The sequence below is a fragment of the Anopheles moucheti genome, chromosome 3 (assembly GCF_943734755.1).
Source record: "Anopheles moucheti chromosome 3, idAnoMoucSN_F20_07, whole genome shotgun sequence".
NCBI classification, from domain to species: Eukaryota; Metazoa; Arthropoda; class Insecta; order Diptera; family Culicidae; genus Anopheles; species Anopheles moucheti.
In genome coordinates this window covers 30451891-30672512 of record NC_069141.1, presented here as the reverse complement: position 1 = coordinate 30672512, position 220622 = coordinate 30451891, and the positions used below count along the sequence as shown (strand labels likewise).

The 220622-nt window shown below is 44.2% G+C and overlaps 7 protein-coding genes and 2 non-coding genes across 11 annotated transcripts; 5 read left to right on the top strand and 4 right to left on the bottom strand.

The window, feature by feature from the left end:
* Positions 1–821: 821 nt before the first annotated feature.
* LOC128304531 (uncharacterized) lies at positions 822–13540 on the top strand. The gene is made up of 7 exons (XM_053041725.1): positions 822–984; positions 8268–8390; positions 8464–8685; positions 8757–9245; positions 9318–12164; positions 12236–12373; positions 12450–13540. Exons 1-7 carry the CDS (start codon positions 822–824, stop codon positions 13538–13540), a joined length of 5073 nt encoding a protein of 1690 aa, XP_052897685.1.
* A 601-nt stretch (positions 13541–14141) lies between these two features.
* LOC128303413 (rhomboid-related protein 2) lies at positions 14142–20960 on the bottom strand. Its single transcript, XM_053040354.1, has 5 exons — positions 20131–20960; positions 15238–15309; positions 15092–15163; positions 14615–14791; positions 14142–14556 (listed from the first exon to the last, which is right to left on the bottom strand). Exons 1-5 carry the CDS (start codon positions 20665–20667, stop codon positions 14233–14235), a joined length of 1182 nt encoding a protein of 393 aa, XP_052896314.1. The 5' UTR covers positions 20668–20960; the 3' UTR covers positions 14142–14232.
* Positions 20961–35407: 14447 nt separating this feature from the next.
* Positions 35408–177789, top strand: LOC128306017 (probable G-protein coupled receptor Mth-like 1). Of its 2 annotated transcripts, none has more exons than XM_053043688.1 (7): positions 35408–36954; positions 37989–38205; positions 98433–98511; positions 148811–148992; positions 170072–170210; positions 174598–174769; positions 175989–177789. In XM_053043688.1, the coding sequence occupies exons 1-7, from the start codon at positions 36130–36132 to the stop codon at positions 176178–176180; spliced, it is 1806 nt and encodes a 601-aa protein (XP_052899648.1). In that variant the 5' UTR covers positions 35408–36129; the 3' UTR covers positions 176181–177789. The 2 variants fall into 2 exon arrangements, with proteins under 2 accessions (XP_052899648.1, XP_052899647.1); XM_053043687.1 differs by having other exon boundaries at positions 174568–174769.
* Trnag-gcc (transfer RNA glycine (anticodon GCC)) lies at positions 108519–108589 on the bottom strand. The gene has a single exon. It is a non-coding gene; the product is annotated as a tRNA-Gly (tRNA).
* On the top strand, positions 112440–112513 carry Trnat-agu (transfer RNA threonine (anticodon AGU)). The gene has a single exon. It is a non-coding gene; the product is annotated as a tRNA-Thr (tRNA).
* A 10669-nt stretch (positions 177790–188458) lies between the features above and the next one.
* Positions 188459–206006, top strand: LOC128305938 (guanine nucleotide-binding protein subunit alpha homolog). The gene is made up of 6 exons (XM_053043580.1): positions 188459–188912; positions 195342–195480; positions 195554–195762; positions 202480–202611; positions 202685–202824; positions 202899–206006. The coding sequence occupies exons 1-6, from the start codon at positions 188727–188729 to the stop codon at positions 203254–203256; spliced, it is 1164 nt and encodes a 387-aa protein (XP_052899540.1). The 5' UTR covers positions 188459–188726; the 3' UTR covers positions 203257–206006.
* Positions 206007–208421: 2415 nt separating this feature from the next.
* Positions 208422–209096, bottom strand: LOC128304397 (methyltransferase N6AMT1). The gene is made up of 2 exons (XM_053041583.1): positions 208999–209096; positions 208422–208907 (listed from the first exon to the last, which is right to left on the bottom strand). The coding sequence occupies exons 1-2, from the start codon at positions 209048–209050 to the stop codon at positions 208624–208626; spliced, it is 336 nt and encodes a 111-aa protein (XP_052897543.1). The 5' UTR covers positions 209051–209096; the 3' UTR covers positions 208422–208623.
* Positions 209097–209675: 579 nt separating this feature from the next.
* LOC128305474 (cyclin-dependent kinase 1) lies at positions 209676–211241 on the top strand. 2 transcript variants are annotated; one of them, XM_053042944.1, is made up of 3 exons: positions 209676–209963; positions 210033–210758; positions 210944–211241. In XM_053042944.1, exons 1-3 carry the CDS (start codon positions 209815–209817, stop codon positions 211017–211019), a joined length of 951 nt encoding a protein of 316 aa, XP_052898904.1. In that variant the 5' UTR covers positions 209676–209814; the 3' UTR covers positions 211020–211241. The 2 variants fall into 2 exon arrangements, with proteins under 2 accessions (XP_052898904.1, XP_052898905.1); XM_053042945.1 differs by having other exon boundaries at positions 210033–211241.
* Positions 211242–211378: 137 nt separating this feature from the next.
* LOC128305473 (stress-activated protein kinase JNK-like) lies at positions 211379–215581 on the bottom strand. The gene is made up of 4 exons (XM_053042942.1): positions 215429–215581; positions 212628–212789; positions 212414–212543; positions 211379–212350 (listed from the first exon to the last, which is right to left on the bottom strand). Exons 2-4 carry the CDS (start codon positions 212786–212788, stop codon positions 211478–211480), a joined length of 1164 nt encoding a protein of 387 aa, XP_052898902.1. The 5' UTR covers position 212789; positions 215429–215581; the 3' UTR covers positions 211379–211477.
* Positions 215582–220622: the final 5041 nt, after the last annotated feature.

The following is a 220622-nucleotide window of genomic DNA, read 5'->3' as shown; positions in this document are numbered from 1 at the left end:
CCGTTTTGGTTTCTCTTTCTGTCTCTTTCGTTCGTCTCGCAGCCTGCTTGGAGCATGGCACTTTTCCCCATCACTGGAGAAAATCAGTTTTCTTCTCACCGATCGTGTGCGGCTCGCGATCATTCGTCGCTCAACCAGCGAGCCGACCGGACCGGGTGGATCAGCTACTGCGTAACTTGTCGTGCATCAAGTGTTTTGCTGTGTTCTGTGTCACACACATTTCGGTGTACGATCGTCACCGTCATAAAGCTCAGAGAATAGATGTTTGGTTTTGCTATGTTAGAGGAAAATATTCGCAAAGATTTTAGTGCGTGAATACGGTTTTGTTATTACCATTCGTTATTCGTTACTGTATGTGCACACAATTAAAAGATCAAAATGATTGATGATGATGAAGTTCGCTATCGACCGTTCGGTAATTTGCTTTTGCCAGTTCGGAGCTTCCCCGGTCGTGATTGAGCGTGCTCGACGCAACGGCAGCGTGTGAAGAGATTTAATAAAAGGGTGCGTCTTTTGTGCGTTTTCCCGAAGGAAATATTGCTACAACACACACGAAAAAAAACAGCTTCCGCGCAGCACGGCCAACGGAAAGCTTAACAAAGTTTGCAACAAATGTGCTGTGCTGATTGAATCCTGCGTTCGTTGGTACATTGATGTTAACCTGTTTTAGTTTTGTTTGGTGTGTGCGTTAACTGAAACGGGTCAGTTGTGTGTTGCAAAAAGGGAAGCGAAGAAAACAGTGCTACAGGGAGGGGCCGGTGAGTGTGTGGTGCGTGTGGTACAGCAGAGCATTCCCAAACGAGTTCTAAAAAGTGATCATCATGGGCCACCAAAATATCAAAAGCGACCGTGGAGCGGTTGGCACTCGCAAAGGTTCGTCGCCGATAAGCCGTCCAGCTCTTGCCGTGTTCGGCGGCACGGTGGTGATGCTGCTCGTTGCGGTGCAATTCCCGTTCGCCGATGGATATCGTATGCAGCGAACCCGTAAGTGCTTGGACGCTTTTATTTGAAACATTTAATGGCTAGGGGGGGGAAAAAATTATGGATTTTTGGTCGTATGTTCTTTTGCCGTTCGGAGACGTTGTCTTTGGGCGTTTGGTAATGTAGGTGTGGCGAAAAAGTGAAGATAAGAACGCGATAAGAACATTTAATGGAAGAAATTGAAAATAAAACTGAGGCTCAGTTTTAATGAAGGCTTTTAATTACGTGAGAAGTGTTTTCTGCGAAAGGTTTGTTTTATTACAAACGCTGGTAAGCGTTCCTACAAATGGCCAGGTTGTTCAGGGTATATTAAAAGGTTATAGAGTTTTAACTGTATTTATTATTACAGTTTTTTCACGATTGAGTGCATGAGAACATTGCGATTTTAATTGAAATTTTAATGAAAGGTTGTTGAATTTTTTTGATTAAAATAGTTCCTTAAGGAATTAAATATTATTTTACTGTTTGTTAGAATATTTTACTTGTAAAAAATGATCAGATGTTTATCAAATTTATCTCAGTAAAATTTTAACTGAAAAAAAAACTTATTTATATTTCCATGATGACGGCTTTCGCTGTATTATCAACTGAAAAAAAAATACTACAATAAGTCTTCTTGTAACAATAACAAAAGACTATATAATTTAGATCCGGATCATTATTTTGTCCAAACGCTCCTGTTTGTTGTGTTTTTGAGTAGAAGATTTTACCTCGTGCCGATGAACACTCTCAGCAAAACAAGCTTTAGCATAATACAATGCTTCCTTCCGGTTGCCTTCTAGGGCACGATTGTTTGTACTCTGTTCTGTTCTCTTAAGCAAACCTTGGTCATATTCCCGAACGCGATCTGAAGATACAGCACAAACAAAAGCTTCTCTCTCCCGCGTAGCTTCATTATACTTGCAAATTTACTAAAGCTGACATGCATTTTGGGCACTTTTAAAATATGTTCTTTTTGTGTCATGTTATTGTGCCACTTGCCGATTTTTTTTTTGTTTTAGGGGTGCAGGAAATGGGGCTCGTTTTTTTTTTGTTTGTTATAACTTAGATCAACAAGAGGCGGATTGTAGCCGCGAATAAAATATGATGAAAAATAGTTCTTGGAGCTTCCTGGAGCGTGTCTATCTTGAGATGAGAGTTGTGTGGCCAGGGGTTCGTTTACCCCGTTTTTCCCGTTTCCCGCGATTCACACCGTGGGTGGATAATTAGAAAGAATGGGAGGCCGATGTACACAATTAGTAGCATTTTCGGGGATGTTCTACTTGCTGGAGCTACCGAAAGCGGTTTTTATTTTACATTTTGCTCGGCCCCGTGACTGGCTTGTCTGATTTGAAGCATCTTTTGACAGCAGCTGTTATGCGTTTATTTGTGAGCTATTATTTTTCATTTTGGTTCTGGGGAAGACTTCCTTCAGTAAAGCCGCTTAAATGCTGCTCCACTTCTACTGGGCGCGATCCTACATGAAAAGGGGGAAACACTAATCGCCAATCAGCCACCGACAGGAAACACTTCCAAAGTGTTGTTCAGTTTCACTTTTCCATCCGTTTGAGAAAAAAAACCCCCGACAATGATTATTGCTATTATCTATTCGCGTGTGTGAGCGCGATGTGAAGAGCAGGGCAATACGAAAACACCCGCTGATATTTTCGGTCCGCAAAACCGAACTATCAACTTTTGTGGCTGATATCGCACTTGAATGCACACAGTAATGAGATGTGAGAGGGTCCCGTTCTGTCAGTTATCGCAACGTGAGCTCCGCAAAAAAAATCGTTCACTACACCGATGCGGGTTGGAAAAGATGATAATTGAATAACTCCAAGTTCCAGCAGCAGGTTGGATGTTGTTGCTTCTGAGCAGGGATAGGAAAGTATGGAGATAATTCGAGAGTTTAAAAATTTAATTACTATTCAGTTTACTCTAATTAGAGTCAATGTTATGTATCGCCCATGTTTTGTCCTATAAGCAAATAGGGGGAACGTTGCTTATCCCTGTAGGAGCCATAGGCTTATGAGAGCTCTATGTGGTCTAGCGTGTTAATTAGCCTTGGCTTAATATGATGATGTGTAGCTACAGCCTATCCAGTGGGATATTGAATAGGCTTAGCAGTTTCGAGATCGTTGAGAGTAATCTTAATCTTACTCAACGAACTGTGTTACACCACCGGCGAAGAAGCTAACATCAGGTTTTTTTTATTTTATTAATGATATTTTACAACATTTCACATCCACCAGCCACACGAGACTCGGTCGGTGTTACCGTTAGAACTGTGTTAACAAGCCTTAAAGCCATCGCCGAAGGAAATGTACACATTATAAGCCGGTCAAACAGGAACACGACACACCATGTGTCCGGCTCCACACGAAAAGCACTTTCACGCTTCCCGTTGTGTGGGGAAATTTCCACGAGGAAAAATTCGGACCAGCAGCTTTTTTTTTATTTCAGTTGCAAGGTTTGCAAAAAACAAAATCCAGAGGAAAACATTCGCATTTCCCAAACAAAAACTAGATTAAACGATCTAGGTAATCGTGCGAGGCTCGTGCAAAGTAAGTAGGAAAGCGAAAAAAAAGCGGGAAAAACCTTGACCATCGGACACAAAACACATATTCAGTTCAGTTCACCACCTGCTGGTTGAAAGAGTCCTCATTTTGTAGCCCCATCTGCTCGCGGGGAGGATCATTGCTAAGGGTATGCGCGCGATCGATGTACGGCAGACGATAGAGGGAAAACGTGTACAAATTAATTGAATACAAAACTACCCAACCCTAGGCCGATCCTCGGTTCCGAATTGATCGTAGCACCGTAGCGTTAGGGAGCGCCGGGGGTTCGTCGCCACCGTACTCACCATGCACTCACTTCCACTTGCACTTTGTATGCCAAAGTGTGCAGTGAGTGGGAGCTGGGACTTGAAGTTCGGGATTGCAGGCGGAGTGTGTGCAGCGACTTCTCGAACTGGGTCAGCCACCCTGAGCTTGCGGGGGCTTGCTTTCGTTGCGTTCTATTCCGGAACGATCGGAATGTTGGCCTCGTAATGGGTACTTCTTCAGTTCGACGCGTAATCATGGAGCGGCCTTCGCTAACTAGGAAACCACCCATACGATGGAGCTGTGCAGAGAGCAAAAGTTATTCCTTCTTGGTTAGTCGAAACAGAGCTGCTGCTGTAGTGGCAATCGTTAATTAAATCTTTCTCGCCTTAAATGCCGTGCCTTGCAATGCGTTGTATGTTGGTTGTTGGTAGTCGATTTATCACGACAAAAAAGTGCATGTGGAAAGGTGTTTATCTTCTTTTTTTCTGAAGTGGACATGACCCAAATGGGAAGATGTATTATCTACATTATGCAAAAGGTTCTTCTCACTGCTAAATGCCACCCCTCTCACTCTGTCACTCCGGATGACAGAAAGGCTGAAGCCGCGAAAACGAAGAACTTCAACGATCGATCAAGCGACGAACGCTTGGTTTGTTTGATTGTTTGTTTGTTTATGGCGCTTGTCTCTTGCGCCTCCTCGGTGTTCTTCACGTCATTATGTAAGTCATCTTGGTACGTACGGTACGGATACGGTAAGATACACATTTCCATTGTGTGCCTGCTTTGTAGTGTTATGAAAATGATCACACATGATGACATGATTCTTCGTGCAACCTGCATAATTTCTATGCAACTGTTTGTTTTGCTTACCCTCCTTATTTCACTTATCCACTTTGTTGCAAAACCGTCAACGCCAGCGTGTGTTCTATTCGTGATCGAAGTAAAAAGGAAAACAGTATGTGACCTGCATTTTCCTGAATGAACGTACAGGGCAGGCAGCTAAATACTAGCGCAAGGTGTGTGTGTGTAGGGCACGCCGAAGGAAAAGTGGTCCACCGTCCGCGTGATGGCGCGTACGGAGCGAATGCAAATTAGTTCTCGCAAGGTGTATATGCTCGCTTGCCTCGTTTTGCTTCGTTTCGTTTCGAACCATGCGCTCCATAATTTCGTTTCGGACCAACATTAGAAGGAACGACGGAAAGGGAGGGTATCGGATAATGGGTATCGTTGGTGAAAACCACTGGCTTCCCGTCCGGGAACGATGACGGGTCCCGGGGTGTGAGTGTGAAATTATCGTGTGCTAAATATTATGATCGCGCACGTTCCCAGTCCACCCGCAGGGGAACGGCTAAACCCGGCGACGATCATCACCATCATGTATCGCCGTGTGGTGATGATAGTGGTTTTGGAATTTTCACTTACAAACTCCACCCCATTTTCAAGGTGCGTGCCTGGTCGGTGGTGACAACCACGAACGCGCCCATCAGGGACAGTTGGGACAGTCGGGAATGCGCAGGCGTACGGATGGGCCATCTTGCCCAATGGGGGAAACAGGTTCGGTTTTGGGATCACACACGCGGTGGAATTCCGTTGAGTCAAATTTCCCTCTCGGCTTGTTTAGTGATGCAGTTACAATTCCTCTTCCCTAGCACAAGGGTGCTCAATGGGTGCCTTTAAATGGATAGCCCTTTTGGGAGATCATAAATCCAAACCCTCCCGGATGCTGGACACGATCGCGAGTGAACCTCCCTGTGGTCCACATCGTGGTCGTAAGCAATCGCCCCGGCCAAATGGGGGGCATGGAAAATGGTCACGATGTTTTGATCGAATGTATGTGGATGAGGCTTTTTAATGGGATTATGCTTGCGAATTGGTTTTCGGAATGGGATGTTTTCCTTCTTCTCCTTCAGAGATCATAAAGAACCGCTCGGGGTGGAAAATTTGAGGTCAGTTTTGTTTGCTGCAATATTGGACGCTGTAAAACGATTAGATGTAATGAAATATTTATAAGCGTTCTCTCATCAAAACGGCTACAGCTTTTATGATTCAAACATGTGGTGAATTAAATTCGATTCTATTAATATTTATAGCCAAATAGGCTGGTAGGCTTTGAGCTGACGGTACCACTATAACACGGACCTCATAATGGTTCTATTTGACAGCCCACGTCAGGGGAAGATTACGTTCACCTGAACCATCTCATTTGACTTTAATCAAACAAAGTAATTCAGATAAATGAGCGTTAAATGGGAACAGGCATCAAAACCTCCTTTAAGACCATTAAATGAGGTCTCCGGGAATAAAAAAGACTGGAACTTTCGCCTTCCCTAAAAGCATCAATTATTCAGTTTGACAGCCCCTTGGTGTCGTGCCTATAATGTGGTCCGAAACCGCAAAACGTTCGTCTAATGTCCATCAAAAGTACTCCACCGCCTGTTTTGTCTCCCGTCTCCTCTATTGTATTGCTCTTTTAGTGGAGAATGTCGTACCTCCCTTAAAAGTTTGGTGGAACCTATTTAGCAGTACCGTCTTCTAGGTGGCAAGAATTGATTTACCGTGCTCTAGTGCCACCCCGATCAAGCCATTTCGAGAGCGAATTTGTTAGGGGCTGAAAAAAGTGAAGTAGGAGAAACCGATCAAGCCCTCACCTCCATCAGCCAGGTGGAATTGGAATGCCGAAGGTAGGCGTCAAGAATGGATCGGGGCGAGCAAAAACAAACAACACTTGTGGCGCAGGCAGAAAGTGAAGCGCAGAAGGAGAAACCGATTTCGAGTGATGGGGCACGTTTGAAGAGGGCCAAAGAATATGGGCACGTATGGGGCCAAGCATGCCCGGCCAGTATCTCCGCTCAATTTGTTTCAGCCGGTCCGCCGGATGGGGTTTCGCACAAATCTAGGACACCGCGATGAGTGGGCCGAATTAGTCACGGTGGCTTTCGGACCGAACAAGGGGTAGAATGGGGTGCATATAAATGCCTCCTGTGGTCCTCCGTCGGATCAGGGTTGTCAGTGTCGAGCGGTAAATATGGGTTACGTCCAATGTTCCCGGGAGGAAAATGCAAGAAAGCAAAAAACACCACAAAAAACACACCCCACATCTGTTTGCTAATCATTTCTGCTGCGATCCAACACTGCCCAATTAGACAGGTTGCACTACCAATGCCTGAGAACTTTACGAAAACCCCTGCACACACACACACGCGGCCAGTTCGATGAACCCCGGAACGCTGGCATGTTGCGTGTGACGTAAAACCGCGCTGAACTTCAGCGCTTTAAGGCCTTGATCATGGGCTACTTTCGCGCATCGGTGTACGAGATTTGACCCTCATTGGCGCAAAACCGGCTTCGAGGCGGGTCAATGTTTTGTTGTGCGATCGGTGCGCGATTCGTTTCGGGTTCGTTTCCCGGCGGAGATTTCAATTCCGCCGTGTATTGTTGTAGATTTTATCGATTCTTTTGCATTTTGGAAAGCGGTTTGTGCGCAAACGGTTTGATTATTTCTGTGCGGCACGTTTTCACTACGAAAAAACAACCAAATTTGTCGATAAAGCAAGCAAGAAAGAGTGTAAGAGGAAGAGGGGAAAAAAAATCGATCGATAAACGAAAATTTTCAATCATTAGCGGAAGATCAACTTCACGATCGTTTCTAACGATTTCGTTTTTCTTTGCCTTCCCCGGCAGCTTGTAGCTCATTATGCAGCATTCGGGAAGCTGTATTAAACCCAACATGGGTCAGCATGAGCTTAGTAATCAGTGTGTTATATTCGTGTTTTTATGTTTTTTTTTTCAAAAACATGCATCGGAATGTACGCCAATAGAATGAGAAATTTTTCGCTGAAATGTGTCCGCTGATATAATGGCGAAAATATGTATACGATCGGTACGAGGTGGCGCAAAATGTGTCACCATCATAATGATGACGATGGTGATCTCAACGGGTTTTGTGACGGTACGACGCATTTCATTAACGAAATGTCTGGTTTTTGTGCCTTTCTTGTCACATTTGGGTTTTTTTTCTGTGCCATGCTTTTTTTTGTGCTACTCCTTTTTAATCCTCCATTCTTCTAGGGTGTCAATAACCGGACGTCGGTGTAGATCTAGCGGTTTTTTATTTGCTTTATCTAAGCTTAGCGTTTGATCAGAACGTATTTTTTTTCTCTGCTGAGCGTGTGTAATACGATATATTTATGATGCTGTCGGTGTCACTTAATGATGCGCGAAAGTGGCAAACGAAGGTGGAACCACAATCGTTAACGGGGCTTTCGTTAATGATGCTGATGCTATACAGTGCCATAGTTTTTGGACTGATTTGTTAGATAAAACGTGGTGGCAAAAACATGCACATATTGAGCGTTTATTGTACGTGCATAAATCATTCGCAAATGAAGTGTTTTCCCATTGATGAACAGATAATGTGTGGGCAATAAATAATGCAAATCAATGCAACGAATCTGATTTTAATCCGCGTTGTTTCTTCCCCAGAATCCAGTTGTTACTACAATGGTACCCACTTTATGGAGGGTTCAATCGTACCGACGAAGGAACCGTGCTTGATGTGCAAATGTACGGAGAAGACGCTTATATGCGCGCTGAAAGTGTGTCCAGGTGCGTATTGCATACCCGCTAGGCGCAAACTCGTTGTTCACCGTACCGCTCGTTCTTCGTTATTTCTTCACAGAGCAACCGATTCCACCGCCGCGTGGGTGCATTCTGGTGCACAAAGCCGGATCTTGTTGTCCGTATCTGCAGTGTTCCAAGCTGAACTTGGCGGTGAAAAACAATGGCGATCGAAAGAAGCTACACTTTTTGGATTACTACGAGAAGGCAGCTCAGGAGCGGTTGGAAAAGCCCAACTCGTATCTGAGACGTTCGGATGACGATGAGGTGGAAGATAATGGAGGTTAGTATATCATTCTTGAGACATTTTATTCTTCGGCTTCTAACTTTTTCTTCGATTCTCCTTTTCCACAGCGTGTATCATTAATGGAACGGTATACAAATCGGGTTCGGCCATGGTTAGTTCAACACTTTGCTCATACTGCTACTGCATCAATGGACGGCAGAAGTGTGTAAAGCCCAAATGTGCCCTAGCAAATCAAAAATGTGCCCCAGTGTTTGTGGATTCGGCATGCTGTCCCATACGGTACGATTGTAGTGGAAAAACGCCTATCAAAACCAGTGGCACGGAGCTGTCCACCGAGTCGGCAAACCATGTCCGTCGGATCAATAACAAACACTATCAACGCATGACGGAACGAAGAGGTTACCGTAGCAACGGATGTACCGCCGGAGGCCATACGTACCCGGACGGTGAGAAGATGAAGTCGGAAGATCCGTGTGAAGTGTGCTACTGCATAAGAGGACAACGAAAATGTACTCCGAAGAAGTGTGCACCGGCCATCAAGGGCTGTACGCCACGAGTACCGCGTGGGGAGTGTTGTGCGGTGCGATACGATTGTAGTAAGTGCTTTAAGTGGTTGCGTTGCAAAGGTTTGGATATACAATTTAACGTGTTTTTTTTTGCTTTCACAGAACATGGCGAACAGAAACCTTTCGGACGTAAAATGGAAGACGAGGAAGAATCGTTTGACTTTTTCTCAATCCTCTTCGGGCCCGATCCCGACGCACCGAAGGAGGAAGCGAAGAATGCTACAAAAACTATTGAAGTGCCCGTCACTGAAGCTACCCCCGTGAGCACAACATCGGAGAAAAGTTTTCTAGACCTGTTGCGTGCTGGGCTTGACTTTATCGATGATGCTGGAGAGGATGAGCTGCTACTGAGCACCACTTCAGCATCGGAAGGAAGCACGTTTGGTTCCACGGAGGTACCGCCCGAGCTGCAAACCGTAAAGGTTGAGATCATTCAGGAACCGCAAGCGATATACATTGAAAAGCCCGACTTTAATTTCCCCGTAAGAAAGATTCCACCCGTTCCGATAATGTTTAAACCGTTGCCGAAGATGCCGACACTGTTGATGAATGAACCGAGCTTCCAGAACTTGGAGTCTGATTCGTTGCTGAAGGAAAACCCTACAGAAGTATCGAATTCGCTTTCGGAAACTACCTTGAAGAATGTGCTCACTACGGATATTGTGGAGGATAAAACGGAAGCAGTAGAAAATATTGCCACAACGACTGCTACCGAGAGAACTACCCTTCCGTCGATCAAAGTGAAGCAGACATCGACTACAACAAAGATTCCTCCTATTGTGAAATCAGCTCAAAGAGTTACAGAAACTGTTCCGACTAGACATGCAAGTACAACATCCGCTACTACTACTACTACTACTACTACTACTACTACATCGACGGAAGCTCCAACTACTACTGCGACTTCTACCACTACGTCGACTGCATCTCCAACTACTACTACCACTACTACAACCGAGATTCCAACTACTACTACCACTACTACAACCGAGATTCCAACTACTACTACCACTACAACACCTTCTACTACCTCAACTCCTCGTACTACTACCACCAAGCAAACAACCACAGTAGCTCCTACGACAACCGCTCCAGCTACTACTTTCCCAAGTACTGCAGCACCAATAAAGGTAGAATCTTTGTTAGCTAATGGTACCGATTTATTGGCACCTACAAAAGCTCCATTGAAGAAAGAAGCATTACCCACATCGACAAGCACCTCCCTTAAGACTGATTCTACCAAGACAACAGGAACAATTCCATCCACTTCTGGTTCCACATCACCTACGCTAACGAAGACATCTACGGAAGCCATCAAACCCATAACAACACCACTGCCAGCAACAACGAAAAAGTTGGTAGTGTCTGAGAAATTAGTACGAACAACACCGCAACCGGTCGTCAGTTCCACGCCAATCGATGTCGTTATTAAAATCGATCAATTGGTCGACAAACAAACGGTCGAAACCATTCTAAACTCGCTGAATGCTAAAATAGAGAAAGTCACTAAGGTGACGGCTACAGAACCCTTAACCACAACAACCATTGCAACGAAGCGCCCCAATAATAAATTTGTTGGCTTCCAACCGGAAAAGATACCATCGACAATTCTCTCCAAGATGACCACAACAACGACGGAATCGACGGATTCTACTGCTTTGCTGAATGACCTAACTACGTCCGTGGCAACTGAGAGTGAAGTGACTTCAACGGTTGGGCCAGATGTGACGACCATGATGAAGGAAACATCTGATCGTTTAACGGAAGAAATATGCTCAAGTACGCTGGGGATAAGCGATAGTGAGGAGTCGACAGTGATGACGTCAACTGTTCCTTCCGAAACCTCAACGATGCAGGATGAAACTTCTGCTGAAACGTCCACGGAAGTGACAGATACAACTGTGAATTCTTACACCGACACTACTCACGAGGAACTACGTACGGAAGCATTCAGTGTGGAGAATAACGATACAGTCACCACCACTGAAACGATCACGTCGATCTCACCGACAAAATTAACGCCCACTGTAGCACTCACTCGTCCACCGCCGAACCCGTTGAAGGAGAACAATCTTCTGTCCGTGCTATTGAGCGGGCTGTCCAACATCTTCGACGCAACGAAGAATGATTCCGGCAAACAGGGACAGAAAAACCGCACGGAATATCGCCCGGCCACACCGAAACCGATTCCGATCAGTGGCTTCCACAAGGTAAGCAACATTCCTTCGATTTTGGAATCGGATATCGGGTTGGACTACGACGAACCGACACTGCCGCCGAGTTTACCGAACCTGAAGATCATTCCGTTCCTGCCGGCGGATGCGGTGAAGAAGAACGAACCGCCAAAGCCGGCCAGTATCGTACCACCGACGTACACGTACTTCAAGAACCATCCGAATAACTATCCGATAGTGAACGATCCGTACGAGACACCGACAGGGTACGGCATGAGCAACGAGCACGAAATTCTTCATCCGGGTTTGACGTACAAGGCACCCGGAAAACCAATGGCGGAGTACGAGTATTCGTACGATCCTGCGATCAACTATCCTGCGCTGACGGAGAGCTACGATGTGGATGCGAAGAATGGGTACTACAACACGAAGGTTATACGCGATAAGTACGATACGGTCGATGAAATGGACTACGATTACGACACGGACACAATACACAAGTACTCAGAGCATCCGCAAAAGCAAGACTTGTTCAAGAACGAGCTGAAGAAGTTCATTCCCACGAAGTATGAGGTACCGCAGGAAGGAACCTATGTGCCGGTGTACGATAAGTATGGTGTGGGATATCCGGAGAAAAATGTCTACTACACGAACCACAAGGAGCTGGCCTACGGAGGGGCAAAGCTGGACAAGATACAGCCCAGCACCGATAATCCACTGTTCCGGATTGAAGGCACAGACATGAGTGGATTCTCACCGCCAACGAAAACGGAAGGTATGTTTCAAGAAGCGAGGGCTCTTCTCTGGTAAATGATTCCTATTTAACGCTTGCTGTTGATATTTTAGGTGGTTTTGTACCAAAGGAACCGATAAAGGATGAGTTTTACTATGAAAGTTACGCTACTACACCGTCCCCGATAGAGCTGACGGACGATCATCATGCGAAGTTACCATACAACGCCACACCAACCAGTTCCTATGGAGGTAAGATCGGATCTCCTGAACATGTAGACTCTTAGTTTCTTATATTAATTCTCTATCAACCATTAATTCTTTCCAGTAACACCATCTAATCCGTTCATTGATGTGATCCGAACGGAACCGGCACCTCCGTTAATGTCCCTGATCGAGGACAAGGAGAAGCTACTTTCGACACTGCAATCGAAGAATACCTCGCTGGAGGATCTACTAGGCGATCCGAGCGAAGGAGGCGATGATTTCGAGAAGCAAATCATATCGATAACGACCGATTCGAACTACCTACCCTCAGTGTCCGAGGAACACGTACCAACGCAGCGCACAACCTCATCGAAGCCCAACTTTACCGGGTTCGAGTTAAATTTCCCCGTGTCGGTGCACCATCCCGAAGAACCCGTATCGGAGGCAACAAAACCAGCTGGTACTACCGGTACCGACCGTGAACCTGAAGCGAGCGGAATGTTTAGTCTGGAGAACATGTTGAACTACTTGCTGCGCGAGGAGGATCCCATCAATGAGAATAAATTGAGGAATAGCACGGGTAGTGGCACTGCCGGATCACATGGCGATGGAATTCCGCCGTTCAAGACACTCCCTTCCCGACTGACGGCGGTTTACGATCCGACGGTCGGTTTGGAGGCTTCCCTCGGTGATGTGAAACCACCGTCGGACGAAGAACTTCACGATGGCACGGTAACGCTGAAGGTGGAGAGTGCCAAAAACGATACTAAAACGCTCTACCGGCCATCACTGCTCGATCTGCCGTTCCTGAATCCGGGCTTCCACACCAAACCGATCAACCAGCCCGAATCCGACACGGAGTCACAAAATGAGCTCGATCGGTACGGGTATGGTGGTAGTCCCGAGCATCGCGCTGACCAGTACCAGGTAATTGCCGAAGGTACGCCCGGTGTCAGCGCGGAAACGTACGTGGTCAATCCGGTGGATATTAACAAGCTGAAGCAACATCACTCCGAAGGGACGGCGGAGATTACCATGAAGTCGAAGGTGAAGGATACGGTGGGCATCCTGAAGCTGGCCGGATGCAACATTTACGGGCGCATGTACCGTGTGGGAAGGATCATATCGGAGCTATCGGGGCCATGTCTGGAGTGTAAATGTACCGAAGTTGGTGTGCACTGTACGCCGTTGGATTGCCGAAGGCGACGGTAAGCCGGTTATTATGTGACCCGAACTAGGATTAGACAAGTGTGTGCACGGGTGTTCATAAGTACGGCTAATGTAAGTGTATAGGAGCGTGAGCGTGAGTGTGTGTGAGTGCTTGTGTGTCCATGGTATGAATGGAAGACCGAATGAACGAGAGTTACTGTGATTTTCGTGATATTAATCTATAGTTTTAAGTCAGATCGACTGATACGGTTGAACGGGTGTCTTCGAATCGTAGACACAAACCATATCACGCAGGGTAAGACACAATCGAGCAAACGACGAACAACTTCAGGTTTAGGTGAGCTTGTAATCCATTTCCTTTGCAAACTAGAGTCCTTCTCGAATGCGATACCGAGGGTATATGAAGCCGCGCAAGGCTTACGTTTAGGTTGGTTAGTAAATTGCCGGAAGTGTTATTCGATTTGAGTCGCGACCGTGCGATATGACTTGGATATCTCTTCCGGCTGGTTTAAGGAGGTTTAAGGTGTATCACTAAGTGGTCTGCATACTGTCGTAACTCTAAGCACTCCGTTCGGATGTAAATCGAATAAACGAAACACACAGCTAGCGTCGTATATAAATATGTCATAAAAACGTGTTTTGGTCTTACGCAAACTTACGGTACTGTACAAACTTTGAATAGATCGTTTGGGCGTTTAGAAACTTAACTTACATTGACTACCGACACACTATGGCTAGAGGATCTGAATCACATGGCTTCGGTCGAGGTTGTAGAGCACGGTACAGCCAATCCACGCCAGCAGTAGTACCGCCGCTAGGTACCGTAGCGTCCGAAACACCACAATGACTTTGGACGTGTCGGGCTCTACCTTGGACCGGTAGACGACGAAACCTATCAGGAGCCCACAAACAGCACCACTGATGTGGGCTGCCACACCGATTCTTGGCTGATGGTTTCCTTTGGTAAGGCAGTGACGGATGGAGTACATGACATCGCTAATGCACAGCATCAGCACGGCAATAAGTCGATAGTAACGATACGATAACGTGCGAAAGTTCTGCGGGAAGTAATATGGTTTAAAATAATGCCATTCTACAGGAAGGAATGCAACTTACCATGATGATATGTGGTATGTGGCTCATGAGCAAGCAATATACACCGGCGGAGGCGCCTACCATTAGGGTAGGCTCAAAGACGGAAGCACCTAAAGCACCGGCCAGCGTACCGATAAAGTATACAAACAGCACCTTACCATGACCCTGTTCCGTTTCCAGTGGAAATGCTACAAGAATCTGTAGAAACAAAATCGGTTAGATGTTCGTTTGAATGACATCGAGCACTGCAGTTTGCATACATTTAGGCTTTTAGTTTTGAAAACTTAAATGCTGGTTACAATTTCTCAAACATACTGTTTCAAGGCACATATTTCCCTTCTCAATCGGGTATATAATTTAAAACAATAGTTTTACTTTAATTTAATATTCTTGTAACGCCTGAGATAATGGAACTATGCATTAGCTGATATTTCTTGCGTATTCATTCTATTAAATATTAAAGAATAACATGTTTCACAGAACCCTATCCATACTAACCTGTATGATGATATTCAGCACAAGATGAACAGTTCCCATGTGTAGAAAAGTGTACGTTACAAAGCGCCAAATCTGTGAAGGGAATGTTTAAATATTTCATCATGAATCGACATCGAGATGGTGGGAAGGTACAGAAAAACGCTTACCTCATACTGTTTCACGGGTGAGAAGATGAGTTTCTGGTTGATGGCATCGTTATCATAAGTAAAAATGGCGATCTGGGGGAGAAAATCAAGAAAAAGATTCTGTTATGATGATTTTCAGTACATAACTCTAGCAGCAATGTTGGAAGGTGGCGATGTCAAGATATGTTGTGGAAAACATTGTACGATTTTCAGGTGTTTGCAATGGAAATCAGAGATGGAATCCACTCATGATTTTCCAAACAAAACCATTTAAGAGATTCTGTTCCTATCTGGCGTTCGGTATAGATTTACATTCAGCTCGCGTAAAACAACCCGGCCTGTCCGCAATGTGCCAACGCAGATCAATGACCAAAAGCCGTTAATTTCATCGACGCGATGTGGTATAAAAATATGAGCAGAATTAACACCGACGTCCGTATGGCCGTGGTGGAAGCCGGGTTGCGAGCACATAAATCTTGAAGATGTTTCAAAGGACTCAGCCAATCTTACCCACCCGCCAATCGCGCCGAATTGGGATCGTGAAGTTGGTGTAGTTTGATTTACGTTTACGAGCACCAGCACGTCCGCATGCTCGTAAAGGAAAGGGAATCGTGAAAAAGGCACCACACACACGCACCCGAAACCACGCGGTTTCGTATTAAATTTCTAGTGTAATCACCATACGCATCCACCGTGACGGATTGACGAAGAAGCCGGAAGGGCCATTTGTTAGAATCGTTATTTTTCCTCGCACTATTTTCCCATACACATGCAGCATGGCAGGAATAGGTGGATATGAGTGAATGGTGCGTCGAAGCTCAGTGATTAAGCATAACTTTCGTTCCAATGGGGTTTGGTTTCTTCGTTGGTTCCGCCTGTAAATTGAGACATTTTTCGCGGATTGACCCGGGCTATTCCGGGTGAGCAAGGGGACACTTCGCGTGGGTAACTACTGCTGGACAGTTTATACTAATTATGTGTCGAATAACTCCAATACCGTTTGACTTGGGGGTAGTGTCCATTGGGTGCAGTCACGGCCTACAGGACGGTAACCTAAATCAGTTCCAAAGAGATTGAGTACGGTAGGGCAATGGAATTCGAAAGAACTAGAGCCACTGGTCCCCTGCAGCACCTTGTGTGCGTGGCCGGTGCATTGCTATTTAGAAACATATAGAAATCAGAGCAAAGCGCAATGATGGCGCAGTTTGGTGGCTTTCCTTGTTTTGTTTGTGCTGAAGCCATACACACCCATCCATCGCACCGTCAGGGTTACGCGTTGGAAGAACAAAGAGACATTAGCTGTTCTACTGACACAATACTGTTCACGGTGTCCCCAGCGTAACTTGGCCGGCCACAGAGTCCAAAATCCTCTTTTATAATCTCTAAGCGATTTGATGCGATTGGCACAGGTTTTGTGAAGTCACGGTACACTTTGCAAACCATTTAGACGGTGGAGCGTCACTATTTGACCGTTTGCTCCGTGCGTCCCCATTGTAAGTTGTCACCGGCCGAATCAATCCGTGGTCGACGCGTGCAACGTGCTACCGTCGACAATCGATAGAGTTGTTCCCGATTTGCTACACCCGTGACCCAGTGGCAGTGGCAGTTACGAGGCGTTGGGTAAATATTGGATTTTCGCTTGCCGTTTCGTTACACCGGTTGCTGCCGGTGCGCCTTTGTTTACATTCCGCTGCAACGTGTGTAACCGTGGACAGAACTTAAGGGTGGGGATCGATAGGGCAAGGGGATTGCAACTGCACAGACTGCACCCGGGGCAGAGTAACTACCAAACCTTGCGGACGGTATGAAATGGTACGTTTGTTCACAGCTGGTAGTTCGGAATTTGCTTCTCCTTCGCTACCAGCGTTCCAATCGAACAGATTGAACGTCTATTTTTGCGCCTTTTAGCAAGTTAGTTACGAGGCTGTTCCCTTACAAGGGATGCTAGTGCTAGTGCCCGGCAAGGGACACTGCACGTGACAATCTCGCGGACATCATGCCATCAATCAAGTGCGGTTGCTAGGAGACTCTCCACCGGCAAACCCCCTTGCCATGCTTTGACCAAAAAGGGAACCAAATACCTGCAGAAGGATGACATAAGGGGAGGTTGAGGAGAATGGAGCAGTGGAGCCGATCGATCGCTCAATGCGGAGATTATGCTGCAAATGGATGCAAAGGCCTTAAGTCTGCATTTTATTGCAATTTTATTCAATCATTGTCTTTGCCAGCATCACCGGTACGTAATTATGTTTGTTGGGGTGACAGCGAGGTCGATTTCTGTGTCAGGGGTTGGCAATTTTTCTCATTGGTTTTTTTTGTACGCTTTGAGGTTATGGGAGCTTTAGTTTAGATCTTTTGTTTCCGACCTTTAGAAAGTATTGTATCTGTTCCAGCGAAAGACTGTACAAAAAATGACAAAATGACAAAAATGACAAGAAATGAATTATTATGTGATAAATATTTATAAATTATATAAATTATATTAAACAAGTGAATTAAGAACATTTAAAACGACTTCTTATAAATTCATTTATAAACAAGTGAAAAGTTACGTTATGCATATGTCCTTCTAATAAAATTACGAATACTAGCGGTTTACGTAAGAAAACGCCTAGAGGTATGCAATTCGCATAATAAAACTTTCCAATGCATATCTTATCAGGGATATCGTATGATTTTTTAAAATTTATTTCATTTATTAATTTTCACCTAAACGTCTAAAACAAATACCACGAACGGTAGCAGTTTGAATTTTTGATTCATGCAATGGATAAAAAAATAAATAAATTGCGGACCCCTGCTTATGCCGATAACGCATATTGAAGGGAAATCGACATTGATGAGGTTAGGGCCGAGTCAAGATGCGAAGCGCACGTGCAAGGGGATGTGTTCATGCCTTCAACAAACTGCTTGAAGTGTTTGATTCGGGAAGGGGACATTGTACATTACAGCTGTAGTCTGTAGATGATAGCAGGGGGGAGACGAATTGATTGAAGCCTTCCTATGAAAAGAAGCATTAAGAAAAGATGTTATCCGTAAGATGTGCTGCCCCCGTAAGATGACGGACGCTTTTTTTACGTTGAGCTACTGTTGTAAAGATGGAGTTTATTTTTCCACCAGATAGTCCTCTCGGTAACATACCAAAATATTTACTTTATCATGTTTGCGAAATAATACGCAAACGAAACACCCGGGACAAATATTTACAAAGCACTTTTTTGTGTATCGTTTGTTCGGATATGCACCATGTGCGATTAGAATGGTTAGAATTCCCAGCTAATCTTAGGCCACAGTTTCTGATGAGTAACAGAGATCCGATTTATAATAAAAATCACCTCCCAACAAAGGTGATTGTTCCCTTGGCTTCGACCAAGGGTGACGTGCGCCAGTGCAATCCATTCTGCTTGACTAAACACAATGCGCACAGTGCATCCAGCCCGAGAGGTGGCGTAACAAATTAAATAAATTAATGGCACTGCTTTGAATGGTGCTGGGTGCCGCTGGGAACGTAAATCTCAGCGTTAATGATTCAAGGGAACGCTGCACACTCCGCACACGGATAACACTGATCTGGCAGCCGCAAGGGCAAGGTCCAATGGTATCGTTCGATTTGGATTATGTCACAGAATCAAGTTCGGTAAATGGTAAGAAAATAGTAACTAATTGAGGCTTAGTTGGTGTGTAACGACACCCAAGCAGGGTGTATGGATTTCTGTTTGTGGAGCGGCTCAGGTTCCATCGATGTGTTGATGATTCTTGTCCAAAACAAAGGCCATAATCAGTTCCCTAACACTATAATGACTCATTTTTCTTGGCTTGTTAGCGGATCCTACACAATTTATCAGCCATTCTTCCGCTCGGTGCCTGTGAGTCTAGGCTTAGCAGAAGGGTTCCTGCCGAAAACACGTAAACAGCATCCCAGTACTGCGTCAATGCCACACCCTGACTGCCTTTCCCCCGGTTGCAATGAAATTTTCACATCGATTTTTTCTCCACTGCTCACAGCAATCCGGTGCTCTTTTTCCTTCTTTAACCGAACCAAATGAAGCGCGGAATGCGTGTCCTTCTCTCGGGACACGTTTCCTGGTTTTTGTAGGTTATTGTTCTTTTTCCTTCCCACTGGCAGTCTTCTTATTCCCGGGAAGTGTTGTTTCATACGCAACACAGTCCCGGCTCTGAGAAAGTGAAACCATTTGACCGGCACAGTCAGCGACAAGTGGTACGGTACGAGTCCACTGAACCATGTGAAGAAAAAATTCAGGATCGAATGAAGAAGCTCAGCTTAAGGAAAATCGATAGAGCTATGGAGGGCGATTGTTTGCCAGTACATATGTGCGAAATGTGATAAGAATGGACCGGACAGTGTGTTCCATTCAGTTGGCGTTGTCTGTTTGTGTGTTTGGTGGGCAAGACAAATGCAGGTTGATTGATTGGGCTTATACGAAAGTTTGTTCGGAAGTACGAAAGCCAACAAGCAAGGGTTGGACTGATGGATTTCGGTTAAAAAGAAATCCATCCTGGCTACAGTCTTGTTAATAGGAATGAAAACCTTGCTAATGGGACTGAAAAAAGGGCTTTATCTAGAATACGAATTTAAATTGCATACTTTTAGGCGTTTTATCAAGTAAATGCGAAATGTATGCAATTCGCATAACAAGCTTTCCGTGTTTCTCACTCGGTAGCTTATCAACGTTTTTTTTAAATCGATTTGAAATCTTTATCTTGAAGTTGAGGCAACACAACTTGTGATTCATGCCCATCTTCATCGCCGTAACCTTCCGCTTCGCGGAATGGGCTGGCTCCCGCTAATAAACCAATTTAACACTCAAGGAGAAACCTCACAGCCCCAATTAGCCTCAGGGCGCAATAACACGTCTGTCAAAAAATTGATTCCAAATCAAAGCCTAAACTCACCTGCAGGGCACTGACAATCAGCAGACTCCACGGCACGGTCCAAGGACAGCACTGACACAACTGGATCAGCTTGGCGGTCCTGCTTTGCGGCTGTTTCCGCCTCCGTCGGTTCACCTTTTGCAGCTTATCGACTAGTTTGGCATCGCTGTGAGAATCCTCGTTACTGGTACGGCTATCGGCGCTCGTTCCCGTTCCGGTGGAACCGACCGAACCCGACGGTGTCAGCTCACCGGTACTGCCGTCACACTGTCGTTTTCCGCCGTTTCCCCGTTCCAGATCGATGGCGAAAATGCGCGGTTTTTTCTTTTCGCGAGCCCCACGCGTCCCCGTGCACAACTGTTCGCACTCCAGGCTGGACGTTTCGCTCCCGTCCGAACTGCTGCCGGTGGTAAGGAATGGTTCCCGTTCCGATTCCGGCTGCCGGTGCCTGTCACTTTCGATCCAGGCCCGCTGACACGTTTCGGCAATGGCGTTGGTTGTGGTTTTCCCCCGATGAACTGGAACAACCTTCGCGGGAGGTTTGCGTGAGTCGGTCATGATTTTGTTTTGTTCTGAGTTTTCTTTGGATCTGGAGACGGATGTCTACTTATTGCTTTTCTCCGTCACATTGGCACTGGTTTTCCTTCAGCAAAAGGCTTTGTTTGTAGTAGTACACTTGGACAGTTTATGGCAACATCGCAGTCGTCTAGCAGCAGGTCTGATAGCCTACTTTGTTCGCAACAGTTGGGACAGGTGATTATCCCCAATCGATAAGGTCTTAGCAGCGCTAAATATCGTTGAGCTGATAAAAATGTATGGAGCCCACGTTTTTGTTAATAGAAAAATTAAATCCTGTATCATAATCTTTTAACCAGTTGTTTGAATCCTTTGGAATAAATGCGGCGTTTTATGCTAAGCTCTATCATGGATTATACATGCCTCCTTTCCAAAGATAACTTACTATCTAGAAAGGAAGACTGCTCAGTTCCGGTGAAGATTTCAGGGTATGTTCGAGGGCGTACAGTAACCCCTTTTATGACTTCTACGAATGTGCGACAGAAGTCGAGTCACGACTGGTTGACTGGGTGGTCAACAGATGGGTCAGCTCGTCCGGGACAAATCGCATGCTTTATTGCCTATAGATTCCAATCCACGAGATAACCTCTTGTAACATGTCGGAGTTTGGCGAGGAAGACATCAGAAGGCGCTTTGTCGTGTTGCCGATCATTCCGTTCCAGCCGCATGACATTGGCGGCACACGTTTGTTTGAGTTTTTTTTGCTATGCTTTTCACGTTGCCAGTCCTGAAAATTGATAAGAAAGTACAATAAAAAAGGTTGTGATTTGGACGTACTTTAGCTCAGCTGATACTTATTATTTATGTACGTGGCGAACTTGACAAGGGGAGTGTGATTTTTTTTTCTACACGAGCGTTCAACAAAAATCTCTGTCCGTTAAGGAACATTCCCGAAATAATCTCTTTTCCAGTCTCCTAATTTATCTGGCGTAAAATAATTAATTAATACCATCCCCTTGGGAGGTTTTTTTTGGTGTCTTTAAAACATACACCGCCTAATGTTTATACAAGCTGCACTAATGACACAAACCAGTTCCCAGCGTTCCCGGTGTTTGCTGACATCCCTGGGTTCCCTTCCCAACGATTGCGTTTGGGTTGCTGCTTTCAATTATAATAACATTCTCACCGTACGCACGCATGCACGCACTGGAATATTGGGATCACCTCGGTTTGAGCAGATAATCAATTACGGTCAACTGCTTCGTGTCGATCGAGTCGTAACAGATGTGTCGCAAGCGGTGGCAGAAAAGGGGCGGAAAATGACTTAAATTGAATGTTTACCGACACCTTTTGGGATGCGACTAATGGGTCTTCAGGAATGGCCGGTTTTGTCATCAGTTCCAAACTTTAAAATGGAGCAAAGCCGAAGACTTCACATCTTCGACATCTGATCGCGTGAGCCAGAGATCCGGTGCATTCTCACCCATGTCGTCGATCACGATCGCTTCCATTCTAGTGCCCAGTTCTTACCAAGTGGATGGGGGGGATTATTTATAGAACTTTCATTAGTCTGTGCTTAAGCGCGACAGACATTTCTGAGTCTTTGGAGGGCCATTAAACGGAACGGCTCTTGTTGGAGTGCCGTCGCTACCTACAGTGACGTTTCGACCGATCGTCATCATGCGCCGGGGCCACTGAGTCGATTGACAGATGATCTACATTTCTGCGGTTTTCGTGTGGTATATCTTTGAGAAGCGAGAAGAAAAAAAAAGCAAAACAAACCGCCCGGAATATTTCATAATGCAGGCAGCAAACTAACAAACTGTCGCCATAGTTTGTTGCGGTTATGCCAGCACCAAATGGAGGTCGCAAACGCACCTGTCTATTGGGATGAATTTATTTTCAATCTTCGTACGATCTCGTCTCCCACCGGGGATGATGTAAAGACGGCGGTGCGGCAGAAACCTTACAGCTCACTTATGGCGTGTCGCAAATGATGAGAGAGAGAGAAAAAAGTAAAAGATTTGTTTAAGGACATTTCGTGCCTTGGGCACCAAAATTTGTCAATCGCAGGGCCAAAGTATTTTGTTTTCGTCCAAACCACAAATGAACCGCACCAATTGCCTTCGGTTTGGGGAGGAACCGCACGAACATGCAATTGGTTTGAGGGCAAATGGCTCTAAAACGGACGCTATTTCTGCAAAGCTGACCATTAACTTAACTTTGTAGCCAACAAGTTGACAAATGCCGCGTCGCTTTTTGGACGCGGGAAATAATTGTTGCACGGTGATATTTTAAAACCGGGGGCTTGTAACAACGCTTCCATGTGTCGAACGGTGTGACGGATCGTGGTAATTGTTAACATTCGGACATCGTAATTTGCCATTGAGAAGACAATCGGTTGTGTGTTGCAAGGTTGCAAGGGAAGCGTTGCGTGCGAGGCGCGTGTCAATCGATTTAGTTCGAAATCCGTTGCCGGTGGTGCACGCAAAAATCTCTTCAATGTCATTAAAAGCTGCCACGGGTGGGGTCCCATTCTGTGAATGGAAGTTTGCCAAATTTGCACTGGTCTGCAGATTGTGTTTCGAAGCGAAAACAAATAGCATAGGGCTATCAAGATAATGGTCGATGATGGACGCTCCAGGAGATAATCTCGGGACAAAGTCTTTGTGCAGGTCGTCAGCGTCATCATTATCGGGCTAATTTCGACGAGGTGAAATAACGACGCTTGCAAACACTTGCTGAACACCGACACAAGCTGTTGATTGTAATCATTCGTTCCGTAAGAAGTGGAAAACATTCGATTTCACTTGCGGTTTCTGCTTTGTTTGTTTACCAAAACCGTAGTCCAATAAAACGGCAAAGGTATCGTATCAGTAACCCAAACAATTGATGATTCCCGATGTGAAGTAGATTTGAACAAACTCGATAGTGATCGATGAGGAAGATTCGCGTATCGGGACTGTTCTATTTTGGGTTCATTTCGCTAGTGTTGGAAGATATCGGTGGAAATATCCTATCGAAATGTTTGGTATGATTTATTAGCGATTTGAAGCAGCACTTGAAGCGGTACACTGTTTCACTGGCGTAGCAAGAAAATATCTTGTGCAAAAGATGCTTGGAATTGTTTAAAATACAATTTAGGAAAGGACAAGTTTCAGTTTCGCACAACTCACTGAACAGCAGATCACGCTCCATCTCACCTAGGATTCAATGTGATGCATTTCCAATCGATATGGGAACGGTTGCGTTGTATCGATCTACGGCAATGTACGTTTCACCCCACTCTCAACATCGCACACGCAAAAAAAACTCACAACGGGGCAAACCCACTGGCACATTAAACGAAACAAAACACAGCAACAAAAAATCACTTCCACTTGAAATCACCTTTTTGGTGTGTAAATTTTTTCGCAGCTTAGCTTTCGCGCCGTTTTTCACTATCGCACCGAACGCAGAATGCGTCACTAGGGGGAATCGAACGACGGTTACAGCACTAAACACGGGCACTGCATGCACGCGGTCCACGATTCGGGGTGTCCGCGAGCAACAAACATTTTTCCAAGCGGTGCTCTCTAATGCGCTACTGATAATCGCTCGTCCATGCTAGAACAGCGACCGGAATAGACTGACGGTCATGCCGACGCGGTAAACTAGCAGCGGGTCGATGCGATGTAGACTAAGAGTTCGCACCCGTCGCCACCAGTCGCGTGGAGCGATACGCAGCGCCCTCACGCTGTTTCCGGCAAATCAGTGCTCGATCGTATTGATCAAATCGCAGGGGTTTTCGTTTGTGCTTGCTTACAGACTTATGCTGTTCATTATAGGAGTACAGTTTTTTTTTATATATTTTAATTATATTTTAATACTGTTCTACGAAATGTAATTAAATCGAAGATGGTTTAAATATGAGTTTTAGATTTAAGTGTACTTAGATCCTTTCCAGTTTGGTCCAGATGAGATACCACTCACGACCTTCAAAGATCGTCTACACATCTTTCTCCACTAATTTTAATTGCCACAATAAATCATCACCCTGGACTCGTTACTTAAAAGATTTGAAGGTTTTATCATATAGCTTAAAGAAAGCCATAATATTTTTTTACCATTAAAATATTATTCAGTATCAAAGTTCGTAACATTAAACACTAGAAACTGCGGTTAAAAATCACCTTATGCGAAATATCTTTGTAAACGACCCGCAAGTTAATGTGTGAGCGGCCCCCACGATACGGTAGTTTCAACCAATGCGGTCCGCGGACTGAAAGTTTGGAGACCCCTGCTCTAAATCATCGTTTATGTGTCGTATCAAGGTATCGAATACTTATTTTCACGTTAAGAAGCACATTTGAAATTGATATTCATATGTGTATTTCAGGAGATACAATAAAATGTTATGATGACTAATTTTAATGATAATGAAATCTAACGTATTTTTTTTTAAATTTGCAGTTTAGAAATTTAATTTTGCATTCAAAATTCCGAATCCTGGTAATCCGAAAACCGCGTAACTCGGGTATCGCCTATATAGTACTAAAAAACTGTAACCATTTACCTTCAAAAAAATAAATAATTTCGTTCTTTACGTGACTGATTCATACCATTCACACCGACACGTCGAAAACCCCTGCAAAAGTGAATGTGTGACGCATGCGATCAGTGATGCACCGAATCAGGTTTTTTTTTACTTTTTAAGAAAAAATGCTGAGAGACGTGACAATTAAACCAGGTAAATTTTAAGAGGAAGGCTGAGTTCATCCAGAATATTCAGAATTGAATGAACAATCGTTGCTAATATGTACATGATTAGATTGGAAATCCCACATATTATTGCACAATTCTGCAACCTTCGTTTCGGGCATGAACCGTCGTTTTAAAGCTCGATCTGCAGTAGTTTAGCAGTAGCATGTTCTTCAAGGAAAAATTCTTGACATTTTCAAATTTATTCCTACCCGGGTTGTTTTTAGTTTATAATGTTAAACAATGTTGTTTCATTTTTTTCTATTAATTTTAAATTCTTTTAAAGCAGTATTTTTGTTTGTTTTCTGCAGATGATTCCCCGAAGAATTGCTTTGACAGCTGTTCGGGATCATACAAAATTAAATGGTACGCACCACACGCCATAACAAAACATTTGTCACACTGTGTAACTGCCGCCGCATGGTCACAAATATGGCAAAACCTTTCGACGGTTGATGAAGCCGGTTTTCCCACGAGCGTGTTCAGCCCGCGGTTTCCGCGTACGCAGCGCAATGGGTGGATGCATTTTTAGAAGAAGCGTTTGCCGGTGTGCCGTTTGGTACCGGTTCCCGATTCTAACATCCCGCACGCACCACAACGAAAAACGGTTCTTTCCTTTGGGTTAAAAATATATTCGTTCGAATTCTTCGGACGATGACACGCCTGCAGCAGGGCGTAATTAACGTCGGATCGTGGGGTTTCTTTGCATGCCAAAACCCTTTCCTGTGGGTAACACCGTTTTCGGCGCAGCAAGCTGACCGAAGTTGGCAATTGCACCGTCATTTAGCGTAGAACCGGGAGTGTCCGCAAGGGAGGCGATTTCCCGTACCGTTTGGTGACACTTGTTTCGGCTCTGGGGTTGTGCTGAAACTTGCCCCGGGGGGTCCAAGAATGGCTAGAATCGGACGAGCCGGAAATGTGACGTGGGCGATCATCGTGGGAGATTACGAGAGTGTGTTGACTTAACGGGGCGCTGGATAGCATCGCTACGGATGGGCAGTGGCGTTTTGCATTCCGACATTGTGAAAGTGTTGAAAGAGTGGTTCTCTATCAAGTGCAGCTGCCTAGGTCGTTAGGCAAGTTTAGGTGCTAGTTAAGTTTCCGTTGGAAGTCTTTTTAGGGAGGAGTCTTTGTTGGAGGAATGCAGTCTTTTGCGTAATAGAAGCTTGCAGAGATATTGTTTATCGCGGGGATGAGTACTCTGCGCTCAAATTCCACTCTGAATCATCGAGTTGAATTCCCCAACACAATGGATTGTACAGAACACAATCTTTTAATCGTTCTAACAGCTCCAACGAGCTCCAGTTGGATCAAATTCCAACATCTTCCACAGTGTCGTATAAATTTCCACTACGATCAATGTCAATGACAGTGCGGGATTAGGCAAATCTCCGCCCGAAATAAGGCGAACGAGCTGCTACTAATTTATCGCTTTTCTGTTTCCGATCCTCCTCTACTACACGTATCTGCAGGAAGTTAATAAAACAGTAAGCTGATTCCGTTCGTAGATCCCCTTTTTTGGAAGTGTGGTGGCCAGCGTTAGACGCTACGATGTTTATATTTGGCAGTTTTTTCGGTAATTAATTGCACACCACCATCAGGCGGACAGAGGAGGGGCCTCGGGCTAAGCGCCAACACGCTTGACTCAGCTGGTGATGACATGTGGAGCTAATGCTGCTTGATAGTCACCGTACGTAACCCTTCGACAACCGATTAAGTATTCCATTCGAAACGTACCGCGTCTGCCGCCGATTATATGTGTGTCTGTTTGATCGTTTCGCAGGTGATCGTTACGTTCTCCCAAGATGGAACGAAAACCAGCCAGAGGAGTAGCAAGCACGTTCCCTTGCGATTGCTTTAGGCGCCGCTAAACTCCACAACTCCGAGAGTGTTAAGCGGATATTCAGGCGTTTAGTATCCCGGTCAAAACGGAAGTGCATGGGTCGTCAATTTCGTGAATTTATTGTTGTTATCGGTTTGCTTAACAATCGTTTGGAATGTGTGTGCTTGGATGTACTGACATTGTCTCACCGATCAGTCGGATCGAATGCCATCCGATGGCACAGCGTGTAATTAACGATTCGTGACACGATTTCCACCCCGTAGTCTGTGCATATTGTAGAGGGGGTTTATTTTTGCGTCTCTCAAGCGGCACCATAATGCGTCATCTGCATGATGCGTGATCAACCAGTTAATGGTTGCATTGTACATCAGCTATACTTTGTCATTTTTGAGACTGTTTAATGGCTTCCTAGCTCCATTGTGCTAGAACACTTCAATCGAGCGTGCCGTGCGGGATACTCCGTATCCCCTGGGATCGTTTAGGATATTGTTGTTATTCTTCGTTGGAAGCACCACTGTAAAGTAAACCTCACCAGGAGGAAGCTCAACCTAAACATCATAACTAAATCAATAAAATATTATGATCTCTTCATTCGTTGCGGGAGCGGTTTTTTCGTGTGCCCTTCCGCCTAAATGAATTGGTGTGATGCACACACAGTGGGTAAAATGGGACAAAATAAATGGTCGTTGGTTTCATAAATCTTCACACAACGTGCACGTGACTTGTGGGAGCCGGGAGTTGTCAACTCCGATGGCTTGAAGCACGGTTAGTTTGCGACTTGGTGTGGTCACCCGGTTCGGTGTCTTGTTCGGGCCGGGATTTGGGATTATGGGAGGATTGGTTTCTTTTCTTTCTCGCATGGAAGATGAGTGGCACGTGCCGCGACATTATGACGACACTGTGGTTGAACCGTGGCGACTGTGGGTCTCGCACGGTACGGTGCATTTTCTGCTTGTAGAGATGAAAGCGAAAATATGTTCCTGCTGCCTAATGTGCCTGTAAGCTTTTGTTGCATTCTTGCATGTAGGTTTCTAAGAAAACTGTTCTGTCTCTCGATGATTGATGGATTGTTAGTGGTAATCTGCATTGCAACATGTCAACCTGGCTTTACTTATGACAATAAATCAAGTGGACATGTTGTTTAGTATAGTTCTAGGTGAATCGCTCAAAATTGAATCCAAACTTAAAGTTGTGCTCATTTTTTGGAAGAACATTTAAACCAGCAGAACGTCTTGAAGCCTGTCAAGTTGAGTACATTTTCATGCCTCCAAGTATTTATGAAGGGAGATTCTTGGTGAATTCCCGACTCAAACTCAAACGCACCGGAATAAATGTTGGACGTGGGAGTACCAAACACAAACAAACATGCCCAGAAAAACCCCTCAGACAATAAAGAAGATCTCGATTGAACACACTCCCGGAATGATATTCCCACAACAGCAACAACACCAAAAACAAGCAAAACCTCATCATAACAAGCACACCGGGCGATTGGTTTAATTTTAGAACACTTGTTTGGCTATTACGAAGAAAAAAAACTTTCCCTTTCGCTGCGCAAGAAACGGAAGCAAAATACTGCTTTCCGCATTCTTCCGCGATGATGAACGGAACGGAACGGCTTGTTTACAGAGTGAATGCTTACCGAGGGAGTTGCCTTCATTCACCTGTTTGGATGCACGGCTTGACTTATTAATTTCATTTATTTATTGAAGACTCTGGCGGTATCTAATCTCACTGAGCACTAAACCACTAAATTCTTGCACATTTCCATCTTTGCAGCAAACTTGGCACCGTCACTGATAACGCGAGCTGCCCGGAAAGACGGGTGAACCGAAACTGGCAGCACGAGAGAACGAGGACGACGATGTGATGCTGCTGCCCGTGTTGCCTACCATTCAGGCGCGCGCGTACTCCCTAGCTCGAGCTATGAATGAAAACGTACGCATTGCATGTTCGGTTGCGTAGTTACCATGGTAACGTGTGCCGGTGAGCACGATGTGAGATGTGAAGGCAAGTGAGTAGCAGCAGCATCCCAGTGGATGCGAGCATGGCGAGGAGCGTTTTTTAAAGCACGGTCCGACATTTCGCACGGTGTGCATTCCCCTTGGTTGACGTACGGTTCCAAGGGACGATTGTTCGCTCGCCCTCTCCGATGATGCTTTGATGTGTAGAATTATTTTATTACCATTCTGCACCCAGCTGCTGTGACACCGCGCCAGATTCCAGGACCTGCCGTCGACTGCACCCTCCCGAATGTTGCGTTGCTTATCGTGTGTCCCGGTGTGTCAATTTGGTGTGGCGGCTGCGTAAACGAGAATCGGGTTGGACGTTTTTAAGGGGAGCTGTGTGTAGCACCACGATAAGGACGATGGGCCGTGAGATGGGCCGGGGTTTGCAAACAATGGTGCAACAACAAAATCTGACGTTCGACCCAGCACTTTTAGGGGCAGAGGTTAGGTTGTTGCACTCGTGACGAACAAATGAGCCGCAAGCAATGCACCTTCCGACGGTGCAGATCTCCCGCGTGCGGGATGGATTTTGTGCGCTGCGATACACGGTACGGGACAGTTCCGGCCGTCAATTGAATGTGTAATTGAGTTACCTCTCAGGAACGTAAATTTCATCTACCGTTGGCGTGATTGTGCGCCAACTCCTAAGTGGATTTTTTCTTTCCAATAAAAAAAACAGGGGGAGAGAAAATTTGAATCGATACTTCAGCGTGTTGATTGCGTGGCTTTAGCATGGTGCAACATATTGTGCATCGTTAAAGCACTACCGTCTGAGTGGGTTGCGAGTACCTTTTCCCTTTCATTTGTCACCGGTGTAAGCGTTTGCCTCTGGGAGAATTCACGACCGAATATGAATTATTTGTCCTGGGAAACGACAATCGACTCGCGCAGGAAAGTCCCGAGATGTGTGCAGCGGGAAAACGGACCGATAAACACGTTTGTTCTGTTTACCGTGTGCTCGTAAACATAGGAAAAAGGGGGAAATAACTACGTGAAGAAAGTTCTTTTTGGGACGACCCGGGTTGCACAACCGATTTGTAATTAACTTTATAGCGATAATGTAAACCGTTCCGGCGTCAGCTTGCGTTAATGAGTATGCGTACGAATGAGTGGTACGATGGAGGAAGATATTGACGAAACAGGACATTGTGGGCGAAGGTATGGTGAGCTTTACAGCTAGATAGGTAAAGTAATATAAACAATTTACGATCAGCAGCGTTTGTGAAAAGCCGCATTAAAGTGGCCTTTGTGATGAAGTGTGAAACAAGAGAGAGGAATATCACAATATTTCATGATTCCTTAACTCGTTAGTGTCAAAATATTATAAACAATAAATGAATAACTTATGTAAAAACTTTTAAACATAATTTAGGTTTTTAATCACTAATATTAACACTTAATTAACTGAGTCGTTAAGTTTGTAAAGAGTAAAGAGTATTATGCCTTAAACATCTTTACGGTCTCCGATCATGATTTTGGTACACTGCACTACATGGGAACAATAAATTTACAAGTTCTGCATATTATTTTTCAAAATAATTTAGGTTATTAATCACTAATATTAACACTTAATTATCTGAGTCGTTAAGTTTGTAAAGAGTTGAATGACTTAAACATCTTTACGGTCTGCGATTATGATTTTGGTACACTGCACTACACGGGAACAATAATAACGCCTTGTGTAACGTTATGCGTTATCGCTCGATTTTACGCAATTGTATAGAACATCACCAATCTAGCATAAAAGTACTTGCATGGAAGTTTCAGAGGAAAACATGGCAGGGGGGCAACACAGGGTGGTTTGAGGCGATAAACGGTGAGTATAACGGCGTGTGTGTAATACCATTTAAACGTACGATTGGATAATTTAGGATATTTGGGATAATGAAATTGAGGATTAAGGAAGTGCATGAATGCATCTGACAGTAAAATAGAAAGAACTTTATCTGGTGTTTGCGCTCATTTTTTGCCTTATTTTTGAGCTAATTGAACAAATGGTCATTCCTAAAACATTTGCAATTTATACGTGACATTCATATGAATTTATTTCAAAATCAGGAATCTTGAGGAACATGTTTTAAATTCAAAATAACGAACTACCACACAAAGTTCCCGCGGTTCGCTTTACTCTCCGAGAGTGGAAACCGGTTGCACGCACACTCCGAAAGAAACGCTGTAAACAAACCGTCTCTGACACTTGCCGGCAAAGCAGCCCAGTGAAATGCAGGGATGGAAATACAATCTCAGAGAGAGCGACTCAGTTTATGTGTTTGGCTCTTGTGAAACGCAGTGAAACTGGTAGATGTGGGGTAGAAATTGCTCCCTCGGTTAATGCACGCACACAACCATCGCCGCGACTTTTGCCGGCAAGTGTCAAAAACGGTTTGTTTACCACAGCGCTGTAGCAGTGTGCGTGTACAAACGGGCCGCTGTGTGTCGAGCTAGCACGAGCAGGCTTTACGGATCGCTGTGCGTTAGCTTCAGCTTCAGTCGCTTTCTTATTTTTCTGGCGTTCGCACATGGTACGCGGGAGCCGCCGTTCGAATTTATTTCCATTCTGGACGCAACGACGGGATTTCGCGCGCGCGTGTACCGTGAAAAGCAGTTGCGTGTGAAAGATTGCTGCAGTTTCTGGCAGGCACTGCGTGAAGAGAAAAAAAAAACAGGGAGAAAACTGTGAAGTGCCTAAGTGCGTTCCAGTGCAGTTGTTTTGTGGGGTGCAGCATTGTGCAAGGTGAAATAGGTGCTAGGATCGGCAAACACCGTACAGCAGGAAGCTGTCGAAAGGTGCGTGCGTGAGTGTTTGTTGTTTTCTTTCCGCTTTCCCGGCACTTTTGTTTTGCAGCAATTTGGCAAAAAACGGTGCTGTCACACTTTCGCTGGCAATGGAGCAAACGAGCGTAAAACAATTTTAAATGTGAATAATAAAAGTGATACGACGCACGGTGACACATTGCGTGATTGCGAGATGGATCTTAACCGGGCGTTTGCGTTTTCTCTTGACCGGTGGCAAGATCCGACATCAGGTCATTGTCGTTCTGTTGTTTGCTGCAAACAGAAGATCTAGTTCGATCGGTACCGCTATTGAATACGCAATTGGGAAAGTGTTGTATTGTGAGTGAAAGAGATGTCTCCGGCACACCTGTAGCGGTCGAATGCGTCCGAAAGGCGGCGAGAAGGAGACGGCGCGTAGCATCTAAATAATTCTTCGAAGCGAAAGATCAGTTGGAACGGATCAGTTCTGTTTATTCGCTCGAAAGGGAATGGGCCAGCCCTGGGAAAGGTATTTCTTCATTACCACGCTCCCCGACTCTCGTTGCATACACCCCATCAACTGGCAGGGTTGGTTTTTGTTTTTACTCTTTTATGTGCGTCTCGTCCGTCGTTCCTTGCTTGTGAGCCGATTGTTCTGAGACGCATGTTAATCTCCGCATCCTATGCTCGCCCGTCCGCAGCCCTTCTGTTCCTACCATCTGTAGTGTTTTCTGTGGGCAGAATGCGAGTTGCAGACCCAGAACGGGTTGAAAATAGCGTTGAAGATGAAGAAATCTAGTAATCGAGGCGCGTGTAAAAGATCACATTACTCACCAGGCAAAGCGGGATCGGATCGGATCGAACCTCTTTCCATCAAGAATGTAGCGCACGGGTACAGGTGTGTGCGTGATGGGGTTAAGAACAATGTAAGGGCCAAAGAGCGATCAAGCAGAAGGATGATATTACACAATTTTGTGGTGAATAATTAGATTCTATTTCGTTCCACTTCATAAGAACACTCTCTTCTATGATGAAGATGATGATGATGGGTAAATTAGTCATCAAGAATAGGAACAAACCACGCACGCACACACACACACACATCAGCACGATCATAATGATCGTTGCCGTGCAATTACACAATCAAAAGAAAACAAGCGATCAGAAGATGGATGCGTTCTATTTGTGCGCGTGAATGGCCGTTCTTCTTCGGCGGACGCTAGAAGCGAGATAAGAGCCAGATTCGCTGTCCGATAGACAGGTTTAACCTCACACGCATTTTGCGCACACATGTGTGAGAGTGCGTGTTTTGTGTGAAGTTTATTAGTAACGCACCCGCGTGACAGTTTGCATTAGTAATTAGTGTGTTGGTGGCGCACCAGTAGACATGTGGCGGGGTGTGTGAAACAAAACGTAAACGATGACGGTGTGCAGTTCCCACACGGCACGCGGGCACTGTGTTGTTTGCTTCCCCAAGCACGATTGAACCTGTTTCGATCGACGCGACTACGGCTTTTGTAAAGGTTGTATCGGTTCTTATCAAAAAAACCGGTTTTAACCCCAGTCGAGAGTGAACCCGGGTGGCTTGGCGGTTTTTGTACGGTGGAACTACGGTGAAACGATCCGATTTAATGATCGCTAACGATCGCTCATCCTTTTGCTCCTCCGTGCATGGTGTGATTGCGTCGCCATGATCGGCTTTTCCGTTCTGATGATGAGATTCTTCCACATGATCTCTCGCTCCGACTCTTTGGGTAGTTAATGTTCCTTTCCCTTATCTCCCTGATGCCGGCCGGTCATCCTTCGAAAGATTCGGAAGACCCTGCCGCGCGTGTACCGGGATGGGATATCGACGAAAATTGGTTTCTTACGTTTATTGCCTCCTAATGGACGAGGCATGTTGGGAAAGATCATAATTACATGCCACGGCTTGGAGACGTTTTGTACTTTCCCGGCGCGCACATCGGTGTTGGTGATGGTTGGTCTGTCATTATGAGTATTTATTCTTTAGCGGGCAGTTCGTTCTGATCGGTCAACCTTTTGGTCAGTGTTTGTCAAAGCTTAATGTACGTTAAACACTGTGATTTTTTTGTGGTCGAATCTGCATTCGTTTTAAGTTGGGTGATAAAGTAAACATGCTTATCATGGATTGGGGAAGTAAAATTATGCTCGCATGATAAACTCCATTTTGCGTACTTCAATTTATGCAAGCATTGTTTGAACTCTGAGGTAATTTGTTTGCAAGATCTATACTTATGGGGAATTGGTTATTATTGCTGTGTGAACAATAATTGAAGCTTTTAAGCTAATCAAATCTGACCTGGCTACTTGTTTGAAGTACACAATTTTGGTTAAGAATGATATTTGGTGTGGGAACAAGCAATTCATTGTGTTTTTTCAGTAGGTTTTCGTGGCGAACGATTTCGAAATAGTTGACCGACATCGTCCGGGAGTTAACGATCGTTCATAAAACAGTTTTAAACTATTTGCGCAAATTGGATTCCACTGGAAGCTCGATATTTAGGTACCTAAGGATACCTAAAGGCATTATGGCTCTAATCGGGAATATTGTTCAAAAAGAATCCCTCGGTTTATTTGCTGGGAGACTGGACTAGAATTGGATAATAAAACCTCAGAACTCCAGACCACATACATCTGCTGTGACTCGTTGTGAAAAATTAGCCCTGACCTTGCACTTAGCTATTATTATACCTTTTTCTCATGCCAAAATTGTTCAAATCTTCTAGTGTTTTATAGAAAAAATGAATAAAAAATAAATAAATGTCCAAAACTCTTCGAGAGTGGTGTTACAAAGTTACCTGCAAAATGGCAACAAATTACTCAACAAAATGGTGCATATTTGACCAGAATCGGACGTGTTAAATAACGACATAAACTTTCATGTTTCTCTGCGTTGAAAGATGCTTAATGCCCTGTTTACGTTTGCGCTTTTCAGTAATCTTCCAAATCAATACTTAACCGGCTAGGCACACATAATGCACGCGTTTACTTAAACCACATTTATGGTGCATTTATGCCGTTGCATATCATGCAGTTCGTGCACCATCTTGTGTTGTGTGCTAATTACAAAGAGATGCACACAAAACGGATGCCATCACACAGCACCAACGGGTCCGGGCCGGGAAGAAATGATGCGGCCTGCTGTCGCTGAACACTCGTACGTGCACTCGAACCATTGCCGGCCATTCGGTTCGGATCGCAAAATCGCGTCGTCCCACACAGAGGCGGGAGTCGTGCATGGAGGGGTCCACTGCAACGCGAACGCGTGCTAAATACGTGCGTTGTGGTTTGAATTTGTGACACATCACCGCATGGTCCGGTCCGAACACTCTTTTAGAAGCCAAGAAAGCGTGCCAATTGTTGCATTAGACAAACTTTTCATAGCTCTTCTCTTTCTTTTCTTTTTCAGGGGAATTCCTTTTGAGCAACCGCCATACGCAGTGGCATCGTTTGGTTAGTTTTCCTGGTGCCTAAGTACATCGCCTACATATTTGCCAGACGCAAAACGCGCCTTACTGTATGACTCACACCCACTGGGTGGTGTGGGGGGAATGTCGCGAATTCTCAACCTGGGAAAACCGAGCGAAAAGTGTAGCATAAGAGGAATTTAGTAGCGAGTCGACAGACGAGTAAGTCGATCACGCACACACAACGCGCGGCGCAAAAAATCCCAAGAGAGAAAACATCATCATCGGTGCATAGAAGTGCCTGAAGGAAATCGTCCGGCACCTGAAGACGAGACGAGCTGTGTGTGGCTTATGATGCTGATCTGCTATAGCGTGTCATGTTCGTGTGCGTTAGTGTTGCTGTGATACCCGTCCGGTTTTTTTCCCCTTCGATCTGTGTCACGTGAGTAGAATGTGAAGTGAAAAGCCTCGCAGTCAGTGTGTGCGCTCAGAAAAAAAGGAAATCTTGCAAAAAAAGAGATAACAAGAAAAGCGAAGATCACCAACTCCCTGCTTCGAAGGGGTGGTAGGAGAGAGTGCAGTGTTGGTTTTTGTGATATTGTGTGATTCTTTGCGTAGAAGTGTGGCAGGAAGAGAAAAGTCGCGAAACGTAAGCGAAAGAAGTGAAGTGCGCTGAAACTGGGCCCCGTTGGCTCCCTTGGTGGAGAAGAAAAACAAGCATTGACCAAAAATGTGCAGCCTACTTTCGTTGGTGTTGTTCGGGTTGGTCCTGCTGGCTGTACCCGGACTTGCCGGCACACGGCCACAGGAGGTCCGTATCAACAAATGTTGCCGGTTGGGCGAGTTTTACAACGTGACCGAGCGGCAGTGTGTGGCGGGCGGTATCGCCAAATGGGTACCGCGCATCTTCCTACCGGCGAAGGGTCAGCTGTACAAGGACCTCGGATCGGCACCTCCGTTCATGAAGTTTACGGAGCAACAGCAACCGGAAACCTGTCCCCGGCCGACCGTGTACGAAGTCGATTTGGTTACGCTGATGGGCAATGGATCGCTGTTTCTGAACCAGAAGCATGTGCTGGTCCCCGTGCCGGACTACTGCATCGATGAGAAGGTCGCGCTGGTATGTCCGGAACGGCCGACGGATTTGTTCGGAGCGGGAACTGATGGCGGCAAAGGTGGTCAGATGGATTCCCTACAGGCGCCGGAAAAGACGAGCGTTGTACTGAGATGCTGTGGTTCAAACTTCGCCTACGATAGCGGTAACCGAACGTGCTCCAAACTACCCCGGGGTCACGAGCTGTTTGACTCTCGGATCGTAAACTCACCGTACGTGGAGCTGAGCTACGGTTTTCCGGCCTGCAAGAAGCATGCGATTGCTGGGGCGTTTGAAGAATCGCGACTCCAGGAACAAACCGGCTCGGTAACGACCGATTCTGGGAAGATTTTCGCTTCCGGAGAGTTCTGTCTCGAGCATGTCCGGGAGGACGATCGTACGGTGTACGTGTTTACCTGTTCCGAGCACTTCCAGCCGGCCTCGGTACCCATCGCTAACCAGGTAAGAGGAAGCCAACCAACCGAATCAAAGTCACTCAGCTGTAAGCGATAACATTACATTCGGAGCAAATCAATTCCTATTTCTAACACCCTCCCCACATATTTAAGTTACACGAAGGGGATGGTGTCAAATTTTCCACATCATCACCATCGCCCTTGGGCGAAACGTCACCCTTAAGTTCATTTGTCGTTGCCCCTGTTTTGTCCATAAATCGTCATCTCCGATCAAAGCCTCAACGCTTATCAAACTGGCATCGAGTAGCCTTTAGATACCATCTCGCCCGAGGAATGATTTCCCTGCAGTATCAAATCGGTAGCATAAACCATGGCAGCAGGAGGCCATGAGTAGGCAATTGTTGCTGAAACTCCACTCCACTGCTGATGACGATGATGATGGTGATGATTTTAATAACATTCGCAATATTGTTTTGGAGTTTTTATTTCCCTCCGGTCCTCGGCGGGGAAATATCTGTGATGAGAATGCAATAAAAGGGCGGATTCGATGGTTGGGACGAACTTTGTTCGGCAACGAGTAGTTGCAGTGCAAACAAGAGTTGTGAAAAGTAAATGAAACTTTTTGAGGGATGAAATTAGTTTCACTGCGGTTTACGAACCATTGAATATTCAGAGTTTGTTTCATTTGCGCTTTTTTCTGAACCAAAATTATTTTTATTTACGCTTACCGAAGTGAATGGTCGATGAGGAAATACTCAATTTAATATTTTTAGTCAATATTATATTCTAGTTGTACATTTTAATCCATTAAAAATACTGTCAAACTGGATGTTACGCACAGCTGACCCAGAGCGCCCTTTAAGTCGGGACATCAAAAATTTAATCCGTAACGAATAACCTCTATGACATCCGTAGTCCGTATCGTTTTAAACGGCTTAAACCATTTAATCACAATCAGCGTACCCATAATCGTTAAGAACCCACTAAAAAGCAACTACACTTTTCAGCACACAGCACAGCAAGCCATGATTGAAATCGTTAATGCAACGCCTGCCTTCTTCCTTGTTTTCCATCTCACAGGACGGCCGTCTGGTGCTGTACTCTGCCGGTCTGCTCATCTCGACCATCTTTCTGGCTGCCACGCTGGCCACCGGTCTGCTGGTACCGTCGCAACATCACGTGCTTCATTGGCGCTGCCAAACGCACTACGTTGCCTGTCTGCTGGTGGGCGATCTGCTGCTTGCCATCACTCAACTATCCGGCAACTCCATCACCGGTCCGGCCTGCACGATAATAGGTAAGTGGAGGAAAAGCAGCGCGGGCAAAGGGTCAAAATTATGCAATTATGCAAGAGATAGGCTCGACTACCCGCTGGTCCGTCGTCATCGTCGCCAGCAGTGAAGGCGTGTGTGCAATTGTCCTAAGAATGGTAACGATTGTTTTACTATCACCGCTCCAAGACCGCTCCAGGATGGGCGAGATATGCAAGGAGCACCCATTTATGAGGAGAAGGTTATCTATAATTAAGATCTTATTATGTGTTTTTCGCATGCTTGGCAATGTTTATTGGAGCTTAGAGCGAAACGTTTCCGTATTTGCCCAGAAACCGGGCAAGTGACGGGGGTTTTTTTTTCGGTGCGATACGTCCACAATCCAACCGCACAACCAACCAGCTGTGCTCCGGCAAGTGTTGATAATTTATGATTTAAAGAAGCGCTCAAAGTGTGTGCACTCTTATCAACGGTTTTATGGGAGGACAACGAACGACAACGACGGGATGATGATCATGGCGATGATTATGCGAATAGCCGTGTCCCAAGTACGCTGTTGTACCCGGTGTGTCGTTATCAGGAATGCGTTTCGAATAAATTTTGCCCAACAAAACGAGTCGCGAATACGACGCCCCCCCTGTTCCTGTTCCTCCAATTTCGTGTTCTAAAACTCGTACGATTTGGCGGGGCGTTTTTTTCTTTTTTGTTAATGCGGTGTTAGACTAATAAATGTTTCCATGTGCACCACTACGGGGGGGTTTGAAAAATCCACCACCACCGCGGTCAGGCTGTGCGGGATGCTGGTACGATTGTAAAATAGTACAATTTATGCCATAACGTTGCCATTCGGTTCGTTCGTATCGTGGAGCGTACTTTTCGAATGGTCAAATATTTAGCATGATTCCAGCAGCCCGCTTTCCCACCTCCCATCAGCGGCGAGAGAACCCGGTTCATAAATTATAGATCTCTGCTGATAGGATTATGCCGTAAGGAGTCTCAGCCTCGTTCGTGGTTCCTTTCCCGAAACGTACGTAACGTGCCCGGTTTTTGGCGAGATATTCGGGGGAAATTTCTTCACCGGCTCGTCTTCCGACAATTTCCCGAGGCATCTCCAACTCGCTAGGAGCGCTGGAATTCGGATGGATTTATGGTACGCTTGGCTTCGGCCCGGTGTCCGTTGGGTTTTGGGTGAGATTTGCAACCGTAAGCGGACCGAAAACGAGCGACCATTAGAGTGCGCCCCCCCCGGAATGTTCAAGCACGTGGACGTGCTAAAATCAAGCAAAGAGCAATGCATGTAACGTTGGGGCCGAATAGTGAATGTTTGACATTTATTGTATTGTTGCTCTGATTCACTAGTGCCCGTGAATGCTACTGCTGCAACAAACTCCACACCTTGAGAATATTAACTGCATTTTGGTTTTTGGATGAGTTTGCAGTTGAAATATTTATATTATCTTGTACAAACTTCTGCCTCCCATGCCTAGTCGTCTTGGATTGGCTTACTGCCTTCGATGCAGATCCGAAATCGATCCGATGTTTGTATTTCATTTGAATGACAAAGTAGCGCTCATCCATCCGTCTGATTCGTTCCGATTTATCCATCCGTTTCACTCAACCGGAGAAGATTTATGGAACATTTTATTAGACACTGCAGTAAGTTAACTAGTGTCGTCGTCATGCACGTCTAGCACCAGTAAGTTGCCTGCATGAATTGAATAGGAAGGAAAACATCATCCCCTCACACGGTTGAGTCGAAGTTAGTCAAAGTAAAGTTTGCAAATTCAAGGATTTTAGGGGAAACTCTCTCGTTCTCTTTCCCCATTCCTACCGATTTTGTCCCTTTTCTGGTCGGTTCCTTACTGCTATTAAATGTTGCTGCTAGCTTGATTGTACACCCTCTACCGGCCAGACTTACCCAGGGCTAGGATGGCAAGGATACGGATCACCTTCTCTTTCCGAGTGTCGTCTACCGGGGATGCCTTTTTCGTTGCAGTTCGAATTTCAATTTACAGCTCCTGTTGAAGGATGTGGTGCAGGGAACAGTTCTCATGTTTGGGCTGGCGCATCGAGTTCCGGCGAGCCGTCCGTTCGTACTGATGTAATCTAAATCACTGCAATCATTTTACCGGATCATCTTCTCGGTGCCGTTGGTTGGTCCGCCGAGTTTGGGGAGGCAACGATCAGAGCAATGTCAGAAACATTGGTCGAGTTTTCCACTTTCCCGATTTAGTATGAGCTGGGCTTTCGCTTGGGGTCGGAAACGAATGACAAAAATGGGTAAATTTTCCTGAAGGTTTGGTGGAAGGTTGGCATGTTGGTCGGTTGGACTTTGGGCTACAAATACACTTGGAATGGTCGGTTTACTCACAACGATGGAGACGGTATAGGATGAAGCAGAATAACATTTAAACTGATAGATAGGGCTAGAATCATAAATTGAAATCTAAAATTTATGCCTCGTTTCTGCTTCGGATTTGTGTAGTAGAAACGGTTTACAGCGGCGAGTAGATTAAAGGACGGAAATTACTAGTGGAAATTGGGGCCTGCTTGAATGTTGTTGGTGACAACTGTCGGTGTAAGCTTTGCATTTGATTATTAGCGTGGATAAATGCAAAGTGTTTAGAGGATTTATATTACATTACTTGGAACGCTTTCGTCATCATTTTTATATGGAAATGCTAGTGTGCTGTTAATTTTCCATATCCTAATCCAGAAGGGTGCAGATTGGTCCGGTGGTGACACCTCCAGCAGCAAAATCCGTTTGGCAATAAAATTAATCTGCCACATTTGCGCTCGAAAAATTGACCATCGGGAAATTTTTGTGCACGAACATCTCATCCCCTGTGTTTGTTCTCGTGTTTAGGGAGAGTGTTTAAATGCGTAAATGAAATTAATTTAGGAGGATGTCCACCGATTAGCTCAGGGGAGCTATGGGAAGGCATTTAAGGTTAAATTCATGGGGTGTGTTAGGGCGGACATTCCTATCAAGTGGTGTTTAGAGGAACTCGTTACTGAAAGCTAATGAAAATGACTATTATTCTTAAGGGAATTAAACCATTTTTGGAATTAGTTCGATTATATTAATTAAATATGCGATTAAAATATTTTAAGTAATGTATTTGATGTTTCTCGATGAAGTTAATTTATAGAATTTGTTGAGTACCTAAAGCTTGTACATAAATATTGAAGCTTCGGTAGTATATCACGAATTCCAAAGGTGCTTCATTTATATCCTTGGAAAAGTAACTTGTAATCAAATTAGAAATATGGATGGTACAACCAACACTCGATCAATATTTATCTTGACGATGTTCGTCCACCTAATCAACACCATCTTTCTAGGGGCGTGCTAAAAGTTGTTGTTACGCTGGAGGGCCACTGCCGGCGGCGGTATTGATATATTTTATTAGAACGCACTCTAACCCACTCGCCGGTTTTTCGACCGTTTCCAAGTACAATATTATGCCGCAGAGTCCAAACCCCGAGACCAGGCGACTTGTCGATACTTCCGAATTGCCGAAAGGTGCCTTTTAGAACGACTCTCTTCCCTAGCGATTTAGCACCTCCGTGCAACCATTAAAAGCACGTGTCATCACCGGAAATCAAGGAGCCACAGTATAGAAGCAAGGTCTGCGGGGGAATGAGTGCCGACACAAGCTTTTGTTGTTTGCGAAATTGCTTGTTTGCTTTACTATCGACGTACGGAATGTGGAGGCATAATACAGAGGGCGTAATAATACTCTCCTCCTCCGCTTGGGTTTGGATGAAGAAGGAACTTCCTTCCGCCTTCCGTCAAAAGGGCAGCCAGTCCTTAAGTCACCCCGAAGCCCAACCGAAGGCAGACGGCCGTCTTCATATTCCGGATGTGAAGGGTAGCCGCAACCGTTGGTCACTGATAACAATAAACCACCGAGACCGTGCGAAGGGCGAGTAATAATAGTAGCAATCAAACTTCGGTATAATTACCGAAAGTTGTCGTATCCAGTGTACCGGGTATCCCATCCGTACCTTCCGGGTTCGCAGCCGGGTTGATGCCGGTGGGTATTGTGCAGAGATAAGCGAGGAATTATTGGCGGTACTCTCGATGTCGCCGGGCGCCAAGATGCCGACGGACTTATGTGTGTACGCGCCTTGCCTTTTCCGTTTGCCGGTTGCGGTTTTCCACTCTCCACATCGCTCCGTTGGCGCAAGACGAAGCAACGGACAGTGGCAAAAGCCGCAAACCACATTCTGCGGTAAAATCTGGCAATGATGGACGACAATGAGATGTGTCCTTCGGATCTCCACCCGCTCCCGGACGATGCAGTTGTTGGATGGTGCGGGTGCAGCTATTTGTTTGCTGCTGGCAGGTTCAGGTTGCAGCAGTTCTGTCGTATTAGAATGAACCAATAGGAAGACTAATCGCTTACGCTCTCGCCAGTCTTGGACCGGGGGTGTTTTGAGGGTGGACATAAATAACGTATTATTATCGATAGTGAGTGCCACGTTTCGCAAAACGGATGTCCGTGAAAATCGGGCCTGTTCCAACAGGAGCATCGAAATCGCAGGCAAAAAAACCAACGATAAATAAATTGATTTCAGGCGAGTTGTTTTTTTCGTATCCCATTTTTTCTCCACTGCGTACGCTTCCCTTTTTTTCGGTTTTACACTCTCGAGTGCACTCTGCGTCCCCGGTTTGGGATACGGAAGCTACCGGCTTTTCCATTAAAAGGGGAGCCTATTTTTTGCCTTTCGAACTCACTCCCACAGGAGGAAAGGAGTGACCACATTGACTGTAGGATTCGAGAGGATGCATTAGGTCTAGTGAAGCGCAAAAGAAATGAACGTCCGGAAAAATGGACGCACCATGGACGTCTGCTGGTAGGATGGTACATTGTGGTTTTGTGCGCTGTGATGGACACTCTAGATGGATTAACGGAATCGGATAGGCAGTAGCGTAGCGAAGGAAAAAAAGGTAAACCATTCTGTTTCTGACGGCTGAAGGATGGTAAAATCGAAAATTTGGCCACTACCGAAGGGATGGGAGGAAATTGAAAATTGCTCGCTGGCCACCCATTCGGGGGGAGTGGGGTTGTTTTAATGGAAATACTACCAGTGGCATCCCCGCTTCGCTACGGTGTGGTACGGTGTGGGGGGAAAAGGTTTTTCCATACACTACTAAACGGGGGAAGCCCTTTATTCCTTAAGATTACCGAGACCGATGAAGTAACGGATGGTTAACATTGATGGAATCCCGGTTTCCCAAATATTCTCCTAGTGTTCCTACAAGCGGAAAAAGGAAACAAAATCGCAAAAGAGCATAGCAAACAATAATAGGAAAATGCAAATATGTTTCACTGTGTTGCTTGTGGTGGTGTGCAGCGTGGACGAAAGTGGAAAAGAAATGGGGAACCACACAAAAACACCCTCGGGGTTAAAAGGTAGCTTGGTTTGATGTTGTTTGGTATGAGAAGTTTATATGTGAAAAATATTCATAGGAAGTGATTTTCCTTTTGATATTCATAATCTGTTGCTTTTCTTTTTTTGATCTCCTCCCATACGGCCTGTCAAATGCAGGGTTTGTAATTTTTTTTTGAGCGGGAACAATTTCTAAAACAAATCTGTCAGAAAAGATTGTTTACTTGCCAGATTTTTGTAATTGAGAAATGGATGTGGTTTACCACCCTGATGGGAGTCAATCTGCTGTCTTTTTTCTTCTTGAATTTGGGATAGCAATTCTTCACCACATATGAAAAATTAGATTTTTATTCATAAAAAATCACGAAATGTAGTCAAATTTTATTTAAAAAAAATTAGTCGACCGACTCTTAATTAAGTTCGCTGCTTGTTTTTTTTTTGGTTTTTAAATCCCGTAATGAATCGTGCATTCTCATGGGACGCTCATCATAACGAAATGAAAAGTCACCTTCCCGTCATTAAACATTACCTTACACTCCCCTAGTAACGTCACTGTTAACCTTTCTGCGATTATGTGGCGCACGGTTGTATCATTAAATGGAAGTTTTCGTTGCATTACAACCATCTGGGTGTTGAGTACTGCCTTTTTGAGGCTAGCTGTTTGTTGGCAACACAGTACCAAAAGGTGACGGGAGACCGCGAGACCGGGAGCTTCTGTCATAATGCTACACTGTGCTTTTATTTCGTAAGGGAATACTCAGCTCTTTATTAGAATCCCTCGACGAATAGTCATTTATCAAACGTCTAGAACGAATTGTGTTGTATTCTTTAGCTGACGGTGGGTGAATACACTTCCCTGTAGTACGCTGCTGGAATGCAACGCACCAGGGATTGCAATTTAAATTTAAAATTAAACGCAAATCTGCCGGAACTGCGACGCTGCATCCGAGCTGACGAGGTTTGTGGTCGAAATCGAATCGGTGCAAAGGAAACCATTTCCCTTCGTGAAAAATGTTGCTTAGATGATTCTTCACTGATTTCACCGTTACGGTTCGGTTGTCTTGCTCATGCCGAAGGGTGACCGAAAGCGGTGATCGAAGGGATTTAGTTTAATTTTACGCTTTGCCACTGGCTAAAGGGGAATGTCACGGGGCGCTTATTCTGATTCCGTACTGTGTAAAAATAATTTGTGCAATCGTTGCGGAATAATTATAATAAAGGACAAGAAAATGATAGATTCGCCATGAGAGGATATGAAGGTATCGACTTTCAAACAGGTCGCCCTTTGGAACATCCTAGCTGGGACCGGGAACGGTAATTGGCGAGTAGGAAGATGGCACATGAGTTTTGCCAATTCCAACGTATTCCGCGATTTGTAATGGGTGTTGATTTATGGGAGAATCCACCCAAAACCGAATCGCCGAAACACCCGGGAAAGTTGCTTGGTATGGTATCCGGACGGTCGGAGAGAGTCGATTGTAATTTGGAAAATTTATGATCCGTGATCGTGCAGCCGGGGAAGGGAAATGTATTGGGTTGAGGAGTTGGTTACAGCAAAGCGATTTGCCTACATGCAAACGGGGAAAGAAGGGAAGAATTCGCCACGCATCATCACCCACCCAGACCCGCTTCCAATGGCCCGACGACCAACCCTATGACAGACAGACTTATGACGGGGTAGTGAACGGTATGACGTGAAGCGTTGCGATTTTGCTTTGGTTGCCAGCCCATACTCTACTGAAGTAATGATTGGCATTGCAATGGTCCGCTCTCGCTGGGAAGGGTTCGTTTCTCAAACTGCAACATCAAAGCACGTTGATCGCCGGGGCGTGTGACAGGTTGGTGGCGGGGTGTAGCATTTGCAATGGGTGGGCAAATGTCACGAGACGGACTGGCGTGGTCTGATGTTACGTGTCATATATACCCGTTTGGATGTAATGAAGGGCTCTTTGCAAAGGGAGTCGTGATCGTTTTTTTTTCTTGTCGTACATTTCGACTCTACGATGGAGGTTTCTTGTCAGGCATTAGTTGTTATACAATGTAATTTATTTCTCCTAGACCGGAACACGGTGGGAAAGTGGTTGGAGAATGAAGTACTAAGGCTTTAAAAGATGTTCCATATTTTGAATTAAAAAGAACGTGAAAAGAAGTAATTTTTCAGAAGTTAGTTACACTAACTCATAATAACTCAAAACTCAATAACCCAATAACTCATAATATACAACGTCGAATGCAGTCCCACCGTTTATTTGAGAGGTGTCATGCATAAATCTACAAATAAGTCTCTTAAATGAGAAATAAAAATAGAATTCTTGATATAACCATATCTAAATGTAATCCTTACTCACAAATCGCTAAAGAATAGAGAGTCTGATCTTCCAATATAGCGTTCTGTTTTGCTATCGCTATATTTCCTAACCATCATGGCAAAGCTGACATTAGCCATGTGTCAAGATGAACACTAACGCCTCCGCTCGCACAAATGCAGGCAAACAAAGCGTAGGACCAGTAAACTGCAATTAGCAAAAGGCGATCTTTTCACACCCTAAGTGTGCTTCCCTTTGCGCACTCCGCTCCACTCCACAACCTCCCATGTGAAAGATGATGAGTGAGCGCCTTGTGTCCAAGCGAGTTTTAATGCAATCATTCGTACAGTGGAGCGCACCAGCGACCGTGTCATTGTTCCCATTTCCTCGATTGGTGTCAATATTGACCATGTGACACCTCACCTAACCCCACACCTAACCTCATTGATTAGACGCGAGAACTCGCGAGGGATGAGAATTATTTGAATCGCAATACGTCTGGTGCAATGGAGGCGCAAGCGAGGGTGTTCGGTAGGAGTACAGCAAACTCTGCAAACACTGCACGGAGATGGTTTCCGTTCAGTATGGACGTTGCTGGGCATCCCCCAGTCGGTTGGATGGTAGTGTGCACTAATGTTAATTGATTTCTATATCGTTTGCACAAACTTTTCACGCCTCCGGTGCATTTTCAGAGTGCAGAGTGCAGGGAAATTCTTCCGGCATCGGTCGGGAGACCTCCTGCTCCCGGAACGCTTAATGTCGCCCCCGTTCTAATAATGTCGTTGTAAATGCAATCAACACTAATGAGAGTACATGTGAACTTTTGCAGACAAGCAACGCGCCACTCACGATACACGGTGTGATGTGGTGTGCTGGGATACCCGGAGGTCTTTCTCCTCTGTGTGTACCAGGTAGCCGTGCAGGTATTGAATTAATTGCACTTTCTGTAAAGCACCTCCATCGATGGAGGGGTAGCTGCACGTGGGTGGCAACTAATTTTTGCACCGATTTCCTATCGGCATCGATGTGTCCGAAATGAATTCTGGACCCCCGTTTCTGGCCAACAACATCTGTAACCATGAATTAGTTTCCGTGTGCGTATCGGGAGCCGAGCTTGCCTGTGATTATTTTAAAAGGTGTGTGCGTGTAGGTGCCAAAAATAATCGTATCGTCCCACCGAATCGTATTTCGCGGGCGAAATTTTAAGCTCTGTGCAATATTGACATTCTTTCGCACCGAACGGGGGGATTTAATCTGTGAGGAATTTTCCAAAATATTGCACTCAACCCGTTGAAATTCTTCGCTTTCACAATCATTCTGGTCCAGTGGTGGTGGTCTTTGGTTGCGACAAGGTGTGAGACATTAATTATTGGTCACCCAGGCCGCTTCCGGTGCCGTGCTCCCCAGCGTGTTATTTCTCTCGTATCTGTCTGTCCGGGAATGGATGGAGGTGGTCAAACCATTTAGAATGCCATATGTTGTCCATCGTCTGGCTGTCGATGCAGGTACGCGAGTATCGAGGGGGCTCTCTGGTGGGTGGTTTATTAATAGCTCTTTCGTACTCGGTCGGTGTATGGTGGTCTGGTGCATCGAAAATTGTTTCCGCTTGTTCTTGCGAATTTTATACCGGGAGTTCGCTTGGTGGGGAATTTCGAATTTCCCAAGTGGGATTTTTTTGGTGGTGATAAAGTGCACAATGTGAATAGGATGGGTTGTTGAGTGCAGGTATGACATTTTGTGCACGTTATTAATTTTTATTCTATTAATACATTTTTGGAACAATTTGATAAAAGTTTGTGGTCCATCCTAGATTGTAAGGTAGAGTAGGGTTTCTTGCATATACACCGAGTAATGTGTATGGAGCTATGCATTATATTTGGTTCGTATTATTACTCCTTCTGAGGAGTTCCGTGCGTTGTGGTCCGGTGGCATAATGGTAGCGGCGCCGGTCTTCATTCGAACGGACTGGAATAAAATCTCATCCGGACCAATCCCCCCCGTACACAGAACTAATTATCCTACTAAGGGAAAAGAAAGTCATGGAAAGTCAGGAATTTTCTGGCCTAGACTAGACTAGTTTCAGGTTGTTGTGTCGGTCGGTAGGTCGGTCTAATTACAAAAAATCTTGGATCTCATCTGGAATGAGTCGTCAGTGGCTAGGACTTAGTGGTTATACGACTGACTTATTAGAAAATGAAATCTTTGTAGAATACCAGAATATTCTCATCCTTATCTTCCTATTGATCATCTTTAATTTTCGTTTGTTTTACTTGGGTAAATGTAAATATAAATAATCATACAAAGTACCTCAAACCCTTGTACATTCTATCATACGCACATTCTTCGCCTGCTCTCGTCTATTTACTATTACAACCGGACGCAAAATTGCACTTCAAAGTGTATCCGATTCGTTCAACCGTCGGAAGAAAGAGGGTTATTTACAAAATAGAACACAACCACGTCAAAAGAGGTGCCAATTTTCGACCGACCATGGAGCCAGGGAGTACGAAAATTACTCGAGCACCCATTGCGCTTCGTCATGCCACTCGAGAGGCACGCCATATTGATGTTGCATCGTTGCACTCGACCCCCAAAGCACATGAGTAATGCGTTTGTGCGTTTTTTGTTTTACATTGTTAAGCTTCTTGTTCGCAGCGTGCAAGTGGGGTGGTTGTTGTTATGTTGTGTTTCTGCTCTACGCCACTACGGCAATGCTTCCAACTTTCGGCACACTTACGGGCAAAAGATCAGACGATCGGAGGCGGTGGAGGTCAAACAATTGTTTTAGGCAATTTTCCAAATCACCTTTTTGGCGGCACATTTGGCACACCTTTTTAGGTGAGTGGCGAATTGGAAACACTTTCGGTGCCGGTTAAATTGAGCGTGTAGCAATAGTGAAATGTACCTTCGTGTATTGTTTTTGTTTCCATGGGGTGCAGCACCTTTTAAGTGGTTTGAGAGAGAAAAGAGGAATTGTCGCGAGGGTTGTCGTGGTTGTTGTACAGCCAATTTTTAATGTTCCCTTTTCCCTTTTTTCCCTTAGAGCGTATCAAAGCGTCAATTTCATTCAATAAATACTTGTGTTTACGTGTTGTATCGTGTGGTATATGTTTATTTAAGAAAAAAAACAGTTCTTTGTACTTTAACATGTTTACATTGATAGCTTTAAGTCGTTTGGCTCAACTTCTCCAAATGCCGGCGTTTAATCGCTTAATAACAAAAGCGCACGCGGCCAACTCACGCGCGCTCACGTTCGACCAGTGTACGTGTTCCAAATATTGCGAATCGCGTCGTTTTCTTCCGTTTGTTTGTTAATGCTTAACACTTCCATGAAACAGCACACTCGGTTTCGGCTTTTGCATATGCAATAATGCTGCGCTTTCGCGCGCCCGCGCGCTTTATGTTTATGGTAGAAAGGTGGCATTTTATTTTTATGAAATAATAAACATAGCATAAACAACGCTTCAGTTCCCGCTTTCCTGGTCCCGTGGTGCGGCCATATATAAACGGTCAGGGGGTTTGTTTTGGCGTCATACATTCGAACGTGTGGATGTGTGGACGTTGAAATTGTGGATTTTTATGATGGTTCGTTCGGGATGCATTTCATATTGTGGCACGTGCATGGTAAGCGTGTGCTTTTTTATGTCCAGGACTATCATTTTGTGTCTCGTTTATACCTTTCCGTACGGTTTCGTGAGTTGTATGAGGCTGTGCGACATAACTTTATTGAGTCGACGGAAAATATTTTCGCAAAATTTCAACGTTTTCTTGTGAAGAATTTCCAATTTTTATCTATACTTTATGGATTTTAGAGGGTGAGCTACTGAGTTCATATTAAACTGATCGAAAAGATTTACGATCGTAATCTCCATGATTTGTGGAATAGAATTTCACATATATTTGAGTCGAGGTATTTGAGACTATCGTATGGTCTCTTTCATAATATTTCCACAAATTTTATTGAAAAAGCATTAAAATCTAGCCTGGGATGTCAAGTAAACCTTGTTTGATTCATTGGAAATATTGAAATTCAAGTCAGTATAATCCATAATCTTTTCTATTATGGGAGGTGAGTATACTGCCTACCTCTTGATCACGTTTAACTTGAGATAATCGGAATATTGATTAAATAATAAATTGCTGTATATAACACACGAAAAGTCACGCACTCGCGCATTTTAAACGAGGTTTTTCACAGCACGAAAAGAGAAGGAAAAGTCAGCTGCTTGTGTGCGTGTGTGTTTTTTTTTGCTGTATTTCCTCCCCAAACACTCATCAGACGCGTGGTAGCATAAACACTCATTAAGTATTGAGCGTATTTGGTGCAGGGGGTAGTGGTTTGTGTGGAAACGGTGAGTTTGTTTGGGTCCGTTTGAAGCAAATTTTAAAACAAAACTAGGCAAAACATACCAATTTCCCTGTTCGCAGGGCACGTGAAAAGGAGTAGAGCAGTTGTGTTGCGTTGCGAATGTTGGACGTGTGCGGAAAGGTGGTTAGGTTTTTCCACTCGCGCAGCATCGCCCCAACTGGCGTTGTTGGTTAGCTATTTTATGCACAAGCACAAAACCAACTGAAGCGCACGGTGACCACATCAAACGTACTGGGTTGCCTCGGGGATGGGTTTATATGTTGTAAAATATCATGTATTATGCGTTTTTTTTAAAGGGAGAAATAAAGTCGCTCGTGAATAAAAAAGCTTCATAGAGTGGGATTTCCCTGGATGGAGTAAATTTATAAATTCCAAACAAGAAGCTCCGATGGTTCATTTTCATAAAGCATATTTGTGTGTCGGGTTTGGTAGATGTGGTATTAATTATGTTTGATTATTACCTAAGTAAACTTACCGTGCAGCTCGTCAGTACCTTTCAGCATAATGCGTGAATTCATGTTACGAGGCACAATAAAAATAGGCAACCAGTTTTGTTTGCATTTGAAGTTCAATAATGAATGCAAACCATTAAATGGCATCACTGCCCCACCGTGCCGTTTGCAGGACAATTGTCCTTTTTGTTCCATTGTGCTTAAATAACCGTCCTTGTTTCGGGGTTTAGTGGTGGTTTTCCCATTTTTTTTTTGTTGCAGTCAAAAAACTATTTTCGCACATTTCTCACGCTCTGCGAACTATTTTTCCAGCACATTGAACCGAAATCGGGTCGGAAAATTCCAAACCTCAATCAGCGCGAAATGTAGAGGAAAAAAAACACTCCCATCATCGCAAGCACCACCCTCCGGTGTACATTTATCGCGCAATGAGTAGCGGATAATTAACGGAGCTGGCCGCTATTTATCAGACTCGCAAATAGTGGTTGAGGTGTTTTTTTTCGCAAATGAAAATAAGAAAAAAAACAACATTAGCGATTCATTCATTTATTCCTTTTTGGTGGTGAGCTACGCTATGAAATGGGTGCATCGAGTTTCCTCCCATTTTCTCGCCCTACTTTTCCGATCGCCCACTACAAATGATGGTTGGGGGATGGGTGGATGGGGTTGTGAAAGGCGATCATCCCATTCCCCATCGGATACCCAGATAGGGCCGTCGAAAATAACCGTTTGGGTGCTTTTTTTTGTTTCTTGTTTTTCCAACACAAAACTAAACTGATGGAAAAATAGTTCTCCGATCATTAAATCATAATCACTGTCTACATTTCATAATTATCCATTTTTGATCTTATCTATATCGTGGGGGACACTTACTTTCCGACCAAATACCCCTCTTTTTTATTTGCGTTTATAATTCGTCGCTTAATAATTGCGGCATCATCCGCGTGTCTGCGAGACAGCGTCAGCGGTAAACCCGAAACACTGTGGAAAAAGTTCCACAAGCAAACCACAGACCAATAAAACACATATACAACCGGGGGAGAAAAAAAAGAATGTGGTGAGGCAGTACAAATTCAGCAATTTTGCACAAAATCCAACAGTGAGTTGTACCAACCGGCCTAAACCGCCAGACGATCCGTTATACGTGCGCAGGCGGCAGCAGGCGACTCGTCGGTTTCGGGTGACTCATTATACTGTTTTCCGTTAAGCAGCAGCACAACGCCCGACACTGCCACATGTCCGGTTGCGTATCAAGAAGCTATCATATGTTTCCACCCCGGGGAACGTGATATGGACGAGGGACAGCGAAAGGTGTAAAGCCGGGAACTACCGGGACTTCATTCCGTCATTTGTTCCGTTTCGATTCGCTTTCGTTCGCTTGCGGAAAAATTATGCACCAGCGTTGGTGTATTATTTGGCCCTAAACCACCATTCACCACCATTTGTCTTTATCTCTCGGTCGGTGGTTACGTGCGTTTTCTGAACCGGATCCGAATCGGTCGAGTTTTCGGGCAGTGTGTGCCCCCCTTAACATCGTGGAGAAGAAACAGACGTCTGAGCTGAAGGAAAGGCACAACAAAGAAAAAAAACGACAGCAGAGAGAAGGAACGAACGCTTTACAAAACCGCAAAATTATATGGCACGGTGCTGTTGTTACTGCAGCATGAAGTTTTTCGGCTGCTTTATTTTATTGGCGCACTTGGTCGGGGGGTTTGTTTGCGCTTCGGGGATGGTTTATGAGTGGAGCGTTTTGTTTTGTTTTTTTTCTCTCTTACCGGACCCGGGGATACGGATAACTTTTCTCCCCGGGTCTCCCCAGCCTGGGAACAGTGTTGGTGAGGAACATGCAGTTTAGAAGTCCCAACTTGTTGAGATTATCCATTTCATTCTGATTTGATCCAAACGATTCAAGCGCTGATGGTAGAGAGATGAAAATTATACAACTCCGCCTGGCGTACTCCTTCCCTGCAAGACCTCAGCTAGCTAGGGTAAACAGTACAAAATTATATGCCTACCCGGACGAAACCGTTTTACGATCGTCAAAAAGCGGATGAGGAACCACGATGGATTATGCTGCGTTGGGTTTTTTTTTCTTCGCTACATAGAGCCAACCTATGCACAAAGTTCGTACCAAACTCCCATCAAATATACGCTCAACATCGCGTACATCATGAGTTACACGTTTGTTTTTTTTCGCCTCCCTCCCTTTTGGGTTGCATCGCTAGTCGCTAATTATGCTGCCATCGCAGCCATCCAGCCATCCAGCGCTGTGATGAAGGCTAAATTTGCCAAACGCTCAAACTTTGCCAAAGGACGACGTCTAGACAGATATTTCCTGCTATCGTGTGTTGGATAGGATCGAGTTTTAAGGGAGCGAAAAGGGAAAAGAAAAGCGGAAAAATAGAAATAACGAGGGAAAGCGACGAATACACTACCATATGATTATTTGGCCGAAGGTCGAAATAGGAGCAAATAAATTAGGTAGGCAGTTTTTCCCATCCCTCATCCTCCTTCTTTGTTTTAGGTCTATTTTGAGCGGTGTTGGTTCAGTTTTTTAATACCGACGGGTATGTTCCAAGGGGTCAACTGGTTCGCGAATTTGCTACGCTGACGCGAGACCACTAGCAATCATTTCGGGATTTTTTTTGCGTGTTTGAAAAAATGCCAATCGGAGTTGCTTTTTCTGGGAGGTGCAGCTAATGATGGCGCGTTCCGTCAGCTTGGGTATGGCTTTACATCGAACCATTGTTTTTTTTTCTTGTTGCATGGTGTTTATTTGATTGACCACAGTTGTATGATTAACTTTCTTTCGGGGTGTGGAATGGATGGGTGATTATTACGCGATTTTTGGGTTTGGCATTGCTTCATTAGTCATTTTTTATGGTGACTTCGATTAATTTTGTCCCGTTTGGAAGTTTGCCTGAAGCATTTTGTCTGTGTTTGGTGTGGTTAAAGAAACTGATCACGATGGTGTATGTGGTAAGATCATGGGGGTTAACTAGAGGATTTTTCTCCATCGCAGGTTCAATTCTCGTACAAACCATTGGGGGTGAGATAAGTTTTATTTCTCTTAAATCATGTAAATTAAGCATTATTGAATGTCATTATCCTTATGTAATCATTATATTCTCTAAGGAAAACTTATCTTTACACCAACAAGGAAACACAGATTTTATCACAAAGCATATTGTTGTGCTTTAGATCGTTCGTTCTTTGATATCCTCTCACGTGCATCCAATTTATCGACAATAGAAATTAGAATTCAATCCCCGTATCCTCTCTCCAGCTTCTGCTTCTTATTCACATTACGTTGAATTAGATTATCAGTAGTTTGCCGCGGTGCTATATCGGTATCGATGCATGAAATCATCTCACTTTGTTCTCACACAACACAGCCCCACACGCGCGCGTTATCGTTCAAGCATGAACAACGTTCGAACGCCTTTATGCTAATTTATGCTGGTATCGGGTAACGCTTCCACGACAACAATGCAAAACCAAAGGGGAATGTAACCTTTCTTATTCATATCTTCGGCATCCCGGATAGGGAAACGATTTTATGTTGGGGTTTTTTTAAATAAAGGTTCGCATTTTGTTTCGGCTCGGTTCGGCGGGTTTTCGGGTGCAATAAGTCAATAGAATTTGCTCCTTTTATGGGATGTTTAATCATAAGCGGAAATCTGCTAGTAGCACCGTTGCTTCTGGTGCTGAAAATTCGCCAATGCTTGTTTTGGAAGCGCCACTTCTAATCCGCTCAAAGCACGTTTTGTGCTATAAACAAAGACTTCCGTTCGGCATCCAAAGATGGGGCTCTTCCGAAGCGATTCGCTAAACCTCGCGAAAGGAATGAATGGACATAAATTCGTGCCTGGCAACGCGAAGTCGGCGAGTAATGATCACCGCAAAGGCACACGCCGGCGCACGGTGTTGGAATCGCGCGGGCCCCAAAATAATCGATGACACTTGGCGCAAAGAACGTTAAGCGAAAGTATTACGCTTTTATTTATCTTCGCTTTATGCTTCGATACCTTCATCCACGTATCATGCTTCGATGGGTCCACGATCTGGGTCCACGGCGGCGTAATACACTGCGACATCCCTGTGGGCTGTGTTCTCTCCGTACGCGATGAAGATCCAAAGCTATCTTCCCCTCGTATATAAAAGGGTGTATGTGCACCGAAACTTTATCACCCGAGACAACTTCATCGTGAATGAAAACCCTTTGGAAGTTGGAGAAGAACAACGAACAACGGCCGGCCCGAAAAGGCCGTACAGCGGGTTCACATGAAAAATCGTCGCCTCTTCATCTTCCTGTTCGGCGCACTGTTCGGTGAACTGTACAAGGGAGGGAGATTGTGGGAGATTTGGTACTTTTCTGCATTATTTCCTTTGTACTTCATGTTCACCTGTTCGCTGGTTCGGCTGATGCTTCGATAAACCGGTTGATGGAGAATGATCGGCTGTGTGCGATCCGGAAGACACACACGTACACGATTACTGTTTGCCGCACGGTATCGAGGGCCTGGAAGAATACTTGATTTTCGGACGATGTCCAATCTCGGCAAGGGTGTGCGGGTATTTAACGGGCGCAATGTAGGGAGGGATAATGAAGGGAAAAACATAGCGTCCACAAGTTCAAAATGGGCAACGTTGCATGATACCGTACAGGTGCTTGTGTTGTTCTTGGTCGTTATCGAGGTTTGGGCAGAGTGAAAGTTCCACTACAGTTAAAATCGCACGAATCGACATCGATGAGTGGAATCGTTCATTGATATTACTTTCAACTTGTAAAGCGATGGCTTTGCGGAGCATCTGATCAATTTATTCACTTATTGCCTTTTATTTTTTATATTTAAAATTTGTTTACTTTAATGGAGATATTAATAAAAATTGAAAACAGTTTTGATAAAGGTTTACTACTTTTTTCAGACTTATTTTCAATTCATTATGTGAATTAGAAGCTACTAATAAAACTCACAACTTGCCCCATAAACTTTGGTACATTATCTGCCCAACATCGTCCACGACTGTAATTACCGCAGTCCAGCAGAGATACCGCTTCCTCAACATGTTGGCTTCCGTACCGGGTGCTGTTCGTTAGTTCACAATCCATTTCCTTTCGCCAAACAACGAAACGGGCCACGTTTGAGCGTCCGGTATCGGCAAGAGCACACAACCACCGTCTACCGTCTGCAATGAACGTGATAGAACGAAGAACACACCTTTGGCGCGTTCGTTTTGCAACCGGGCAACCGGGAGGTGTTACCCCGCTCCCTAATGCCACGGACATTCAGTGCGTCCGGTTCGAACCGTGGTCGAAAAGTTGTTGTTTTGGGGTGTGAGTTTTCCCCCCCGCTTTGGTCCAGCGCGTGCAAGCCAGCGTTGATAACAACAACATACTCCGATGCTTGGAGCCATCGGTGAAAGGGTCTTTGTTTTCCTTCGCACCAAACGACTCGGGGAAAACTCGGGTATGTTGGGGGGGTCGAAACTTGCATTGCCAAAAGGCGTGTTGTGCGCCTTTCACTCATGCGTTTTTTTTTTCGGCGGTAAAAACAAAGCGCGTGGACACAATGTGGGTGGACGAAGAAAAAAAAACACACACCGGGACAAAAGCTTTGCCGAGTTTGAGAACGTTTGCTTCGAAGGGAGGCCAACAACAGAAAGGGTGAAAAGAAGCTTTGTGATAAGGAACACGATCAAAACCCCCGGGTCCGGGCATCGAATCCGGTCCAGCTGGGAGCGTAGTTTGGGAGTTGGATCGTTGTCAATAGGTGGGAAAATCGAATGAAATTTTTATTTTTCCACCGTTTCTGTCGGCGGGCAGTGCTTCGGGAAGTTTCGTTGCTTAATCTACATTATGGCCGTATTATATTGGTAGCTCTTTTTCGCTTCGGCCATTCACCAGAAAACGCCAACGTTAGGAAGTCTGTTGTGACTCTTCCGCGGCCCATTCAGATTTGGCTTCTATTATGCGGGCAAATGCACTCCACCTGGTCGCCTTCCTTCCTTCCTCCTTTCCTTCACCAACAAGCCTGAATGGAAAATAAGCTTTCCAGCGTGCGAATCGGTGTGTGGGTTGTGCATTTGAGTGGAAAATGGAAAAGTGAATGGAACCGAGCTGCATCAATGATGCTGTCGCTGGCGCGCTGTCCGGGATGGTGGTACTGGGTGGGAATGTTATCGATGTGATAGAAAATTGCGTTTTTTTCAACGTGGCCCCCTTGTTGCTTTTACACCCCCGGCCGGCCGAGTATCGGGCATGATCGAAAAAGTCATTTTCCAATTCGCGTATGATCAAAGCGGGCAAGTTTTTCACCAAACCATTTAGAGCACGTGCAGCTTTTTTCGCTTCTCTCTTTCTGGCAGTTGGAGTGGGAGTATTTTTTTTTTTCAACCGAGCACTGTAGTGACAATATTTTAGCAGATCTGTCTGTCAAAGTAAAGTGACAGCTGGCCCCGGTTTGTGACGCTAAGCTGCTAGACGTTTTACGTGGGCTTTTTGGCTTTTTGCTGCTGCTCTTTGCATGTTGCGCCTATTTCCAATCTCTCTGCCCGGAACTGATGCTGGTAATTCCATGTAACGACAACGGTAGTGTGACGCTTTACACCATTTGTTTGCAATGTGCGGTGTTGTGTGTGTTTTTTATTGCCCACTCTCGTTGCAAGTTTATTGCACAGCTGCAGGGAATTGATTTTTGCTTGTCTGATTTCGTTTGCATCGCGTCATGCTGGATTCGTTAGCGTAATTTCGCTAACTGCGCAATACGATCGATCGATTGATTAGGATAATGTTTTTTCGGAAAAAAGAACGCGAATAGATTGATGTTTTGTTTGGTAACGGTTGAGTGAAAAACTGTACTGCCAATTTCGAAATTGATACGATGGAAAGTGGAGCGTATAATTAAGGGACGAGATATTTGTTCGTTTTGGTTTCGCCTGTTTGTTGTTTTGTAATAGATGTTACAATTTCTGGAGTTTGATCTGTATCGTTTATATTTTTTGTTAATAGTTTTATGATAGATATCTCAAAGCTAAGCTCACATATTGCTTTCAAATTGATAATTCATCAACAAAAAAAAAACGCCGGAAGATATTCTTGCTTGCAACACCAAGATTAGTGTCCAATTATGGTGTTAAATGTTCGCGTGTTTAACATCCATTCTACGATTGCAAATTGCCGAAAAACATGCCAAAAATGATGTTTGCAATTTCACAACTTGAGCTACTGGCAACCCCTACTCAATTTTCCAAACAATTCACCCTTGGACGGAAAACATCGACAGACAGCTGGCGAATAAAAAAAATGTACAACCCAGCAAAACGTACTGATCGCGTGCGGTCTTCGCAATGACTTCCGGTGAAATTTGTTTGCAATTTGCACTTATTCGTACAAAAAGAATGGAGCGGTTTGTGTCGAAAGAATCCTCCACTGAAATCTTCCATTGACATGGTCCTGTTAGCAAACTATTACCATTAAAAGCAAAACATACGAATGGAGTCAGAGGCAAAGAGAGAGAGAGAGAGAGATACAAAAAAACAAGAACAAAACGGCTAAAGATCAAAGATGAAACGTTCCCCGTGCCTAGACATGAAGCAGACCCGAGACACATGGCGCCAACGGTTAAGGTTCTCAAGCCGCCCCCCGTAGTCAACGTTCTTGCTGTCGGCGTCAAGTAAAAGCCTTATCGGTGTAATTAAATCATGCTGCTACGCTGCTCTGGTGCTACTGCCCATCAACTTCCCATGAATCGATTCAATTTTTATTGCATTCTCGCCTTGCAGAATACTCCGGATGAAGGGAAATTTTTGCTTTTCTCCAACGTGGCGAACGTGGCGAAGGAAACAAAAACAACATCGACGACGACGACTCGTTTACTTCCTATTCAAAACGTGTCTTCGTTGTTTCGTTCCATCGCGAAAAATGGGAATTTGCTTTTACCCTGGTGGTGGCACTCATGTTTAGATTACTATCAGAAGGAAATTTGCCCCACACTTGAGTGTTATGTTTTCTGCGAAAAGGAAACTTCTTTGTGTGTGCCTTATGGAAAACATAACTGTGGTTTAAGTATTTATATTATGTAAATTGTCAGTGGAAAATGAAAGTTTTTTTTCTATCATTTATTCCTCTATTTTTTTGGGAGTTTATTTTTTGTTTTATTTAAGCAGTCAATTCGTTTGTTAACGATGCTACACATATCGTTCATAAATCATACCATAACATCGCACATAAATCCTGTCAGAGACATTCGGTCCTATGATGTGCGCATCCAAAAAGAGTTATTGCTGCGAAAAATTTAGTTTAATCTGCACATAGACGCGTATGCAAATGCCCGTGATGAAGTGTGCAGGAGAAGGAAACAAAAACATTAGCAAATAAATTTGTTCCCAACAGTAGCAAAGCGATACAGAAATAAGAATGAAAAGGAAACTAAAAAGGACGAATTTTGCCGACCCATCAAAAACGGATGATATATAAGGAAAACTCCCGAATTGGTTACTATTTTTTCTGGATTTTTAGTTCCATCCAAAAGCTTCCACAGGCTACACCGGATGATAGCGGACGCGAATCGAACATGTGACTGACGGATTTATGGTGTGATAATCCTTCTGCTGCTAGGTCTTGTTGTTTCTGCCTCCGGTGGGAAGCTTTTCGGTTGGTTGGATGTGGTTTTTCAGGTTTTGGTTGGTTGGTTGGTTGGTTTTCAGGTTTTGAGTCCTCCCCATTTGGCTCCAACAGTGTGCAACTGTTGTCGCTATTTCTCGACGGCATTGTTCTGAACTCGCTTGTCACAATTTCAGTGTACAGTTTTTGTGCGTGTGTGGTTGGGATGAAATGTCATTGAGTATGTGGCGAATAAATCATTGTTTCTGTTTTTGGGACTTTTGAGTTGTGCTTTGGGGTTTGAAGAGTTGTTGTGTGCAATACGCACATGACTGTGCTGTGGCGCCTGAGACTGTACTGGAACAGTCATTCTAAATACCCAAGGTGTCTGTGACAAGGTGTTCCGTCTGTGGGGATTTCTGCCCAGTGCTCAAATTCTTGCTAATCCAATGCTTTTTGCTGGAAAAATAAAGCAGTCGCTTCCCGCTCACTCACAACTCAAACCGTTGACAGCAAAACTCACTTGACGCTTATCGTGCTACAATCCAGCTGTCTTTTCCGGTGTACGCAAGTCGGCAAGGAATGCGACATTGATTGGAAGGCATTGGGGGAATTACGTGAGCTAACAAACAAACAAAAAAAAAACAGGAAATGTTTCACCTCCACCAATCAAGCGTAAAACGCAAATCGAACACTAAAGTGAACCTCCGTGAGTGGAGTTATCTGACGTTTGAGATCTTGTAAAACAATTTTATTGCACACGACCTGAGCAAAGCAACGCATCGTTTGAAGCGTCGAGAAGGGAACAGGATTTGTTCCTTTCTTCTGACTTTTTGCCAAACGAGTTGCCACTGGAAGGCCTACAGTCAAGAGAGTAGTTCACTTTTGTGGGATCTAATGCACCTTGCACGAATCGGATGTGCATGTTGGAACGTTTCTTACCTTTCGCTTTCGATGGTTGGTACCCGGTATGAGGTTCTTGCCCACTGATGTTGGCTGTCAGTTGATGGACACAGTGTACGTGTACGAACTCCTTCTTACACTTGAGGGAATAAATCAAGATGCAACGGAGCAGGAGAGTTGAAATGGTGAAGATCTTTCGGGATTTCGTCTCGCATCCACGAGAAAAACGAAATCAACTCACCGTAATGGAAGAAAGTTATTAAGCGAACAAGTTCATCGATGGTAAGGTGAACCAATGCGTAAGTTTTTGCATTAAACCGGGCAGATTTTGAAACGTTCGAAGTGCATCAACTCTCAGACCTTTCTTTCACTAGCAGCGATTCTTCGTCTGAGTTTCCTCTATTGGGAGTGGAATGGAAGATTTCAGGAAAAGGAAGGGAGCAACTTACCGAAATTATGAATGGCGAAGCGATCGTGACTTTCCTGCTGAGCCGTGCTGAAGGATCACTTGAGAGCAAATGGGACGGGAGCGTCATATCCTGCCGAAGTTGGTGTTTAAGGTTCCTGAAAAACTTTTCTCCCGGTGTCTTCAGGTGGAGGTGGAAGTTTTTGACCAGGTTTTGTGGAAAGTTATGCGTTATGTTGCCATTTTTTTGCTCCGAAAAACGGTGCATCCTTCTTCGGTGTTGGGTGGAAGATGAAAGCATATTTTAACCGTAGCACGGAGTCAGTTTCCCGTACAAACATCCATCCCGGAAGACGCACCCGTGGTAGGTGAGTGACTTGGGGTTTGGAAATATAATTTAGTTCCACCGAAGTGCACAGTGACGGACGCGATGACGGAACGGACCAAAACACTTCGGATCGAACGGAGCGAGCCAAAGGTGGAGAATTGAGTGAAAGTTGGTTCACGGTCGGCAAGGTGCTTGGTGCAGATGAATTATTCGCTTACCGTAGCACTGGCAACACTGCGGTGGAGCATGAGTTTGGTATTAAAGCATCCTGAGTTTTGCACGAACGTCATCGTTGAGTGGAAAATGTTCAATGGTGATGGAGTGAAAGGTAATTTTTCATTGGCTTGGAAAGGTACAGAGTCGCAAGGTAACGTGGTGTGGGTATTTTTGGTAGCATTTGGCTGTATTTGTGTATGCAATTTTGCAACAGTTGATTAGCTGATTATAATTCTGTCAGTTCAGTTTTGTGTTTGGTAGATGAAGGATGGCTGTTTCGGATACTTTGGAAATTGGTTGAATATTAGTTTGTTATTCTGACAGAATAAATTGTGCCGTCTGAGTCACTCATGGCAAAGGGAAAGACAAAGAGTGTTTTCTGATGAAAGTGTAGCACTTAAGCCGCTTACTGCACTTTCCTAATGGATTACTTTAATATTCGCCTTCAACTAGTCCTGTATTGGGCCCTACTCATACTGTATGAAATGATGTTTTTCTCTCCAATTTTTCCCTGTTCGTAGGACGAAATCAGAGAACCACCTGTCAGTTATAATCCTAGAAGCCCAACAAAAAATATAATACAGTACACTTTTTATGAAGCAGCATAGAATATTCTCAGTTTCTGGTGTAAACTTCCTGGATTACTTCCTGCTTTTTTTGACAGCAACATGATTCCCTTTCCCGTGGTGTTTCATCAGTCAGTTTTGCATGCTCTTTTGGGGATCTTAGTGTGGGGATCTCTATGAATTAAGTATGAATCCATCTTTCCAAAAGCAAGCCGGCACCGGAAGTGCAGACAAAACCGAAAGAACCCCGGCATCTTATTTCAATTTTTCGTTGCGATACTACACGAACGCGGGACGCAACGGGCTCGTCCCCGGAGGTGAAGGTACAAGTAAGCATGTTATTTAATTTTGTCTCTCCTCCCAACCCGACAAACCAAAGGTGGCGTAAAACAACGGTTGACTTTTCCGACCGTTTTTTTCTACCGCGCCATAGAAGGTGAAGAAAAAGTGTGCTTGCCCGTGAAGCTTGCTGCTGCTTGCTGCTGCCAACGGTGTCCATTTAATAAGGCTCTGGCTTTTTGGGGGCGAAGATACGTTAGGGGAGCATGCGGAAGGTATGCAAAAAACAAAACACACACCCAGCTATCAGGGCGCCTGGTATGGTCTTTCATGCTCGGAGCTATGTTTACACATGTTTTCATGACAAATAGAAGTCTTATTAAATCGTTGTTGCAATGCGCCACCCAAATGGTTCCTTTCGACTTCAAAGAATGCTGCTAAACGGGGGGAGCAATGTGTTTGGGGGTTTGGGGGTAGCGCATACGGAACGCTGGGGGCGAGTAAATAAAGGTGAAACATTTACGAGAAAATTTTGCGCGCGATAAACAAATAGGTCCGCCGGTGTAGAATCAGGTGAACGCAACCCTGCGCCCTGGAAGGCGAATAAACACACAGCCCGTCGTTGTTGGTTGGCAGCAAGAGTGTAAAATGAATTTTCAATTTTATTCACAGTTGTGCTTGAAGCAGGAAGGAGAGAAAGTCCCAAAGAGAACATTTTGGATGGGATTTTATTTTAATTTTAAATATAGTGTCCTTTAGAGGGACATTTATACTGTTTCTAGGGTAGACAGCAGTAGCAAACATGTGGATATGAGTGTGTGGAGAAATTTACATACAAACTGGGTGTTTGCAATGTCTTTTGTGGTCAAATGCTGTAAAACGTAGCATTGCATTAGATTGCATGCACTTGGTTTGTAGAATTAGCGATTCTTTTAAAAAATTATGAGTTTTACTATTTTAAATATTATTTATTATATTTATATTACAATATTATTTATTATGATTATATTATATTATGTTAATAAACTTTTTTAGGCACTTCAGGATAAAATCAAACAATTTTTCATTTCTAAATTGCTTGCTTTTATTTGCCACATTTACACTTTACCTCTCGCGCACTGGGGGTTGTTTCCACTTACCCTATATAGTTCTTTAAACAATGCTCAATTACTCATGCCACCATCTATCGGGTGAGACGGCAAACACTTAAACAGATTGATTTGCACCGATTTCTCACACCATCGTGAACGATTCAACCCCACGAAAGTAAACGTCAAAGCCATAGTAAAACTTTTACCATCGTAGACGAAAAAAGGGATTGGTCGAATGAAATTCAATCGTTGGTTTCATATTTCTTGGGCCTGCTTTCCATCGAAGCATATGTTTGGGGCTAAGTTTCCGGGGGGGGTGGGGATGGAAGAAAAAATTGTGAACCATAATAAACGTAGGACACAATAATGCTAGTTTAGGGAGGACATGAAAGACAGTAAAGCAGCTTTGGTAGAACCTTTGGAAGAAGAAAGGTACCGCCTTACGACGGGTGGAGAAATGCCCAACTTCCGACAGTTTGTCTATAGGGGGAAAGGCGCAATGAAGAAAGCCTAGAAGGCCGACAGTATGACGCCAAAGTAACAAATTATTATTATGCTCGTTCCATTCAGTGTCTATCCGCTTGTATTGCATCTTAAACTCGGTATAAAGTAAAGTTGAATAAAAAAACGCAACAACGCGATAAAGCAACTGAATGTCTTTCCTTTGAATGGGACGAACTTCACCAGTACTTAATTATTTAGTGGAAATAATGGCTGGGGGAAAGAATTCTTGTGTTTTTTTCCTTGTTGTTGTACGAAACCAACGCCTAAAACATGTTATCGTGATGCTAATAATACGATTAATGTTGCAGTCGGCAAACGTTTTTTTTTTCGTTCTGCAGGTCACCTCACTAGACGATCGTTCAAGTCTTTTGTAGTTGCAAGGCAATTCGCCACACCACCGCCATTTGTCGGTGGTGCGCATTGTTAAGGATAATGAACGGATACCGTCCGTCGATGAAGAATGTGTCCCCTGTGCGCGGGACTGAAAACTCAGGTCTTTCTGATGAGGAAGGGGAATGACGGGGAATGAACGTAAGGAAAAGGACCCAACATACCCGCCGGGCAGAACTTCTTTCGTATGCAAATGATTTATGGGTGAACGACAATAAAACACCCCTATTGAGTTCGGGAAGTTTGCGCTCCCATTGTGGCTTATCATGATGAAAGCAGTGGGAAAATTAAATGTTTTCATTAAACGCGAAATGCTTTCACAGGTTTTATTTTTCCTGACACCTCACCGGACGGGTTTCGATTGTGTTGGCGTTTGGGTGTGTAATTGAAATGCCTTTCCCGGTTATGCACGCCTTTTCGTCCATTTTATTGTACGTGGAATGTGATTGTAATGAAAATAAGCAAGCATTTTCCGTGTTGCCCTCGTAATGCCTGGAATGTGTGATGTTTAACGCAATTTGATCGTTGATTTGTTTGATTTTATTTGCCTATTCGTGTGTTGCGTGAAACCGTGTGTACCAATAGGCGTATGGGTGTTGAAAAACGATGTGAAAATCCCTTTCGATACACACGGTCGGAGGCGTACTTTGCATGCCGAACCCCTGCAAAAGGGAACGACAGCCGGCATCCGGTAACGCCCAGCTTTTTCCCTTTTTTTGCTTCGTACGTGACAATAAGGTGCACGGCGGTGCTTTCTTTCGTCGTTGCGCGTTCAGCAAGCCCGAAGAAAGGTTTCTTCTCAATCAAAAGCATCTCGTTTGGGGGTTGGTGAACAAACGCAGCGGAGCAAAACTTTCACCCCTTGCAAAACAGGGAGAGGAGTTTTTTTTTGTTCGAGACCAATTTTAATGAACGATCCTGGGCCAGGATCAGGGACTGCCAGCGACAAATGGCAGAGGAGGACTTTCTTCTTCAGGGGTTGGACTTCACCGTTGTCGGGCACGAAGGGACATCCGTGAACCGTAGCTGAAGCGTGTTGAAAATAAGGTTTTAATCGAAGTTTCTGACTGACGACATGGGTTTTATGGCATGTCGAGAAACATAGAGCACACCACGGGGAAATGGACATACGCGCGGGGTACGATGGAAGTGCTTCATTAAATTTGAATATTGCCCTTTCCGCGTGAGCAGCGCGTTTGTTTGGTTGGGCAAATTAGAGGGAACCCCGAGAAAATGCAGTTTGCTCCCGGAGCAAGAAATTTTGGATGAGGTGTAGTGTGATGCTCATCCGAAACAGTAGTAAGTTTCAGGAAACAATTAAAAACAGGACCGGGATGTTTTCTGGATTCCCCTTCTTAGTTTGGAGCGTGAAGACTTTGTACATAATTTATGCACACATCATACCAGATGGTGTGCTAGATGATGGAAAGGACGCTGTAAATGTTGATTTAGTCGATCCGGAACAAAAGGTTCCCCAATGAGAGGGATCGTAAAGTTAAGGTGCCGTCTTATTGTGGACACCTTCTGGGGTGTGTGAGGCGTGAAGGTGAAGCATAAATATTAGATTAACATCTTGAAAATCCAATTTGTTGCCCTCATTCTTTAAACGTTTATGTTTAAAACCATTTTTTAATAATCCTCTTTTTCTGTTTTTTTAGGTGAGCCTTCAATGTTAAATGATGCTTTGCTACATGTAAGTGGATAGCGATAAAATATTCAGAACTCTCATCCGGGAACGACACAGAAAAATAAAACTTCAAAACTTGTGAAGCTGTTTCACGAAGAAACTCGATATGAAACAATCTAATTAGAAGGCGCTAACTGCGTCCATCGCGTCCCAATAACGTTTAGAACCCGCCTTTGGTCCTTCTGGAAAGCACCAAAAGCCATTACTTTTGAATCCGGTTCCCTAATCCAATACGGAATGCCCGAAGGCAATAAATTAGAAACGGCTCTGCCTGCGCCTGACCATCGTTTTTCCTGGAAAACGTTCTCCACCGAAAACGGGACGAAAAGAATCTCTCCCAGTTAACATCACAGCCAGTGGTGCCGTGAAGTTGTGAAGCTGTGATTCACCTTAATTTCCTTAAAAGGATCAATTTATCTTCGAATGCCCGCGAGTGCTTCAGGCTCTCGTCAGCGTTCGGGGATCTAGCGATTGGCTGAAGCGATTTATAACTGGTCGAGTTCTGTTTTGGTTGTAACAGAAATTGATGAGTCGACGATGAGTCACAAAATTCTATGTCAAGAGGGTCGATCGAAAAATGTTCTATGAGAGTATTAGAGTCAGATATGCGACCGAAATAACTCTGATGCAAGTTCAAGTGTAAATAACGAACAAAGTCAAACGTTCAGAAAGGGGATCGTTTCTCATCTTGATGGAAAACCTCACATAATTTAAATTTGATATCAAGGGCATTGAGGTTGCCTATAAGCGTTCTTCACATATTATAAGAAAAAGAATATAAAAAATCATCAATATATTGTTTTTAAATTTTTTTAAAGGCACAAACTAGGGTGTGTCAATAATAACTAGGGTGTGAGCAATTTTAAAAAAATCCCCCCTCTTCGGTGGGTAGGATTGGAATTTTATTTCCCGTTTTTTGGCATGGGCAATCCCATTTTTCTGCACCTGGAGCACCTCTTACTTTCCGGTCACCTTGAAAAGATGGTTTTCATTTGCTTCCCTTACCAGCTCAGCCCGAGCCCATTTTGAAATTCGGAAACTTAAGACAGCGAGTACTCCGGCTTCTGTTCGCTCTCCTGCCGGCCCCCGTGCTGCAGGTCATGTTTCAATGCTTTAACCTCATTTAAACGGAAAGCACCAAAGAAAGTGGGGTCTTGACTCGGTAGGTGCAAATTGAGGTCGCTGCATAGGTTGCCATTTCCAGCACCAGAAATACTTGGCCCCTTTTTCGTTGTGTTGTTTTACTTCCATTTATCTGTGTTTTTGCGTATTTTTGTTTACCATCGGGCATTTTTTAATCGATATTTTTGCACCCAGCCGCTGCAAGTGGGCAAGTGCAACCGATGTAATGATTCTGTTTCTTTATCGGTGTGTTTCACTTCACTGCGGTGGAAAAGATCGGTAAAGGTGAAGCAAACGAGTTGCAATTGGAAGGAAATGAAAACATCATCGATAATTGCTGCTCCGGTGCTATTCTTTCATTTGCTCTGTAGCAGGTTCCTTTAGTTACCTTGCATGTGTATTTCGAGATAATGTTTTTGTTTCCCATATTTGATCGATACGTACAGGAATGGGAATTGATTGGTACGCAGACCTTTAACGTAGAGTTGGAAGAAAAACAAACCCGATACATAAATATAAATATCGGTGTTGTAGTTCGCATAAAATTTATGGACTCACTTAATAATCTTCTCTCCGCCCCAAATCCCGTTTACGCCAAGTGCCCCAAAGTATGTTGTTTGCATGCAATCACACATCGCATAAGTTCATTGGCTTTAAACAAAAAAACAAACAAACAATAGTGCATCGCACGCTTAAAGCTCTCGCGTGAATTTGTTTTGCCAACAAATCATTCGCACAAGCGCTTTAATGAAACAGCTCTGCGCTGTTATGCTTATCCCTTTATCCCGTTTAATGATGCTGTACGGGTGGTATCCCTCCCTCCCCCCCCCGCCGAAACGAGCGGTGGATTGGCAGTTGCACTTTAAAAAACAATCCTCAACACGGTTGTAAAAATTAGCGGGATGAGTTACAAATCACACGATCCTCCTGTTTTATTCCTCCCAATTTCCCGCTTAATGTCCTCGGACGCGGGGACTCGTCAGCGATGTCGGTGTGGTGATAAAATCTCGCACTGATGTTTATACAATAATGGATGGATCGGGAATGTATGGAAGAGTTAATGTTTTTCTACCCCAACCTTTTCAATTCGCGCTGTTGATGGGATATTGCGCCTACCCAAAGCGTATCATGTGCGTGTGTGCTGTCAGTGTGCGGGCAGCAGAAACATTAACATGTTAAAACATTAATTTCATGTACTTCACAAAACAATGGAGACCGTCCATCAAAACGGAATGTTTTTTCTTTGTTGATTGTTTTTTTTTTTGTTTTTGCTATGAAATTGCTTTTATGTCACTCACTATTTGTGTACTGGACAAAAGTTAAACCCATTATTACATCATTTCGCATCGACGGTGGATCACACCGTGTGGTACAAACCGTTTAGATATGAAGCTGATATGATTTTGCAAATACCTTCACATGTAGGAGTCATTTCGGCGAGAGGAGTCTGTGGTGTCATCAGTGCCCCAACCCTCATCGAACCGTTGACAGCTGTCAGTTTCAAAATTTGATGTTCCTTTCACCCGGCGGGTATGTGAAGCGTGTTTCGCTAACAGCGACTTTGCGTAACGCCGGGTGGTCAATTGCTGTCCTATCCCGGGGTGCTTCACGAATGGAATGATTTTGATTTTTTTTGTTATACCTAACTTCGATCCCCAATATTAAAAAACGACATCATCATCGAGTGGTGGAATAAAAGCCAAATAGATGCTTCTCCCGTAGGATTTCGCTTTCAGCGGTAACAAATTCCGATTTGCATTGTACGTTGCTACTGCTACGGCCGTAGACGGCTGTGGTTGATGTTTTAATCAGCTTCAAATTCCGATTCCGACCGGAGTTTCCAACGGAAGCTCACACGGGGTAAGGGGTGCGATGACTTGTGGCCTCGTGCTACCTCGTACCATGGTCAAGTTTTGCGCGATGCGTTCGTGTCTTGCTGTGTGCGCGAGAAGCGATCATGCTGAGAGTGTTTTTTCGACTTTAAACTTTTCTTTTCATTGCCAATTTTTTCCCTCTACTTCCTTCGGTTTGTTCGTTTGCATTTCTGTCAAAGGTTTAACAGCGAACAGCGAAAAAAAAAGTGAAAGCGAATTGACCTTCCGGTGAGGTATTTTTAATATTGCACCGTTCGGTGATCGTCCCGCTGACGAGGCCGGTCTCGGAAAGATTGCAGCTCAGGAAGACGTTCCATGGGGAGTTGGTTTATTTTTTTTTGCAATGAATTTGTCACTCAATGCCACTTCTTGAGCCGACCGGTAATGCTTGCACCAGCTGAAAGTAACCGTGTTGAAGGGTTTTGGGTGGGCAATTCCATTGACGTTGCGGTTTGTTGTTGAAACACGCCAACTTTCACCACTTTGCATACCTAGGTGGTGGTTGAGGTTGGGCCTCTGCTTTTGATGGCGGAATGTCTCTCCCTTTACCTGTCTTGCCTCCTGTTAACTGTCTTCGGATCGGCGGTGCAAAGTGTCGATGCCATTTACTGCTCAAGGTAAAACTAACCTTAGCGAGGGACCGTACCGTTTTGTAACATTGTCCAGTCACTTGGTCAATATAGATATATGCTTCGCGTGCGCAAATGGTCTTTTGCTGAGCAACAGAAGGTCAGTTGTGCTGCTGTGAGTGGGTCACAACAAACAGGATAAAAATGAGCAGATAGGTGACAAAGACACCATGAATGCGTGTGAAGAGGGTGAAAATATTGTGTTTATGAATCATACATTAAACGTACAGGTAATGGCATGAAGAAGAAAGTGCTTGACCCTTCATTGATGTCTTCTTTTCAGGGCTATGACCTTCTCTAGGTCTCTTCAGCCATAAAATAGATGACTTAACATTTCTTCCTATAATCGGATATTCTATCTTTGCTTCGAAGATCAGTTCGGGAAGAAATTTGATCCAAGTCTTTGAATATACTAGACCGCCTGTCGAGGGACAAGACCATGGGATCTTTTTTGTAGCGATTGCAGAAGTAGTACTTTATCCACGTAGGTTATTAAAATATGAATTTTAATATAAATTGCAGGTTTTGCTTTTATGATTTGTTGCTATTAAATCTTTTATAAGTCATTCAAGATCCTGGTATACGATCGTTAAAATTCTATTATATGTTAAATGCCAATTATAAATTAACCTACGTTGAAATTAATCTGTTCCAATAATTTGGGATCTTTTTGTGTGACACGAAAGTCAATTCCAAACGTTGCATACGTTGTTGGTATAAAGTTATCATCAATAATGCCGAGTAGCAGTACTTTGCCCCATAACCTTGCGGTACTGTTGTTTTGAAGAACTGCAAAAATGGATAACTTTTTTTACACATTACAATCCCATCAAAATGTCTTTATCATCAAACTCACACGGTTACATTATTTTCATTCCAAAATTGCATCCATTAGCGGTGCATCTTTACCACCACCACGCGGACGTCGGGGTGGAGAAAAGGCCCGTAAATAAATGTCACATGTGTGTGTCGGTATTCAAAATGGATGTCAAGTAGACGCAGAGAGCGGGAAAAGGGGCAAATGGAACTGTTGGCAAAAATAAAAGAATTTCCAAACAAGCAGCGACAGTAACAAACAAATAGGAATCATATGAAAAAATGGGTTGTCTATCCCTGTCCACTTCGTGTGTGTGGATCGTTATGATCGTTCGCCGGGTTGACTGAGCATGTGAGGCATGAAAAATGTGCTGTCCCACAGCCTGTTGAACCATTTTTCGCCGCTTTTCGTTGTGATTTGTGTGTGCCTGTTCAGCTGGTCAACACCGGGCGATGGATGGAGATATTGTCGCGCAAGGACAATAAAAACCATCCACAGCGTACTTTCGGTGCACAGTTCGGGAACATTGTTGAAGAGGAATTGATCATTAATTTAAAAAAAAATCACGCCTCGCTAATATGAACGACCTTTTCGTGCGTTGGTGGTGAACACCGGCAAGATGCACTTCTGCAAACCAGGTGCGGTGCATGTGATGCGCTTTTTTTTTGCTCTCTCGGGAGACGCTCCCTGCGTTGTCTGTGTTTGTTTATCGCAACCGTTATTTATTCGATCGCGGAAAGCGTTGCGTTCGGTAATAACTCATCTATTTGTTGGATAAATATTTAAATCCACGCATGATAAAATTGATCCACTTTGAGTATTTTTTTGCTGTTGTTATTGCGCCAATCGCCTTATCAACCGTGATATTCAGCGAGGGTGTGTTGATAAAATGCTGCATGGGAAATAGCGCAGCAAAAGAGAAAAAGAATCGGTTCCTGCTGCAGTTTGGAAATGATTTTTTCGCTACCTCTCATTTGCCATTGAATCGAATATATAGGGTGATGAAATAATAATGATATTGGGCGTGGAAGTCGTGGGTGGTTGCACTTCCGGGCTGTTACAGTGCAATTTGGCGACAGTTGTGCACCGGTGTTATTTGTTTTAATTTAATTTTAAGCTATAAATATCACGCTTACAAGGGGTTACAAAAAAAAAACACACACGCTCAACGGAAATCCTGCCCGTGGGAGGTAACATTTTCCCGGAAGCGTAATCAGGATACGGGATGGTAAACGGAAAATAAAATCGAAAATAGCACCATAAAAATTGGGAAAAGGAAAAAGCGCAGTAAATTGAGGTGTAATTTTTTCGGCTTAAACGCGCCCTTTTATTGGATCAGTTGCAATTAATTCAACATGGCAAACAAAAAAAACCAGCGCCGAGGTTTCGATTTCGCTCCTTACGGTCGAAACACCGAACGCGAAAGCACCGTATTTTCGATCGAAAATATGCATCGTTAATTATATACGCGTTTCTTGCGGTGTAAATTGATCTTTTTTCGGGCAGGCTTTTGGTGCCGTTGTTTACTTGTTTGCTGTGCCCTTTTCCTGCTCCTGCCTGTTCCTCCCTTCGTTGGAAACAACAAAAAAATGTGCAGAACGGAACTTAATACACAATCCACCGAGACACGGCATGGTGAAAATTGCATTCCTTCGCTTTCTCGGAAAAGTGTACCGATGTGCACCACCTTCCCGGGGAACAAGCGCGTGCAACAGAAGAAGAGACACAGCGCGATTTGAGAGATGCGTTTCGAATTCTTTTCAATGGAAATTTCTGTTTCTGCATTTTTTAGCCAGTTTGTGCGCAATGTTTGCGCGGATTTTCTTGTTCGTTCTCTTTGTTGGGGGTGTGTGGAAGGTGTAGCATGGGAACATAACGGGGATTGTTTGTTTTGTTTGTTGCTGACAAAGCTTTGCATGCATGCGACCCGAGTTTGGACGGTTTGGTTGACGATCCAGAGATAGTTCAGGGCGGTGTGTAGCAGAAAATGTGGTGTTTAATTACTTTTATTGCCTGTCAGTTGGTTTGATGAATGTAGTTGTTTTTCTTTCTTCTTCACAGACGCAGAAAATTTTGTTTCGACGTCATAAAGTGGCGGGATAGTTGTTTTTATTATGATGGCATTTTATTTCTCGTTTGGTGGGAAATTGGTTGAATATTTACAGTTGAAAAGATTTTTTTTATAAAGTTTGTATTATTTTTCTATCATTATAATAACTGGAAAATGAATTTTCATTTTTCCTCTGAAGTTTGGGTTAGTAAAACTGTTAAATATTTGTTAAATAGGGGTTTAAAATTAAAATAAATAATCAGACTTCAATCCTGCTTCAATTATTAACGCTTTTTATCAATGACTACCTTAGTAAAATTTTTGCTTAAATTTCTTTAAAACATACAAATCCGATCTGAGACAGCTTTAGAGATATTGTGAAGCATTGAAAATCGGAAATACAAACCGATTGTTTAGAAACGTCAACACAACATTGTGCTGTCACGCGTACATCGATTAAATGTGATCCTCGTGACCATTAGAGTGGTTGCGCCGTTCTCGATTTTCCTCGGCAATCAATTCGTCGTCTCAGGAACAACTTGAGGCCAGTTCTGAGGGGCTTTGGAAATTCTCTAGGGTTAAGAGAACAAGAATGTTTATGTTGGTGTCAAAAGAGGAATCGATTCTCAAACCTAAAGATTACCCCCCGAACTGTTGGCCAATACGTGTTACCTTCGAATTGGGATCACATTCCAATACGATGTTGTCTTAACTCAGGATCTTTTCGCCATTCTGAGGTGATCTGATGCAATGACATCGCTTCGCTGAAAGTGATATCATCATCAGTCTCACGGGTAAAGAAGGGGAATGCATGAACACGAAGAGAGATATGTTCTCTGCCGTACAAATGATCGTGAAAACGATCGATCGATTGAAGGGGAACACGTTTTTCCCCCGCTGAATAGGGTGATTTTTCCACTCTCAGACTAGGATAGGCAAATGAAACAAGCAAACAAAAAAAGGTTAACAACATTTGCTTTGCATCCCGAAACAAAGATTTTCTTTCCCCCTAATTTATGATCTCTGCGATTGACGTGCGGATGGGTTGGAACGATCGTGCGAGATTTTGACCTCAACGGGAGGAAAATGGGTAGAAGCAAAATAAACATCTTCACCCGCGTAAGATATGGTAAAAGAGGAAATCAAAGAAAAGACCCATCAACAAAAAACTGCTGGCCACCTTTTTTTTACCGCCCACGGTACATTGTTTGGCTAATTTTTCCCCGTACTGCGGTACGCTTGTGTGTGGTGCGTTGCATTTTTCTTTTCATTTTGGCTTTTCTTTTCCATTTCCAATCGAGGGTTTGGTGTTATTTTGTTTATTGAATCTCTGCTCCACTTTCTGGGTGCGTTTGAATTTTGCAGCTTCCCACTCGTTCTTGACAGACGCAATGCGTTGCGTGTGTAGTTTTTTTTCTTATGGAATGAAAGTGAAACTGGTTGCGTCTGGGCCGCTAGGAGGTTATTCTCGTAACCGGTGGAACATGTGAGGTTAGCTTTATGTTTTCTTCGGCCCAGGGGAAATGTTCTTTTTTTATTGCGGAATTGTTTTCCGCTCCATTTATACACACTACACATAGAAGGACTTTTCACCCAAGATCGAAGGGTTCAGAGGCCGAGCAGTGCGTTAGAGGGGTGGAAAATAAATTCGCGTGCCACGATCATCGAAGCTTCACCGCATGGTGGGAAATGTAAACAATGCCATTTTGCACAGCCGACAGGCTGGAGGGCTTATGTGTTTGTGTGTGTGTGTACAGTTTGGTGTATATTTTCCGGCATGAAAAATCGAGAGGAAAATTGACGGTACACAACGATGGGGCATTGGGTATGGAAATTGTTTTGACTATTCGACAGATTGTAGCCACAAAAACCACTTTCCACTGTGGAACAGACGGTGAAAAGTTTTCCCTACACTCTGCGTAGAAGCGTTTGTGGGAAAGTGGGGCCAACTGACCCCTTTTAGAATTCATTCATTAATATTTTGAGCTACTGAAACTGTAGCTTAAGTTGGATCAATTTAGTGGCATAAAAATCCTTTTTTGGGAAATTGATATAAAACTTTTAATTATTATATCAAAATTCTTTGTATGTTGCTCTTCGTTCCCACTTAAAAAAGAGCAAATAGAAGCAAGCGATTGGAATGAACACAAGCATGATGGATTTTTACCACCCAAAGCAAAGCTAGCAAGACAAAAGCTCGCTACCAATAGCGTCATTTGCAAAACGATGACAGTGGATAGATTATTTGCGGTTACCCAATCAATCCAGCGTTTGAGTTAGGTTGTTGAGTGGGATGAATTATTTAGAATACGGACACCGCTTTCATCCCGCCCGACGACGAACGATTAGTCACACACACACGAGTGGTACAGTTTGCTGTTTAGAAAGCTGTCACCAGAATGTCAAACCCGTCATTTGAGTGCTGTTGGATTATTGGTTTTTGGGATGCGTTTTTGCGAAGTGCAATTCCAACTTTCCAATTCACATCATGTGGCTGACTAATGCAAATGATGGAAATAATTGTCCACACCACCGAGTGCGGCCCTTCGTGTGTGATTGTGCATCGTTATTCGTTTGATTGAATTTTCAATTAACGAAACTCGTTGCTGGTCGGCGAAACGCAAAACAATGCACGCGCATCTTCATAATGCTCCATAATAATTATTCAAATCATACGCACCAAACGTGCGTACGTTTCGTTTATGCTCTGGGGGTTTTGTGAACGGTTCCGTTGCGATCCGGTCAAAAGGTTCCGGACGTTGGTCTCGTTGGTGTGTCCGGAAAACTTACCTGTCTGCCAGAATGGACTGGAGATCAGTTTTTCTGCGGGAAAACGCACCATATTGCATCCAGAATTGCTTAGTTGGCGGAGGATTTCACCACGAGTTGAGCTGCAAAGTGTAGACAAAATATTTGCACGTCTAAGGAAGGCGTCCGTCGTGTTCCGACGTGGTCGTTTTTGTCGCTTAGATATTCATTATAGTGCGGGATGTTGCATGAGAGTGAGAAAGCGAGATCGTGATGTGCAGCAGCTGGGTCGGTTTGGATGGAATTTTATTTTCGCTCACCATCTCGTTCCATTTCCAACACACACCCTCGGTGGAGACACTTTTACAAAGCACGCCTTTTTTGTAGCAAGCGATGTTCCATCATTTCTGCCCCGAAGCGAATGCACGTCACGTAGCTAGTTTTCCGTGAAGCGAAGAAAATTGTCCACCATTAAGCGGCGTGTTCGCCATCCAGCGTGATATGGTGCCTGTGTGGGAGGAAAGGGTTTTTTTTAGCGGAAGGATGAAAATAAATTCTGTTGGTTTATTGGAACACTAAATCTAATTTCACCGTAGTAGTAATGCAAGATCGTGAAGGTGTATCTTTGCTGTAGGATACTTCAATTGAATTGTATGAAAATCCCTTTGGGGTATAGAAGGAAATTAGCTTCCATTAGGTGGAATAACAGATCATCAGCCTACAAGGGGGTTTGTTACACGCCTTCTAGCGATACCAATGAATTGACATTTAATGTGCGAGAAATTACAACAGAACATTATGATCCTCGTATATTTTCTTGAGGGCTTGTATCTTGGAAATTATTACAGTGCTCAATAGTTTATTGAAACGCTCCGCAAATAAAGTTTTTATTATATATTTCAATTTAATAAAAATATTACAAATATATTAGCAATTAGTCGGCAATCAGCCATTTAGAACTGAGTGTTGGTAAAGTCTAAATGAGGATGGACTGATGTATGTTTCTTTGATTATTACATTACTTCTGGAAGTTTTAACTAAAATCAGAGTCTATATATTGATGTTTTGCTGTATTGCTTATAACTACAGGTACCTTAATCTGACTTACAATTCATATTCGTTTGAAGACATTACCTTCTTCAAACAGTGGAAGGTTACCGGTTAAGGTGTACTCGGCCGATAAGATTCATTTTTCTAGAGATCAAAGTTTGCACGTTTGATAATATGGAATTAATATTTATTAGCCAAAATTTATACGTATGGAAAACCCTGCAAGATACTTGTTGATCGTTCCAAGACGATCATTTCCCATAAACCTTTAGATGTGCTTCAGGCCATAAAACTCACCCACAAACCATTGCATAGACCTCTGTGATTTCATGCATTACAGCTTCCCATTGAGTCCAGTTGGGGCAAAAGGGAAACCCACCCCACAACCGCGAGGTGTTTTCTTCGGTGATATTATTCAGAATCACGGACGTCCTTCTAATCGTGTTGCAAAGTAACCACCGTGTCGAAAGCACTACACCAGCTACCAGAAAAACCTCATAACTTCCATGCAAGACAGCGGCTTTTCATGTGCAACGCCTCCGGGCGGGCAGTTTTGCATTGTAATGATCGGTTTTCCGACCATTCCATTAGTGACGCAGCGACGATAAAATCGTTGCGGTGAGAACGTACTACTACGTCTTAATAGAAGCACCGAGGGATCCACAGTTTTGCATTCGGGTACCCTCCGGACATTATGTATGTGGTGCGTAGGAAAACGCCATCGGGAGAATGGCGGATTTATGGATGGCACAATTGCCGCCTGTATCGTGTGCATATATGGGCGAAGGCCCACGAAAAATGGTTTGCTTTTCCTGGTTTTTCTTTCTTCTATCCGTTCGGTGGTGTTTGGGGAGTGCGATGTAAATACTTTTTAATAATCGGCACCATTGTCGGATATCGCTGTGGGGGCGATCGGATTGCCTATTTGTGGTTTTTGCGCTCGTGTCTCGCCTTTCTTAACGCAATGAAATCTATGCGCAGGAGTTCCATTCCGGTTTGTTCAAGCGTAGGTTTTGTCGTGGGAATGCTAAAAGGCACAGCAACTGGAACGGGAGAAGGTTTATTAGCAATAGGGTGACCTACTTTATCGTACGTTTTTTAAGGGCCCTGTAATGGCTTCACAGAAGCAGGCATCGATCACAAATGGAGCCTAATTTCAATTATTGAGGTCCTAATATCTGGCATCAGATTTCTTGCCGCAGGGTGACCAGTATTGTTGAATTATTCATCGATGTTGAAAAGTGATACTTGATTATTTAATTAGCAGACCCAAAGTAGCAACATAAACACCGCATTTAAATATTCTTGCAGCTTTTGTTCCAACTAGGCAACACCTGAGAAGCTAATTCGGTTCAAGCTTGTAGATGGAAAACAAATTAAATAAAAGAAAAGGCGTGCGTTTGCGTTTAGATAAAAAGGGCATAAATCAAGGAATTTTATTTCCAATACAATTGATCCCCATTAGGTCGACCTTGTCTTCCGTCCGCAGATCAGCGTATCGAATTCGGTTTGATAACCTGAAACCCATCAGGACAGGAAGTTAATAAAACCAACATGTTATTACGAGCCTGGAATGTGCATTTCACTTTTCCTTCTCCTTCTTCTAGGCGCGCGCGTGTGTGTGTGTGTATCGTTCAGCTGATTAGAGGTGTCCAGAAGCGTACCGAAAAGGTGCTTTCTCGTAAATTAACCCCACATGTGAACTGCGCGAAGGCTTTTAACCATCCCGGAATGGATCAGATATCGAAGGTTGAACCCTTCGCGGCGCGTCACTCACACGGTTGAGGGTGGGTTCGTCGTCTTGGTCGGTGGTCTTTAAGCGGCAATCAGTTTGTCGTGGACTGAAACTGTTGGTGGTTTCCAATACCGGGAGTCATAACCCTCCCCCGTTGAGCGCTTTGACCTGGAAGTCCACATTGAGGAGACGGATGAGATGGCAGTACACCATGACAGCATGGTTGAAGCTCCATCCGGAATGATGGTCTATTGGGTATTGGACCGTGGAGATGAAAGTGGGTCTCCAATTCTACACAGGGCACACAGAACAGGGCAGTTTTGTAGCGTCGTATCGGAATCGGGTTATGCCCTTTTGCGTTGAACGAACTGTGATGCTTAAGCCGGGTCATGCGTTCGTCTGTCGTCTGTCTGGTCGTCGGTGTCCCTCAAGCAGCAGCTGTCAGACAGCTGTAACTTCCAACTGCACGTCCAGTCAACGAGGCTTCGTGCTGACCATGACCGATCCACCACCACCACACATCAGCTACGAAATTCCAACCCGCTTGCTTCTTGCTGGTCAAGCGCAGGCTGTAATAACCACCGGTCCTGAACATATTGGTTTTTGTACAAGAAAGCGATTTGTGGGACACGCACTCAGCAGCATGAATCACATTAATTATCACCCGCCTCGTGGTCGCGGATCGGAACATCCGAACGAATCGAAGCAAATTGGAAACGTGAAGAAGAACCGATCGCTTCTGCGGCAGTCCAACGATTTGCTCCCGAAGACCGACGGATCATACATTCCAACTTCCCTCGTACTGTGTGTACTTCCCTCGCTAACATCCGATTCCGATGTTGTTGAGTTGTTCCGGACCTCCGGACCTCCGGCAGGGTTGAAACGAAAAGGGTAGCACAAACCCGTCCGCAAATCGATTGCGATGAAGATTTATGACATTTTAAATGGATACACAAGCGCTCTGTGATAAATCTACCGACAGGAGGCCGAGAGGAGGAGTTTCGGGATGGCGATGAGTGGGAAGACGATCACTTCAAGGACGCGCGGTTTCGAATTTTCCAATTCCAATGTTCTGTGGCGCCAAATTCAAGTGGAAGCAGCAAAACCAGCCGTTGATCACTAGCCAATGTCAAAACGTTGGCCGGGTGCCAAACTACGCATTGAATCGGGGTTGGCAAACGGACGAGGAGACGTAGACAAGACAGAGCAAGATGTGTAATAAAACAACCCGCCCAGTGGGTGTGTGGATCAATTGTCGAATGGGGTGAAAAATGGTGCAGTAATTATTTCTGTGCAAAAATCTGTTCTCTGCGGTTACGCGCGCCTCACGCATATGCAGTCTTGGCAGTTTAACGAACGTTGCACGCCACTTGAGGATGTTGAAGCCGTTCCAAAGAACGCTTATGACGCGACTGCGGCGCACTCGGAGGGGAGTATTGGGGGGTTTGTGCAGAATGGTGAGTGAGCAAAGATGAGCAATTGGCATTTTTCTCTAGCGAATGCGTTTTTTATTTTTCTTCACATTGGCTGCATTCAGTCACCCGATCGAGAGTGAGGCGGAACGCAAGAAATTTGAGATTGAGGCCAAATGAAAATTCCTTCGCAACTTAGCAATCAACCACCCGCTGCCGCGTCGGTGTTCACTGTGGTTGCATGTGACCGTAACTTCTGCCAGACTTGGCAAACGGCGACGAGATGCACGTTTGAAAGTGAAATGGATTTCGTGATTCTCGTGCATTGGGGGTCGGGTTTTTGGTTTCATTTCTTCTAGAAGACACTCTGACAGGATGACGGCTTTTTTATGCGCCCACAGTGGCCAAAGAGAAAGGCTCCAACAGGGGGCGAGTGTAAGGCTCGCGTGTTGTGGATATCTGAGATGAAAGTGCAGTCGGATTCGTTATGAGCAGCAGAACGCAAAGGTCACGATCGGAAGGCATTCATTTGCTGGAAGTGTGCAAGTTTCGGACAACCCAACACTTTTAAATACGTTTGCCGGTTGGAAATTCTATTTCGGATCGGAATGTCAATTCGCTGCGTGGGAGAGATGATGATGTTTGTGGTGGCATTATGGCGACCCGAGATTTAGGGGGGATTTATCCATCTTACCTCTTCATCCGGCTGCGGAATTCACATCGTAAAACCACCATTCACACACGCGCTAGAAAGCGTGTTTCTGCCACTGTACGCAGCCAATTAAATCAATTATCAACAGCTAATTATATACGTGCAGCACAGATGCAACAGTGTGTGTGTGTCACGTGCGTTTCCTCTATCGAGAATTTCGCGCTCCTCAACCGTAACGTTAAATCTGTTCAACGCGCTTTCTTGTGCCCGGTGACAAATGGTCGGTGCACTCGTCTGTCATTAATCAGATCACATGCCGTGTGAGCGTTGCCATCACGATGAATAGCTTGTTATGAAGTGTGCTTTTGCACACAGGAACTCTTTAGAATGGAACGCCCGTGCCCGTGGAGGAGGCGAAGAGTTGCCGACGTACTGCCTAGGCAACCACTTTTCATGAACTGCAACCTGCACAGTTGCGCACAGCGATAGTACAGCTTTTCTCCTGTGGACTGTGTGCAAGAAGTTGATGACAATCTTCGCAAAAAGGGCAGAAAACTTACTGAATGATAGTGAGACGAATAGATCACTTTCACCATGGCAACCTTTTTGATGTGGCGAGTAGAATATGCTAAACGTTACTCAGAAAATACACAAAAACGCGTAGCGTTTGGGAGAGGACTTCTTGAATGTCCGATAGACATCCCGACAGCCATCTTGAACATTATATGCCTTGTTTGCAGTTGCACTGTATCCAAAGTTTGCGGGTTCTTTGAGGCAGAAGAAAGCAACAATCGCTCGTCTGTAAATACAGCACATGTACTCAAACCCGCCTATGCGGTCTGTCCAACAACCACTGCCTCCCAAACATGTCGATTGTCGATGAACCGTTCTGTGAACGGTAGTTGTCGGCTGTCCGCAGAAAGGGACGCTATTTAAAGGCGAAGAGCCGTGTGGACAACCGGTACCCAGGCGGAGCATTTCATCTTGCAAAAAAACCACAAATCTCGGGTCTCGCTGTCGTCTCCAGTGATGAGCAAACTGGTGCGTCTAGCCAGCCAACCCCAGATCGTTGTACGGCGGCGGACGATGGAGACGAGTTTGTAATTATTGTACGACTTCTTGCTTTGCTCTGCTAGAAGCTTAACCGCAACATGTGAAGTGTTATTCTTCGGGAGTCTCCAAGGGAGGTGTGTTTTGCTGCCCTCCAGAAATTCTGACATTTGTTACGATCGGGCTCGGGAAAAGAGGCTTACGAGTAAAGTTGCTAGAAAAGATGACGAGACAATTTTTAGTGCTGCTGCTCGAGCACTGAATGCAGGATTTGTTTGTCAGGATGAGGGGGTTGGGGACAAAACAACCGATGAAGACACACCCGTCCGAAAGTTGACTTCGGAAGGACAACGGAAGGGGAGCAACAAATGAGTCGAATAATTATCACCATCACGACAGGCGTTGCGAGCACTTTGTTCCGGCGCGGTAACGCTACGCTCGGCCCAAGAACCCAGATCTGCCAGACAGAAGTGTCATTGCGGTTGTCTGATGTCAGCCGTACGTGACTTTTTAGTGTTTATATTTTCATTTCTACTGCACCGCGCATTAACCAGGAACCACGGGGAGGCCGTGTCCTGGTGTGGTGCTGATGTGCATCCTGGAAGTAAGAAAGGGGAAAGAATAAAATAGCTCATACCCGTTCGCAAAGAGCATCTACTGTTGCAGCTTTTAGTCAGATGGTGGCGACCGACAGTACCGAACAGTTGTAGAAAAATATGCAGAATTTGCTCTATTCGTGCCGTTCCTGCAGCCGGCTAAGGGACAAAAAGCAGTGGCAATGAAAATGTGAAGGTCTTTCAGTTGCATTAAGCCTACCGAAGAGGGGTTTCACTCGCAAATGTAGATCCTGACGTCTCTTCCCCACTACAATGCACTGCCTTTCGGTAAAATCTTGTTCAAATACTTGAACGAAATAAATGAATAACTTCCTGCTTGTCGCTCAGTCACCGGAAAGGGAATCCGATGCTGGGATGGTAACAGTTTTGTGGGTTTGTTTACTGCTGACATACGCATTCCATTTCTGCACATACCGTGCTGTGTTATTTGCTCAAGGATAAGGATTTCTGCCAACATCTGTCGGGTTTCGTCTACGAGTGTTGCTTGGAAAGGAAGGTAAATTTTGCAATAATACACGTATCCCTCTTCCTCGGATGTTCCTCCGCAGTAAGGAGGGACGGTCTGGCTTTCATATGCTAATACGGTCACATAAAGGGGTCTTTAGGATACATTTAGTGAATTAGGTTTTTAATTATTTAGCGTAAATTGCTCGTAAAAAAGAGGAAACGGCAGAAGGCGAAGCAGAGTCAGAGTTGGATACAGGCAATTTACCCAGATTGATAACGTAATTTTAAAACCATCTGTACATGTGTCATCTCGTGCTGTCTTGCTCCCATGCAGGGTTCGCAGGGGAAGTCATGCTTGACAGTACACGTGTAATTCGTGGTCAACAGTTCCCAAAAAAGAGTCAATTTCAGGTAATGTACCCTGAAATCCGATCCGGATATAGCACCAATCTCGTTTTACTTACTCCGGCTCCTACCGCAGTGAGGGGTTTTCTTCAAATAAAAGCATTATTACATGTTTCATAAAACGGTCAATTTGGGTTACGGTTTTGTGGTGCTGTTGGCAATTTCTGGCCAGTTTGCAATCACTGTCTTGTTCGGGAAACATGATCACGTGCCGACCATACCATTGGAATGACTGCCATTTCCAAGAAGATGGAAGTCCTTGAAGGTCCAGAAATCAAGCTAGAAATTGATTCGTTTCCTGCAGTCATGCAACCCGTAAACCGTTTTCGGACTTCGTGATGTTGAATCCCTTTTTCCCGGCAGCGAAATAAATCCGCTTCTCAATTTACCTTGACTAAGCCAAATGCGTATATCTTATCGCGCCCTTCTTCTCCTTCTCGTTACAGGTAAGCGACTCGGTTTGACATTTGCACGGTGGCTCTCTCGCAATGGTGGATCATCATAATGAAGGTTTCCCGGTTCCGTGATCTGTTCCGAACGTGTGTGTCATAATCATTAACCGGTCGTGGCTAATCTTCTTCATCGTAACATTACTCGCTCGGCCTGTGTAGGTCTGTGGGGAATCTACGGGTCAGCAATTTTCAGCACAGACTGCTCAAGGTCTTCCACAAGCAGCGGGGATCATTTTGTGAGTGAAAGTTTGTGATGCTGAACGAAAAAGGCGCAAGAAATGTGTGCGATCCGCGAGAAAGAAGATAATGACGCTTGCTACGATCTGATGCAAAAACGTGCCGATAAGTATTGTTCCTTCTCATGTTGATTCTCGCATTGTGAGTTGAGGTTATGCATTTTTTTGCGCTTCTTTTGCCGAAGAAATGTCCCTGCGGGTGGGTTTAACCCGTATCCGGAATTGAGTCTGTTCGTGAGTCGATCGTGAAAAAGGAGGTCAATGCCAAATCGGAATGACTCGAAGGAAGAAAGTGACTGGTGTTTATGTTTGGCGCTTGTTTGCAGCTGACCAGGTCCGGAACTCAGATGGGTTTTTGATGATATCTTCGCAAAAAGTATGATTCAAATATAAGATAAATTGCCAATACAGCTAAAGATCGGGTAATAAATGTGTGGAAACAAGAGGTTGGTCTTACGACATCACAATGAGTGAAATGTGCCATCTCCAAATTTGACATTTTAATGACAGATGATTCCACCGAACCAGACACCGATCCTAATGGCGATGTTTTTGCTTGGAATGTGCCAGCTGTGTTTTATGCTCACGGAAAATTCTTTCCCCGATGCAACTCTTTCTGGCTGGATTCTGTTGGAAGCCAAGATGTGTTGGATTGAATTTGACAGATTCGTGGTACATTCCTTGGTGGTGCCCAAAAACGTCTCAACCGAATCTCGCGATGGTCGAGATGAAACTGAGAGGGACTAATTAATCAACACCCTTTTGGAACTACTGCAAATGAGGACGGTAGGGGTATGCAGGAACTTCTCGTACATCTTGTTTTGGGAAACTATTTTTAGAGGTTATGAATGTTAATGACCCTTTCGGGTCGAAGAGTGGCGTAAGGGTTCACAGCCCAGGTAACTGATACTGGATACTTTTTTGGGGAGTGAGTGAAAGCGATATAATTTTACGCTCCCGAGGAAGCCAGTCTGGTTCTGGAGTAAGTTAATTCTGGCTCCACTTTCCAAGACCCCAGTTCGCTTGAAACGTGAGATGCATAGTAAAGCGGATGCGGTCGGGTTTTCGTTACGTTACGAGAGGTATGAGATGATAAAAGGGTTGGGGAATGTTTTGAGTAGACCATTTTATTGACACCTTTTTACTCCGGCTCACTATTCCGGTTAGATGATGGTTCCGCACAGATGATGATGTTGCGTTTGGAGGTTAGTAAATAAGTTATTTATACATCGGGGCTCGGTATAGCCGGGCACTAAAATTATGTTTGAAATATGTCACAATATTGTGTGTGGTGAAGGCGTGAACATTAAAACTACCAGCACGCGCAGACCTCTGGTTAAGGTTTATGACCACCACGATACGCGGGTTCGGTTACGTTAAATTAAATTCTAAACGATCCCGCAAACATTCCAACGCGTCGGCGTGTCCCCAAAAGTTTCTACTAAACAAACCACACGAGTTGTTAGCAAGTGTAGTTTTGGTCCCCCATTTTCACACATTCCGAACGGCGAGTGGTTCGGATCGATTTTTGAGCGATTGTTTTCGGAGTAAGAAACAAGAACAACACACGGCTCAAGTGCATTTTGGACGGTTTGCCGCTTTGGGTCGTAAAATAGGAAAATTTTAATACATATTTTCAATTACCCTTCAAGTGTGGAGTGCTGTTGAGATGCGTTTCCTTCCCGGGTGTCGTAAACTGAATGGCTCCATACATCTCAGGCCAGACCCTGTGGATGAGGGAATTTCTTTTTTTTCTGCTGTACTGCTTACAATGTGGGTAATAGTTACTTTGGGTGTTGGAAACTGCTGAAGTTACTATGAGAAAACACAATTGTAAGACTGAGCATTTTTTGATTTATAGTTAAAATATGAAAAATAAACAAGAGAAATATTCCATCAAACAAAAACAAACGAAAAGAATGCAATAAATTTTGGGATGTTTATTGGAACCTCTGCTTCATTGGAAAATCAACAGATTTCCATTACAATTTCCTTCCGTTTTTTTTCGCGCCAGTCACAATTTCTTGTGACGAACTCTCTGGTTGCACTATAAATAACCCATAAAACAAGGATTCAGAAGTGTGCATGTAAATAAAGTTTAATTGCACCACGGATGCACCCGTACTTGAACGAATGTCTGCTAGGCATTCCAACGGAGGCGATTTTTCACCCTCTTCACCGCGTTCGATACCGCTTGGAAAAACGGGTTGCGACTGCGTTCCGAGAGATAAATTTAAATGTTTGTCACGCTCACACTGAAAAATAACAAGCGACAAATGCAGCGAGCCTTGGAGCGTGTGTGCATGGTGATAGATTGTTGGAGCAGAGGAAGGAAAAGGTTGTACCAGCGTCGGTTGGATCAGCTCAGCATTCTCATTAGTCAAATTTTGTGTTTTTTTTTTGGGGTTATTTTACCCCAATTAGTCGCTGCATTGCGTGGGGGGTTGGTTTCCGAAAATTTCTCATTAAGATTTACGATAATATGCATCATTTTTTCGACCTCGCAGTGTTCCATTCCACGATGCAGTGCTTGGGGGTGCAAATTCCCATCCGTTTCTTCTCTCGCGTGGAGTAACATTGTGACAGGAAATGCTTCACGTGCAACCTTCATAGGTGGTGTGATTGAAACTACTGGAAGCTGTGTCTGTGTTTGCTGGCTGCAACACACAGGAGTTAAGCCTCTTGAGAAGCATCTCTGCCGGCGGAGGACTGCGCCGCTTTTTCGAATTGTTTACGTAGAGCTCCCTATTCTACACCACTTCAAGTATCGCCTGGGTGGCAAAGGCCCCAGAACGGTGGATGTGACTTTCGTCGTTAGAAGCGTTTGTTTATGTTTGTATGTTGATGTTGTTGTTTTCCACTTTCACTTTCAAGGGTGGAGAAGACACCGGCGCACAATGGGGGGCTGCATCTCCACAGACTTTCCCTCGTGCTTGCCTGGTGTGCTGTGGTTTCTATGGCACATATCGATTTATTTTCGTTGGGAGGGATGCTGCTGCGTCACCCATGCAGCACAGGGCAGTCATTAATAAATAATGTGAAATTATAAAATGTACAAATAAACATCGTTTCCATGTGCTGATAGTGGAAATTCTCCGTTCCGTATAGTAGAAGCAAATGGAGCTTCATAAAGACGGTCGGAAACAGACTTTTCAAACATTGAACAGTTGAGATTTGACAGTGTGTACCATGCTAATTTTCATTTCGGTCATTTTTGCTGTCGAAATTACAACAAGGCCCATTATCATTTTTTAACTTGGAAATATTTGCTAGTAATGGAGTTTATATCAATAAGTTTTGTTTCAAAAAGATATATTTTTATTTTTTTTTAAAGATATATTTTTTATATTTTTATAAAAGATTATTATTAAATTAGTGGGTTATGTTTTTATTTTATTTAATTTCTATTATGACGGCAATGCCGTATTTTCGAAATCATTATTTGCTTTATTTTTTCACATATCTGGATAGTCAAGTTTGAACAGAAAATCTAAATGAGATTAGATCCACAAACTTCAAAACACTAGTCCTATTGGCGAAGTACGGTGGAATAGGATGGTCTCTGTAAAAAGTGAAAGGTTTTAAGTTAATAATTCCCATGAACAGATCGAAGTCTAAATTAATTTTTTTTTTTAAATTTAATAATAATCACTCTATAATGATACAAAACACCGTTCAACTATTCTGGTGAACACTGTAAATCTCAAACACCCGCTTTCAGCCATTACTTAGCGGCTTTCGTAGATAAATGGCGAGAAAAATGTGCTCTTGCAGTACAGAACACAGCAGCGCCTCAGCTTCCTGCCTCAGTACCCAACAATTGCACATCCGCACCAGTTAGTAGCCAGCAGTAGATCCATTCTTTTCTCGGCCTACTTCTTCACCGCCCCAGCGATCGTTTGGGTTTGTGTTGTGTGTGTGGGGAGATCTGTATGCCAACCGCAATCGTCGTAGTCGGTCGGCATTCGCTTCTTTTTCCCGCCACAAAAATAATGAACTTAATTAAAAGTCGACGAGATTGTAAATTGCGCCACCATTTTGCGTGACACCCACACGCGCGCGCGACCCCCATCCGCGAGAGTGATCTCCCGTGCCTATAGGCAACGCGTTCGTTTTCCCCATCCAGACCTCGGTTTACGGAAGGGTTTGGCGTAGGGTAGTTCTTTTTTTTTGCTGTTTATCTTGCCACCGTAAGGTAGAGAACAACTGTGTACCATCGAAAGATTAGTTTAATTTAAAGTTGCTGATAGAGAGGGAACGCGCCTCTGTTTTGCGACAGAAAACCTGGGGGAAAACGTCTACGGTTAAAAAAGGCAAAGAACGTGAGAAGAGAATGAAGTGGTATCAGGGAAAGAATTAATGGCTAGATTATAAATTAAACACCGTTCTTTCTATGGCGTTGGTTCGTAGCTTTTGGCTTCCGGGCATCCTCCAGCTGCGCCGGGATTGCATTAATCTGACCTTGTCATTTCGTAAGATTGGAAGCAAGCAAGAAAATATGGGTACCTTCCTTCCTCCCGATCGGCCCAAGCCAACCAGTAGTATTGAACTGTTTCAATTCCAGCACATCGCATCGTTATGTTTCCCGACACCCCATTAGTGTCCGATGGAATGTATGGACTTTGGCATTGGCCTTCTGTTAGCCCTCACGCTGTACGTTCGTTTGATGTAGCGCCCCCGTAAGGGTCAATGTTGGGGTATCGTTAATACACACACCCTAGACACGCGGCACACAGCGGCAGCATGAAATGTGTGATGCATGTTCAGAAATTTAGGAGGTCAGTTTTATGTAGCACACAAAACATGCTTACCGTGGAAATTTATTTAGTGTAACAAAATGGTTGTTATGCACCCCTGGGAAGTAAGCAGTGCCGTGATATTTTATCCACCGAGTGAGTTTATGATAATGAAATAAATCACAGCTTGTTATTTTCTCATGTAGAATCTCTTGTTTCAGGGGCACTTTTCACTGTTGGCTTGATGCCCCTTTTAATGCTACTGGAAACTTGTCATAAATAATGACGGTGTTGTTTATTTATTTACCTTGTGTTTTCGTACGTTCGGGATTATGAAACGTAAATGGATAAAAATGGGGACGGAAAGCAAGAACACGGATCCCTCGGATGCAGTTTCATATGCTGTTGAATGTCTTAAAGCGTGTCCTCCTCTCTTAAGTCTTATCGAGTCGATTGTTCCATCGTCGATCGGAGATTTCTCCAGTGACAGTCATTTGTAGGAAGGTTTCAGCTCGTTGTTCGAAGGTTTTTTTTCCTTCGAAGTGAAAAAAAAGCAAAATGTCGGCGACAGGAAGGAAATGAAAATGAAGCGGAAATTCTATTATTTCAGCTTTGGCGTAAGAAAAACAATACTTGAAACGCCAGGATGCATCCCGCAATTCGAGCGATGGAATGGGTGGCCTTCGTGGTTACCTTGGGGATATTCGCGACCGTCGAGGCGGTTGTTGTTGCTAGCGGTGGAGACGGAAAAATATGTCATTATCTTTGGTTTCGTCTGCACCGAGCGAGTACCATTCTGGCGCGGGAAGAAAGACGAAGACCACACGCGTTATTTTTCCAACAGTTTCTTTGTTGTTTTGCTTTCCACTGGCTTGGTTAGAGCGTCTAGGCAGCGAGAACAAAAGCCAAAATACCTTCCAGACAAATCTCAATGAAAAGGACGCTCGCTCCAACCGAACTGGAAAGTGGATTTTTCAGGAAACCCTTGAGAGGGGCCCGAGTAGTGGGCAAGGACTTTTCGAAATTAAATCCTTCCTACTCAGCTTGAAGCGCACTCGAGAGCAAGAATTTTCCTTCTTTCAATGTGGTGCGACGGAAGATTAAATATATTTTCCGCTTTTCATCCCGCCGTAAGAATGTTTTATTAAAAATCATGCAACAGGATGGAACAACGAAGCACCGAACCACTGTTGAACAAACTTTAAAGTATCCTTTAAACCTTTCGGCTAAAGCCTTCGTATCCCATGAAAGTAGGCCAATAAGTTTCTTCTTGACAATTTTCGTAGGCAAACGTTTCATTTCACCCAATCTAGATGCGAAAAATTTAGCTTTTTTGTGTGCAAATTAAGTGCAACTACTGATAAGGTGAATGTGTATGCGTGCCACACCGCAGCAGTCAAACGGAAAAGGCAAAAGGTACATGCGAAAGTTTTTCGGCAAACATTTATTGGGTCCCCGTTTCCGGGATGCCAAAAAACGGATGCCAGGGCCAATCAACGATTTTCCACCTTCCGTTTTCGCATGGAGTTGCAGAACTATCAGGGAAATCGCACACATACACACAGATAGAGCAAAGCGCATTCAGAGTAAGATAAACTAGTTTTCCAGGGCTTTGTAAGAAGTTTTTCCTTGAGGTTAACCTCCGGTACACCTCAACCACTTTCGGGACAATTCTTTAACCATAGCCGAGCATTCCGTTCGGTTTTTTGAGCGTACAAGCGGCTTTCCAGTGCCAGAAGACAGGGGGTAAAGGAAAAATAAAGTTTTATTGGTCTTCTATCGTTTCACAAACAGCAACAGTAGTAGAGCTTCGCAAAAAGTAATGCACTTTTTTCCTTCCTCCCTTCTTATTATTGTTCTTTGTGTTTTGTGGTGCTTTTTGGTGGCCAAGAAAAGATAATAAATGTTACGTTCAAAGTTGAGTTTGGACGTCTTGGTCAAAGGTTTTGGAGCTAAAGAGAGGCATAAGAAATGGAAACAGTTTTCGTAGAGCTAAACTTCCGGTTGAAGATCTGTTGTGTTAAGCTGACGGTGAAATAAAAAAATATAAATTGTTGCTGAACATCCCTATCTCCTTTTCGGTTTATTGGCGTTGAAGGAATGGAATTATTTTGTAGACTCAATGAATCAAGTAAAGGAATCTCACAACTTGTTCATCTTGTTTATTTAGATGTTGTTAATGTTTTAAAATGTTTAAAGAGGGTTTGGACCTCCTGGGTCTCTTTCATTTCTTTGTTTATTCAGATGACTTCTTAAAAGTTATATGAAAGATAGAATGCTTTGGCCCAAGATCATTACTTTGTTCTTAAAGTTGATATTAAACTCTATTTTTCTATTTTATCTAAGATTCCTAGCATGTTCAAACTATTCAGAAGTTGTGAATTGTAACCTGAAATCAATTGACTGTTGACACAAATCCCTTCGGTACATATTGCAAGATGTAAGCTTAACTTCCCTTTTTTTTGATTCCACACCAGTCGGGTGAAGGGCAAAGGAAATCAAACCAGAAGGTAAATGTATGTTCCGTCTGACGGCTACCGGTGAAAATTCTTCTCCCTCAATACATTCCCAACCAGCGATGCTAGACGTGGGAGAAAGACCACCGTCACGATCAGTTAGTATTTAAAATCTCAAAGAAGGAGATGGCCCTGATTTCCCGACTTGTTAAATCGGTCAAACCTCTCGCAACGTTTCGTGGGGTATCTTCCTCTTCTGGGTCACCGGGGATCGAAGGGATCTTTCGCGGTGGGTATTTTGTCGAAACGCTCCCTCCCGCTTTACTAATTGGGTCATAGATCAAGGGGGCTCTAGATGTTCGTGATTGTTGCGCGCGGCGACGATTTGCCGAGGACGATTCAACGCAGCGTTCTCGGTAGTCAACGAACGGTGGGACGATATTGTGACCGACCTACGATGTTAGATATTTGGTTCGGAATAAATCAAGCGCTGTGTTTGTGCCGCTGTTGCGTTTTGAAGATCATCTTTGATCGTGTTTTCTTACGACATTTCTTCTGCCGTGAAGGGTGGTATGCATTGAGGGTGATGCTTCCCAGCCCGAAAAGCCACAACACGTGAGAATGCTGCTGTTAATTTCATCAAATGAAATTAATGTTTTGAAAAAGTGGTTTGATTTATCTAGTCAACAACCCGTTTTGCAAAATTAATATTTTCATCCTACTGAATATGCCCGAGATATTTACTGTTGGCAGAGTACATCTGACGGCTGCTTTCAACAGGTTTTCCTCAAACGCTTTTGATCACGCTGAAAACGTCACGAGAGGGAAAATTTATCACACACTCACAAACAAATTCTTGTCTAAAATGTTTGTGTGCTTTAATGTACACCCGTCGTTCCTGTCTAAATGAATTCTTCTCACTCAACAGGACGTGTAGAGTGTGCCAATCTTAGAAAACCTGCTCCATCAACAGATGAACTCCGAAAAGTGTTGCCCTCTCTAAATCAAGCGAAACAGTAAATTAATTCAATTACAAATCTACCCCGTTTAGAGTGGAAAGTTTCGAGGAGCGAGGTTTCCAGCTCTTACGTCCCATCTCGTAATGTATGTTGCGCACAGGTTTAAAAAAAACGTCCTCCATTACCAGGTCCCATCACCAAAACGGTTCTAATTTTGGAGCAATTTAATGGAACAGAGGTTTTTTTTTTGTTTTCCCTTTTTTTCCAACGAAATTTTCCAAGCTCGTTCCGGAGAAGAGCCAATCCGGAAGAGAATAATTTGTTTGTATTGTCATTGGTCCCCGGATGGTCCGAAAGCTATTAGATGTTGGGTTTACTTTATGTTGCAAAGATAGGAAACGTTTCCCATTCGTACCTTGTATGAACGAACGTTTTTTTTTCGGTAGGTTATTTTGTTTCCTTTTTGCCCTTCAGAATGATTTCCTCCACTTGGGCACTTGATTGTGGAAAACACGAACCGCTACGAGTACACGGGCACATTTGTTCTACGGTCCCGAAGGAAACATGTCGTTTTCCGTACGGTTCCCGTTTCCCGTGCTCATGGAAATGTGTTTCCTCCCATACGATGGTTCTCCATGAGTGTGTCCGCTCACGAGACTGAAATGAGAAGTTTGGTCCAGCCCGAGACATGGCCGAGATACGAAGGAATTTGTACCCTATTTCCGGTGCTTCGAAAGCTTTGTTCACTGCATGCCCTCATGTCCTTGTTGCACCAAGGAAGGGCAACATATTTTCTCGCAACTGTAATGAATTTAATTTGGGTCCCTTCCTGGTTTTGGTCCGTGCTCTCGAACAAGTTGTGCTGTGTTCTGTCCGTGCTGCCAGGAAATGGTTTCCTGGTTTTGGAAGAAGAGTAGCTTTACTCGCCTAACCATCATTAGGTTTGGAGACTTTGGTTCACTATTGGAGGGCTTGGTAGAATTTATGAAATTCAATTTACTGACACCAGGATCGAATGAGAGCGAGGGTGGACAGGAACGGATCGTAGTTCTCGGCGTATAAGAACCGTAGTAACAGCATGAACTTGCTCCCCTTCTCCCTCGCTTGGACAGTGTGCGAGTGTCGGGGCTTTGGATGATTTACTACGGTGCCGGAACTATCGTTACAAATCCCAGCAGGAGTAGCTTTCCGTGCCGGGTGGTCATTTTCCGGAGGCCGGAAATCGGCAAAAAATTAATGACCGTCTCGCTGTGAAAAATGTATTTCCGAAGTCTATCTGTGGGGAGATTTTTCGTACGGGGAAGAAATCGATACCCGGTTCCCGGCTGGTCAGAATGGAGCCGTTTTGTCTCTTTAATGGACTGGATTATGCCCAATAATGGGTCAATTTAATAAAACCCTAGGCTAGCCCCTTTATTATGTTAAAACTTTTGAATGAATTTCACGGTCTCAGCCATTTAAAAATGTGGGGGAAGATGTAAAATCAAGTGTACGATTAAGCGCAGTATTTCATCACTTGATTTGCTGTCAAAGTTTTGAGCAACATTACGTAGAAGTTAATTTTTCACCGCCCAACCAAAGCAAGTCGTTTAAACTCTTTCAACAGTGCCATGATCATCAATTACACGGACGGCACGGTCAGGTTAATTTACCGAAAGAGATTAAACAACTCTTTCGCTCGACGTTCACTCGTCTATACCTTGATCCAACCGCCTGTTGCTGTAGGCGTATTTGAGCACCCCGTTTTAATATACCCTGCCTTGACCGGCATTGAATTGCGTACCGTTTTGGTCATCTCATGATCGCCCATAAAAATGCTTGGTGCCTCCATCTTTTTATGGTGGTCGCGTACACACGGTCTACGAATGTCGGTGGCAGCATATTATGTGAACGATTTCATTTGCCATTTTTAATGCAACGCTATCAAACTGTCTTCCACGAACACAAGCCGCCGACCGCCGGATCAATTTTGTCACGCTTAAACGGAATGGGAATGAGAAGGAAAAGGTTTTGCGAAATTCTCACCGTGAAAGATAAACAACTGCTTTGGTCGGGCTGGAAAATCTCGCACCATTAAATTGGACTTTTGAGAGTTTCTTGGTTGCTATTTTATATGAGTAACACTCGATCGTAAAATTGTTACGATCATTGGGAAGTTTTACCCTCGCTTTTGTCAGACACGCCTCGATATAAATGCTCACCACCAGTGGGAAAGTCGAACGACTGAATTCCAGACTGTCCTTTTGTGATTTTCCGCCATCTTCCGTAATGTTGGTTCCGGTGCCTTCAATTCTTCCCTCACTTTTCGTCGATCGGATACGAAGCGAGATTGATGTACAGTTTTTATGTCACTTTGCACGAAGATCGGTGTTCACTTTTTTCCCTTCCATATATACGGTGTGCTGTCGATAGAAAGGGTTCCCTCCCCCCGACAACCGATCGTGCCGTTCGGATTTCCTGACCGCCTTAATTAACTCACTGAGCGGAAATGTAGAATTTACGATTCTTCACGGAAATTGCGACGATCGCATCGAAGAATCATGATCTTTCGGTGTGTAAGTTTTCGGTGGAAGTAAAACTTGGTCGGGAAAAGGGTAATGGATGAGAAAAAAAACAGGGCAATCCGTAACAGCCTTTTGGTGGTGCTGAGTGTACAGCGACCGAACGAGAGCAAACATTGATTTTTTCACATTAAAATTGTTCCGACGATGTAGCGCAGCGTCACCAAGATTGCGATCCAGTAGCGATCGTTGGCACGTCTGACGAGACTTGAACATCGGTTTTATGGTGTTTGGAAAGAGAATGGGGAACCAAGTTAGAAATGCTGGGTGGTGAAAGTAAGGCCAAACAATTTGAAAATCTAAGATCACCCAAGAAAGGGATGTTTTGGTGGCGATGTGATCTTTCCTCTCATGCGGTGGGAACGGAAGCTGTGGAAATGGCGAAAACATTATCAGGTATCAACTACGTTACTGTCTGGTAGCTGGTTTTATCCAACGGAAACCTCTTGTCTGTTGGTAAAACGACGATGAATACAAAGCGTTTCTCACCTTTGAACTGACGCTTGTGACACAGTTTTCCGGCTCACGTGTTACTGTCATGCAAAAACAATCCACGAGCTGGCGAATGTAACAATAACGCTTGTCTTATGGTGATCTGGTGTTGCGAAGATCGGGATAAAGATCGTGCACGAGTACGAGTAATGACCAGCAGACAAAGTACTTTCTCTCAATGAACACAATTTTTTGTGTTAGCGAAAAGTGAAGCGAAGGGGTGTGAAATAGCTGCTTAGACAATAGTGTTGAATGAAAGACAACAAATGTGACGAAATGCTCTACAGCAAAGTTTGGGATTTTGCATAAACAATATGGGTTACTATCCCCTAATATTAAAGTGACTTTTGAACCTTTTTGCGATATTAAAATCATTAGCAAATATTCTCCTTTGATTGAATATTCCCAAGTTCCTCTCACCTCCTCTTCAAAGCTTTAAGTAATTCCCACCCCACGTTGGGGGAGACACAAAGTTTCGTATCGCCAAACTGGGCCACACTTAGCAGCCGTCTCACGAACGTAACGGCTGTACCGCACACCGTAATGCGCGGCGAGAATTGCCTACGAGACATACCGCGTAGCGTGAACGTCGGGGGGACATGCCGGGCATAATTCACGTACATCAACACCTGCCGGCATTCTTCCCGGACGATGACGTCCAACCGCGGCGGTTGAGAACGGTGCAAATGGTGATTCCGTGCGCGCAAAACTGGCACGATCGGTAAATTCCTAAATAAACAGCAGCACCTCCTGGTAGATGGTCAACGCTGGAAGCAATTAGACCAACAGGGCAGGGTCATCGCGGCAGAAACGATAAGAAGCGCAAGCGATCCCTAAGCAGAGTGCAAACCGTTATAAAATAAATTCTACGCTAAATACCATAAATTACAATGCAAATTTATTCTGGGCTCACCTCCGTGCGGACCAGACATTGGTTACAAGACCCGCGAGTTTACCTTTTCGAGTATCTGTCAGTAATGGCTACTCCCGTGTAGTCCGGAAGCGTTTGCTCGGTGGGCCCAGACAATACCGTTGATGTGTACTTGGCTCACCACGGCTCACCCTCCAATAGATCTCGATCGACCAGTGACGATGGATATTTGCCGCGTTTCTGCCCCTCGTTCGCAAGCTGATAATTCTTTCAAATGAATTCACCTTAATTGCTTATCACAACCAGTGCCCACCTCGTCGTCACTGGTGTCGTCTGGGAAGGTGGTTGGAATGTGCGGTTAGCTCTTACTTCCTTGTCAACTTTCTTTCGGCGTTACACCACCTGACAGCTGGGCTGGGCTGTGAGCAGTGTGTGAGTTGTGTAAGGGTTGCATCCAGCGTGCCAGTGCTACTGTACAAACCAACCACCTCCTAGATGGAAGTCTTCATTATCATACGCCCCAAGGCGCACCACAGACGCGTTACTTTCCAGAGAAATAGATCATCTAAAGGGGGTTCAGCATCTTCGGCTAGGGGATTCGATTCTAACGGTTACTGCTGGGAAGCAATCGTCTTGAATATCTCGTTCTTTTGATGCCGAAATGGTGTGCAGAGCGCAACCGCAGGGTACTTAGCATAAAGTGAGTTTGCACGATTTACAATGAGTCGGTTTGTGTGTTGTTCTAGAACACGGTGGCTTAGCTGTAGCTGGGGGTGTACGAAGGCGTTCGATCGTACACGATTGTGATGCTTTCTAGCAAACGGTGCTGGAGCGATCGAATGGCAGTAGGGGTGAGGATGCAAGCATAAAGAGTAGTACCAGCAACTAGCGTTTATTAATCGCTCGCGGTAATCAAGGCCTCTGGATTGAGAAACAACCGTTAGCAATCGTCTGATGATGTTCTACACCGAGACTGTTCCACGGAAGCTTTTCGAGTGCTACTGGAAGATGTGCGAACATGTGTGTGAGCTCGGTGATGAGTTGAGAATACGAAACGCAGACCGGTTGAACGGTGTCGAAGAATCCGTTTAGCACGCCCGTGGATACAATGTTGATAATTGGAGGTTATGTTTTTCTTCGGTTGTCGATCGATGCTACCCTGAAACCCTAAGGTCGATGCTATAATCGCACTTTGACACGGTTGCCATCTTGGGGGTTTGAGATTGCTTGGGTAACGGTAACGTAGGTATGGTTCATTTTAGTTAACATCTTCAACAATTTTTGGTGTTTAATAATTTACTTCCTTTACGTTCAAAGTTGAGGCTATTAGCATTCATATTCCTCAATGCTTTTACTTTTTACCTTTTACCACGTTCAATAATTTATTCTAATGATAAGTATCTTTCGGAACCATTTAATTTACTGTTTTTGACACGCAAATCGTAAGTGTAAGTTAATTAATTTAAATTACCTTCTCCAAATAATTGGACGACTGCTCAGTTGCTATTGACATACCAATTACGAATCATTTCCCTCTTTATCAACGCATAAATCATCCTCAAGTGGTGGTTTATTATGATTGATGTAACACACCTTAGCTTTTCACACCTTTTCTACGCCTGCCTGTTTAGGTTTCGTTTGATCCTCGCGTGCCACGCGTTGAATGGTTGCCTCGGTTTGGATGTTTGTCTTCCATCATTCCAGCCTATTAATATGCCATAATTTAAAGCACCGATATTCGTGACCAAATGTTTTGCTTATTTATGCTTTTCACCTTCGCTTTGTTCGGGCGTTACGTCAAAAGGTGAAAACAATTGAAATGTATTAGCACCAACTGGATGGCTTTTTGGGAAGCTTTTTGGGTTCGTAAGGTCGTCTAAACTACCGGCCACTGAAGTACCCCGGAGAGGGTTGGTGCTGTGAGGTTATGATAATTATGACGTTGATTGTGTTTTGTTTTCTGTTTATTATAGTTTTTTTTTTCGTTTCCAAATGTTGACGTGAAAGATTTGTCCGAGGTGTTCACCTGTGGTACTTCAACAGCACAGTACACACGGTCCGCAATGTCTGGGGAGGTGATCCAGGAGGTCACTTCGTAAGTGATGAAACCTTTCAATGGTGAATGACCAACGAAAGCGAGCTACAGAGCTGTTGCGTAATGAAAATCATTAGCAATGTACGTTCCACAGTGCGTCACGTGGGTTCGATGGAGACGCAGATATTCCATCTCGGTTAGACATGACACATGCAGTCACAGACATCAAGCAATCAGAAATGTCGATATTAATTACAGCGGCTAGCAGTGAGATCAGCGAGTACGGTGATCTAACGGCGGTCTTGATGATTAATGAGATTTAATTACAGCTGTGTTTGTACTCCATTCGATTGGAACGCGAGTACTAATGTTTATTCTCAACGCACCAAGAAACCGGGTCTAAGCAAAGGTGTCGTAGAGTTGGCTACAATCTAAATAGTTCTTTTATGACGCAGCCCGCGGTGGGGTTATCGACGGCAACGGCTTTATTAGAATGCGCCACGCTCAGAATGGAGCTTAATATTAGTTCTCGTTTCCGGCGTGAATGAGGAAAATGGGAAACGTTTCCTAGCACTTGGAATGACATCATGCTGAGTGGCCACTCACGAAGTTAGTGTAACTTACTTGTACCGTATCCTAATGAACAGGTCCTTAGCACACTGAAAGGATCATAGTTTCGCTACAAACTTTTCTCGCGTATCGTTCTTTCATCACAACGTTTTTGGAGTGGGTTAGAAAATGGGTAGAGTTTTTTTCGCTCGAAAACCCAGACTGAATAAAGGAAAATGGTCCCTCAGACGACACCGTTTGCTCGCTTGTACTAGACACCGCCGGACACCTATTGTGGAGAGATTGTGCGCACATCCGGTGTAAAACACGCCGATTTCGTTCAGAGGGAAAAATGATAGGAAAATGGGAAAATAAACGAACTGGCGAACGAACCACCGTCTAAAAGAACGGAGGGCATGGTTGAAAGATAAAAGCTTTTGCGTTTTACTGCAAAATGTTCGCGCTGGTTGAAATTATAGGAAGATTGTTTTGAAGCGCCAGTAGGGTAAACCTTTCTTGTCGTGCGAAAAAGAAAAATCACGTGACGAGTGGTAGTTTAGCAGGGAATTAAGAAAAAAAAACCGACATAACGACAACTGAAAACTACGAAGTCTTTAAAATACAATGGGCAACACCGAAGCAACAACAGCAACGAAGTCCTAAGCTGCAAAAGCACAGTACACAGCAGCGGTGGAACATTATCGACCATAAAGAACGCGCAACCCAACGACGTTAATGTTTTTCGCTTTCATCTAATGGATATGTTTTTTTTTGTTGTTTTTCTCCCCTTTTTTAGCAATCATGATGCATTTCTTCTTCCTGGCTGCATTCTTCTGGCTCAACACAATGTGCTTCAATATCTGGTGGACTTTCCGGTGAGTGACGAAAAAAAAGAAAACACAGAGTGACATTATTTCTCAATTTAGAATTTTTGTTTTGTTTTGTTTGTTTGTTACTACAATGTCCTAAACGGACGACCAAGAATGGTCCATTTTCATATGAAGGGAGATAAATGTTCGTGCAAAAGTTGAGCAATATGACACAAAAAGCGAAATTGAATGGGACGTCCTCTCCAAAGTCATCGTCCTAATTGACAGCAACTGTTGCGTACATAATCCACCCCCCTGTCGAACGTCGAATTGGTGGTCTGACGACGTGATATTACTGATGCATTTTTAGGACATTTTGTTTTTTTTGCTCAACCCCTAAACGTTCATGTCCATGTCAGTGTAAATTCCACTCCAAGAAATCAGAACGACGTAATCCCTCTGTAGCGCACAGAAAACTAACCATTCATCAGGCCAGCACCCACCAGTACCAGCAGCAAAAGTTTTTTGACTGACGAATCCATGAGGATTTGTTGATGCGTTGCTGGAAAATGCATTCCGCCTCTGCACCAGGTGGCGTAGAATTTGTGCGGACCAGCCGCGAGAACCATCGAACCGCGCCGACGTACGTCAGCAGCGTGAGATGAAATGCAATTAGGGAAAAGTTTTTGGCACACGCCCACACCCCAACGACGTCGTCAGACTCGAAAGATGAAAACTCGTTGCAAAACAACGTCGAAATGAAGTGGTAGGATCATTTGTCGCTGTTGCGGAACGATGTAAAGTTCGTGAGCAAAAGTTTTACCTAACGCTGCGGAAAGTGTTTGAAACGTGTGCATGGTATTGTGAGAGATTGGATTTCTGTATACGAGATCTCGTGTTTCGGTGCATACTGATTGGATTACGAAGACCGCCTCCAGTATCATCGATTAGAGCGATCAAGTGTGAAAAGAAGCTGTGTAGAAAGTTTAAAATATTTTAGTTCACGGGAAATAAGGTTGGTTCCTGAAGGAAATGAAATTATTCTTCTGGAAGATCTTGTAAAGACATTGCTAGCAAGCAGTACATTGATGTTTAATACCAGACAACACCTAAAACATGAACAGTTCTACCTTTTTGGCGCATGTCTTCGGCGGACACGCGAATAAAACTGTAACAATATTATCATTACATCAGACGAAGGCTTTATTTCATTCTTGCATCTGTGCGCTTACTTGCACATTTAGACAATTGCCATTTCAATCCCAAGAGCCCTATAAAATTCTTTACGCTCACAGTGATTTGCACAAATTCTAGAGATTGTGTCGGTGATCTCGTTTCGCTGCCTGCTATTCAGGCTGAGGTGATCGTGCCATGGTTGGTAACGGTTTTGCAAATGACAGCAGTACAAAGAATGGGCTGAAACTCACAACATGAGTAGGCAATTTTCGGGCGTTGTATGGTCGGGATGGCAAACAAGTCGATTGTTTTTCTTAAACCGTGGTGGCTGTCATCGGGTTGGAGCATGTGGAGCACGCTTGCTATAAAGTGATCTGCGTTAGATACATTCCGTACCTTGGCCATACTGCATGTGACAAAAGCCTTTCAGAAATGGTAGCTACTTACGGGCTATTGTGAGCAAGCTTCTGGAACACGATCGCATTGTGGAAGTTCCACACCGTTGCGCCAACCCTTTGCGATCTTGTGCGCCATTAAACGTACTTAACCAGTGGAATCTGAATGCGGAAACGCAAGGCTAGAAAAACCGGGACCGATAAAGCAGCTGCCATTACGTCAAGGTCACCCTGCGAGTGGACACGCTGTTAACGTTGCCATCTGTTTCAGCCTGTCGGTAAGGCTCTAGTTCTATTTCCAGTTTCACTTCATTACTGGTCGCAAAAGTTGCGGATGGTCCAAGCAGAATGAGGTGAGTTGGAGTTGGATGGAAAGACGCGCGAGACACAGTAGCAGCACAACCCCTAAAACGGCACTCGCAAAGATCCGACCCACAGCTCAGCGTTTGGTGGCGCATTTCAGCATCCGATACCAAGGTGCTCCTACGACCGTCCAATCGGAGTTCAGTGCTCCGGGGCATTCAAGGCAACTCAAGGACGCCCACCTAGTGCTACATTGTGGATGTGTGTCTACAGAGTTCGGCAAGCTTTGGAGCAAAACAAAAATGTGGCATTCTACGCCTTTCTGGGCGCGCACGAGCTTGAGATGATGGTCGTTAACGAGATGTCCCCAACCACACTGTTTCTCCGCGGTTCACCGTGTCGGGCGGGGTAAGGTAAACTTACCGCTTGCAAGCATGCGAATGGGACGGCGAGAATCGGAGTTCTGCATTCTATTAAGCTGATACTTCTGAAGCGATACTCAATCGGTGATGGCAAAAATGGCACCCCTATCTGGGTGGATGAGAAGACTCGATGTACTCCTAATATCTTGATGTATTTCGCGCTAGATCGATCGTCGAGACAGCGTTAGAGGACATGATTGACAAAAACTGTCCAGAGCAAAAGAACTGGTTCAATTAAAATGCGTTGCTGATTTAAATTGAATGCATCAACGCGATTGCAATCGTTTCGTTTCGGTTCGTGGCTTGGCGTACCTGCCGCGCCTCATTCCAACATGGAAGAGCGTTGGAGAGACGCTTACGGAAAAATTCTTCGATGCATTCTGCGGGTGTTTCCCTCAATGCTTCCTTGAGGATTGCAACAAAGTTGCATCAAAGTGCGCAAAAATGTGCACACGTGTGCAGAATCTACACTCCAGGAACCACACGGTGTTATGAAAATGGAAATGGCATGTTTACATTATGTTCCACTGAAAGGCTTCCGCTGTGCCAACCGAAAAGTGATATCCTTTGCGCGCGCTCGTGGTGCAAAGGTAATTTTTCCAATAACTTTTCCAGACACACTCACACGGTAGGCGAGCTGTGTTTACCATTCATAAATTTAGATTGACTGTGGTGGTGGTGCAGACGCGCTTTCAAAAGAGTCTTGTTTGTCCAAAGAATTGCGTACCGCGCGTGGCTGTGAATAGGTACCTCTGGGGACGGTACCACTCAGTAACGGGCAATGGGAAATGTAACGTCTATCGCAGGCTACACACCGAACAGCGATGGCGAATTTGAATGATTGATTTATGTACCGGTTTTATACCGCGCCATTTTCTATTGTTTGCCACCGACAATCGAGGAAACGATACTATCGCCAGGAGGGGAATGCTTTTGTTTCGTCAGTTGGTTGGTGTGGGATGTTGGCGCTCTCAAGATCGCAATGATATGTGTCCCGCGGTGTAGGTGTTTGACTGCTGTGCGAAATTGCGATCTTGCTGAACAATGTTTGCCCTCCAACAACCATCCGAAGAAGATGATGGAAGGCTGAAGGGATATGTCGCGGAAATGGGGAGGACTTCTCTTCCTTCCCGAGCAAAGACACACGCGTCCAAGTAACTCTGTTTCGGCGACTCACCGCCCCGAGAACGGACAAAAACCGTGTGTCACGTACGCAAATATGGTTTCCGCTTTTGGGGAGTCGACCCGTTCAAAAGTCTTTTGAAATTGAGCGTAAAATTGACGCATTAAATATTTACGAAGCTGCCGAAAGGTGCTCGGGATGGCTGGATAAGTCTGCTTTGGGAGTATTTCGCCAAAACAGCAATGAATGGCCACATAATGGAGTTTAAGATCGCTGTAGCCACTTCTGAGAAAAAAAAAAACAACTTATGGTGAAGGTTTTTTTGTGTTTGCTGTCCGGAAGAGGCAAAGAATTTATTCTACATCATGCATGACATGCAAAGGTGAAAAATATGAGTCGTATGAAGGTGTCCGCACGGTAAGGCTTTGTCGCGTAATCGGTCCACAGTTGTGCGAAGCGTGAAGTCAGATTGGAGCTTAAAATTTCCCATTCGAAGTCTAGCTCTATGCCGTGTTTGACGGATTCCCAAAAAAAAAGACTAAAAAATGGGCATTTGCATGACGAGAAGAACGGTTTTATACCAGACATCGTCTATCATGCGAATGGTAATTAGCTACATTGTGCAGACTACGGCAAAGCTACGTGACATTACAATAGAGAAGATTTTTGGGAGTTTAGATTCGAGCATTTCTTGTGTGAGAACAGAATTGCAGGAAATGAGATTTGGTCGGGAATGATTCTAAAATAAAAGAAAACCATTGTAGCATTTATTCCTCACGGAATAGCGTAGGGTTTCAGACTCGATTCAAATGCATATTAGCTCGGAACGCTTATGGTGGAATGTTTGAATGTGTCTCGTTAAGTCGCTACCTTTGTTGTCGCCTACGTGCAGTCTCGACGGAGACTTAAGCCGCTAAAGACGCACATACAATTTTCCATCAATTATATCGTCACGACGCAAACATCAGGTAGCCTACCCACTTAGCCGGTGGGATGCCGGTAGCTCCACATCTCAATCGGCTGAGCCTACGCACGGGACTCGTTGCAGTTTCAGATGGAAGTCGTCTGCAGGGAAAATATTTGAGCAAAACCGTAAAACAAACAACAAATATGAACCGTTGGAAGCCACATGGATTTGACCTTTTCAGCCGGGAGCAGCGACATCCAAACAGAGCCCCACACTGTTGTCTAATGTTGGGCCGAAAAGACTTAGGCTTAACTCGGGAACGGGATACTCACCTGTCGCTGTTGATTGGACTTTGCAGCCGGGGAGTCGTTGGTGCATACTGTACATCACCAGGAGCTTCTGTAACTTCCTCCAAACCAAAGAATCCCAACGTGGCTATCCGTACAGTTCAGTACGGCCCAGGCAAGCACAGTAGATAAAGTGAGCAAATGTTTACCATCGTGCCATCGTGTCCACCGAAGAAAACCCATCGCCCGGGCCGACCGGGATGGCGACCGTGGAAAAGTAAAAATAAATATTGTACGATGAATTATGAGCTTATATCTGGACAAACAGTGGATCACGCACACACACGCTGCAGTCATGTTCTGTGTTTTTTTCCCCACCGGGAGTCAAGTGGTGAAGTTGGTCGTGTTGTGTCGAATAATTTTTCATCGATTTTCTTGTTGCTTTTTGTTTGAGAAATTCGAATCAGTTTTCGGAAAACATTCCATCCCGCAGTATGTTGGGCGTTAAATTTTTTTTTTTATGTTCATTTTAAAATGTCTCAGTCGATGACCTTTGCTGTGGACACCAATTGGGATGGGAGCAGTTGAAGTCGTACTAAAAATTTGTAACTCTGTCCGTTACAACCCACAGGTCGTTCGCTTTCGGGAAGTTAGCATCAGCTAATCCACATTCGGATTCCCTCGTACACAAGAACACTTAACTCACTCACACTGTTTCGTACGAAGACATGATTCACGTGGGGTTTTATGCATGAATCCGATCTTGAGCCTGGATCTTGACATTGGAGAAATATGAATTCGAGCATCGAAACGGCACAGCTGTAAATGTGGCGAACAGTGTGTGGGCCAAATAGGCTGAGAAAGTGCCATTGCCATTGCCAGATGATCGTGTCGGGGGATCTCCACCGACCCCTTGTCCCTCACGGGTGTGGTGTGGTGATCGTCGGAAATGTAACGTTTTGTGTTCTTTTTTTCACTCTCCCCGAACAAGCTTTAACATGCGTCTACATGCGTGTGATAAATGGGAATGCATTAATCTTTTTTCTACTCCCTCGCCCATCACCGATCGCGTTCATCGCTTTAAATCGTTTTTATGTTGTACCGTCCAAATCCGATAGATTATATATCCTCTGCCCCCCGGTTCAGAGAAGCGAACGGGCGAAGGCTGGGAACGAGGAAGAAAAGTGAGCTCACGCACGATTACAGTTCATCCTCAGCTCAGCTGTCGAATGGACTGCAATTCCTGGTGAAAAGTGCGTGATTTGTGATGATGATAATGATGGGAAAAAGACGATGTGTGTTTTATGCGCTGCTACACGTTGCTCGTGTGACAGTGTGAAGAAACCGTTCTTGAAGGTTCCCGCTCTCTAATTCACCGTTTTGACCGGATGCGATGGGAACAAAATGACACCAGATTGTGATGCAAATGGAGTTGCTCTTTTCACCCACCTCGGGATTAGATGTAACATTTTCTCACACCTTTTCACGTCGTTTTTAAAATAATTATGTAGATGATGAGAACGTGTTGCATTTTCACGAGTTCGCGTCAATGTAGGATTGGGAAATTTATGAATAAATTTCTATGCAGCGAATGAGTTCCAACAAAAAACCACCTTCGCCCTACTGTTGGATGATCAAATCTGTCGAATAAAATGGACGCTCTTAACATAGAAGGGTGGCTCTGGTTTTTTTTCATTCCTGCATGTGAAAGACGTCGAAAAGAATCTCAATTTCCATTGTTAGCCCTTCAACGCGATGCTTGGGATTATGTCAAAATCGTTCAAAATCGTCAAGCTCATCGCCTCCTGTGTGTCATATATGGCTTCCACCACTGCTACTTGTACCGCACTTTGAGGGGATGCTCCGTTTAACATGATACGAATAACAAAGCAAGTACCGACGTGTTCCGTTTTCTCTCCCATTCCACAACAAACCCAACAACCCCGGTGTGCCCTTCATCACAACAGCAGCAGCACATAGCATCGCAACAGCTGCTTTTGCCGATGGCATTTAATTACAAGCAGTCAGATGAAAATAATTCACCATTTCGATCATTAACCGCCATGTGTTGTGGTGCCGTGGGTGGGTTGGTGGGTGGTTGAGCTCGTGGATGTGCGTGTGCATCAATATGGAGTCATTTGAAACCAACTTCGCTTCCTCGCCCTCGTCCGCATTGCATGTGCACGCTTATCACACATCTAGAATGACACAAAGTCACACAAGCGGCCACAGCGTTGAAGTTCGCAACTGCAATAGACTCGCGAACATGCATCCATTACTCCGCTAACCTATGGCAGGTTCATAGAGAACCACACCATACAAACCAGCAACAGCATGGGGCAGATGCTGCATTTGGGTAGGGTAACGAGAATAATTGTTCGATAGATGGACCACATTGATTTGTCTGCCGGTCACAGTTGCCAACAGCCGTTTTGTCGTTATGAGCCGGTGGAAAATGGTATCTATTCATAACTACTTCTGCCCCCCCGCTAATGGACAACATTAGCGATGCATCTGGGTACCCGTCAAGGTGGCAATGGCTGGTGGGAATGGCAAAAAGTGGTCGGAACTATTGCACATATTGAGTAAGGGAATTGAATAACTCCACAACAAAAATTTTAAATTTTTATTACACTTCAGAAGAATATAGAATTAATTTAAAAAAAAAAGTAAAACCCCTAAAATTATGTTGGTCTATAATTTTGAAATGCGCTTTATAAATTTAATAAATTAATGTTATTTAAAGACAGTTATAATTTTATTTTTTTGACCTTATTTGAACCTTTTTTTAACTTTTCACTATTAAGCTATTTAACTTAAATTATTAAACTTTTTATTACGAAACAATCATTTAACAAAATCTATTACGTCCGGATAATAATTTTATTTACAGACTGTTTTGTTTTTATGTTTTCGGGCTTATTAAAACCTTTTCTTTAACTTTTAACTATTAAGCTATTTTACTTAAACTATGAAACTATTTATTAAAAAACAATCATTTAACAAAATCTATTACGTCCGGACCTCCCTTGTTATACGTTTCAATAGTAATCGATGATGAGTGAATAGAAGGACGTGTTTCAATAGCAAACAGTACTTGACAATCACCTTGTATAGCATTCTGAACAAGCGCGTGAGGGAGTTGAATATTTGCATGCCACTGTCCATATTGCAAACGCAGTCCTGTTCGTGGAGCATGAAGAGCGAAAGAGATAGAGGAAGGTGAAAGAATGCATGGAAGGCAACAATTTTTTTTAATGATCGATTCGATTACAAGGCCACCACACGGTCTCGTAACATGTTCGCTGCTTCATAACGATCGTACGCGCCGTTGATGGAATGCGCGGCGAAGATCTGCGATCTGCTAAACCAATAAAGATCATCTTTTTGCCCCTTTCTGCTTGCACGCTGGGATGCGAGCGCGCATCCACGCTGGCGCCAGAGATGATGCCGGCGCCAATCCCGAGTTGAGCCATCGCAAAAATTTGCAATGAATGGATCGAGTTGACGTCGTTGACGTCGTCCGAAAGTGCACCGACGATGGAGGGACGTGGGATAGCATAATTTTTCGCTCCTCATCGCGGGTACTCTCGGCTGCTATAATGTTGAAACCAATGTCACCAACACTTGTGCATTGCAAAGCGGGACAAACAGGGAGGCGGCGGTTTGTTTGACTATGTTTGGTTGTTTGGTGGACAGGACTAGACTGTCCTCCGCGTATGGACAATGTAACGCATCGCCCAGGGAGAACGGATTAGTAGGCACGAGACTGGTGGGGTAACATGTTTAATCGGACGTTATAAGCCGATGCTACTTCAGTGGCCAATTATTGCCTTTGACATAAATACACACGAATTAAACATCGCAGCATCGGGTCGTGGCATTATTTTATGGAACCGGATAGTATGGCGCATGGACCGGGCCCGGGAATGGGTCCGGTTGTCCGGGGGTTGAGGAAAGAGATATGTTGTGCTGTCGTGTTTACTTTATCAACTGTAATCCGCGTGTCGGCCGGTGGTCGGCGGCCATTTTCAGCAATGAAGTTCATGCTAGTCATGGTCAAAAGTTGTTGGTTCGGAGGTTCTCCCAAAAACCACCGTAACCGAAACCGCACAGAGGTAGCCGGGTGGTAGGGGTGCATTTGAAGTGCGGGGGGGAAAGTGCATCGAGGACTTGATTTTCGACTCCGCAATCCGAACGCACAGAAGCTCTGTTTTTTTGGCGGTCCTAGCTGGTCTAGGTATTGGATGGGAAATGGAAAATCTGGGTGAATATAATATCCTTTTCCTTCCCCAGCTCTTCGCGTACGTTATTAAACTTCGTGCTGGAGTAGAACACAGACTAAACATTTTCGTTGCCCTAACCTCCCTCCCACCTAATGCTCCCGTTCTCGTTTGCCAAAAAGCCGGTTCATTCAAATGCCAGTGGCGGTACTTTTAGGAAGATAATCTTGTTTCCGGTGTCGTCATTCGGAATAACATGATTTGTTGAGAGTTGATGGTGAAAGCCTCGAGCTCCAACAGCGAAAGGTTTGCAAAGATCACGGACGGCAGATGTTGGGCTGTTGGGTGATGCTTCCACCAACCACAATGATACAGCCCTGTCTCTCTGTCGTTGTCATGCACAAGTGCAATCTCCCGCAACGAATTCATACGAGAGTGCGCTGTGCCGTGCACCAAACTGCAACTGCAACTGAAAAGTATAATTTGTTTCGCACTCGTCGGCAGCCCGGCGGAGAGCGTATCGGTTTGTGAAGCTCCGCCAATTTTGTGATTATGTTTAGCTGGAGGACAGGCGGTTTTGGGATGGGTTTTCCGGTAGAGCAAATGGTAATTGTTAACATAGCTCATCTACTTCATGTTTTTGATTTATTTTTGCTAAATGAAACATAGACATATGGTGGCAGCTTTATTCGGGGCGGTGGCAAATGTTGACATTGCAGTAGGCAGGGTTTATAGGATAACGGATTGCTTTTAGCACTTTTAGATTTCATAAATTAATCTCGGGATTGCTAAAATTATAAACATTTCATATAATGTTGATATTGATGATGACAATGATTCAAAGAGTAATCAAAATTCAAAAAATTCAAATGGCCAAAATTTTAGGGTTGATGACTTTTGTCATATAAAAATCGTCCTGTCTTAAATATCTTTTATTCGATCGATTAGATTTGAACCTCTCAACAATGTTCTTCCCATGAACAACATGCGTTCATTCATGAACAAAACAAATTAAATTGCGGTGCTCGATTATCGTATCTAATTTTAATGTTTCGCATTTATCAAAGTGTTCATATTGGCTGTAAATAACAAATCCGCTTTTTATAGATAACGTGATTTTATGGGTTAACCGGTTAGAAGTAAGATAAGCCTTGTTGTGCATTATGAATCCCCATTCATGACTCTGATAAGACAATCAGGCGTTGATTATTATAAAGCAAAAAAAAGGTTTGTTTCTTGCATCGGCCGGGAATCGAACCCGGGCCGCCCGCGTGGCAGGCGAGCATTCTACCACTGAACCACCGATGCTTACGATCTAGTGAGCTCTTAGTTGCCATCCGCCAAAGCACCCATTTTCTTGCTGTTCGTGACCATTAAAAAGAAACAATTTTCTATCATCTGTGCTGTGAAACTCCTTTATGATTTCAAGAGAGAGAAAGAAACATAAAGAGAAAGAAAGAGAAAAAAGGTAAAGAAAATGAAGTACCGTGCAAACCCTTCATTTTGTGGAGGTAATCCTCTGCTTTCGTCACGTTTTATGCTAAATTGCCAATCATAGTAATATGATATGCTTTATTCTAATTTATAGTTTCTGACCACCTCGGACACGGGGTTTCGACATTCGCTACGGGTATGACGTGAACCGTCGGTCTTTTGGTCTTTCCATCCAACCGATCAACCGACCAACCATAGCATACACATCTCATTATTCGACATTCTTGTCTTCTTGCGCGTCGGTCGTTTGGTGCATCGGACGGTGATTCAGGTCCTCAAATGACGTGTAGACCGGGCAGACAGTGAATGCATTCCTGGTTGCATTCCGGCTTAGCGCAATGCACACGACCAGGACCGTTTGGCAGCGAACATTGCATAATGCATAAGCACAAGTGCATAACGAAATGATGCTCACGCACCAGGACTGCACTTGAGCTGCGAGGGTTTTTTTTTGCAGCGGGAACAAAGCTTACCGAAATAAATAAAAACACAAACCGAGCGGATCGAAACCTTTGCCGAGGGAAAAGAGGGTAACTGCGAGCTCGAGCTCGACGAGAAGTAGGAGACAGCAATAACGGGTGGACATTCGCGTAAAATGCCTGGCTGAAGCACCTTCCACACGCGTATTTGTTACACTACGGGAGCATGTTTTGACAGATGCAAGCACCCAAATGCAAACGGTGGAAAAGGTATCGGAACGGGTGATTTCCTTTCGGACCGCGACACGCCGTATCGGTCAAGTGCAACTGTGCACACCACAGTCAACAATCCGATGTTTATGATGCAATTTAGATTTAAATATGGAACAATTAATCACTGTAAGGTTTATTTATTGTGGTTTGAGGCAGCCGACGGTTTTCCTTTTCCAGAGGTAAATACTGACCATTTTCCACCCCGGGTTTCGACCCGTCGTTTTGCTGTTAAACGCGCACTTGTTTCCCCGCGGCCACTGTCACTTTGCCGCCCAGCCGATCGTTTGCGCAATTGCGGTCCTTTACGGTATTGATTATTTGCATAATGTGGGATGTTGTAGTCAGATGGTGGCTCAGTCTGGGCAATATGTTACGCCCGAATGCAACTAATGTTACAACCCATCCGGGGGGGGGGGGACCGTTGGTAGACCAATTAAAATGACACTCACCGGGTTTGCCCGTTTATTTTTGGGGAAGAAAATTAAACTAGCTCGTAAATGAGTGGCACATTACGGGGGGGCAAATAGCCGAAATCGATTAGTCGTACAGTTTTATTGCATTTTGAGAAGGTTCATGTGTGGTTGATGAAGTGTTTGTTGTTTTTGTGTCATGGGTTTATAGGAGCTAGTTAGACATAAGATGTGGAAATAAATACCTTTTGTAAACAGATTATGGATTTCTATCGGGTTTAGTTAGTTTAGTGCATTAATTTTAATGAGAGATTTACAGGTCATGAATATTAATTTTCGATGATCGAAAATATACCATTATTGAATGATTGTTGTGTGGTATTCTATTGCAACCTGTTGCACAACGTCTTCATTCTGCATCAAACTTTTCTCAACGTAACTTTTGATAGAAAACATATTTTGCTTGCGACACAGTTCAATGACAGGACAAGCAGACCAAATAAACTGTTGTTTTGTTGTGAAGAATGTTGTAATCTACATTTTAATGCGAGAGAATAAAAAAAACGCCAAGAAATTCCTCCCCTAAGCGCAGGTGGATTAACGAACTAGATTGCCTTGCGCGCTAGACAGAAATGTTACCAAATAAACATTTCTCTGCCGCCAACGAAACCTTTCCCAAAGTTTATTTACACCAAAAGTCACCCGCAAAAGAAATTAACATATTTTAATTGATTTGTATCAACGCAAACCCACCACGCGCTGCATGATTTTCACGTTTGAACGAGTTCTTGTTGCGTGTGTTACAAACACAGCCGATTATGTCGCATCGGTGTATTTATTTTTGTGTTGTGTGTCGTGTAGCGAAGAATACAATTTTATACGGGATTCGCACCCGTTTGTCTAACGGAGGTATGCAACCGTGTTAGTCCGTTGTGTTATGAGGTGGAGGGGGTGCTTAAGCAACGGGGGAGGGCTTTAATTTATGCTAATAGATTGTGTGTAATTTTCAGGGTCATCAACCGGACATCGCTGCGGGTGGTGATGAAGTACCAATGGTTGAAGAAAGCGGGATGGAACAAAAAAAAAGAAAATATAATTATAACGCACAAGAACTTCGTGTGCCGGCCAAGGATAGTTTGGTTTTTTATGGATGCGGAAAGTTGTCAATTCAATAATTCATTTGTTGTAAGGAACGATGCGTGTGAATGGGTGGTGAAAATATCGCCCCCACCTAAACACAGCCATCGTCAACCGTCCGCGACACCTGCTTTATCTGCTGGGCATGTTTTTTTCCCCTCCTATATGTGTGTGCTAGATTACAGCAGTCGAACGAAAGCGACTTTTGATCGCAAAACCTTTATTATTCCCTCCCGGCTAAGATTGTGTCCCATAACTCACTTGCACTTGCACATCCGGCACCGAGCGGCGGATGTAGAAAGGGGTAATGTTGTGGGAAGAGGTCGCATCACTTTCTTCTCGCTTCCGCTATCCGTCGAGACAGCGACCGAAACCGAACCGAGGGAATGTGATGATAAATCGCTAGAGAAAAATATGCCGTGCTGGTCGTTAATCACGGTTACAACTACGCCGGGCCCTGTGAGAATGTAGTGTGTCTCTGTGTGGATGCCGGGAAGATGGAAACAGAGGGTGGGTGGTTCTTGTCGCTGTCTCGTGGCCACAGTGCGTATCGCACACGGGAACAGTTTTGTTTCACCGCCGGCAAATGAGCTTCCAACGCGCGAGAAAAATCGTCCGAAGGGTTGGCGTGCGATGGCATCGGCACGGCTTCTAAACCCCGGCGTCCCCGGTGGGAAATAAGCATAACGAGCATGGGTACGCGCGATGAGAGCGAGCTTACGCGAGGTCTCTGCCTAATTGTTGTCATTAATTTTCCACCGTGATGCTGCCACTTTCGCTGCATGTGCGCGTATCTTATACGTGTGCCGTCCGATTGGCCTGCCGGGGATGGTTGAGATTTTCCCTGTTTTTTTTCTCTCCTTTTCAGTTATTCCGATTGGGATGTAAGCGTGAGGGACCGTTTCACTTTCCTCCCAGGGAACGATACCATTCCGCACATTGAAAGGGATAAAATATCTTTTCGATCGATGATTAATTTGAAATCGATCGCATGGAAGAGTGGTCGGTCCTGTTGACAAGCCATTGTAGGTTATAGATTTTGTGCGGTGGGTGTTGCCTGGGTATGGGAATAAATCAACATAATCCTCGAGATTATATTCAAAATATTGCCCCTTACACAAAGCACTCATTAATAATCGTAGACAAATGAAGATATGGTGAGGCTAATGAAACGAACCCATTGAACGATCGCGATCAGATCGTTGTGCATAATAAATAAACAGCTGGTCGCAATTTCATCAGCCGAGAGGGGAGGGGGGAGCTTATTTTTGGCTTCCTTTCACTTTGTCCCTTGCATCACGATCACGCGATGGGAGTGGTGCTGGTGTTGAAATTCAGAAAGGAACGTTTTGTTTGTCTGTCGCACGAGAATGGGCCACGGGCGTGTGTAGTTTTTGTTGAATGAGAGCACGCATGTTATTCAACGGCGCCGTGGCTTAGTTGGTTAAAGCGCCTGTCTAGTAAACAGGAGATCGTGAGTTCGAATCTCGCCGGAGCCTAAGTCTGTTCCCAAAATCTTCGAAAAGAGATGTTAAAGGGAAATCAGTCGTGGAATTATTTTATCTGTTTGAGATAATAATAATACACTCAATATACTACATAAGTTAGGTTATGAATGAATTTTACATGCTCTGTAGCTCTGTGACCAATTCCTCAAAACTCTCGATACCGCTTCATAAAAGAATACTTTTTCTGATGTTTTTTTAATGTTTTCCAACCCCCAGCTTTCCGATCTAGCCTAGCCATTGTCACAGTCTGCCAAAACTACCCTTTTCCACGAGACGGAATAGCCCAAATCGATTGACGTAGATCATGCGAGGAGCAGCAATACGATTTGTTTAGTTTCGTGATGTTTTTAACCTTTTGCTCTCTTTCCATCTCGTTGTATGCTTTGTTGCTTTCTTCATAAGAGTCAGCAATCAGTTTGTGAAGTCAAAGATCCTCGAGTACGACGGGGTCTTGAGGAAATAAAAATTCTGTCCCGATCGAAAAACTAAAGCAAACATTTACGTTACCGCCCAGGTTGATTATTTGGGTTGAGTTTTTTTTTCGAAAGGTCACCAGAAAGCGATGGCAGTGGGGAAGAATAGTGCAGGGGGGAAAAACACATAAAACAAACATCAAATCACGGAAGAAGCCCCACCTTTAAGATGGACACTCCAATGCCCGAAAAGGTTTCATGGGTGTTAAGGTTGTTTTGTGTTGAGGCCACCAAGAAAGCCAAACCTAGAGGCATCGAACACCGGGTAATTGAGCACTTTCAATGTTCCGAGATATGGTATGAAATGATTCTGGGCTGGATTGGATAAGGTAAAACGAGACTCTGGAGGTTTTTTCTGCGCTTGAAAGCATGTAAGGAAGACGCCCTAGCATTTCGGGCGGGATGGAAATTTGAAACGTAAACTGGATTTGATCGAATCGTTAGACCATACGATCGGAATGATATGAGCGTAGAATGGAAATTTGGGTTGCTGCTTTGGGAAAAAATGGATTGATGTTATTTTACGTCTAACTTTCAAATCACCATTTCGGATTGGTTACAAACCACCGGCTCCAGAATCGGTGTAACTTAAGGAGCTCATCAGCATTGGAGGTGCTTCCGTGTATGTCCGAACCAAGTTAGAAGATTCTGTCGACCGGCATTAAACGGAAGCTAGACCTGTTTCTGGTCTCTGGTGTATGCCGAAGTAGAGCCTTAAGAAGGTTCTGTTGTGGGAAGCAAGATAGATAGAAAGTACCGCAAATTATTTACATCTCAAAGCAGCGGGATCGAATTAGCTAAAGCAGCTTACGGTAGCATATATAATCATAGACCGCAAAAATCCACCAATTCCTCTCTCTAGTTCGTTGTTTTCGGGTTTCGAGTAGAATGCATACCTAGCCGCAACCAATCAGCATTCGAGCACAAAACGATGGTTAGTGGTTTTGTTGAAAAGCCACACGCATTATTTTCTCTCAAATTCTCGTTTGATGTGCGCCTGAAGGAACGATAGTTGGTGTGCGCTTGGTTAGATCAGACCAACGCATCAGGTGGAATTGTTGTGGAGCACAGCACAAACAACTTAATTTATCTCGGCCCTTTTCCGTTCGGTGTTTGAAATATGGTATCCGAGCAAGAAGGTGCGCAGTTCAATATTGTTGTATACAAAATCCACACCACACGTCAGTCACCTGGAGCGAAAGTCGATTTGTGCCACCAGACACTGCAGCAGAGGCATGATTACGAAATGGGGGAAATCAATCCACCCGGTGATGACTCGGTCTTTCTCTACAACAATCTGCACCAAGGTTGCATCGGAAAAGCGTTTGAAATGGGTTCAAAATTTTATTGCATCCGAATCCTGCTCCGATTTCAATCCAACGTTCGGCACACCGGTATTTGCATACAATTCATTGAACCGGATATCGTGACCTAACTCGAACTCTTCTATCGGTCGGTGGAAGCTGGAAGAAGCGGGTAAGCCGGAAATTAGATTGATTCGGTCGTGTTCTTCCGAATGGGAATCCGAGACCGAATAAAAAGCGAAACGAGACTGTAGAACACAACACCTGTCTAACCAATGACTGAAATAAGGAAAAACCTCCGGAAGAGACCTCTTTGAACTGGCGTGCCTGAAACATCCCAGGTCCAAGTGGGATCGGGACAAGTGAGATTTAATTAAATTTGAAATGATTTTTTTTCCCTTCCTTCGCAGGGGATGCAGGGGCTAGCGAACGAAATTCAACCAAACACCTGCGGGCTTGTTTCATTCGGTAGATGAGTTGTGCGCTCTGCGTGCATAGTGTTATTCCCCAAGTGTCAATAATTTAATAACACATCACGGTCGGATAAGCTAATCTCGACGAGGTGTTAAAGCGGACCAAGAAGGGGAATGATATGATAAAACTGCAAATATGACCATGACCTAGAGTGGTGGAAGTGGGTAGATTTTTCTCTTCTTCCCCGGGATATTGATAAGGGCCTTTAGTTAGGAGTTGTCATCATTCGTATACTGCATGGACATTTTATTTACGACTGATTCCCCCATGGTGTACTTACCTCCGTATTAGTGTTAGTTAGTGAATTATGTGTTCTCTTGCATTCTACGCCGTATCCGATTAGCGTCCATTTAGTGTCCCTCTCGACAGACAATCATGTTCCTCCGGGAGTCGTTAGACACGGTTCACGTGATTATCTCTAGCCATACGGCATGTGTGAGTGTGTTTGTTCAACTGTAACACATCACCCAAGCATCTCGGTTTTTAATTTTCCTTTTGTCGGCTGATAACGGATTCCCGGCGCAGCATGCTCGGCATGTTGCCAAAATAGAACGGTGCGCCAAAGTCCCGTTTAATCTGGTTTTCGGGTGGTGTAAAAATAAAACCACACCGACACACACACCGTAGCGTGATCAAATGGTGGTTAGGAATGCAGAATGTTTTGTGGAGTCCGTTGATTGGCAGGTCAGCGGAGAAGAACAGGTTCCCTGGTACGTGTGCTACAGCCGCAGAACGCTGAAGAAACTGAACCACCCTGTTCAAACGGATGGAAGAACTGGTGGGGGAATCTTAATCCCGGTAGCAGTCAACCCATGGGTGTTCAGTTCGTTGACTTTGCAGCGTTGGCTTGATGTCTCCAAAACAGTTCACGATCTAATCAATCCTCCACTGGCAAGAGGTGATTGAAGAAGGATTTATTGTTTCCTCCACCAAACGGGAAGCTGAATCCCGTTGCCAGCTCGATATCTATCACCAGAGTTGACGTATTTACACGGGGCCAGTCGAACACTCCTCGACGTAGTATTAGTACCGTTTGAGGCAGGTCTCACTAATCATTGTATCTCACGACGATCGTGCTCGTTTTCAAATGTCAACTGCAGCAAGGTAGATCATTTTGCATATTTTGTTGCAAACATTCTGTGCCATCGAATGGATATTAGCTCGTGGTGCTGTCGGAATGTCGTTCGGGGTAACTCTGATTTGAATTTGAGCGTCAGCAGCAGTTTCTCAACATTCACTTGATGATATGCCGTGTGTTGGCCGTTTAGCACATAAATCTTAGCCGCTACTCACACCTTGGGAATGGGACGAACATGGAGAGACAGTGAGTATGCTTCCAAAACCACCGCGCTAAACATTCCACGATACCACACACTACCACCAGATATATATGGCCTTAAACCGATGACATTATGCAAAAGGCAAATCTTGCCCAACCGTCCATTTCAGGACATTTCCACTTATCAGTTCATTTTGTGTCGCGGTTGTGATGGCGAGACTTCTCTTCATTGCCACATTACACATCATTACATCCATTTCGATGAAGATTGACCGTATCTGACCGGTACGTTTGTGAGACGACGATCGGCATCTCCACCATGATCTTTTTGCTAATCGATTCGGTTCGCGACCTACCAGTCCGATGCTCCCATCCGATGCCTGATGTCTTCGACAGTTCGCACCACTGGGGCGCAGTTTATCTACTAAAGCGTGTCTTGAATGCTAATGTCTCCGAATGGAAGGTGTTTTACCTTTCCTTTTTGGCTGCGGCAACGCACCGACAACAAAGAGGCTACAATTGAGTGGAATTGCAAGCGTAATACGCTGCTATAAAAGAGGCAAAAATATCTTTTACTGACGGTTGATTGCATTGGCGACCTTCCTTTTCATATTGCATTCATAATGCTGCTAACTCACTGCGAATTGCCTATAAATTAGCTGGTGCATATCGACGTCTATTGGTCCCAGTGTTGGTTCGTTTGAAGATACGATGCGTGTGTCTTTAAGATCTCCGCAGGGTACGGTGTCTTGGACGGGGGCTTGGAATTGGAACTCTGCCCGCCCCGTCATATAAATATTCAAATGCGCATTTTGAATGCACACATTCCACCATAACGGCCGTGTATCGAGTGCGATCACATGAAAATGACTTTTTTAATGTGTCGTATTGTGAATTGCACCGGGTTTGCAATTTGGCATTGGTTTCGCCATACTATCACTGCTCTTGGGACAATTGTTAACGACGCAGAAAGACATTATTGTTCAATCAGTTCTGCAAAATAAAAAAAAACTCCCATTGTCGGTGTTACGATTGAAGGGACTCGAAAATGGTGGTCTAGTAATTGTGTGTATCATAAATGCTTGTCAGGGACTTCCCATAAAGACAGTTGGTAGGCGAATGAGTTCTTATGATCGATGCGATCAAATGCCGTTCGGGTGCTTTTAACCGCGAGTTAGTCGATCGAAGGTTAACTGCTCCGTTGCATATTTTGCAATATTGATACAAGATGGGGAGATGTTAAAATATTGCATACTCACGTTCACCACACAGCAAAAGCGTCCCGTAGCATCATGCAAGCCACCAATACCTGTTGCAACCTTCCATCCCAAAACCCTAATTGATTGCAGTTGATGGGATGGGTTCACATGGGCGAGCAAATTGCCGCTCATTACAGTATGCAATTTGATTGATTCCACCAACGGGGTAAGAATTTACGAGGTTTACATTGCATATGGCCACCTACATCAGCGATTTCATCATCATAATCGTCGTCATCTTACGGTGATGTTCCCTGTAGTTGGCTATGGTATTTGCAAGCAAAGAAGGAAGCCTCTATCGCACGAAGGACGAACACCTTCATCGCTAAAAGTGGAATAGATGGACGGTAAAATTGGTGGAAAATAGGGTTATTATGTGCGGGTCGCGGTAAAAAGGTTAAATCCATTAACGGGGTTTTGCCGAACGAAGCGAACACGGCGGAACACGGGGTTCTTATAAAAAAACGACCGAAAGCGGTGTACTTCACTCAGGTGTTCTCGAGTGCATGTAAAATGACGAGTGCTCCGTCTGTGGTGCATGTTTCGATGCGAGCGAGCATTAAATGAAACCGTGAAGTGCTTCATGGAGTTCGACTATGAAGTCTGTAGAAGCCACCGTGAAGCAGGAAGGATTAATGTGTGAGCACTCCTCAGTTGGCTGGAAAAGCCTGGTGGAAGGTTGAGTGGAGGATTATGTCGTATGCGATAGACATCGATGGTACTGATAGAGAGTGGGAAACAGGATGTCGTGAAGTGGGGGACGTTGCTCCAAAGACGACATTATTTAAGCGGTTTTGAGGAAATGTATTTCCCCGGCAACTAGAAGAGGTCAATAAGTGGATAAGACGGTACGTTGGAACTAGAACTCTCAGTTGTAAACAAGGTGGTCTTATAGCTTTAATCTTTGCCTAGGGGTTTTGAGCCGTCAGTCCACCATTAAGGTTCTTCAAACCTGGAAACCATAATGAACAAACATCATTGTTAAGGAAACATCTAGCAATGAGCTTAACATCAGCTTACATTTTCATCTCAGACCTTTCCTTATCTAGACTTATCCGCACCCAGAACTTGCTTCGTCGTTGTTACGAAGAATCCCAATAAACCACCGTCCGAAACTGCAGAGCAATATTTTCCGCAACAACGAAACACGTCGCACGTACTGCAGGCAACATTTTAAAATGATTTTAATTGCTCTCCAATCCACCATCTGGGAACGTGTTTTAATTTGCCCATCAAAATCGACCTGTGCTTCTCGGATCGATACGAGGATGCGAAACGGCCCGTGGTTCCACACACGGATTCCCCTTCGTTCAGGGGAAAATTTTTAATTGAATTTTCACACATAACCATAAAACCTGCCGTGCATTTCAATCGGTTACGTGACGCAAAACATACGCAGCAAATGCCCAAGGCCACCGTACCCCTTTTGCTGGAATGACTTTGGTTTGCGGTTCAGCGCACTGTCGTACTGGACAGTTTCGGAAGTTTAATTGGAAATGGTTCTTGCAAAATTTCACCATCCGTCCACAGATAAAACATCCCGAGGGCAGTGTTTGTGCAAAACCGTAACGCATGATGGCGATGGGACATCATCTTGTTGTACCTTTGCCGCAGCATCACTCATCAGTATGTGGCTCGTAAATGTTTCTGGTCGCGTCCGAAGCACCCTTTCCGCGACTCTTCTTCCGATGGTCCGATTTTCCAGTTCCAGTTGCAGGTGTGATCTGTCATGGTCCTCATAAATCCTTTCATTTGACTCACGGTCTACTGTAGCGCACGTAATGGGAAGAACCAGATGGATGGATCAATATTTATAATTACATCGTGTCTGGCAACTTGGACACTTGTGTGTAATTTTGAGCTGGGAGGAAATTCCGTTTATCCAAGATGTGATGAAAGGTAATCTTTTAACACATCTCGTGTGCGAATTATAATAGCTTGGATGGATGTAAATTAAATGAGGATTTCTTAAAAATACTATTTAATATAACTTTTACACTACTTTAGTAAATTAAAATGACATTTTCGTAACACTACACCAGTTGCCTACTTCAGGTAATTTATGTTGTACCAACTGTCATATTTAAACTCCATCTGCATGTGTCGAAAGAAAAAAAAAACCTTGTAAAACTATTATTCTACAAAGTGAGAATTAATTGACGAAGATTACTATCACAAATGCACTAAAAATGCAGCAACGAAATGGATCCAAAATGAGCAATTCGTGAATAGGAAAAAAAGCAGTGGACATAATGAGTGAGTGTCTTGAACGACCTCTGGATGTCCAAAAGTGGACATATTGGTATGAAACTGGTTTCAAGAGCGTGAATCCAACGTCGAGATTTATCGATACCAATCAACGAAACACAATCACGCGCCCATTAGCTGGCGCGAACGAATAGGAGCCATTGCCGGTGCTCAGCAGTTCCGAAATACCCAGCCATTGTAGAAAACTTCTTTAAATGAGCAGTTATCGATAGGGGCACTGAGAAAGCGGACGAAGATTATGAGGCGGTTTTGAATAATTGTGCTTAATAACAAATCGTGAACTGAATCTTCACTTCGAGGAGAGATCCATAAGATAGGAATCGATTTGAAGGTGCTGCAATAGCGCTGAAGAGATGCTTATTGGTCAAATTACAATGATCAAGTAGTCGTTCGGTGATAAATATCTTTGTGCTGTTTTTGTTTTTTTGTTCGAAACTCGAAACCACCCGATAAGGTGAGTTGTTGTTTGCCACGTTTTACAGCCAAAAATTCAAACGAGCAACCCTCCACAAAACCTTTGAATGCCATGGGCGGCCCCAAAGCAGGGACAGGTGAAAGGACACGGTCACTTTGAGGCGATTAATTTTCAGCTTAATTAAAACAGGAATAATTTGTGTCATTAGAGTTTTGTACGATTAGCGATGAGAACTGTGGTTTTGGTCCATAGCCGTTTGAAGTTGCGTCTCAAAGTTGAGGCGCATAACAATTCCTCAAACCGGTGACGACGCACTGCGGGATCTTTTCGTGTTTTTTTTTCTCTTCACTTTAATGATGGTGATAAAAACAGCAATCACTAATTGACGATAAATGCCGAGCCGCGGTGAGGGCTTCTGGAATTGAGCAGCAAACAGCAACAGCATCAACCTGACAATTATGGCGATAGCTGTTGCGACCACCGCTGCTTCCACGGGATGTGTTTTGCCCGTCCCTTGTGTGGCTTTCGCTCTTGTGATAAGTACCTGGATACCCAGAACCAGGTGATGTTACTACCGTCCCACCGAGCATGTTTCACTGCAATGTGCTGCGCTGGTGAGTCTGGAGTTGCCCATCGGCAATGTACCGCTTGTCATATAGCTTCTCGAGTTTCGGTTCGGAAGAATGTTGAACGCCTGGCTTCTACGGTACTCATCAGACACTCTCGGCCAGGAAGGAATCAGGTTCGCTTTGTTGTCCACGGTGACGGTTCGCTTTGTGGAGCTGGATTCCAACGCATAATCAGAGCGTGAAGGATGTTGCGACCGGTGGTAAAAGTGGTTCAACCGATGAGTGTCGCAGGAATGCTTCAATTGCACACACAAGAACTCCCAACCGTCGTGCACCGCCAACTTACGTGACGGGGTTGAAGTGATCATCACTCCGTCCACATCACACACAACGGGCAGTGTCTCCAGAACCTCGATCCTCATAGAACGAAAGCTAAGTTTAAATGTCCATTTCCTTCCAAGTTGGTTCAAGTGTCTTTGTCTAAGACCGGTAGCTGTCACTGTGGGTGGAATCGCATTGGGAAGTGTTGTGAAGCGTAGCATTCAATCTCCAACGCATCTCAAACCGTAGACAGGTGATTTACGATTCTCCGTTTCACTCGCAAACTCAATATCCACTCACTAAATCGTCCCGTCCAACTGTAGCATTTCCTTCAACTTCAACTCCGTGACATCCATAAATATGGCGTCTTGTCAAAACCTTGACGAGAACGGCGACTTCGCTTAGGTCAAGCGGCTTGTGCTGATCGGTTAAAACACACAGAAACGCTGGAAGTAAGTGCAGTCAAATGTCTGAGAAGCTTTATGGCTCAGAATAAAAGAAGATGAAAAAAATAGCGAACCGACGACGACGTACTGGCGACAAGATCGATAACGACGACGTAACAACAACGGTGATTGTTGTCCCATGAGTCTTGGCGGGGAAGAAGACGTATGCTTGCTTTTTGTTTTGAGTCAAGCTAAGCAGTTCTTCGTAGTTCCCGCAGAAAAGTCAGCAAAGTATTCCCATTTTCCCGTTGCGTTCCATTCGCTAATCCCTCTGCCGCATGCGATGATCAAAACTGTCATAAAGATCGTTAGTGGTGATCGTTGCAATCTGGAAAACGATAATAGACGATAATTATGATAATCTCCCGATTGAATTATCTTCGGATCGACTAAACGATCTAATTGGATCGTGGATAATGCTGGAATGGAGCCGTAGCCGAAGAGGAAAGTTAAAAGATCTCTCAAGATCGACGTGGTACGGTGGAGTCGACTGCTCGACTGGTGGTTTGGTGTTTGAAGGATGCTGATTCAATTAAAATTGTGTCCCGTACACTCGCGTAGACCGAGAGCTGCCTGTGTGTCGCGAGACCGTGTAATGGTGGAATGGTTAACTAGCGAACCCGGAGAACCAGAAATGATTTATGACAAAACAGTACCCAGTGGTGCCGTATCGTACTGGGTAACGAGTAGCAGCGAAACACGTTGAAACACGCTTTTTTTTGCATGTGTTAAGCGAATTGCCGCTATGTTGTGTATGTTTCACAGTAAAACTCAACCAGAAGGCGATGAAAGAAATCGATGAAAATCAGTTCGATATCGATGACAGACGCATCGTACAACGCACCGTTTTCATTAGATTGAAACATTGTGTGGATCCCTTTGAACCAAAAAACCCCCTTAGATGGATGGTGAGGCCTTTTAGGGAAAAGTGCAAGGTTTCTCTTTTTTTCTGTTGATGCGACCATGCGCAAAAAGTGACATGTATGATCGTGTGGAATTAATACAAAATTGTAGATTTAAGGCTTATCTGGTGGGTTTGTCGCGGCAGCGCAGGCATAAATCAAGCGATCAAAAGCGGGGTTTAGATTCTTTTTGTCCCCCTACCTGACAGCCGCATCGAATGGATGGGGATGCTGGTGTGAGAAATTGGATCCGGGTAAATATGTGAATGAGAGGCGTACTAGAATGCGCTAGGGCCCTGTCGCTCTGTCGGCAGCCGCCGGTATTAGAAATGCACATATGATACGAGATTATTTATGCCGCTTTAACCGCGTTCAGGTGATTGATGGCTGCGACAACAGACTAACCAGAAGAGACCAGGGAGAATGGGACGTTGGGCAAAAAGGCAAAAGAGTGAAAACCCGCCCCATGGGTGTAGAGCTACCCACACGGGATGGAAAACTGATCTGGACAGCAGCGATGATCTCCACCATCACACACACACGTACCCAAACCGGGCCATAAATATTGACATGGAAAAGGTTTTGACACCGGTGTGTAATTTTTGTCCAGCGTCCCACCTATTTCCACGGGGAACACAAGGGTTGGGGTGCACATTTTTCCGCTTTCTCCCGAAAGGTTTGAACATGGAAATCAATTCCCTCTCGCCCGTATCCCTGGTAACTTTCACTTAAAAATTCGTTGCACTTGGCTGGAGGGAAAGAATGTCCCCATGCGCAACGCCTGCCTGCACGGGGGAATGGCTGCATTTATGGAATTGCATTACGTTTTTCTACCACCTCCTCCCCTCCCCATTGCAACAAACCATTTATTTGCCTATTTATCATAATAATAACAGTTTGTTTGTCGTTTTTCTTTTCTTCCATCTCTCTCTCTTTTTTCTCTCCATAGGTAAGTGATTCCTCGCAAACATCTGGTGGTACCGAAGAAAAAGATACCTTAGAGGCAGGTTTTTGTTTTTCTCCATGTTCACCTTCTCATCGCGCATTATGCAGCGTGTCAGCTCCTCCAGGGTGTGCAGGTTTCCATTTTTTGCATACGACCGTGTGCAACTTGAAGGTAATCTCTCTGTGACTGGGTAGCCTTAGGTATGCAACTGTCGTCAGCGGTGTAATGGTACATCTCCCCATCCGCATCCGATGATCAGCGCGATCGCGCCCGGAGGTGAGCCATCTTGAAATGGGCAACGAATGTCTTTATGGTGTGACTACCCATTCATGCATGGGCGCATTCGGTAGGCATATGGCATTATCGATGCATTCTTTATAATGTATCCTTTTTCTCGCTGTAGATCATGTGGCCTTGCCAAATTCGCGCGGGTCCGCGTGATGCATGTTTTGCGGGCTCTGTACGCAGGTGATCGTTTCACTTTCGCCTTCGGTTTTGTTTCGTCCTCCACGTCCACGGAGATTAATGATGGCCGGCTTGCACGATGATGACTGTGCAGTGGAATGGAACACGATTTACGACCAAACACCGGCGCACACCATCACCTGGACGTCCAGACGAGATGATGCATACCTGCTTTACCCGTGGAGGATGCACATTAACGTAGCATCCGGCAATCGGAGATACGGGGTGGTGGTCATGTTCGACCTGTTCTACACCCGTGCGTTTGACGTGCGCCGGTGGCAGACAGACGACGATGGATGAGTTGATTTCTGATGGGTTCGACGAAAGGGAAAAGAATCGCGCCCGCGTTGTATCAGTGAAAGTTCGTCGTTTTTTGCTCGCCTTAGGGAAAGAAGTGTAACTGCATCATCCATCTGCCCGTGATGAGTGAACCGGATCAGTAAGGTGTTGGATGATGGATGAGAGGTACAATTTGGCAAGCCTGTTGGGAAGGGATGAGTGAAAGTGACCATGCGGGGCGAGCGAAATCTTTGGAGAGAAATTATGATTTTCCGATTGACGTTTGATGTATATCGCTAATGGAATGCAATAAGATTTTATTAGAATTGAATTGCATGCGTGATTGACGGGATGAAATATTTAAACCATATGTCAGGGAAAATAAGGAAGTTCAAAACGAGGTTAATTGGCGAATCATTGGATTTCTTCTTGTGCTAACCCCTATGATCGTCTTCGTACATAATAAGCGTAATTAGAAGCAGGCGGCCAGCGTTCGGTTTCAACTCCATAAGCCATATCAGAAGAACGAATCTAAAATTGCTGCCTATTCCACCATTCCTGGAGCACATTCAATTAGTTCTCCAGTTTTCGGAACACTCTTTGACGGCAACTTGGACGACTAAAAATCGACCGGAAGTGAGTGATCTTTAGCGCTTCGTCTCTGTGCGTCTAAAATGCGTGGCCGTTTGTTAAATTTCCCTGCATTGTAGACGTAAAGCAGTAGCCGGGCAACTGATTCTTGGAATTTAAACGGTATGGCAATTTCTTCCATTCGCCAATTCCAGTCCCAAAGCTCTTTCCGCTGTTGTCACAAAGACACAAGACTTTCCCAGTGCGGAAGGTTTAATGAAATTAATGAATGAAATTAATTTAGTAAAGATCGTGTAGCCGACGTGGAACAACAGCAAATTATTCACCGCCCAACCTACACACATTTTTATATTTCGTGCTCTCTTTTCGACATATTGAGCAAAACCGCAACGCGCAGGAACACATGTGGGCAAACGCGCGCAGACCTCGCAAGACGAACAAGACCAGGGGCATTTTTTTGTTGCGCTTACATATTACATTATCGCGGTAAAACTTCGCGGTAGACTATTAGGAAAGAAAAATATGGCTTTAGAGAGAGAAAAAAAGAATCGCGAGTTCAAATGGCCACACGATGCGAGAGTTCAACTCACCGTACAGTAGGCTGATGAGGATATCACTAATTATAGTTACACGGCCGGGTTAATTTTCGTTCGAGCGTCGTATCACAAACCCGTCAGACATCAGACATCTTTGGTACTCGAATATCCGGCTCGTGGTACGCATAAATTGGGTTGGAGAGTAATTTTTGCATCAAGTCAAGAGATTGCAATTAACGCCGTCTATTAGGTAGTTTGTAACTCTTTCCTGTTGGTGGCTGAGTAACGTGTAATGTTTCAATTTTAATTGAAATCAAAAATCACGCTGCAACTGTTGTCGCACGTTCGCACATGCAGTTTAGAATGTGCAGACACGTACTCAGTGAGCGAAAGGAAGTAACGCACAAGAATAACCCTATGAGCACTAGCACCGGATTTTATGGAAGGGACTAGGCAGAGGGAACGTGTTTCCGTTGGTGGATATCGTTCTAATTGAATTCGCACTCACCACTGGCAATAGTTGCGTTGTCGTCGTTAGTGTGAAAAACGACCGCATCGCTACATTGCCGCCATGGTGACATATACTTCATTGTGTTCTCTATTTGGTTTCTTAGGCAGCGCGACGCTAAGCGCATCGAAACGCACAACCAAAACAAACGAAGAAAAATTGCAGAAAAGGTTTTCGGTCACTTTCCGGCTTGGGAGGTTAGGACAAAAACGGAATGCCGGACGATCAATGTTCCATACGCTGAGACATCGTCTCCACGCAAAATAGAACATGCCCGCAGAGCACATACAGCAACGCCTACATCATTGATCGTCTTCGTCCTACACGCCATGCTGACTCCAACCTCGAGAACTCAACCTCTGCGCGAAGAATTCTCCACACGCGTGCTTCTCTTCATGCATGTTCCCCCGGCGATCGTGATCGACCGGTTTCCGGTGGGAGTTTTGGTGATAAATAATTGCCTTAATCTCCCCGCGTGTTGTTTTGGCGTTCTTTTTAGTTGCAAGACTGCTTCTGTTTTGTGTGGAGGAGGTTGTGTTAGCATGTAGATAGAGAAGGAGTGGTAGAAACAGAACTTCTTCTGCCATTCAACATCGGTGAGATTTGAACTCTTGTTGAGTATACTGGCCATTTATCCAGTTAGGCCACGATTTTGTGATGAGAATTAATTGCATTACGTAAATAATGATAATTATCTTTTTTAATTCCCTTTAGTATTTATTATAACATTCTTTTTCGCATTGCAACATTACAGTTGGATGATTTTATTTTTATAAAACTATACTTCAAAGTTTGTTACCTTATTCCCTTGTTACCCTATCAGCTGTTTAAGCTCATCTTTTGAAACGTTCTGATTTAATTCATTATTGAATACACACTGGTCGTATTTGCTAAAAATTGACAATATTGTAATTTGTTTTTTTTTGTACTCATCAGTTTTAGCTTCGGTTTCATTAGCTGGCTAAATGTATGCATTTTAATTTCGTGATCTTTAATGATTTGGCCAAAATAGTTCCAAGTTTTGTTTCTTATTTTACAATCCTTTAGTTTGTGTTCAATACTTTCCACGCATTTGCAATTTTCGCAGTTAGGATGCTGTACCATTTTATATTTAAATTTTAATTCCTGATTGTACATTCTTTCATTAACTAACTTATACAGAATACTTCTTTCGCTAGAACTGAGCTTATTTTCATTGATATTTCTCCATATCTTGTGCCATTGCAATGTGGGATGTTTTTATATTATTTGTGGTAAAGATGATAAAATCTGGACCTTTTTTAAAAGGATAAATAATCTCTGTGTGCCCTGTCTCCTACTCTTCCTACTCTAGGTCTGTTTAATATCGCTAACGCTCGAATTTTCAGATTGCAGACACCTAGCACAGAGGGTAGAATGATTCATTTTCATATTTTCACATGATTTATCCGGAAATTTATTGCTCCGGAACGTACCGGTTGTTTGTTGCAGGCGCACGTTCGATACGCGTGCTCGAGCAGTGTGGAGGATGAGGATAGGTTTGGTTTTGTCGTTTTCATTAGAAGGACGTTGGCGAGGAAAAAACGGTACTAAAAGGTACAAGGAACAACAAAACCGAACAGAAAAGCAACATCCAATTTTCCTTTTCGTGTGTGTGATTTTTTTTTCGACGACGCTAAACGTGGTCGGTCTTTCGGTACGGGGTTTTGTCAAGTAGAAAAAAAGTGTAACCTCTCGCCATTGCTTTTTGTTGTCTGGCGCGAAACATTGAGCGAACTTTTGCGACCTGCTCTCTCACACATACACGCACGCACGTCATGCCCTTCGAGAACGTCTGCATTAAACATTGTGAACGCAAACGCATACCGCGGAATATGAGGATGATGATGATGCAGCTGCATCTGAGCACAGAAGCGCTCGGCAATGCTTATTTGTTCAATTTTGATCGTTTGCAAATTTATTGGCTCACTTTAGCAGCTCCGTTGTTTTGCTTTCTACGCTGATCTTCTGAGTTTTTTTTTTTCATTATTTTTTCCCCGATTTGGTTGGTTGCTGTGTGCGTTTGTACAAAAAACCGATCAAAGGATTTTAGAGCAGGGAAAAAAATGTTTTCAAGCTTCAAAACGATAAAAAATGACGCACATGCACCCACCCTTGATCCTTGCCTGCGACAGAAGCGAACGCTGAAGGGCGATTAATTATGCTGAATTGGCAGAAAAGTATCCTTCCTGTATGCTCGGTTTTATGCCGCATCCGCTTTCTGTTGAGTTGTGAAGGATAATTAATGACACTTGAATGATGGTGGACAGTAGAAGAGAGCGGACAGTTTGCAGTGGCTTGCTGTGTTACCCGTTGTGCATGTTTATTAAACGATATGTCCAAGCGCTTTGGCATGAATTTGAAGCACCCATTGCGTGTTTCTATCTCCTCTAGGTAGGAGCGAGTATATCGTGTTCACTCATTTCCGCTTCCGACGATGACTGGCCGAATGGATGCACTCCGGAACCTAGGATCAAACGTGCCAAAGTGATTGATGATAGAATGATGGATCAAATTGTCCTGTGACGATAAGCTTCGTGAAATTTTGCTTTGATTTACTCGGCAGCTCGATAGGAAATTGGAGTTTTGGGGAGCGTTCATAATTTATCACCACACCATCAGTTGTAATTAGCCTAAAGTGACAATATTTGGTGCAGATAGCACATCAATGAAGGGATAATATTTGACTATTTATTACCGGACACGATGTTATCTACCATTCAGGTGAAATTCATTAGGAAAATGTACACGGCGAGTTTAATGGAATATTTTCATTCGTGTTCGAAAGCAGACAAACACCCTTTCGGTTTCATAGCATATCAGATCAATTTACTTTTAATGGAGTAAAGTCAGAAAACATTGTACTAGTATTTCATGCCATTGATCCAAAATAAACAAAACTGAAACGTTATTTGATATACTGAGCAGTTTTGAAATCACTTGCTCCAACCGAGCAATGTTGTTTTTCCATTCTTGTGCATCTGTCTGGACGGTTACGCTCCATTGAGCAAACACAAAAGACAAAACGCTGAATGAAGGAAGGAATTTGCATTTCCTTCAGCACGAAGCAAATCGGCATTAGCTCTGAATGAAATTTAATTCCCTGTTCTTGCCCACGAGAAGATGGTCTCGAATTTCTAATGGAAGGATGAATCACAAGCACAGATTCAAAACGACAAACACACAGAGGGAAACCATGCGAGAATAATTCAATTCAACTTGGGTTTGCCTTGGCCTTTAGAAGGAATCATTGCACCGGGATCGTTTTTTTTTGGGATAATTGTGGGAGTATTCGGCGCTGGTCGGTCAGAAGTACGCACTCCGCTCCCACTGAAAAAGCGTCGCGCTTAATGACATAATCATTAGCGGCGAATGATGGAACTGAAAGAATTGAATATGGTCCTGAGATTAGGTGGAAGGTGCGTTAATAATGCGGTTCCAGAGGACCGGACTGGAAGCTGGTAGATGGCGAAGAAGAATATCGGCAAGGATTTGAACTTGACCACCAACACGTCGAACGCCGTGTGGAGGTGGACAAGTTTCTTTCGGGGGGACTTTTGTGATGTCTTGCAGAAATTAATCGGTTCATAGACCTCCTGCCGAGGATGCTGATGCAATATGGCGACGAGAACGGAAATGCATTTGTCGTACACACTTATTCGACTGGGAGTTTCTTGCTAAGATCTAAGATTTATTTTTGGAAGCGGTATTTATGGTTCCGGTAGACATCGTTTCTTATAATATTTTTATCTGATTCCACTTTATGAAGGAACGTATATTTCTTCCTAAGAGAGTCGTTCCATAGTTTCATATCTCAGTCTAATGAAGCTAAAGTTGTGGATTAAACCTTCTAAAACAGTTACTCATATTTTAGCAACTATATGGCAAATCTGATCCTAATGTGAAGTTGCTTATAACAATTAATAGACTATTATTCATAACTCAAAATTTGATGAATTGATGTTGAGTCTAACAAAGCTCATGAGTTCTCCCATAATCAAAATATCAAGCGGCAACCAGCTACAAGCGTTCAGTAATAAATCAATGATGAATTGACGACGTAAATGACAGAGATCGACTTTGGAATTCATTGACTTATTTGTTAGTAATGACTAATGTAGTCTTAGAACCAGCTTAAGGTTCATTAATCTCTAACCAGGACAGGGATATTCGGTTATTCGGCTATAGGTGCAATATCGAAATTCGAACATTCGTACAATAATCCGCAAACGTCCATACAAATAGCTCATCAGTAAAATTCCATGTTTGCATTTTTGAGCGATAAAAGAGCATCAGTTCATACATTTCCCTTGTGCCAATGTCTTTCCCATTGAATGATATGTAGTTCGATTGCGTGTCTAGCAACAGTTCTACGCTAAAATTTGCACTATTTTCCCACACTCCAACAGTTCTACTCTTGTCCAGATTCAGCATCCACCGTCTGTATGCCGTTTGTTATCATCCGAAAATGTGTCCTACACAATTGGCACTCCCGATGGTTTCGGAACACATGATGATCCCACGGTTTAATCCGGCCACCCCCTCCCCCTCCAGCAAGCAGGTCTTTTGAAGTGTGTTTGGTTCGGTTTGGGCGTACCGTGCTTGGAAGACTGGCCGCACTGCCAGGAGGTTGTGTTTTGCGCATCAAACACGCACAAAACAACCCAGCGGTGGGCGTGTGTGGGTGCGTGCGTGGGCCGATCCGGAATTGAAATATTTGGCCAGTTTTGTAGTTTTGAATAATTGATTTTTCGTGCGGAAATTTCAATTCGTACGCAACACGGCCGCGTAGCGTGTTGCGTTGTGCACTTGCGAGTGGCCTTTGTTTATTTCCTGTGGTTTCATCTTCCATGGACGTGGGCGCGTTTCGGGCGGGGTAGTCGGTGAGGATGCGTGAGCTTTTCGGGAAGTAATTTGTTTCGCATATGGAGGTATTTTGTTTGTTTTACTCGTGGAGTAAGCAAACTTGAAATAAAGTGGTATTTTTATCGTAACCGAAATCGTTGTTTATGAATTGAAACGATGGATAAAAGAACTAACAATAATTAAATCGTACCGAGAGAGTTAGGGTTATGTTTTCATTTGAACCAGGTTTTTCTTTCGATCTACGACCAATTGAAACGGGTCCAATCGCGTAATCTAAATGTGTCATCTAAATAATCACCGGTCGATAAACTGTAATCAGAAACCGATCAACCATGGTTAAACGCTTCGTCGATTTCCGGTTCTACGTTTACACAGTACCATGATCTAAACAAGCCTCCAAATCAAACAACACATTGTCAGATTTACGCATGTTACGAGTGGTCCCCACAGCCAGACGGACGATCAAATACGACACGCCGTAAATGGGAAAAACGCCATCCCCTCGAATCAATGTCTTCCCCTGCTGTGGCTCGGAATTGCGAACCAGAAGGAAATATGATACGAAAATCGGTGCTCTCCATTCATTACACGAATGACAGGATCAATAAATGTGTTACTCGAAAAAGGTGTCACAAACTCACACCACCCGATATCGGACCTCATGCGAGTGGACAGTATTTTGCGTTGCGGATATGGGCAGAAGGCAAAACTACAAACAGGACAAGGGAAAAGCTCTTCGAACCGTAACCGATCGGATAACAATCGAACATGAATAAACCCGAGTGTTACCGGGTGTGTTTGTGTTGTAATATCGGTTTTTATATACAATTCGACACTTTTGGCGTGTCCTTCACAGCTGTGTCGGTGTGCATGCACTTCCCCGTAACATAGCAGAATTCTTTGACATTATTTCGGGGCTCAATAAAAAGAGTGTCGGGTCCTGTGTGGCAGGACTTTTCGACAGCTGCTTGTAGCACGTAATCATCGTACGGCGTTGAAGCCTACGTCGTGGAGAAGCTGGTGGTGCAAAGTACGGCAAACAGTTCGTCAAAAGCCGAACAGTGTATTGGTTGATCTGTGGAACACCAGGACAACGGATAAAGAAGCCAATGCTACAGGGTTACGTTTTACAACCGGGATAATCAAACAATGCGTTGCAGTTGACAACGCTGGCGAAAACGAATTGCGGAAACATGCGCAAACTACCAATAAAAAATGGGTGCCATTGGGTGACTCTTCCTCTGTTTTGGTACTTCCGGTTGCCTCCGGAATCCGTCCCAACCGCGTGACAGATGATGAGATTCGCATGCACCCAACCGTAACGTAACGAAACGTGTGTGGCACGATATAACGTATCCTTCAGCCATTCCGAACATTGTCATGTGTCCGGAATCGAATGGACTGAAAGGCCCAAAAATGCCGACCAACGAAAAAACTGCCTCCACAGAAGCGACCATTTTTCCTTCAAGGCATCGCTTCGAGCGAATTGTTCTGGCTTGACTGGCAACACTGTTCAAGCTGTCGCGATAAGCAACGCCTGCTAGCAACGCCTGCTAGGTAGGCTACACGCATTGCGTTTCTCACGTCGTCTGACACTCAACGCCGTCAGTTGGTGGAAGCTGGTGGCAATAGAAAAAAAAAAGCAATATAATGTCACACAGGGCCTTCGGCTGGACGTACCCGAAATGTGACACTGACACTCGCACTGACAGCTAGTGGTAGATGAGCTATGTTAGACCAGCAGGACAGGGAGACTACGCATCACTATGTCTAGGCGTCATTGTGTTGCGTCCGTGGGACAGCGTTGAAGCACTAATTCTTAGAGTGGGGCTATAAAACACGAACATTAACGTGCGGAAGGCGAATGCACTCGGGACTACAGTCGTGAGCTAATATGTTTATGCTAATGTAGTTGAAATGCTGGCGAAGATTGGGTGACAAATTTGATGAGCTTTTCACACCCAGCTGTCATTCCCGGGAATCGTGCAGGAACACTCGTGCTACACTCAAATAGGAAAGCATTATCGCACGTCTTCCTGTTGCGCCCTGCTCAAATGACCAAACTTCATCGCCCTTTACGCATCGAAGCGCATCGATTGAAAAGGGTTTCAATGGCTTCTTATTGACCTGCCTGTAACAACCATGCTTTTAGGGTTAATGGGCGGCATCCACAGTTAGCGTCTCATGGGAATCTCGTATCCCCAAAAAACGATCGATTGAAACGATCAGCGTATATACCCCGTTTCACCTTTCAGCCACGAAAGCATTAATAACCCGTTTTTAAGGTCGGATGCCCTCTCATTATCTCGTTATCTATCGTGTTTTCCGCGGGTGTTCCGTGACGGAGGCTCCAACTTTTTCATGCTTGCATGTGAAACGAGAAAAAAAAACCGTTCATTTCAAATGAAGGTTTTTGAGGATGTACTGCCGGATATCTTCGAGCGTGCAATATATCACTGTCGGCTGCAGTATGTGCTGCTGACAAGGGGACTAGTTTCTGTTCTGTTTGTACAATCGTTTTTTTTTTTCAATGCCAGTACCGGTTCAATCTACCAAGCATTTCACCGTCGTTTTTTTGAGAGATAATCATGCTAAGCTTTCATTTTTCATCAATTTATCTCTCATTTTCCGTAGTGTATGACACAAGCAGTCCATGACTAGACGAGACCAATCAATTGAACTACTTTTATAGATTGAGTTGCGGAAAGTATGTGAAACCATGGAAAGCAAACAAAAACAAACCGACCAAATAGGTGAAAGGGGTCCACTGCAGCGTACCCACTGCTGTCTACCCTAATAGACTTCAGATCTCAGCGTAGGATTGTCTCTAACGAGTCGAATGGCGATGTTTCTGATGTACAGATATTAAGTACCCTACTTTAGCAAATTGTTATGACATGTGGCGGTAAACAAAGGTTATGTGCCATTGCGCCTCCACAAAAAGCGAGTACTTTTATCGTATTCAATCAATTCCATCCATTGTAGCAGGGTTTCTATGCGCCATGAAGCGGGGTTTTGTCTTGCAAGAGCTGCGAATAAAAAAACGTTAAAGACAAAAAACACTACCGGAGGCACCTTCGGATGTTTCTGGCGACGGATGTTCGACTGTGACACACGCCAAGAGATGAAACGGAAAGACATCACCATTCCGGCGGTCAAGTGGAGCGCTACGGAAAAAGAGCAACGATGACAGTTCGGGTCACAAAACTATGTGAAAATAATTACCTTTCCTATTGGTGAGGACAGAGAGCCGCTACCGTAATGGGATCCAGCAGTAACCTGCACACAAAAAACAGCGCGACATAATGACACCAATTTCTCCCGGGGCGAGACCCGCCGGGAAACGGTGAGGTTACGGCAAACGCTGCGTCAAACCCACGACATGTTTGACGCCTCGCTAGTTTGCGACAGTAACTTCGCTTAATGTCCGTACCATTTTCATCGCTGACTGGGGCCTCCACAGGGCCAGCAAATGGCAGGCATGCCGGGAAAGGTGTCGAAATGTTCCAGGAAAATCATCATTCCCGGTAGACGGTCCCACACGCGTTGCTAACGGTAACGCTTAAAAAACTCCCCAGTAAAGTGTGTTTTTTTTTATTTTTCAAATTTTAAGACACAACACAAGTGCGAACGAAGCGCATGCTTTTCCACAGCTAGATGGAGTTAATTTTAAGCTAAAATACTGTTCACCATAATGTATTTATCATTTTCCAGAGAAAAAAAGCACCGAAAAAAGTAAAACGATACAGCAAGAACAACAAACCTTCTATTGAAATGCATCATTCAGCCCCGAATGAGAAATGAAACATGACAAGCGAATTTCACTGGGTACAGCTTCATCGCCAGCTGTGTAGTTTACGAAATAATTTATGTGTTGCATTTAATCTTCCCTTCTTGGTGTTGGTCTGTGTTGCATTCACGCGCAATTCATTCCCATCGCTGGACACGAGAGCAAGAGCAGTGAATAATGGTATCTTTATCGTATTTCCGCTTCATTTCTCAACAAGGCAGCCCTCAACCTATCAGTTCGTTTTTGGAACACGGTTTATATGTTAAGTGATCTATTCTTTAGTACTAACGGTGTGAGTTAAGAATGATTCAAAAATTTAAAAACAAGCTTCTTGGGTAGAACACCATTCACATTCAATTCGAAATAAAAAATTCAAACTCAAGAAGCTGTACGGCCGGTGTCCATTCTGATCTACTTTTGCATAGAATAAAAACAAAACTTGCTGTCCACATACAATAGACCTCGAGGTAACCTTTCGCCCCCTGTGAACGTGAATGTAAAAGTTTCTAATCCGCAACAAAGTCACCACAGCACGTCACGAGTGTTTATCCCGCATTTTGCTGGTTCGATGACATTTTTTGCATGGTCGAACACGGCAACGAAGGTGTTGCTGTCGTTTGGGGGAAAGCAGTAACAGTAAAGCACACGAAAAGATAAATCTGAAACATGAAACAACCGTTTCGGGGTGTCTTGTTCACCCCACTGTCGCCCTTGAGAACGAGCGTCCTTTAGGGTGGAATTAGAATCCGTCACCACCTGCCCTTTTGGCGTTGAAATTCAACTGCGTTCTTCAAAACAACATTTTCCAAACAGTGCTCTGTCTAGTTTCGAATATCCGATTCGCATAGTAGCAGCTGCTGTCGTTTGCCTGATAATTCCACTCAATTATGATAATAGCCAATCGTGAGAGTTGTCGTCGTGTGGCTCTCAAACATACACCGAACAACATTTTCCGGTCGTTGCTAATCCTTTCCACACTGCCAACATACCCCTGCGGGAATAATTGCATTTCGGTCAAACGGGCACAGGATTGGAGGAGGAGTACTGGAAAAAAATCCCCCCAGTGCTCCATTTTTTATACTCACACATCAAATACTCCGACTAAAATGCTGGGAGCAGAATGGAGAAGCACTTTCAAACGAATGCCAAAAAATAAGCTGATGATACTTTTCCTTCATTGCTGCAGATGACAAACGGCAACGATTGGGGCTGACACATTTTTGGCAGCATTGGGATCACTACCCTTGTACTTTTTCCGGGTTGATTCTAAATTCACAACTCCTTCCCACTCCCCACCTGTGTGTGTGCAGTCACATTGTGATCCAGATTTTTGATGCTGTCCAACACCCCAACTTCGTTCGACAATCGGCAGGAGTGGCAGCACCCAGAGATGCAACAAGACCTGACAAGTACGCCTGTCACCATCATCATCAGTGGCAGAACGGTTTTTGAAAGCAATCAAATTCAATTTGCATAAATTACATTGTTCTAATGGATTTCATAAAGTTTGTTGGTTTTCCGGCTGTCGATCGGTTTGGAGTTGAGGGCACGTAGCTGTTTGTCGTGCAAATGAAATTTGATAAAAGCATCCATTTTGGGTGCGCGCGATTGTGTTGAAGCGTGGTCACCGAAGGTCTATTTTCACGGATTATTATCTTAAACGGTTGCTCGTGTCCGCGCGATTTGAGTGAGTTAATGGAGCTGAAGTGGTACGCCTTGTGCGAATGAGGGTGAATTGATAGGACTTTGCTTGAATGTGAACATTTACAGGGGCTTAAGGGTAGAAATAACGAAAGTACGATGTATTGCATAATGCCTCCTGATGGTATCAATTTGTGTACCATTGTGTTATGAATGATTCTTATCTGTTATACTGCCAACTTCATATTTTGTAAGGTCCCATTACTTCAATTCTTCTATTGCAACTGTTATGTTTCAATATATTTCGTTTCAGGTGAGTTTTTGCCAGACTTATCGTCATTCGCCTAATAGTCTCTTTGACGTCTCTTTGGAGTCTAAGACTCTTTGGACGATCTCAGTCTCAACTCTTTGAACGATCAGCAAAGGATCTTACATCCGTTCCGAGAGATTAACCTCAACCAAACATGACGAAAGTAGTGTATTTCGATTGTGTTCCATACCGATGACGCATTAATGCCATCGCGCAACTAACTTCGACCGGACCGGATCGAAATGGTCCCCCGTTCCGAATATAGGTTAGGGAAGTGATCGACTGTTTACCGACACACTGCGGTCAGCCGCGACCAGTACAAACTGTACCGGGCAAACAAAGCACGATCGTGCTCGCGTGATATGAAGTCAGTGGCCATGCCGTTTGCGTTTGCGGAGGACCGTGAGTAAGTTTTTAACGGTTTTTGAGTTCACTGAACAGCCGCTCGTCATCGAGACGGAAGAGTACGGTGCAACAACCGGTAGACCGCGTATGTGCGCGCGGGTCTCTGTATATCGCTAGAACCGGATCAAGGGAAGGAACCACGTGCACGTGTTAAATGCCTCCGGCCATATGGGTTGGTTTACGTATTTCTTCTTCGTCTAATTCTTACTAACGTGTACGTCTGGAATTATTTTCTTGAGGTATCGTCCGCCATGGTTTATAGATTCAGAGGTAATATCGGAAGACTTTTATCTCACGAGTTATTCGATCAGTTGATAGAGTTCTTATCAGAATCCCTTTGCACCCTACCTGAGTAACATCGTGCTAGTTCCATATTGCAGTTCTAGAGCACATTTGATTGATGTGGATCGAAATCGCCTCTTAATTTGTGCGCTGACGCCTTGTCATTCAGACCGCCGTTGTTTGATCAGTGATAGTGCACTGATATCGGTTCAGAGATGGAACACCGAACGGGATCACACCGGTTGGTTTGTCCTATCGGTTCATCGACCGCGCTACACGTGTGCACTGAAAATGGTCATCGTTCTACATGCTAGCATTATCGTAGAACGGGACCATGTCACTCACAGCGAGATTATAATCCAACATCAAAAACAATTTCCAATCCACGCTCGGAAACGACGATGCTCACACACTCACACGTACTAAGGTTAATTTTTCAAACGACTTCCAACGCAAACTCTCGGACGGTTTGTATCCTTAAGGATGATTCTGCAAGCAAACACAGGGAAACGGGTCCCGGTACGAACGAAAGCTGCCATTTCCCGAGAGTGTTTGACTTTATCATAATTAGATTTTCCAATTTGGCCCTTTCGCCAGCGATGCTCCTGATGTTGCCTGCATTTCAGCAATGAAAAGATCAATATGGGTTGTGACATTCTTCTACCCGGGACATGTGTGCTTCGCATGATGATATGTCGTGTGCAGCCTTTCCCGAAGTGAAGCTTTCAGTTTTCATCATCCTTCACGTTTGATGTTGCTGTTTGGATGTTTGACTGTTTGGGGCATCGTGCCATCCGGTGCCATGCCACGCTTGTGAACGTTTTTGCTCTTAAAACGTGATGCACCTTTCTTTGATAAACTCTCTAAAGCATTCGTGTGTGCGTTTTGAGGATGCTTTAAATCTCGGTTCAAAAATCATTCCCCTTTTCACGTAGAGTAGCATCACTGACAGTAACAAATTGCTACAAATTATCACCTGCGCCAAAGAAGAAAACTAATGTTTGCATGATTTAACTAAATTGATTTAAAACGATCCATCAACACAGGGACACAAACTATCCACCTTCTTGCTTCTTGCTACCGATAAATAATCACCACTGCAAATGACCGTGAAAAGTTCAAGCGTTAGAAGCGCACCATTGCCCACCCGGTATGTGATGGCGTGCATCGTTCTTCGTCACGCAAAATTATGTACAGAAATAATGCGACACAGCAGCGAGCGAACGCTGACGCTTGTCGTCGTAGCTTTATCTTTTGGACTGGCGCTGCACAGTGTTGATGTTTTGCATAGCTTCCGTTGACGGGAGGAGTAATTTCAAGTTTGGGTTCGTTTGCATACTTCACAAGAAGCAGCAATGTACCACGACACGAGGTCTATCGCACTTAGCCAAAAGGAATTCTGCCATTAGAATCGGCAAACATGTTCATGCATCTTGAAGTGTTTGGATAATGTTTATTTTTGTCTCGTGAGTAAAGTGTTGGCAAGGTTCTCTGCTTTAATGTTACACTGCTTCTATTCGCTTTACCTCGAAGAGAACCTTTAATATACTCAAACCATCCCACCCGAATGGTTTATCTTAAACACATTCAGACCGCGTAACTGCCAGTACGATCGGATAGAAGTGGATAGAAGGCAAAATCCATCCTAACCCAGTTCCTGCAGCATATCCCCAGTGTCAGATAACAACATTGAGGAAGAAAAATATGCAAATCGGTTGGACAAAACGTGCCTTTGGTTTGGCACCATCACACAATGGGGTGATGGTCCTATCGCAGCTATCCCATCGCTTGCGCCCGAATGGTATGCAAATGGCAGTGCATCATGTCGGAGCATGTCAAATCGCAAGCGGAAACATCTTACCAGGATCTCCTAATTAGTTCACTCTTTCAATTCATTCCTGTATCACCATTGTTTGGTAAGCGGCATGGGGATTACCGATTCCGAATATACGACTGTTCAGCTTTAAGCGGCTGGCCCCATGCCAAAATGGCGCTCCAAAATGTCCTCCGTTCAGGACATGCTGCATCCACCCGCAACGAAGAAGGACATACCCGCGCGTGAATCTTCCGGTCGAGTGTCATGGAGAAAGTCAACCAATTTACAACTTTCATTCATGAAACTTCCGGCAGTCGCCTGTTACCAGCGTAGTTGAATGTTTCCTTCGCCGTATATTGCCGACTGTCTGGAATTGTCCAGCCGCCAGCGGCATTTCGTTTCGCAGAATTTTCTCATGAACGCAAACGGAATGCCAAATATGTTTCTGCTCGAGAAAATCACATGTAAAGCCCTCAAGGTGAGAGAACTCACAATGAACTCACAAGAAGAACTTTTTGTACTGTTTTCCCGGTTCCCGGTCGCAGGATGTAGGAACATTTTCCCAAACACTGTTGCTTGGGTTTAAATTTGGTCTGCTTCTTAAACGGTTCCAGCATTCCGGTTGGAAGATTACTGCATCCAAGGGGAGGTAAGGTGGTAAGGAGGACTTTTGCGCTCCAGCCACAAAGAGAAACCGCCGAGAAGGCTGTCGGCCTGTCGGTGATCGACTTTTGTGTAAATAAAGACGCACGTTCGACGATGCAAAACCTCGACATCCGATCTGGCTGGACGAGTGCAGCGTTACGAGCTCGGTGCAAAGCTTCACCGGATATGGTACATTGGGTGAAAATGGAAAACCATGGACCCTGAGAAACCTTTTCGCCCATGTACACCCGCTCGTGGACGTTCTGTGGAAGCAGAGTGCTAATTGTGAGCGAGCAAAAGGTCCGCCTGCGTGTGTATGCATAGCCCTCGTCAGGGTTTCGAGCTAAGTACTTTGAACCTGTGGGTGCATCCGGATGTATCGGTTGCTAATGGTAGTAGGGACCGTTGTTTAGATACTCATTTACACCAGCCCACCAGATCCACACTGGTGATCCACTTTTTGCGCTCAAAGTGCACCGAACTGGGATGGAACTTTCTTTCCAGCGTTGTCTAACTCCAAACGGATGCTGACTTAAAGCCGTTTCGCTTCGGATACGGGAACCGTTTTGCGTGGGGAGTTATGTTTTTAGGAGATGCCTGCCCTCGCAAAGACAAGCCACTAAAATGTTTAGCAACTTTGCTCCATTAGCATGCCGGTGATTAAATTACCATAACCGAAACTAAGGTACCTCGTCAATTCGAGCTTCTTGGGACTTTCGAAAAGTATGAAAACAAAAAAGTCATGGATACGCGCCTGTAGCTCGCACACGGACGTTCATAAATCAAAACACATGTCACCATTACGCACGGAGGTTCGTCACCCCGATCATACGTCACCCCGTTGTTGGTGGTTGTGATTTAAATAAATTGAAATTTGCACTGCACCCCAGCACCAGCAAACTCTAGACGGGGGACCCCATGTGAAGGTAAAGGCACGCGACCGAGTTTCGGTGCCGTTGTTGTCGACCATGTTCGCGATTTGGATGCAAATTTGAGACATACTTTCGGTACACCAGGGGCACCCTCTGTGTGTCGTTTGTGAAATTAAGTCACATCATTCGCCAATGAAAGGAACTGTACCAGTGCAGTGGTTGTCCTCTACTTCCGAGCAGCATTCTGGCTTCTTCGCGATCAATCAGACCGTGTGCAGCGCCGGCAGGCGGTAGTATATGCTAACTTAATTCAATTAAGTTAGATTAATCAAATTCTTATTCAAACTGAAAGCGAACAATCTGCCCTGTCCGTACACCGGTTGAGCAGGCAAACGTTCGCCGGGAATTGTTCGGCTCGCAGTAAGAAGCTCTTTTCTCCATCGATTTGTGTGCTCCTATGTTTTACCATTTCGAGCACCATGTCTACCCCGGTAACTTCCACGGATGCTCCTATTGCGAATAATTACAGCTCAATCGGCACATAACCGCACATCGCCGTTCAACCACATTGAGACATTAAAGTTAATCGGTAAACCCGCTCTTGGCTATTCCAGAAGGAAGGAGCACAATATGACGGTTGGTTGGTTGGATGTGTGCACATTTCCGGTCGGAATGCAATTTACTTCCCCTTGCCGGCTTATGCACCTACGCCACTGGTACGTTTGACTTGCGATCCGGTGCGATACAATATCTACCCGAGTGGCGTCGATGACCATCGGTCTGGTTAATTGGATTAAAGGCAATTTCACTCTCGGGTGTTGATAATTATTTGCAAATAATCTAATTGTTTTCAATCGACAAACAGAGAACGGTCTGGAGTTGTGTGAGTTGAGTGAAGTAAATATTTGACATCGTATCTGGGCCGAGATTAGCAACAAGTATTCTAGAAGTTTGTTTTGTGTGGTTTGCCAAATTAAAGCAAAATTTTGTTAATTTGTTGATTTTTGGAAGCAAATAAGAGAGTACAATATGATTCGCTTGTTCAAATTCCTTAAGAAACAGGATAAAAAATTAAGTGATGCAACATCGATTGGATGAAGCACGGGAGAAATTTTTACTTCCACAATGTTGTCGACGGACGGTTGTTGAAACGATTTCTTTTTTATAGGACCCCCCTTATAAATGGATTCCTTTGGACTGGGAGAGCGTTTCTCTTTCATCTGAAAAATTGCATCAAACGTGAAGCAGGAAACATTCATCATAGGACCCTTCTGCTATGCCAGATACGGTGGAGATCTTTTGAATGGTAGCATTCGTACTGAACCATGAACAGAAACCAGCAGCTACATCGCCAATAATAAATAAGATCACCATCCATTGAGCATCCGCTCCTTGCGGAGATAGGAATTCGGGAAGAGATTTTATTGGGTCTCCGGCCATAATGTATCCACACAATGAACCGTGACCTTTCTCTTGAAACCGGGCTCTTTTGCTGTCTCTATCTTCCTCAAACTCATTATTTCCGGTGAGTTGAAGCAGAATTTATTAAAAAAAAAAACAACCCCGGGCTTGCAAAAACCCTGACCTTCCGTGACGGGTTGGAAAGCGAAAGCCTCCCCATCCATCCGACGGGAGAGTGATAAACTTTAGACGCAATACAGAGCCGAAGCCTGTCCAGCAATCACGCACCGCTGGTGAGGAGAATTCCTTTAGGCCACACATTTATGGTGGCTATAATTTTAATTTTATTGTCACATTTTATAACCACCAATTCATCGCTGTCTGGTTCTGGTTGTCGCGGGCTAGGCGCAAACATTCACACCCGGTAGAACGTTGTAGAGTACGTACGGCTACGCAAAGTTCCAGGAAGTATCCAGGAATAAAATGACTGTTAAAAGAGCAGACAGCTGAAATCACTGCGCATCATCTTCAGTAATGATTCGTGCCGTTTGCAAGTAGACGCATCAACATTTCGTACCATCCCTTTGTTTAATGGTTTTAATCGCTTCTGCTAATTCCTAAATTAATAAACTAATTCTAGCAAATTGTGGTCGGTTTTGCTAATTGATATATCGCTATCGTCTGCTTAATAAAACATTCTCTCAACGATCCACATTTAATGAGATTTGTAAGGAAGCTTTTGAAAAAAAATCCTCAACAAAGATGTTTAATATTTGGAGATCTTCTTTAAGCATGAATTTCTTTTAATTTCCGATGATCTCTTGAAGGTTAATCCCAAATTCAGTCTTTCCGTTGTCATCCATGTGTGAAAAGAGAAAGTGTTGGTTGTATAACTGTTCTTCCCCGATGGAGACCTTACAATCTATCATTCTTATGTCTAGAATTCTTCACCTTCTCTGACTTATGCAACGCGCTAAAGCGAACCAGCCTTGTGATCAAAAGTGATACTTGATGCTACTGATGCCTGCTCTTGATTCCATGCTCTTAGATGCGTCATTAGTGTCGCCGAAATAAAAAAAACTCCAATTCCAGTTCTTTGATGTGTTACATGAAACCGGTTTGAGGCACACTGCCGTTACGATCGCCAAACTAGCGGTTCAGGGTACTTTTTTCGTTCCGAACCCCGGTACGCGCTGCTCATTTCGATTTTCCTTGATTTTAACATCTTCTTTCTCTGATTTCACTTTTTAATCAAATTAAGATTCATGCTCGATGCCGTTTGAACGTTCTCGAAGATGCGGCGATTCTCGCATTGAACTCTGGTAACGCTTGTTCCCGTCACGCTTTCACTGTTTTCTGCCTCCATTCGGGGGGAATTCTTACCAACTCGTTAGCTACACCCGAAAGCCATGGTAGGCTGTTCCGATGCAGCTTGTCGTTCTTCTGCCTTTACGAGGCCCCAAACGAAATTGACCGTAAATGATGAGATTTAACGGTTCGTTTGCTCTCGGTTATTGAACTCTTTCCACTGCTTCACCTGTGTACACCTGTGCTGGCAGCTTGAGTGCGATCCACCGCAACCAACATTGTGTCCGCTGTCGGATGTTTGATGGGTTTTCATGAAATCTTTAATCTCCCGAACAAACGCTGCATTCGCCGAGAGCGGCTAGAATGCATATACTTTTAATACTATTTTGACAAATGTGTCCCTGACAAAGAGCTACAAATTGAACAATAAAACGCTGGAATTCAATGGACTTGGTGGGACCACGCACATAACCGGCGTCTCCTAGCTTGGAGAAGCTTTAATGGTACCGATCTTCATTTAGGATTAAAAACCGTCCCAACTGCAGCGGTTCCGATCCGGTATATCCTACGCATTCTTCATCCCACGTCCTATGTTTTCCTAAACCGGACTGTCATTCCACGGGATCAACACGTATCATAAATGAACACGTCTCTTCGGGTTGATTTATTTCGCTTTAATAGCATCGATTTTAGACGATCATCACGATCGACGTTCGACACTTAAAAGGATGTGCATTCCTAGGAACAAACGGATGAAGATGATCATTCGCTTGAATGGGTTTATAATACATGATTACGTCGCTCAATCAAAGTCGTTTGTTTGGAATTTTAATATAATATTGACAACTGTAGAGAGAAAGTTTGGGAACAGAGCAAATACCAGACATATTAGTATTAATATGAATGGTCTACCTTGCTGACTATGTTTATTTAATTCAATGATTGAACTGTAGATTTTTGGACAAATTTGCCTGTTCTCGAGCAAAAGGTATAGCTTATAATCGATGCAGTATTTACAGAAATCAGAAAAAGTACAACCTTCTGGTTTATTTATGTTTTGTTGTTGATTTCTGTTGTTTGTTCTGTACGTGACTGTCTGTTGCGATACTTTCCAAACTTTTTTTCCAGCAATGCACTGCATTCCCATCCACTTTTTTTTTCGCTTCTCTCAACTATTTGGACATGGACACTAGCATTCTTTTGTACATAGAAATAACTTTTACACGGAATTGTGTTTGTCGCGGACATTTTCTGTCGGGATTGTCGGATGGCAACAGAATATCCGCATAACTATCCGAAATGTGTAACATGCAAGAAGTTTTGGTCGAATGTAAAGAAGAATCAAAGATAGCAAAATCTCCACCCAGCACCCAGGGCTGTTGTTTACATGCCGTATACATACAAAGAAAAAGTCTCCCCCAGTACAATCGCTGTAATGTCTGGCTTTATGCATGGCGCTGCAGTTTTGCAACGGCTTGTGTTGTGTGGTGTGCAAAACGGATAAGTTTTAACAGGAAGAAATAAAAATGAACGCTAGAGACATTGCCACGGAAAATCGGTGACTGTAACGATCTCCACGACGAGTAGTGCACACTGCGCCGGGGAAATAAAGCACTTGTGCCGATGGTCTTGGCCGTTCGTGTCGCGTGAAGACTGTTTTCGCTTTTAATTAAAACTTGTACAATTTTAAAATGTTTTAATTGATAAAACTCGACCGGCGTTCCCCTTGGTTTTCAGGGGCCTCGGGCAAAATCCAACCCGAGTTGGGCCAATAGTTTTCGTTCCCGGCGTTCTATCGGGCGTCGGACGAAGGGATGCCTTCACACCACCTTGCAGTGCCGTGAAGTTTTTGGCCGTGAAGTGGGAAAGGGATTTCTTTTCGCCTTTCCAACAATAAACCTGTGCTGCCCAAGCATGGCATCACTGGCCTGGGAAGGAAGTCGTGGTCTGGTCCTGTCTGTGCTTGTCAAACCACACGCCTCCACCCGCACCGTTCGTGACAGAGAATAGCGCGACAATTAGAGAATCTGTTTCGTGAGTAAATACACACAGGCGTGAACTGCTGTGTGCCGGGGAAATTTAAATTAATTAATTCGTTTACTTAAGCAACTGGGTGTGCAAGTACAGTTGGCTGGCTTTTCCTCTCCGGAGGAATGAAATACATCATCATCACCATCAACAACATCCCACGACAGAACAACCTACAACGTGATCCATTTCACTGCCGCATCATCAGAACAGGATTGACTCGCTACTTGTTGGTTGGAAGTTGTTACAAGTAATTTGAGCCAACTCTTCCGTTCCGTTTCGTCTCCAACCCTCCACTCGCTAATAGTGTCGCTCGGAATGAAGAAATGTCTCGTTAAAATGACACCACGGATGAATGAGCAGAGTGTTTGTTGGACCAGAAAAGTAAGGTTTCTTCCATAATCCTGGAAGAACGACACTTGCCAAATGGTCCCAAATGACTGGTGTGCTACCGGAGAGTGTTGGAAGTCAATCTTCATTGTTGGGATAGTGAGACGGAACTACGGCATACTTGTGATTGATTGCCGGTTGTTTTGTCCTACGGTGGTAGATTTTATTGCGGCAATTAAAAGCGTAAATGCAGTTGCCTTTTGTCTCGTCTGGTGAATAGATGCAAGTTATGCAATTTATTACTGAGGACAGTGTTCACCGGAATTGTTAAGGAGTGTTCTATGAGGCAAGACCAGAGTTCAAGAGTTGTAGCACCATTAAGACTATTAGAGATGTCGTTAGCTAATCAAACTACTCTAATGTAGTGTAAATATTTAAAATTAAGTTGTTCATTAATTTTGACATTTAGATAAGAACTCTCTAGCAGTGCTCGGTCGTTGTAACTAGCTGTTTTCTTCCTTCAACACCTCTCCCAATATCCATTCGCTGAATCATTTGTTGTTTAGCACCTCATCGGCGCCGTGTTGACATGATTCGTTTGCTTGGCGATCGAATTCCACCTCACGAGCTCTCGTAGTTTACGATTTGCCAAGGTAAGGCCATTCAGCCCATCGTTCTTTCCTTCCTTTCGCCACGCGGTAGAATTTTGTCGGCCCAATGAACAGGCCGCTTTAGTGGAGTAATCGTTCCGGCGAAAGAAAAGTGTCTTTCTATCGATTTCTCGGTTCGGTTCGATGTTTCGTAACGTGCAATAAAAATTTCGTAATTTCACACCGCATAACTCTTCCGTGCGCACTGTCAACACACTTTTGGCGTGTGAACATCGAAACCGAACGAACGCCGCGTCCGGTGCAATGATCGCGGCCGATTCTGAATTGAAGGCACGTTGGCGACAGCATGGCCTTGGATAGTTCAGAACCCCTGTTGCGAAAGGGTTGGTTCGTCTGGTCCCTGGTGATTGTATGCATTTAATGAGCGTCTTTCAAATGAGAATACCGTCGGTTTCAAATGCATTTCCGGGAGCTATGCGCTTTGTGAGGTTAGAATTCAATATCCGGTATAATTTCCTGCCACAGTGTAGAGTGTAGCATACTGCACACAATTAGTGCATCAATTTATCGATTGATATGCAAATCTGTACGGTTCCCTGGTGGTTTGTTGCCTTTCTTCGCATGTGCTTGCAAGATAACATCATACACGAAATGATTAATGATACGAAAGACATTCTTTGTTGAATGTGTCTTCATGCTTTTGTCGTCGGTTCGTATCTTTTCTTGCTGACTTTTAGGACAACATCTTGGCAAGAAACTTCATTACGCTGTGCTGTTCTGTTTGACTTTTATCACGTGCCCTCAGCTGGTCAAAGTGCAAAGTAGCTCTTCAGCATCAGAACCCGTACCGTGTGGCTTTCCTCGGGCTAGCAGCTCACGTGCTGTCCATAAATCATACATCCAAATGGTGCCGAATTTCTAATAAAACACAATCTTCACTCGCATATTGAACCCAACGAAAAGGTTCAGTATTCTCTCTATTGGAAGGTGGATAAAGGAAAGGGTGGCTTGGGAGCAAGGCTACATTTTCACATTTTTCAGTCAGAAAACCCATGTCCAAGAGTGCACCGTGCTCCATTTCCGGGTGTCGTCCCGCGCTGTTCGATCATAAATTTTCATAAATTTCGTCCCATATCAACTCGCCGCGCAACTCAACAGAGACCACCGGTCACGAAACTTTTTTTTCCGGGGGTTCCTCTGCTGGAAAACTAACTGCTGTAGGATGTGTCCTCTCGAGCTTACGTATGGTTCAGACGATGCAGCACTTCAACGCTGCACAACTGCCTGCAAAGCTTGAACCCTTCCTATTGGACTAACCGTGAAGAAGGAACCGGAAATCAAAGCTTTCCAAAACGTAGTGAAATGCAATTCATAACCTCCCAAGGGCTTCTCGGTCCTGTTGTCGTCATACGAAAAAAAAGGCATCGGAATACGAGATAACAACGTTACTAGTTTACTCGGATGAGATGCCTTAAGAGCAATCGCTTCATATACGACCACCGGGTGAGAAGATGTTGGGAATAGGTAACATCTTGAAAAAACTCTCCTTATCAGCTACACAAACTCAAGCGACAAAATGCCAAAAGAAGTATGGTTCGGTGTCACCCGTTAACTCCCACCCCCGGTATCGGAACGACCACTGCAAAAATCTGCCAAAAACGGATGTGTGATATTGGGGAGCACAACATTTGAATAAATCATACAGACGATATCGTATCGGATTGGTCGGGGTTTTTTTTCGCCCATTTGTGATTCCTCTTCCGGTTGATTCGTTGTCCTTGCAGACGTTCCTTCGAATGCCCAAAGTTTGCCTTCAAAATGAAACGAGACATCAACGGGCAAGCTTTTTCAGGCTATTTTTTGTTTTGGAGGTTATACGTTTCCGAAACCGAATTTCACTGTCTCTCGGCGCAAATCGAACGATGATGAGAACACATAACAAGATGATCAGTGTTTTTTGCCCCTGCTCCGCACTTAAAACACTCCTCAGACTTCATAAAACATTTTTAGCAACTCGATTGGAATGGTCTAAAAGCAAGATTAAATATTTACTTCGCTTGCCCATGTTGGTGGCATGTTTGTATCATTCTGCATCGTTACGATTTAGGTTCAGGTTAGAGGATGGTCCTCTGCATACCTACCATCATTTGTGGCTTCCCCATTTGGCCGGTTGATTTGTCATGCTCGGTGAGTCCAAATTTTGGTAAATTCTGTTCATAAATTAGCTTTTAAAAATAAGTTTTTGTTTTAAAAAATATAGTTCTGGAACTTCAAGCGCATTACAAAGTGTCGCTTTTGATGTTGACCACACTACGATAAGCCAGTTCCCATAACTCAATCCAAGAATTTATTTCGCTAACTCTATCTTCAACCAATTTGCACAATGAAGCACAGGCACTTAAAGCTCACTCAGCCGTTTCCTTGGTCGTACTGGCAACACCTCTGACCTATCCTGCGACACAGACGTCAGTATAGCGACTCATTCATTTGGCAGCGTTGCTGTTAGCACTTCATTTACTGATCTCATTCCCACTTTCTGTGCTCACTGTCTATCCGGAAGAGCTTCATTTTCCGCATACGCAGACATTGGCGCAGTCTGGTGGCATCAGTGCCGGAATCCGGTATATCCTACCCGTCGACTGTGCCAAACGCTGATGCAGCATTACCGCCATGATGATGTTGATGATACGGTATTGCAAAAGCCGTATGAGCGTGTGTGTGTGTGTGGTGCACCCGGTAAAACTATTTATTTATTCATGCATGCATGTCTCTTTATTTATCTTTTCCACGTCGATTTTCTAGCAGAGTCTCACTTTGTGTGTTGCCAACTTTGGGTGGAATGGTACAGAAATCTGACAGACCGACGCGATGGTCAGTGTTATAGTCCGGTATTTATAATATTTTCCTCCCATCTCTCTTCCCGCTCACAGTGATCTACGGCCGACATCGCTGGAGAAAAGCCAGGAAATCTGCCGGCTTCGGATCTACGAGGTGTACGCGTGGGGTGTCCCGCTGATTATTGCGGGTATTGCGGCCATCCTGGACAATCTGCCGGACAGCAGTGATACCTACTTGAGGCCACGTTTTGGTGAAGCAAAATGCTGGTTCTACGGTAAGTGAAACACACCCAGTTTAATCTAACCATCGAATTCCAAACAAATACGTCCCGCCTCTGGGAACCGAAATTCCATCAACATCTACATCATCATCATCATCATCATCCGGGCTGTGGGAGCTTGCCTGCCGATGTACCTTGGTATGGCACCTGCGCCCACATCCTCCAGGCATTCCGTCGATTCGATGATGCATCAACGACGCATGACATGGCAATCAAACCGACTAACATTTCATTTCATTATGTTAATTATACGAATCAATACGGAAGGTGGCGGCCACAAACGGGATCCTCGCCATATAGTTTACGCCTTGAGCCTTGCGGAAGGAGCTTTCCTCAACGATAGCATTGTGCCAGTGGGTTAGTGGCTTCGATTCCATTCTCACGACCAATATTTACCACAAACATCTACCTTGCACGCTGAAGCTGCAGCTCGAAGGTAGTGAGGGATTAAATTACTTCCGCCACAGGAAGCAGAGTGTCTTTGAAGCGCTCGGCACGGGTGAAACTTCCGTTTTATGTGGGCTTGTATAAAAAAGCTCCAACTGCCTTTCCTGCATGTGCATTCATCAACGTCGGATCGGATGGTGCTGTTTTGTGTCTGAATTTACCGAGAAGTTCGGTGAAGATGCCTTTGTGTGCTGGCCATGACGTTCTGCTCACCACACACCCAACTCCCAAGGATGACGAATGTCTAGACGAAACGAAGTTCCGGATGCTGCCCGCCTCCGCTACGCAACCATGCGACGTAGAACTCGGAATGCATTCCGACGTTTGCGCTCGAAACATTCTACGAAATGCAAACCGGCGTGACGGGCTGACGGAAGGATTAGAGCAATCAAATGTGTGTACGGGGTGATGCATTAGAAGTATCTTCACTTTGATTGACCACAACAAACAATCATCGTCACTAATTTCGTAGATTTAGTAGAAAATAAGGGTATCATCCTGTCCATTTACAGCCTTAGCTTTTGAACCTGTGTTGGTTACACTTAAAATCAATTAAAATTTTACATTCTGATGATAGTCATCTCCTGATGTACATTGCTTTTAGACTTATTTTTGAATATCTAAAACACGACTCGAAACATCGCTTCAGAAGAAATTTGGTGCAACGGTAGGGAGAAGCACTGGTGTGACATGCATACTGATGTGAACACAAAGGATAACTATAAATCGATTGGAATTATTTGCAAGAAGCACGCTTTAGATAGTGGTCCGACGCATTCATGCCTTTCCTACTCTCCCTGATATCCTGAACCGAACCTGTTTGCAATCATTGCATTCATTTAGCTGACATGCAGAGTGTTGTATGCAAAATTAATGTGTAAAAGTGTATCCTGTTTCTTTACTGTTCCGGGAAAAGTTTTGCCTCGCTCCCGGCTATTGGCAAACATACACCTTCAGAACTCATCCTTCCTATGTTTGCATCTTTATGTTAGCATCGATAAACTATACCGAAAGAAATATTAAAACATTAATAGCATTATGAAACTTCTGCAATTATTAGTTTGATGGTAGGAGAAGAGGGCAGAAATGCAGGAATAAATGGGAACTGTTCCTTCCTAACATTCAAGAGACATTCTAAATGCTCGCTCCATATCAGTTTATTGATTTTGAATTATTTTATCAAGGCTTTGTGTAGTGAGCTTTTTTAACATTCCCTTTAATGCAGGAAATATGTTATATAACGTAATCCTCAAACGAACTCTATTTTGTCACAAGCGCCTGTTATCGTTATCTGTCCTTTGCTGGATTAATGGAGATGAATTCACCCCTAGGAAAGTAGGATTACGTTGATCGGTGGTGAAGTGAGTAGCAATGGTTTTAATATTTACTATCATTACTCATCATCTCCATTGAAGTACGTCCGAAACCTCTGAGAGTAGCTTGAAAGGGAATAGCCAAGCTCAAGGACGCAAATTACCTAGCAACACCGTACGCTCTAAGTAAAGCTAACATGAATCTAATGCCGAGTGTAATGCACTTGGACCGGAGACTGACGTCGTCTAATTCCCGGAACCATTCAGAACCAGTCATCCAGTTGGATTAAAACCGTTAGTGGACGTAGTGTGGGTGCTGAAATGACCCAAGGCTAGCCACGAGTGAAAGGTAACGACTTGCCTCGTTCCGTTGAAATGGAAATCAATCTCCAATTTATCACTCCTGACATCTTGCACAGTGGGAACCGGTCCCCATGCTACAAGTTGATGCCGCTTCTAGTGGATGCTAGTGTACCATCGGATGGGCAAGAAATCTGCCCGAGGAGTTATCAATTATGGACGGAAATCGAAGTACTTATCAATATTCAATCGATGACACTTTCACTGCTTCAAGTAACGACGATGCTGCCAATAATAACGAGACGAAGCACTCGAGACTAGCGCAGGTAGATCCGAGGATGGCTCGAGTCTAGCAGCATTGTGGCCACTTTGGATGTCCGCTGGAGCGTTGGTGGTGTTTTTGGGTCTGATGGGACGTACGGGTCCTGCCGTACTTGACAGGGAATTAGGCAATTCTGATTGGATAGCATATTAATATGCGATAACATAAATCATTCCATTAGGACTGCACGATCCGGGATTGATGGTCGAGTGCATACATGAATAATAATAAATCAACTATCGTCTTCGGGATCTCCGCTTATGACACCTAGACGCCCAGATCATTTTTATTACCCCCTTAGACTTCCAATTACCAATTTCATCAAACAAAGTCGCCGTGCTGTATTAAATGTGACATGAGATATTGCAAACCGTTGGCGTTGCCGGTAGGTGTAAATACCGATGAAGCCATCGGTTTCGTTAACAGCTTCGATAGCGGCGTTCCCGCAATCCTTGTAAGACGCTATTAAGCTCCACCATAACTGCGCACTCTCCCGTTCAATTTTATCGCCAAAGCACCGCTGCTGTCGGCTTTTTTGCATGGCGTTGTTGCCTTTTAATTAAAGCCGGGTGCCAGCTTTTTTGTCGCCGTGTTCGATCTCCGTTGAGTTGCTTATTGCTGCACCGCACCAACACTCCAACGACCAGTGAACGAAAGGAGGTGGCAATTGAAGTTTTATTACCCAGCGGCCAGATTTGTTAGCTGTGCATGGGCAGCTCGGCTCACTAGCTTCCGTTTTCCCGAGCATGCTGCCACGACTGGCCACCACCCGACTCGTGGGATCAATTTGCACCGGTAAAAAAGTAAGCTTGTGTCGTGTTGTGCTGTCGGGAGCCGTTGCAACCTGAGCAGTGCTGAGGGATGCTAATCAAAACGCTTGCGGCCATCGTAATTGGCAGCGAGAGTCAGCGATCTCTCTATCGAGCAGTTGGTGTTGCACATCGTGTCCAGCTAAAATGTCTGTGTGTGTGTGCTTGAGACCGTGGCTATGCAAAAGGGTTTGCCTATTGGACTAGCCTCACTAGTCCCGCAGTCGGCAACGAGTATTGGGTAGTGTAATTTAAATCAAATTATGCGATAAATCTCGTTTCTTGCACTGCTCACGGTCCGGCTCCGGCAGGGGGTGAGAAATTGCGTGAGAAAGTGAAAATTACGAAACCACATGTCCGGGGTGTTTGGTCGAAGCGATCCGGGAAGATGTGGTTCGGTGCCGCCGTCTCGTATCGATCGTATCACGGGCGCGCCTGGAACGACCCATCTAGCAAGCAAACCGATCGTGTTCGGGACGTAGTAGCCTTGAACGTATTGGCAGTATTAAACCACACTCCGGCCGTGGTGCGGTGATCAGTGAAGCGAAATCCTCGTTAGTTCAATGACACTTTGCCCATCACCCGCACACTATCAGGGCATTCCGTCTCCCGCAATGTGAAGGGCCTAGGAAATAAATCAGCCAACGGCAACGGCACAAGAGAAGCATAACATATTTCTCACCTTCCACACCTCCACTGTTTCTGGACATACGACGAAATGTTGCGAAAGGTTAAGATCACCAGCCAGTTCCACCTCTTCTGTTCGCTGTGAAAGCGTGTGCTTATATCCCTTCGGCGTCTTTTTCCCTGCCGATAGAACCGTGGTAGGTCACGAATTTTACACGGATATTTCGGATGTGTCGGAGTGCCGGCAAGCAAAACAAACCACACCGGCCAGTGGGGTCCAGCCCAGGGTCAACGCCGGCAGAATGAAGGAAGAAAATGTTCGACTTAAATCGTGTGCCCGCCCCAGGGCCAGGGAATGTGTGTGTTTCGGAGATCGGGAGTGAAAAAATAAACAGCAGAATAAATCAGCACTTGCGAGATGGAGACGCACGCCATCCGTTTGGAAGGAAGGATAGAAAATCGGTGGTCCAGCCAAACGGCAAACATAAACACATTTCTCTCTTAATAAATATGTCCGCGATTCGATACACGCGTGATAGGGAGAGCCCCCTTACCACTCCACAGCATCTCACCACCATCACAGGCACAGGACGTTGAAGACCCCGTGTCAACCACAGTGCGCTGGAATGTTTCATCGGTAGAGTTTATAAATTTTCACCGGCGCAACCCTACCCGACAAGCAACATTCGCGACCAGTCAAGTGGGAGAAAGGGAAAGAATTTTCGAGCAATCTGCAAACTTAATCCGACTCCGACAAGCTTTCCTTGCTCCTTCCCCATTCATCGCAACGCAACATGTTGGTTGTGGGGGAGTATTACTAAAATATTTTCTACTGCTCTACTGAACGACACCGGCTAAGGAACGGTTCCTCTAATTCCTTCACCTTTCTTCCGATAGCCCTCCCCCATACGGGGCTTGTTCACCATGCGGGACTATAATTTGATTTGTCTTTTCCATCGACGACCATTAAAGCCGGATTTTGCAATGGTACGAAACTGGATCGTTGCCAACGACGACGATGATGATGGCGTCGACTAGATCGCCGAATCTCTTGTTGAACATGACCGTTCGGCTGGGACGCTGTTCAAGTTTTTGATGACGTTCGAATCGATTGTCTGTTATTTTTGCCTATTTAGTTAGTTTTCTGTTTCCCTTTCCTTTACTACCATTGGGTATGTGGTGAAGTTAAGACACATTTGATGGTTTTTTGTAAATTTAGAATCAACAAACTTGATCAAATAACAAAAATGCAATGTTTGCTGACGCCTTTCTGAAATTGTTTAGTATTGGCAGAGCGAATGTAATAAGAGCTTGTTTAAAATACAATTTTAAAATTATGTAAAACAAATTATTAGCAACGCATCCTTAAAACATGCCCAACTTATCAGCCAACCTAATACCCTTCAACTTTCATAACCACGTCCGAAATAGTCAAGATTGTCCCGCAGCGAATGGATTATAAATATGCCTGATGATGTTCAAACATTGGCATCATTTTGCATCACGGCTTTATCGTGGTCGAATGGGAAGTACAACGTTCCGGGGGTAACAAGTTGTTGAAAAATGAATGCAGTTCTCACTGCATGTCAACAAGGAAGTTGAAAGCGTGTGAGTATCGTTTTTTTTTTGGCTGGGGTTTGTGCTATTGGGAAAATGGTTGACATTTTCCGCTGCTGCTGCCGACATCCAAAATAGCAAACATATTGACAAATTGGTACCACTGGCACTGGATAAATGTGGAACTCTTGCCCAACCATTTCTTTTCCCGTCCTTGCGTACCATCCTCCCGCTCAGAATAGGGGATGCAGCGGTTAATTCGATCAGATACGATCGCAAATTTTGTTTGCTCACACCGCCATTTGGGGGGGGTTGGTTGAATTTTGTGGAAAAACGGGACAAACACTCTCGCACACGTCCGAATGAGTTTGGCCAACAGTACTGTATGAATAAATGAACAGAGACAATTCGGTTGGTTTTGGTCAGTCACCGTGTTGCCACCTCGTGTGCTTCCACGCCGTGACAATGAATCCAGTGCGACCAGTCAATTTTGGATTTCAGTTTATGCGCTCTGCTTGATTTTTACCATTCACGTTCGTTTGCTGGTTTTATATGGTGGTGGATTTATGTCAATTTCGATTGCTGCCCTTAGCTTCGAGGCGTGAGCATAATTGAATTATTTTGTGGCGAAAAATTTGTTGATATGAGATTAAAACACCGCATGTGTTTTTTTTGTTTGGATGTATTATGGTTTTATGTGTTTCAACGTGTCGAATGAGATGTTCTTTATGTTCATGTTTTTGCGTTTAATATTTCCTTGTTACAATATACCATTTTTTTCTATTAAAGCTCACCACATTAAACGTTTTTATAAATGAATTTTCCTTCAGAATGCCTTTCCTTTGCAACTAAACTAAAACCACTTGGTAAATAGATAATAGAATCGCAGCATCAATGCCACAACGGAGGAGTGCAGTCAAGAGTGTAGAATTCGCTTTCATCGCAGACTTTCCCAGACACTGCAGTACATGGCAGTTCCTGGCACGGTCGGTATGCTTTGCAGTAATTCTTTATCTCCTCTCAGACGACGCGGTGCAATGCGGTCTTTTTTCTATTCATTTTTACTTGTGCTCATAATTATGAGCATCATTCGGTTGTTGGCCCAACGACACCGTACCATAGGCCACTTTAGCCTTCAGGAAGCGGATGAAGCGAAATCGTGTAATTATAACTTTAGAAAATTAATACAATCTCAAAGTGGGCTGATAAATTACAAGTGGAAAAAAGTTTACGGTGTGATGAGATGGAACTTATAGCCCTTTTTTCCGCATCTTTGCTTGATAGGGGAGCTTTTAGCTGTACGTTTAATATTTTGAATAGAAGAAAACAGAGTGTTTGTATGTGTACCGGAATTTTGTCACGAAGAAGCTCATAGAAAAGCAGTACGTTCGGCGGTACTCTGATGAAGTACACAGTCAATTATTTAATCATGATTTATTCATCACCTTTTACTGTTTTCGCCTCACCTTTTCCATCCGCCCAGTGGAGCGACTGTTTTCAGTTTAAATCGATCATTCAAACCCCATCCCGAAATGCGATTGTCGGGATGTTGAATATTTACGCATAAATGGAACAGAAATATTCATTTCCAAAAGCTTCACGCGGAAGTAACGCAGCTGCAATGGGGCATTCAAACAGCGAGAGAACGAGAGAGAGAAGCGAGATGGGTTAAATAGTTTGAGGAGAAAATTGCTCCACAATCAGCGTAGTGCGATACGCATGCAATATACGCCCACGGGGAGGAAATTCGCGATTATGCATCAAAATTAACATAATTATAATTGTTAATTGAGCAACTTCATTACGGCAAATTAAAGCGCACGAGATGCATTCCGGATTAAATCGGACACAAGATTATCGGATACGGTGCGGGTTTCGTGGGAAGGATATCTGTGTATGTCTCCTCCCACGGAAATGGGCACTATCTTTACCTTTTTCGTAATGGATTGCAAAAAAAAGTGTAATTAATGTTCAATTATGCACAAACTGTGTGGATTTATGAGATGTGATTCACGTACAGAGACATAACGCTGAAGAACATCCTTCTTATCGCATTAATCTTTGCTGCAGCTAATGTGCAATTTAGAGGGAAACCAATGTTAGCTTTTCCTATAAGCTCATTGGTAAATCCACGCCTATCATTAGATTAATCCCACATCCCACATATGGAAAGGGGCCTAAACGCCTCTAATCGGTGGTTAATTTGTGTAATTGCAGCGTAGTCTAACGATTTGAGATTTTATATGCTTTCACAATCGCTTCGGGGAAAATGAAAATGAAAGGCATGATATATCGCTTTATTCCAAAGTAAAACCTTTCGAAGCCGAAGAGAAGAGACGAACAGGACGGGCCATGAAGAAACAAACATAACAATAAAAAGTAAAACCATAACAGCATGGAAAGGCATGCACGAATTTATGCCGTAACGATAATGTGACAATAAAACCGTCCTCTCTCCTCTCTATATCCACCCTCCCCCGCCAAACAAAAGCCACACCAAATCCCTCGGTTAAGAGGTGATGGAGGACGAGAATTCTTCTCACGTCTCTCGTTCGAATCAACGAACGCCAAACGAACACTGTTTGGGCACTGTTTGGCTTTTGTGATGCTGATTATGTTTTCCACCTTGCCTTTAAAGGTCCGTTTTGGAGCGATATTTTGGTTTACCATGGGCGTGAAACCTTCACAAGCTCTAAACCCATAGCAACCTAGGCCTTTTCTGAGTGGTTTATCGAGTGTGCAGATCGACCCGCACCAGTAGTAGCCGCCGATTTCCCCTTTGGGCATCGGGGGTTAAAATCGTACCACAATCAATCATGCCATTGTTTTGAATGGGCTTTTGGGCTGTTGTTTTGTTTTGCAAACTGGGTGGGGGGATTGGGGTCTTATCGCGCATTTTACTAATGCTCCATTTGCTGCCGGGGTGGATAGCATGGTTTTGTGGCCACGTGTGTGTGTGCGATTTTCTCTTTTTTACGATCATTCAAGATCTTCCAGAATGGTGGTGTTATCGATCTAGCAAATCCATCACACGGCACGCATGAATTTGTTGGTGTTCAGTTACCGATGGGTGTATGATTATCGCGTATCTTTTGTATCGCACTGCCCCAAATCGTAGGTGATAAATGTAGGTTAAACGTCATCTCCATTTGCTGCCGGGTGGGAATAAAGTCCACGAAATGTTGGACGTTTTTATCGCATATTTGCTGCTCTGCATAATTAAGGCGCATTTAAAGGAAATCCGATTTCAACTGGAAATTTCCAACAGATCTCAAAAGCAATCTTAGGGTCTTCTTCTGGATAAACTGAGTACTGAAATTAAATTCTAAACTTTAATTTAGTACATTATTGTCCTTCATCATTTCATGAGCAAAATATGGCTAAATTACGCCATGATATATTAAAGAGTGTTCGTCTACTTCATATCGTTTTTTTTAATTCAAACCCCATTCAAAACTCCACCTGAAGGTGGATGGAAACGGTGGTCAAGATTTACCAGTTCCCCCCTAGGTACGATCTCAACAATTAGCACCCAGTTTCACCTTCCACAACAACAAAAGCCAACCCCATAAACACACGGCCCGTATCAAACGGACCAGCTGAGAAGTGTGCTAATCTGTTTCTCTTTTCCCAACTTTCTTTGCCAATCGTTGCAGTCTAATTTGCATGTAAAGGGAGAATGCACAACAAACCTAGGATAGAGGTAAAAAAAGGCATAACACACGTTCAACATCTCCCGGCGGAGAAATCAACAACCCTGGTTTGATTAATAGGATTAATAATAATGGCACCAGCATATCAGGCACTGTAAAACGTTTCGTAAAGATTCCCACTGAGCATTCCTTCGATTGGTACGGACAAGCTCTCCCATCAGGGGAGTGTCACGCGGAATCGAATACGACAGATGTCGCTTAAGGTGTGTTCCTCGGGGAGCGTTTCTTTGGTAGGATGGTGGTCCATAGATATTCGACTTATCGATTCGTTTTCGCTTCGATCAAACAGTTTGCGAATTGATGTTTGTTTTGGTGGTGTTTATGAAGCTGTTTTTCAACGCGTTTTAATCGATTAGAAAAGCGACGAGAATGAAGAAAAAAAAACCCTGGATCCGGTTATGATAAACAATTTGGGAATAACCAAAAAAAAATGGGAATAAGTATTTTAAAGCATTTTCGCATGGGGAAGTTTATATCCCGAATGTGTTTAAATAAACATGGCAGATATTGCAAACCGACATATTCCGTCCCGAAAGCGAAAAACCGTGCTTGATTAATAGAAAATGACTTGTGAATTTTCGCCACCATTTTTTGTTTTTGTCTTCACTACTTTTGGGTGTTTGGGTGATGATTTTGCTTCGGGAATGAAGTTTGTTTCCTGCCGTCGTCGTCGTCGTCGTCGGAAAAGTTGAAAACGGCAACGGTGAGCGCGTGATAAAAACTTAAATTGAGTTCGCAAACACAAGGGCTGCTCACCGTGTGTGAGGATTTAATTAAAGCTCTGTATGATGTTTCTTTTTAGTGATGAAAATTTTAATTTAAATTTTCTGCCACATATGGAACTACCCTCTGGGTGCGAGGAACAGTTGACGATGAATATGCAAGTATGGTATGATGTTCAATCGATCGTGTGAGTTTGTTAATTAAAGGATCGTCGTGAAATTTTCGGGTTCATTTTCGAACAACAAATTAGAATAAAGAAATAAAACAGGAAAAAAATATAAGACGTCTTGACTATGTGTTCTAAAATTGGAACACACTTGATCGCATGTCTGCTATAAATCATTTCTTGCTTTTGCTGTAATGAGCAAAACTCCATACTCAAAACATATTCCCATTCTTAGCCCTTGGAAAATCGTTTCGCTGGGAACCCGGGTATCCCGACCCGAAACGCACGATGGGAAGCAACGAGATAAACAGAGACACTAGAAATACCTCCGAAATTACAATTTTTGACTTTGGCCAGCCATCGAGATTCCTTCATCATTTGCCAAAAAAAAAACCCCTTGTGGAGCGGATCGTGGTTCGCCGAATGTGAAGTTAAAGGGGCATGCTTCTGAGACAGTTTGTCATTCTGTGTGCGTTCGACGGACAGACACGCACCACGAAACAGAGCGAAAAGAAGAGCCCGCGCAAGACACATTCGTGTAATCGGTCCGGTGGGAAATGGGTCATGAAGTTCAGTGCGCGAGCACTGGGGGTTTGTTTTCGGTAAAGGTTTCTGGCCGCTGTTGGTACACAGATGCAAACCGATGAGCGATCTGTTTTCACAGATTGTCTGCCTCCGCCGCATACTCGCATACACACACACGCACACATCCGGTTCGGATCGGTTGGTTGGCGTGGTTTGGGCCCGGGACGTAATTATCCGCACGTTTTTTCAGAATTTCCAAACTGCTTTCGGGGTTAATTTTTGCCTTTTTGCTTGAGACAAATTATCCTCACCTCATCCCCCAGAATGAAGCGGTTGTGGGAAGACACTGGTACGGAACTTGGACAAATATTTCGAATTTTCAACGAACCGTTCTTATCATGTGAATAATTCTCCACATCCGTCAGGTTGTGTGTTTCGGTAACAGAAGGAAGTTATTCGTAACTTCCATTAGGCAGCAGTTTTAGCATGATTTGTATGGGAAAGAACAGTGGAAATAGTTTTTCATTTTGAAGGCATAATTTTCTCTACGCACACCCATTCCAACAGCATCACAAAGCAAAGATCCTATTTCGCAATGTGTTCATCAAAAGACTTCCTTGCATCTATGCAATCTAAATGCAAATTGTTGCTTACCGGAACCAGGAAGAAAATTGTTACGTTTGTAGGTAGAGGAGGAATGAATGGTTCTCTTTGATCAGTACGATTCAATGCACCGGTAAAGGAATTGAAAACTCTCTCTCTCCCCTTGTGCCTGTTGCAATTTGTCGGGTGCATTCTTTTCCATCAACGAACTACTTGAAAAGCTCATCCAATCAGGATGGTTTTTGTGTTTAGATCATGGACACCAGTACAACAACGGTGGGATATAAAGGAAAACTGTTGCTGAAAAATCGTGCCTGTCGTTTTTGTTCTTTTCTTCACTGCTCTTGAACACTTGCACACTTGCACTGAGATGTAGAACTTGAAGAAGTTACAGGCGTTTCAAGAAAAAAGCATTTTTATAAAGTTTTACCCTGAAAACTTGCCAAAAAGTCCGAAAATTGTGAGGTTTTTTATCGAAATCAGATCAAACTATTAATAGTCTAGGACGCAAATTAAAGAAGTTACAGGCGTTTAAATTAAGCAGATTTTAAGATTAGAAATCTGCTACTCATCACACCGGAAACTGATCTGAAATATAGCCTGAATAAACATAAAACTGTACTGGAGGGTTTTTTTTGCCAAAATTTCCAACCAAATCAAACCACATTGTGAGGTGTCTGGTGAACAGAAATTGCTCAAAATTAAGTAAACAAAAACACGACCAAAACTAAACGATCAACCAAAAAGCTACCGCATCTATTTAGACCAGATCCACCCGGGAATTGGTAAATCTAAATCGTACTGACGTTCGAATATTTATGACTTTTATTCTTGCTCTTCTCCTGTTCAGATTTACTCTTCAAATGAATTCTTCCCCCACCGGTGTAATGATAACATACACGCTTCTGAGGCGTGATATGTGTCTTTCTTTTTTTGGAGGTTATTTTTGACCTTAGTCATCCACATTGCTCACCTCGAGCATGTTTCCGAAGAACAAATGTGTCAGATGACTACGATTACATTATGTCCGGTTCGGCCACCAGGAAAAACCCCCGTCGAATCCCCCAAAATTGCTTTGTTCCTTTGCTTTACTTGCTGGCCGGCTTTCATTTCTCAACGATCACGCTTCACTTTCTACCGGGTTGTATAGCTCCGGGGCACTCTTTGGTTAATGGATCCGGAAGAGGATGTTGCCACAAAGCGACCACCTTACACGCCCTGCCTACCACCAACATGTCCAACCAAGATAACCGAAACTACGACGCAGGTCAGCGACAATGTGCGAAAAGTGAAATTTTGCAATCAATGCCTATCCAACATTCTTCTCTTGCTTTTCTCGCGTAGCTGCGGTGTATGCCCAGCGGTAAAGAAGTTCAGTTTCTTGACGATCACGACCAAACTGATAGTGCGTTGCCTGTGTACGCGTGTCGGTGCGAACGATCGCGTCAAGATCGCGGCATCTTGCCCATCGTGCGCGGGGCGCATACATTTGACACCAATCCGCGTGCTAAAGCTGTCAATCAAAGGCGGATGGAAAACAGCAGACAGTCGCCGGTTCGAAACGGAACTACACGAACAAAAAAAAAAAACCTCCCCCATTGGGGTGAACGATGCGAGATAGCTCGTGGAAAAGAGCATGAATGAACAAACAAGTAGAGATTAGAGCATCACCCCGGGGAAAGAATCATGGTGGAAGCATCATGGTTTGTTTTAGCGAGGAAGGTACGGAAGCATTACCAGGCAGGGCCACGTCGGAAAGCGTCGGAATATGCGACGACTGGTCCGGTTCGATTGGAAGTAAGTGATGCTGCATATTAAAAATAGAAACGTATTCATGGCCATGGTTCATAAATAATGCTGGATGTTGGGTCGCCAACATTATGTTTGCGGGATGATGGTGGAAAAACGATGGTGGCTACATCATGGAACTTGCGATTCTAATGAAATGGTGTTTAAAATCAATTTGCATTGCCAGTGTACTTAATGGGTATAATGTGTTGAATGAGCGTCTGCTATTTTGAATTGTCCAGTTAATAGTTTTATTAATGCAAAATTAATTTAAAATACACAAAATTGCAGCAAATAATTAATACACCTCGCTTGATTCGAGTTGAAATCTTCATGCTAATCATCCGTTGGTTTCTTGATTATTCAGTAAATAATAATTATTAGTAGATTGGTATGTGTTCTTGAAGACTCTAATTTATAAATGTCAAATCAGATGTTTTTTGATGACGTCTCTTGAGAGACATGGTGTTGGTGGTGTTGACACCATCATGTCTTCAGGACTTTAACAACTAACTACATCTTAATTCTCTTCAGTCTCGGTAATTTCTACTGATATTTGCTTGCTTAAAGATCGACAAATCAGTAGATGCAGCAACCAGTCCGGCGACTAATAAAAACTCAGAAAAAGAAAAGAACCATTTTGTAAACTGCACATGTTGCCCCTCTTCTACGCCAGCGCGCGATGCTGAAGTGAAAATTTACCCCCGGGACTACGTTAAGCCTGACCGAGTGCCGCACTCATCCATGGTAATGTTCGCGAATTTGTAACGAAGATAACTGTGTTTTTTCGTTATCCCGCGGCAATTTTCGCCAAACCGTTTTTTTGCGCGGCATTCGTCTGATGACTTGGGGAGATTGAAGTTGAGGTGATGTCGTTTTTTTGTCGTTGATTCTTCGAACCTATGAAACTGAACCTTGCTGTATGCGGTGTCTTACAGAGTCTTCTACATTCTTCCTACTTAATTGATGGGGAGCTGGAGAGAAGGAGAAGCGTGGAGAGACGAATTTCTTTAGCGACCTTCTGGCATCTTCGTGCCAGCGTGATAAGAAACCCCAACCTCCTATTCCCAGTATGATCTTGTCTCGACGACCCTTGTCGGTGATGTGATACGGTCCAAAGGGTAAGCCAAAATAACAGGAACACACATCAGTAGAATTCAAAACATTGGTTTGGAGTCCCTTTTGGTTGCCAGTTTGCTTTCCACATACAAATTACTAAAACAAAAAAAAAAGAACACCAGACGTAGACCGATAGGAGACGGCTTCCCTTTGGCGGTAAAACGTGGAGTTTTGCAAAAGCAGCCTGACCACACGGTCTGCGACTGCGGCGATGGCGACCCGCTTGATTTATGGACGACCCGCAGTTTGGCCCATAAATTTTACTTCGTTTAGACATTTAGTCGGTCGTCCATAGGGCAACACCACCCGCCGGTCTGTTTGCGGGTGGAACCCGGAGTTCCCTGTTTGCCGGCGTGATGCGTGCGCCTCCCCTGTGTGTGTTTTGGCCGGTGTTTGGTGGATGCGTTTTTTTTTTGTTGTTGTCTCACCTCATCTATCGTGGTCCGTTTTGCTGGGCACCGACGTCGCTCGCGGTAAAACTATTAGCGTTTGGAGGATTCTCGGAAGCATGAACGCGGACATTACCTGAGACCGGTGGTGCTCTGGGAGGCTGTTCCGAGTGTTCCGTTAACTTTGTGCTCCAACCAGCACCACGCACCGCTATCCGTTCTCGATCGATTGAAGCAACGCACGATTTATGGTGCTTTATGCTTGTTAACGAACTAGCTGTGAATTATGACACGTTTCTGTATCAACGCTAAATATTAGTTTTGGGGCTCACCGATCACGAACAACACTAATCGGCCAGATTCAACCCATTATGTCACCCATGAATCTTAGCCCATGAATGGAAGGAAGAAGCAGAGAAGCAGAAGGATTGTGTCTTATCACGAAGATGCTACAGTGGTTGCTATTTATTCAAGTGCGATGGAGCATACAATAAAAAAAACAAAATGTCTGAAGGAAGAAGCTCACCTACACTCATAAATCACTGGGTCACAATTTCATCTGCTTAGCTTGAAGAATGATTTCAATGTCTTTGTTGAAGTGATCAATTTGTGTAAATTGCTTGACCGGTTCGATTGTGATAAACGTGGCGATAATTGTGCGATGCAACTTCCAACCAATTCCTTTCCTATTCCTGAGCTACCCTCACCAAGAAGTGCAACCTAATTGCATTCTAAGCACTCCAGGAATGCATGCACTGCAGAGTTGCTGGTTGATTCAATTAAACTTATAATTAATGACCGTCCACCTCTCACATTCGCTGCTCCCTTTTTGGGGATAATTTGTATCAACACGAACAGTTCTAGTCTATCAACTTGGAATCTGTTGGCCATTGGGGTTCAATGCTCTAACAATAGTCTCGCTAAAACTAGTTAATCGATCCAGCGAGAGACAAAATCGATGAGAGCATAATTTAAAAATAAATCTTTCACTTTACGTCATTGGAAACAAACCATTAAAGACACTTCATCTTACCGGCTACAAGCCAGCGTTACCGTACCGTGTTGTATTTTTCAAGTGTCGTTACCGTTTGAAGTAATTTATTTCAAACCCCCACAGGACACCCGTGTACCATAAACACGAATGGCAACATAAGCCACACCATAAGTGAGTGTTGGGGCGTTTGTTTAATTGAAAATATGTATGGCAGTGAAATAAATAAAACGGTTTTACGAACATCCCCACGCTTCCACGATGCTGCCGATGAGTGTTCGATACGATGCATGATTAAGGGGTTTGGGTCTACATTTTGCAAACATCCTCCGCAAAAATCGATTTACCAACCTGGCGCGTTGTACGACAGAATGACACATTTTGTACACAGACACAACGCGATCGTTTCCTATCTGTTGGCGAGTGTGGACCATTCGCACATTATTGTGTTGTGTCCGCCAACCTGCAGATACAACCTCAACACCTGTCTGGATAGTCCGCCTTCCTCAAGTGCGTTCTGACAGGACTCGCGACCGTTGTATGTAAATAAATAAATAAATATGACAATATGTGGACAAGCGAGAAATGCTACTGGAACCGTTGTTGTCTCGATGTGTAGCAGGATGAGGTTATTTTTCGTTTGAGGAATGAGGAAAATAGCATTGCAAGTCTTGAGATATTGATTAAAAAATTATGTTGCGCTATCGAATAAAGCTTTAATAATAGCAAACGAGTGTTTTATTACCTATTAGTTTGAGCACCTACAGGACAACCTAATTTTATTGTACCAAACAATAGAATACAAAACGAAAATGGGGATCGACTTTCAAATCGACAATTTATTTCATTATTCTGTCAATCGAAAACTGGCTCTGGTTACTATTTGGCCAGTAACAGTTTCTAATGTGGATATGCTTGAATGGAGAACAGTGAAAGGACTTTCTATGTATTGCCCAAGAGAAAGGGCTCTAGCCTTACGGAAGCTGTTTTCGGGCGAGCCCCCCGGTCACCTCCAAGTTTCAATTGATCAGACGCCGTGGACACAGTTACTGCTTCATAAAAGCACTACAGGCACCTTTGCTTCACTTTCATTTATGCACTAAATCATTCGATTTGCGATTGGTAATTGTTTTTCGCGTCCAGTTTCGCAACGTCAAACCATGGAAACACCAATGACGACAAAGCGACGAACGCACGGCGTACGGAGGATGATAATAAAAATGTATTTTCCCTCCGTCCTCCTCCGTGGATGGTTTTTGCTGTCGTCGCATCGCAACGTGATCATTAGTGCGTTTGTGGAATGTAGACGTGTTTTTTTTTTTGTGTTGGAGGATAAAAAAAAACCAGCCAACGTACACACTCTGCGAAGGTGTATTACCAGACTGGCTTCGTTTGTACGGCGCAATAAGTTTGGCGATTACTTTTTAGTTTGCTCCACCGGCGGAATTGGGTCACCGGTTTGTCCCTACAGCTGGAAACGGAGGGACACACCGTTGCCTAATGCCTGCAGGCGGTGGCAATTGCTGATGCTGACTATGCTGCATTCGTTCTGGGGCTTTCGTCCGAGGCCAGGGCATATCGGCGTCGACTTTCGCTTCATTAAACTTCATTTTCGATTAACGCGAGAAAGAAACGTTAATGGGCCGGTTCGGGATGGAGGAGGGTAGGCGCACTGTTTTTACTACACTCGAGTAACTAGCGACGATAATGAGAGGGGCAAAGATTTACTGTTCTTTGTGCGTTGCCGTGGGCAAGAACCGAACCTTCGTTCGAGCTCGAGATCGAGGAAGCGTATGTATGCGATCGTTTCGATACAAACACCATTCTTTGGACAAGGTCGTCCTGTTCGAATCGGACAATAACAGCTCGATATCCCTTCAAAGCTTACCTGCAAGCATACGATCTACCCCACGTTGACGTTCAAAGCTCGGGTGTGGTTGAAGAAACTTTAATTAAATTATCATTCCCATCCGGTTCGCTACCCGGCCTGATCCGGTGGATCCGTGAGAACTTCCCTGGGCGCGAGTTTCAAAGCGTAGACTCACTTTGAATAATAAATTAAGCCACAACGATTTGTGTCCGTTCGCGTACGATGTCCACTGCTTTCTGGGGCTCGGTGGATTATAATCTAATGGGGAAGTGAAGAGTGTACCTCCGGAGGCCATTCACTGACCAACTGCTCCACATTTCAACGTCCGTCATCCGGATAATCAATCATCCGCTTTGTCTAGACACAACGTCCCATGCATTCCTTCCGATTTTAACACCCCCAAAAAAGGTTCACCATGTGCTACTGTCGAAACCTTTGAGCTTTAGACATTTTAGACATTTTATGCTTCATTTTCCCTTTTCATAGGAACAAGTTCTTTTGTTTCTCCAAATTAAATAAGGGTTGGAAAGAAAATCAATTTCGCTGGTAAATAATGATAACAGTAGCACCGAAAGGTGTCTTTAATGAACCGCTTTACGTGTCGGCTTTAATACGCACCATGTGTCAGATATTATTTTCCCTTTTTTTTCTGTCGTCTAAATTACTTCCACCATAAACGTTCCACTCCCATTACGGCACGGTGAGATTTAGCCTTGAAATTGACTTTTTTTTTGTCTAAAATTGGTTGCTTTTAGGAGCAAAAAAAAAACACATTTCATAAGCTAAACCATGGGCGTAGATAAATTGCGCCGAAAAGTGTTGAAAATAGCCCGAAGGCATTACGAACGTCATCCATAATCGATCCGGTGACGCGAAAATTGAGCGGCTAAATAAGTGTGAAGTTAGATGGGATTTGAGAGGAGAGGGTAGGGAGGGGAGGGGGAGGGAGAGGGAGGTGTCGAATTTCCACCCATAAAAACAAATCATATTGGGCCAAAAGAAAGCGAAGCAAGAAAAGTTGTCCAGATGTTTTTTCTTATGTAAAGGAAATACGGGAAAAAAACCACCCGGACGACACATTGGCGTCTTGGCGATCTTCCGATTGACAGCTGTTGATCTTGGGGCGATGATCGATGGTTGTGACTTTGGAAGAATCAAGAAGATCTCCCACATTCGGTTTGCTGGCCGGTATCGAATTAATCATCAGTATGCCAGGGCAACGGGGATCGTCCGATCAATCTCACGCGGTGTGCAAGATCACAAAACCCTCGAGACCTTGATAATGAAAATCATGTGGGGATAGGTTTCGTGTTTTTGTTTTTGCTCTTCAGGCCGGAGAAAAAAAAACCCGTCCCAACCGGCCACTGTTGAAGAAGAAAAAAAAACAGTTGATATGACTAAAGGCGTGAAACCGATTTCGACTTGCTCTCGGAATCGATCCCAAGCCATCGAAATTGATGGATGATTGAGCGGGCGATGAAAAACGGGACAAAAACGGGCGTGCAAATTTATGTACAAGTGCGCGCACTTTCACTGCTGCCAGTGTTGCCCGAAGCGATTTTCTAATCGTTCAACGCTGGACAATGTAATTCCCCGGTTTTGCACAATCTGTTTTCGCCGGTCAGCTATCGATGACCACGTGACAGACACCATAATGGTGGGTTTCCGCGATTAAGCATAGACATCCATCGACAGGAAACAAGATAGACAACTCTTTCCCTTAGAATTGAAACAATGTTGCGCCGTATTTAGATGGGATTTGCTAAGTCTGTTGATCGGCTATTTTACCCTTGTTGAGCCTTGGTGAATATATTTCTCACCTTTGGCATAAACGAAAGTAAGTGAAGTAAGTGAATTCCGAGATACCAGAATTGAAAACCAATACCTTTAGTTGAGTTTAAATTTTGCAAAGTTGAATTTACTACCAACTCTTCCTCTAGTAAATTTTCCTGTAAAGTCACAAATACTCAAATACCCCACCCAAGAGCACCACAATTGCACTATTCAGATGCGTTTTTTTTATTGTCACAAGAAAATTTGTTCGACAATTTCTCCGTTCCACAAGAAGGCGGAAAAAATGTGATATATTTTCCATTCAATTGTTACTCCCCAGTTACGGCACTCGGTGGAAGTCTCATCCGGGTGTTCAGTCGTCCTGGTAACCGTAACCGTCATGCAGCATAAAATTCTCGTTAGTTTCATTCACTGAATACGGTACCGAATGGGCGGAAAAATGTCCACCCTATCGCTCGTTCTACCAAAGCTCCTCCGTAAACTTCAGGTACTTTCCAAAGAATGTGGCGAAATGGCCTGAAAGGATGGTATGAAATTTCTTCTTTCGTATCACTTTTCCCAGTGATTCGGTGTTCCGTGAAGGTGAGCAGAGAGTTTCGATTTTCCACTGCAATCGAATGGGAAGATTGGAACACAGGATGTATTTGTGCTGGAAGTTAGATATTCTTTAAACAGAACAGGATAAGTGGAAAAGTATTGAGGAAATGCGATATCTTACCAATCGTCAACAACAGCAACAACAGGTGCAGGGTGGAAAATTCTTCCACTCGATAAAGAAAAAAAAACCGGAACCAGCCAGCTAAAAGTGGGATGAAAAAGTCGTTAATTTAAAATTCCTTCCCGTTTGCCGATAAAATGTAAATATTTGCCCTGCTCCACGTGGAAGCGAGCGTAGTGTCCTTTACACTGTAGCACATTGTCGATGTGTGTATCTTTGTTTCATCAATTAACAGTATAGTTGCTGTTCGGTGGAATCGCGATCATCCTCGCAGACCTGCTTTCTAGACTTGGCGAATCTTTTTATTTCCGTGCTTTACTATCCTTCCTATTCGTCAACCAACATGCTGGCAAACGCTACATTGTAGACATTTCATGGGATCGCTTTGTCCGTATGGCCGAACCGTACGATGCAGTCAGTCGATGTCGCATATCGGAATGGTAAATCTAATCCACTTCAATATCCTCCGCCCGTCGCTAACGGATTTAGCAAGAAGGACGGAAGTGAGTCAATATTGCAAATTTATTGCCAGCAGACAATGAGATACACTGTTGTTGTGTCTGGATGGTCGGTGGATGACGGCCCGTATCACACGGGAAGACGTGAGAAGTTTGGGATTTATGAACTCCACCGATAGGGATCCGATCCGACAATACGGTTTGATTCGATAAAATTATACGGCTCAGTTCGCTTTTTGTGCAAATTTACTCTCCATAAAATGGAATTCCTTTTGATTTGAAATTTATGGACAAGAGTTTTCGATACTTTCCGAGAGAAAAAAAGGGAGACCGTAGCGAAGAACATCACCGATGACATTAATGCTTATTTCATTGCCCATAATAAATGAGTTAACACCGGGGAGCAATCTTTTACCGATTTAACCTAGTTTTAAACTCATGTTCATCAAAACCAAATCCATCTTTACAACGGGCACGAAGAGAAAGAAAACCCCCAAACCCCCAGAAAACGGAAGGTGTGTCTCTCAGCACCTTACACTCCCGTGATCGCGAGCTTGTCCGAGATGGCCCCCGGGTAAATACCTTGGGCATCGCTGTTGATGCATTAATGACGTAGGGCGGTGGTTAAATCCTGTCCCCGGATTACATCAAATCGCCCTGCAGGCGTCGCGCTTACGGACAGATTCATCGATGCGCAGGCGAAGACAGCGTCGGGCATGCATAATATTTATACAGCTGTGTTTTGATGGCGTCTATCCTTGACTGATCGTTTGCTCACATGTGTCAGCATTTATGCTCATCACGTTCGTGCGTGTCTTTTTTCCCGATTTTCTTTCCCCAGGTAATATGGAGATGCTGATCTACTTCTTCGGACCGATCGGCATACTGCTCTTCATCAATCTGCTACTGTTCGCCTCGACCGCACGTCAGCTAACCTGTGGCCTATGGAAGCGGGACGATGTCAAATCAACGACGGAACGGTATGATTAGCTCCCTTGTTTTTATTATCTTTTCTTTCAACCTATCCGTAACTAAGCCCACTTCTGGTTTCCTTTTTTGCTTGTGTTAATCGCTGTAGAAGATTCGAGAGGATCGTCTAGCGAACTCTTGCGATATGTAGTACTAATGCAAAGAAACGAAACTAACACAAACACACAACGACGCAGGACTTTATCCGTATACTGTGTTAATGCTTTAATGGGATGCTTTTAGAATCGAAAATAATTTGACTTGACGATGTCATCCACGACAGTTGACTTTGCTACCATATTCACAACTTCAAATCGTCCGGAAATATCTAATATTCAATCGTTATGCCGACACTGGTAATAGTTCCATTGTCGTAATAGGTTTGCTGTATAAAGTGCCACATTTGTGAACTTAACTGGCACTTTTTGCGATTTCATGTGTACGACACCCTTTTTATAAATTAATATCCATTTTTCATCGACCTGTTAAGCCCGACTAGGACTCGTTTCCGAAGACAGTTTCAACATTGGCCATTGTTTGAAAATATCTCACCCGGACCGAACGCATTTCGGTCCGAACCAAACCAATATAAATGGGTGGCAATATATTCTCGTTCGGGGAAAACGAATTTTCCCATAAGTCGTCGTCGTCGCCGTCGCCGTGAACATTGTGGTCGTACACGTTTCGCGATCATAATTTGTCGTGCCGTTGTTCAAATATTAGTTTCCATTATGGATCGTGTGGTAAAGCAAACCTTTCGCCTAGCTCATCCTGGTGCGATTTTTTGTTCTCTCTCTTTTGATTGCTGGTTGAAAATCACTTTTGCAAACTTCACTCGCACGATGAGCGTAGTTCCGGCTGTTGCTGCAACATAGACCGGAAAAACTCCCCAACCGTAGCCTTTCTCACCTCTCGTCTGTCCACGCGAGCGAAAAGAAGCGTTCAATCAGCAGAAAAGTATTGGTCCCTTTAAATCGGATGTTGAACATGGGAGGTGGAGACGGCCAAACGAAAACCTCCCCCTGAATCGTTTGCTTTTCCTCTCCCCCAAACCACTACCCACAAACAGAAGGATTGGTGGAGTTTTCTCTCTTCGTCCGTATCTGTCGAACGTTTTCCCTTTTTTGCAGCGCACCAAAATGGGTCAGCACATTTTAAGTTTTCCTGTCGAAAGCAATTTTCGATTTAGAACGAATTTGTACAAAAAAAAGGTACACACATACAGCTAGCTCGGGTGTGTTGTACTCGACTGGATGTTTCCGGACAGCACAGGAAGGGAGATGTGCCTGAAATAAGGCACCGGCCAGGACATCCCATTTACCGGTTCACAACCTCATTTCCGGCATCGACGGCAGCGAGAGTTGAGAATGGATAAAGAAAAAAAAACCTTCTGCTTCCAAAATTTGCTTCGACGGTGATCCGATGGCGCGAAAATCTTCTCGCAGCGCACAGCAGCCCTGAGTACCGGCACTCAGACGCGAACCAGCCACCAAATGGGTGGGAAATAATTAAAAACCACCCAACCCGGTTTTTTGTTGTGCTGAAGCGATTTTTATTCATTCGATTTTAGCCGGTCGAAATCGCTTCAAGGACCGACTTCAGCGAAGTTTCGGGCAAAAGTTTTAGCACATTCCATGGGCATGTTTTAATGCGGTAAAAGGGAGAGTAAGAATGCTCAGAACGCTCTGTAGATTGCTGAAAGGATTCGTACTTTTGACACCCGGAATGTGATGTCGTAAATCTAATGGAGAAATTGTTTAATTAGCTACAATTACCCCCTTGCCGGGGCAATGTTTTACTGTCGCACGGGGTAATTAATTGTCACTTACCCGAGTGTATGTTTTTAAGGACCTTTATACTTTCTTTTTTTCCGCTACGGAAAATGGAATTGTAAATAAAAATAGAGCAAAAAACAAACGGGGAAACATATGAGTCAATTTGGGGAAAAGATTTATATCAAATGAAACATTTTCATCGCTCAAAGCTCGCCCCCCTTTTCCTTTCCAATTAGTGCGAGGAATCACTCTCAACCTTATCGGAATTGCTTGCTTGCTTTCGGTTTGGTAACGAAAAAAAGGAATGTTAATTGCGCCATCTTTGCAACCCTACCCCGGTGCCGGAAGCAAAAAGTGCAGAAGCACATCCCGATTTCCTTTTGGGGGTTTTGTTTCAATTTTGCATTGAGCTAAGAGCAAAGCGGTGATGCAGTGAGAGTGCAGTTCAAATTGCATTTCCCAACATAATGATCCACTTGGAGATGTTGAAATTGAGGAACAAAAAAAGTACAAAACAATTAGGTTCTAACTTTGATTTCTACCGTCTGGCAACGAAAAACCCGCCCGCATCATTAAGGAGTACTTCTTCGCTATGAGTAAGTGCAAATAATGGGATCGTTGAAGCTTCCACGAAAATCCTTCCGGGACTTACGCCAAATCAAAAACGGAACTGGAAATGAGAGTTTTAGAACATTCCATTGATAAACAACAGTCACAAACAAAGCAATGCCTGAGGCATGCTAAAAAATTGGTTCTTCTTTTCTCCCCCCTCCGACCGGCATTCCTGTGCAGGGTTCGTCGCTTAGTTTGATTTGAACGCAGCACGACGATGCATTAACTGTGTATCGACGCGTTGGGGATGTTGCCAATTAAACTCACCTTTTCGGCTGGTTGTTAACGAATCCTTGCCGTCAACGGCTACCGGACAACGAAGACGATGACAAGGACCGACATCAACGATGGCATAAATCGGACTTCACAACGATAAATTACCATGGCAACGTGTCGGCAGTCGTCCGGATGGCTGGGAATTGTTTGAATTTAATTTCATCACAAGTTTCATCGCTTCGATCGTTCAATTATACACTGATTACGGGGCCAGGATAGAGCCAGGTTACCAAGGGCAACACACAAGCGAAACAAGTGCACCGGATAATTTCCCAACACATCTCGTGAAAGTCGTGCCGGCATCAAGCGCAAGTCAGGGCGAATTTAGATTTATGGAACTGTGTCTTTGCCCGACGTTCGCGTCGCGTTTTCTCCACATCACCGGCACGGAGAAGTTCTAACATCGATAATGAACTCTAACTGGGTGCCCTTTTCTTGGGGCACACACGCCACACAAGTAGGCCTGTTGCGATGTAGGTGCACACAAAGCCAAGCATCATGGTCGTACGGACAAAACACTGAGACTTTGGCCAATTTGCTTCCGTGTCAACTCGACCGAAGCAGGCATGAACGATGGGACAATTTTCCACACGTTGGGTGGGCTCCTCGTGGCCGAAGACAAACGATCCGGCCGGAAAAAGTCGACCACCTGGTGAGGCCCACAAGGGGAGGTAGGGGATCAGCAAGTACAAAAATCTGTATCATTGCGAGTGATAGTTTTGCTCTCCGTTCCCGTGTGCCGCTAGTGTGCATGGTCCCTCTCTTTACGAGGATTTATTGCAATTTTTTCCCTCTATCTGTACCAGCGAGTACCGCTTGCTCGTGGCGGAAATCCATTTGGAGCTTGTTGTTTTATCTGTTCAGAATACCCCGACAACTCCCTCACTTCCAACGGGGAAAAGAACGGCCAATCTCCAAAGGACGATAGTGCACCAGTGTTCGCTTGTGGGACGTGCGGGAAGTCCACCCTCGAAACATGAAGCCCCCGGCTGGATGTCGGTTACCGGGGCAACGCGGTACGACGAAAGTGAGTGATAAATCTAATAGTAAAATGGTAATAAAATAAAACACGCCGGAAAAATGAATGTGTCCCGCTCCAGTAACGGACTCGCGGTGCCCGCTAATAAATAGGACCGCACGGCGCGGACCACTCCAGACGTGATGCTGTTGCAGGTGATGGAAACCCAAGGGTTGTGAGGTTAGAAAAGGGTGACTCGGGAAAAAATGGTCTAACTGGCAAAGTGAAACCAACTCTTTGGGACATTGGACACACTCTCACACACATACACAGGGAACAGTGGAAATCTGGTGCATGGGTTTTGCATTTGCCAATCCGATGCGGTCTTTGGGATTCTTTCGCTTAGGTTTTTAAGGGTGCCGCACAAACAAATATGGTACATATGACGTAGTTTTAGGTGGGATGGAAATTTCCCTCCATCGGTAGTATTATTGCCCCGTTTTTGTTTCTGGTTTTTAATATCCCCATATGTGTCCTTGCTCTGTGTGTGTTTGTGCGTTATGTTTCGTTTCTGGCATGATTTAATGACCCACCAACCCCCATTCTTCCCCCTACCCCCCCCCCCCCCTGCCCCTCTTCTCCACACCCCTAAACCAAATCCCTATCCCCTTCTCTTTCTTTTTTTTTCTTTCTCTCTCTCTCTCTCTCTTCTCACACGTCTTCCCCGTCCCCATGTGGTATGCTCAGCCGCGGTTTGGTTTCTTCTCCCTCTTACAGTGCTGCGCTGGGGCGCGTCTGTCTCAAGCTGGTCGTCGTGATGGGTGTCACCTGGGTGGCGGACGTCATCTCCTGGGCCGTCGGTGGACCGAACTACATCTGGATCGTGACCGATCTGATCAACGCACTGCAGGGCGTATTCATCTTCATCGTCGTCGGCTGTCAACCGCAGGTGAGTTTCGGGCTAGCAAAGTTTTAGTTTCTGCCACCATTAGGAAACGTTCTGCATTATGTTTTTTTTTCTGTGTATTTCTTGAGTGTTTCGTAAAAAGATTGAATTTCTGGCTTTTTTGATCACTTCAGGCGAATGGTTTTTCGCTTCCAGCCGTGATCGCCGCTAGTAGCAAGCGAAGCATCGAAAGTATAAACCTACTTAAGCTGTCTGCTACGCTGAAGTAATTGGATAGGTTTGCGATCGTTTTTAAGAGTATAAAAGCACTTAATTTTGAACACATTGACAATATTATAAAATGCTTCCGTTATGTAATCTACAACGATGATTACGAGCTTTGAACTAAAATTCTACTTTGCATATTATGTTATTAAACAGGGTTTAGTTTAGCACATTGAACTAATTTTTGAAGAAGATTTTTTTGTAAATAAGTGTTTAAAAGTCTCGAGAGCGTCTAATTAGCTTAATGTATAGAAAATTCTTCTTCACATAGGCAACTCATCTCTATCGATTCTTTCCTTGTTTTGCTAAACTTCAATATCCCTTCACGCTGCTAGTTGGCAGCAAAACAGCTTTGCAAAACCACGAAACTAGTTTTGCGCCTGGCACGGAAAAAGAAAACCCATAACCAGCAGCTTTTGCCCTTTCGAGCGTAACCACAAAATCTCATTTGGCACCGTGTCATCCGTGCAGGGCGATGGCGGATGGCGTGCCACGATCGGCGGTGGTTTAGAGACCACCGAGCCGAAATTAACCTTTACCGTCTTCTCGTGCACGACATGCCTTCATGCCTAGTTGACTGGGTAATGGAGAGGCTCCATCGGTTCCAACTGGTGACCAACGAAAGTTAAGGATTTATTGTGCACAAACAAGAGGAATTAAAAATTACACAGAAATGGGCAAAGGATATAACAGCATAATGCACTCATTTCTTCACATCTGGTAGGTGGAAAAAAGATCAGATTGTTCTGGCCGTCAGGTCAGAGTGCTGGTTTATGAGCGAGCTCACGAGCAGTTCGCCTGCCTACTGGCACCATTCATATTAATTATCCTAATTTCCACACACCACCTGTTTTACGGCGATTCATTATCAGCCACCTTACCAGGGCCGAAACTCCGGACATCTCACCATCGAATCCTTGCTCGAGAGAAATCACAATTTATAACCCGTCGTATCCGTCGGTCTTTTCTCTTCCATTTCTTCCAAACCAATCGCTAGGTCTGGGCTGCCATGAAGCGTCTGTGGAACTCGAAAACTGGACGATCCTTCACGAACACTACGCACGGTCCGCAGCACTCCAGCTCGTCGCACGGATTGCCATCGATGGGCGAATCGATCACGAACAACACCTGCACGAACAACACGACGACGACCACCTCGAACCGCGTGCCAATGGAAACGGTCTGTTGAACCGAAATGGCCGAAAGGTGAGCCAAAACTTCACATTCAGCAAGGGAAGGAATAATGTCGTGGCCCAATGCGGAAGATGATACTAGCCAACTCTAGGGCCAACTCCCTAAATTTCCCTCCCCAACACGAACGACGAAGATGCCAACGTATCGAATCGGGAAACGACGATGGCCATGCAACCGTGAGCGACGCGCATTCATGGATGGTCGGAAAAAGTGCTTTTTTATCATCGTTGGCTTAAGCAAACTATCATCATCATCATCATCATCAAAAATCGTGTGATCGATCGTCAACCGTCGCGACACTTTTTCCTGCCGAATTGTCTGTGAGGTACAAAACACCATTTTTGGTTACGACTGGATGAGAGAGTATTCGTAGTGCATACTGCATAGTGGTAGAGTGAAGGAAGTAGTAACGATGGGAGGCAACAGTACGACGAAAGCGGTATGTTGCCTTTATATCTCGATAAAACGATAGCATAGGAAACAATCAAACCCGATCAACTGATGTTGTCTCCGCGCTACTTTCCTTCAGCTTCTTCTGGCGCTATTAGTTGTAGAGAGTATACACACACAAACCTCCTTCTTCGCAAAACGTATACACTAACGGATAATAATTAATATTTAATAATAAATTAAACTTCTCATTCACAATTACCGTTCATGAAAATCTTGCTTAGCATGATGAGGCACACCAGACTGGGTATTCGTTAGCGGACGTTGTGGGGCGTTTTTTTTCTCAAAATTATGAGAAATGGAATGAACTGTTTTGCGATGTTCTGCATTCTTGGTCACTCGAACGCTAACTGGCGACCCTGGATGGTGGAGACCTCACACACCAGGCAATATCCATTCTTAGCCTAGGGAAACGCTAACACTTGATAGAGAGATAGTAGAATGTTCATGTTTTCTTCATGAGGAAAAGCAGCAACACATAAGCACAATGATGCCTAACCTGATTGGTCGACATTTTCGTAATAAGTAGAATAGCATTTGCCAAAATTAGAACAAAATCCCAAAAAATTCAAGATCAAGCGCACTCGTTTGAATAGCGTAATGTATATTTTATGTTAAAAATATTTTTACCAGTGGTGCAGCTCGTTGATGTATCAGCGCTCTTCTGCATTGTGGACAGGGCGAGTATCTTCGAGCTGTCAACCACAATGACGAACACCGAAGTATGGAAGTATTTTAAGTTTAATTATTATTGTTGCATTAAACAAACACTGCCTGCTCGCTGGGAACTTCTTGTCTGTTCCTTTTATTTGCCAACAAATGGAAACAACAATTCCAGGAAGGTAATGGGAGAAGATAGAACAGATTCGTAGAAGATTGTTTAGAGCTTTACTTACGTTGTAAGATATGTTCTGTTTCCGTTACAGCTTTCGTAACAAAAAAAAAGCAAAACTCCAACCGTGTGTAATGCGTTTTTTGTTTCGCTTATAGAGTATTAATTACTTAACACACTTACCCCTTTGCGCACGATTGTATTTATGTAAATAGTGTATAAAAACTTTGTTCGTATGATTTTAGCTTTACACGATCTGTTTCTGCTTATGGGATTAAAAAAAAAGGCAAGATAACGGGCTTGCTGGTAGAGGAAAATCTGATTTATGCTTTCTTTTTATTTCTGTTATGCTGATCCCCTTTACTCTCATGGAGATGAAGTGAACCGTACGTAGCGAAACAATTGTATAACACCGTTTGATATCGTGTCCTTTTTAAAAATTATATACACATACATGTATGCATAATGAACGTGTTAACAGTAACAATAATGAAAGCTATACAACTGAATATTATAGGAAGGGAAAACAATAACGCAAAACATACATTTAGAGCAATTCGGGTCAGAAAACGTGGGAAGAGCGAAAAATAAAAAAAATAATGCACTCGGTTTTATTCTTCTTTTAGAAGCGTTTACAAAATTTTATGCCAAATGTGAAATCGAATTCGGAGCGAAATAAAAATCGGACCCGTTTGTTTGTTTGTACGATGCGCAATTTATATGCAACAATTTAAAGCGAATAACATTAGAGAAACATTAGTAAGGCGAAGAAGAAATGGAACGTAATAAATAGAGCCGCCCACCGGATGCAAAAGGATACAACTGATACATACACTAAATATCATACGAAGCCATTTCTAACTAGCAGTTGCGCGTTCAAACGATAATCATATGATCAATAGAACACTTCTCACATTAACTTCTCACCGTAGCACTTTGCTCCCCGTACAAGAAACCATTAACCCGATAGCGACGACATAAAACGGTTCATTCTAAAGTGTTAAATATGAAGCTTGTTACATCTTCTAGTATACATAAACACACACACACACACACACACCACGGTGCAATAGTTGCAGCTTTGCTATAGCACATCATTTGCATAAAGCGAGCAGTAGCACAGGGTGCAAAACAAGAGCCAGTAAGTGGAGCACAGCAACGGAAGCAGAAGCAGAAGCAAAGCAAATCAATTAAAGTTCTTTCCAATTAAACTAAAAACGTAGTTAATCAATTCGCGAGATAGATGTGCAAATCCACCAGGGGGCGATAAATTGCACCGACAACAGAGCGCCCGAATCGACGCATCAGTGTGTGTGATAAATGCAAAAGATACGGAAAGTAACGTAAAAGAAGCGTCAGTATTTTGTTCGTTTTACTGCACACACGTGGAGGGCAAGGGTACATTCATTTAGCAGCAAAAGAAAGACTTTTCGATGTTTAAACAAATCGTCCGAATGTAACCCACTTTCACTTCTGTGCTCGATCTAACTATTTTACAATTTATCTTGCAAATCTGGAAGGATTCTCTGGTCCACTTATTGGCTCCTCATTTTTTCCGTTTTTAATTGAATCTGTGTTGGAACTCGAACTGAAACTTGATGGTTCTACTAAAAGCTTCAAACGATCAGATCATCTGAAAAAAAAGTGCTCTAAGTCATTGTTGTCATAATATCATAAAGCATTATTATCACGCTGTTCACATCTCGCATACGACTCGATAGTATAGAAAATAGAGTAACGAACAATAAAATTCGCTGTAAATCGATCGACAGTAAATTAATAATAATAAAACAAAAACATAAGCGCGCATCGAAAGCACGCAATGTTTTCATTTTTTCGGAACAATATACAATATTCGGACAAAGATTTGTGAGAGGGAGAGGGTGAGCTTATACTGGAGTTGCGATGCAAAAATTTATTCGATACAATTGCAATAGAAGTGTTCTACAACCTTAGTACTACTATACACACACACACACAACTATTATTGAACAGTGAATCTGTGTAGTTTCGAAAATAAAACTCGAATCAAACGAACTGTGGTTAGGGGGTGAGTGTTTCTTGAAATATCTGGATTCATGGAGAACATCCGAACAGCAACCGAGCTTGAAGATCTTGACCTACGACCGAGTAACCTATTGAGTGGACCTCGCCCTGAGTTCCAATGCAACGGAACTCTAAGGTTATCAAAGGTAGGATAAAAATAAAGAAATGGCGTTTATATGATGAAGTAGGTAAGTAATTGTCTATTCACCATTAAATTTGAAATATTGGCCCTATGTTCTAATATAGAACTGACGTGCTATTAAACTGAAATTTGAGTACTTTTCAGTGGAGGATCAATCCCCTTGGAGACCCAGGGCGGAATTATAGTTGGGGCCTCCAATTTTTAAAACGATGAAAGAGGGGGTTGAGGGCATTGAGGCCCTTGAAATGATCTGCAACCACATTTGTCCAATTTTCCTATGATAGTCCCGGTGCAAGAATCGATTCCTGTCGCGCGTCAATCGATCGGTCCACAAAACATCTTTCGTAAGGATTGTCCTTGGACCATCATTGCGGGCGGATCCTTTATCTCGCTCAAACTTTCCGCCGGCTGATACGAAATTCCATACAAACCATACATATTTTGTTGTAAAGGCAAGAGTGTAATAAATAAACGAACAAACAAACAAATGAAACCAATCTGAAAATACTAACAGCAATGCAAATTAATTATTGTCTTTCCACACTTAAATTCGCGATTTTCGTTTCGCAACAAGCACCATCCGAAAGTATTTTTATTGATAAAACAATACGTAAGTATAATGGGGGTGTATTATTTGATAAACGTGGTTATTTTTGAACATTCTGTTTTAAGAACTCTATACGCACCATGTCGATCGTTCCACGCACATTATTTTCGTGTCTTGCGCATGCGTTTAAATCTCCACCAGTCGATGAAAAAAATGCGAAAAAACTTGCCGTCGGCCGGTACGAAATTCCATACAAAACGGGCTGTTTTCGGATTTTCGACACCAAGAGAGCATCCAAAACAGGAGGTAACATGTATGTCCCTGCAGCGTGCATATAGCTGAGCCGCTCTCACGTGTTAACATTGCCGGTGATAAAAGAGTTTCTCACACGTTGGCTATTATTGCAGGGTTTTTGGGGGTTATATTGACATGTTCAGCCTGATGTTGTTTGGCTCGTTTTGTTATCTCATATAATTGTTTCATATATCTCATAAAATATAATATAATATAGTCATTGGCAAGTTATCGTTGCCAGCAATAACATTTGACGGTGATTCGATAGCTCTACCGAATTTGTCAACGCATATAGCCTTTACCGAACAAAGCAACACCGAGCTGGACTTGTCAATACATACGACGCCAACCCTGCAACGCACACCATCGCTCTCTTCAAGGGGAAGAATCCCCTCCCTCTTTCGCATACCTGGCTTATCACGCGGGAGTCTTATCACGCGGTGCTCGCATTTAGCATCGGCAGCCGATCTCGCTCTCACCATTCGAGCGATACGATCGCCGTGTGTGGCTATGTGTAGCGTGTGTGATCTGTATCCACATTTTACTCAGGCGAGGGGAACTGTTTGCTCTTCGGTAGGATCGCCTTGTGTGGTTTTGTATTGCGTGTGTATGCACAGCTGAGATAATCAGCTGCGTACCGTCGGCCGGTACGAAATTCCATACAAAACGGGCTGTTTTCGGATTTTCGACACCAAGAGAGCATCCAAAACAGGAGGTAACATGTATGTCCCTGCAGCGTGCATATAGCTGAGCCGCTCTCACGTGTTAACATTGCCGGTGATAAAAGAGTTTCTCACACGTTGGCTATTATTGCAGGGTTTTTGGGGGTTATATTGACATGTTCAGCCTGATGTTGTTTGGCTCGTTTTGTTATCTCATATAATTGTTTCATATATCTCATAAAATATAATATAATATAGTCATTGGCAAGTTATCGTTGCCAGCAATAACATTTGACGGTGATTCGATAGCTCTACCGAATTTGTCAACGCATATAGCCTTTACCGAACAAAGCAACACCGAGCTGGACTTGTCAATACATACGACGCCAACCCTGCAACGCACACCATCGCTCTCTTCAAGGGGAAGAATCCCCTCCCTCTTTCGCATACCTGGCTTATCACGCGGGAGTCTTATCACGCGGTGCTCGCATTTAGCATCGGCAGCCGATCTCGCTCTCACCATTCGAGCGATACGATCGCCGTGTGTGGCTATGTGTAGCGTGTGTGATCTGTATCCACATTTTACTCAGGCGAGGGGAACTGTTTGCTCTTCGGTAGGATCGCCTTGTGTGGTTTTGTATTGCGTGTGTATGCACAGCTGAGATAATCAGCTGCGTACCGTCGGCCGGTACGAAATTCCATACAAAACGGGCCGTTTTCAGATTTTCGACACCAAGAGAGCATCCAAAACAGGAGCTAACATCAATTCCCCTCCAGTATGCATAATGCTGATCCGCTCACGCGTGTTAACATTGCCGGTGATAGAAGAGTTTCTCACACGTTGGCTATTATTGCAGGGTTTTTGGGGGCTATATTGACATGTACAGCGTGGCGTTGTTTGGTTCGTTTGGAATCTCATATAATTGTCTCAAATATCTCATATAATGTAATATAATATAGTCATTGGCAAGTTTTCGTTGCCAGAAACAACATTTGACGGTCATTCGATAGCTCTACCGAACTTGTCAACGCATATAGCCTTTCCCGAACAAAGCAACACCGAGCTGGACTTGTCAATACATACGACGCGAACCCTGCAACGCACACCATCGCTCTCTTCAAGGGGCAGTATCCCCTCCCTCTTTCGCATACCTGGCTTATCACGCGGGAGTCTTATCACACGGTGCTCGCATTTAGCATCGGCAGCCGATCTCGCTCTCACCATTCGAGCGATACGATCGCCTTGTGTGGTTTTGTGTTGCGTGTGTGTGGGCAACTGAGAAAATCAGCTGCGTACCGTCGGCCGGTACGAAATTCCATACAAAACGGGCTGTTTTCGGATTTTCGACACCAAGAGAGCATCCAAAACAGGAGGTAACATGTATGTCCCTGCAGCGTGCATATAGCTGAGCCGCTCTCACGTGTTAACATTGCCGGTGATAAAAGAGTTTCTCACACGTTGGCTATTATTGCAGGGTTTTTGGGGGTTATATTGACATGTTCAGCCTGATGTTGTTTGGCTCGTTTTGTTATCTCATATAATTGTTTCATATATCACATATAATATAATATAATATAGTCATTGGCAAGTTATCGTTGCCAGCAATAACATTTGACGGTGATTCGATAGCTCTACCGAATTTGTCAACGCATATAACCTTTCCCGAACAAAGCAACACCGAGCTGGACTTGTCAATACATACGACGCCAACCCTGCAACGCACACCATCGCTCTCTTCAAGGGGAAGAATCCCCTCCCTCTTTCGCATACCTGGCTTATCACGCGGGAGTCTTATCACGCGGTGCTCGCATTTAGCATCGGCAGCCGATCTCGCTCTCACCATTCGAGCGATACGATCGCCGTGTGTGGCTATGTGTAGCGTGTGTGATCTGTATCCACATTTTACTCAGGCGAGGGGAACTGTTTGCTCTTCGGTAGGATCGCCTTGTGTGGTTTTGTATTGCGTGTGTATGCACAGCTGAGATAATCAGCTGCGTACCGTCGGCCGGTACGAAATTCCATACAAAACGGGCTGTTTTCGGATTTTCGACACCAAGAGAGCATCCAAAACAGGAGGTAACATGTATGTCCCTGCAGCGTGCATATAGCTGAGCCGCTCTCACGTGTTAACATTGCCGGTGATAAAAGAGTTTCTCACACGTTGGCTATTATTGCAGGGTTTTTGGGGGTTATATTGACATGTTCAGCCTGATGTTGTTTGGCTCGTTTTGTTATCTCATATAATTGTTTCATATATCTCATAAAATATAATATAATATAGTCATTGGCAAGTTATCGTTGCCAGCAATAACATTTGACGGTGATTCGATAGCTCTACCGAATTTGTCAACGCATATAGCCTTTACCGAACAAAGCAACACCGAGCTGGACTTGTCAATACATACGACGCCAACCCTGCAACGCACACCATCGCTCTCTTCAAGGGGAAGAATCCCCTCCCTCTTTCGCATACCTGGCTTATCACGCGGGAGTCTTATCACGCGGTGCTCGCATTTAGCATCGGCAGCCGATCTCGCTCTCACCATTCGAGCGATACGATCGCCGTGTGTGGCTATGTGTAGCGTGTGTGATCTGTATCCACATTTTACTCAGGCGAGGGGAACTGTTTGCTCTTCGGTAGGATCGCCTTGTGTGGTTTTGTATTGCGTGTGTATGCACAGCTGAGATAATCAGCTGCGTACCGTCGGCCGGTACGAAATTCCATACAAAACGGGCTGTTTTCAGATTTTCGACACCAAGAGAGCATCCAAAACAGGAGGTAACATGTATGTCCCCTCCAGTATGCATATTGCTGATCCGCTCTCACGTGTTATCATTGCGCGTGATAGAAGAGTTTCTCACACGTTGGCTATTATTACAGGGTTTTTGGGGACTATATTGACATGTTCAGCGTGACGTTGTTTGGCTCGTTAGGAATCTCATATAATCGTCTAAAAAAAGCCAGAAATGGTAGGTTTTAACATCCTGACGATGTCGTGCCGATAAAGAAGAAGGAGTTTGAATACACTGCATACTACTCTTGCGTAGCCGTGTAACAGGGCCGATATAGCTAGTCAAATAGAAACAAATGTTTGATATAACCAAGGATATATACAATCCAAGGATATTTTCGATCAAATTGTTTCCTTTTTATTTAGATTTTGTGCTATAAATTAACTCTGCTGCTAAATTTCCAAAACTCGCACAAACGGCACAAATTGTTTGGGGCCCCCAACACGGCGAGGCCCTAGGCGACCGCCTACTCCGCCTACCGTTTGATCCGCCGCTGGTACTTTTAGAAATTTTTCTCATAAGATTTGGATGAAGAGTTTCTCAAACTCGGTCATGCAGTACATTCTATTGGCCTGGCATGACCGAATACGCCCAAACTGAGATGGGTTGATGATGTAAATGCATCCACCCGAAGGATTGGGCTATATACATGTCGGTTTGTTTTAAACTTTGTAAACTAAAAAAAATAATACAAGGTAAAATTACGAAGCGTGACCTACATTACTTGTGAAGAACATCCGAAAAGGATCAAGATTTCTAGCAGAGGAGGAATTTTTTAACTTCAAACCTTAAATTATAAACTATAATTAATATTTGAGTATCTAGCATACTTTACTATCTAGCATATCATTGCTTATGAAAATTGTAAATCACAACCATATGACATTCCACCCTCACTTATCCCTAGCCTTGAAAATCACAAGGCAACAAGATTGTCACTGTGGAAAGAAATGGCTAGGAGAGTGGAACAAAATTACTCTCCCTCTTTCTGACGAACTTCCCGGAACTTTATCGCGTGTAAATGGTTCCACTTTTTTTTGCACTTCTTTGCGTAACGCACGATGGAGACGCAAAAGTGCATTCACGGGCCACGAAACGGCAATCAACAAGGCCTCTTTCGCTCTTACACTAGCCGGTCTGGAGTTGGCGCCACCATGACCACCGGATTTGAATTCGCATCGGTTGTCCCGCTCCGGCAGCACTACAGTCCCGCACATTGTGCATGCTGTTGGTGAATAATTATGCATCCGTCACCGGGCGGGAGTCAAAGATTGCGTCGCATGACATAAGTCAGCGATGACGACGTTGGCTTGTGGCACTTTGCGCGACACCGTACAATTAGCATAATAACAGCCGGGAATTACCCCGCATTGGTTGTGTTTGTATGTGTGAGGTTGGTTAGGGGTGGAAGGAACGTGTTGCGTGAGTGGTTTTCCTTTTGTACGCGGATGCAATAATCAACCTCTGACTCTTTGGCCACTTGACGCACAGGCGAGCAGGTTGATTGCAATAAATGTTTTGTATGAATTTACACTGTTCTCTCTCTCTCGCTCTATCTATCTCTTGGATGATTCACCTCACAGCTGGAGGAGATCGCAGTAGAAATGGAGAAAGCCATAATTTACTCCACCCTTTCGATCGAGTCACGATCATCGATCACGTCATTGCTATTGACAAAAGGTTCGTCAGATCGCTCTAATCACTCGAATGGAATAGGAGTTGTTAAGCTTTGACGGCATATGAGTGCAACGTTTGTTGATGACGTCATTAATCAAGGTGGAGATCGTACCGCAAAGATCAATCACTGGATGGGAGATATTTAATTTCCTTATATTTTCGTAATCTTTAAAACAGATTCAAGTATCTAAAAACACCTATCATTTTGTACATTTAAGTGGGAATATCCCAAAATTTATTTCGTGTGTTGCTTGATATACCGTTCATCGACCGATAACAGTCCCCTTTTTGATAAGTCCCTTATCACGTGGTCCAATACAACTAACATCGAAAATATATTAAAATGGGGTGAAAAACTCTATCCATCAAACTTTTCTTCGCCACTCGAACACACATTTAATGGTGTGTAACAACACGCTGTGTAACAATTCGAGGAATTTCATGAAAGACAACCACCAACCACCAAAAGTGGCCAAACAAGTGCCAACACACCGAAAGCAAAACAAAAGCCTCCAAACATGGCGCCTTCTGAGCGGTGCAGAAAACACAACCACACCCCAATAAAAAAAACCCTTTTACTTTTGCAAATGCTAACACTTTCTGTCAAGGTTGAAGTCTGACCACAGGCATTGGAATGGGAAGTGCTGGGGAGAGTAAAGGGGACAGTGCAAAGATGAACTCATTTAGGCTTTCTTTTGCTTACTCGAGCATAAAATTGGTCGCCAGCAGTTGTACGCGCACCACGTGTGTAACGCAAACATGCAGAAAACGAGTGTCCTTGGCCCAAGTTCCCTCGCTCCACCAGACACTTTTCTGGCGCGTCCCAGCCTCTTCATGTGACATATCGGCGGGACAACGTGTTCACAGGAAGTGTTGAAGATTTGCAAAAAAAAAAACAAAACATCTCAATATACACGTGTCGTTTTTATAAAAAAAACTGGAGTAGTGTCTCTAGAGTACCTTCGGCAATTGCAATTCATCTTTTGTGGAGCTTAATCTTACAGCACAACTAACAGGGTTTGTAGATATTTTTGCTTAGATTCGAAGCAAAGTTTATTACTCTCAAAACTGCAGCTCATTAGCTCTTTACTTGATCTTGCAGTGCGTTTCGTTTCCTGAATTCTTTTTTTTCCGCTATTTATCCACATTTACTACGTATAGAGAACCCGTACAAAGTCGTCGTTTGCCGTCATTAACCACTAGGGAGAACATTGGATGGTTTTAATTTAAAACGATCGTCACATCCTCCAAAAGAAAAAGCATCCCGGTGCTTCGAATACATCGTACGCAAACGTACGGTTCCATCTCGCGATATCGTCTTGATAGGTTTGATTAGCGGATGTGTGCTTTATTGGACAATTATGCACAAAGTCGCACCAACACGCGCATTTGCCCAATTCGTTTCACCGCTCTCCAACAAACCATGCCAAATTGATTCATTCATCGTCACAGGCAGCAGAACACTCTTCAAGTCGCTTAAGGGCAAAACGTGACAATTGGGACAAAATAAACTGCTTGCGGTCCCGGTACCTACTGACCGATATCGTCCAAGACGCCTGTATGTACGGCAACAGACAAAGGCAGCGAACGAAATCTTCTAAATCCCTCTCATAAATCCTATCTTCATTGCCGGGTGGGAGCACCAATGGTAGAAAGAAATGTGGGTAAAGCCTGACCTAAAACCTGTCCCGAAGAATAACATATCTTCAGTCGGCTTAAAGGGACATGCAAATCTTCTAGCTGCAGCGGCGATGCACCGGGCGGTACCTTGCGAAAAGGGGTTTTTAAGGGATCGTACCTTTACTGGGCCCAGCCAGTACCTGTCGAACGCTTTTGGGTGCCGCAGTAAGGGCAAAAAAACAACGCACCGAAAATTGCAATTGAACGAAAGCAATTCGTTGGTAAAAAGTATTCAAGTACTGTGGAAAAACCTCCCCATTCTCGGTCCCGGGTAGTTGCATCCGGTACTTTTGGGTTAGAAGGACAATAAACATAAAAGCATAAAAGGCGCTTACATTTCTCCTCCCTTCTTTGGGCTGTTGGGTGTCTTCCGTTCCGGCTACAGGTACGGCTTTTTTGCAATCGCTCGAACAAACTATAAACGACCAAAATTTTGTACATTTGAACCTCAAAACTGCTGAAACCTCAAAAACTTAATATTATTAAATAATGTTGTTAACATACAATTCTTCATAAGATAAATTAGCAGTTTACTGACTCAGATAAATATACTTACAATTTTAAATTATTTGTTAATCCATTTTAACAGATTTTAAACAATTCAAACATGCTTCGTTTGGAAAAAACATAGGATAGAAGAAAACATACAGAAAAGAACGTAGAGATCCGCATACAAACCTAAAACATCGCACCAGGAACTGTTTGAATCCAGTGCGGACCGGCTGCACACTGTTGTACACGGTTCAATTATTTTTCATATGCTTATCATGTTATTATTATAAATATTTTTTAAAAACACTTACTGCTTTTTTGAGATCTATTTTCGATCTTTCGTACACATTAAAACAATTTAAATTTTTTAAAAATTAATTTGAACTGATTTATTGAATGTGCGGTCCATCAAACATATTATTTTCATCAAATCCACAATTGTTAACTTATCTCAAATATTTCCACATCAGAAACTCTTAACAAAATCACAATTTGTATAAAATTTCGCAATAAAAACTTACACCGAGAAAAACACCAATTCGCTGCAAGGACAGCAAATTCGCCCAATGTGCGATGTTTTTTCCCCATGCCGACCGGTCGGAACCATCGTTCCCGTGCAGCCGCCGCCCATCACTAGTTTGCATCGTTCGCTCACGGCAGTAGGGTGCGTCGTGTTCACGTTCCGCCATTTTTTCGCGAAAAATACGTGTTTTCCGGCATTTTCCCAACCGAACCGGGTGCGTACGGAGGCCTGGTACTGTGTGGCACATTTTCCGGCACCGGGCAGGTGGATTCGTGGCCCGAAACGATGTGAAAAGTGCTGTGTTGTTGCGCCGGGGGGAAAAGTGCGTGCGTCACACCGCCAGCGCTTTGTTCGGATGAGCGAGTGTGCGTGTTTTCAGTGTGTGCGTGATGCGATTTAAAGATGGCGGCATCGAATAACAGGCGGAGAGAAAGCACTTTATCAAAATTATCATGCACGCGGTGTTGCGGCGATCTGTTCGGGTATTTGCTACGGCTCCGTGTCAGCCCGGAAGAGCTCGAGCAGCGGTATAAATCGCGCGAAATCGACAAATTTCTCGAGAAAGATAAACATGCGTTCCGGCGACAGGTACGAACCGACGACGGAAGATGCGATGTATTTGGTGTGGTTTGGTGTGGGTGGAAACGGGGACGGGTGTGTTGTGCGTGTGTGGTTAAGGGGTTTTTGGGTGTAGGGTCATGAAGGGTGTAGAATGGTGCGGTGCGGTATTGTTTGTTTGCTCCTTGAAATTTCTTCTCGCCGGTATACTAATCCAACCTTCATCCACCCGTTTGGGGAGGATGGGCGATTAATTTACTGCTCTCAGGTTGGAATGTTTTCATGCTGAGTGTTGTTCGATTCGGAAAAGTCGATAGAAAATGATCGTTCCCCCGGTGATTGGTGTGCCACCCAAATCAGCTGATCCGATGCGTATTGTTGTTTTTGTTGTGCAACCGTGATGAAAAATGCGCCTGATTCATGATTGTTGTGTCGTGTGTGTTCGTTTTTTTGGCCAATCAAAATCAAAGTCCATGCAACGTGGACAGTGTGTGATGATTGTTTTGATGAAGGTGATTCACACAGTGGGATATGACATCCGTTGGCGAATATCCGTGTTTGACATAATCCGCAAGTTTTCCTTGTGTAATCTAGTCATCCTCGTCCAAAGCTCTCCAAAAGCGTAATCTAATGCTGCGTGTTACAACGAGAGTATGGTGAATTGTGAATATTCCATGCTGTAACAACCGGAAATGGATTCCTGGCGTCAGCGTCAAACAAAAATGTCAACCGTTTTTGCAGTGGATTGAGTGCTTGTGTGTATGTGTGTATGTGGGAGGTCTCCGTAACCAGCAAACGATTCAACTTCACCATATCACACACCGTTGCTAATTTCAACCACCCCCGGGGCAGGCTTCAACGCAAGCCCAACACACAGTAGGCGTATGCAAAAAAAGCGCAACACCAACGTCCTCAACCCCAAATGTCGTCGTGGGGCTGAATGTTTTCATTACAACCAAAAGGCAAACTGTTGGAGGGCAACTTCACACACAGAGGCCGCAATCTGGCCGAGAGTCGTTTACTTAAATTCACCACACACACCCTTACTGTTGGGGAAGCATGCTAAAGTACCTACGCAGAAAGGGAAACAACAACAAAACGAAAATCCACCCAGAAGGAAGAAGAAATCGAAAATTCCCAGCTTCGCCAGACTCTGAAACGATCGATTATTGGGAAGGAAAAAGGAAGAAAATGTTTATTTCGCTGTCTTTTTTTTTTGCTCACTCTCTACCGTACACACACTCTAATTTTGATTATTTTTATAATTTCATGCTCTCCGGTCGGTGTGGCATCTCTGCGTTGGGAGTGGGAGATTAAACTGTACTTGTACCCTTGGAAACGCTAACTTGGCCCACGACACACGGCACACGCAAAGGCCAGAAACAGCAGCCAAAGGACAGCATGGAAGGAGGATTAGGTCTTCCTGTGGACACACACGTACCGAGAATCGGTTGTGTTGATAAACAAACCATCGCGCTCCCCCCGAAAAGCATATGCGGGACACGATCGGGTGGTGTTCTAGCGCTATATTTGATACCAAGAAGCAGCAAGCATAAATGCAGAACAACGAAAAAAGTCAGGATGATCACGATATATCACCGGTGGGGGGGGTGTATCTGCGTATAGCGAATGAATATTTGTCCCCCCGTCAGTGGTCAGCTTACTATTTTTAAACCCCCGGGGAAATGCGATGAGATGTTTTTTTTTGTGTTTCTCGAGCAGAACCATTCCATACGATACGATTCGATCGTCGTAGTTGTAGAGAAGTATTGTGCTTGAAAGTAATTTATATTTGTTTCCTACTTCGCTGAAGATTACAAGTATTTTTTGGTGAAAATAAGATCACTTCCGAACATGTTTCATCACTTCCAAAGAAATAGAGATCTAAACGCGATGAAACATTGAAGAAACATTCCGCGCATCTTTATGTTCGGCTCGCATATCTCGATCGTTTGCGATCGGGTTTCATGCCTCGAAACGACCTTGCCCCCCTCATCCCTTCCTTTGTCTTTTTTCCCTCTTCTCGCTCCCTCTTACTCTACTTCGTTCCCTTTTCTGGCCTTGTTCTCCTACCTTTCGACGAGCATTTCCGTTTTGTTGCGGTCAAAACTTTCGCCTGCGTTCACCAAACCACAACGAACGTCACTCTATCCGGGAGATTTGTGTCGGTTGTGTGTGTGTGGTTTTTTTTTCTTTCTTCGGCTACATTCCCACCTGGGGTTGCTTTCTCTCACCCCGGTACACCCTCCTGTCCGAAGGGGTCGGCTGAGAAATGTTTGTCCATTTTTTTTGTTGTGTTGCTCAACGGAAACTCTGCCGCATGCCGTGACAGAGGCAGGATCCACCCCGGTGTCGATCGTACATACATTTCGTTCCCAAGAACGACTTGTCCAAGTCGCCATGTGGCCGTGGATTATTACTGTACCCGGGCGTGCGTCAAAATTAACACACTAAACGTGTATTAACGTACATTAATATCGTCTCCCACCCGAATGTCGCTTTTCCTTCCCGTTTCGCGTTAGGAAAACATTGTCTCAAGTAAAATGAAGTAAAATAATCAATATGAAGTGTAAAGTAACCGTTGTTTGCATACGAGCATCCTGCATCCGGTTGTTGGGGCGGGAGAGAAAAAGAAAATGTTGTTACCCGGGACGAAAAGAAATGGTTCCATACTGTTTTCGTATGTCTTCTAGCTGTACGCAACGATCGCCATACGTGTATTTTTTTAAGTTCGATACATTATGGCAGCTTCCCGTAAGGCCATGTTATTTTGCTGTCATGTAGAAATTATTCACTCGTTGTAGTATTGATTGCAACTTTTTAAAAACATTGATCTAAAAATGGATTTCGTTGCGGGATTTTTTTTAAAACGTCAAACACAAAGACTGCCCCCAAAATACGCTCCTATCTACTATATGTTTTGAATTAAATTAGTTGTCGAACTTGTTTACACCTCTCACAATCTCGAGAGCATGCCCTTTTAGTCCGCATTTTAATCAGTTAATAGCACGAATGCGATCATCTTGGGTTTCTTCAGTTTTCCGGAAGTGTGTCGACATTTAACGATCGTCGAAACAGCACAATAACCCCCAAGATGAGCACGGAATTCGCCACGAATGAGGTCGATTACATACTTCCTTATCAACAATCCGTTTAAAAAAAAAGCAAAGGTTAACGGTGATCGTTGCTGCCAGAGAGACTTGAAACAGCATTGAAAAACATTCAAAATCTCGTCCGAAACCCACAAAAAAGCACTCTTCAGTAATTCTTCGATAGCATTTAAATAAAACAAGCATTTCTTTAAAGAAAAAACTTGAACGCATAGACGTAGACGAACTGTTTGACATTGACCTAACGGCAACGAAAGGTGTCAGCACTCGCAATGTGTCTTTCCTCGGCATCGTGCATCACAGCCGTTCGAGCAGCGATCAATTCGTGACGCTGAAGATCCAATCCAGAGTCGAACCGCTGACAACCTCTCTCTTCTACCTTCCCAGATTGCGCAGACCGTGTAGCGTATGGTGAAGGAGAACGCCCTTGTCCGATTGGTGGTTCGGTTGGTGTGGTTCCCTACTATCGGCAAACTTGTAAACAATGTTAATTGGACAAATGAATTACACATTGGCGCGCGCAATTGTGGGACAGGGTGCTCTGTTGCGCACGATGTTGATTCGAAGCATGGGGAGGATGAAAGACACTTCCTATCGCAAACGGGAAAGGGAAAGTATTTGGGGCTGAGAAGAGCACAGCGTCGATGCAAAACAACTCCCCAAGTTTTAGACGTACATTTGTCACATCGAGGATGTGCCCTTCACTGGCAAATAAAACAGTTAACCGAACAAAGAGAAGCAGCTAAGAGATAGAGAGAGAGAAAGAGGGATCGATTATCATTCAATGGTTGATGATCGTATTTCTTTTACTGCCCTTTGTCTGGTACCGATATGAACCGGTGGCAGAGGAAATATCATTTCCCGTCGACATCATATCAACTACGGCTGGATTACAATCTGCTCTCACCCGCGATCATTGTTTTTGCTTCGTGTTTGTTTGTTTTTTTTTTGTTAGTCTGGAGTTCCGGGAGAAGAGAAAGCGATTAGCACCACCGCTTGAAGGTCACCGTTGTACGACACTGTACGCCGTGAGGACAATTTTTGATTTATTGCTATTGATTCATCCAAGCAATCGAGCCGGGGGGATGAGACTACCGATGGTGAGCGCGTGCCACGATCCGCCACATCGATTGTTGTCTCGCGGGGCAATATCGCCCGGCTGCGCTCAGAAAGCGCTACTTGTTGTGACTGCTGTGACCCAGAAAGGAAGACACCCTTTGGCACCGATCCGACGACGACGACGACATCTCGTGATCGCGGATACACACAAACAAACCCAGATCAACCGAGAGAGATTCCCTGCGTTCTCGGCCAGGCGCGCATCTTGAAGCGCCAGGCGCGCGCGACTTCCAAGTTCGCCGATTTGCCGTCGACGGAGATGATGAGCGCAGTGCGGGTTTGTTTCGCTCGTCGGCATCCATTGCCTTTGCCCGCGGAATGCCTGTCTCATTGGCTGTGTGCAAAGTCAGGGCCCTGGCCGAAGGACCGAGAGCGAGAGGCAAGCAGCCTGAAAATGCCTTTCGTGCGTCGTGTACAGCGTTTAGCGAAAACATTTATGTTTTGTTTCCACCTTTTGCTACTGCTTGATTGTCATCGTTGTAACTGTCGCTACTTGTGGCACTCTTGGTGGCAGCATCTCACCCATTCTCGGGATCGCGTTTCTCATCGTCGGAATGGCGGCGTATTTGATTTTTCCCTTTTTCTACGAGAAGCCTCAGAGCTGCTCATCTGTTTTCTTTGCTTGCTCGTCAAGTGAGAAGTGCATCGGAGTGCAACACAACACACAGTGCATCATGCCCCACGAGAGTTTATGTTTGCTCACCTCGGAAAGGTTTGTTTACTAGAAAGCACCGTAGTAGAACGCCACGGGGTGGCCGCAGTCACAGTGGCGTCTAGCTGATGCTATCCGTTGTTTACTGAGGTCGATTTAAACACATTTCAAATGATAAGCCTTCCATCCGAGATACGATGGAACAATTTCTCTCCAATGCGGGGTATAATGTTTGATTGTGGTTCCTTATATGTTTTCTCGTGTCTATTCCTTTTTATAGTGAAAAGAATGCATATAATGTAAAAAAAAACTCCTCGAAGAAAACGATCGAGGCAGGCAAGGATGATCAACGAGGAGAGGTGCTAATGGACTGGCTCACGATCATGTCTAGGAAGGCTTCGTGATATAGCCGCCAGAGACGAACCGTACTCTTCCGCCTGCCGCGGCAACCAAAAGTGGGTTAACGAAGGCCATCATCGCGTCGCGCGGGATATGTTGCCCAGCATAAAAGCATTCTTGTAGCATATTTTTGTTTTTAGCTCACACATTACCACTATCTCCGACTCCTCCACCCGGGCGAGATGCATCACTTTCACTGGGGCGCACGATGGAACAAATATTCCGTCCCTAACAAGATCGCAAGTCCAGATAGATCACCTTTAACTGTAACCGAACGATTGCGAGTAAGGGTGTAAACGTGATAAAAGCTTCGATTTAAATGTGGCGACTCCCTGTGGCGCTCGTCCGTGGAACACAAGGTCCTCATTAGAGGACCAACTCTTTGCTAACGGAATCAAGCGATATGGCCAGATTTATGGTGCAACAATCTGTTGCGGCTGGTGCTGCGTCGAATTGCAGCTAATTGAAAAATCTGATTACCCTTTCACATGCGCGCAGTGGCGCTGGACGTTGAAATTGAATTGAACGGCACGTGTGATGGTTGCGGTGGCTAATTCGTTCAACGCTCCAATCAATTCGCCCCCTCGTTGGGATGTAAAATAAGTTGGTCAAACCGTTGCGAATCGATGCTTCACTAGCAAGATCATATGAAGAGCCCTCAGCTAATATGAAGGTGTGAGAATTGCTAAGATTTAAATTTTATATATGCAAGAAATGAATGAAATGCAGGTAACGAGTTGGTTATAGATGGTGACACACACACACCCCAACTGTACCTGTCCCGGGCTATGAGAGCCCTAAAACCTATTTCCACCGGAGGGCAGATTGATTTACACCCTTTACCTTGTACCTGGGGCGTGTTATAATCCGTTTACGAAACTTATCGCTTTCCGTCATAAAGCTTTTACATCATAATGTGCGAGAGATCTTCAGAGCATCAGTCTTGAGGCAATCCTTCGCCCGTTTTTACCATCTTTAACCCCATTTTCGGAACGACATTAGTTGGGGGTCGCAATAGAAGTTTATGAGCAACAACAAACCAGCACCAATGCGTCCTTTACCTGTGTGGATGGGAACAGAATTGAGGGGGTTTTTTTTGGCATTTTGGACGAAGGCATGATCAATGTTTTGTTAGCTTTGAACATATCTTATATTAAACTCTTATACGCTTCTTCGCAGGTCAAGTTGCTGTTGCTGGGCGCAGGCGAATCCGGTAAATCGACGTTTCTCAAGCAGATGCGAATCATCCACGGGATCAACTTTGAGCCCGAACTAATTAGAGAATACCAACATGTGATCTACCAAAACATAGTCAAAGGTAAGGGCCTCAATCGGAAGCGAATAGCTGCAGAATTTTTGTGTTAATATCCTTCCTTTCGTTACTCCCACAGGCATGCAAGTGTTGTGTGACGCTAGAGATAAGCTAGATATACCCTGGGAGCACCCGACATCGCAGCTGGCCGCGAACGAAGCGATCATGTTTCACAGCGGCTGCCTGCTGGACGCAGAACAGTTCCACCAGTACGTTCCGCTCATTAACATCCTGTGGACGGATGGCGCCATCCGGAAGGCGTACGATCGACGAAGGGAGTTCCAAATTGTAAGTCGCGATCGATCGAGTCCTTACACTTGCGCGGATGCGGGGACAAAGAATCCACAACGTTGCGAAAGGAGAATGAAAGTCACGTACTGTTTTGTGAGCTGATCGATTAAACGGATAATTACCAGCCTTTGAATATTTGCGGCGTGGAACGAGTGTGTTTACACACAAACTGTGCGGTGATGTTGTTTGGTTTGACGATTGTCAACATATTTATGATTCATGTGCGATCGTCCACATATACGGTGAAAGAAAAAACAACGGGCATCACATGTTTAGAGCGCGTGTGCTGTTGTTGCGAAAACTTCACCCAAAGGGTCTAAACGACGGCACGCAACAAATGCCTGTTGTGACACATTGGGGGGGGGGGAAAACACATTGTTTGCAAACCTACCCAAACGGGAGGATCAACGTTGTGCGATAGTTTCGAAGTCGTCGAGACGAATGGGGCACGCGTCTTGCGAGTCACGTACGTAAACAATGACGATGAATACAACGACGATCTTGATCTTGAGAGAAAAAGAAACGTTAAAATGAAGGATAGATAGATGATTTCGTCCGCAAGTGCGTTAGTTTGTTGTGCAAAACAGTTTGACCGTTTTTATTTATTAACTCTTCTTGATTAAATGGGGATGATTCCTCTATTAGGGGCCCCTATCCGTTTTTCTTAGCTCGACCCAGTGTCCTAGAGTAGCTCGCACCCAGAAGACTTCGTAAAAGACGAAGCAATTTCGCGAAACCTGCAAAAGGTTAAGCAGTTGTAAAAATGACATTTTATTAGCGGTGTCCAATTTTATGGCCCCCGCTATTATTTCTAACGGAACGCGTAACGAAGGTCGTGCGAATGGGTCTACATACGCGCCTCGGCCGTCTGTTGGAGAAGGACGCGAATCGACACCAGTAATTAAAGCGATGCGGAATTAACTGCACAACACACTAAGTCGACTGGAATTAGCTACTTCATAGACATCACAGTATCGAATGACCAGTGAGATAGAGAGATCATCTGAGCGTAGCACAGCCGTGCGTTTGCATGCATGATTAGTATCAACACATCAAACCTTCGGCAGTTGCGAGCGCAGTCTGTAGTCACTCAACTTCGTGGGGCACTTCGTTTATCAATAGCCAATAGAGCTGTATACCAGGAACGGAACGTTCGTGAAGATTGTTTCCGACGAAAACCTGTTGCCGGCAATGAATGCCGAATGGGGTGGTAGTTTAAGACGAGCTTATTAATTTGCGTTAAATCACCATGTCTCGAACGAGGGATGGGGGGGGCGAATATGTGGCATCATTTCTATTGGACCAACTCCAAAACAAACGCGGCCCAGCTGCCGATCGTCAGCGGCTAACAATTCGCGAAACGCACGCATTATTGAGCGCTTTTCTTATGCTGTCTGATTCGAACCAGCTGGCCCAAAACCTACCTCCCTTGACCGTTTGGCATGATGTTGCTGCCGGTGGTTTAGGAACCGGTCGAACGCATTTCGATGTGGTTCGAGCAGCAGAAGCAACTCTTCCCCGCACCGTCCAACGGGCAGCGGTGCATCGACTTTCTTTTGCTTGTTCCAAAGGCCTACGGTGTAAAACATTCCGCGCATGTGATTCCCATAACTCACATGATTATGTTTCCTTTTTTTTTGTTGGTGTGCTGTGCACGCAGCTGCTCGTGCCTTGATCGTGAAACGGTCGCTTCCCCGAACAATGTCTTCTTCGGGGGAATAGGAAGACTTTTTTGCGCCGATCCGCGCCGACTGCTTCGATAAAGCAAGATGATGTTGATGATGATGATGAAAGGAGAAACACTCGCCGAATGGGCCTTGACCTAGAAAGCGGTTATTTTTTTCCTGGCTCTCCCGCAGTCAGGAATAAAATTCCGCCCGTCAGCCGACCTGCAGCTGACTATTAACTCCCCGCGGCCAAATAGACTGACGAGAGTTGCCGCTCGATTGAGGTTGATTATCTGAAAGTGAAGCGGGCGGGAAGAGCGGACGAAAACTGGCCAACTCTCTTTTTACCCGGGTGATTTATATGACGCGAAAGATTTCCTTTTGGTGGATGTGCTTTCGCGCGGGGTGGCGCGGTTTCGGGTGGATCGGTTGGGGTGGGTTAAAATAATCTTTCACCACCGGGTGGACGGTGCCCGTACAAATCAAATCGGGCTCGATTCTAGTAACAATATTTACACCAGAAGTTGTTATCGTTCCTTTTTCCTGTGGTCCAGTTTTGGTATGCAAACGGAAGGTAACAACAACGAAAAAAAAAAGTGCAACAGCTCCACCATTTCTCCCGTTTGCCCGTACGCGTGTACGGGCGCGAACGGTACACGAACTACGATAAATAAATAAATAATCTCGATTGAAGCGCACTAATTAAATGAAAATTGTGCGCACATACACATTCGCGTCCCGTGTTCCGATGTATCGTCGCGGGACGAGGTCAGGTGATTTGCGGCCAATCTGGTTTTTCTCGATCGATCGATCGATCGATCAGCCTTCGGCAAACTCGAACATGCCCGCCGCCGCCAGTGTCGGACAGGCAACGAGCGGTGCTACAAATGTGCAATGTATCACAAACACTGCATTTGCACACATTATAAGCCACTAGTGGATGCTGTGTCATTGCTTATTGACTATTGGTATGGATGGGTGCAACTATACCTCCACCATCCGACGCACAGCGATCGTTAGCGCGGTACTGGGGCCAGTTTTTCACTGCCGTAATCTGCGCTGCCTACAATGGTCGCTGCTTTATACCGTTTCGTTTGCCCATCATAATCGGGCTGAAAGGATTCAATTTTAATTTCAAAATCCACCACGCTCGTTTGCTTACTTTAGTAAGCAGCCTGAGAAAAATGATCGTGTGGGTGATGCATGTTTGTATGTGTGTCATAATTTTTAAATAAACCAACGAGACATTCTCACGCTCGCGCTGGCGACAACTGTTCAATGATGTTTTTAGTCCGTTTGGAAAATGATAAACACATAAACCCCTCATCGGTTGGGATTAATCGCAGCATCGCGCTGTTCGGCGTTCGGTATGATATGGCAGCGGCGAAGCAAAATAAATAACAAAACCGGTGGTTCTTGGAAATGAATGCGAACATTTATTTAGCATGAAGTGTCGACATCTTGTCGTACGCTGGGCCGGTGTATTTCTCGCCCCTTCTTAACGCTACGAGCGCGTAATAATGGACCGTGTGGAGGTGGGTGGAAAACCGGCGCTGGTATTGATATCGTGTCCCATTTCCGTAAGGTACAATCGATCGCAATCGAACGGCAACAGAAAGCTCCCATTAACGGATTATTTGCGTCCGCGCTGTAATGCGTGTATTTAATTTCAATTTTAATTAAATTTATGACAACCACAGCTTATACACGCGCGCTCACGATAGTTACCCGCGTCGCCCGGACGGTAAAGGACACCAGGTAGACATACTTTCGCAAGGTATAGCTCCCCGGAATGTATGAATGAATGCTGAGCAACGAGAAGCCCGTTTGCGCGAGGATTAAGATTTTGCGTAACTTGTCGATCTCTCTCTCGAGCCTCGGTGGTCGTCGGACTTGCCCTCTAAAGGCGCGAAAGGGAACGTCAATTTGGCGCATGACGGGGCTTGTAAAGGAACAAAACGCGTTGTATGACGAGCGCGCCGTATGTTGATGGTAATAAACCACCACGCGAAGGCAAACGGTGTATGGCATAGATCCGCGAAACACAGCTGTGTGGCACCACGGGAGGTGGGTTTTTCGCCTCCACGCGCTTTTCAAACACCGGCTGTTGGCGTGAACCACATTGGAATTGGTAAAATAATACACTACGGTGGCAAACCATTCTGCTGCAACGGTTACCGACGAGACGGTAGAAAATGCAGCTTACAAGCAGCGGTGTGGCGTATTGCGTGGTCACATGTGGTGCAACAGTTAGACCCGCACTAATCTTTGGAGACCGACTTATGTCGCTTTTTCTTATGTGTGTGTGTGTGTGTGTGGGAGAACAAGAATCCGGGGAGATTGATGTTGGTGGCAATTACACCCGCCAGTAATGGGTTCTTACACCGCTTCTTCTCACCTTCGGGATTGGCTCAGGTCCTGCGGGGAACGCGGGGGGGGGGACTAAGCGCATTACCGCCGGTTTAAAGGCCTATACGTCCCAGCGACTTGACGGATGAGAGCTAAACGGCGTATAAATTGACTGTTTAGTGGAACTAGTTTCATTAGCAAATGATGCATGCAGGGGAAACAGGTGGGCATATCTTGAACGGATCGGTAAATGGAACTGCTAGGGTATGAGTTTGTATGATGATGAATTATTTAGAGAAAAAAGCAAACCTGCGCTGCTGCGCGTTCTCTAATGGCCGTTTGGCTGGTTTTGATTAAAATTGTTTATGGAAGGTAGAAATTAACATTCCCGGCATGTCGTTCGTTACTATGTTTCCCATTCCGTGACAGGAATGATTTTATTGATCGATCTGGATCATAACATTTCATCTAATCGTTTGTTTGAAATTAGCGTATTGATAAGATCACTACTACAACTTTCGGTGTCGACATTCATTGTTATAAGAAAATGAAGTTTAGAGTAAATGGATTTTGGCCAATACATGGTAAATGGTTTGGTAAATGGATGGCCAATACATGTATGCAATATGATTTAATATTCATATGATGGAAACGGTCTCGATCATGGCAAATTTCGAAGATCTTTATGGTCAAGCTGGCTTGTAAGACTGTCAGAGATCAAGACTCAAAGGTTGGCACTTCGATAAGTCTCTGTAAGTCAATTCAGATTCAGGTATACATCGATGACATGCTTCTGACAACTTATCAGATGCTTCGCATAGGCAATCCTAATATAAAGATCATCCCTTAGAACAGTGGGAAACTTGACCTGTATTTCAAAGAAGGCAAATCATCAACGGCCATGTTATGAATTACCGGTAAACGCATTCTTAGAGTTATCATATTAAGGTGATCGCATCCTAAGAGGCGTTCAAAACTTCACCGAACATATGCTGTATAGTTCATTCTATAGCTTGACGATTTAAATTTCTAGTAACCACACACGCGTCTCAGGGTTAGGGTTTTCCCATAGCTACGTAAACCTTGAAGTTCCGTTCTCGATGGACAATTACAGATGAGCCACAATAACAAGCTTTGTTGTTCAACGATTATAGTTCGGAACCCTCTGCAATGTATGCTTCTGTACGGTGTTCTGATTATCATGTTATCAGAATAACACTCAGAGGAGTTGCAACAATCAAAATCGCCCAAATTGAAGTGTCCGGCTTCAAATATGTTCCTACTGCGATCTTCAGATGCTTCAACATTGCAATAATGGCGATTAACGTTGCTACAAGAACGCCTAAACTGCCTTGTCCTCAATAGGTATTCGGTTATTCGGAACGTTTGGTGCTGCCTAGTTAAAGATTATGCCCTGTTTTAAGTTATGCACATTGCCTTGCCACATGTTTGCCTTGCCAAAGTGTCGTCAGTGTAGGTTTCGTTTTAGTTCTCTGGGACTTTTCTCGCAGAGAAAATTGTCTCCCCAACTGAAACTATTCACGATTTTATTAGTTTTACGCCTAAATATATATATCGATTTATATGGCAAAGCCTAACTTACTAGGCTCAATTCTTAATAGCTCCAAAAATCCATTCGCAATACGTGCGTTTAACGTTACCTTGGTAGATCCATGCTTATTAACGTTTGGGGAGTCGTTAGAAATTGGAAAAGAACTAACGTTTTTCACTATTTCAATTATCCTTTCCCTCTTGTGGTATGCAAATTCGACATGCCACTAAAAAGATCCGTGTGTGTGTGTGCGGGAGGTGTCTTGAAAAGTGATCCAGATTATCGGTTTAATAAAGGGCACCAAACGGTTCCATCACACGCACGCTCACACATACAACGAAAGAAACCCTCACACGGTTTTAGTGGAAACCGCAACGGCACGACTCCAACGGGCAACCTTCTCCCCGGCACGAACCGAGACACTATCGAAGGCGAGAGTGTTATTCAAATTATAATATTTCCGATGCCTTTCTATCGATAAGGGACAGAAGAGTTGTTTGGACGGGTGACGGTACGTACTCGCCTTGGTTCTGGGGTGAGGAGCAAAAGGGCCCCTCGCGGCAGTAGGGGATGCAGTTGGAAGTTGGATCAAGAAACCAGCACACACACGTACAACTAGACACTGGTCTTTTGCATTGGAACACACTGGGAAGGGACAAATTGGGGTAGGGAGGGAGATGGCCCTCTTGCGCGATATGTTGCTCTGCTGAATGTAGGGCAATGTTCTTGGCAGGCAGTGCAGATTGTTTGCATAAGATTAGCAGCCTGTGCCGTGTGGATCGTGTGACGGACACGTACGTGGCGTGGACGGCCGGGACGGTGACGCCGGTGAACGGAGTTCATTATACGATTGGTCGCTGTCGGTGTCGGTGAAAACGGAAAGCGATCGAACGGACCGTGGCACTGCCGTTTGCCCTCACGACCCGTCCTTAATTGGGCGATTATATTTGCGTTAAGCGATTGAAACACTCACCCGCGTACGCGTAGCGCGATGGCAGTAGTAGTATTCCGATCGATTCGCAAAGCGCCAGGATGTTGCGTTGATAACATTAGCCCAGATTCTCGTGGATTCTTTGCTCCGGGTTAACATATTATTGATGCAGTCAGCTTTAATTACTGTTTACCTTTCTTTTCTTTCTTTTTTAGAGTGATTCTGTTAGTTATTTCCTAGATGAATTAGACCGAATATCGAGGTTAGATTACAAACCCACCCATCGTGATATTTTGCACTGTCGCAAAGCAACTAAAGGTGTATTTGAGTTTACGATAAGGATACAGGTAGGTGGAGAACGTTGTAGAGGAAGAACGCGTAGAAGGTATTAACCCTCAACAATCTCTATTTCCGTTGTAGAACATTCCATTTGTGTTCGTTGACGTCGGAGGACAGAGGACACAGCGCCAAAAATGGACCAAATGTTTCGACTGTTCCGTCACGTCGATTTTGTTTCTCGTATCGACCTCCGAGTTCGATCAGGTGTTAGCTGAGGATAGGTGAGTAGCAAACCGGCGCGCCATCATCACCTGCCAGCTGCGACTAATAAAACCTTCCCGTTTGTCATTGTCAGGAAAACGAATCGTTTGGAAGAGTCACGCAACATCTTCGATACGATCGTGAACAATACCACGTTCCAGGGTATTTCGATCATACTGTTCCTCAACAAGACGGACCTCCTGCAGCAGAAGGTGAAAAACCCGGAGACGGACATCCGCTGGTACTATCCACAGTTCACCGGCAATCCCCACTCGATCCTCGACGTACAGAACTTCATCCTGCAGATGTTTATGAACGTGCGGAAAAACACCAAAACGCCTATCTACCATCACTTCACCAATGCGGTCGATACGCAAAACATCCAGGTCGTGTTCAGTTCGGTGAAGGACACCATACTACACCGTAACCTTTCCGCGTTGATGCTGCAGTAGTAGTGTCTGCCGGGGTTCGGAGTTCCCTTTTTCTTCGTTTTATTTTCCCTGTTTTTTTTTCTCGCTTCACCACTGTTTGCCATAAGAACAAAACAAGAAACGTACGTACGGTCGTGATCCTGTCTGACTGAACAGGAGATGAAGCAGCTCTATTGTTATGCTAAGAGGGTATTGTAAATAGATGATAATGTGCGTAGGCACATGTGTGTGGGTGTGTAGTGCGCTTTGGATTTGTTCGTTTAGCTCGTTGTTCTGTTGTGGTGGGTTAAACCTTGGTGCCACCATTTTGTCCTATTTCTATCCGCGCGATCGTTCCCCAATGTATCTCTAGTATCGAGAGATACGCTCGTGCGATCCCAAAAAGCAAAGGTGAAATCTTGGTTTGAAATATTATGAACTTAATTACAGAATGAATTCGAATTTCTCTTACCAACGTTACGCATTTACACACTAGCTGAATACTGGTCGATGCAACATTGTAAACAATTCTCAACCCCCGTGTAAATGCTTTTGTTTTCGCATGGGAATTGCTTACTAAAATCATTAAACCGCTCGCTCAAAACATCCAGTTGCGCATGTGTATGAATTTGGGCGGAATTATTGCATGCCCATCAAAGAATCTCTACCTTGAACAGATATCTATTTTATTTCTTTCACAAAAACCAACACCGAGAGGGGTTTCGGGGAATAAACAGCAGTTACTCAACGAACAACAAAACGTCCGATCAATTGGAATGGCAAACAGACAAACCGGCAGAAAACAAAACAAACAAATCACGTTAAACAAAAACAACACAAACATGGATGCACAATTTACACCAAAAACCAAAAACTAATTTTAATCATATAAAATCATGTTCATAATACATACATCTGTGTACACGTGGTTAGGGTGGCAACGCTGGTCAAATTGGGCTAGCGACATAAAAGGGAAAGGACAATGATCGATCGAACAAACATGTTAATGTGGATAGTGGAGTAAGGAAATGTAATACTGCAAAACAAACCACCGGGAGAGATGAACTTTTCGCGCGGGGTGGGCGATCTTTGCGTGCCGGGTGGGAACATCGTGTGCAGGCAGGCATTGTAGGAATTGTTGTGTGGAATTCAGGAAAACATAGTGAAATAGTACAATGCACCAAACGATTGCCTAACCAATTGAAACCTCTTCCTCTCTCGTATTAGTCATACATTATTTGCCATATCGCGTTGTGAAGGCTGAGCCGTTGGTATTGGTCGAGCGAATATTTTCTGCGTTTTAGCGTATGTTTAGAACAATTTGTCGCTATTTTAACTGTAATCTGGAATATTTTTGTTTACATCGTATGGGAGAAAAAAAAACAGCTGTAACATCGAGTGTGCCATAAGAGCGCGTGTGTTTATCGGCACGGACATTGATTTCTTTATCCTGAATTCACACTCACAGTTTTCTACACGAAATGTAACTTAAAAGCATCGTCGTAGAAAAGGCGACAAGATCATTCTCCCGGTGCGCAAGATATGCTCAAGCTGTTCTCTCTTGCTCACTTCCCGCGTGGTACCACTTTTGAAGAAAGACAAATCATTAGATTGTAGCTAGAGCGAATGTAAATGATAATATTGCGCCAACCGACGATCGCTAGCGCGTGCTCGCGTGTTTCGTCAGTGCACGCATCTTGTAAATAGAAAACTTTAAATCGTCCCTCCCTTTGCAACGCATTATGCTGGTTCATCATTACAGATTTAGTAAGACACATTCGTTCGTAAGCATTTAATCACCAAATCAATGGAAACGGATAGGAACGTGTGTGCCAGGTAGGCAAGATAAGGGAGTGGGGATATTAATCGCAATACACAAACGATCGCTCGCACGGGAGTGATAGTGACAGGGAAGAAAGGGAATGGTGGTCTATAAGGTAGTGAAAGATAAGACACCAGCATCTAGTTTATTTGTGTTTTGTTTTTCTACCGTCACCAGCAATCTCTTACAATATAATAATCACAACAAGTGAATACATCCACAATGCACAAAACTATCTACCGAGCAGCATTATTAAACAGCATTCCTTGATCGTAAGCGTAGCAAGAAGAAGCAAACCAAACGAACCAATCTATAAGCGGTAGATCAAGTACGATTAGAATAGGATCAAATACGGCTGACCGAAAGACAAGATGAAGAATATGCAAAAAAAAGGGCAAAAGACTTACGAACGGACTTTGCACAAGGGAAACACCGCAATAACACCATCAGGTCCCCTGTTTTATTGGCAGGGTGTGAAGTAGGAGTGCCCTTTTTGGCGATTTTGAAAGTTTGAAAATCTTTTACACAATTCGATACCACGAGGGTTAGGTGTGGAACTTTTTAAATGAAACATACACTACACGAACAACGCAACACACATTTTGGGAACCGATTTTTGGGGAGCCAATCAGCTCTGGTCCATTTTTTTATGATGATATTACAGCAATGTGTGGCTCCTGCTTTACCGTTGTTTTGATACAAATCGCTTTTGCGATCGTTTTGTCCTGATCGGCGTCGTCGTAGTCGTGGGTACAGAAACAGTGTGTTCTATATTACATAAACAGGCATTTGATCCTGCTCGAGAAAACCCCCACCAACCCAACAACAACTCCAAATGCTTAGAGGACGGTCTAGTGTAGGTAGTATTTATGTGGTGTTTTTGTTTTTAATTATGAATATCATTAAAGTTAGTATGGTTTATCTTAACCATTACCCACCCGCGCATCTCCTATGCATCTTCCTCTCTCTCTCTCTCAATCTCTTTGTGTCTCTCTGTTATATACTCCCTATAGCTCCATTTCCCTTAGTGTCCTTTCTTTACTTTTGGCTACATATGTATGAATATGTATGTATTTGTATGTATAATGTGTAAGCATATTGAAGCAAAACAGAAAAAAATGCATATAAGTTGTTGTTCGATGTTACTTTATGGAGATTTTATTTGTATATTGGAATAATGGTGGCTGCTGCCAATGAAAAAGAAAAGGAAAAGTAGGGAAAATGGGAGAAGCTGTATGCGATTTGGTTTTAGTTTTCCTTCCATTCTTGAACGAACAAGCAGTCAGCAGCGCGTCTCTTGTATAATAATGTGCGAGAGCATTCGAAAGGTTTATAACATAAACAAGCAAGAAACAAAATCGGAAGGAAATGATGATGTGAGTGTTTTTGGGGTGGGTAATTGAACAAAAAAAATCAAGAAATTGCGCATCACCTAAAACGTACACGCACACGCATAAGTTATACGGTCATATATACAACATTTGTTCGATGGCAAAACGAATTGAATTAAATATAATAAAAAGAAAAGCATCAATGAAGGCTAATACGCGTAGGAAATGGAGTACAGTGTGTGTTTTATTTCAACTTTTAGTGTAATGAATGTAAAAGTGTTTTTTGTGATCGCGTCCGCGATGCCAAGGCGGTTCTGTAAAGGTGAAATTTGAAATCAATTACCAACTTTAATTTCATTCATTAGACTGTCACGCTTGTTTGCTAATTATATGTTAATAACTCAATAGCATCGTCCATTTATCACATTTTTCCTAAAATAAACTCTATATTATTCGTTCTTAAGGATTGGCTGTGAAAGGTTTCCCCTGGAGAGAATAATAGGTTGACGGTGACAGTCAAATTGTGATGAATTAGGACGCGGATTGTTATGGAGCATCCTGCTCCATAATATTCAAACAATATACCAAATTTAGCATATATCGTGCTCCGAACGTCCAGTAATCTTATATGGCCATGAGTCTCCGAACAGTTGGTAGTGATATTTAGAAACGGAGAAAGAATCACGAGCTATTTCGTGGAGTAGACATCCTAAAGGTGGCCAGGACTGGGAAACGTAATAAGGGTATCGGACTCATGACCTATGATCATGCTCGTGCTCGCCAGAAACCCGTTCGGCACGAGGCGTAGAGAAGCTCAGCTTGGTCGTTGGTTGGGATTAACCTTCAATTAGGCAACCGGATTCCGGGGTATTTTTTTTCAAATTTCAATTGCAATTATTTTTGATTCATTGCTTGTATTGACTTTCAGTAGCCTCTGAACTTTTATTTCCGATTTTTTGGTGTATATGATGTAATTTTCAACAAGCAGTAAGTATTTTGTTTTGATTTATTTTAAACTTTACCACGTAAGTTGGCAACCAGCATACCCGGGTATTCCATACATTTTGTATGGAGCCTGACGTTTGTTTCTTTTCTGCTTTCCATGCAACGAGATTCCATACAAACAAGCTGTTTTCAGATTTCCGACACCAAGAGAGCATGTCTTTCAAGAGGTGACACCTGGTACCAACCGAGCAAGCAACTTCCCCGGTAGATGGCGCGCAACATGCTTTTCAAGAGTACAGCTTTTGCTTTGCTTTTGGCGTGCTTTTCCAGGTACTAGCCGAGCAAGCAGCTTCCCCGGTAGATGGCGCGCAACTTCTATGCCATGCAGTGGTGCTCAACATTGAATATGAAGTTGCGCGCCATCTACCGGGAAGCTGCTTGCTCGGTTGGTACCAGGTGTCACCTCTTGAAAGACATGCTCTCTTGGTGTCGGAAATCTGAAAACAACTTGTTTGTATGGAATTTCGTACCAACCGACGGAAAGTTTGAGCGAGAGATGACGGATACTTTCCATTTCATCCATCTCACTTGCGCTGGCGATCGCTCTCACGGGTTTGATAGTATGCAATGCAATAGGGATGGGCAAATTTATTCCACGCTGCAGGTGAAGCAACAAAAAGTCTAGAAAAATAAATACAGTACATCAAATTTAAAAAAAATAATTGTACAAAAAGTCTTTGCTTGTTGCAATTGTTTTTCTGATTTTTTGCAACATGCAGCAAAGTACCCTACAAGATAAGCTCCGTCCAACATTCCATTTTCACTCTTCTAAGTCAGAGGCAAACCATACGTACATAACGGTTATTTCTTCAAGCAATATGTTTTTGCGTGTACATTTGAATACAATTTTTATATTTACATTTTATTTTTTCATTAATTACGAATGATCCCCGAATGATTCATTAAGAATATTCGAATGATTACTTGTTTCGGATGTTAATACTTGTTTCTCTGTTGTATTATAATATGTATGATATAAAACAATGTATATAATTTTGCATTATAGTTCTATATTCATTTAACATTCCGATTTACAAAGATTTGCAAGAATATAAATAGATAGAAAGCCTTGTTTAGCTACGAAAACCGTTAATTGTATACGTCAAAACGTATGAAATATTCGGGTATGCCGGTTGCCAAGTTACGTGTTTAAATTTGGTTGACAACTCTACGGTTAACAGGAGCTAAAGCTGTTGATGATTTTGATAGTTAAGTTATTAGCGGACCGAGGAATAAAAGTCACCTTCTTTTTTACCGCTCTATTCGCAACACGTAAAGATGTTCTCCACGGATCCGTCGCTCTTTGATTATGCTCCCCCGGAAGTTAGAACGCTCCAGTTGCTTCAACACTTCAACGGGTTTATTCTCCTTGAGCAAAAGCAAGTAAAACATTCCATCTGGTGAAAGAATCCGATGTAGGTCAGCTAACACACGATCTGTAACAATTCTACCATCGACTCCTCCAGCCCATGCGTGTACCAGTGTTTGATCTTCGCCCGATAAATGAAACTCGTCAATGTGTTCTTCCAACGAATCTACCGTCGGTTGCGTTGGAACGTACGGTGGATTGAACAAAAGCAAATCTACACATCCCGGTCTCAATCCAGCAAGTAAATCCATATTTACCACATCCACCGTTGAACCGTTTAGTTGGCAGGTTTTTAGTGTCATTCGACATGCGTTTGGGTTGATATCGAAGCCGACAAAATGGGTTGTTCCAGCAGGAAGATGTTTTCCAAGGGCGACTATAAGCACACCACTTCCGGGGCCGATTTCCACGCACAGTAACGGATTTCGCGCTCGTATCGCATCAAGTTCATCTTCCAGTGCGTCTAGCAGCAAAAAAGAATCCTCCGAAGGCTCGTAAACCGTATCGTAATCTTGTGGATCGAATTTAAACACCGGTGTTTCCATCGCACATCTTGCACTTTCCGAATGGACCTATTTTTGTTTACAAAATCACCTGCCGGCAACTGTCATATCGTGAACTTTTTTTGTAACCAACATTTTACCCACAAATGCAATTACAAGACCAATTGGAATGCAATGCATCATTTTTCGTAATTGTATCAACTATTATCATAATAAATGCAGCACATGACATGAAACAAATCATCAAAACAATAAAAAAATCGCTTTGTCATCCACGCGTTCAGTCAAGATGCCATGCAAAATAGATGGATTTCGTTGTTCGAGCAACCCGTATGAAAAGTCAAACCGCGTGACAGTCGAGTAGTAACGTCTGCTTTAATGCTATTCAAACATAACGAACGCCATTTATTACGCGCTCGAATTTGTTTACAACGCTCTGGTTCGTGGTCGGCATTTAATTGCAGTGTTTCCGTTTTGTGATATTTGTCCGGTATTGTAAAACAAACATACATTTAGCGTAAAACCAACAGGACACGTTTCTTGTGCTGCATTAGAAAGTCACGGCACACGATGGAACACTTTCAGAAGATTGAAAAGATTGGCGAAGGTACGTACGGGGTGGTGTACAAGGGACGCAATAAGGTCACCGGTGAGATCGTGGCCATGAAGAAGATCCGGCTGGAAACGGAAGACGAGGGTATACCATCGACGGCGATCAGGTAAGCACAGGAGTAGGATAATGTTCCAAGTATCTCCTTGCTCTGATAAATCTATCTAACCCTCACCAGAGAGATCTCGTTGCTGAAAGAGCTGAAACACCGGAACGTGGTATCGCTGTTGGATGTGCTGATGGAGGAGAACCGTCTGTATTTGATCTTCGAGTTTCTGTCGATGGATCTGAAGAAGTACATGGACAGTCTGCCGCCGGAGAAGATGATCGATTCGGATCTGGTGAAGAGCTACATGTATCAGATAACGGCTGCGATGCTGTTCTGCCACAGACGGCGCGTTCTGCACCGCGATCTGAAACCACAGAACTTGCTCATTAACAAGGAGGGCGTGATAAAGGTGGCCGACTTTGGGCTGGGCCGTTCGTTCGGTATTCCGGTGCGCAACTACACACACGAGATCGTGACGCTCTGGTACCGGGCACCGGAAGTGTTGCTCGGTTCGCCGCGCTACTCCTGCCCGGTAGATATATGGTCGATCGGTTGCATTTTCGCGGAGATGGCTACCCGTAAGCCACTGTTCCAGGGTGATTCGGAGATCGATCAGCTGTTCCGCATGTTCCGTATACTGCGCACACCGACGGAGGAAATTTGGCCCGGTGTGACCTCGCTGCCGGACTACAAGTCAACGTTCCCGTGCTGGACGCAGAACAATCTCGCTAGTCAGGTGTCGAACCTGGATTCGGCCGGTATCGATCTGCTGCAGAAGTGCCTTATCTACGATCCGATACTGCGCATTTCGGCAAAGAAAATCCTCGAGCACAAGTACTTCGATGGGTTCGAGCGATGCAACATACCAACCGAATAATCTCGATCACCCTGTACCGTACAGTCTCTCTATCACTCTTTAAGGTTTGGTATGATGGAGTTGAATATCCGTTAGTTTTTGTCGGCTTAGCAATATGATGCTGGGTGGAATCACTACTGTACATTATTTTATCCGCCCCAGAGAATGTATTATCTATTTGAACTCTTCCCCCTCCGACTTGCCTCCCAAAAAGAAATTCTGCCCGTCGTTGTCTTTTTTTTGTCCGTACAGATACATAGATGTAAATATTCGTCTCGTGAAGGATAGGGCTCCGCCATGGTATCTCAGCGTCGGCTATTTCTTTCGTGTACGTGCGTCTCTTTCCGTGGTCTGACATTCGACTCACTGCACCGAGAGTGCGTGTTGTGGCACACCCAAGTCTAGGATTTAATTGCGGTCAGCGTTTAATGAACAAATAATCTAAAATTTATTTAATAAAACAATGTTCTTAGTTTCATCGTCGTTACCACCATCATCAACTGAGAACATAATTCGCTAAGTCGACTAATAACAGGTATGTAATAATTAAATGCCTAGGGAGCTTACGCATTCTGCTCCCCTTTAGTATAAGTCGCTTAAAACAGATTCGATAGGCTCTAGCTTAATTCTTTAAACGCTAGCTAACAAATAACAGCCTCAAAAAGGAAACAAATGGCCTTTAGGTGTCCCGTGCACGGAAAGAGTTGGCACATTCCCGTTATCCTTCCTCGTCCAATGACATCGTCCGTTGAATGTCTTGAATTTCCTCGTACAGCAGCTTTTTCCACTGTGCCACCGTGAGGTGCTGTGCATCGATCGAATGATCGTACGACTTTGGTGGAGGTCGATTAACATCCTCCTCGTAGTACCACACGCGAATGTACGGATGTTCCAAAGCTTCCTCTACCGAGATCCTTTCCATTGGGTCGAACGCAAGCATACGGCGCAGAAAGTCTCGTGCCGCATCGTTCGTGAGCTGTGGATGGTTTGATACCACCGTATCGAACACGTCATCCGGGAACAGTTCACCAAACGAACGGCCCGTAACCGTGGGCTGATTGCTTATGTATCGCTGCGTACCTGGCGTGGTGCGTGCAATAAACTCCGGTCTCGGCGTCCCGAGCGTCTGTACGATGCGCATCCACTGATCGACATGATCGGTCCCAGGGAACAGCACGTGACCCGTAATCAGTTCCGCCATGATGCAACCGATCGACCAGATGTCCACCTTGGTGTCGTACTCCATGTTGAGGATAATCTCGGGCGCCCGGTAATGGCGCGTCACGACGTACTGTGTCATCGTGAAGCTGGCCTCGATGCTACGAGCCAACCCAAAGTCCAGGATTTTAAGGCTACAGTTCTTACACACGACAATGTTCGAGGGTTTCAGGTCGCGGTGGATAATGCCGGCCGCGTGCAGGTACTTGATGCCGCACAGCATCTGGTAGACGAGAAAGGAGATGCGCTCGTGGTCGAGCTTGGTGCCGATCACGTTACGCAGGTTGTTGTCCATCAGCTCGGTGAAAATGTACACGTCGCGGAACGTCTCCAACGACTGCTGTGGAGTGTATGCGTACAGTAGCTTAATGATCTGGAATGGTAATGAAGAAGGGTGAATAACATTCTAAATGAGATACTAGTAGAAGCCACTTACGTTAGGATGATCGACTAATCGCATCAGCTTTAGCTCGCGGTAGGAGCGTTTCGCGAATGTGACATCTTGGAATGGTTGCGAGAGCTTCTTTATTGCTAATCGGCGGCCCGTTTTCAAGTCCACCGCACTGCTATAATGTGCCGAAAGGCAGGAGATAAACGATGAGTCATACCGAATTCTTAAACCGGCTGGTCCAGTATCATTTCCAACTTACCATACGGCACCCTGGACACCGATCCCGATTGGCGCCATGTGTGAGTGAGGGAAGCGGGACGGGAGATCGAACCGGAATTCATTCGTGCCCGTTCGAAAAGTCTCACTGTCGGCGCCAGACCTGTGCTCCTGATCTTCATCTCCGTTTTGTTGAGATTGCATACTGTAGGGGACAGAGAATAGGAAGGAAGGATTGCCGTTAAACTAAGCCAAAAACACACAATGTGTGGACGTCCTTTTTTTGTCGACGGAATTGGACCAACATTGGAGGGAGTACCACGCTGAATTAGGGTGTTTATTTAAGCACCATTCAATTGTTGGAAGTTGTTTAAATGTACTATTAGCACCTTGCATTGCAATTGTTGGGATCTTTTAACTTAGCTAATGCTATCTCACACCCATTTCAGGCCGGGTTGATGTTCATGCCGACTTTTGACAAACGGAACTGTGCCGAAGGTCTCGCAACAAAAAAGCCACATTGTGCCACAACCTGCACGAAGAAGGTGTGCCGTCGGCCATCGTCAAGTTGTGACACATATTAGCGTTGTGAGGCGCAGTGCATCATAATAACGCCCATTCAACAAAATTGTCGGTGGAATTTACGTACACCACTGGAAAGAGACATGAGCGAAACACAGGCGTACGTCTAGCTGGTCTAGCTCCGAATTATTATTAGCTTCCGAATGAAGGCGGCTTCGTTCCGATAAGAATGTGATTTCCTAAAACGGATGATGACGAACTGGACCACCACGTTCAAATCTCCCTGCTACAACATCATCCCGTACCTTGCGGGGTCCAACTTGTAGGTGTGTCACGGTGGAACTGTGTGATGGCTGATAATAGAACGCAGGTAAGATAGTGCTGCTATATTGTTTTTCACTTCTAATTTCATATCTCTGTTTTCCTTTTCTTAGACAGTTGACGCCACGACCTCCCCCAAACAATCCGGTCTCCGGATGAATCATTCCAGAGCTGACCAGCGCGTGTGTGCGATGATTGATTCGATGGCGATAAACAACACGTCATCGTTATATCGCGTGTAATTCGGCTTTGGGTCGCCGCTTGCCAAGAGCGAGAGTGGCCAGAGCAGCATCGTCAGTTCCACCACGTGCGATGATCACTCAGCCGTTCTTTGGAATGAAATTGAGTTCGCGGTGGTTTTGAGTGCCGTAGGACTCGATCGCCCACTCGATCATGCTGCTGGATGCAAATCGTGTTGTAATGGAGAGTGGAACAACAAAGAGGGTCATCATCGACTAGGGTCTGTGGTTGTCAAGTAGGTGTACTAGTCAGTTACGGGATCTCTGCCTAAAACAGTGGAAGCGGTAGAAGGAGTCAGATCACACAAAATGTTGCCAATTTATCAGTGAACGTACAGAACAGAACGGAAATATTTCGATTATTATTCGGTAAGTAACATTTTCAATTTTTTTTATAATGCAAAAATAATTTATTTCGCTCGAAACTGGTTAGAAACAGAATGTACTGAGCAACGTCTATAAAACTTTTGATCGTTCTCCATATGCTTTCCTTGGCTCTCCATCTTCTTAGCGTAACGACCTACTAGATCATGCCTACCATTTCTGGCTTACTAGACTTAATTTTACTACATGGCCGGTTAGTCTGTCCTAGTTACGGGGGACGGGTCCGAATGGGATTTTGGACCGGTTCCGTTCGTGTGAAGACCTGCGCCACTACAAATACATCGCTCGTTCTGCATAATTTAATGTTCACATTCCGCGAGAATAAGTTATAGAGCATGGTCTCTCAATTGTTTGTTGGAGATGGATTCCTTATTTTGTTCTAAAGTAGTAATTCACATCAGTAGAGTTGATTGGACACTTATACAAGTCCGTTGTAAATTTCGTATAGAACTGGGATCTCCAAACTTTTCCGTCTACAGGCCGCATTGGTTACAAATACCGTAGTTGGGGGTCTCTTACACAATAACTTGCGGGCCATGTACACAGAAGCTAAAGGGCCGTAGTTTAACGATCCCTGGTCTAGAATGTGAGACACCTTCAAGCTCAAGTCGTGAGACAAGTCTTCTATAGTTATGGAGAAATTCACAAATAGTCCACCAGCGATGATAGACATTGAAGTTCATGTAGTTAATTACAATTGCAAGAAGTAAACTTAATAAAAGTCTATTAGACTATTAGATTCCATTGCGCAATTGCCAATTGACTTCATAAATCAACCTTTCGCCTATGATAGTATCTTCCCTGGAGGATCAATTCCCAATGCCCTAACAGTACCGACAAGCGTTGAAGAAATTCCTGTGCGTAATATTCTAAAAGGTTGCTCACCCCTGCTCGGAGGGAATATCTCATAAAACCCTTTTACAGCTGATCATTTCGCGAGAGCAGACACAGGGAGTAGATTTGGTTTCAGCGCAAGATCGAATCCCTATTACGTGCGCTGATGTCATATCGAGGGAGGGGAGACCCTATTGTTGCCGTTCCCGTACCCGGGCCCGACCAGGAGGGGGTTACTCACTCACTTTCCGCGAACGCAAACGACGGTCGCGACGTCATCGTGTTGTGTTGGAGTTTCGCAAAACGATGGCGCAACGTGGAATGCTTGCCGTTTCCGTCGGGGCGGACGTGATCTTTTTCGGTACCGCGACGAAGCGCCGACCAACTTTACTCATCGACGCTGCGGAAACTCCCATGAACGACGATCGTGCGTGCGTGAGTGCGTGAGCGCGTACACGCACAGCTGACTAATAGGATTTCACCTTCCGTTTGTGCAGGTCCGGTGGTGAGTCAGATACATTCGACAGGGGAAGGATCAACTCACCTTGAAAAGCGTGATTATTGGCACGTTTTTTTGGACAACGCACAATGGGAACGAATGGCCCAACAACACACACTTGCAACTTGGGGTTTAAGTGAACGATCACAACAACCTTCCCGGGCTCGAAGGTATACGTGTCGGGATGGCACGCGTTTCTGTTTGAGGTGGATAAACAAAGAACTTTACGCGCGAGCCCGGACACAGCACCGATCGATACGCAAACGGTACGTTCTTATTCAAACACTCACATGCACGCGCGGACACAAAGAAGCACATGCACACACTTTCTTTTTCCCTTGTTTCCAGAACAACACAGCACAGCACACCGTTCTTGCCCTTTGTGTGTCCGTGGCTTTGGAGGTGGTGGGACACTCGCGCCTACTTCAGGTAGGGCGAAGCGATCGCACAACAACGGAACGGCGGCACGGCACCATGATGAGATCTCCCAAACGAAACAAACCAAAAAAAACCCGACCGATCGCAACGCCGGGATGCTTAAGACTGGGTTTGGATGTTGTGCGCGCGCGTACTCGTGTTGGAATCGCTCACGAAACCGCGACCCATCGTGGCCCGACCCACCCGCGAGCCAAACTCGCGGAGCTTCGCCGCGCGCGCGGGACAAGTTTTTGTTGAATGAATCATCAACGGCTGCGGCTGCGGCGGGCATGGCGTGGAGCGATGCGAACCGCCGTGCAGAACAACACCAATACAGCGGACACAGCCGCCCGCTGGTAAAAAGGTGTGTTTTTGTTAGTTCATCGTGCGCGCACACCTACGGGCAGCAGCACCGATATTGGGCCGCTCTCCGCGATTCGCTCTTTTCGCAAAAAAAATATAATCGGGACGCATATTGATAGCGAATCGAAGGGTGCAATCAATGCACGTTTGATGACGTCGTTCAGCAAGGGGGTTTTCCTTTTCTTTGCTCAAACGCTTTCTCTCACTCTCTCTTTCTCTCTTCTCTGGAGTATGGAGGGACAAACCAAGGTTTAAATGGGCCAAGCCGGATCGTATTGCGTGGTCTAGTTTGCTTCACCATCCCTTAACTCCAAACCCTCAACGAAGCTTGATACGGATGTTGGTTCGGGAACATGAAGGCTATGCAGTGGAAATCTGAAAAGTCTTAGAGGACGTTCAAAAGTTTATAAATTTCACCGTAAAATAATGTTTTTTAAAAAGTTTTAAAGCCTTTGAAAATTGTTAGCAATAGAACAGGGCTAAAAATATAAATTTAATAAGTGGCGTATTGGTAGCAGCACGCAGGATTGACTATCCAGCTACGGATATAAAAAATCAAAGGAAGCCGGAAATGGCAGGCTTAGATCGCTTCAGGTTGTTGTGGCGATAAAGAAAAAGAATGTTTGTTATAAGTAGTCTGCTTAATTGGTTCTAAATCAATCAAAAATGGTCGTGATCTATGTTGTCTAATGGTTCTCAGTGATCAATCTGCATTGTCCTGTCTCTTAAATGTCTTTCCTCTTAAATCCCTCTGTGAAGAATCTCTTTAATGTCTTTAGTTCTTCTATACCACAGCTTAGTCTTGTTCACGTATTAAAGTACTTTCAATGAAGGTGTTTCATGTCATTTAAAGTAAACAGAGGGTCAGGCAAGTGAATAGACCATTAATTATAAATCCATTAAACTATGTCATAACAATGTTGCCTATCAAACAATTTGCTTAATAGTGTGCTTTTGTGAGTCACGTTTGATGTAGGGGGTCCGTTTCTTCTTTGGGCCAAACCACCAATGCTTTGGTACGTCATTGTGTGGCGTCCCTTGATACCATTTTTGATTTTACGACCGGCAGGCCAGTGGGTCATAGGTCATGCTTATCTAAACTAGCTTACCACACTTGTGCTGACTGTGAAGAACGCAGAAGTTATGACGAATGAGCAACCTAAAGTGTATTTGTGTCTGCTTTCTTAAACTTTTATGGAAAACTATAAACACAGATTGAAATTCGTAACATGAAGAGTACTTAATACAAAGCAGCAATATGCAAGCCCCAGATATCTGAGAAGATATTCCAAACAAATCCAGCCGCTCTAGCGTAAAATCCGGTTGGCAGATAAACCCAGCTCGGGTGATGCTAGTTCTTCGTTCACTGGAAGTAGGGGATGTTTTGTATTTTTTATTATTGTTGCTAAATAAATAAGGCAAATGACAAGAAATTTACAGCACAGTAGCAGCCCTTAAAAGGGGGAAAGGTATTCCTGTATCATTCGCAAGACAAACACAACTACCGTTGCCGGCGCACGTGCTTTAGAAGTTGTCCGAACCTAGACTGGCGTCGGATGACGCCATCCGCTCGTCCGGTGGATCTACGACTGGATCCTCATTATCTCACCAGCGGCATTCTTGGCCGGATTTGAACACATCAAATTAAGGACCGTTTGCCTGAAGATAGCACGGAGCTCTGCATGTTGGGAATACTGTCACGTGCGTTTGGTAGGAGGGTGAGGTCTTTTGGAGGCTTGATCTTCTTATACACGGGATCTAGCACCCTGCTCGTTACTGGTGACCATGAATCATCAGACTCAAGACTCTTTTTCTCCTTCTTCTTTCAGGAATAGGACAGCGTGTGCACATATGATTAGCTGTTCTTCAAAAAGTATTCAGCAGCTACTAAGCCATTGGAACATTGGACGACGTTAACCGGCAGCTCAATGGTGTATGCCAACCGATTGAATCATAAATTGCAAACATCTAAAACCCCGAGGGCCGTGCGATAAGCTCCAGTAATGTGCGCACGCGACCCTGATTTCATACAAGAGCTCTCGTTTGTCACCCACAAGAGCTCGCGAACGGCGAAATGGTTCGATATCGAAGGGTTTCTTTAAGAACACGCAAAGAAGGACGCCGAAAGCTAATTTCCTTGGTGTTATTTTCGGATGCGATATGAAAACGGGCTCGTGAGTCATCGCGACCACCGCTTCTGCCATCCGAGGAAGAAGATGCGAACCGGGTGCGTGTGATTGGGAGTGAAAAGCCATCACACTTAAAAGCAGGTTTTTTTGTGTACGTCTGGAAAGCTTCAAACATGTGGCGGAGTCGGTATCAGCTTCGATCGGGAAGGGTGTGTTTGCCTGTGTGTGAGTGACTCAGTCGGCGCCTTTCAATGCCCTGATGTGGGGTGCTATCAACAATCGCGATCACCATCAAATTTCACATGGATATCGAATTTCTAACGCGGATTGTTTAGTGAATGGCATTGTCCGCGAAGTGTGTCTACGGTCTGAGTGCCTCCGCACATAGGAACTCACCCTCGCACGCCGATCAGCTGGTCAGTTGCAAATTCTCACGAGAGAGCGAGAGTTCTCGCCGGTTACGCAACGCGATCAACAGTCTGGCCTCCCCGGCAACGGAACCGCGACTTCATGCGTTGTTTACGTGTGTGACGTCAAAGAAGATATGTTTGATTGCCATGGTCATGGTGAACGACGCGCCACAAACACACACGCATGCCGACGGACGGTCGGTCGCGCTGCTTGGAAGACGATGAATCATACCGGCATTTGGCTGGCCGCTTTACATTTGTGCCCATGCGGGGGTCATAGTTACAGCATCGATAAGACCTTTATAAGCGGCTACTGCTGATAGGCAAAAGGAAAGCAGATTCTTATCAACCTCATTCGATCAAAGTCACAAACGTTTGCCGATCGGCTTTTAATGATAAGAATGCTATATACAATCAGGTACGATTTTTTCCTTGTGGCTCTACAACGTTTGCAATGTCCTTCACAATATTAAAGAAGAAATATCAGATCAATTGTGTATCAATTATAAGGCATACATAAATTCTTGGATGTCTACAAGAGCGTTCGCGCACGTTATTTGGACGGACTTGAATCATGGAGTGAAATCATAGCGCAACTTCTTGGAACCCTAGTTTTCACTGAGTCACTGCCGTTTTATTAGCATTGGCTGGTCATTTGTTCAGGCATGGTATCATTATTTCCTGCAGGAATTTCTGGACAATATTACCAGGACTCGTGAAGAATTACTAGAATGATTACAGAAAACTGAAGGAAAACATGTAGAAACCACAAAGAGAGTTGCTAAATATTAATGCGTTAAAAAATCTCGTTAATATATTAACGTTAAAAAACCCCTTTCCTTTAAAAAAAATTAAGAAAAACCCTTGTAACAAGCTCACAGAAAACCTAAAATAAACCCTTTTAGAAATCTAGTAAAATATCCCAATGCGATACTATTTCTAAATTAGAATGAAATAACTCTCCCTAGTGGTTGTCGCTCTGATTGCTGTAGGAAAAGACAGAAAACAAACTGTCGTTTTAAACATCGACGACGGGCGGTCACAGATAAAATCCATACATTATTCCTACGGATAAAGGTAATTTTTACTCATCGAACAGCGGGCATCCGGCATTGATTTGATTACTAGCCGAATCAGCATACATACCTAGTGAAATTCGAGGAAAAATCTCAAATACAGTAAAGCTTTTTTCCAAATGCATTTGTTCTAATAATAAGGTGCAAGGCCACGAGAGTTGACAAAATGCTGACAAATTTGTCAAGTGACAAAATCAGCTGGTCAACTGCGAAAACCCACTATACCTTTGCCGCGCACATAATTGTTTTCAGATTTCCGATACCAGGAGAGCATCCAAGGAAGAGGTAGCACCAGGTACAGCAATTTTGCTCGAAAACCGCCGAAAGGTATGCAATGTTTACACACCAACTTTGCATACAAACCAGCTGTTTTCAGATTTCCGATACCAGGAGAGCATGTTTTTCAAAGAGGTAACACCTGGTACCAGCCGAGTACCAGGATGTTGCACAGCACATGTTGCACAACACATGTTGCGCAACATATGTTGCACAACATCTGGCTTGCAATATATGTCGCGCAACATATGTTGCGCAACATCTGGCATGCGACATCTTACATGCAACAACTTGGGATTGCAATTTTGGTCGAAAACCGCCGAAAGGTATGCAATGTTTAAACACCAACTTTCCCGTTAATCGAGAAAAATTTCTTCGAAAGCTACCAGTTTCCGAATGTATAGTACCAGGAGAGCATCCACGGAAGAGGTAGCTCCTGGTACTGCGCCGTAAGGTATGCAATGTTTGTACACTAACTTTGCAACCAACTTGCAATGCAATGCGCCGTAAGGTATGCAATGTTTATACACTAACTTTGCAACCAACTTGCAGATGGCAACCAATTTGC

Bases quoted from the DNA above. Each gene is read 5' to 3' on its own strand.
- LOC128305474 (XM_053042944.1), top strand. From the start codon at position 209,815: ATGGAACACTTTCAGAAGATTGAAAAGATTGGCGAAGGTACGTACGGG. The intron at 209,964-210,032 runs GTAAGCACAGGA...AACCCTCACCAG, and splicing joins ATACCATCGACGGCGATCAG to AGAGATCTCGTTGCTGAAAG. The intron at 210,759-210,943 runs ATGCAACATACC...ATCTATTTGAAC, and splicing joins TACTTCGATGGGTTCGAGCG to TCTTCCCCCTCCGACTTGCC.
- LOC128305473 (XM_053042942.1), bottom strand. From the start codon at position 212,788: ATGCAATCTCAACAAAACGGAGATGAAGATCAGGAGCACAGGTCTGGC. The intron at 212,544-212,627 runs GTAAGTTGGAAA...GGCACATTATAG, and splicing joins GGTGTCCAGGGTGCCGTATG to CAGTGCGGTGGACTTGAAAA. The intron at 212,351-212,413 runs GTAAGTGGCTTC...TTACCATTCCAG, and splicing joins GATTAGTCGATCATCCTAAC to ATCATTAAGCTACTGTACGC.
- LOC128305938 (XM_053043580.1), top strand. From the start codon at position 188,727: ATGGCGGCATCGAATAACAGGCGGAGAGAAAGCACTTTATCAAAATTA. The intron at 188,913-195,341 runs GTACGAACCGAC...GCTTCTTCGCAG, and splicing joins AACATGCGTTCCGGCGACAG to GTCAAGTTGCTGTTGCTGGG. The intron at 202,612-202,684 runs GTAGGTGGAGAA...TTTCCGTTGTAG, and splicing joins AGTTTACGATAAGGATACAG to AACATTCCATTTGTGTTCGT.
- LOC128306017 (XM_053043687.1), top strand. From the start codon at position 36,130: ATGTGCAGCCTACTTTCGTTGGTGTTGTTCGGGTTGGTCCTGCTGGCT. The intron at 38,206-98,432 runs GTAAGTGGAGGA...CCCCTTTTTTAG, and splicing joins TCCGGCCTGCACGATAATAG to CAATCATGATGCATTTCTTC. The intron at 148,993-170,071 runs GTAAGTGAAACA...TTCTTTCCCCAG, and splicing joins AGCAAAATGCTGGTTCTACG to GTAATATGGAGATGCTGATC.
- LOC128304531 (XM_053041725.1), top strand. From the start codon at position 822: ATGGGCCACCAAAATATCAAAAGCGACCGTGGAGCGGTTGGCACTCGC. The intron at 12,165-12,235 runs GTATGTTTCAAG...TTGATATTTTAG, and splicing joins ACCGCCAACGAAAACGGAAG to GTGGTTTTGTACCAAAGGAA. The intron at 12,374-12,449 runs GTAAGATCGGAT...AATTCTTTCCAG, and splicing joins ACCAACCAGTTCCTATGGAG to TAACACCATCTAATCCGTTC.
- LOC128304397 (XM_053041583.1), bottom strand. From the start codon at position 209,050: ATGTCGAATGACACTAAAAACCTGCCAACTAAACGGTTCAACGGTGGA. The intron at 208,908-208,998 runs GTAAATATGGAT...AACCGACGGTAG, and splicing joins ACGGTTCAACGGTGGATGTG to ATTCGTTGGAAGAACACATT.
- LOC128303413 (XM_053040354.1), bottom strand. From the start codon at position 20,667: ATGACCGACTCACGCAAACCTCCCGCGAAGGTTGTTCCAGTTCATCGG. The intron at 14,792-15,091 runs GTTAGTATGGAT...TTGTTTCTACAG, and splicing joins TGCTGAATATCATCATACAG to ATTCTTGTAGCATTTCCACT. The intron at 14,557-14,614 runs GTAAGTTGCATT...TACTTCCCGCAG, and splicing joins ACATACCACATATCATCATG to AACTTTCGCACGTTATCGTA.